Source organism: Anser anser (genome assembly GCF_964211835.1).
Source record: "Anser anser genome assembly, chromosome: 17".
Lineage (NCBI taxonomy): Eukaryota > Metazoa > Chordata > Aves > Anseriformes > Anatidae > Anser > Anser anser.
In genome coordinates, this window is record NC_139738.1 from 7,134,591 (window position 1) to 7,383,344 (window position 248,754).

At 45.5% G+C, this 248,754-nt stretch overlaps 8 protein-coding genes and 3 long non-coding RNA genes across 17 annotated transcripts; 7 read left to right on the forward strand and 4 right to left on the reverse strand.

Annotated features, from left to right (window-relative positions):
* The first annotated feature begins 3,305 nt into the window (after positions 1–3,305).
* CAPZB (capping actin protein of muscle Z-line subunit beta) lies at positions 3,306–67,385 on the forward strand. 4 transcript variants are annotated; one of them, XM_083802399.1, is made up of 10 exons: positions 3,308–3,453; positions 20,153–20,242; positions 34,292–34,413; positions 39,542–39,655; positions 52,615–52,756; positions 53,283–53,399; positions 61,482–61,547; positions 63,182–63,258; positions 64,564–64,676; positions 66,575–67,385. In XM_083802399.1, exons 1-9 carry the CDS (start codon positions 3,451–3,453, stop codon positions 64,664–64,666), a joined length of 834 nt encoding a protein of 277 aa, XP_083658525.1. In that variant the 5' UTR covers positions 3,308–3,450; the 3' UTR covers positions 64,667–64,676; positions 66,575–67,385. The 4 variants fall into 4 exon arrangements, 3 of the variants coding, with proteins under 3 accessions (XP_083658525.1, XP_083658526.1, XP_083658524.1); XM_083802400.1 differs by lacking the exon at positions 64,564–64,676 and having other exon boundaries at positions 3,310–3,453; XM_083802398.1 differs by lacking the exon at positions 3,308–3,453 and having other exon boundaries at positions 20,120–20,242.
* Positions 67,386–70,618: 3,233 nt separating this feature from the next.
* On the reverse strand, positions 70,619–75,187 carry SLC66A1 (solute carrier family 66 member 1). Its single transcript, XM_083802397.1, has 8 exons — positions 74,884–75,187; positions 74,200–74,374; positions 73,915–74,044; positions 73,733–73,820; positions 72,363–72,517; positions 72,185–72,277; positions 71,612–71,797; positions 70,619–71,321 (listed from the first exon to the last, which is right to left on the reverse strand). Exons 2-8 carry the CDS (start codon positions 74,349–74,351, stop codon positions 71,223–71,225), a joined length of 903 nt encoding a protein of 300 aa, XP_083658523.1. The 5' UTR covers positions 74,352–74,374; positions 74,884–75,187; the 3' UTR covers positions 70,619–71,222.
* Positions 75,188–75,241: 54 nt separating this feature from the next.
* On the forward strand, positions 75,242–79,566 carry AKR7A2 (aldo-keto reductase family 7 member A2). Its single transcript, XM_083802396.1, has 7 exons — positions 75,242–75,504; positions 75,701–75,888; positions 76,421–76,525; positions 77,452–77,548; positions 77,779–77,878; positions 78,312–78,441; positions 79,023–79,566. The coding sequence occupies exons 1-7, from the start codon at positions 75,306–75,308 to the stop codon at positions 79,182–79,184; spliced, it is 981 nt and encodes a 326-aa protein (XP_083658522.1). The 5' UTR covers positions 75,242–75,305; the 3' UTR covers positions 79,185–79,566.
* A 307-nt stretch (positions 79,567–79,873) lies between these two features.
* Positions 79,874–82,493, reverse strand: MRTO4 (MRT4 homolog, ribosome maturation factor). Its single transcript, XM_083802401.1, has 8 exons — positions 82,360–82,493; positions 82,227–82,285; positions 82,037–82,140; positions 81,875–81,956; positions 81,505–81,572; positions 81,068–81,219; positions 80,641–80,717; positions 79,874–80,180 (listed from the first exon to the last, which is right to left on the reverse strand). Exons 1-8 carry the CDS (start codon positions 82,385–82,387, stop codon positions 80,034–80,036), a joined length of 717 nt encoding a protein of 238 aa, XP_083658527.1. The 5' UTR covers positions 82,388–82,493; the 3' UTR covers positions 79,874–80,033.
* A 151-nt stretch (positions 82,494–82,644) lies between these two features.
* Positions 82,645–94,677, forward strand: EMC1 (ER membrane protein complex subunit 1). The gene is made up of 23 exons (XM_083802393.1): positions 82,645–82,783; positions 82,861–82,985; positions 83,230–83,295; positions 83,432–83,525; positions 83,961–84,089; positions 84,233–84,359; positions 84,697–84,846; positions 85,219–85,386; positions 85,867–85,938; positions 86,367–86,426; positions 86,633–86,755; positions 86,997–87,093; positions 87,968–88,084; positions 89,020–89,219; positions 89,461–89,610; positions 89,774–89,935; positions 91,548–91,667; positions 91,921–92,058; positions 92,473–92,646; positions 92,790–93,000; positions 93,210–93,294; positions 93,767–93,896; positions 94,129–94,677. The coding sequence occupies exons 1-23, from the start codon at positions 82,680–82,682 to the stop codon at positions 94,306–94,308; spliced, it is 2,982 nt and encodes a 993-aa protein (XP_083658519.1). The 5' UTR covers positions 82,645–82,679; the 3' UTR covers positions 94,309–94,677.
* Positions 94,678–95,160: 483 nt separating this feature from the next.
* UBR4 (ubiquitin protein ligase E3 component n-recognin 4) lies at positions 95,161–172,900 on the forward strand. Of its 3 annotated transcripts, none has more exons than XM_083802392.1 (106): positions 95,161–95,359; positions 98,950–99,047; positions 99,772–99,875; positions 100,575–100,704; positions 100,810–100,949; positions 101,287–101,389; positions 101,940–102,081; positions 102,246–102,370; positions 103,089–103,213; positions 103,483–103,542; positions 103,662–103,852; positions 104,083–104,182; positions 104,273–104,410; positions 104,915–105,032; positions 105,468–105,655; positions 106,218–106,377; positions 106,507–106,592; positions 107,907–108,076; positions 108,850–109,132; positions 109,726–109,858; positions 110,132–110,211; positions 110,642–110,770; positions 111,215–111,397; positions 111,636–111,758; positions 111,849–112,078; positions 112,734–112,858; positions 113,443–113,540; positions 113,668–113,825; positions 114,229–114,438; positions 115,398–115,499; positions 116,927–117,027; positions 117,549–117,747; positions 117,980–118,168; positions 118,523–118,586; positions 118,781–118,972; positions 119,602–119,672; positions 119,804–119,951; positions 120,497–120,724; positions 120,943–121,113; positions 121,224–121,406; positions 121,692–121,850; positions 122,448–122,600; positions 122,908–123,135; positions 124,009–124,166; positions 124,998–125,169; positions 125,317–125,518; positions 125,820–125,983; positions 126,074–126,290; positions 126,686–126,902; positions 129,409–129,472; positions 129,952–130,086; positions 130,735–130,909; positions 131,143–131,280; positions 131,749–131,870; positions 132,243–132,354; positions 132,877–133,007; positions 133,146–133,323; positions 133,517–133,621; positions 134,123–134,278; positions 135,000–135,168; positions 135,884–135,980; positions 136,421–136,528; positions 136,994–137,110; positions 138,273–138,482; positions 139,230–139,379; positions 140,095–140,322; positions 140,435–140,513; positions 140,984–141,226; positions 142,193–142,361; positions 143,004–143,148; positions 143,827–143,912; positions 144,350–144,437; positions 144,580–144,773; positions 145,865–146,104; positions 147,252–147,390; positions 148,143–148,268; positions 148,443–148,571; positions 149,023–149,366; positions 149,609–149,699; positions 150,074–150,158; positions 150,579–150,706; positions 150,879–151,008; positions 151,509–151,666; positions 152,205–152,314; positions 152,844–152,985; positions 153,812–153,893; positions 154,845–155,018; positions 155,447–155,568; positions 155,958–156,155; positions 156,281–156,361; positions 158,722–158,809; positions 159,196–159,323; positions 159,748–159,855; positions 160,052–160,171; positions 160,903–161,093; positions 161,430–161,603; positions 162,122–162,221; positions 162,673–162,891; positions 163,160–163,273; positions 163,581–163,723; positions 164,027–164,152; positions 164,974–165,168; positions 167,032–167,256; positions 170,980–171,070; positions 171,630–171,792; positions 172,492–172,900. In XM_083802392.1, exons 1-106 carry the CDS (start codon positions 95,226–95,228, stop codon positions 172,554–172,556), a joined length of 15,510 nt encoding a protein of 5,169 aa, XP_083658518.1. In that variant the 5' UTR covers positions 95,161–95,225; the 3' UTR covers positions 172,557–172,900. The 3 variants fall into 3 exon arrangements, with proteins under 3 accessions (XP_083658518.1, XP_083658516.1, XP_083658517.1); XM_083802390.1 differs by having other exon boundaries at positions 95,186–95,359; positions 134,141–134,278; XM_083802391.1 differs by having other exon boundaries at positions 95,186–95,359; positions 134,147–134,278.
* LOC310882926 lies at positions 172,742–182,493 on the reverse strand. The gene is made up of 2 exons (XR_014573230.1): positions 180,545–182,493; positions 172,742–180,415 (listed from the first exon to the last, which is right to left on the reverse strand). It is a non-coding gene; the product is annotated as an uncharacterized lncRNA (long non-coding RNA).
* Positions 182,494–182,641: 148 nt separating this feature from the next.
* Positions 182,642–220,993, forward strand: IFFO2 (intermediate filament family orphan 2). Of its 2 annotated transcripts, XM_083802394.1 has the most exons (9): positions 182,645–183,437; positions 208,445–208,505; positions 208,804–208,899; positions 211,103–211,243; positions 212,999–213,141; positions 215,789–215,909; positions 218,248–218,337; positions 219,013–219,143; positions 219,960–220,993. In XM_083802394.1, the coding sequence occupies exons 1-9, from the start codon at positions 182,800–182,802 to the stop codon at positions 220,063–220,065; spliced, it is 1,527 nt and encodes a 508-aa protein (XP_083658520.1). In that variant the 5' UTR covers positions 182,645–182,799; the 3' UTR covers positions 220,066–220,993. The 2 variants fall into 2 exon arrangements, with proteins under 2 accessions (XP_083658521.1, XP_083658520.1); XM_083802395.1 differs by lacking the exon at positions 211,103–211,243 and having other exon boundaries at positions 182,642–183,437.
* A 6,107-nt stretch (positions 220,994–227,100) lies between these two features.
* ALDH4A1 (aldehyde dehydrogenase 4 family member A1) lies at positions 227,101–235,919 on the forward strand. Its single transcript, XM_083802404.1, has 15 exons — positions 227,101–227,241; positions 228,069–228,162; positions 228,292–228,384; positions 228,484–228,531; positions 228,893–229,048; positions 229,266–229,415; positions 229,500–229,574; positions 230,649–230,836; positions 231,679–231,752; positions 231,922–232,118; positions 232,501–232,548; positions 232,917–233,069; positions 233,271–233,392; positions 234,147–234,265; positions 234,369–235,919. Exons 1-15 carry the CDS (start codon positions 227,216–227,218, stop codon positions 234,479–234,481), a joined length of 1,656 nt encoding a protein of 551 aa, XP_083658530.1. The 5' UTR covers positions 227,101–227,215; the 3' UTR covers positions 234,482–235,919.
* A 68-nt stretch (positions 235,920–235,987) lies between these two features.
* LOC310882928 lies at positions 235,988–240,196 on the reverse strand. The gene is made up of 2 exons (XR_014573231.1): positions 240,135–240,196; positions 235,988–236,165 (listed from the first exon to the last, which is right to left on the reverse strand). It is a non-coding gene; the product is annotated as an uncharacterized lncRNA (long non-coding RNA).
* LOC310882936 lies at positions 236,324–238,719 on the forward strand. The gene is made up of 2 exons (XR_014573232.1): positions 236,324–237,716; positions 237,812–238,719. It is a non-coding gene; the product is annotated as an uncharacterized lncRNA (long non-coding RNA).
* Positions 240,197–248,754: the final 8,558 nt, after the last annotated feature.

Sequence of the window (248,754 nt, forward strand, 5' to 3'; positions counted from 1 at the left end):
CGTTTAAAATATACTAGACTGCATAATTCTGCTTTTGCTCTGTTTCTTCAACAAGCAGCTAGAAATGCTTTTTGTTCATAGCTGTAATTGCTGTTAAACTAAAAGCAAAACAATCATCGAGTAGTTTGAGTGAGTTTTGTGACAAAAGATGTGAAGTTCAGAACATGCATTTTCAATTGTATCGATTCTGTCCTCCCAGACCCTGCCTCAAGGAAAACACGCCCATCAAATGTGTGGACCCCTGTAAAAGGAATGAATAATCTATCACGTAATGAAAAAGCTGCTTTTTCTTAATTACTGCTGGTAATTACTCTCAGGAAACATAAGGACAGAAGGATCTGGGGATTGCAAAATGCAAGGCACTTCAGATTGCTACATATTACAAACTGACTTCAAGGAAGTTGGGCTGCCTAGTATTGGCGAATAATTGAATTTGGAGACTGTAGAGCAGGAAATGCCTTTTGAGGTCATGTGGCTTCTCTACTAGACATTGGCAAGATTTCCCATCCTAGGGTTTATTTGGTAGTGGTTTGATGGTTTTTATGTGCTTTTGTTTGCCTGTGAAGTAACATAACTCCTGTTTTTCCTGATATTATTAGAATCGTAGAAACACAAGGTTGGAAAGGACCTACAGGATCATCTAGTCCAACCGTCTTCCTACCACCGATACTACCCACTAAGCTATTAAATCATATCTCATAGCACCTCGTCCAGGTGCTTCTTGAACACTATGAGGCACGGTGACTCTACCACCTCCCTTGGCAGGCCGTTCCAGTGCCTGACCACTCTTTGAGAGAAAAAGTTTTTCCTGATACGTAATCTAAATCTCCCCTGGCACAACTTGAGGCCGTTTCCTCGAGCCCTACCATTAGTCATCTGGGAGAAGAGGCCGACCCTCTCCTCACCACAACCTCCCTTCAGGAAGTTGTGGAGTGCAGTGAGGTCTCCTCTGAGCTTCCTCTTCTCCAGACTAAACAATCCCAGCTCCCTCAGCCGCTCCTCATAAGACTTGTGACGGTTTTGTTGCCCTTCTCTGGATATGTTCCCGGGCCTCGATGCCCTTCTTGTAGTGAGAGGCCCAAAGCTGAACACAGCACTCGAGGTGCAGCCTCTCCAGAGGTGAGTACAAGGCGATGATCACCTCCCTGGTCCTACTGGCTGCACTATTTCTAATACAGGGCAGGATGCCATTGGCCTACTTGGCCACCTGGGCACACTGCTGGCTCATGTTCATCTGATCACCAACCAACACTCCCAGGTCCCTTTCCTCTTCACAGTCTTCCAGCCACTCTGCCCCAAGCCTACAGTGTTGCATGGGCTTACTGTGGCCCAAGTGCAGGACCCGGCACTTGGCCTTGTTGAACCTCATCCCATTTGCCTCAGCCCAGCAGTCCAGCCTGTCCAGATCCCTCTGAAGGGTCACCCTACCCTCAGGCAGATCGACACTACCTGCCATCTTGGGATCATCTGCAAATTTACTGAGGGTACACTCAATCCCCTCATCTAGGTCATCAATAAAGATATTAAACAAGATAGGCCCTAGTACCAACCCCTGGAGGACAGCACTTGTAACAGGACGTCAGCTGGACTTAACTCCATTAACCACTACCCGCTGGGCAAATTATTCTACTGCTTTCTATCCATTGCTTCCCAGATTAATTTTGTTCCTGCACTGAAAAGACCAGAGGTTTAAAAATGACAAGAGGAATGAAAAAAAAGCAAAAGCAGGCAAAGGTTAACTAAAAAAAAAATCAGTGACAGCAGACTGCCAGTCATCAACATATCGACAGTGCAAAGTGACCTCTGTAACAGTTACGCCCTGACACAGGCTAGGAGCTCACGCTAGCTGCCATAACGGAATGCAAATGGCTGAGTAGTAATTTCCTGGGAAATTAGCTCGGTGGTTTAGAAATTGGAAGTTGCAGCTGGTTTGCCCTCATAAGTAAAATGAGCGTGGTCAGAGTTGTCAGGTCGTGGAAGGTGCTGTTTGGTATCTGATAGCTACTACAATTACGAGTCAATCCACAAACGTCTGTGATAATGTCTTAGAGGGAAGTCAGGGCTTGGCCGTGGTTGTCTCCTGGTGGATGGATGTACCACAAAATGTAACAGCGCAGGAAAAAATGAAGCGGTTCCCGTAAGAATACATCCTTTCTGTCACAATTGCACACGTGCTGTAGAGTTCCACACCATCTCCAGGAAGAATGCATCAGCGCAGGAAGCAGTGCGCGACTCCCCCCGACAGCATTTCCACTTTCTACAGCAAACTGAGGAAAGTAAATGGAACAGCAGCAGGGCTTTGGGCTCATGAGGGCCAAGTCCGCAATGCAGGAGCCAGGGAGCACCAGCAGAGGGTTCTTGGGATCCTGGCACCAAGCCTGTTGGTGCAATGCAGGCCAAAACATTTTTCTCCAAAGAGCAGCAGAGGAACGTGGTACCACATACTACCTGAGATGTTCTTCCAGGTTAATTAGGGAGGCTGCATCTGTTAAATGCACGTGTCCTGACTGGGGAGTGTAAGTATTGAGTCTGGCATCGGGATCGGTTTTATCTGAGATCATTGAAATGTCAGTGAGCACATTAGGGAAAAAAAATGTATTTCTTCCTGGAACAGCCTGAGAAAAGCAAACATGTTTTATTTGTGCATACACCCAGATTTGCTGATTTTTATCTCGCGTTTGAGATCTGTAACACAGCTGCCCAAGCCCTGAAGTCATCAAAATGTGTAAGCACCTGCTTACCTTCCAGCAGGCACCTACACGCTTTGCCGAATCAAAGGCTCAGCTCCCCGAGAAGGCCGAACACCCGCCGCTCAGATAAACCAGCGATGTCGCTCGGTACCCAGCGGCCGGCCGGTTCTCCCCAGCGCTTGGGGGCTAAGGAAACCGAGGTGTGACCGGCGGCACGAGTCGCGCTGGGGTGCGAGGGCGAGGCCTGCGAGTTCACAGAAGCGACGCCCCTCCAAGCGCTCTGCCTTTACCCCGAGGCCAAGGGCGGCTGGGGCTGGGGCTGGGGCTTTGCCGGCTGGGGCTTTGCCCGCCAGGGCCGGCGCGCCGGCGCGCCATCACGCGGACCGCGGCCCCGCCCACCCCCTCCTCCGCCGCCGCCGATTGGCCGCCTCCTCCCGGCCTCGTTCCCGCGCTGCCATTGGTCGCGCCCTCGCGCTGCTCCCTCCCGGCTTCCCCCCGCCCCCTCCCTCCCCGCCGCCCCTCCCCGCCCCGTTGGCGCGCGGCGCTCCATACTTGGCGATGCCTGGCGAGCCGCGCGCTGATTGGCTGGGCGGGAGCGGCGGAGGGGGCGGGGCCGGCGCGCGGCGCTGACCCGGATGTTCACTCCTAGGCAACGGCGGAAGTGGAAGGGGCCGCGGCCTGCCTCGGACGGAGAGCGGAGGGGAACCGGGAGGCGCCGCCGTCGCTACCGCCCAGCGCAGCCCCGCCGAGCCCAGCCGCCATGGTGAGCCCCGGGCGGCGGCTGTGGGGGTCGGGGGGTGGAGGCCGGCAGGCCGGCGGGGGCCGGGAGGCGGCGGCGGGCCCCTCCCGGGGCTTCCCCGGGGCCGGGCCCCGGCCCGTCCGGTTGGCGGCCGCAAGGGAGCGGCTCCCCCGCGGGCGGGCCTCAAGGCGCTCGAGGCCCCGCTTGCCGCGGGTCGGGAGCCTCCGGTGGGCAGCCGCGAGGTGGCCGGGCCGCGCTGCCGAGCTCCGGTGGGGGCTGCGGGCTGGGGGGGAGCCCCGGGGGGAGCCCCGGGGGGAGCGGGTGGTGGTGCGGCGCTGAGCGCTGCGTCTGGGCGCCGCTGGGAGCTTGGGGGTTCTCGGCCGGGAGCCCGGCGGTTTTGAGGCCGCTGAGCGCGGTCTCGGTCGCGCAGTGTTTGCTGAACGGATCGGGCCAAGGGGCAGCCTTGCAATTTCGCTTCGGTGCCGGGTGCGAAGGGGGCTGCGGTCCCGGCAGGCTTGGCTGGCTCTGAGGGCGTCCGGCAAGGAGGGCGGGGGCCGACCCGGGCGTGCTAGGCTCTGCCCAGAGGGGTGCGTGCTTCTCTGGGGCCCGCTGCACGCCGTGTAACCCCCGGGGTGGGATCCTTCGCTTGGTATTGCTGAAGGACTTTGTGCTGCTCAGAAATCTGTGGGTTAAGTGGTTCAACCTAAGTTTTTGAGAACGTTCAAACACAGTTTGACTTAAAAGTCACCGTGCCCGGTTATCCGGCAGTATAAAGGCTGGTGCAGTAAACGACTCTATTCTTATTTTTCACCATGAGAATTTCAGAGGCAATGCTTTATTTTTTTCTTTGAAACCGGAGATCACAGTGATCGTACCCCCTGCGCTGTGCAAGATGAAGCTCTTTAGTTTCAAGTGAAAGGTGAGGAATGCCTAAGGTTCTGTTCTTCCTGAGCAAATGCTGTACCTGACAGCTGAGTGTGCGACTCACAGGGTGGAGCACCTTGATTGTCCTGCACAACTTTAAATCAAGATGCCTGAAGGCCTTGTGCCTGAGACCTGACGGCAGAATTTGCTGTCAGGATTCTGACAAACTGTCCTGACTTCTGCCATGGCAGAAATCTTCCCAGGAAAAGAATTCAAGGAAAACAAGCAGGCTTCCTGTAAAATGGCAGTGGTGATACAAGCTTCTCTTCTAAGGGGATGCAAAAGCATGCTGTTAGAACAATTCAGCTGGGGTTTAGGTGCGGCCCTATCCCTCTTTGTGAGGAGGCAGAACACAAACCCCTCAGAAGTTTTGTGAATGCTTTAGGCTTATGCTGTCTGCTGATTTTTTCAGTAATGGAGAGTGGTGGGCGTGGGGAGCTCTGACCAGGACTGCCAACACTGCGCAAGTCTCAGCTGCTGGGTGGGCTTTGGGTACGGCCGTGTGGCAGACAACACATTACACAAGTGTTGTGGGGCCTGAAGACTCGCTCGCGGAGTGGGGCAGCTGCAGTGTGGTTTGTCTGGGTCTAGACCAAATCGCTGGTCTTGGTGACAAGAGGCAAATGAGCTGTGCCCGTGGCTCCAAACCTTACCGCCCCTCAGAGCCAATGTTATGCAGGCAGTACAGTTGCGGCTCCCGGTTCCAGCTTCAGTTCCCACCCAGTGTTCAGAGCGTTCCAAGGGTCTTTCCTGTTGGTGGGTACAAAAAGTCAGCGCTTTCAGATGCTCCGCGTCAGGACTGAAACAGCCCCGGCACCGCAGGCTGCAGCCAGTCTTGGAGCAGCTGGGAGAAGCTGCCATGGTTCAGGGCATCGTGTCAAACACTACCTTGGTGCTGTAGGTTTTCCAATAGCAGGGTAGAGCAGGCAGGGGAACTGTTGTCTCCTCCGTGCAGTCATTTAAGCCTCTCTCAAATCTGAATTGCTGCTGGTGAGTTTAAGATGTCAGGAGCGCTGGCATTTCAGTCAGGTGCTCGCTGAGATGGGGCAGGGCAATGTGTGAAGCTCACAAACCGTCCGGGTAGGTGCTGTCTCTTGAGCTAAAAATAAACTGAATGCACTGCTCAGGGCAAAGCAGGACTTGAGACAGTGCTGACTTCTGGAATTGAGGGTTAGCAATGGATGGAATCCAGTTACGCTTTGTGAAAATACAAATCTTCCTTTCCAGGTTATGTAAAATATTTGCGAGTATTTCTTGCGCTATGCGGCTCTTCAGGAGAAGGCAGACAGTCTTAGCAAAACTTACAGTTTAATCAACCACAGATACAAATTGTCTGGTGTAGCTTCCCATCACTTGCTCAGAATGTGTGAGGCAGCTGAAAATCACCGAAGCGCAGCCAACGATGCAAGAGGTGACAGTGACATTTAGCGCGCTCTCTTTGCACGTTGTTCAGAGTAATTTATGTTTTCAATGTAGGGGATCTTTGTCTCGGGCAAGCACACTGCAGCTTCATAAATACCTTGGTTTTGTGCAGGTGCTACCAAAACAATACTGAATGACTTGTGGAACTGAACACTGAGCACTTGAGGACAGCTCTTTGAGCACGGAGTCTGCCCCTTCGAAGCCAGTTGTGTCGCTTTTGAAGCTTTCATGCGTGGCATAAGAGCTCAGGGCAGGTTTTCAGTGTCCGCTCCAAGTCCTTTGCACCTCGTGCCTTCAGAGAAACGTCAACTGAAGCTATTTCATAGAGTCCACGTTTTATTAGGCAAGTGTATGAGCTTAGCTAAATGTTGTCTTACAAGGTAAATTCCCAAAGTAATCAAGTCAGAGGATGTTGTTGGGATAGGGAATGCTGCTGCTGCAGCGATGCTTCATCTTGCACCTTGGTTTGTTAGAAGAAAACCATCCTCAAGCTGAAGTTGTTCAAATGGGATTTCCTCGCATGGAAAACACGTATGCGTGTATCTCACTAGTTGACAGCTGGGAGTAAAACAAAAGCAAAGTACAGTTCACCTCTTTTGAATTACTGTTTTTAGTAGTTGTTGCTGTAGCTGAATAGAGAGAGGACGGTTTGGGAAGGCCACGTTGCTGCTGTCTTCCATTTCTAGTTCTACGGTTGTCAGCCGTCTCTCTCAGCTGAATTTCACGCGTGCAGGATATCCGATGGACCTGGGGAGGTGTGCAGCTGGGCAGCGCTCTCCTGTTTGCCTTTGCCTGGCTGCTTCTGAAGACTTCACTGGCGAGTGCCGGTGCCTTTTGCTGCTTTGGAGGTACGCTTGGTCAAGTCCAGATGGTTCCTTACTCTGCTAAATAAACTTATGGGGAGGCGATTATTTTCCTTTTCCCATTGCGCTGGTGCACGTTGCGGTCATGTTTCCTCAAGTTTTGTTTCATCTGAAAGATGGTTCAGTGCCTGCTGAGGAGCTGGCAGTTTTACTGGAGAGGCATGAAATTCCGAGCAGCACGAGCAGTTTAGGTCTGTGCTAAGCCCGGTTCTCCGCCCCACTTCTCTACAATGTGATGTTTAAGAGCTTTTTTTTTCCAGACGAAGGACGCAATTACAAAAGTTGAAGATGATCAAAATCGTGTTGGTCCTCTGTTTATGTACGTGTTCTTATTCACTTGATGTGCGCTATGATTTCCCCCTTTCCTAGTGATTTGTGCAAGGAGTTCTGAGGAGTTTGGAAAGCCCCAGCCAAACCTCTGTCTCTCTCCCCCCCCAGTGGGCAAGATCCCTAACTTGTATTTTTCTGAACTTTCCCACGTCTCCTAATCCTTTGCCATTTCCAGGAAGATGGGGGGGGAAAAAATCTCACTTTAAAACACGGGCTTTCAAATTTGCTTTTCCATTATAGGTAAAATCCACGCGGTGTGAAGGAGCAGTGAGTCCATCTGAGCACCCTGAGCCTTTCCCCGGCTTCCCGGTCTCTTTAGCTATGCTCTAGCACAGGTTTCGGTTGCTGATGGGTTATGTCAATTAAAAAAAAACTTCCCTAATTTGTACATAAATGTCAGGAATTCGGTCCAATGCAATGGAAGCGCGTGGCCATGTTAAGTATTTTTTCTTCGTCGTTTCTGTAACGCCTGGCTAAGTGCCTGATAGCCCACGTACGAGGTTTTTGTGTCGACACTGATGTGAAAATCGAGCAAATGCTCTGAGCGGATGCCTGATGAGGACTGGACTGAAATGTGCAGTGCACGTGGAGAACACACAGCTCCGGGGGCTTACCTGAGCTGGCTAATGGCGGGTTCCTGTCCCCGGGACCCGAGCCGGCAGCTGACACCCGCTTCTCGTCATGGGTCCTAAGGCAGGGTGGGACAGACCCTTCCAGAGGGGTTCTCCTGGGGAGTGGGAGCTCCCCCGCACGTAGCAGGAGAGCTGCTTGCTTTTGAATTTCCTTTACGGGGCACAGGGGTGAACGCTGGTTGAGCAAGTTTCGAAGAGATTTCCCCCTTTGTTGAGCTGGGAGGATTTGTTACGGGAAGAAAATGGAGAATGCTTGAGAAAGCTGCTCTGCTCGTTTCCTAATTATAAAGTTGTAGTTTTCCACGGTAGGTGCTGTCTGGGTAATGCCAAACGCAACAGCAATCTAATCTGCTATCTGGATTTTTAGGTGCAACAAAACTTTGAGTTACAGAATCAGAAATGACATCTCACTTTTTTTGTGATTGCCCCAAAAAAAGGTTTTATTTAGAATTAGTTTAATTGCGTTAGATAGTATTTGGTGCTAGGCTTCCTAGAACGGTGGCCTGAGCTGTGGTATCCACCAGTAAGACACATTTTCTGGTATTATCTGGTGCTGTTCTTTGGCCCTGCCTTCCTCTCTTAGGATTGAGAACGAAAACACACAGCGTGCTGCGAGCTTGTGCTCTTTGTGCCACCGCTTCCAAGTCGGGCTGAAGAATTGCAGGATGTATTTGCAGGCACTTCTCATAAACTACCTACTTTGTTCCTCCTCCATGCAAATTGAACCTTCCTGCTTTATATTCCACCAGTGTCACCTGTGTTATTTTTCATCGCGGGCTTGGTTTCGGAGTCCTGCCTCCCGCTTTAAACCCTCAGGACGTTTGTGTTTGAGCTGTGCTGCAGAGCGGGTCCTTGCTGCTGCTCTGAGCGTGAAGAGGATGGATGCCCTCCGGGTCGTTTTGTTACAGAAAGCGGAGCTGACTCCTTTCCCAGTGGACCGAGGTGGAATTTCCAGCATGTCCTTGTTGCAGGGTGAGCAGCCTGGGTGAAAGCAGAACCCATGTTCCAGCAACTTAGCGGTATCAGCTAGACAAGAATGAAAACAGCGCTTAAGAGGATTTTACCTGGAAGGGAAAAGGGTTGAGGATGCACTGAAGACATAAGCTTAGTGGTTGCCTTAAGCCACCAACCCACCACACCATAAATAACGCATTCTTTATTCTCTCAGGGAACTTTATTTGTATTCCTTCGTGTGACGCTTTGTCTTCTCTGTTTGACAAAGCGCTGAGCTTGGAAGTGCCTTCCCCTTTTTGCTTTGGTAAATGTTGGGATTTAAAAAAAGCTCAAACCACCAGCAGAGGTGGTTGGTGGCTGCCTGAGAGCCTGTGCTGGCAATTTGAACCGGGCTCAGGAAATGAGAGATGGCTTTTTGTAAATTAATTCGAAGGATGAGAAAGCTGTGAAATGGTGGAATGAGGTAAAATATCGGCTACATCATGGTGACTGCAGCAGTTTAAAACTGTGTTTATTCACTGAGTGCTATCACTGTGCTAACTTAGGGGTTGTTATGGAGACTTTTTTGGGTGCGATGCTGTGGATATATGTGATGTTGGCTCAGCAGTGACAGTGCTCCACTAGACAATCAAATACAGTTTGACGTAGCCATTGGTACAGGTGGAGCTGTTTGAGAGCATGGTAAGGTAAAAATTGGCCAGATGGAGTAACTGAGAACCTCATCCTAAACTGAGGGAGAAATCTGACATGGATTGGAATTGGCAAATGTGTGTTGGGTGAAACACTGCTCCGTTATAACCTGTCTCTGCTACTTAACTTAAAAAGCTTGGAAAAGCATCGCATTGTTGAATTGCACGCTGTCTGTCTGCAGCTCTGGCTCGAGGGTAGGTCAGGTGTGTTCATAAACAGCAAGGAGAACATAAAAGGACAGAAAGAGTGGGCAAGCATAGGAGTAAAGAGTAAGGGAAGGAATGCCAGGGAACGTGGATGTCTTGTTAGGTGGAGATGGGATAATGTTAAGGCAATGTGCATGCAAAACCATCAGCTTCCTAGTTTTAAACTTGAAATTCTTATCACCGAATCCCTTGGATGAAACTGAACTGTCCTGCAAGCTTTGTGGTGTAATCCTCAAGGTACGTCTTGCTAGACGCGAGCAAAAGGCATGTTGACCTACTTTTCTGACCTTTTAGGCAATCGGAGAACATGGAGGGATGAGGGCTAACTAGATAACCTCTCCCTGGCTCCTCTCTGCCTTGCCAGGCATCCAGTTACTTGCCAGAGTTATCTCATGAATTTACAACCCTGGCTACCAGGCCTGGGGGCGCTGGAAAGCGCTGAGCTTGTGTTGTGCCAACCCGTGCACGGGGTGGCGGAGCGGGGCGCCGCAAGCAGCCCGGCGTGCACCGATGGTCTCAAACATTCGCGTTAGGCTGTCAGTAAGCGTGGCTGCGTCTGCGGCCACCTTGCTGCCAGAGAATACGCCTCCCGGCTGCTGTGATAACGTGCGCTTTCCCAAATGGTTTTGATGTTAGTGAATTCTTGTATGGAAAAAATCTAGGTTGCAGTTGACTGGAAGGAGAACGCAGACAACTGGGAACAACTCACCGAACTGGGCTGTTCCTGCAGGAGCAGAATTCACCGTTTGGATTGAGCAGTTCCTCTTCTGGTACTGGCTACGTTGATTCAGAAACAAGCAAGCGCGTAGGCTAAAAGAGCATTTGGAAAAGATTATCCGGTGTTCCCAGGATAAAAGCAAGCATCACAAACACCGCATCGCAAACAGTGCAGTATGGTCAGGATGACAAACGGCAGCGTTGAATCTCAAGAGCTGTTGTGTTTGTAGTGAGCAGTGCTGAGCTTGACAAAAATGAAATTGAGGAACTTCCTGTGTAACCACACGCATCTGAAGTTGCCCGGTGTGAATGCCCCGTGCGCTCAGCCCCAGGTATTCCCTGACGGAATGGAAACAAGTGGCTCCTCTGAGAGCTCCCAAGGTCTCTGAGAGCTCCCAAGGTCTGGTACCTCGAGGCTGCCCTCTGGAAAACGGGCTGTAGCGCCCGGTGGGATTTCATATTTAGGAATCTCCTGATAACAGCACAGGCTGTAACGCAGAGCTCCTTCAATTCCAAGTGCTGGCAGCTTCTGTTTTCCTGCAGAGTTGTCTCAGTTGCTGCTGTTTGTACTTCCTTGCAGCACGCTGCTGTACCTCCCACTCCCAGAACCTGGGTGGCCTGGTGGAACTGAGCTCAAGTTCTGGGCAGCCTTTGCCAAGGGTACCCGGCAGACCCCAGTAAAAATAAAGCAGTCCGTCTCTAAAGACTGATTTGGGCACTTCCTCAGTCATATTTGGATGGAAGGCAGGACACTGTGGATGAGAAACAGGTCGTGGGGCTGGGGAGCCGTTGCAGACCTCCTGTTAGCGTATTTCAGAGGCCGAGCTGACGCTGGCGGTCAGGAGCAGTAGGTTTACAGCGAGGATGAAGTGGGAGGATGGCGACGAGGGAGCATTAATCAGTAACTTGGGATACATCTGCAGGGCTGGAGCTGAGAGCTGTGTGATGCGATCTTACGGAGGTAACAGAAGTTTCTGCAAAGAGCTGACAAGGTCAGGCAGAAGATCCTGTCAACGATTTCCTGTCGCAGGTGCTGCAGGAGCTCTGCTGGCTGCGCAGCAGTGATCCTGCCTCTGGTGTGAGTCCACGTGAGCACGCAGCCGGGGGCAGGAGGCCCGTTGGGAGGTGGCTTCAGAGGTCCTTAGAACGCAAGATTTACTCGCCTGCACAGCCCCTTAGTGCACGCCAAAGTGTTTGCAGAGCGACAAAGTGAGTAAAGTGTGGTGCTGACTTAAGTGGCAAGGAAGTATCTAGAGGCATCCTGAGCTACTCGATGCATCAAGTAATGCTGAGTGGTTCCGCCGAGCAGCAGTCTGGGTGTCTGCCTGTTGGGGTATGTGCGTACTTGTGCCCAGCCCAACGGCTATTCTGATAGTGAAGCTCTCAGACAGATGTACAAGCTTCCTCGCGAAGTAGCTGCAAGATCAGGACAGCTTCTTGTGTCTCAGGGCTCTGCTGTAACAGCTTTGCTTTTCCTTTTGTTTGGCTAAGAGTTCGTATCTATAGGAATATCTAACAAAGAAAATGTTGGTTCTGTGTTAAACCCAGACTTAAACTGGGGGGAAAAAAATAACCACAACTGTTTTGCACTAACAGTAGCCTAATTAAATTTCTTAAATGCTACCCGGAATAGTTGGTCAGCTCGACAGTCAACTTCAGGGACTTTAATCCCATTTATTAAAAGTTAGTTAACAATGCAGCTTTGCAGAGTAGCTTTTCTATGCGGCTATTTTACTGCCGTTCCCATCTTACTCTTTCATGTGGGGCTAACAGATCGCGTATTCACTCGATGCCATGATTTATTGGGAAGTGACTTTCTGCAAACTTTACGCTTCACAGGAATTCTTGGCAGAAGATGAAAGCTGGTAAATTACATTGTCATGTTTAATAAATAAAACATTGTTTCTGTTACCCAGAAGACAAACACCAGTGCAGAAATCATTAGTGCTGGTGGCAAAAGGTCAAGACGAATAGCCTGTTCCCAGAAAGCCTTGGTGCTGGTCCACCCTGCTCTTCTGTCAGTACTGGGTGCCTCTGTCCGTTGGACAGGTGACAAATTTGCCCTGGACTTTGTATGAACTAAAACAATAGATGGTAAGTTAGGTTTGAAAGCACGAGTGGGTTTTGAACCCCTTTCAGGATGTCCTCGCTGGGGAGAGGTGCTGAGCAAGCACGGTGCTTTCTTCACCGTGTGCTGTACACCCGTGGAAGCGCTAGCAGGAGCTGAAATGGACAAACGGCCCCCAGGAGTGTAAATCGGCTGCAGAAGTACCCCAGGCAATGCTGAGTTCCTGCCTCTACAGCAAATAGTGAATTACAGCGTAATGGCCTGCTCCACGCTGTCGAGGTTGCTAGTTTTTTCTCAGTTGACGTAACATCGTTTGACAAATAGTTGTTCCACGAGACTGAGCCTCTTAGTGAAGTAGTGCGATGGGCTCTGGTTTATTCTGAAGCTACTGGACAGAAATGCCGTCAGTGTATCATAATCCACTCGGTAACTGCTTCGGAGGTTGTGCAGGGGTGTTGGGTAGCGTTCCATGGATGCTGAACAGTGCTCGCTTGATTTGGAGGTCAGAGTGATGAAGTCCAACACAAAACAGGATTCAAAAGACACTTGGAAGCATCAGCTCAAAGGTAGAGAAACAAATGAGGGCTTAGGAGAATGCTGGCTGCGAGCTTTGAAGAGCTTGAGTGCAGGAGGAGATTCTTCAGTGGCTGCTCCTAGATGACCATGGCCACTCGCTTCATCTGTCTAGGACTTGCCTTAGGTGTGCTGTCAGCCTGAAATAGTGATAAGTATCCGATGTCATCAGCATGCTGGTGGCAATGAAACTTAAGCTGACTCATTTGCTCTCCTTCCCGTAGATTATTTTAGTTCCCCGTGCGACTCTTTGGAGCAGACGTCTAAGTTACTCTTCTCCTCTTTACAGAGGTCCTGCAGGGATCCCTTGTGAGCCTTGCTGAGATTAGCACGGCTTAAATTTCTGGACCGGGGCAGAACAAAAACTGGTCAAAGCAGACCTCTCATTTTTTGACAAGCTCTTTGACAAGGATCTGTTGGTGTGTACGGCAGAGACCTGAATTTAGAAAACCAGCCTTGAATGTGTTTTTGGTCATACATTAGCACTAGTACTGCTTCTTCATGGCATGCTCAAATCTTCTAAAAGGGAGAGCAGCGTAAATAAAGGCAGTGTATTCTGCAGGAGAACGTCTCTGAAAAGGAGTCGCTGATGTAAAGGCTGTGGTATGACTTGTGCAGTGCTCTGTAAGTAAATGCAGATGACATTGGTGACCAAGTACAGCAGATTTCGCTAAAATATTGCTAGCCATCACTTCTTGCTTTTATTCTAACCTTTAGTCCTTCTCATTTGGAGTCTGTGGAACGGGCATTCTCAGCAGCCAGTCTGTCTTGTTTCGTCTTGACCACAGCAGCAATGTAATAGCAAATCGAGCTAACTGTTGGTACAGATCTGACATGGCCGTAATTGTCAGAAGGTAAAAGCCCTGGAAAACATTCTGACCAGAGAGGGCCAGGCTAGGAGTAGTTTGAGAAGGAGACTTTGTCTGCATCAGCATCGTGTTCTTTCAATGATCTTTGATCTTATGCTACATCATGGATAGTAATAAATCTTCAGCTTTTACTGCACTTGATTACTTCTTAACTGTGCTGTGGGCGTTACTCCCACTAGTTCACCTTGCTGTCGGGAATCCCTGATTCACGGGAATATTGCAAGTGGCTTTAGATAGGATCTGCCAGAAGAGGGTTAACAGCCGAGGGAAAAAGCATGTAGGAAAACAGATCGCAAGGAGAAGGTGCGGTTGATGGAAACATGAATGCAGAACTTGTCTGGGCTTCATGCATCGTATGGAGTTACTCCCCTTCCATCTAATATCTGAGGAAGTGAACGCTGGCAGCCTGTTGTGCTGGGAGCCAGGAGGGGAATCCTGCACTTAACATACTCTTGGGCTTTTATTACCCACGGTTACAATAATTCAACCCTTTGCTGAAGCTTCTAGCAGTAACACTGTTCTGTTCTGTAATTTGAAAAAGGAGTCTTCTGCATTCTGAGCTCTGCAGGTTGGCAAGGAGCAGGGTGGGAAGCTGTTCATCTGTTTCAATTAAAAAAATTGTAATAAATTGAGCACTTATTGAGTTCCACAAAGCTGTACCATTAGTCAGACATTCCTGTTGGGAGAACTGACAGGAAATAATGATTTACAACCTGGGGTATGTCTGCAACATAAAAGGAAGAAGAAAAAGTCATTTGCTGGCTGCATACTTCTGGCCCTGGATTAATTTACGAAGGTATTTTGCTTGTAAGCTGACCGGCGATCAAAGCGGCCTGATGTGCAGTTGCTTGAAATTGCACAAGTTAAGCAAATGTTTTATTTTTGGTGTCCCTTTGGGCTTCTATCTTTTATTTCAGTTCTCTATAAATTGAGATGCTTGCTTATGCTTGCAGTTGGGGTAACTTCTCAGCTGCGGGCATTTCAGCCCCAAGTCAGAATATTCAGCTGATTAAAAAAAAAAAAAAACAAACACGGGCACCCCTGCCCAAATAGCAAATGTTTTCACTCTCTATGTAGTGTTTTTTTTTTTTAACCTTGATCATTGCTTCTGAAGTACTTTTTAGGTCATCCAGCTCTTCTAAAGTTGCATCAGAGACTGGAGAAGGCATGGAAAAGGCTTTGCATGGAGGTGGTGTTACACTTGCGCGTCTGGTTGGGATGATTTGGCAGCCTGAGTGCTTTATTCCTCAGGAAGGGCTAGGAGAGGAGAAGCTGCCACTGCAGTAGCACTTAACTACTTCTGCTGGTTTCTCTTGGTTCAGAAGTTAGCTCGGGGCGGTGTTAATGTAGAAATACAATACAGAAGTGAAACCAGTCTGGTTTTCTTTTTGAAGAAACTGCTTAATTCTGTTTGTGCTCAGCAGTAACGTAGGCAAATGAGCAGGAGCCATCAGAACAAAGCTGTGAAGACCAGGGAATTAAATCTGCTGACCTATTAAATCTGATAGAGAGAAGCAAATTCCTGCTGACTACAAGGCTGGGGGCTTGAAGTGAAATCTCTTACCTGCTTTCAAATGCAGTGGCTTAACCTTTAAAACGGGCAGAGGCCTTGCGTAAACCCTCTTTTAAAACCTGGAGTACAGGTTAAATCTCAGGTAATGCGCAATGGAGAGTTGGGAAAACTTGTGAATGCAATCTGTGAATTTCGGGAAGTTTATATAGTGAAAAGTTCATGCAGAGATATTTAGAAGGAGAAGCAAAAATTGCTCGTAGGTGGTAGCGCATCGGATTGCTGCTGTCTGCTGAGAAGAGAAACCGAGCACAGCGCCTGTGGGGTGCTACCGGCTCTGCCAGTGGCATGGTCTTTGAAGGGCTTTGGGTACAAGTCCTGGCTTCCAGCAGCTGCGTTTATCAGGTGACGGCTCGGTGTAAAATGCGATGCAAATGAGTTATTTCTTCCCTCAGTCTGCTTGAGCAGGCTTGGGTGCCGTGAACTTGGAAGAGCTGCGTGAGCAGCGGGGTTCGCATCCAGGGTTGCACGGCCACGGTCAGCTGTCGCTGCCCAGTGCTGTTGGCCTGTGCTGCCCCGGCCGGGGGAGCACCGAGTGGCAGCTCCTCTGTGCCGCGTGCCCTAAAGCTATAGGGGGTCAGAAGGAAGTGCAGTGCTTTGCCTGCCTTACGCAGTCTCGACAACCTGCATGTTCTCTGAGGGTGGCTGCCTACAAAAGTGAGGTCAGAAGAGCCCGTTGCTCTTACAACAAATAACAACAGCCGTAGTCCGCCCCCGTTTCAAGCATTGACAGTGGAAGCGCGTTGGTTTGTCGCACAAACACACGCTCCTTCTCAAAACAATTAAACAAAACTGTGGTGACTTCCTGAGCTTTTGTGGTTTCTGCGTTGAATGACATCTGTCCGTGCTCAGTGTTTGAGCAATATTGCTTTAGTATGAATGGAATGAAGAAAGCACCTAACCGTGCCTCTGTGCAACTGCGCATTCGTGTAATAAATGTTTTCCAGCACTATCTGTTTTTTATTTGAGCCTCAGTGCAGAGTGCTGAAATGACCGGAGACCTGGGGCCATTTGAGAGGGTTTCTAACTTTGCCGTACTTAGCGTGTTTGCAAAAGACTGAAGGGGAGAGCAGAATACAGGCAAAGGGAGCTAAACAAACATCACTACTTCTGGAGACGGATTTATAACATTTTGCCCTGCAGTAGTATCATGGGAAAGCTATAGCAGATGCTTAAGTGGAGATTGGAGATAGCCAAATATCTTAGAGGAAATGTATTAAGGAGCTTTCATCTAAGCTAATATTTTCAGTCTTTGAGATTCCTATGATCTCTTAAATCCTTCAGTGACTTGAGCTGTAATAAAACTTCATTTAGAATTTCTGTCTGAACTCCCTACTCCTCCACAGGAGCTCTGTGCTGGATGAAACGGAGGAATGGTGGAAAACGTCCTGGTATCACGTAAATGCTAAGCTCATTAAGCCCTGCAGCCTCAAAGAGCTTGGCTCCAAGAGCGCTCCAGACTGAGAGACGGCCTGTCTAATCGCCTTCCCAGCGAGCGGGGGGCTCTAAGCCTCTCCATGTCCGAAGGCAAGAGTTGTGTAGCGTGTTTTGTCTGGAGATCTGTGGGGAAACCATGTCTTTAGGATGCAATTTACTGTGAGAATTCAGCAAATGCACACCCAGAAAAGGTGAAGTTGCAGCGTAGAGACGAGTGGCCTAGGGCAATGGGAGTGAGGTGAGACATATCCTGAGTTTCCCAAGAACACCTTCCTCTTGCACAGCTTGTGTAAGGGCTTTGTGGGATTCCTGGGTACCTCTAATAACATGCCACTGTCAAATTTGCAGGAAAAATACGTTCCTGGGAGTGTTCTTTCCTCCGTAAATACAGGAAGTGTGTGCGGCTGGGTTTGACGCCTTAGATGCAATTCCTCTGTCTTTGTGATTCCCCTGAAATATCCACAGGTACCCTAGATACTCCAGCTGGGACAGAGGTTGAAACCAAAGGATATATGCAACCAGAGACCTAATTTTAAAAACCTTACTTCACCTGCACTGAACGAACAAGGAGCAAAAACTACGAAGGGGTATATTTACCCGTTTGGTTCTGAAGTTGAACATGACAGATACATCCAGTACCGAAAGGTAGCACTGTGCCCTGCCGTGCGTGTGCTTTGTGTTACCTTTCTGGTTGTGCCAGCGTGGATTTATGCTGGATTAAAGTGACTGTATAACCACAGACTGAAGCACAGAAATAGAGCAGAACCTGCCTTTATTTCAGTCCTTTAAGAGGTCTGCTGGCAAGCCATTTAAATGCTCTGCAAGAAAACCGGAGAGTCCTGGTGCTCAGCTGTGCTTTTACCTCCTTGATACCAGAAAAATTCAGGCTAACTGTTGGTGTGTGCTTGGCTATTTTGTGGGGTTTTTTTTGGTTGCACACAGGCATTTATGCCAGCTATGGCTGAACCTCTGTAAGAATCCGTGCCTTAAACAGTCTTGCTTGTGTCTTCCTACAGCTGTTACTGAAGGTACCGTTATAAAGATGGTCAGTCCAAATTCTTTTGGTTAATCCATAAAACGCTGCAAATGCAGAAGATAGTCCTTCATTCAGTGTAGTTTATTTAAAATTACCGTACTATTTATTCAACACCAACTCTGGGTTAATGGTAGTTTTTAACATTGTTTTTTCCCTAGTTTTTTTTGTCTATCAAACAATCCCAGCTGGCAGAGGAGGATGGAGCACTTCCGTAAGTGTTCCCACGATCCCCAAGTGCGGAGTGTGACCTTGCGACCGTGTGCCAGCTTTCCTTCCTTGATGGAAGAGATAGCAGGAGGTAAAGACAATACTTGGTATGAAAGGTCCCCTGCCAGGGCTTGGCTGCTGGAGCTGGGCAGTCGTAGCCCGTCTAAATGATGTCTTTCCCTGGGGACTAAAAGGTTAGTAGAAAATAGTGAGTTTTCCCTTCCCTCTTTTTGAAGAAAAGAATGAGATGTTGCTGTCGCTGGGGAGCTTTCTCCCATGAGTTTCTAATTACGCCTGTAGGTTGTGCCTCTACTCAAGCCTGGATTGATGTTTCATCTTCATCTGATCTTAAATGTTTGGCCCCTCCTGGGCAGGGGGCTGCTTACTGTGTGGAAGGAGAGAGGAAATAATTTGTGACTGCACTCGTGAACAGTATGTGGAGTGGCTTCCTATTTCTGCCCCTGCTAACTACGCGGATCATAGCGCAGAGGGGAGTGAACTGCCCAGAGCTTGAAGCTTGGCTAGTTGTTGGTGCCTGGGGAGACTGCAGCATGGAGGCAGCTCAACCCCCACTTCAGTCCCTTCCTGGTAACCTTCAGTCACTGACCACCTAACAGAGATAAGGAAAAGGTGTTGAAAAACTCAGCTGTTGCTTTTTCCCATGGATGTGGTGACAGTCAATTCATCAATTGATTTGTGGTCGTTTTCCAAGAGGAATTAACTTCGGGCTTATTTTGGCCAAGAATTTGCTTGTCGCATTACCCAAAAGTTTAAAGAGTAATGGGGTTGAGTTTGTGTTAGTTGAACGTGTGTTGCTTCAATCGCAGCAGGTGACTGCCGTAACTTCTGTTCCTGGCGTCGGTGCGTTCTGCTTTTCAGGTCAGAGCCTTCGATACTCAGGAGAGTCTTGCAGGCAGATGAGAGTCACTACCTAAATATCTGTAGAGCTGGAGCTTTTTCCAAACAGGATGTCCTAAAACTTAAACTGGATGAGAAATAAACACAATCTCTTCCAAGCCGGCTGTCTGACTTGCTGTCTGTAAAATATTTATCTTTTGATAGTGAATGGGCAGTGCCTTTTTAGAACTGTTTTCGTAATGGATGGCCGCTAAACTGCGAAATCCCTCCTTCCCTCATTGCCAGGGTACAGATTAATTGCAGGAAGCTCTACTTCCCACTGCTGCTCGCCGATGGGGGGATGCTACTTGAATAGTGTGATCACGTAACTGCTTTATTTCTGAAGTCTTTCTCAAATACAACTTTTAGAGCTTGGCTGAACGTAGGAAATTAAATTTGAGCTCATTGTGGACAGGTAGCTAGAAATAGAGAACAAAAATGAGAGGAAGAAGCGGTGAAAACAAGCTTGCTGTGCTTCAGCTGGGTGATGATGTTGATCAAAGCAATGTGTGGATTTTGGGGTACTGTTAAGTTTGCAGGAAAGTGTCTCTCTTATGCCTTAGTGAGAAGGAGAGCTAAAGGTTACGCAAAGAACATGGCTCTGCTCATCAAGTGTCTGTGATAATGTCTTGCGGATTTTTCCAACTCTGAAATGAATTTTAAGCTTTTTTGCGTGTGTGGAATTGGACGCAAGGTCAGCTGCAACAAATACCATTGGGATATGTTGCTGCAATTTCTCAAAATATTTAAAGCTGATGATTTCTCAGATACAGACAGGTTTTGGTTTGTGTTGTGTAGTGAGAAGGAAATTATGGATCATACCTTTGTCTACATGTTTCACTTTTTTTTTGGTAAAGCTGAAGGAGGGGGAGAGAGCTCTGTCAGAACAGAATTTGCCTTGCATACTGGTTACCTTCAGCTGAATGGCACAACGCAGATGAGGAAGTACTAAAACTGCTTCAGAAAAAGGAACTTGCAGTTCCCTAACTCTGCTTATTGTTGAGGTAGCATGGAAAAACATTTCACTAAACATTTGCACAAGCGTTGGAAACAGTTTTTGGTGGGAACTGGACTCCCCTCCATCAACAGGACTGTGTTAAATTGATGGCATGACACACTATTTGCAATACCAAATGAATAATCATCGACCAAATGGAACTGAACTTTATTGAAATCTGTTTGTGTTGATATAAAACACATTGCTGGTTAGAACTAGAAGCTGTATTTCTCATATCAGAGGAGCTGACGAGCACTGCAGTTGTTGCGTCTGTGACCGTGATGTGCTTGTCTGTACGTACTGTGACTGAGGGATGTTCTTGTTTCTGCAGAGTGACCAGCAGCTGGATTGTGCCTTGGATTTGATGAGGCGTCTGCCTCCGCAGCAGATAGAGAAGAATCTCAGTGACCTCATTGACTTGGTGAGTACCGGATGCTCTAACCAAATGGTGACCGGGTCCTAGGCATGACAAAGATCTGGTATGTAAGAACATTTTCTAAAGCATCTCCAAGGTATGGTGATCTGTGGTTCTCTCCTCGTGTTTCGGCAAGGTTGAGGAATGGAGTAATTGCCCAAACAACGTCATCAATCTACGTGTTCATTTTGGGCAAGCCAGCAGGTACTACTGTGTGTGCGTGGACATCCTTTTGGATGAAGGGTCATTAGCAGCTTTCTTGATGAAGTCATCGGCAGTTTGGAGGCTGTTGTTTAAAGCAGCTGGGATGGTTTGTACAAACGTGATGCGTGCCCTTGTACGTGTGTACCGTCTCCTGCTAACTGCCTGCCAGCCTGCAGCTTGACACAGGACTTGTGCTGCAGGCGCAGCGGGTGTGCGATGGCACATGCTTCAAAGACTTACTGAGACAGAACATTTCAGGACTAGAACACTGGGGTTCTGGAGAATGCCCAAACCTATCTATAAATTATGCCCTACCAGGTATTCTGCAGCTTAGTGAGTATCCTAAAAACTCCCAGCCAGCTGTGTTGTGCTGATACCTGTTTTCTGCTTGCCCCTGCAATGTTTACTTCCCTTCCATAAATTGGTAGTAAAGACGATTAACTTAAGATTTATAATGGGCACAAGCATCCTTCTTCAGATGCATTTGATTTAGTCATATATTCTGGGATGTGATGTGTTTGGGGGTTTATAATAGGCTAGTTAGTGCCAGCTGTCACAGAATCATAGAATATCCCAAGTTGGAAGGGACCCACAAGGATCATCGAGCCCAACTCCTGGCTCCTATCAGGTCTTATCACTGGTCACTGAAGAGAACAGATCGGTGCCTGCCCCTCCACTCCCCCTCGTGAGAAAGCTGTAGACCCCAGGACAAGGTCTCCCCTCAGCCTTCCCTTTCCAGGCTGAAAAAACCAAGTGACCTCAGCTGCTCCTCGTATGTCTTCCTCTCTAGGCCCTTCACTGAGGCCCTTTGTAGCCCTTCTCTGGACACTCTCCAACAGCTTCACGTCCTTTTTGTACCGTGCTGCCCAGAACTGCGCACAGTGCTCGAGGTGAGGCCGCACCAGCGCAGGGCAGTGCGGGACAATCACTTCCCTCAACCGACTGGCAATGCCGTGCTTGATGCATCCCAGGGTACGGTTGGCCCTCCTGGCTGCCAGGGCACACTGCTGGCTCACGTTCAGCTTGCTGTCAACTACAACCCCCAGATCCCTCTCTGCAAGGCTGCTCTCCAGCGTCTCGTTGCCCAGTGTGTACATACAGCCAGGGTTGCCCCGTCCCAGGTGCAGGACCTGGCACTTGCTCTTGTTAAACTTCATGTGGTTGGTGATCGCCCAGCTCTCCAGTCTGTCCAGATCTCTCTGCAAGGCCTTTCCCCCCTCGACAACAACTCCTCCCAATGTAGTATCATCAGCAAACTTACTCAACACACCTTCTAGTCCTACATCCAAATCACTTATGAAAACATTGAAAAGAACTGGCCCTAAAATGGAGCCCTGGGGAACTCCACTGGTGACCGGCAGCCAGCCTGATGTAACCCCGTTTACCACAACCCTTAGAGCCCTGCCCGTCAGCCAATTGCTCACCCATCGTGTTGGTTTTATCTATCTGTATGCTGGAGATTTTGTCCAGTAGGGTGCTGTGAGAAACCGTTTTGAAAGCTTTACTGAACTCCAAGAAAATGACATCAACGGGCTTCTCTTGGTCGACTGGATGGGTGATATCATAACAGGAAATTCAATTTAAGCAGGACCTACCCCTCGGGAACCCGTGATGGCTGTCACCTGTGACTGCATTGTCCCTCAGGTGTGTTTTGATAATCTCCATAATTTTACCAGGCACTGACGTGAGACTGACAGGCCTGTTAGTTACCAGGGTCTTCTTTTTTGCCCTGCTTGAAAATTGGCACATTTGCCAGCTTCCAGTCAACTGGGACCTCTCCAGATTCCCAAGACAATTGAAAAATAATTGAGAGGTCCCGCGATGACATCAGGCAGCTCTCTGAGCACCCTGGGATGAATCCCATCAGGCCCCATGGACAAATGGATCCAGGTGGAGCTGCAAAACCTGCACGCGTTCAGGGTTGGTTGGGAGTTTTCTTTCCCACTGTCATGGTCCTCCAGCTCAGGGCACTCCCGAAGCCTTATCATCGGTGTTGAAGACAGAGGCAAAGAAGGCATTAAACGTCTCTGCTTTGCCTTTGTCCTCGTTTGTGAGGTGACCGTCCCCATCAAGTAGCAGACCTATGTTTCTCCGGTCCTCCTTTTTCTATTCACAAACTTAAAAAAGCCCTTTTTATTGTCTCCCACAGACCTGGCCAGCTTCAACTGTAATTGGGCTTTGGTCACGTGAATTTTCTCCCTACAAAAGCAAACAGCATCCCTGAAAACAGCGTGGCACAGTTTCCTCTGACCTAAGCTTCCAGATGTTTGCAGACGTGGTGCATTGGTTTGGAACGGAGCTGTTAGACCTTTGAACTAAGCCTTTCCTCCTGCCTTCTTGTGAGAACTACATCCCCTTTCTGTGCAGGTCTGAATTTTATGCACGATGCTGACAAACCTTATCCCAGAGACCTTAAAAACCTGATGGTTCTGCAACTACTTGAACTAGTACCTCTTAATTAAACCTTTTAACTAACAGTATCCAAACTGTTTATCATCTTTACACACAGAAGAGTGGCTGCTTACCAGGGAAAAGTTGAGCCGAGGAGGTCTGTTACTAAGCGGGATTGAAGCTGGTAGTGAGCTTGGGAGGAGTCCTATGGTGAAAAAGCCGGCTGATAGAGATTTATCAAACTCTATTTAAATATTGCGTTTGGTTACACAAGCCAAGGTATAGATAAGAAAGCTCTGTGGGTCAGGAAGGGAATTATTCCCTGCAGGAAGGGATTATTTTTTTTCTTGAAACCATTTACTAATTGGCTACATCTGTGCCACCAAAACTCTTGGCAACCTAAGGCATCATTTTTGTGGCTGTTGCTTGAGGTGGGACCCAGTAACTAAATCCTTGGTATGATCTGGTATGACATGGCTATTTTTCTGATGGAATTTGGAGGAATGAATGGATATCAGGGCTTAAGCAACTCTAAGGACCGACAGGAGCAATGACTGGTGGGGGGAGCTATGGTAAGCTTGGCTGTGTAATTGCTATGAGGTTTTTCTAATGACTCAGAAAATTGCTAGTTCCCTCTAAATGTTGGAATTACTTTTGGATGGTGCTCATTAGTGCTCTACATGCTTTCCATCAGCATCTCACTGACTGGGCTTCTTTTCATATTGGGAGCGTAACGTGAAACAGACCAGTTTGAACCATGCGTATTAAGAGGAGGGTCCATGGGATTCCCACACTAGTTCCTGCAGTCTCTTCTCTGGGGAGGAGATGAAATAACTTGTTAAATCCAGTATGGCTTCTTTATTGTCGAGACATCTGTGGACCTGCCTCTTCTGCAGCCCTCTCTCAGCCTGACCTCCACGAGACACAAGTCTGAACTCGGTACAAGAGCAGTACACGCACTGCCACCTTGTAATAGTTCCAAAACCATCATGGGCCAGACTCTAGCAAATAGTTTGTTGACCTTTTTTTGGCAAGTTTCATCTAAACCTTCACAGCTGATGGTTTTTATTCTGTTTGCTGTACTGTTACCAGACAATAACCTCCTTGAAGTAGAAGGTCAGGCTACAAACGCACGATGAGCATGAGCAGGTTCGTTAAATTTGTGATAGAACTATAAAAGACGGCACGCTGACTTCTGCTTCCTTTGTGCTTGGTTTCCTTGCTTCATTACATTTCCATGCTGGAGTAAACTTGAAGCAAGCAGGGGCATGAGTGGTTTTTTTTTTTTTCCCTGTGTAAAGAGTAGGTTATTTCTTGAAGTCTGCTTGCAGCTCAGCTTTCTGCAGCCTTTCTATAGGAACTGATCTGCAGGCTGATGTGTAACTTAACTGCTCTCGTGCTGATTAAGATCCGTTGGAAGGCAATGGTGATGACTTAAATGCATATTTGTATGCAAAAAGCTTTCCAAAACTAATATAGGAAGAACCTAACATCTTCCTAGGTTTGTAATGCTGCTGAGGATAGCTGTACTACGTTCCCTGTCTGAGGTCCCTGTTACTCTGTCAAAACTCTGCTTTTTAATAAGAGAGCATCCTGGGGCCAGTAAGAATGTGTGGAATATGTTCAAGGCTGTGCATCACTGCCCCCAAGTGTTGAGCTAACCAAGGCAAAGGGTCTGGACTTGAACACAAAGTAAAAAAGGGTGGGTAGAAGAGTAGAAATTTTGGGGTCATTGGCCCTCATCAGACCAGACGCTTTTCTTTCGTTAGCAAACCAGTTTGTGGGTTGCCCTTTTACCACATCTGTTGTTGCTTTTTCAAACTGCGGAGTCCTCAATTAGAGTTCATTAGAGACCTTGTCAATCACAGGACTCCAGAAGTGCAGGCTGAAAGGAGTTGTGTGCGGTGCTGGTAATGTGCCTTGGCATGGAAAGCTCTGCTTGGAATTCAATTAGTCGTTAGTTGTAAATAGACTACTTGGAGGCTGTCGGCGTGCAAGAGGACTTTGAAATCGCTATGAGAAGTGTTTAGTGTAGGCGCATGCCTTTTTAAGGACAACTAATTTAAATTAGAATAATTTTCCATGGAACTCTGGGAACTGGGGTGGCAGAAGGCTGGGAGCGTGTACCTGTCAGCCGGGCCTGGAGTGTAATTCATTTTCCATGAGAGGAACGTTACAAGGCATCGCACTGCTCTGAGATGGAGTTACCGTGAGGATACCCCAAGCAATAACACTTGTAGTATTGCTACACAATTAAAATCGTATCATAAATACTGTCGCTCTTCCTTATTGCCTCGCTTTCCCCAGCAGAAGTTGCTGCTGTTGACGTTCTGTGCTTACGGAAGTCAGTTGTGAACCACGTGTTCCATCGCGTGCTGAAAGGGGAATATTAAGGGGATTTTCTGGACGGAAATGCTTCTTTTATCAGTTAAGAGTAAGGTTTTGGTTTTGCTCATGCAAATCACAGACTGGCATGAAATAAGGAGGCTGGTAGAGTGGGTGAATGGTTTATACTGAACGATCAGAACGATCTTGGAGATTTGTCCTCCTGCTTCCTTTCTTTGAAGGTGACAGCTGTGCGGTAAGTCGGTCCTCATATGCTTTTAGCTGTTTTTTTCTCCCCAAGAGAAGCCCCATCAGCTTTCAGGCAGTGCTGTTGTGGAGGCTCTCTGCCAAGGACACTGTGGAAGCACAAAGCAGGGTAGGTGAATGTTAGCTGGGATCATGCCTTCCTGAAGCCTTTCTCTCTTCAAGACAGCTTCACTGACATGTCCTGGAGGGGTGCATCTCTGGGAAAGGATGGAGACTGGATTTGTTGTGCTCAGGGGCCACATGCAGCAAGGGGTCTGTGTCAGGGTTGCCTTGATGGCTTTGGCTTGGATATGGAAGTTGATGTGCCCTCAGTCTCGGTAAAAGTGAAGCAGGTTCCTCTGTAAGTAAGAATTTCCTGCCGAGTGTTTAATTTGGGTGATTGCCTGTCTGTGCACATATAAACGGAATGAAAAATCTCGCTGACTCAGAAAAATCAGATGGCTGGCATGAAGTGGGAATGGGGAATCATCCTTTCAAAACTGGATCATAAAATGGACAAGCAGGCTCACCAGGAGAGCGGGGCTTGTTCGCAGCCACGACTTTCATCTCTTCCCAGTAGGATTGGTATTCAGATAACGTTCAATTTATTCCCATTCTTCTTCAGTGTTAAATGTGAAAGCTTCCTTGAAGTAGAGAATCAAGTTACTGTTGACAAGGAAGAAATAAGGCTAAAGTTATTTATTGATAAAGCAATCAGTAGCTTCACTGGTTGTTTTTTCAAGGGTAATTTGTACTTAAAGATTTGGGAGGTAACAATCTTTGCTTGAGTTTCTAATTACAGCAGAATACTTAGATATTTTAGTACGTGTTACTTTTTAAAAAGTCCCAGAGTAATGAATTTACACGTGTATAAACTTCTGATTTTGAAATATTTGAACAGTATTCATAAACCTGCTTCATATAGCTAGCGTGCTTCCAGGCAAGCCTCAAATCTGCTTGTGTGCCTTCTGGTAACTGAAGATATATGAAGCTAGAGAATTTATCCTCAGTAAAGCGGTGTTGCTTCGGCTGCACAGACCATAAAGAACATGAGAATGTGGCTGGGGTTCTTTGTATCTTGAGTCCAAAAGCCTAAGAAGTGTACAGTTTTGAGGAGAAAGATAAAATAATTGAATGCAGATGGCTAGCTGAACAGCTAGTGAGGGTAGAAGACGTTTTCAAAAAATAAATAAAATTCAGACCCAGTGAAAACTTGAAAAGAGTGGAAGCAGAACTATGCTGACAGCCTCACGGTGTAAGTGCTGTGTTTTTGACCTGCGGCTCTTCCTGAGTTTGCTGATGGGTGTGATAGGCTCCAGGCTATATGCAGCCAGTTGCTTTTCTAATGCAAGGATTACTGGCTAAAGAAAAGGGAGGCTGGCTCCGAAGAAACTTAACGGTGGTTACGAGCCAGTTTTCCATTCGGTGAGTGGCTTTAAGCAGGCACTTTTCCAACTAGAAAAGATTACCTCTGGATACCTTGATGGTAACTGGAGATCACCGTGTGTGCAAATGGTCAGCGTGATGCTGGCATAGAGCTAGCAACCCCGCTTGCATGAGATTGTAAAAATCAATTTCTGCTTCACTTCTGGCTCTGTATTCATGTAGTCATTTTCTTCTTAAGCCTGATCTGTGTCTCTTTTCTTCCAGGTTCCTGCTGGTGTTACTAACCCTTGAAATGTCTGTTCAAATCTTTCTAATGGAGTGTGTGTTTGGGGGGGGGGGGGTCAGGGGATCACTTGATGAGCTTGAATCCTGATTAGAAACCTATCTAAGAGCTTTCAAAGACTGGGGGGGTGGCAGGGGAAGCTAGGCTATAGAAACTTCAAGGTAAAGAGCTGGAGAGTACGCCTGTGCCTTTCCTGTAGCTGTTGCTGGATATCTCCAACACCAGCTGGACTCCTGACACATGCAGTCGAGACTTCCCAAGATATTGATATGCTGTGACGACTCATGGGACTTGTGACTGGTAATGAGATACAGAAGCCTTCACCTGCAGGTCACTAGTCAAAATCTGGGGCGTCTCATTGTGCCTGTCAGATGGCTAGCTTTTGTTTCTCGGTAAGCTCCATAATGCAGAATCCAGCAAAAGCTCTATTTTATCCAGCGAGTCACCGGAAGAATGCCAAGGATGCTGTTTTATGAACAGTAGTCACCTTTCAAAGATTTTAGATGCACTTCCTTGAGCTAAATTGAAAAAGTCTGTAATTAACATAATGTTTCTGCTGTGACATCGTTGACTGGATAAGTCCAGATCTGCAATCTTATGCTTGCCTTTTCCCAGAAAAGCTAATTGATTTTTCGTTTCATTTTTGATAATTCTTGCAGTGCTGGAATTCAATGCAAATAAGTAAAGCTGAGCTGTTTCCAATATCAATTACATTGGCCTTGGACACGAGTACATTTAAATGTCATTTAGTAAACAAAGCATGAAGAATGTATGGCCCTTGGACATCTGATGGATCAAATTAAGGTTTAGCAACGCGTGGATATGTGGGAGTGACGTTACTAGTGGTTTTAGGTCCAAAATGAATGGAGCCAGGTTTCCTTCTAGAGTTTCCACAACATCCGTTAGACCATGTCTGTGTTCTGCAGGAACAGGAAAATCTGAGGCTGTGGAATGACTCGGAAAAATTATAATATTTCATTAGATGCTGGCCAAGAGGGGAGGAATCCAGGCTGAAAGGGGGGGGGAGGTGTCTTGTGCTAAAACAATTCTTCTGTGGAACTGCTGGTGACTTACATGGGCTGTTCTTTGCAGCCAAGTGACTTCCCCAGGTAACACGGGCAACGTTTTTGTCTACTTCTTTAATGATATAAGTTGCCGTAAAGAAAAAGCAAAGTCTTAAGAGTTCACATGCAATTAAGGTACTTGTTTTTCAGTTTGTATGCAGCTTTTAATTAAAAACTCATCAAGTTACGTGTTTTCAGATACCTGCATGTTATAGACACACATTCCAAAGGACAAATGGATCTGAATGCCTGCATTGCTAATATTTTGAAGCTTCTTCTAAAACCTTAAGGAAAAATGTTTCACCTTTTTAATTTTTATGCATTTAGCATAGTTCTGCAGTGTGTGAGGTTCCTTGTGGATGTCCTGACCTCTACATAAAGGTGGAAAAACATGCATTTTTTAAGCACAGAACCTTACACAAACAATATTGCTGCTTCAATTGCAAACATGATTTGTTTCAGTTAAGGCTGTAGGGGAAAAACAAAAGAATAATAATAGTACCCTTCGTGTACTTGGGTTGCATGGCTAGTGAGCCAAACTGAACTTTTCTGAATGTATGGTGCAGAAATAGATGCAATCCAGCAGCCAGCCTAATCAAAGCTAAGCTGGAGAATGCATGTGAGACTGAAGAGGCTCACATTTACCTGTTTAAACATTTACCTGTTTAGCCTTTACTGCTCATTTATTCTAACCTTTTTTTAGAGGCCAGTTCAATTGTGTTTAAACAGATTAATTCAGAAACAATTGTTTTGGTAACATTACCAAAAAGTGAGTCAAGAAGGAAAGATTATTAGGTTAGCTATGCCAGCAAATGCACAGTTTGACCACGGCACAAGTGATTATTTGTCTTGATAGCAGAGCAGTCGACTTAATTAAAACACTGTCCACATACCTGGCTTGCTCTGATGGAGAATACTGTTACACAAGACAACCGAATCCTTGTTCAACATGCAGCAGAGTAAGCCTAACTCATTCACTTTTTCTTTCCTCTCTACTAAGCGTTCATTGTGTATCTCCTTGGAAAAAATAAATCCCACAAACACAGTGCCCTGGTGCACGGTATGTGCTTCTGAATGATGCTGCTATTCCCATCCAGCCTGAACAGCTGAGTCCGGACCTCCTCAGAGTCCTCTCTTTCTCTTCACTGATTTACAGCGAGGGTGGTCTTGCTCCGTGACTATATACACAGGCACTATAATAGATGGAGTGCTTATTTGTGGAAACGTGTGCACTAGGGTCCAGAGTACACTGTGGACCCAATTGTATTAATGATGGCCTTTAGCTAAAGATATAAGGTTAAAATTATATTCTGCATTTGACCTTCCGCTGCTTTAAGGGTGGAGAAACTTGTGTCAAAATAAAGCTGGGAGCACACACTTTGCTTACAAAGCAATCCTCATGTAGTCAATGTTTTCATCACAGCGACGCTTATTTATAGCGTGGTGATGAATGGAGTAAAATCACTGCTTTGGCATTTCGGGATTGGCCTGGGAAGTGGGTTAATTCTTGCAGTTCTAAATTTTAAGTCTCTTTTCTCTTTATAAAGACTGTTAGAGACAAACGTGCTTACTCAGACACCTAAGAGCCTTTTGGCTTTCCAGTTAACATACACCAAGTGAATGCCAGAAGTTAATGCTAATCTGGCGTTTCAGTCTGAAAACTCAGAATGGCAGTGGGCTGGCTGGTCTTTGAAGCAGAACTGTCTTCACTAGGATCGGAAGATAGGGATATCTTTTTGCTAAATATAAACTGAATTCCACAAGAGTCTGAACATGCGAACAGTAATTTAAATGAAGGTTCAGTGCTTGACTTGGGGAAGAATTTAAGGAAGGACATGTGCATAATGGAAAACAATTGTTCGATGCTTGCATTGGAGTAGCTTGTTTAGCCTGGCAGTGCAAAATATCTTATCAATGCATGTTTAAAATGCAAAAAACATTAATTCCGAAGGAATCAAATAGCCTTATGTAGCTGAAGTCTTCAAAGCTGCAAATGACCATGTGCAGATTACTGCATTTGCCTTGTAAGTGGCTTTATAACATAGAAGAGGAAGACCAGTTTGCATAAGTCCTGTCAATCCTTTCTTAAAATCTTGTCAATCCTTTCTTAGGAAAGAAGTAGAGCAGCTGTTGAAAGTTGATGTAATAAATAATAAAGAAGTTATTCTCTTGGGGTAACTGTGCCACATTTGGACTTTTTTTCCAAGAAATGGAATTATGTGAGTAGCTCCATCAGCTGAAATACCTCTCTTCTCTTATCAACACTGTTGAAATTGTCTAATACTTCCAGGGTGTGAGTAGATTTTCTTCCCAATTTTATTCTGAAAGAAACTGAAGGAGAAAAGAGTATATTGCCTGAAGTCATGTAGGGTGTCTGGAGTGAAGAGAAAATGAGTGTTTAGCAATGTGATGGAAAATTCTTGGTAGGAAGGAACCCGCAAAGATCGTCAAGTCCAACTCCTGGCTCCACACACGACTGACCACCTGTTGAAGAATATTACTGCAATACCGTATTGAAATACAGTGTTATACTCTAAAAGTGTATGATGCAGCACATTCACTGTCACAGCTGTAAGCCTAGCCACAGCTCTTAGAAACTGAAAAAGAGGCTGTGCTTATGAACACTTCTGTTACCAACTCATCCCAAGAGAAATTTAGTTCATCGTTGCTACGTGGAAGTGAAGTGCCTTGTTTTTTAAGGCATAACATGTCATGGGGACCTTCTGGTCAGTAAGAGACTGTGTTTTCCCGTTAAGCAGTACAGAAACACCCTCAGCATCCGTGGAAACCTTTAGGCATGGCATAGCCTGGTGTTCTGGAGGAACTTTTTGAGGATTCGAATAAGGAACCCTTAATATTACTTAGTTAATGAGACAGGGTTTGTAAATGTGGAAAAAAGCCTGCAGCTATAACAGCACAGTCAGAACTACCCTGGTGATCTCTGAGCACTAGTCAATAACAACTCAAGTTTGTTTGGCAGTGTTAATTATTACTTTTTTTTTAAATCTGGAATGTGGAAAATTCTTAGAGTTCTGTAGAGATTAATCAGAGCTTTAGATGGGAATTTGCAGTTGACTTTTGTTTTTCCTTAGTAGTGTTGTTGGTCATCTTAATTCCAAGTTTTGTCTTTGGCAAGTGAAGATGATGCAGATGATACCTGCATTCCTGGGATGCGTTGATTTGGAATCACCCGAGGTTTAGGGCTTCATGTCCATGTATAGCATGTTTTGCAGTGGTCCTTTAGCCAAAATCTTTCTGCTATGTGTTCTGTTATCCTTTCCACCCAAGGGATCTTTTCTTGGGAAGGATTTTAGTGGGCACGTGCTATTTTTAGAGAAAATTAATTTTAATCTTTTTTTTTTTTTAAAAATCAACCTTAAAAGTGGACAAGGGGATGAGGGAATTCGCGATGGTCCTTGATTCTTTGAAAGTTTATCCCTCAGATTTAGAAAGCTTTGCAATTCAAAGGAAATCGTGTCCTGCATAGCAAGCATGAGCCCTATTACAAAGCATTTCTTTGAGCCAGGAGAGTGGTGGTGTTATTCACAGGCTTCATCCTGGCTCTTAAGGTGATATCTTAATTTTGTACCCATAGAAAATCGTACCAGCAGAAAATTACTTCCATAAGTGTATTTTTGCCTTGTGGCAGTAGCACACTGCATTGTCTAGGCTCTTGAATAGCCACAATGTGTTTACTTCGTTGTTTGACTTTTTTAAAGGTCTTTGGTTCAGATAGATATAAGGAGCTTTTCTGCAGGGGGATTGACTCGGGCTCGTGATTGGGATTTCTTTTGGAAACGTTGTGTGTATATATACTTGAGTTTGAAGAACTGTACAGCGAAACCTCTCGTGCTCTCTTACCACATGTGTAGCGTAGGGCTTCTCTGGAAGAAATGCAATAGTAACAGAGTCTGGGAAAAAAGCCACTTTTCTCCAAATCATTTTTCCTCATGTAGATGGCTGTCGGAGTGAGGAGCCTGTTTCGAGGCTCTTACCTCTGGGTGCGTGTACAGCTGGCCGTGGAGCAGCCAAGAAGGATGGGCTCGGTTGCACCTAGGAGCAGCCCCGAGCATGGCTCTGAATGGTGAGGCCTTTGGGTCTTGTTGCATGCGCGTCTAAAACAGAAGTAGTCGTCTAAAGTTGCTCTGCCCCTGAGGAGTCAGCCTGAAATTAATGGGCAGCGGAGAACTGAAGGGAGAGACAAAGTGCAAGCAGATGGGCTCGTGAGCGGGGATACATCTTTCCTCTTAGCTTGTGCCACACCACCTCTGATTTGTATTAGCTCCCTGGAGCATTAGGATCATCTGTTTTCAGAAAAAGTAAAGGTTTTACTAAAAGCTGCTTGTTTCCATTCTGCTTTTATTTACTCAGCAGCTGTATGATGGTTTTGAGGTTGCTTCAGCCAAGTCTCAAAGGATGAACTCCTAGGAGAAGCATTTGGCTTTGTGTAAATACATAACTGCCCTGTTCTAAAGAACTGAAGGCCGAGCTCTACTGTTGTCATTGGTTGCCACACTATATTGTGTGTAACATATATTGTGACCAAATAATAATAAAAAAAAACTGGTTCAGCTTTTTTAGCACAGACAGTAGCTTTACCAACCATTTCTTGGCTTCCCTCTGTGTGTTTGTGGGGTGATATGTGGGTTAGCTGCTGTGTCTCTTGCTAGCCACATCTTGTTTTGGCCTTTTTTTTGTCTTTTGTGGTTACTTTGTTTTATGTCTTCGCTTACTTTGACTTAATACCTTCTTCTGTATGTACTCCTTGTACTTGGGATTATTACTGTTTTTGTTTCAGCTAGTTTGATCTGTTATGATACTTGTCGCGCATTAAAATAGGTTGTGTTATACCTTTGGGAGCTGTTGTAACCCCCTAATTTTTTTCCATTTAGGCTCTTTTCTTTTGAAATAGCACCAACCAGTTCAGTGAATCAACGGCTTGAATAGAAGAAAGCAGATGCCCATATTTTCTTTATTCGTCCTTCCCTTTTCATTTCTTACGAGTTGTGAATTCGTCACTAAATGATTAATTTTACCCTGGATTGTTTTTTGTCTTGATGTTTTCAATCAAGTTTTCATCTCTACAACGTAGCATGAAAAGTAGAAGAGATTTCACATTAGTTATTTCTTCCATCTTCTGTATTAACTCGTTGCTGTCACCAGCATATTCAAGAACTTACCAGTTGTTCCATTGTGTTCCTAACTTTCCGCTGGGAAAGGATGTTTTATTTTAGTCCTTTTCCCTTTAGGGGGAAATCTGGAACTCTTTTCTTGAGGGAAACGCACCATACACCAATTATTTAATAACAGCTTCAGGATGGTTCAGTCGTCCCCCAGGTGACACAGTGCTGCACGTGCCCTGAGATGGAATTCCTCCGCTGGCCCAGGCACAGCCTGCGTACTGGGAATATTGATATTGATACCAGGGCCACCGTCAGCTCCAGAACGAGAGACCACGGAATGGAATTTGCTCTGCTTGCTTGGCTTGCCTTCACACTAGCCTCAGGCTGCAAAATGTAATTTTGGCTTTGCAGTACATCTAAGCTTCTCTGCCACGTTAAAACTAGATTTTTACCGTCTTTCTCCACTTGAAGCGCATGGAGACAGCTGGGATTATGAATGCATTATAAGCTACCTGTGTAGGAGATGTTTGATTTTACATGAGCGCACGCGTGTGCACACATGTACTTTTATTAGCCAACGTGGTAATGTTTGGCCAGCTGCCTGGAAACTATTCTAAACTCGACCCAGAGTGGGAGCTTGTGAAAAATACACTCTAGCATACGGATGGCATATTCTTTTAGCAGCTCCCTAGTTTCCACTCCATTATAAATATTTACCTTTATTCATCAGTCCTCAACAATCACTTCACTAGATGTCATTGGCAAGAAGCTAACATTGAGACTGTATATATTTAAGTGTGCTGGACCACACTAGTGGTTAGGTAATTAAATCTGGAATTATTGGAGGTGGGAGCCTAGGACTGTGTTGTAATTTAAGTGCAGGCTTTTTTCTTATTTCTTTTTTTTTAAAGGTTTCTGGCTTTGGGACAGATGTGAGCTATTAATAACAAAATCTGTTCTTAGGGATACCAGACTCTCCTAATTTTAATATATTACCCTCTCTTCCCTCCCTGTTTTTTCTCCAATCCATCAGGTCCCAAGCCTCTGTGAAGATCTCCTCTCCTCTGTTGATCAGCCATTGAAGATTGCACGAGATAAGGTGGTAGGAAAAGATTATCTATTGTGTGACTACAACAGAGATGGAGACTCGTATAGGTGAGTTCATATCTCAAGAAAGGAGCTAACTGGTTTACTTTTTACATCATTTGTATATTGTATTCTTAGTGTAGTCTTATTGTAGTCTTAAAAAAAAAATTAACTCAGTTATGAATCTTGAACTGTTTCAAATCCTGTTCTCTTGAGTAAGACACTGGGTATGTAAGTAGTCCGTAGTATTTCCCTGATACAAAAAGACACAAATATCATCTCCAGATGACTGTAGCTTCAGACATGCTGATTGTACGGTTGCTAATCTGATGACCTTTGCAAGGCAGGTCCCTGTCTGTCTGTTGCAGGAACAAGATATGTTTTATCCTAGAAACTTAGTGCCTCTGTTTGTTTTCTGTACTGTGATTTGCAGTCACTCACTCAAGCCTAAAATGTGATGCCATCATCTTGTTAAAAGGCTGACACTAACAGATTTCTCTTAGGCTTTCTGGAGCATAGATATGTTTTAGAGGATTAAAAACAGTTTGATCTTCAGAAGAAATGGTTGTGGTGGCCTTGATGTGAAATTAAACCACCTATTTTTGCAAGGAAGTAAAATCTTTGGAATAGGTAACAACAACAAAGTGATGATGCAAGCAGTGAGTTTAAACAAAATCATCTTTTTGAACGAAGCAGCATGGACTTGCCAGCTGGGAAAGGTTCTTTCACTCATCTTTTGCACGGGATTGAGTCTGACTTTGGATGTGCATTGTCATTAGTTCTCTGTGAAAATCTTGGCCCCGGTTTTTTAGCAAAGAAAAGGAATCTCTTTCTACCAAAATAGCTCGTTTATATTGAGGACTATAGACAAAGACAGTGACAATATTTGAAAAACATGAGCTTTATGTAATTAAAAGGGCTGTAACAGTAGAATAATGGTATGATGAGTGTTTAGTATTTTGGCAGCTGCTTTGAATGTGGTTTCTCTTTTTTTGGTTTTATTCCATCCCTTCCCATTAGGATGATTACGTTTCAGCAGCCAACACTTAAAGCTCTTTGCATTACCTGCCTTTTCTTAACATCTGTAGTGACAGTGCCATAGTTCCAAATATTTAATCAAGAATCACAAAACTTATATTCCAGAAACCTTTGTGATTATTGCATCACCTGGCTTTTACTCTTTTTTTTCTTAACGAAGGGTGCTGTGCTGTGAAGTAATGAACTCCATTCATTCATCTTCTGTCCTGGGTTAACAGCTCAGCCACTCCAACTCTCCTGGTTGCGATTGAGAGTTGCATCTCAGGCTCTTTGCTTGGTGCAACAGCTTATATTTTTGGTGCTAGCAATTGTAACTGATCTGCAGTAAAAATTTAGCTTTGCTTTGTGCAGGTCTGGAGTAGAGATTTGTCATCATCTGGCCAGAATGTTACAAATATTCTATTTCAACACTAAATTCCAGAAAATATTTAACTTTTTTTCTTTTAACTTTTTTTTTTGGCTCAGGCCATCATTACAGAAGCAGGTAAGTTATGAAGGTTTATAAGTACATTGTTTTTAATTACTTTGAATTGCAGGAAAGGTACTTATCTAAACTGAAAGCCTGTCTGTCTGCAGATGATCGGTGCAGACAACCTACTGAGATTGGTTTTGCCCTAAAAGGAGGAGGAGGAGACTGCTAATGGATGCGAAGTTTGACACTGCATCAGGATTGTGCCCGACTGTAAATTTCAATGAGGATTTTTTTTAAATACATCCTTTGTTGCAGTGGGCCAAGAAGGAAGAAAATTTCTACGGTGAAGTGTTCGCTCGTGTCCTGAAGGGTACTATTCTGACACTGAAAGCTTGTTCAGCTGAAGGAGTTTTAGTAGCATCTCCTGGCCTCCACAAGATGTGTGCACGCAGCTGCATCCTTTCTGGCAGATGCCAAAGAAGGGAGCACATCACAGATACTGTATTTCTCGTGGGTCCTTCAAGAGATGCGTTCTCACTGAGGCTGCGGTGTGTTTCTTACAGTCTCCTTGAATCCCGTTTAGACTGTTGACATAAGCATTTATCACCAGAGGCTCGGAAAAATTGGAGAGGCACTTGTTAAACAGAACTGTGACACGCTGCAATAACTAATAACGCTTGCTCCCTGCCCTCCCCAGCACCCCACGTTTAATTAGCACATTTGGCAGCCCTTTCTTTAGGGTTACTTTTGTGCCTGCCTCTGAAATTTGCTCAATCTTTTCTTTGCTGAGAAGATCCTTAAATAGTTAAAAGGAAGTAGGAAGACTTGTGTTTTTTAAATCTCAGAAAAATGTGGGACTTGCCGGGTTTTCAGGACAGGTATTTTATTTTTTCATATGGGGTAGCCATAAAGTGTTCAGCTGTTGGCGTTAAAGAATTCTTTTTTCTCTAAGGCTTTTGGTTCAAGTGTTCTGGATTGAAGTGATTCTCCCTTCTGGAATTGATTGGCCTCAGCCCTGTTTCACAAAGTAAATTCTTTCCTTCAACACAATGCAAAAGCCTTTGAAAACCAAGTGACGCGAACATGTACATGTGTTAATCCTATTCTGTGCCTGTGTTCAGACACTGTTATTCATACCTCATAAAATCTGAAGTTGTTACTGAGAAGCGGCTCTTACACTAATTTAATCAATTAGGCCAGAATCTAGGAGGAGTTTACTGTGCTTTTAAAAGCTTTTGGTATTTCCACAAAGATTTTCAGAACCACACACTAGATGAGGACTCATAAATACTATTCCCTGCCTGTAAAATGCTACATCTCCAATTACTGTACATTTAAAACTAAACTTCAATTTTCTTATCGGAGTGTTTGCTAATTGTGTTTCTTGTAATACTAATCCAAGGATTTCAAAGCATTCTGTGGACAACTGTGCCTCATATAATTTCTGCAGGAAAGGTGAAGCTAGGTAGTCACACCTTTTCACTGGGAATTGAGCTTTGTACGTGGTTTCTTTTTTTGAGTGGCTTTATAGTTTGTATAGTTTGTATAGTTTATAGTTTATAGTTTGACTGGGAGTCGAATTTAAAAAATGGCTGGGATGATTGGCCATTCTGGTGATAATCCCACCTGCTTCATGGGGCATCATTCAGGGAAATTAATATCCTCATTGCTGAGCCCCTCACAATTTTCTCCTTCCTCGTATTTAGATAGGCTTGGTTTTCTTCACGTCAAACAAGGATCAGACTAAAAGGAACATCTGGAGTCTCTCTTGGATCTTCATAAATGGATAGTTTCACATCTCATCATAGTATCACTGCTGCTTGTGGGAGCAGCCTTTGGTGTGTAGTCTTGCAGGCGCTTCTGCAAGTGCTCCTGTAGTAAAAGGTTTGTGGGGGATATCAAAATGCAGTGGGATCTGCATTGTGAAAGCAGACCTCGTTTTCTTTTTTTGATATTAGACTTCAAGGTCTCTGCCTTTGTCCATACGTTTCCATTCTAAGTATGTTTGATCGCTCCATTAAATGGAATCCTTATGGGGAATTTGGTGCCAACAACGCTGAATCCTGTTAGCTGAAACAAAAAACATTCTCTTCTAGGGGAATTAGAGGTCTGACTTTTGAAATTTAAGTGCTCGTGTCCATCTGTCTTTCTTCAAATAGTCTCCATGTAAGTTTTTAAATGTGTTGTGCGTACTCTTCCACAAAAAGAAAAAATTACAGGGTTGTGTTATGATTTTTTTTTCCTTAGGTGAAGTTGCTGCTGGCTCCATCCGTAATGGGTTGAAAATGCCACAATCTGCTAGCTAGAATAACTTACACTGCTAGGCTTTCCCTAAGCCCCATTCCGTCAGCCTCTAAAGAGATCTATTATTTGCAGTTCAGGTATCTCCATCATGTCTCTGCATGGATTCTTTGCTCGCCCGTTTCCTTGAACTTGATGGAGAAGCAGTCTTTTGAGTTGACAGAAAACAGATTTATTTCTTTTTAATCTACCCTTTAAAATTTAGTAGAGAAAGTGCATCATATAAATGGTACTGGGGGAATAGTTGTATGCCTCTGCACTTGGTGGCATACAAACCCTGACTTGCTTTTGCAGACTTGATGGCAAGGTCAGTGCTCTGTCTGCCTGAACGTCTCCAGTGTGGCTTGGTTTTGGGTGCGCTGCCTGGTGGGTGTGGGAGTGCCCTTTGGGAACCCTGCAGATAGGATTTGGGGGGATTTTTTTGTTTGGATCTCTTCCAGATTTCAGAGAGCTGTTAGGTAAATGAACATTACTGCAGCTGTCTTCTCCGAAGTGACTGAGTTTTAAGCAACCGTTTTAAAATGGGAACTACCACCTGAAAATCATTGCCCTGGGTTGCTGTGACATAATTTAGCTTTTCCTGATGTCTCACCTTTTTGTTCAGAGAGGGTTGAAGTTCTTTGAAGGCACAAGGGCACAGGGAAGCGGAGCCTGTTCTTTGTGCTTTGCATTAAACATGTCAAAACTAGATGCTTTTCTGAGAAATGAATAACAAATGGCTACTGAGGCAAGAGCCCTTACGTATGGACTGCATTAAGACCTAGTGTTAGTTGGCTGGACTATTTTGAAAAGTGAGTAGGCAAAGGATAGAGGTACGTTTTCTTAAACTACCACTGATATATGTAGGTTGGTTATCCGCAGGGAAAATGAAAAGGAGAATGCAGGTTTACTAAAAGGGAATTAGAAAAGTCTCAAGCAGATGGGCTACGGGTTCCATTAATCTTTTAGTAACAAATCTTTCATTAAGAGCACAAAATCTCTTCCATGCGTGCAGAAATCATATAGTAAAAACTACAGCTTTACAAACCCTGTTAAATCCTTCACAGTGCTCAGACATTTTCCTAATGTTGTGTTAAAAGAAGAGTTTATTTTAAATCAAACTAGTGGAGGAGAAGCCAGACCTTAATTCTAGACAGCAAAGTTTGGCTCAAATATCGTCAGACCCCAAATAAAGTATGCAAAGTGTATGTATTTGCATGAAAATAACTTTAAATATCTAATGTGTAACAACCGAGGCCTTACCTTTGAGTATTTAAGAAGGAACAAATTCAAACCCAAGCATGTTTTTTTATACAGTAGGAACATGAAGAGAGGGAGTGGTCCCTAGTTACACTATGGAGTTTGAGGAGTCAGTGTCCCCTTCCTGTGGATCAGGTCTGACCCACGAATTTCTGGCCTTTCATTGTTTCTGTTGTCTAACTATCTCTGTTCTCGTCTCCTTGGCAGATCACCATGGAGTAACAAGTACGATCCTCCCCTGGAAGACGGTGCCATGCCATCTGCTCGCCTGCGCAAGCTGGAGGTGGAAGCCAACAATGCCTTTGACCAGTACAGAGACTTGTATGTCAGTTCTACCATACAGAGCCCTCTGCTTTCTTTGTTTCCTTCAGCAGGCACGCAAATACCTGCAAATATATTGGTCTGAAATGTGGTCACTAGCTGCCTCTGAGAGTGGCATACCAATATATAGTTGAGGAAGAAGGGAAGGCAGCAGCTGATCTTCTGTTGGGGAATATATCCACTGATTTCACGATATGAAAACATGATAAAATTTGTCAGCTGATGCTAAAGGCAGAAACCGAAGTGCTTTCCTGCTTCCCTCCCTCTCTCTCTCCTTGAATAAATTAATGGCATCTTTGTCCTGAAATGACCTGTGTTCTCTTTGATCTTGACTAAGTTCAGTCTTTAACCATCTGCTTTTTCCATTCCCTCTGGACTGTACTCTCAAAATATCTATAAATATATATAGCAGCAACTTGCACATTGTCCCATCTTTCTGTAAGATTACAAATACTAGTTCTGGTATTTGGCAATTCACTTCTGCTGCAAAGGCAATTCTCTGGTGGCTGTGTTTTAGGCTGTGTCTTATGAAAGAAGTGTAAAGTGAAGGAATTAACAGAACTTGTGTTAGAAAAATGTAATTAGGCAGTGTCTGTTTAAGGCTGCAGTAGCAAAATGTCCAGGTGACTTGTCAGTCCAACAATTTTTCTGCGAGGTGGGACTGCACTGGTCTTGCGTTGCATTCACAGCTGCCTTGTGTATAGCTTGTGGTCTCTTCAGCAGCAGTGGGATGAAATAGTGATGCTAAATCTAAAAAGCAAGAATGTGTTGCAAAGCCAAAGAAACTTTCTGTTTTGTCCAATGATAGCTTGTTTTCCTTTGCTGCTTCTTCATGTTGTACACAACTGGAGATAACGTAGATGTAGTTCATCGTGTCACTTGAAATTTATACTATTTTAATGCTAACAAATGCAGGTTAAAGAAAAAAATCTTGCTAATTTTCTTCTTGTTTTAAGATGTGACTTCACGTAGCTTCTCCAGGCGTCTAATCTTCACACTTCTCTTTCAGATAACAACTTTTTACTTATTTTCTTGCATTATTTTTGTAGTTATCCAACTTGTCATATAGCAGCAGTTGTTACAGGTATCTGAATTCACTGAAAGAATGGGATTTGCACATGTAGCAAAGAGGTTTGCAGTTACTCTTCAGGTGCAGACCAGACCAGTAGGGTGTTTTGTTCACTAAGATGAAAATGAGTAGGCTTGTGGAACCAAGGCTGTCTTTTTGAATCCGTTTGTGATCATTGACCATGAAGTCACAGCTGAATATGGTAACTCCTCTAAAGAAATTTCAGTTGCAGAAAGGCAAGTGCAATACAGGTTGTTCTCAGACTTAGGTGAGTCTGCTGACCCTGCTCAGCATGCGGTACAATAGTAGCCTTAATGTATGGAAGTAAAAGGAGAGATCTTATCAAATTTCATCTTTCAGTTTGGCAGTCCAAGGTTTGTAGGCAGTATGTTAGAGGGGATACAGGAGGGATTTCTCACAAAGACTTCATTCTTGTAGCATCAGCCAGAAGTGACTGAGGTGTTCTGACTTGCAGAATAGTCAGACTAGATAAGAGCATCTGTCAGCACAGCGCGCTTTGATGCATGTTATGGTCTCAAAAGTGCCTCAGAAAAAGAGGAGAAGGGTGGCTTACGTTTTGCTGAGTGGTGTAAAAATTGCGGTATTTTTGGAAAGAATTTGCAAAGTTAGGGAAACTTAACCTGACCACTTGAAGGGTTCCTCATGGTTGAAATTGGAAAGGACTTGTACTGTACCTACAATAGAGATTTGGATAAAAACATGCTTTGTTTTTGTAGTTGGACTCTGCAGTTTCCTTGACAATTGGATTTGGTATTTTGACAGCAAAAGCTTAATTTTCACTTGGAGATTGGAGGGGGAAAAAATGAGGTGGGGTAACAATTGCCAGCTTTTCACACTGCAACTCACTGGTCTTGCCAACACATCAGGTTGGGAATGACTGTAACAATTACCGGCGTACCAGCTGCTGAAATCCTGTGGGAGTCTTAAGTGTGGGGAAGGTTGTAGGTGAGAACACGATGGCAGTTGCAGTGATGTAATTTCCATGGTCTGCTAGACCTGGGAACTAATTCTGTGTACCCACTGTGAAGGTCTGAGTACTGGCTGCTAAAGGTGTCACTGGCCGCCTAGTTTGGCAGCTGGCAGCACTGGGGAAGGAGTGTGTGATGGATCAGTACAACATTATCAGTGTCACTTCAGATTCCAGACCCAGTGACAGCAGAGATTTTCCAGCATTGTGAAAAATTTCAGGCTCATTTGAAAATACTATTTAAAAAAAACACTATTTAAAAATGCTATTTAAAAAAACCAAAAAACTAGTATGCTGGCGGTCTTTGTTACTGTATATACTGTATCTTCTGTGGAAATGATGATTTTTGTTATTTGGGAGGGTTTATAACAGGGGCACACCTTCTAGTAGTGATGTTATTTTCGTAGGCAGGTTTTGTAGGTTTTTGTAGGCAAAAAAAGGTTTATTGTATTGTCCTGTAGTGACTTCCATTGTCCCTGTGCACTCGGATGGGGTTTCCAGACAGGCTGTTTGTAGGTGACATTAATCTATACTTCATGTTATAAGTACTTTCTTAAAAAAAGAAAAAAAAAGTGAGTTTAAGTGCAGCGGTTGTTGCACTGTTAGACTTTGAGATCTTATTGCAGGTTAAGAGGATGAAAAGGCAGCTCTGGTTTGATGGACCAAGGTCTAATACAGCAGTCCCTTAAGAGGCTCTTCTGCCCCCTTCTGTACGGGGTAGAGAATGTTTTTGATCGACACCTCAGTTATGCTATGTTTTATGGTAGAGGGCTAACAGTTAATACAAAAATAATCTAATGTTTGCAGTCATTCCCAGAGAACACCAGGCTCCAGTGTGCTTGAATTTCCTAGGTCATTCTTGTAATAAGGATTTCTGCTAGGTTTTTGAAAGCAGTCTGTGGCTTTGTTTCTCAGCCTTGCTGGACTAAACTGGATCTTTTGTTGGCGGTTCTCTAGCCAGTCACAGGAGGACACCGCACCGTGTGGCCTTGTCATTGTCATTCCTAGGGCTAGAAGAGGAAGATCATGCGTGGATGTGAGTTCAGGCTGCAAAAGCAATTTGTTGCCGATTGCACCAGAAGAGCCTGTGTACAAGACAGCAAAGTTGTTGGTTTTTTTTTTTAAACAACCAAAACCTACCTGCAGTGTGCTCGGATTTCTTACGTTGAGTGGTAGCTTATAGTTGGGTGCTGAGGGGTTTTGAAACTTAAGCTTTAGATTGTAATTCTCGATCCATTGAAAACAGCTAATAAGCGATTGCGAAAGGATGTACAAGGCTTTTCCTTGAGACAAAATACTAACCACAAAAAAAAAGGGACAGAGCATTTCCTGCCCTGGCCTAAATTAATACCTTGTAAGCACTTATTTCTGAGATGCTCTGCGTGGTGCTCGCTTCGCTCCCCAGCTTTAGAATGCATCTTTTCCTGGTCATTCCAGCAGGGAGCAGAAGAGGAGGATGCTTGTTTTCCAAAGACAAATAAGTACTTTTGAGAATATGTGCTCTTTCCCCTCAGCACCCAGCGTGAGGTCCAAGATTCCTTTGGATTATCTCCCTTTTTACCTTTATGCGCAGTAAGTGATGATATCTCACAGAGTTCATTTTGGGCTTCTTGTAAAACTTTAATAGTTTCAGTTTTTCCTTCTGTCAGTCCCATTTGGCCCACATACCATGCCTTTTTAGATTTCTTTGTAATCAGGTGTGGTAAGTATCCACCTACATTTAGTGAGTCATCAGCGTGCATTTGCCATTTCCCAAGGGGATGACACCTGCTAGCGTGGGTGGTTTGAGGGAAACAGCCTGTTATGCATTTGTTAACAATTTGTGTGAAATAATCCATTCAGATCTGTTCACTGGTGGTTGGTCTTACTTTTGAGTTTTGTCTCGAAAAGCTTACTGGCCAGCACGCAGAATGAGTACAGTGCGAGAACAAGCTTGGAAAAGTCTTGTAGTATCCCATAAAATAGTTTCAAATCATGAAAGCTTGAGAATAATTTTTTTTTCTGGGGCATGGAATCTTCAGTGCCTCCTAACCAGTGCTGAGTTATTTCCTGTAAGGGTCTGTTTTAATGCAAACTGCTTTTTAAGCATCGCTGGGTTGCTCACCTTTTATTTCTGGAGGAACATTCATGTCTCCTTGGGTCGAAGAACAACTACACTAGGTTTTAATTGGCTCTCTATTATATGTGCAAAACAACAAGCATATTTTTTAGTTATTGTTTTACCAAAGTGCATGTCACTTTCCCAAAAAAACAACTGTTTAAGTTTGATCTCCTGCTGCCAGGTTTAACTCAGACACTGCCTGAAGCTAATGCCCTGGTATGTTTTTGTTCAGTGAGTTATTATTCCCAGATGGAAGTCTAATATCTTACACCATTCGGTTAGAGCTTTGGCTTTCCACTTCAATATTGTGAAGATAGTTTCTTCAAACACATGGTTGTAATTTATTGCCCTTTTCTTGACGTGTGTGTGCGATTGATTGAAATCAAAGCGTAATGAGGACCAGGGCGTCTGGATAAATCTATTCATTTTAGATTCTGTGTTCTGTTGTTTTGGGTTGGAGATAATCAGTGCTTTAATTAAGTAACCTAATCGCTCTTTGTTGTCTGGAAGAAATCATTTCTGAAGTGATTAAATAGACCTCCCTGGGGAAGGATGCTGCTGATCTGAATATCTCTACAAACAAGATGAGTTTTGGCAACTCCGGACTAGTTTAGTAAGCTGACATACATTTAGAATCATTCTGCTTCTGAAAATATTTTTATTGATTAGGGCTTTGAGTTCCTTCAACAGAGTAAGTCGTGAAGCCTTGAACTTCTGCTTCTGTCTTTGTTTTGATGTTGATCTATTTTCAACTTACATTAGGGCTCTGGACGAGGAATTTGATAGGAGTGGAAGGAGGTCTGGGAGAGGACTGACCTCTAAAATATGTCTTCATTGTGTATGATCCTCTTGTTACTGAATTTTGGATTGCAGTTGTCTGAAATGGAGGTAGTCTCTTGAATTTATGATGTGTCTTTAATGTTCTTAGGTATTAGCAGTGCTGAGGATGGCACCCATGCCTTTTAACTTTGAGAATGCTCAGGGGTGCCTTTTACTCATGTTTTATCTCACTGAACGGCCTTGATTTGCTCAACGTCAGGGATGTCTCATTTTGGCTCGACTCCGGCTCTTCACCACTGAACTTTTCGCTGTTGTCTCTACCACTGAGTATCTTCAAATGTCCTGGAAGCTCTGGATAGCTTTACTCTTTTTAGCTGTTCTTATCTTTTGCCTTAGTTTGTTTTGGGTTCTGTGCTTGAACCACCTCTGGTGGTTGCCTTTTACTTCACTTCATAGGAAACAATGGCAAAACTGTATTAGGGCTGCCCTCCAACTTTAACTCTTTCAGATTGCTGCTGTAGTTTGTCATCTAATGCGTTCTTCCCTGACTTTCTGTATCCCTTTACCTGGTATCATACATCCTTTTACATGATCTGATAGCCCATGAGATCCTCCGAGTGGAGTTCATTCCTCTCTGATTTTGAAAATACTCTGCACTTCTGAGAGGGTTTGAAGCAATTGTTGTATTTATCAGTTTGACCAAACTTGATTTATTTTGTATACAGAACAGCACCTATTCCACCAAGTAAATAAAAAGAGAGGACCAGATGTAAGGGGTGTAATTAATGGTTTGGGGTTAGCAGAGACTACCAGTGCTCCTGCCTGTAGCTATACATGGGGGAGCAGCCGCTGAGCTTCGATCCCTGCAGCCCGCAGTGTAACTTTCAGCTCACAAAGTGATTAGGCAGCTGCAAGCTCTTTATATAAGCATTCTGTCTGTGTTTAGATGTAAACTTAGTTTGCCTAAACTAAAAACCCATGGAAAGCTTTGAAGTGACTTTATTGCCATTAGCTCACTGTTCCTCATTAATGGTTACTAGCCCTTTGTGATGGCTTTCTCTTGGGCATGATAGTTACTGTGGTTTTCGCAGCAAGGGCCCTGCAGATTGAATCCAGATGCATTTGTTATGCATCCTAGCACTAAGGAAACCTGACTTTCCATCTCACTGCTGGCTAGGCTTTTGCACAATAGGGTGTGACATCAGGATTATGTCATCTATGTGATTCTTGCCTCCGGGTTAGACTGATAAGTACAAGATGAAGTTTCATAAGACAGACCTAAACTGCCAAGATGCTCGCTGCTTTAATGTCCGTGTGCTTTTAAAATTAAAACCATGATGTTTTCCCAAGGAAATTGTTTAGACGTAAGTGTAAACAGACCAGTGTTGGGGTCCCTTCTTTAGCTCACCCGTAGGCAGCTTAAAACTCAAAACAGCTCCAAAATTGAAGTTGTTAGGCATCACACGGAGTGAATTTAGAAGAGAAGAGGAAAAATAAAGTATACTATCATGCTGTAAAAACTAAATTAGTTGCTCTTCATCTAATTTCTTTTTCTTTGGGTGCTTCGTTTTGGAGCATTTCTGGACAGACTGCATTCTTATCTCCTGAATCTGTGATTTTCAGCAGAGGAATTTTTCCCTTGGGTTCCCACGGTTCTGTGTGATTACATAAAATCTGAACTCTGGAGAGAGAAAGCTCAGGTTATGAGGCCAGCGCTGATGATGCAGCATTATTCTGAAACACCACTCTGAAGGCTTTAAGTCCCTAATAAGAGATGATTTACGTGCTTTCAAAAATGGAGCGAGACTAGATTTTAAAGTGTCAGTTTACTGGGATCTGGAGTTTTTGACCTGATCATCTCTAATAATACACATCTGTGTTTGTACTTAGAAATTAACTTCTGTCACAAATGCATGCTGTTCTAATGATGGAAATTTGAAGACTAGGGTAAGAACTAGTCCTAGCCATCTTGCAGCATATCTGATAAATGCATATTTGAAGGAAGAAGTCTCTCAGACGAAATCTGTAGCCTGTGCAGACTTTGGCACGCGTAGTACATGACACGAGAGGCTGCTGCTGCTGCTGTCTTTTCCCCTCCTACCCATATTTGAATCGTAGCTGGCAGCATCTAAAATGTGTCAGACCGTTGGGTGATGAAACTGTGGGCTGTCTCTGCAGAAACGCGCTGGTCGAATAGATGGGTGTGAGTGAGAGACTTGGTAGCTGTTGGTGGTTCCTTGTACGTAATGAACCGGTTACGCATTTGGCCACGTTACAAAGTGACCCATTGTCTTCGTTATTAGGTGCCTAATGGAACTGTTTCTAGGTGCCTTCTCAAGAAGGATTTGGTCATTAGGTTCCATCTGCCAAGAGCAATTGGGTGGTAAGGAAAATGTGAGCAATACAGTGTTGTGTTTTGTTCTAATAATGAGAGGTACCAGAAAACACAAAATCTGAGGTTCTGGAAGATATTTAGCCTTCAGGATCCCATTGTTTGGAGACTGTTTTCCTTCTATGCAGAGTTCCTACACTTCACAACTCTGCTTCACAGTTTGAGTCATCCCACCACAGTCCAGATGTGTGCTTTTAAGTACAACTGGCATTGAAGTTACACATACCTAACGAGATTGGTATGTGTGCTCCAGGGATTTTTGCACCTGTGTATGCTGGAAAGAATTTCTGTAAAATACCTGTGCAGAGTCCATGGGCATACTTCGGGCTGTGTTCATAAACGGTGGTGAAAAACAGCTGCTCTGACTACACAAACATTTTACCTTCTTCCTTGTAAGTATTTAGGTAACATTCTTAAAGCATTATACAGTTACACTCCTGGGACCAAAGAAGGGGAGAGAGAGGAACTTGAAATCATCTGTATTCAGTGGGAGAAGAGTTATGTCCTGGTGTGTTGCTGGTACCAACCTGCCCTTTTTAGTAAAGAACAGGCGCTCAAGCCTGATTACTAGAAAGCTGGGCACAGGCAGTGAAGTCATTTACTGACAACTCTGATCTCTTGATGTTGTCCTAAAGACTTTTTTCCCCTTTCTTTGAGCTACAAGGCTGCAGGTGATTTGAATAAACACCTTAGCAATGTTTTGGGCTTGGTAGGGAGTGGGTTGCTCAAATTTCCCACTTCCTTCATGTTTGTGTTGGTTTGAAATTACGGGGTACAAGCACTGGGGGAGAATTGTACCAAGTCTTTTGCCATTAGTGTCGTCTGTTTTTATAATAGTTGAAGTGTCTGCTTCCTCAGTTCATCTTTTAGGTAACGCGTCTGGTTGCTGTTAGACACTGGCTTCTCTGGTTGTGACTTTGATCATTGTCACTGTAGTAAAAACATTTGTAGGGTGAATGCTCAATATTTTCCTCTGGGGCAGATTTTTTTTCAGACAGGTTTCTTGGAAGAAATTGATCTAAATGGAGACGCTTGCCTTTCTGTGCTGAGCTTCTGTAGTTGGAAAAGGTATCTGTGCAACGTTGAGGGGGGAATTTATATATACACACACACACACATAAAATACATATTTTGCTGCTTTGCAAGAGCCAATTTGAAACACTGCAACTCTTTTGAAGATCTGCGTGGCCCTTCTGAGATTCCAGGTATGGGTACTTTGGCATCAGGGTTTTGTGTGCTGCGAGAGTCATAAGCCAGATAGAAAAACCCACCCACTGTCTTTGGCTCTCTGTTCCTTACTGGAAAACACACAAGTGTTTTTATGGATGAGTGATTTGGTTCTAGAGTGTAATTGAGAGTCGTAGCTTGTTTTTATTGCTGTGTGGTGGAAACTTATTTTCTCAGCGTACAGTCCAACATTCATTTGTAAGGCTTCTGAGAAATAGAATGCTATCGGGAAGGTTGTGGTGTATTTTCTGATCTGTTATTTAGCGGTAAAACAAAATGATTAATCTGGCCTCCTTTACTGAGGTATCTGCTGGAAGCTGGGGATTTCCTCCCCTGATAGGTTCCTCTTGAAGTTATGGCTTTGTTCTGGCCACGGTCTTTTCTGTTTCAGCCTGGTTACAGCTCAAGTTCCTTAAACAAGTTTCCATCCTGTCTCTCCACCCGCTTAAACTTCAAACACTTCATAAAGCTTTGGATCACTCTTAGCTTAAATATTTTCTTTTATTCTTGCGTTCATAAAGTAGGTCAGTCCTGAGTGTGACATTTTTTGTATAAAACAGCTTTTTCCAGGAGTTCTGTGGTTGATGAGTAACGGATATAAAACTTAAGTGTTTGATCATGACATTAAAACTAGAATTGATTTTGAGTGGAATGCTATTCTGAATTTTGCAGAGAGAATGAGTGATTTTGTTGGGCCATATGCCACTTAACCACCTTCCTGGGCAGCTTTATAGAAAGCGGTTTTACCGGAGGTGGAAGAACACTGTCCTCGGAGCAGACAGATGTAGTTTGGCAGCGTAACCTTTAGCTTGTTGATCAGGGGCCATGCCTGGCTCATGACAACCGTGAGACTTTTTTGTTGTTCCTCTAACAAACTTCTGCCTGTAGGTAAACGCAGGGTCTGTCCCCCTTGTGCTCTGCGCAAGAAAGAGATCTGTGTTCTTCTGCGGAAGAGGACCGATAGCTTTGCTTTGAATCGCCATCCTTTGAAAACGGCTTACCCTTTGGGGATGGTTCTGAGGTACCCCGTTATGAACTGTAGTTTTCCTTCCACATCGGATCTCTTGCCCATCTTAGAAGTGTCTGATGATTGCCTTACGTTGAGCCTTGGATACCTTGGGAGAGAACTCAAGCTCTTCAGAAGACAGAGATGTGCCACTGAAAAATGGGAGGGCAACATACCAAAAACATGTGTATCAAGAACAGGGGATCAAATCAAATTCTGTTCCATCCAGGAACTGGGGGGGAGCTTTCAAAGTTTTCTGCTGCAACTACTGCCTCTGTTTTTGGTGGGTATGTGCTCTGGTTTGCCCATCCGTTTCCATAACAGAGAAGGTATCTGTTTATGCCTTCCAGGAACTTTTTCCAAGCTGAATCTCTCTCATGCTCTGTTTTTTTGTGCTGATTTTTATTTTTTAAATCTATGGTGACGGGATTTCTTGGAGATAGTCTGGTCTTCTAGCAACAAATCCAAGTTCAAGTGTAGATTTAAATTCCTAACAATCTGTCATCCAGGTTTTCTATATGTAGCAGCCAATTAACCTGTATTACTTCTTAATTTCTCTTGAAGAAAACAGGTTTCAAGTAATGTTCCCCTCTTCAAACAAGGCTTTCATGGGATTAGGTAGTCTTCAGAAAATCCCACTTCAGTACCTTTTAGTTGCTGCATGGGGAAAGGTAAAATCTAACGTTGTGATCTATTCTATATATTTTCTCCCCGTGAAGAATGAGTGAGGTTTTGGAATTATTATGTATTGGTGGAACACAGAGGAGGCTCTGGCTGATATTTATCCCGGCATGTCTTGGATTCATAATGGTTCAATCACTGGCATTGTTGTTTGAGTCTCAAAATACTGGATCTGGCTATGTCAAAGCAACTTTATTGAAATAGCATGTTAGTATTTAAAACAATATTAATACTATATTTGATTCATTAAATATACAAAGGCAAGTTAAAGCATTTCCATGTGTGCACTGTTAGTTCTGGCAGGAGGTTCCTCAGATGGTTTTATGTGGTTTCAGACAACATTTTAGCACATTCTTAAAATACCCACAAAAGCCTTTATGTAAAATCTCATAAAGGTGAACCACATAAAAATGATTTTTTTCCTGTTTCATGTCATTAGGATCAAAGTACAGTAGGTAAGAATAAATTTCCCAAAACCTTGTTTCAGTCCCTGTCTTAATTAATGTTTCGTGCTCATAGCAAGCTCATAAAGTGTGTAATAGGGGAAACTGTCTGTACACACTGTAATATTCTTGGTGACTTCTCAGTGCTTTTTGAATGAAATCACTTATTCTTTATATGAATACTTCAAGCAAACTTCCTCTGGAAATGGACAGTGCTTTGTGCTCTGTGGTCTTTGAGTCAATCTGATCAAACTGTTCTTCTGTCAAAGGAAGCATCAGCCAGGTTGGAGCTCAGCTTTGCTGAGGGACTGAAATTCCTGTTAACTGCATTAAACAAAATCCATTTGCGAAGTCCCCAGGGGGATGTGGCGTTTGTTGGTTTGTTAGGTTTAAATTGCCTGCTGGAAGTCTGGCTTTAGCATGCCTGTGGAGCTGAGGGCTTTCCTTTGATGGCGTGCTATCGGTGGCCTAACAAATATCATAGGGCAGTGCTGTGTATGGGTGTTTCTTAAATGCCTGGTCTAAGCTTGTTGGTGACTAGCAGTAGTCAACCACTGAAAATAAAATGATGTGTGATGAGTTACTATGAAGTTGTATACACTCCTTGGGACAGCATTGATTTTGATACAGGCATGGATGCACATTATTGAGGAGAATCAGGGTTGGTCTAGTGACTCTCTGCCTTAGAAAAAATATACTGGACCCATCTGTAAATGCAGAGAAAATGTTCAAAGCTACATATGCTATTTGCAATACCTTCCTGATATCTTTTCTCCCAGCTTGTGGAAAAGGATACGGTTGCGTCCCTGAATCTACAGCACTTCAAGCTAAGACGAAGTCCAAAATGCACAGTAAATCAAATCTTACGTGCCATTAATAACTGTCAGGATCGTGTTTAGAAAGGAGGGGAGCATGAAGACGGGAGGCTTCAACAAGTTTTTCATGTTGGCGATGAGCGATGCTATCGTTTCTTGCTGAGGAGGAGAAACATGCAGTCACTTGCACATCTTTGTGATTGTGGCAGTCGTGCCAGTGAGGGGCAGGAACATGGAGCTGCTTAATCTGCAGGACTCTTGCCCGGTTTAGCTTCTGGGAACTGCCTGCCACAGAAGCTCCTCGTTTCGCTGGGTGATGGCCTTTTGCTCTCCTTCAGACAATAAATTCCCAGGTGTTTTGTCGTCTTTATACACGTACTTGCAGAACACTCCGAATAAAAATCATCTGACTACTAAAACTTCTTGTCATTCATCTGTGCTTGCCGAAGCTGGCTCTCCTTTCCTTAACCTTTCACCAGAGGCGGTGATTCTGTGCAGCATTAAGTTCATCAGTGAGATCTACGAGTTGTGTGCCATGACAAGTATTCCCTCTTGTGTGATGCTCATTATGGCTCTTTGATAACTTGAGAATGGAGACGGTTGTTAAATGCGGTAGGTTACAGTTTCGTTTTTCTAGAAGCCAGATTTGTTTTCTTGTGCATCACCCTTCCTACAGCCTTGGGTTGTTTACCATTATTTTAAAGTGTCTTTCATCTAGCACATAAGGAGCTTGGCAGTAGCGCTATAAAGGATTGGAGTTCTGCAGATGTCATTGTTTTGTTAGTTTTCTAAAAATCTACTTTGTACTACCAGAAACCTGAGATTTAGGTGGCTTCTGTTGTCTGCGGCATCTGAGGCTGGAATAATACGTGAACCTAGACAGCATCCCTTCTTTTCTAAGAACTTTGGTTTTTGATTCAATTCCACTTGGAATAAATCAATAAGTCAGCTTCACACAAACTCTTGAGACAGCAGCATAAAGCCACTTACTTGCTCCCTTCTGTCTTAATTAGCAGACTTTGTTGTAAAGAACTTCCAGCCTTGCCCAATAGCAGGAGAAAAGGGGGGGGGGAACCAATTGTAAAATAAAGTCTTACTCTCAGCCTACTTTGTAGCTTGTGTTTTCACCAGCTGTTACATTTAATTGGAATGTAATTAAAGAGTTGTTGTTTGCTCAAGTACTGTGGAAATGCATAACTAGCTTTGTTTCTCACTAGACTTTTATTCTCCTTTAGAGAAACGTACAGTTTTTTGTAATTAAAATGTGTATTATAAGATGATATGAACTGCTGTGTTTCTAGGTATCTAACTATTGGGAGAATGCTGTCTTACAATCAAAAATCTTTGGTAGGATGTAAAGATTCTGCGTATTTATTATTATTATTATTGTTATTATTATTTGACTCTGACTTAGATGTTGTTTACTTTTAACATACCTATTGGATTGCATCCTGCAGGTATTTTGAAGGTGGAGTCTCCTCTGTCTACCTCTGGGATCTGGATCATGGTTTTGCTGGTGTGATCCTCATTAAGAAAGCTGGAGATGGATCAAAGAAGATTAAGGGATGCTGGGATTCCATCCACGTGGTGGAGGTTCAGGTACAGCCTCTGGGGCAGCTGATATTCCTAAGTGAAAACAAAACGCAGTTAATTCCAGACAGTTAACGAGCACAGGTGTTCCACTGAACAATACAATATTGTGTTAGGGGCTGTAAACTTTCTTTCCCGTGTTAATTTTTGAAAATTCCCTGAAGCAATTTGGATAGAGATAAGTCAGGGCTGTAATCAAAAAGAATCCCAGAAGAATTGAAAGTATGTTACTTTCTGTGTGTATGATTCTGAGATTATTTTTTTTTTTTAAATGTAAAGGTCTACAGATAAATATCACTAATTAGGTAATAAAAACAAGGTAATGGGAGGTTAAATTGCTCTAGCTAGATTTGCTTTTGGAAAATTGTAGAAAGGTGCATGCTTGCAATTGTTTTTCAGAAATAGACCGTGCTCTGTAAGTGCACTTAAATGTGTATCTGCTGTTGCACATGCGATCTCTGGGGCCAGCCACTTTTTAGTTTTTGGAGGGGTTTTAATCTTTCGTCTTTCCTTTTTCTTCTCCTTCCACTTCTAGGAGAAATCCAGTGGCCGTACTGCTCATTACAAGCTGACCTCCACAGTGATGCTGTGGTTGCAGACTAATAAAACTGGTTCTGGTACCATGAACCTTGGCGGGAGCCTTACCAGACAGGTAGGTGTGTATATTGCACTGGAATACCCTACAGCCCCACAGCATGCCTTTCCTTATTTATATATCCAGTAGGCTCAGCTGGGAACAAAAAGTTTATTTTGTGAGGTGTTGTATAAACATCTGTTTTCCTGCTTCATATGCAGTCCAGTGAAGCAGTTAATCTGCAATCGTGTGATTACCAGGAAGCCCCTTGAACTCTGCTTGATGGCAGAATAGCTTTCAATTAGAAATACAAAATATTCAGTAGGAGCTTAGATTTTCTTTTAAGTCTTGGTTATGTGTTTGATACTCCTAAACTTTTATACTTCTGCATGTGTTGTCTGGACAGATCAGTTTATCTTTAAGATTTGCCCCACTTCATTACTAGAAAATTCCAATAAGGTTATAAAAACATTACACCTCTTTAAAAAAAAAAAAAAGCAAGGTAGGCCACTGTGACCAGACCTGTATTTTGCATAGACCCTAGAATTCTTCTGTTCTTAGACTTCAAGTATCTTTTATCCTTCTTTAGTATTTTTCCTCGTGCTGTACCAGGACAATGATTTAAATAAATAAATATCTTCTGGTCATTTGTTTTTTTGTGCCAGTTCTAATTGCTTAGACTTCTTCTTGAGAAAGGCATTTTTCAGAGGGAAGGTGCAACGCTGATGACTGTTCAGGCAGTGCTGCTATCCTAGGTCTGCCAGGTCTTTCCTGTCAGAGCCTGACTTCACTGGCTGAAGGTGCTTCTGCCCCAGCCACCTGCCCAAAGGGTGCTGTCTCTTCGTGGCACGCTGCTGATGAATTGGGGTTGCTCGAGATCTGGACTGTGGAAGTCGGTGACTCAGGAAGAGTAATAAACTCTGGGGGACAGGAGGCGTATTGTATGGGTGTGAGCGACTAGAGAGATTGGCAGCTGCTAAGACTCCTTTATGAGACTTCCCAGGGCAGACCGTTGGTTTCGATACAAAGGACAATGCAGACTCTGTTAAACAGTCCATGTTTTTGTACAGGTTTGAGGCAGGTGAAGGAACAAAGGATCGGTGATGGCAGAGAGAGGAACTGAATTGTATTAGCGTTGCAGTCACAGAAGCTTGCCCCAGACCTAGGTGATTTTTCTTTCAACGTTGTTGATTTACAAAAGAGGCTGCTGCAAAAGCAAGAGGGGAGAAAAAGGCGTCTGGAGACAGTTTTGAGCATTGCGTACTCTTTTAAAATGCTTGCAGTACTTACACCCGAGTTATGGTGACCCGGACAAATATTTGATCACAGGCCTTCCTAATACTTTAAATCATAGCTGTGAAGTGGACGCCAAGGGCTTGACTCTAGCCATGGCCTTATGGTGTGTGAGAGCTTTGCCAAAAAAAACAAGAGTCTGTTGAGAATAGGTGTCCTCAGTACACCTTGGCCTGGACTGCTAGGCCTTGTTTTGTTTGACTTTCACTCTCTTAGCTTTAGTGGGGAGATTCATGCTTCTGTCATCGTTTTAACAGTAGACCATATTCACATCACATATTCATATGTGATGCATTAAAGCAGGGGCCTGCTTCCAATGTAAGTAACCATAAAGAAGCCACTGGGGTAATGATGCACTGCTTCTGCACAAACAAAGGAAACTTAAAATCTGAAACTCAGCTTTGGGCTGGAGATATTCTGCTTTGCAGATGCCATAGTAGGCTTAACGGGACAGGCATCGTCAGGATCCAGCACAGAAAACGAGATCTTCATCATGCCTTGAGGTGTGCTATGTGAGAAGGAGCTGTTTGTCCTGAGCCACTTGTTTGGCTGTGGCTGGGCTAAACTCCTGAGTGCCAGGCTTTTGTTTTTTGTGCTGTAAAATCAGTTTGCCCCATTACCTAGGGACAGCAGGTTTTGTTTGTACTTTTTGGTGGGCTTTTTACACGGTCTGCAGTGAACTTAGGCAATGAAAGTAGCTTTTAGTTCTCTCTTGAATGGCATGTTACTGTTTAACTTTGACAGTATCGGTAATCTGTTGTTCTAAGCATAATTTTGAGATAGTTTTGTCTGTGGCAAATTGTTCGTGTTCGTGGTAAACTCAGCATTTAAGGTACTTGACCACTTTTGATCCTAAAATGTGAATAGCAGATGTCCTTACATTTCAGTGGAAGCTTTTGAAGTGTTCACAAGCTTTGTAATATCCTGGCTTATAAACTGATGGCAAAGAGATCCTGGCTTATAAACTGATGGCAGAGAACCTTTCAATGCTGGGAAAGGCAAGGCTGTTGAGAGCCATTACTTTGAAATCAGTTTTGCCTCATAGCTGCAAATCGTGTATTTTTCAAGTGTTGACTGGAATGATTAACTTGGTGGCCAGGAGCAGGCGCAAAGGAACAGCTAATGGCATGCCTCCTAACTTACCACCTCTGGCAACTACAAAGAGCTGGGCATGTCTCGCACTGAAATGCTATGGGGAGCCTTTGCAACTTATGAAAACACTTGCTCAGTAATTCCCCTTCCAAATGTCTGCAGATTGCACTTGGTGCGAGTGATCAAGCAGTCCTGTTTGTTCTGTAAATGGGCAGCACAGTAAAATGGGTGGCACAGGAGTGTGGCAGAACTGAATCTAGAAGAGTCTGAGACATTCTCTGCTGTCATTTTGTATTGTTGAAACGTCGTTGCCCCACATCAGACACAAATATACCTCTGTTTTGGTTTTAATTTTTGTTGCCTTTATCAAGACAGTTTGGAAAAACTTGTCATTGCATTTCCAGAATATCCCCCAACTCCAGTTAGTAGAAGGCTCCTGCTATAAGGGTATTCCAAATGTTGCGTTGAATTCCTAAGAATGTCTTTTTTTTTTTTTTTTTTTTCCTCTCTCTCTGTCCAAGGCACCATGTATTTCAGCGTTCTTACACCTGGCTTGGGGCCATGGGATGTTATGTTCTGGGTAGATATTACTTAGAAGTCATTTCCTTCTCCTGTGTCTACTTCAGTGTCACACAGTGAGAACTGATGCATCTCTTCCAGTTTGCTAAACTGCTACTTCTCAGTGGTTTTCCCAATGCAGTTCTTCAAGTGCTGCTGTAGGAGCTGGAATATCTACACGGTTGTCCCTTTGTCTTTGTTTATAATTGGAAAGTAACTGTACGAGCATTTTACATTTGTAAGTAGGCAGAATAGGGAAAGAGAAGAAGAGACATGAGAGACTGAGTGAGGAGCTGACCTGTTTTAGGAAGTTGAACATCTCCTTAGTGTAGCTTCAAATCTACTTGACTTAGTGGTTTTCAAATGAGAACTTAAGGCTTTTTCTGTATCCATTCAGTTATGAAAAGGTATTTATGACAGCTGGAGTGTAGACTAACTGAAATGAAATGTAATGTCATATTCTGAATGGAGTTTTGGATTTTGGTTTTGGTTAAAATGTGGGATTCAAATACTGTCCCGATCAAATACAGAAACGTGTGTATATGTACACACAACTCAGAAATGTATATTGTGACATAAATTTATTTACTTAATTTATGTACATACAGAATTGGTTTATATGTATGTACAAACTTCTGTGTTGAGAGGATGAGAGATTCTTAGCCAGCTCTCGGCATGTGGGATCTATAGCACATAATTTCTCTGAAAACTTAGGGAGAATTACAGCCTCGGTGACATCTTCACGTTGGACATCGCATTAGTTCCTTACTGAAGGAGTCCTTTTGTATGGGAGAACACTTTTTTTTGCCTGGTGAAGACTTTGCTGTTATCTTTAGCAATATGTGGTGGTGTTACATACTGCGTCTGTATTTAGGTATGTAGCCATCTCAGTTTGACTACAAATGACATTAGAGAAGAAATTTTTGGTGCAACTGGAAGGCTAAAGCCATATTTTGTTCCCTCCTCTTGCTATGGTCCTCCCCAAAAAGGCAAGAAAAAATCAGATAGAGATGTTCTATTTTTACAGTTGTCTAAACAAGGGTGCTCTTCCAGGCAGTCAGTGTTCTGGAGACAAGCCTGGATGCTTTTCAAGAGGGCTCGGAGCTGAAGCACCGCAGGCCAGGATGGAGGAAGTAACTCTCAGCGCACATCCGATACTGGCAGGCTTCAGTAAATACAAGGGCTGAGGCTGGAATTTGGGTAGGGAAAGAGTGATCAGCGTGTTATGTGCTGTCTGCGTCATCGAAGGGCTGCAGATTGAAGTGCTGTACATGTGAGAGGAAAGGATAGGACACGCTACCTTCAGTTTACAAAAAGGAGCGATGCTTACAGGGAAATGAAGAATGCCAGCAGCTTTTCAGGTACCTTGCACATTCTGCAATGGCTGCAGGTAACTCCCACCTGCCTCCTGATTCAAGACAGATGCCTGGCAGATGATTCTCTCTCTCTCTCTGTCTGACAGACATTAAGGTCCTGTCCTCCTTGTAGCGTATATTGGAATTACTCATTTGCCACGGCACTGTACTGCTTTGGCTGAGCTTTGTGGTTTCGTTAGGCTGCATTTTTATTTAAAGTAAGAGCAGTCATATGGTCCTGTTTCACTTTATGCAAAGTAGCTATAGCCTTCCAGCTTCCTGGCAAATAGTCAAAACTGCACTTTGCTGGTCAGATTCCTAGAGCCCCCTCCTTAAAAACCAAGGCTAACAGGTGCCTTTCTGAGATCTCATAGCGCACAAAGAACCCCTGTGTGTTTCCGAAGCCAGGATGAACATTGTGAGGAGATGCCAGTTTGCTGAGGAAGAGGTTGGCTCAAAACCTATAGTTTATTTACATCTGGAGGTGTGTGGGAAGGAGAGGATATAAAGTTGTAAGGGAAACGAAGCCTGGGATTTCAGATTAAAGCAGTACAGATGTGTGTTGATTTTCATGCTTGAAATACTCCGTAGCAAAGGTGGAACATTTTGCAGAGCTTGGATGAAGGCTGGTCTGCTGTAATCTGAGCTTTTCCTGTGTTCAGGAAGATGTGCCCTGTGATATATTACTGCTCAATAAAGCACCAGAAGAGACGTTTTGCCGTTTATCATAATAGGTAAATCCTCTGAGGCTAGTGCTCTGCAATTAGGCAAGTCATATATTTTCATCAAGCTGAGCTTTCATGTAAAGGCCTATCCCACTGACTTCCAGATGCTGTAGCAGTAAGCGGGGCGCTGGAGGAGCATGTTTCCACCAGAGGGATCTTCAAGTTGTAGCTGTCATGATCCTTAATCCCCACTCTCAGCCATTGTCCGGTCCCGTGGAGGCATTGTCTCTTTAATTGCCAAGGAGTATTTGGGGCGCAGAGGATAGCGGAGATGTACTGAGCAGTAATCGTCCAGGAAACTGTTCCTGCTTCATGTGGCATATGGATCTTACAGAGTTTCAGTTTATATAATAGCTGGTTTTAGAAAGGGAGTAGAAGAAATGAGCCAGTAGGGACTAGTGGCGTGGAGCGCTGATGTAGTATCACCGTTTTTGCTCATGGTTTTGAATGTGCAATTTGGTGAAAGGTAGGGGATCTCTTTGGTTACATTGATGAGAATAAATATGCTTGAAGGCCATGAAAGGATGAGGTTAGTTCTTGGCTGATGTGCATAAAACCGCAAGCTATGAAGAGCTCACAACCTTCATTTATCTGGCTAGAGTTTGAAATAAGTGTTGGAGAAAAAGGCCCATTTTTGCCTCGCTGATATCCAAATAATTCCACATATTTTCCACCTGGATACTTCAGTCTGCCCACTGCCTGTGGCTTGGGAGCCTTTGGCTCACGTTGGTCTGTTTGTGTTTCATTAAGGAGATTTTTTCACATCGCTCTACGGCCAGAGCAGCTGTGGTTGTTGTCGTCAGTTCTTCAGAGCGACATGGTGGATGGGTTTGCTTCTTATCTTTCTACTATTTTTAGACACTTCCACGATGAACCAAAGTGTTTATCCAACTTACATTTCTCTTACTAACTCTTCTTCCAAGTAACGTTTACAGAAAGCCCAAACAGCTGCTCTGTTCTGTGCAGGAAACATCCAAAGTGACCAGCCAGCCACCGAGAGCTTAACATACCCAGAAGAGTGAGTTTTCCTCTGAGTCAGACTTGTAGCAGATGGCTGGGGAAATGAGGCAAGGAAGCCAAGCAGCGTCTCTCTCGAATGGGAGAGGAGCGACTGAGCCATGTAGATTGGACTTGGCTCATTCTGGAGCATTAGGGTTTTTGGCTGAGCTCAACAGCAGATGGGGAGTGACAGTGGGAAGAGGAGCTGCTTGTTAATGTTAACTTAGAGAATGGAATTTCCCCTCCAAGCAAATTAACCCCTTTATTTAAGCAGATACAAGCTTTCTGCTTAGGACCATACAGTAATGGCCAGCGGAAGGAACCTTTAAAAATCCCAACAACTCTGCTGTTTGTATAACATGGCTGCTTACTGACTCTGAACTCCATTAAAACAGTGTCTCATAACATCTGGGCTTCTATAGCATATAAAAATGTTTCTATTCTGGCAGCAGATTTTATGGAGATGTAATAATACACTTTTTGCAAAAATAATTCTATTTTCAGATTCTGTTTCTTACCAATGAACTTAGCGTGTCCAGGTGTGGAGGAGATGCAGCAGGGAGCTTGTGGAAGTAAATGACCCCCTGCCAACTCCCCTGCTGCCCTACATTTGGTCAATTTGCTGATAGTTCCCAAACTCACCGTAACTTGTGTGTATGTGCGCGTAGTTCAGATTTCTGTCCTCCCTCTACTGCGACTGGATCCATTCTCCAGGCAGCGTGTCTCCATTACATGTAAACAATCTGACTATAACCTAAAGGGAAAAAAAATAAACGTTCTTATTCTTTTTCTCTCACTCTTCTAGGTTATCTTTTGCCTTTGGGGTTCCAACTAAATTACATGCTTCCCCAAGCCTGTTAGAGACTTGGCTTATTAGAAGAAACCTGTAGCCGGTCCAGATACTTAAACTGTACCCTGAGGGAGGGATATGAACAGATGGATAAGAGAATTCAGAGGGATTAGTGAAACCCTTTGAAGACTGTTCTTCCCACTACATTTTTCTCCCAGTTTTGTTTTCGTGCCATCTCAGCACATCTTGTGCTGGTTGATGTTCCTGGGACTGACATTCGTTGCTCAACAGCTTGTCTGTGTTTAGCCAGAATTTTCATCTCAAGAACTTGGAAAGATGGTCTCTGTCCTAGCATCAGAAATTTATAGATCGTGGACAGACAGCCATGGCCTCTAGATGAACATTATGTTGGGTAAGGGCAGATGAAATCTAGAAGGTATGGCACTCTGCAGTGCCAGCTTCCAATTTTTGATCTTAGTGATGAAAACTCTCACGTAGCTTGGTACCGGTCTCCTGTCGAGGCAGTACTAAGGCTGTGGTATCATGGTATACTTAACCTTGATCCAATTCTGAATTGCTTCTACATAATGCAGTCTGCTTTACGTTGCCACCCCCCCCACCCCATGCTTAACGCTCAGTACTTCCTTCCCCCAGCAGGCAAATGTGTGATAAGCTACTCCTCTTTTTGGTCTAAAAGGGGAAAAAAAGACTGTAAAATTTCTCATTCCATATACTTGCATTAAGTTAAACTATCAGCAGTCTTGCAGGTGGCTGTGATTTCCTTCTTATTGGAGGGCAAATAATGCCTAGGGCGTCTTTTGCCAGGAGATCCTGAAAATGGAGAATGTGCCCCACGTGTGGTTGGAGATAGTATTTGAGATGAAGATGAAAAGAAACAGCTGATTTTGCAGGGATAGTTCACAGCAGTTAAACCGACAGCACCATCCTTGGGTGCATCTCATCAACAACATTGTTTTCGTATCCACATGCTGTGCTACTGCGCTGCTAGCCCTGTTCCACGTGCACTACCACAGATCTCCCGCAGTCCCTTAGTAGGTAGGGAATGACAATTTTGTAGTGCCTGTCTGCTTTGGGGGACTACAACAGGATTTTACTTTGATTCATGGCTTTCGTTACACTGCGTTCCTGTCACCAACATGTGAGGCTTTGTCTAGTTCTAGGAATTTCTCAGCATGTTACTGGTCTGTTTGCACATTGAAAGAACAGTTACTCCAGGATTTTGAGACCCGTTTCTTGTATTCATTCTCTTGACGAGTAAAGCTGTTGTGCATCTGCCGTCAGTAGATGCACAAGAGTGTACCAGTGGGTCTGTCTCTTTTCTTTCTAGATGGAGAAAGATGAGACTGTGAGCGACTCCTCCCCGCACATAGCCAATATTGGACGCTTGGTAGAGGTAAGTGTTGTGAGGCTATCACAGCTTGAGCCTGCTGCAGGTTCTCACCCATATTTGGTTCTATGCCAAAGAATTCTGCTGTAGGCTCACTTTTGTCTTGACAAACTATTTATTTATATTGTACCAAGTCTAATGGTGTGAATGTTGCTCAGTGTTTGATGGCTCAGCATTCCTCTTAGCATTGTCTTCGAGCAGTTTGTAGATACAGAAAAGCTACTCTGCACTTTGTCTCCTGCTCAACACAGCAGTGATTGAGAAGTAATTTGAGAAGACTGAGGGGGGATCTTATCAATGTTTACAAGTATCTTAAGTGTGGGAGACAGAGGGACGTGGCCAACCTCTTTTCAGTGCTCTGTGGGGACAGGACAAGGGGCAATGGCCGCAAAATGGAGCCCAGGAAGTCCCCAACATACGAAAGAACTTCTTCACGGTGAGGGTGACGGAGCACTGGGACAGGCTGCCCAGGGAGGTTGTGGGGTCTCCTTCTCTGGAGATATTCAAGGCCCGTCTGGACGCCTCCCTGGGCAGCCTGCTCTAGGGAACCTGCTTTGGCAGGGGGCTGGACCCGGTGATCTCTGGAGGTCCCTTCCAACCCCTACAGTTCTGTGATTCTGTAATCTTCCTGTGAAACAAGTGGTCCTTTCTTGAGAACTGCCTACCAATTACCTACCCTCTTGTTTGTTTTTACAGTCATTCTGGGGCAGAATTATTTGAAGTCCGGATGTATTTTTCAGAACTGTCCCTTTAACTCAAAGGTTCAGTGTGTATCAAGCGCTCATTAAATCCACTGGAATTATTTGTGTTAGTACTCGATTTTATGGAACCTGTTGGTCCTGTATGCTCAGCACAGTGAGTCTGAAAGATGGGATTGTGTTAGAAAGGCTTTGGTGTAGCACTAGTTTGCTGTCATTGCACTGTCATCTATGAAGATATTTAGATTTCCTTGATTCTCATAGCCACTGTGACAAGAGAGGAGGAAATTCTCAACTGAATTAGACGATAATACATTTTTAAAGTTACTGGGAAATGAAAGAAAGGCAGATACTTTTTTTTTTGATCCCTTTTCTAAGTTTTTGGCCTAAGTAAAAGTGACCTAAGAAAAGGAAGATGCTGTTTATGTGCAAATCTTTCTCTAAACTGTTTTGAAAAACAGTTTTAATGAACTGGTTACCAGCTTAAAAATTCAGAGAAACCGTAAGTACAAAAGTACATAAGTACAAAACTGTTGCTCGGTCAGTTATGCTAAGTGACTGACCTGCCACTTGTAGCCTATTCAGGGCCAGGAAATTATTGAGCAAAGTTGAGGTGGAACACACTTGCCCTTTTTGCAGATCGATGCAGAAAAGTTGATAGGTGGACAGAAACTGCCCTCTTGTGGTCCAGAACATACATCCCGTGTGCGTAGCCTAGAGTAATACTAGGAGAGGACAGGAACAGAGCTACGCCTTTTTATCTTGAAGAAGACCAGAGAGACAGGGTCATACTGTCTGCTGTGAGGATGAATTCGTTTACAGCATGAATCGTGCTGTAGCAAGTCTTGTACGTCAGGATGAATACTTAAGCTATGAAAAAGAGTAAATGCAACGGTCCTGAGAACAGCTGCAATGACTAAAGACTCGTTTCTTTTTTTCTAGGACATGGAAAACAAAATCAGAAGTACACTGAATGAGATTTATTTTGGAAAAACAAAGGACATTGTTAATGGGCTGAGGTAAGGAGCTCTCTAGCTGACCGTTGGAACCCCTTTGCCTCCCTGCCATTCCCCTGTAGTGCCTGCAGCACTGTCCCCAGCTTAGCAGTGGTCCGCTTTCTTACTGGAACTCCCCCTTGCCTACCCAAAATCTTTTCATGTCCCTAGTTATTCACCTCACTGTGCTTTGGGAACATTATTTGTTGTGTGGTGTTTAGGGACCTTGTAACTACAGGAATTTGAAGTGATGTTTAAATCCTTTGTTCCCTCACCAGGAAGAAAATAGCCCAATTAGCAACACTTGTACTTCAGAATTATTTTTAATCGGGAGTTTTATTTTTCGCAGTTCTGAAAGTTGTACTTAAATTCTGACTTCTTTCTCATATATTTAAAAACAGTCAGTTGGTCCCAGAATTAAGTCATGACATTAATGGCTTGTGGTGCTTAGACTTTGTTTTAAATTCTGTCTTTCTCTCAAGCACTGCTGGTCAAGATACAGTATACTAGAACAGATTAAGTGAATGAGCCCCCTGTGCCTTTTTGTAGGGAAACTACTGTACTTCCCAGCCCTGCTCATGTCTGGTCAGGAATTTTGTATAGAAATCCCAAGCTGGTAGTTCTGCTTGCAGAGAAAAGCACAGAACTGTGATGCCAAATGATTTTATTTTAAACTGCAGAGAGAGCTCCCTTGCACAGTGGGACAATGTAGAATAAACAAGTGGAGCACTTATGTATACTGCTGTTCTGTCTTGTACTGAAATATGAAAAAAAAGAGTCAATAACCTCTCCTTCAGATGATAGATAATGGTGCGAATTAAATATCTGTGCTGCCTTCTTAACAGCATGGGCAGAGGGAGTCGACAGTGTCTTGACAAAGCAGCTGCTCTTTTTTTTTTCTTTCTTTTTTTTTTTTTTTCCCAAATCCGAGCTTTCATAACAGGTCTCTTTTCATTTGTGGTGTGCAGGGGTTTTGCCAGGAACCATTTATTAACATTAAAAGGAAATATGTAATGCAGTCTTTTTTCCTTGTGAACATTGCCTTAAGTTTTGGTAATTGAATCTATTTCCTATGTCTCCCCACTGCTCAGTTTGAGTTATGTTATTTTGTGCATCGGGGAGAGGATCTGCTCAGAACCGGTAACACACACAGCATCTGGCTTTGGCTTTTCCTCTAGCCTTTTTCCTGTTTCTTCTAACTGTGTATTTACACTTATTCTTCCGAAGTGTGCTTCCAGTGGTTTCCAAAATACCAGCTCTGTGTTACATAGTTCTTCTGACTGTTCTTTTCCCTGTTTACTTCCCTCGTTTCCAAACTGCTCTCTGTAGATCTATTGATGCTATTCCCGACAACCAAAAGTATAAGCAGTTGCAGAGGGAACTTTCTCAAGTGTTGACCCAGCGCCAGATCTACATCCAGCCTGATAACTAAACCAATCCAGGTACCCCCTGCCTGTGAGGTGTGACAACCAGCACTAAACCAGGACTCACCCAGCCGAGACCTCTGCATGATAACCGAGGCCAGAACTAACCCCTAACTCCTGCAGACTGATAAGTGACATCTGATCCATGTTTCACCCAAGGGTTACTTCTTAATAGAGCCAACTAAATGTTGTCATTTTACTTGACACGTTACCTTACTCCATTTGAAGTAGCACGCTCTGAAATGTGTCAGGATTTACCACTTCGCACTCTAGCTTGGGAGCAAGAAAGGAGCACATGGTCATTTACCCAAAGTGGTGTTAGCTTGGATTTGTTCTATCCATAAGCCCTGGGACTCTGTGCCTTGTGCACAGCGCTTTTTTACAGCTGTAGTACACCACCTCAGTGAAGAAATTCTCTGTAATCTTAAAAGTCCTCCTTGTGAAAAGACATGAAGTCTTGAAACTCTTGCAGTTTTGGGAGAAAAAGAAAAATCTATGGCTGCGGTACTTCTGAGAGTTCTGAGAAAACGTGAGCTTCCCCCACATCCCCTATTGCCTGGTGGACCTTGAATTTCCTTGGAGCTTGAAAATCCAGGCCCACTCGAGCTCTGCTGAAACATTTCTAGCTTCCACTTGCTTGTGCTCTGCACAGCCTCTGAAGGGATTTGTTCATATGCTCTCATTTGCTCTGGAGCTCTGAATGTCTAGGACGCACAGCAGTGACTAACCCTGAGCCAGTTTAACCTTCCACTCCAATTCATAATGAGTTACAGATGTTGTCTTAAACACATTAAGCTGACGAAGGGGAATATGCACTGTTTGTTGATAGTGGCTGAGAACCACTTCTTTAGCCTGTGACAAATGCAAATATAAAATGTATATATTTTTATTAAAGCGGTGGAAGTCTCCAGAGACAAGAGAATGGAAATACTGTTATAAAAATGTTAGGAAAATAACTGACACAAAGAGCAGCCTTGTTTACTGGAGACAGCATCCAGGCGAAATAAGGTAGCTTTGAATACAGAAGAGGGTGTGAAATATGGCTTATGCGGGGAGAAATCCTACCAAACTACATCCTAACCACTTCTGTGTTAGCAACTCCTGAAAAGTCTAGTATTACTATTCTATTAATGATCGTATTTAAAAGTTTTTTTCTTTATATTGGAAGCATCTTGCTGTATCATTGGAAAGCAAGGTTCCTCCCCAGCTATCTGACAGGGCAGTGAGCCAAGATGACTTAAAGACTTAATTTTTTTGTGTTTTTTTTCCTCTATAACCAAACTTTTAGCAAAAAGAAAGCCCTGCAGTAATCTTGCTGACAGTTTCTCTGTTCTCCTGTGGTTGCTTTGGTTTGCTAATTACTATAGGTAAGGTATAAATTGGAAAAGCAAATTCAAGAAGAAACTCTGGGTGCTTTTCCCACTGGTGAATATGCCGGAGAGAGGTTTTGATGTGGCAGCTCTACCCTGGGTGATCAGTCTGCAAAAAAGCTCAGGAGCTCTGACAGCTGGGCCCTTTTCACGTTCGTTGGTAGAGGCTGGACTTCTCTACCTTCCTGGTGTGGTCCTTCCGAGAGTGAGAGCGCTAACATCTTTTGCTGATGGTATACTGGGATTTTTCCAATCTGTAACATAAAAAAAAAGGGATTCTCCCTCCAGCAACTGGAGGCTGGGCGGAACTTCTGGGGAAACGTGTCTTTTGGTGCAGTCCTTGCTAGACTTAACTTTGCTTTGATATAATCACTGAAGTGTTCACTTTGCCTTCTGTTTTCTGTATTAAAACAGGCAAGTTGTTTTATTTCCTCTAAGCCTGGGTTGAGGTGCTTCTGCTATTGTCTCCCATGCCAGAAGAACTGTTAAAAACACCTCCTTTCGAATGCGTTGCCTCTGACTTGTGGTTTTGCTTCTTCCCCACAGGTCTGTGCAGACTTTTGCAGACAAATCAAAACAAGAAGCTCTTAAAAACGACCTGGTGGAGGCTTTAAAGAGAAAGCAGCAAAGTTAAAGTACTCTTCATGCTAACAAGACATGCCATGCACTCGTTAGATTCCTTTCTTAGAAAACTCATTCCCCTGACCTTTTCTGTTACGTCACGTCACAGTTTGCATTCAATACTATTCATGCAACGCCATCTTCTCCCCATGAATAAAGCTGTACAAACTTTTTCAGTCTCTGAGGCCTACTTTGCACCCCATTTTACTATTGAGACCTTAGGCTATGTTTCTGTAGAAGTCCATGTATTTTTTTTCTCTCTTCCACCCTCCCCCATTTATATGCATACACACGGATCATTGTTTGTCTTTTCCTCCCCCCCCCTCCTGCCTTTTGTTACATTGGTGTAAAAAATGTAAAACAAAAATTTATTAAATACTGTGGTGTGTGAAAGAGGAAGAACTGGAAAAAAAATCTATTCCACGTATGTTTGGGGGCTGGGCACAGGGCATGGCTGGTGGGAGGGAGGTAAGAGAGGGTGTTCCTTGGTGTTGTACTATACTGACTAAACCAGATTTGCAAGGAGACATTGATTAGGAGACCTGCTGAGAGTTCTGCTCTTCTATAGCCTGGTTCCAAGGCGCTTTTCTGTCAATTTTTATGGAATGCAAAAGGAGTTTTTGTTTCGATTTTTTTTTTGTAAAGCTTAAATTGAATCTACATCTGATACTTGAGCCTCCATACTAAAAAATAAAAAATAATTATAAAAATAAAATTAAAAAAAAAATCCCAGGAAGCGGTGTGTGCAGTTGGTGTCCTCCTTATTTCTCTTTCCCTCCTGCTGCATTACGTGGGGTTCTGTGACTGAAATGCTGTAAACTCTTTCCTTTGTAACAACTGGAAGCAATCATGCTGTCTGGAGGTAGGCGTGTACCGGAGAACAAAGGCGTGCGATGAACTCATCAGTAATCCAAACAGCTGCTGCAGTCTATAGCCATAGAAAGCAAATAAAGCTCCCCCCCGCATACATATCGGCTGAAACTTGCTTGTTCTGAGCAGGATTTGCTGTGCCACTGCTCTTTGCACAGGCAGCGGTGGGCAGCTGTTGCTTTTGCTATACTTTCTCGGTGCTGGGATTGGCGTGGAAGTTGGTATCCCATTGCGTGCTGGGACTGGCACTGCAGGCATCCAGCAAACGTGGAACAGATGTATTTAGGGAAGGATTAGGGAGGCTTTGTGTGTGGTGGAAAAATGTGGGAGGGTGCCTGTTCGCTAAAGCACTTCTGTGGGCAGAGGAGCGTGTTTCAGCAGTGCTTGGCAGTTTTAGGGGAAAGGTTCTATCTGCTGATGTTCCCAAAAAGCTACCTCTGTGCGTAGTCCCTGTGTAATTTGTGAACCTCGTGCCCACATTTCCCCCTCTGCTAAAACCCTCGGGCGGAGGCAGGCATCTTGCATGGTTTCAGGTTTGCTGCCTGCTCAGCTCTGTGCTTTGATCATGGTGCTGGTGAGTGGGGATCGCAAACACCTGTACACAACCTCAGGAACGAGCCTTTGGCTGAACCCCTGCGAATGCAAGTTGAGCCTGTTGGCATTAATATTGATTAACTCGCTCTAATTTTCCTTCCCTAACATGACCTCTTTTAGCATCCAGCCATCTGCAGGTGATTACGGACCTGTGCTTTATCATTTACCCAGGGGCCTCTGGTACGGCTCATCTGGGAGCCAGACTCGAGGGAAGGAGCACGCAGATGCTTGCCTCAAAGCCAGGAGCCCCGAGGAGCACGTGTTGAGGTTCTGCTGCTGTTGCCTCTTGGTTCTGCTGTAGGGAGCAGGGTTTTTTTTGAAGTTGGAGATAAGCCTGTGGGAACTCTTGAAGCTTGAAAAATAGCATGTTAACCCGGGGTGGGGGAAACGTGCAGTCGTGCAGTTCTCTGCTGTTTCTAATTGCAGCAGGCACATGCATGTGCTGCTTTGGGGGAGTTTGTTTTCCTTCTCCAAAGCCATCTCTGCACACAAGCCAAAAATGCAGCAGCGTCCGATCCCGGATGAATTCAGCATACAGGTTTGTGCGGGTACAAACACCCTGATGGCCCCTGTGCAGGGCTGTGCCCTTTTCACAAACCAGTTTGAGCTGCAGGGAGACACAAGCGCACCACCAGTAGTTTATTCCTCTTCCTGTTCTCAAAGCACTGTAACTGTATGGCTTGGGTACCTCCAGCTTCAGCTTGGCTTCTGCACTCCCAAGCCTGTTACCGCATTACGTATCCACTTTAGGACAAGTTGTTTTGTGTCCCTGCCTTTTCTGTTTTAACACTCACCGCTTTGCAAAATGTGGAAGTGGGGGCTCTCTTGAAAATAGGGCTGCGTTACAGTCTCCCAGGGATAACCTCAGCAAGAGCCTTTCAGGTCTCTGCACTGTGAATTTCCGTACACCACCAACTGGATGGTTGCTAGCACAGAAGCTCAGGCTGCCAAATGCAGAGCTGTGTTTGCCCGCTCCCATCGTCCCCAAAACAGTAAATCAATGCCACGCTTACCTGTGCGCTGGATACACTTTGGGAACAAATTAGATGTATATATATATATTATTTTAACCTCCTTACACAGCATTTTTTTCTGGCTTTAAGACAAACGTTGCTAACCGGCAGGTGGCTGTTACCTAGCAAGGGGACCAGCAGACACAGCATTTCTACAGTGAACGTGTGCCAAACCCAAGCCTATCCCACTGCCAGCCCGAGCCTATCCCTGGTCAACATGGCAAATTCACCTCCTAAGACAACAGCTGTGCCGTCTGCCGTCTCCCAGCTTCAGGGCATGAGCTAGCAAAAGTGAGCTGCATATAAAAAAGAAAAAAAAAATAATCTTCCTTTACCAAAACCAAGCCTCGGGGTCTTCAGCTGTAATAAACGGGTATTGAAATCTAACAGAGCTCTGCTTTCTATCTCGCTGGGAATCTTCATGGTTTGCCTTAAATTGCCTTGGCCAGACCCAAATTGTTCCCTTGCAGTTCCTAGAGAAAGCAAAATTCCTAGAGAAAGGCAGAGCAAATGCTGCTGGAGGGAGAACTGGGAAGAGGCAAATAGCCCCAGCTCCTGCGAGCCCAGAAGGGAAAACTGCGAAGGAAGGGAGTGAGAAAACTCACCTGCTCTGTCCAGAAAGGTCAAGGAGCCTGAAAAACATTTTGCTTTCGGAGAACAAAGGGGTAAGCCCCACACAAGCCATTTTGGTTTTAACCAACACGCTGTTGCAGTCTGTGAGGCATTTGGTAGTTTCGATTCCCATTTCATGCAGGATCCAGGCTAAACTGTGCAGACTGGGGGCTGCGGCTTGGCCGGCTCAGGGGCGTGCAGAGGGAGCAGGAAGAGCGTGCGGTGGGAGCAGGAGCGCGACTTCCTCCGGGAGGACAAGGAAGGATGAGCATCACGGGGCTTGCTGAGGCACCGTAAGTTAATGATAAAAATTAGCGAAAAAACAGGCGGAAAGTAGGGGTGCTGCATGGGTAGGCAGCTGGGAAGTGCTCGGTATTAGGAAAACCGGAGCGGTAAGAAAGGGAAATAAAAAGGAGCTAATTTCTAGGAGGACAAGCTGTGGTGGTTTTCCTCTGAAGGCCCTGCAGTCACCTCTGCAGTAACGCTGGAGCGCCTGGCTGAGCGCGGGCTGAGACAGCCACCTGGTGGCTACGGGACCGGGGCAAGTGGAAAGGCAGCACCTTGTCACCGGGCCTCCCGCAGCCATCGCCTCGCTCCTACGGCACGACCTCGCACATCCGAGCACGCGGCCAGGGAGCGCTCCCAGGTCCGCGATGCTTCACCTCCTCCCAGCCTCCCTGTGAAGGCTCCAGGAAAGTGCAGCCTCTTTTCTCATCCTGCCTCCGTCGGGAAGATGGACCACCTTCCCCCAAAAGCCCATACCAATAAAATGTAGGTAAGGTAAAAGACGAAAAATCCGAGCATTTCAGAGAACTGATGAGAACGGTGAAGAGGCAGGAACTAACAGATGAACCAACAAAACAAAAACAAAGGAGGCACGTGGGGCAAGGACTTGTTTATAGAAGTCAGAGCCATGCTAATTAAAATACCTGTGTGTGAACTGAAACACTTTGGTTGCCCTGCACCTTCCCTTTGTTCCAGATGGGTTCCGGTCGCTGCCCCGCCTTCCAGAAGTTCAGGGGCAGGGACGTGAGACCCACCCACCCCCCAGAGGCGTGCGGTGCTGGCAGCTGTGGCGGGTCAGGCATCTCTGTGCCCTCCCCGCAGCTCCTCTGGCTCTCGTCATCGCTTCTGCCTGCAACGTGCAAGCTCCACATCACCGCTGAGGTACAGAAAGCAGAAGTGACCGAGGTCAGCTGTGGAGCTCAGAGCAGGGAAGAGTGACCTTCCGAGGTATCGAAAGCTTTTCCGTTTATCCCGGTAGCATCATTGGTATCTAAGTGGCACAAGGACTCACGGCAGCATCCTGTGCCACCTGCCTAGGCGTACACGTTTTAGCAGCACAAATCACTCGCTGGCTCGCGCCCTCTTCTCTCAAGTGCCACCCAGAGAAGAGGATGGGATCGAGAGCCTGGCTTGCCCGGCTTCAAGGCCAGCTTCCTCACCAGCACCTTGCTGCTCTGGCGCTGGGCCACGCTCCTTTGTCAGCTGTCCAAGCCGTCGCCCTGCTCGCCGAGAAGAGCATCTCTCTCTTCACCAGTACCTGGCTGCCCCCCGCGGTAAGCAAGGAACTGGAAAGAGATCTGAGAAGACGTTAAGGCTCATCACGGGAAGGCAAGGAGCTGCATGACCAGCCCCAAGAGGCTGTTTGCACCACAAGAGGAAGCATGGGGAGGCCTTGATGTGGGCAAAGGGACAATGAGCTGAATTGCAAATTGGTCTGAAGCACTCTGCTGTTGCAACGCTGAATTAGTCACCAGAACACAAGGGAGGAAAGAGCAGCCTAAAAGCACCACCACCACCCACTTCTGCCCAATCCCAGAAAAGCCCTGTGTCGCCACTCCGAAGAAAACCACGGGAGGAGAAAGGATACGACCACGTCCAGGGAGAGGACGCCCAGGCTGCCGATGAGCCAGGGCAGGTGGTGCAGGACATAGTCCCCTTCACCTTGCCCCGGCTCGGGGTTCTTCAGCAGCACGCTGGCGCCGTACAGCAAGTTCCCCAGCATCACCAGGGCGAAGAGGGAGTAGGAGACGCCAGCGGTGGATTTCCTCTGGTACTGGAAGGAGAGGCCATGTTACATGGGGACGGGGAGAGGAGCTTGGGTGCAGCTCCGAAATCTCCCCACCGCAGTGACATTAATCACCCTCCCCTGGGAAGAGAGAAGAAGGGTGCTGAGGCACTGCTGAGTGCCTTTTAGTTCCCCTTTCGCTTGTAAATGAAGAAAAAAAAAAACACGAAAGACCATGTTGAAAGTATTGCTGCATGCAAGGGAGGGGAGAAAAGTTAATCAGGCTGCAGAGCGTAAATACAGAAAAATAATCCCTCGTGACATGGTGAGAGGCAGGGGAGCTGCAGACGCCAAGCAAAGAGGAACTAAAAACCCCACTGCCCCTTTCGGGCTGAGATCCTGGGGCTGGCTGCATCCTGCCCAGCCCTCGCTTACATTGGTGTAGATCTGGGGGAGACGGGAGCAGAGGTACAGCACGGAGGAGACGGAGCCGATGGCGAAGCCGATGATCTCGCTCCTGGTGAAGGGCTGCAAGGCAAGGCAGGCTCTGAGCGAGGCCCCCAGCCCTCAGGGGCTCCCCTTCCTGCCTCCCTGGCCTGAGGAACCGGCTCACCTTGGACTCAGGCTCCTCCGGGCCAGCAGAGAGCAGAGACCTCCCTCTGAAGGCTGCGGAGTCGGAGGCCAGGCCTGGTGCCCTGCCCAGCAAGGGGACGGTCGAGGCGGCTCCCAGGAGGCAGAAGAGGCAGGCCACGTTGATGGGAGCCACGACTGCGGGGAAGCAAGCAGAAAACATTTAGGGCCGGCTCCTCCACCCTGGCAGCCCTTCTGCAGGGTCTGCTACCTCCAGATGAACCCGGCAGGGATAAAAGCCCAAGCTCTCCTATCTTCATCTGCGGCTGCAGAGTCAGTACCAGACAATAGCTCGCATGGGATTCTTATCTCACAGTGATAAGGGCAATTTGTAAGTTATCAGGGAGGAAACTGCTCCTATCTCGGTAGACCCAGAATGAACAGTCAAGTTTTAAAAAAGCCCTGAACTCTTTAGAAATCACCTCCCTGTCTTGAAGCTTGTCACACTCTTAACTCGCAGCAGTGCTTGTTCAACTCCCTGCCAGACCCAGCCCTTTTTGAAGGGCTTAAAGGTTTTTAAGATCCTTAAATCTGCCGCTCATTCTGCACAACCTGGCTCCACCATGCCGCCTACCCTAGTAAGGGACAGGGGTAAGACAGGCTCTCTTTATATAATATTCTGTAAATAAGTTCTCTAGCATTAACATAACTATATAGTTGATGAGCTTTCCATCAATCGGTTTAATAAATTTAAAGTGCTTTAATAAGTTAAATAATGTCCAGGGATTCCTGTTTGTAGTTCACAGAAAGCTGCCACGCTAAAAATCAGGTTCTCTTGCCATTTAAGCCTCACAAGACCTGCAGTGCCCTGTTGAGGTTCCCTTCCCTCCCTTTATTCCCTTTGAGCAGGGAAGAAGTTCTTCTCCACCCTGCCAAGGCTGTCACTACCTGCAAGAAGGGCTGGGACCCCAAAACAGCCGGCAGCACCACCACAGCCAGAGGACGGTGCCCCTTCCCCTGTGGTTCGGCAGACCTGGCCGTGGTTTCCAGCCCCGGCACGGGGTCACCGCGTCACCGCGGGTGCGTTGGTGCTTTCCGCACTCCCCTGACTCACGAGGGGTTTATTTTCAACCCATGCTCCGTGCACCTCCCCGACGGCTGGCAGGGCCAGCACAGCCCCCGGCCGCGCCAGTACTGTTTGCTCTCAGCAAAATGCTGCTTTAGAAATAAATAGGTGGCTTCCATGGGTGGCAGGTCGTCTGTGACAAAAGGCGGCAATCAACAAGGGGCATCTAACAGACGCCACATCTACGCCTCTCCGGGGTCCCTCTACCCCACGCATCCTCCCTCAGCCAGGCAGCAGCGACCAAGCAGCTGTAAGCACCGTCCCGCCACGCTTCAGCCCAAACTCACATCCTCGGCCCTGGTTCTTAGCTTTGTAGTAGCAGTACAGAGACAGCATGACCAGGTCTGCCAGCACGTAGTACACGGCCGTGTAGACCTGTGGGGAGAGGCGTGAGCTGGTGGTCCCAGGGAAAGGCTTCCCCCAGATCCCATCCCTGGGGAAAGGGAGAGATGCACAGGCCTGAGGGTACCTGCAGGGGCAGCTGGTTCGCCAGGAAGGAACCGATGAGGTTCAGGAGGTCTCCGCCCAGCCATCCCAGTAGGAAGTATATGGAGAGGGCCCGGTCCATGATGCCCGTCTTGCAGGCTTGGTAGAACTGCCTGCAGAGGGGACACAAACCGTCAGCCCCAACCACTTCGATGCCACCTGGGACCCACCCCATGCTCTGGGGCTGCTCCCTCCGGGTGTGAAACCCAGCGTCTCCGAGTCGGGCAGAAAATCTGCTTCTCTCCAAGGAGGCCGGTGCGGTACTCACGGGAACGACGCGGCGGCAAAGCAGCAGATGGAGACCAGCCCCAGCACCACGCTGGCGACGTCGCGGCCGTCCTGGGCGCACTCGGCGAACACCTCGAGCACCCAGCGGGAGCCGTTGGGGCACTCGGAGCCGTTTCCAGGCCACGAGGCCATGGCGGGCGGCAGCGGGGATGCTCCTGAGGGGACACGGGGCGAGAGGTGAGCAGTGGAGCCAGGGGAGCCGTGCTGGCAGCGGCTCGAAGCCCGCTCGCTGTGTGGGGAGCAGGTGGCCAGCGGCACCCCGACCGGTCACAGGATCCCAGAATCACCTAGGTTGGAAGAGACCTCCCAGATCGCCCAGTCCAACCTCTGACCTAACACTACCAAGTCCTCCACTAAACCACATCACCAAGCTCTACATCTAAACGTCTCTTAAAGACCTCCAGGGATGGTGACTGCACCACTTCCCTGGGCAGCCCATCCCAACGCCTCACAACCCTTTCGGTAAAGAAGTTCTTCCTAATATCCAACCTAAACCTCCCCCGGCGCAACTTTAGCCCATTCCCCCTCGTCCTGTCACCAGGCACACGGCAGAGCAGACCAGTGCCGCCTCGCTACAGCCCCCTTTAAGGTACCTGTGGGGGCGCTCGGCCCCCCCGCAGGAGGCAAACCCCCGCCACCCGCCCCCGCACGGCACCGCCTTTACCTCGCTCGCTGGCGGCGTCCTGCTGCTTTTTTTTTTTTTTTCGGGCGCGAGGTACTTTTTTGGGGGGAAATCTGCTGCTTTTTAGAAGTTTGCTGCTTGTTTGTTTGTTTGTTTTCTTTCCTGGGGGCGAAGCTCTGCTTTTTTTTTTCTTTCTTTCTTTCCGGAGGCTTGCCGTTCCTTCCAAACCTCTCGCCTGGCGAAAACGTGCCGCTTCGCTTCCCCAAAACCTTCTTTTTTCTTTGATTTTTGTTATTTTTAGTTTCCCCCCGCCCGCCACCTCCGTCCCGCAGGCCGCGCTGCGGCGCACGGCTCCCCCCTCCCCTCCCCTCCCCGCCCCGGGCGGGGCGAGCAGCGAGCGCGGAGGCTCCCCCCCCACCCCCCCCCCCCCCCACCTCCGCGCATGCGCAGTGCCGGCGGCAGCGATGGCGGCGGGGGGCGCGCGGCCCGGCGTGGTGCTGGGCGCCATGGAGCTGGGGCGGCGGGCGGCGCCTGAGGCGAGCGGCGCGCTGCTGGGCGCCTTCGTGCGCCGGGGCCACCGCCTGCTGGACACCGCCCACATGTACGCGGGCGGCGAGTCCGAGCGCATCCTGGGCTCGCTGCTGGCCGCCGGCGAGCACTCGGGTAACGGGGAAGGGGGGGGGGGGCGGCCCGCAGGGGCCCGAGGGGAAGGGGGGAAGGGGTCCGTGCGCGACCCGCGGCCCTGAGGAGAAGGGGCCGTCCCCTGGGCGCCCCGAGCCCGCCCGGGGTTGTGGCCCCCGCTTCCCCGTTCCCTTCCCGAAGGGCCTCCGCTCATCGTTGCTCGTTCCCTCTCCGCCAGTGGAAGTCGCCACCAAGGCCAACCCCTGGGACGGGAAGACGCTGAAGCCCGAGAGCGTGCGGTCGCAGCTGGACGAGTCCCTGCGGAGGCTGAAGAGGACGAGCGTGGAGCTCTTCTACCTCCACGCCCCCGACCATGGCACCCCGGTGGAGGAGACGCTGCGCGCCTGCAACGAGCTGCACAAAGAAGTAAAGTGGGGAGTCCAGGCCTGGACCGTCTCTTGATTCCCTCCCGCCACCTGTTTAAAGCAGGCTGCTCGCTGCGCTCCTCTGCAGCGCGGGGTTTGCACGGTGCTAGGATTAGGGAACCCAGAAGGGCAGGGGGAAGCCAAACAACTGGCACTCTTGCACGTTCACGTGGTTCGCGTGGTGCACTTTGTTCTCAAGAGTACTTGGAAACGTTAGAACTTGTGAACTTTGCTTTCAGCTGCGCTAACAGACAAGGTTAAGATTAGTTTTGGTAGTGGGCGAAGAATCGCTGAACTGCAGTAATCTAATAGTGCCACTGAAATCAGGAAATGTGAATTCAAAACGAATGTAAAATGGGGGAAATGTTTTTGTTAGGTCTTATAATCCATAATCATCTGGAAGAGCTGGACAGGGATGAGCAGAGAACTCTGGACTAAATTTCAGTGACTGTCCCTTTCACCATACACATCTTGCACTGTTCACAAACACACTTTTAAAGCCTGGCTTTGAATACCCTTTTATTCCTCTACAGGGAAAGTTTAAAGAACTCGGACTATCAAACTATGCAGCATGGGAGGTCGCAGAAATCTGCACCATCTGCAAATACAACAACTGGCTGATGCCAACTGTGTACCAGGTGAGGAATGTGGACCTTCCACGGTCCAGCAGATCTTTTGTGGAGGCTGAGACAAACTGAACTAAAAGAATCTGAGGCTTCAGACCAAAACAACACACACATGGTTGTGTCATAACAGCAGACAGCAATGGTCAGTCGCCATCAAGCAGGGGCTGAGAGCCCCAAGTCTGAGACTGGCTCCCAGTGTGCCAGATAAAAACACAAAAAGGAAGCTGCTGCAGTTAGGCTGGAAAGTCTTTTCAGGACACACGTGATGAGCAAGTTGAGTGAGATCACTTCCCAGAAAAAGCTGAGTATGTGGTATTTTTTCTGGAGTTAATGAGTCGTGTGATGTGAAACTGAAGTAATTTCTGCATTATTGTTTGCAGTCCTTTAGTAGGTCTGTTCCTAGGCAGCTAATCAGCTGGTATGACCTGAAGCCACTCTTCTGGATGAGATAATAGTATTGTCAGGGAAGGGTGGGGAAAAGGCTGTTTGAGATCCTTTAATGCATGATTGATAAAGCTGTGATCCATAGGTAGGGGCACTCCCACACCACTTAATGGGAATAGCACTTTTGAGGAATCTTGCTGCTGCAGATGTATTTTTTTTTTTTCAGGAATGAGTAAAAAGCTAAATTATTTTCCCAGATTGCATATCTGCTGCGAGTACAGATCCCAGAATGCCCAGTTTTGTTTATGAGCAGAAATTAAAATGAGAGGAAAAGCCTAACGAAGGATAGAAGGGCATTACTCTGCAAATAAACGGTTGCTGCTGGCAGACAGGCCTGGTGTCACTGCTAAACGATACCTAGGTGCCACCTGATAAGCAGATCTAAGTCGTGACTTAACCAGCCAGGATTCGCGCTGGGAGGCCCAAAGCCATCCTGTGTACATCACTGCTATCGTGATCTAGTGTTTGAGGCTGTCGTCTTCACCTTTGTGCAGGGCATGTACAACGCAACCACTCGCCAGGTGGAAACTGAGCTGTTCCCTTGCCTGAGACACTACGGCCTGCGGTTCTACGCCTACAATCCCCTGGCTGGTACGGGGAGGGGTGGGCAAGGAGGGGTGCTGCGGGGTGGTGTGGGCTGGAGGGATGCGGCCACTGGAAAGGAGAAAGAGCCCAAAATAGGTATGCGGTCACAGGAATTTGTTAAGGCATCATCCGGGTTAGATGCCTAGCTGGTCAAGGAGACTTTGAGACAAAAACATGTGAAATGGGGGCTGTAGAAGAGCCAGCCCATCACTAAACATGCTGCTGACCCTTTGCAGGAGGGCTGCTGACTGGAAAGTACAAGTATGAGGATAAAGACACACGCCAACCCACTGGAAGATTTTTTGGGAATGACTGGGCTCAAGCCTACAGGGACAGGTGTGTCTTGAACCCCTGGGAGAGTAGGGAGATGGGACAGGAGTGGCTACATCTTCAAAAAACAAAACAAAAAAATCCCAACCTTACAGTCTGCTGTGAGGAAGCAAAACTGACCAAGTCTTGTGCAGTGATCCTATGCAGGCTTGTGTCCTTTCTGGGCTGCTGCAGGGCAGCCTTCGTGCTGCCCTTGTTCAGGATTGGGGTAACGGTGCTGAGCACCTCGCTTCCTTCTTCCGAACGTGGCTGTGGCACATGACTGAGCTTTTCAGAGTGGTTTTTAGGCTCAGCTTCCCCCTGACTTGCAGGGGCGGATTGTGGAAGTCCTTGGGGGGGCTACAGGTGGCTGTATGAGGCTTCCAAAAGCCTTTCATATTTGTTTAGAATATAGATTTGTGATTCATAAGGGCAGTAACATTGATTTCTCTTCTTGCAGGTACTGGAAGAAGCACAATTTTGAAGGAATTGCCCTAGTAGAAAAAGCTCTGAAAGATGCTTACGGTTCCAACCCCCCGAGCCTGACCTCTGCTGCTTTGCGTTGGCTGTACAATCACTCCAAACTGCAGGTGAGAGTTTGACCTGGCCGTAACCAAGCAGCCTGTGCAGCAGTACCTGAATTGGGCAGCTTTTGCAGCACACAATGGTTTGCTGTATGCCTGCGTACAGTTATCTTTTAATCTAAATATCCTGTGGGTTTGTGGTGGTCCAAAATGAAAAGTGCCGTGTGGTCTCTGCCCATCAGGATGTAGGGGCAAGTCAGCTGTTGCCCCACATAATCTTGTGTTCATAGGATTGCAAGAAAGGGAAGATTTTAAGTGCCAGTTACCTTGGTCTTGGTTTCCCAACCAGCCAGCTTCCTTGAGGAGATGACTTAGCTTTTCCTTGGACTAGCAAATCAGTGTTTATATTCCCCATCTCCCCAGAACAGCCCCTGCCACCCCCATAAAGGGGGATTTGGCAGCCTTGAGGGGTAGGCACGATTTGGAGATGGCAACTTGGAGTTTGTTCACGCAAATTGAACTCCATTGCATCAGTTGTGTAAACATCCTGGAGTTACTGCGTTATCAGAAAGAAACGTTTAAGGTTTAGCCTGGGAGGTGAGCTAGGTTTCTAAGGGGAATTGCTTACCCTCAAATTGCTTTACAAGGGTTCTCTGGGAGACGCAGTTATCATCGGGATGTCCAACCTGGAGCAGCTAGAGCAGAACCTTGACTACAGCGAAGAGGGGCCCCTGCTCCTGCCTGTCGTGGAGGCCTTCGACAAAGCCTGGAACCTGACCGCGCACGACTGCCCCAACTACTTCCGCTAGACTGGGGTAGGGAAGAGCAAGTTGGTGCCATGAGCGGCTCAGCAGGAGCGTGGAGCACAGGTCTCTGGAAGCACAAGAGGTACCTGCCCATGCTGCCCCTCTGATTGACATGGCAGGTTGTGATTGTTCCTGTAGTAACGAAGCTTTGTATGATTCACGTTCCTGTGCCTACACTACCCCCTTCAGCACTCGGTGCGTTGGGCCATGCTTTATATTTTCTCCCCTCACAGAACTTTGCCTCTACACAGCACATGCTGTAATTTAAAGATGCAGTTAGTAGGAGAAAATAGAGTACAGAACTGGGTGAAGGTCCTAGTGCTGCTTTCAGTTAATAAGGAATCTTAAATAATTATGTAAAAGAATAAAGCATTTTCCTAATCCACTCCCTGTCTCTTAGTTGTGGAGCTTTAATGTGGCTGGTATTTCCCTGGTGTCAGTTGCTCTTATCAGAAGAGCCCAAACCAGTAACAACACACCTGATACTAGGTAAGATATGTCAAAACAAGAATTACTAAGTAGTTGGTGTAGATAGGGAAATGCCTGCTTCAAGCATTTGCTAGAATCTTAACTCTGCACACAGAAATAAACCTGGCCTAAGTTGTCTACAGAGCTAAAATGGACCGTAATGAAACAGAAGTGTTGGGAGTTCCTTGGATCCCAGCAGCACTCAAACAGCACTGACAACAATCTGGAGTTTTATATACACTTATATTAAAAAAGCATGGATCTTCTTTTAACAAGATTTGAGTTAGTCATGCATCCTCTCCCCATGAACAGGGAAGGAAAACATCCTCCCCTTTCCATCTCTAAAACAGAGATCTGTCTAACATCCAAACACAAGGACTGCTGCTAGTCCTCACAGATGTCATTGTCTTCTTCCTCTTCGTCTTCTTCCTCCTCTGAGTCTCCCACAAGCTTCTGGAATTCTCCTGTCTCAGAGTTCCACAGAAATTTGATGGTCACTTTAAACTCCGCCATCTCGTAGCCAAAGAGTTTCTAGGATAGAGCACAACCGTGTCATTCTGCGCTGCTGTCTCTGTGGCCAGTTAAACAACACAGGTACCATATAAGCTGGTTTTGAGAAATATTACGTGGAACTGAATTTCCCTAGCAGGCAAGAGTTGGTGCTGCCCATTTCCTTGATGTCTTGTATTTAAGGGACACTTAAATAGCACCTACTGAACAACCACCTTGGCCTCCAACATCTTTGATTACTGGTTTTTCAACCTGGCTGTTAAACCCTGGTCTTCAGCTTTATCGCTGCAGAGGCAGAGCAGAGTTTTGGCACCCCCCTTAGGGTACTCACTGCACTGCCCTGACTGATGCCAAGGACTGCCCACCTTGGTCTGAGAACTGAGACCCATGAGCAGAATTTAACTGAACAATTAATGATTCTGTCTCTGCAGAAACAGAGAGGAAATACTGGCTTGTGCAGGCGCTATGTCATGGTACTCACCAGGATACGGGCTTGTTCAGGGGTCAGAACGTCCCCTTCTTTGCAGACTTCATAATCTGAAAGTAACGTCACCACCCCTGCGGGAACAAAAGCTCTTGAAATAGCCTAAAAACAAAACAAAATGTATCTGGCTTCTGAATTGGATGCCAGTGTGCTGGCTGTAGGCTAGGGCCAGCTGTTTGCACTGAAAAAAGGCTGGCAGAAAGTCAGTTGGTTTCCTGGTCCCGTGACTTCAGTTTGGGAAGGATGGTGCAAGAGGAATAAAAAAAAAAAAGCAAACTTTGAGCACCACCTGGACAAGGAGAAAGGTGTCCACCAGATTTTCTCCAACACTCAGTTCTCATTACACTTGACTCTGTAATATTCTCCTTAAAACGCCGTCTGCACAGACTTTGCAGACCAAAACCGAAGCAGCCGCCTCACGTACCTTTCTTTAAAGCTGTTGGCAATCCCAGCTGCCGTAACTGAGGCTCCATGGAGTGAGGAAATTGCTCCAAGGGCCCTGTGTCGAGCGTGACGGTGTAAGTTGCCTTGTTCCCTGCTCGTGCGAAGTCCACCTCCCTGAACTTGGAAAACCAGCTGAGACAGATGGGTAAGGAGAGCTTAAGCTACAGGAACGCTCCCTGGGCAGATTGCTCCAGGTTTTTTTTGTTTGTTTGTTTTCGTAGGGAGCACAGGAAGGCAGTGCTTAACTGCGGGCTTTGCGCTGCTCTCCACTGCTGGGAATACCGAAAGAACCAGCGCTGCTACTCAAGGTAGCAGAAATCAGAGTGGCAGTAAGTGAGGTAGTCAGGGAGATGAGAAAGGCCGTTCTGCATTTCAGAGTTATGGCCATGACATGGACTCGGTTACACGCATACTTACTCATCCACCTCCTCTTTGGTGCGGTCGGTGAAGAGGAGACCAACTTCCCCCCTCAGGTGCTTGCTGACCTGGAAGAAATAAGCCGTGGGGGGGCTGAGGCAACATCCAGGCCGTTGTTTTCTAGAGTTCAGTCCTGTATGTCGGGATAAGCCTTGAACCAGACCCTAGAACCATTTCTAATACTCACCCTTGATTCTTCTCCACCCCTTTTGCACATCTGTGTGCAGGAGCAGGTTAAACAGCACACGATACGCGTGGGAAGGGGAACCAAGCGAACCCAAGAGGGGGTTGTTCTGTTCCACGGCCAGCCCAAGCCAACCGCGGCTTTGGGAGGCCCTGGCAAGCATCCCCCGGTGCCCTCAGCACCCACCTGGTGCAAGTTCTCCTTGTACTCGCTGCTCGGCTCCCGCCCCAGCGCCACCATCATGACTTTGTTCTTCCCGAAGAAGATCCTGCGGCGAGAGGAGGTGAAGGGGAGGGAAGCGCCTTAAACCCCAATCCCCCCTTCCCCACCCCGGGGCCGGCGGCTCACCGGCTGTGCTTCCAGGCGTTCCGGACGTCCTTCAGCTTGCTGTTCCTCATGTTGGCGACGGAGAAGACGAAAATCCGCTTGTAGATGTCCGCGCATCTCCGCAGCTGTGACAGAGCCGTCAGCGGGGAGGGGAACGGGGGGGGGAGGGGGGGGGAGAGAAGCGCGGCCGCCGCGCCGGGCCCGGGCTCACCTCAGCTATCAGCGCCTGCTTGGCCTCCAGCCCCTTCTTGGGCGTCCGCGTCAGGGACACTGCGGGGAGCGGAGCGAGCGTTAAGAGGAAGAACGGGGGAGGAAACGGCCGGGGCCGGGAGGGGGGAGCTCACCCTTGCGGTCTCGCCTGGATTTCGGCATGGCGCCGCGCCTCGAGGCCCCCCCGGCCGCCGCGGGGGCTGCTGGGAGAGGCGGCGGCGGGCGGGCGGCTGTGGGGGCGGCCCCGCTGCGGGGGCTGCCGCCGGCTCCCCGGGTGGGGGCTGCGGCCGCTGCGTCTCCTCGCCCCGACCCGGATCGGGCTGCTGCGGGGAGGCCTCCACCGAGGCGCTGGGTCGGGGTTTGCGCGCAGGCAGCGGCGAGCGCAGCCCCGGGGAGGTTTTAAAGCCCCGGCTTCCTGCGGCGGGGCACGCCGGGAGCTCGGCGGGCTGCTGCCATGGCGGCGGGGCCGTGGGCGCCGCTCCTCCTCCTCGTCCTGCTGCTGGTGCTGGTGCCGCTGGCGGCCGCCGTCTACGAGGACCAAGTGGGGAAATTCGACTGGTGAGTGCCGGGGGGGCTGCCCCCCGGGCCGCCCCGTCCGCGGCTCACCTCACGGGCCGCGTCCCCTGTCCCCGCAGGAGGCAGCAGTACGTGGGGAAGCTGAAGTTCGCCTCCCTGGAGGCCGCGCAGGGCTCCAAGAAGCTCCTGGCAGCCACCCAGCAGAACGTCGTGGCCGCGCTCAGCTCCAGGAACGGCGAAATCCGTGAGCGAAGCCGGGCCCCCGGGGGCCGGAGGGCGACCGGCGTGACGGGGTGGGGGGGGCGGTGAGGGCAGCGCGGTGCTGAGCCGGGTGCTGCCCTGCCGGGCTGAGGAGCTTCAGCCGCTTCCTTAGGGCAGGCTGCGGCCTGCGGGAGCTTTTCGCTGCGAAAAGCCTGGCTTTAAAAATAGCAACAGCTGAAGGCCCTTGGGGAGCGAATCTCGTTCTCATTTAACCGTGTTTCTTTCAGTGTGGCGCCATGTAGACAAAGGAACCCCCGAAGGAGCGATAGACGCGATGCTGATCCACGGGCAGGGTAAGGAGAAGGGGCAGGCGTGAGCGAGTGTCCTTAAAACAGGACCTCGGCCGTGTGTTGAACTGCTGGGCTTGCCAGAGCTCCTCGCTTTGTGGAGTTGTGGTGGACGTAAGTTTTGTGTTTGTTTCCTGAGCAGATGCAATCACCGTGTCCAATGCTGGGCGCATTCTGCGTTCGTGGGAGACCAACATCGGAGGGTTGAACTGGGAGACGTCACTGGACACTGGCAGGTAGGACTTGTGTTTGAACTGTGTTCTTCGCTTTGTCATGGTGGTCTAGAAAGGAAGAAAGGGGTCTCTCACTTTGGATTTGTGTTATGGGGATACATTGGATGTGAGGTTTCCAAAATAACATCTGGATAAATTCCGTAGCAATGCACAATTAGTTAAATTTAATGCTGTTTTTGTGTCTTAGCTAACCAGTTGTAGGAAAAGATGCATTTTTTTTTCATAGGTGTTTTCTTCCCATATACAATGTTAAACGTGTTTGCATTGGGCTATTTAGATTCCAGCCAAATGATCTCGCTCAAAATCAGCAACGATAGTTAAAGTGCCTTGTAAGTTGTAGTTCTAGATAGGTTTTAAACATTTGAAGAGGGTGTTCAAATACAGTGATTTTTGTCCTGAAGATAACTTTCTAATTTATTGTCTCTGACTTGTGTTTAGTTTCCAGACAGCTAGTTTGGTGGGGCTACAGGACACGGTGAAGTACGTGGCAGTCCTGAAGAAGGCAGCTATCTCCCTTCACTACCTGTCCAATGGGCACCTGAAATGGGTAGAACACTTGCCAGAAAGGTGAGAATGTATTTTCAGTAGAAGCGTAAACTTCTGACAGAGACTCTGTTGCCTTGGGGATGAAAGGATGCTGTACTTGTCTTACGCTTCTGGAAACGATAACATGAGAAAGTGGTGCTTCATCGCCACTGCTTCTCTTGCAGCGAGAGTACTCGGTACCAGCTGTTATATTCCCGTGGGACAGGAGTGATCCATGTGCTTGGCATCGTTCCCCAGAGCCACTTGAATATTTTAACGTTCAGTGTAGAAGATGGAGAAATCACAGAACAGGTAATGCTTGATCATGGATCCAAAATGTTGAGCTTGATGTTAATACATGTTGTGCAGAGTAATTAATTGTTAGTGTGATGCAGTTAAACTTCCCTTTCACCATGGCATTGCCTACTGGCCAAGAAATGGATTTCACCATTGAACGCCCTGAAAGCAATCTTAATTGTCCTTGTAGTTGCTAGTCAAGACGATTTTGGAAATCACAGCCTGATAGACAGTTTATCCCAGGGTCATGTGCAAAAATAATTCTATCTTAAATATCTTTGGCTGTGGCCAAGTTTTCTTTGAAGGCTTTTATGCCGTTGACATCTTCATCTATTCATGTCTCAATTGGCAGGCCAGAGTAGCAGCCCCGTGGCTGAAGAGCTTAAACGGAGCATGCAGCGTGGTGGGGGAGGCAGTGCTGGTGTGCACAGACGTGGATACGCATTCTCTTTACGTTTGCTCCTTGGAGACAGAGCAGGAGATGAAGCAGATCCCGCTGCAGGTGAGCAGTGCTGAGAGAGGACTGTACACAATTCATTGTCCAACTAATATGGGGCCTGACTGAGCCTGGGGGTCCAGCAGTTCTCCTCTCAAACTGCAGAATGACTGAAGAGGTGTGCGTTGGGGGGAGCATGATCCAGAAATTGAGGGAAAGGACAGAAAACTACATATTGTGTCTAAATTAGTACTTCTGGGTTGAAGTCTCCAGAGCTTTGCTTCAAGAGTAATCCAGCTCTCCTTGCATTTTCTCTCTTTTTTTTCTTTCCTGATGTAACTTTTTCATAAAGTGTGTATTGCTGCTGATAAAAGGAAGCTATTAGTTTCACCGAAGGAAAAGTTTTCATGAGAACATACGCTTGTCTCCTTTCCACAGTCACTTGACCTGGAGTTTGCTGATGGCTTCCAGCCCAGGGTATTGGCCACTCAACCCAATCTAACCAATGCTTCACGGACTCAGTTCTTCTTGCAATTGTCTCCTACCCACTTCTCTCTGCTGCAGTACAAACACGGGCTGCTCAGCCACCTTCGAGACTTCCAACAGGTAACCAAAAAAGGAACATTTAACAGAGAGGGCCGATTACAGCTTAAAATTGTTTAAAATAAACACCCCTGTGCTAAGTGTTTTTAACGAGCTGCTGAGTTTCTCTTTTTTCAATTGCGTTCTCTGCTGCAACATCTGAAAACCATTTTATTTCATTTATAGTATCAACTGAAATGTTTCCAAACGTGGGTTTTGTTATACTTGGTTGCTGGTAACTGTCAGCATTGAGATAGCTTCCTGGGTTTGAGGTGGATGGAGGGATGTGTGTATCTATGCGACCTCTCTGAGGAGTATTTTCAGTTTTAGAGACTTTTTTTTGGTGAAACAATACAATTTAAAAATTTACTGCGGAAGCTCATCTGTTGTTAATTCTGCTCTGACTTAATTTGTTTCATTGGTAGTTTTTGTTGAGGTTTGGGGTTTTTCTTGTTTGTTCTGTGACTTTCTGCTGCCTTTTTTTTTTTTTTTTTTTCTCCTCAGGCAGCTCTGGTGAGCTTTGCAACAACTGGAGAGAAGACTGTGGCTGCTGTGCTGACCTGCAGGAGTGAACTGGTTGGTGCAATTTGCTGGTACTAAGTAGCTAGCAGAGCTCCGTAGCGTGGATATTCCTCGGGGGTGGAAGTGTTTTCCTTCACAGGCCAAGGGATGACAAGCAACTTGAGAGAGCAGGATTTAATTACCTTCTTGGACGTCAAGGATGTCAATGCTAATGCAAGCAGATCTTGATTACATTCAGCTAAGGCTATCTCTGGCTTGGTGAGGCATGCGGTCCTGTGTACAGCCTGTTTTTTTTTAGCTTTGGCTAGGGAGTTTGTGTGTAACCTAGAAGTCTACTTTACTGATGTGAACTTTATCAGAACTATCTCCTGCCTGATTTTAGGGTCAAGCTGAGACTTGTCAGGCACTCAAAAAACATTTTAATTCTTTTATACTTTCACTGGGGACTCAAGCCACGTTACCTCTTCTCATCCTCATTTCAGAAACCTGGAAATTCTGATGACCTTCATGCAGGAAATACTCTGGAGGATTCCCAGAAACAGGTATAAGGCGGGTTGTTCCCAAGAACAGAAGTACTTGACAGTCCCTTTTCTTCCTTGTTGGAGCAAAATGTAAAAGGTGTTGTACCAGTTCCACATAAATAACGCAAAACCATCTTGAAGCCATAGTTCTTGCTCAACATGAAATTCTTGTGCAGAATTTGGCGTGGCATTTAAGTTTAACTCAGCATTTTTTTTGCATATTACAGGAATCCTTAACCTGTTCCAATCAAACCTACAATATTAATCTCTACCTGGTTGAAACTGGACAAAGATTGTTGGATACCACAATTACCTTTAATCTGGAGCATAACGGTGCCAAACCAGAGCAGGTGAGCAGGGAGAGATTACTTCAATCCTGTGATTTATGAGACTTGTGATACCCTTCATACCCTGATTCGGCAGGATTTGTAGAGCTGTCCAGATGAGATGCGAGGTGTTCTGTGACAGCAAAGGATTACTGTGTGCAATTGTACTGTTTGCTCATTTCACCTCAAAGGCCTGAGATTTTGCTTTTGTCCAAGCAGGTGATGTGATCATTACTGTTTTGCTTGCCTTTTTTTTTTTTCCCAGCTATATATCCAAGTTTTCCTGAAGAAGGATGACTCTGTGGGCTATCGAGCATTGGTGCAAACAGAAGACCACATGCTAATGTTCCTTCAGCAGCCAGGTAATTGGCACGAACAGCTAACTTGGCCTGGTTTTTTACCAGCGTATACCTTCTTGTTGTAGGACAAGAAGATTCCAGTGCTGTAGAACCCAGTTCTCGTATCTTATGAATGTGTTCTTTGGAAGCTGCCAAAATGAATTGAAATCTCTTGAGCTCTATCCCCTGAAACTATATCTCCTGAAAGATACTGGAGGCTTGCATCGTCTTTCACCCCCTTTCACATCTTTCATAGAAAACTGTTCCGTGGTGTTGTTTGTACAGACAGAGCCTTTGGATTTTTATTTTTTTATTTTTTTTTATTTCAGATTTCAAAAATCTTAGTGTAGGGTGAGAGCCTAAGCTGCGTTGTAAAGTTTCCTCAAAGTTTCTTCAGGAAAAATCCTCATGGCAGAAATGCTAATTTGGATAAAGGGTTGAAAGTCCATTTCGGTGACATGAATATTATAGCTGTTAAAAGGCATCTCTAAGTTCATACTTAATATTAAATATTTTATATTTTGAATAAACTTTATAGATTGCAACCCTTTTAAAACATTAAATTGGTTTTAGTGTTCTTGTGCTTTGTTTTTTTTTTTTCCAATAGTGGCTCCAGTTGCATAATGTATTGGTCTTCCCATGAAAAAGCAAAGTGTGTTTTATTAGATATATTCTATTTTGTATTTAATGAAGAACAATGATTTGCATTTGAAGCACCAGGAAGATATTTCTATACCAAGTAAAATGATTTTTCCTCCAGAAGTGTTTTCTCGGAGATCAAGATGAAAAGGGCTTTATGAGCAACACCAGCTAATGCAATTAGGCATAGCACAGATATGTGGTATGCTCTTACTTTATTTTGATTTTTTTCCAATATCTTACTCATATTTCTTACCAGGAAAAGTTTTATGGAGTAGAGAGGAGTCACTGGCAGAAGTGGTGAGCTTGGAGATGGTGGATCTACCTCTCACAGGTGCGCAGGCTGAGTTGGAGGGAGAGTTTGGAAAGAAAGCAGGTAAGCCATAGACTTAATGAGATTATGCATGAGTTTATTTTTTCTTCCTGAACAAATGTTTTCTTTTTCATCTGAGCTGAGAGTTGAGATTGAGATTTCTACTCCTGGCAATTCAAGTGAGCAGAAGTAAACCCATATTTGTTTAAACTTTAAAGTTCAGTGCCAAAGGCAGAGCAGGTGAATGTATTACATTCTTAGAGTCTAAAATAGTCGGCAGCAATAGGAGGGATTTTGGCCATCTCCCTTAAACATTTCCCGTTGATCCTCTTATAGTGCCCTTTTCTGGAAGACTCCTTTGCAATAGCTTTTGTTTTTGCTTTGTTTTGTTTTTCTTGCTGTCCTGGATGCAGCCATTCAAGGTAACCTCAGACTGCATGCAGTGTTGTCTAATCCTTGTCTAATCCTTCTGACTAATGCCTTCTAGTGGAACTTGATCTCCTTTCTGCTTGCTTTCCCAGTGGTGAAATATACGTGAAGTCTGCTGGTTTTGCTCCTTTCAAGTAGCGAAGTATAAACCCTAATTGGGTAGAATTAAGTATTTTTTAACTACAAGTGTTTTTGTCGCTCTAAGTGATGAGTGCAGAGGGAGATACTGACCTTGTAGGTGGGTTAGCTGTAGGAGGGCACCTGCTGCAAGCCTGCCAGCAAGAAAGAAGGAATATTAAGGAAGAGATCATCTACTGTGCAGGAAGGTTTGCTTTCGGTTGGTGAGAATGTCTTTTGGAATGAACTACACTAGTGGCAAGAAGGCTGGTAAATGCTAGAAGGTCTGTCACAAATGATAACGATAACTCTGCTTTTCTGCATGGGAAGGCAGAGGCAAACGGTTGCCCTAGGTTTGTGCATGGCTGTGGTTTTTCTGCTGTTCAAGACTGGTAATTGTGGAGTGGGATGTAACCTTTTTCCCCTTGTTATCACCATTGGTCTATTCGCAGATGGTTTGCTGGGGATGTTTCTGAAGCGGTTGTCCTCCCAGCTTATCCTGCTGCAAGCCTGGACTGCCCATCTTTGGAAAATGTTTTATGATGCCAGGAAACCCCGGAGTCAGATTAAAAATGAGATTAACATTGACAATTTAGCCAGAGATGAGTTCAACCTCCAGAAAATGATGGTGATGGTCACCGCTTCGGGAAAGGTGAGGAAGTCAGGGTAAGAACCTGATTCTGGGTTGAAGTTTAGAGTCTCAGCACTGAATTTCTCCTGTTTCTACCTGTGCTTGAGTAGAATGTCTTGAGGAGATGTGCAGATTGTTTTGTGGTAGCTTTGGATAGGGACTGAAACTCTTTTTCCTTGTCATACCTGGAATAAGGATGCAGTACTTGAACGTGAGAGATGTGTTCTTATTAACTTTGGTTTTACTGTGTCTCTCTGCTCAGCTTTTTGGTATTGAAAGCAGTTCTGGCACCATCTTGTGGAAGCAGTACCTCAGGAACGTGAGACCGGGTGCCTCTTTTAAGCTGATGGTCCAAAGAACAACAGCCCATTTCCCCCACCCTCCGCAATGCACCTTGCTTGTTAAGGACAAGGTGAGTCCCTTTCCTCTATCCCTCACAATGTGGTCTCGATAGAGAAATCACTTCAGTGGTATACACAGTGTCCAGGCAGAATACTTTGGAATAGTCAATGCTGGCAGGTAACAGGTAGAAAACCACCTTTTTTGTCTGACTTAAAGTTCTGCATCTTTTTTAGGAAACCAAAATGAGCTTTCTGTATGTCTTTAACCCTATCTTTGGGAAGAGAAGTCAAGTAGCACCCCCTGTTTTGAAGCGTCAGATTCTTCAGACTTTGCTTCTGCCTATAATGGATCAAGACTATGCCAAAGTACTGCTTCTGATCGATGATGAGTACAAGGTAAATTGCTTTGCCTGCAGACAGTTTGCTTCATGTTGTGGCTAATGACTCCTCTCGCTTTTGGAGCAAAACAAAACAAAAAAAAGATGTTCAAAAAAAATCAAAAAAAGATGTTTAGGGAGGATCCAGGAAACTACAGGCCAGTCAGTCTTACCTGTTCTGTCCCTGGAAAGGTGTTGGAACAGCTTGTTCTGGATGCCATCTCCAAGGAACTGGAAAAGAAGAATGTTATGAGGAGTAGTCAGCATGGATTCCCCAAGGGGAAATCGTGTTCAACCAACCTCGTAGCCTTCTGTGATGGCATCACCAGCTGGGGGGAGAGCAGCGGGTGTCATCTACATTGACTTTAGCAACGCTTTTGTTACTGTCTCCCACGACATCCTGCTAGCAAAGCTGAGAAAGTGTGGGATAGACGAGTGGACAGTAAGGTGGGCTGAGAACTGGCTGAGCTCAGAGGGTGGTGATCGGCGGCGCAGAGTCCGGCTGGAGACCTGTGACTAGCGGTGCTCCCCGGGGGTCGGTGCTGGGTCCGGTCTTGTTCAACATCTTCATTGACGACCTTGACGAGGGAATAGTGTCCACTCTCAGCAAGTACGCCGATGGTACAAAGCTGGGAGGAGTGGCCAGCACGCCAGAAGGCTGTGCTGCCATTCAGCGAGACCTGGGCAGGAAGAAACCAAATGAAGTTTAACAAAAGCAAGTGTGGAGTCCTGCCCCTGGGAAGGAACAACCGCACGTATCAGTACAGGCCGGGGGATGACCTGGAGAGGAGCTCTGCGGAGAAGGACCTGGGGGTCCCGGTGGATGACAGGTTGGCCATGAGCCAGCAGCGTGCCCTGGTGGCCAAGAAGGCCACCTGATCCTGGCGGGCATTAAAAGGAGTGTGGCCAGCAGGTCAAGGGAGGTGATCCTCCCCCTCTACTCTGCCCTGGTCAGGCCTCACCTGGAGTCCTGTGTCCAGTTCTGGGCTCCCTGGCACAAAAAAGACAGGGATCTCCTGGAAAGAGGCCAGCAAAGGGCAACAAAGATGATACAGGGCCTGGAGCATCTCCCCTATGAGGAGAGGCTGAGAGACCTGGGTCTGTTCAGCCTGGAGAAAAGAAGACTGAGGGGGGATCTTATCACTGTTTATAAATACCTGAAGTGTGGCAGACAGAGGGGTTTGGCCAACCTCTTTTCAGTGTCTGTGGGGACAGGACGAGGGGCAATGGCCACAAAATGGAGCCCAGGAAGTTCCGCCCCAACATGTGAAAGAACTTCTTCCCGGTGAGGGTGACGGAGCACTGGGACAGGCTGCCCAGGGAGGTTGTGGGGTCTCCTTCTCTGGAGATATTCAAGGTCCGTCTGGACACCTCCCTGGGCAACTTGCTCTAGAGAACCTGCTTTGGCAGGGGGGTTGGACCTGGTGATCTCTTGAGGTCCCTTCCAACCCCTACAATTCTGTGATTCTGTGAGTTGCGTTTAACACAAAAATAGGAGGTTATCCTGATGAGACAGACCTCGTCCTGTTGAAAACGTTTCAAATAATCTGCCTGTGTTTTCTTCTTTTGTTTGTTTGTTTGTTTGTTTTTCAGTTCATTTTTAACCTGTTTAAATTTCTTTGCTTTTCCAGGTTACAGCTTTCCCAGCAACTAAGAATGTTCTTCGTCAGTTAGAAGAAATAGCCCATTCTATCTTCTTTTATCTCGTGGATGCTGAGCAGGGCAAGCTGTCTGGGTTCAGGCTGAAAAAGGTGTGGGAGATGTATTGCAATCTAAGTGATTTTACTTTCTTAAATGTCTACTGGATAATGCTAGATCTTTTCAATGGGTTTATGTAGCTTGGCATGGAATAGAAGTAATTCAGCTCACTTATGACTTCTAGGTTGTAAATGTGTCTCAGAAATTTTAAAATCTAGAAGCAGAGAAAGCTCCCTTTGTCTTACTGGTGAAGATGGTTTCTGAGGACAAGATAAAACCTCCTACGTCGTGCTTTTTTCCTTGCAGGACCTTACAACGGAGGAGATCTGGGAGGTGTTCATACCCACTGAAGTACAAAAGATAGTAACAGTGAAAGGGAAGAGATCCAATGAGCATGTGCACTCACAAGGCCGTGTGATGGGAGATCGCAGTGTTCTCTATAAGGTGCTGTAGGAACTTTTTGTTGATGCATTAGCTCACGGGAAGATTTCAACACCTTTTGTAGGCACTAGGCTGAGATTAAACCTTTGTCCTGTGATGCCTTTTTTCCTATATGTATCAATATCCATATTTTTTTCATATATATATATATATATATATATATCTCAATATCCATACCTTCCTGCAGATGATGCTAATTTTGATGCAGATTTTGTTTATAAAATCTTTTCTTGCAGGAATTAAATCAGTCAAACATGTGACGATGGGGAAATTGCTGCTTGGTTTCTCCACAGGATTTGTGCGAATAGGATACTTTGTTTATTAAATGACTAGTCCTGGATGAAATGCCGATAAGCATGTTGCCTGTGGCACTAAAAGCAAGGGTTTCACTTGTTTTTTCTTTTCCTGCTGCTATAGTCCTTGAATCCAAACCTGCTTGCTGTGGTGACAGAGAGCACGGATACACATCACGAGCGCACTTTCATTGGAATATATCTGATAGATGGAGTCACAGGCAGAATCATCCACTCTTCGGTACAGAAGAAAGCAAAGGGGCCTGTCCACATTGTCCATTCGGAGAACTGGGTGGTGGTAAGGAGTATTATTCTGTCCTTCCTATTTAGGAGATAGGGCCAGTTGACAAACCTCTGTGGAGAAGATGCTTGGACCATCCTCTGTGATTTCCTGCTGTTGACTCGACATACTCTGCAGTCCTAAAAACCCTCTCGTTTCAGTATCAGTACTGGAACACAAAAGCACGTCGGAATGAGTTCACTGTGCTGGAGTTGTATGAGGGGACGGAGCAATACAATGCCACAGCCTTCAGCTCCCTGGACCGCCCGCTTCTACCTCAGGTCCTCCAGCAATCTTATATCTTCCCCTCTGCTATCAGTGCCATGGAAGCCACCATCACTGAGCGAGGCATCACCAGCCGTCACTTGCTCAGTAAGTGTGTGCTGCTTTGTTCTGAATGTGTTTGTGTTACCTGCATAAGTGTGCTCAGATGAAGTTCTCTGGCTAAGATCCTGCTTGTTGTGGGCTGCTTTGGAGTCCTGGCAAGTGCTAGAATGCACACCAGGAGAGCGTTTGTATTAGTCGTTAGAAAATGCTGTCAGAAATGACCATTTTTAAGATGCACTTCTTTTAATGCGCAGTTGGGCTTCCCTCTGGGGCTATCCTCTCTCTTCCAAAGGCTCTGCTGGATCCTCGTCGCCCAGAGATCCCTACAGAGCAGACCAGGTAGGCAAGGCACAATAACGGTTGTTCCTGGACAGCTTTGAATAGTGATGGATTTTGTGCATAACATAATGTTAAGTAGAACTATTTGTCCTGGACAGACTAAGGGCAATTCTTGCATGAATTTAAGTGAGGCTACTTTGCTCCCAGTCTGTGGCAATAGAATATATGTCTGTATTACAGCAGGCCTTACTAGTAGCAAAAAGCCTGTTGTCTGCACTCTAAGAAGTAGCTGTCTAATGGGCTGAAGTTTTTAGGAGTGACACACAAAAAAACTTCAGAACTCTAGAAGGAGGCTGCTCCAGTGTAGTCTGATCCAGCTGGCATGCTTGGTTTGTCTTACAGTAAAAAAGAATCTGCACTGGGGAAAAGCTGCTGATTTTGCTGTTTTAGTTCACTAGCTTGTGATGATTAGGTGATGTCCTTTGAATGCTGTGTTTAGTTAGGTTTTGATTTCTCTTTAAATACCTTTCAGAGAAGAGAACTTGATTCCATACTCCCCTGATGTGCAGATCCATGCTGAGAGGTTTATCAACTACAATCAGACTGTATCCCAAATAAGAGGGATTTATACAGCCCCCTCTGGTCTAGAGTCTACCTGTTTGGTGAGTACAAGGGAAACGCTTCTATGTAGAGCTGTGGAATTTGTGGGGAGAGCAGTGTGATATGGTAGCCTGTGGCAAGCAGGTCTGTAACTTCAGACCATGTAGCTGCTCACTGCTTAATTATTTCTTCTTTTAATCAGAACTGTAGATGTGGGTTAGTTTTTTTTTTTTTTTAATGTAAATGCTTTTCTGCAGGATGCTGTGCTACCTGCTCACAGTGTTGTCTCTCTAGGTTGTTGCGTATGGCCTGGACATCTACCAGACCCGAGTGTACCCATCAAAGCAGTTTGATGTCCTGAAAGACGACTACGACTACGTGCTGATAAGCAGTGTCCTCTTTGGGCTGGTGTTTGCTACTATGATCACAAAGAGACTGGCTCAGGTGAAACTGTTGAACCGTGCCTGGCGCTAAGGCTGTGGATGATGAGAACGAGGCTGAAGAAGGTACCTGGGATCTGGGCTGGCTCGTGATCTGTGCCCCAGCATCGCCCCTGGGTTCAGTTAGATTCCATCCTGAGTGACCATGATGAACGTAACCATTAATCTTGCGTTTTTGCTGGAAGATATGTACAAGGAAAAGCTGCTTGTACAACAAAACGGTATGCTTCCTGAGGAGAAATGGAAGAGAGGTGGTGAAGAGACAGAAATCTGTTGTGACTGTATAAAAAAAAAACAAAAACACTCCCAAACCTCCCTGCAGTCTCTGTTAAAGCCCTAAAATCTGCACTCCCCTTATATCCCTGTTTTCAGTGAAGATAATACTAAAGGCGTGTGTTCTGTGGATGCTCACCTCTTCTTCTCACTGAGATCGCGGTGAGGGAAGGACGCAGACAGACACTGGCTGTGATTTAACGCGACCTGTGGGAACTGCACGGAGGAGGCCAGCGGTGGGGCTGGGGGCTCGTGAGGTGAAAGTCACTTGTCCGAATGCGGGGGGGAAGCTGCCTCGTCGGGCCTTGGAGGGGCGGGGGGGAGGAGGAAGCCGATTGTGAAGTCTCTCCGCGTTCCGTATTTATTGTAACACCGCTCTCTTCCACTTTTAAACGTCTGGTGCTTGGTGCGCAGCCGCTTTTACCTCAGCGAAACCCCGCCCTCCCCGCGCCGCGCTCACCGCGCACGCGCCGCCCCCAAAGGCGCTGACTCACGCAGTGCGCAGGCGCCTGGGCCACCTTCGGGCCGCCTTTCCTCCCCCAAGGGGCGGGGGCGCGCCGCGCGCCTGCGCAGTGCCCGCTTTCCCGTCCCGTGCTGCGCAGCGGGGGGGAGGCGGGGAGGCTCTTCCGGCCCCCCCCGCGCCCCCCCCCCCCCCCCCCGGCCAAGCACAGCGGCAAGATGGCGGCGGGCGGCGGCGCCGGGCCCGCGGCGGAGCCGGGCTGGGAGGTGGCGGTGCGGCCGCTGCTCTCCGCCTCCTACTCGGCCTTCGAGATGAAGGAGCTCCCGCAGCTGCTCGCCTCCGTTATCGAGAGGTGAGGGCGGGCCCCCGGCTGGGCGTAGGGGTCGGGGACGGACGGAGCGGGCCCGCTCCCGGCGCCGGTTCGCACCCCTCCCCCCCCCCCCTCCCGGGATGGCGGCCGTGAGGCGGCGCCGTGCGCCTCAGCCGGTGCTTGGGGGGAGTCGGAGGGGCCGAATAGGGGCTGGCGGATAACGGGGGCCCCGCGCTGCCCCGGTACCGCCCCCCCCCCTTCGGGCACCCCGTTATTTTTCGCCTCTGTTCCCGTCAGCTGCCCGGGGCCGAGCGTCCTCTCCCCCGGCTCGTCCCCTCCGCCCTGCTGCTCGGCTTGTGGGGTCACAGCATAACGCTTTTGGGGTCACAGCATAGCGCTTTTGGGGTCGCAGCGCAACGCTGCTTGCCTTTCAGGTTGCTGGAGCGATCCCGTTGTTTCCCACCCAGCAGGCTCAGAGCATTTCCACGCAGCACGAGAAGGCTGTCTGGAGCCGTTCGGTTTAATTTATGGGTTATTCTGGGATCTAAAACGCTGGGTAAGGAGGGCACGGTGTTATGCCCAGTTACAAAGATACAAACCTGACCACAATTGCTTGTTAGGAGACAAAAAAACTACAAACATTGCGCTGTGGAAGATAATAAAGTGGATCCTTGTGGTGTTTTGCTAAATATAGAATAGCTGAACATACACACAAGGGATGCTTTAAGTCAGTGTTCTGTGCCTATATATATTTGTATGGCTGTGGTTCACCTGGAAAGCTGCATATACTGAATATTGACATGATTCAAGTGCTTCTTAGGCTCATCTTTTGTCGGGGGACCATCCTAGCATAGCTTTTCCACGTGCAACTCTGTTATTGGGTTCTTTCAGCGGGATAACATCACCAAAACACCAAGTGGGCGTGCTTGACTTCTGGGAGAGGTCTGTTTCCTCCGTTAGTGGAACTGATGGCTCCATTTTCCTCTCAAAACCTCCTCAGCAATTCTTCTCCTAGGTTTGAGCTGCGTGCCTGGCATTGGCAGCAGCTGAAACCCAGCAGAATTCAGTGCAACTCGCGGGCCTGGGGCAGGGCAGTGTCTTTTATTTCACGCCTTGGTGCGCAGCACGTGGCAAATCACAGAGGGAAAGAATAGCCCGTTCACGCATGGAATCGTGCCCTTCTATTCTAACAAATAACTTATCTTGAGATTTCTAATTCGAGTACATTGTCTATTTTCAGAATGTGATTGTTCGATCTTTTAGTGAAGCTGTTGCTTGGTACTGTCCCCAAAGAGGCTAAATTTTCTGCCGTAACAGCAGTGAAATTACTGTAATTTTTTTCAAAATAAAGTAACATGCTTGTTTTCTTGACAACTCATCTGTTTCGTTTTTAAGTATCATCAGCTCCCTGGTATTCTCTTATTAGTACAAGTACTTAGGAATTAATAGGCTCTGGCCTCTTTTTGACATAGATCGTAGAAATTCTGACTTGGAAAGACCCAGCTGCAGGTTTACACAGTTTGGGACAGTCAGAAGAGGCTGATTTTCAGGAATGGTTCTCAGTAGCGAGGGAACCGCACCTGCTGTTGTGCCTTTCCAAGGAAGAGGCTGCTTTGTGCCTGCTGCCTTAGATAAAGGGTCTATTTCTAGCCTGGCTGAGATTTGGAAGCAGAACTGAGAAACGGATGGTATTTGCTGCTGTTATATTTGATACTGATGGGAGGGCTTCTTGGTTAACATGACTAATGATTTTTCCCTGGTAATCACAGGTTATTTAAGCAATAAATCACAGTACAGTAGCCTAAAGTTATTAAACTTCACCGTATGTACAAAAAAGCACTCTAGCACATCACAGATGAAGCTATTATCTTATGTTTTTTATTTGCAAGGACTTGATGGTGACGATAAGCTGAGAGGTGCCTTTCACTTTTCATTAACATAACAAGCCCAGGACTTGTTTAAATAAAACTTAAACCTCATACTGTCCAGTTTGTGTGAAATTCCCTGTTTTGTTCTGGGGTCTGCATCTTTCTGTTCTTGTACCTGTGGCTATCGTGTCTTGCACAGCCTGACCTATGCAGCAGCATGGTAATTAGGAGCTGCCAGTTCCTTCTGCGCTCTGTTATTCCCAAATTGTTCTAATTTGTTCTCTTAAAACACATTGCATCCACCTACTGCTGCTAATTTAGAGTTGGCCATGGAGCAGTAGGTGAGCAAAGCCAGCGCTGGAGCATGGAGCACAAATTTTTTGCGCGTTCAGTCCCAGGTTTGTCACCCATCAGCGTGCTTCTGGCAGGAGACGGCGAGGTGAAGCCTGGTGAGCGAGACATCAAACCTCAGCCACGTTGCACTGTTCAGTTACTTCAAGCGAAGCCTGACAGCTACTTCTCTACTTCAGCTTTTTGGGCAGACTAAGTAAAAAAATTCCTCAGTACTAGGAAATCAAAGCTTCAAAGCTGTTCAGTATTTCTCCCTGTTCCTTTCTCTGGAAGGAATAATGTATTCTACGTTTTTTCCCCTCCAAAAGTAAGGTCTTCTGCCAGCGATGGAGAAGTTGGTGTTTTGACAAGGAAGGTTCAAGTGGTCAGTGAAGTTGTCGTGTAGTGTTTTCTCCGACTTGCTCGCTCACATCTCTGAATGAAAGTTTCTATCGTCTGCAAACGGGAAAGCAATCAATGTAGGCATTTAATAAGCAGGTATCCACAGCGCTTAGTTCTGTCACAGGAAAAGGCACGGGCTGACCTGGCCGTGCAGGCAGAGCTCGGTTTCTCCTTTCGGTGTGGTTGCCTTCGGGTCTGTGGAGATGGGACGCGATGTGAAGCTTTACTGCAGCTGCCTTTAACGGGCTGCTTCTGTGTGCAAATAGGTGTTCTCTCTGGCCAGCAAGCCTCGCTGAGAAGCCTCAGACACTTGACTTTCAATGTGTTAATGCACGTTTTGCTTTACGATTTTTAATGTTGGTTTGAATTGGCATTAAATTTTCACTTGCTCTGAGCTTCGTGTTGATTTCTGTGCAGAGAGAAATGATAAAACGATGCAGATCTCTGACATTGCAAGTCTCTGCCCATGAGGCTGGTGACAGTGGGTGTATTTTTCTCGGCTGTGCGTTACCTGCCAAAACTCTTCACTCTCCTGCTTGTGCAGATGCTGCATTGTGTATTTGTTGTTGTCACGCAATTGGCCGCTTGGACCCTTCTGTTTTGCAGAACTGCATAAAAAATCCTGTTGATTCTGTGCCTCGACAGAACGGGGATGCCTGGGTTCCAGTCCTGACAAATCCTGCCTAGTGTTAGCAGAACCAAACAGCCCAAACTTTACGGGCAGCTGAGTTTAGAGTAACTTAAAGATTAATTGACGGGGAGAGAGGCTGTTAGAGAGGCTGACCTGTTGATGATGCAAAGGAAAAATACTGGTGATATTGGGAGATGCTTCCTTAGACTTCCAGCGTAGGTAGTGATCCTGATACATCTGCTGCGAGAAGATTCTGTTCCCATAACTTTGATTTGGAAGGACCGTGTGATTTTAATGGTCTTGTCTTACGTGTGGTAATAGATACAGCACGTTCTGAGCATTGCATGGCAGCTGCTGTTGGGCTGTATTGAATTGACGTACCTCCTCTTCTCCTGTTGCAGTGAATCGGAAATCTTGCACCACGACAAACAATATGAGCCTTTTTACTCCTCCTTCGTTGCACTTTCAACGCATTACATCACTACTGTGTGCGGTCTAAGTAAGTGTTCACCATCCTCTGCTTCTTTATAATGACTAGGATATAGCAAAAGTTGCCCAGAGTTGGTATTTGTCTCAGGCCCTGTTTCTGAGTCAGATATTGATGTAGTGCGTGAGACCAGTGCTGCTAAATCTCATATTGACAGAATGTCAATTGAGATGGAAAGGGAAAGTTGCCCATAAGAGCGTTTGGCCGCTGAGTACTGGGAGGCGTTGACTTTTCGGTTGCGTATTTGCTGTCCTGACTTCAATTAGGAAAATAATCTTCGTTTGAATTAAGTGTTTAAATCCATTGTCAGGATTTTTGGAATATGTTACTATGTTGGAATTAATGATCAAAGCACTGTGACACAAAATATTTTAGATTATTTTGGCTGAAAGAATCAGACAATTTCAGTGAAAATGTGCTTTTGTTCAACTTGTTTCTTGTCCTTCAGTGCTTTTTCTCTAAGCTCTGCCAGTATTAAATAATAAACATTGCTAGGGAAGCTGTTACGTCTATCTGTATTAATTTCTCTGGGTAGAAGGCGTTATCCTTGCTTTCCTGACGTTTCTTGTGTTACATTTTAATGAGACTGAATTTATATTGTCTGTGTATTAAACATGATAGATGGCATATGCATGCATGTTGCGTAGCATTCTGTTTTACTGAAAGCGTTAAGAGCATGTTACACTGCAGTATTTAAAAACTCGTGCCGAGTGATGTGAGCATCTGCTTTTTTCAGTACCAAGAAACCAGTTGCAGTCAGTGGCAGCAGCTTGTAAAGTCCTGATTGAATTCTCACTGCTGCGTCTAGAGAACCCAGACGAAGCGTGTGCTGTTTCGCAGGTGAGCACAGGTTTTGAGCACGTCGGCAAGCCTGAGAGCACAAGTGGACTTTGGCCTTTAATGCCAAAATATTTGCTCTAATGTTGTATAAAGCAAAATTACCAAAGTTCCTAAAAAGTTGAAGATCTAGCACTTTAGTAGAAACCGATACCTGCTGGATCTTCCCTCTGCGTTCTTTTCGCAGAACTTCAACTTAAGAGCAAGCTGCAATAAATGCGGCCCGAAGCCTTGCTTAAGCAGATCTCAGTTCTGTTGCAGTTTCCTATGTTCTGATTGGGGTTTGTGTAACGATCTGTTAGGTTGTCAGTTTGTTGAGGTTTTTAAGGACGGGTTCTTCCCCAGCTGTATTTCAGTCTTTAGAAAGAGCTTAAATCTATTTCAAAGAGGAAAGGCAAGTTAAAAGTGTTTGGGCAGTGTAGCCTCTGATCGGGCCATCTTTAAGCTTTAGCTTGTCATGGAAGAGAGAGCTTTTACAGGGCATTTCTGTAACAAGCATGTGGGAAATTGTTAGTGACCTGATTTATCTGCAGTTAGTAGGCCATCAGGATTTTTCGTTTGAAGTCAGATTGGATCTCAGATGTTGCAGAAGCCTCAGTAGCTGCAGTTGTGCTAGTAATGCAGTGGTTTAGGGTAAATGATACCGAGGAATAATTGAAATCAAGAGAGTTTAAATTGTACTTGATGTCTTTTTCTTTGTAGAAACACCTCATTCTGTTGATAAAGGGGTTGTGCACAGGCTGCAGCCGCCTGGATAGAACTGAAATTATTACTTTCACAGCTATGATGAAATCAGCCAAGCTGCCTCAGACTGTCAAAACCCTCTCTGATGGTAGGTATTTCAATGGGTGATTCCATTGCTGTGGCACTTGAGTTAGGCATAGAAAATGTTACATTTTTGATATATGAGATGATGTTTTTACTTTTCCCCCTGCAGTAGAGGACCAGAAGGAGCTGGCTTCCCCAGTGAGCCCAGAGCTAAGACAGAAAGAAGTGCAGATGAATTTCCTGAATCAGCTGACGTCAGTCTTTAACCCTAGAGTCTCATCATCACCATCTATCATGCCAGAGACACAGGTAAACAAACAGCTCCAGAATAAGAGTGGTCTGATTTTTAACATTAATAATACTGGTGCAGGTAAGGACAGAGGGCGATAAGTGGTAGTTTTTAAATATTCATATGTAAAGAGGAGTGTTTAAATCTCGCATGTTGATGAATGGCAGATGAGAAAATACTGTTTGCGTTGTATTGACAACAGCAGTTTTGGTGCCTCATGGAAGCTGATGTATTCAGTGATACCTGTACCTCTTCTGAGTTCAGCTGCTGCCGTGCCTTGCTGCGGTGTAGAGACTCATTGCAGTGCCCTGTATTTTTAATGTTTCCATGATATATTTAGTATGTGTATGCTTTTAGGTGGAAGGAGAAAACGAGGATCAGGCTTCCACAGATCAAACCTCAGCAGCAAAGACGAAAAGCATATTCATTGCTCAGAACGTAGCCAGCCTGCAAGAACTCGGTAAGAATCAGCTTTTTAGCATTGGGGAATTAAACTGCTGTAGCAGATGTTTCTTCTGTATTACACCTTACAGCTCTGAATAGGAAGAACCTCTCTGACCTGTAGCATTTGTTCTTTAGGACTCACTCGGTTGTATGTATGCTGATGTTACCCTGGGGGATTGTGGTGGTCATAATGTAGTTATCTTCATTGCAGAGGAGATGAGCTCCATATGTTTGTATGTGTTAGCTGTGTTTTGGAGGAGGAAAAGGTGGACAATGTAAAATAGCCAATGGGGACGGCTTACTGAGCAGGTGTGAATTAGACCCAGTGTGCCATGTAACACACACAGAGCTTTGTGACGCCCGTTAGGAGTACTGGCCGAAGACTTCACCATCTGGTTTATGTCTCGTAAATTAGTCTTTATCCTGTTCCCTCATCTATGATGATATTGTCTCACCACAAAGAATAATTAAGTCAGTAATTAATGACCATTAGATCATTAGACGTTCTGCCTAGAAGCTCTCCTGTGGAATAGTAAAAATAAAACACTGCTGTTTTTGTTTGGTAGGTGGCTCTGAAAAGTTGCTGAGAGTGTGCCTGAACCTCCCATACTTTTTGCGATACATAAATCGGTTTCAGGATGCAGTGTCAGCCAACTCATTTTTTATTATGCCAGCCACAGTGGCAGATGCCACTGCTGTTCGTAACGGGTAAGATTGTGTCGTCACTTTTCTTTGGTATGTGCCGAGTACACCGTATGAGAGAAAATAAATGTACTAGCTATGCTGTGTCAGTTATTGTGTTGCTCCTATGGACGTGTGATGTGTGCATTGCACATTGCATTGTTGAATCTTAACCTGTGTCGTTACTGTAGGTTTCACTCACTGGTAATAGATGTGACCATGGCACTGGATACTCTGTCTCTGCCTGTGTTGGAGCCCCTGACGCCCACGCGGCTCCAAGATGTGACTGTTCTTGCTCTCAGCTGTCTCTATGCAGGTGAATAGATATTTCCTTTTTTTTGTTTGTTTTTTTAGAGCTTAAAGTCTCTCTTGCTTCTGCTCTGCTTTGTTACCTACGCATCTGAGGCTCAGCCCACCTTTATTTCTCGCAGACCTGAAAGTTATGCACCGTGCTGCATAGTATGGGGACTGGGTAATGTGAACATTGTTCTAGTGGTACTGCGGTTCAAATTTGTTCTGCAAATGTTCTTTTCAGCATCTGAGAGACTCAGTGACTCAACACCTTCTTAATTGCCTGTAATTTCTGTTCTCTTATGTTGAGAGCGTAATACATTTTTGTGATTCTTATTCCTTCAGCTTAATTGGTTATATCCCCAAATCATCCTTGTTTCCCTGGAGTGGTTTTAAGTACTCCAGAATCCTGAGGGTTTATATTGGTATGGGTAAGATTTTAAAGAGTTGGTAATTGAGTAGGAAGGTTGCCATAAAAATGGTATTGAATTACATGGTAAAACATTTTCTCCTTTACTTGTTTTCACGCGCTTACTTCTGTAGGACAAAACCTTGCTTTTTCAGGTGTACTTCAGAAAGAAGTTTTTTTTATTTTTTTTAATCTGTCAGCTGCAATAATGTATATTCACAGCTCTCCTGAGTTCATGTGCATGTTTAATACTGCTTGTTTTTGTGTACGAAATGGGAGCGTTGAGTCCCAAGATTGGCTCTTAAGACTGTTGCCTTCACTTGTTTTCAATCAGGTGTGAGTGTGGCAACTTGCATGGCCATCCTACACGTGGGTAGCACTCAGCAGGTTCGGACTGGGTCAACAAGTTCTAAAGAAGAAGATTATGAAAATGATGCTGCTACTATTGTACAGAAATGTGTAAGTAGATGGGAAAGAGTGTGCGTGTGTGTGGTGTTTTCATTCTTGGCAAGTGAAGTGTGTAGAATTTGTATTTATTTCCCTTGCAGTACATACCTGTTATTTCTAGGCACTAGTCTGGCGGATCAGGTAATTGGGTGGCTAGTTGTGGAGGGGAAAAAACAGTTGTCTGGAGTTTTAAAAGTGTGGTTTAGTGTGGTTTAAAAGGTGGTTTAGTTATTGCCCAATCAAGTGCTTAAACATTACTATGGTTTGGGATTTATTTGCAGCTTGAAATCTATGAAATGATTGGACAAGCCATCAGCAATTCACGCCGTGCCGGGGGTGAGGTAAGATCTGTCTCTCTTCAGGAAGCTTTCTCACTGTTTTTGTGCTGATGTATTTTGGCATTTGGACTTACGCTATTCTGTCTTTTTTTTTTTTTTCCCCTCCACTTTTTGGGTGATAGCATTATCAGAACTTCCAGCTGCTTGGGGCTTGGTGTTTGCTAAACAGTCTCTTCCTCATCTTGAACCTCAGCCCCACGGCCTTGGCTGATAAGGGGAAGGAGAAAGATCCATTGGCTGCTCTTCGCGTCAGAGACATTATTGCTCGTACGAAAGAGGGCGTTGGGTCTCCCAAACTAGGACCTGGGAAAGGGTATGTAAATACCCCACTGAAGTAACCATTGTCCGTGTATCTAACCATGTTCAGCAGGCAACTACTATGGAGTCTTGTTGGTCTCCCCATTGGAAATTCAAGTCTTGATTCTTGAAAAGTAGTAGTCATCTGTTCTTTCTCGGTTTATCAAAGCAGTTCCTGTCACTTCACTCAATCTTTCCCCCCCCCCTCCTCCTTGAAATTACATTGTATCTTTTATTTTTCTGTAGACATCAAGGGTTTGGTGTTCTGTCAGTGGTGCTAGCAAATCATGCCATCAAATTGCTGTCATCTCTCTTTCAAGATTTGCAAGTGGAGGCATTACACAAGGTGCGTAGGTAGCGTGTGTGGTTCTTGTGAAACATTTTGCCTTCTCCACTGAAACACACTTTAATTTCTCTTTTCATTGTTGTCCTATAGGGTTGGGAGAGTGATGGTCCCCCAGCAGTGTTGGATATCATGGCTCAAAGCACATCAATACAGAGAATCCAGAGGCTGATAGATTCTGTACCTCTCACTAATTTGTTGCTGACGTTGCTATCTACATCCTACAGAAAGGTAGGAATGGGCACATAGCTGGGGAAGTTCTGTAGCTCAGCCACTCCTACTGAGTATCATCTGCGTGCAAAATTCTCTTTATAAACTGTGAATATGCAAAGAAGTAGTTAGAATTCTTCTGTTAGAAGCTGTCAATTGGGGCCTCTCTCTCTTTTCTGAGACTGTAAATTTGGCAAACGTGTTCTAACAAATTTGTTTTGCAAGCACAGTGGTATTTATGAATTTAGCAAGAAGATGAAAAAGCTGTATTCAAAACAGGTGCTTTCATGTTAAAGCTGTTACTTGAAGTGTTGCTTACAAGGTTGGCACAGATTTATTTTTATAAGTCAGAATTTTTATAAATTTTGATATCTAACTGAAGGGAGAGGAGTTGTGAAGAACTGTTAATAAATTAACTGAGTAGAATTTACTAGAAGAAAATTAGAATGATTTAGGAAGATGCTCTTTATTTTCAAATTCTTGTCTTTCATAATCCTAAAATTTAATTTATTCTGGTGTTCTAAGGCTTGTGTCTTGCAGCGTCAGAGGAAGGGCTCCATGAGCAGTGATGCAAGTGCCTCTACTGATTCAAATACTTACTATGAAGATGATTTTAGCAGCACTGAGGAGGACAGCAGCCAAGGTAACAGAGTTTGCGGCAAGTAACTTAAGTCAGGATTTTATGCTGTCTTAAAGGTGTAGTGGAAACCTGGATACCGGGCTTTTGTCTTCTTGGACTGGAATGACGTGTAGTGCTAAAAATATGAAACTGTTTGTAAGATCTGTTGGCAGAAGCTACAGTACAGCTGACTGTACTCTCTTCTGTAAACTTAAGCCAGAGTGGCTGGAATTTGGCAGTATTTGCTTCTTAGGAGAGTAGAAATTATTTCTCCTTGTAAATTCCTGCTGGACTGCTGTAAAACTGCTGAGCCTTGTGATTGTAAGGGAGAAATGAAAATTGCAAATCCCTTAACTCTGCTCACTGAAACTCTTCTTCAGTCCTTTTCTACTCTAGGTAGTTTGCATAAGGCAATTGCTTACTATACTGTGCTTTTGTTTTTCTTGCCTCCTGTGTTAGATGATGATAGTGAACCAATCCTGGGGCAATGGTTTGAAGAGACAATCTCTCCAAGCAAAGAGAAAGTGGCCCCACCACCACCCCCTCCACCACCACCTTTAGAGAGCTCTCCTAGAGTCAAAAGCCCTAATAAACAGACTGCAGGAGAGAATGGGAACATCCTGGCCAGCCGCAAAGATCCAGAATTGGTATGGGAGCATAATAAATAACACATGTGCTGCAGCATCATTTACTTGACAGTAGCTAGCTGTGTTGACAAGTAGCATGATAAACGTCAGGTATTTTAAGTACACTGCTGATGGCGAACCAGTGACTGATGGAGAACCAGTCTAGGCTTTGAAGACAAGAGTTTGCTTTACGCTTCTATTTGTTATTGCTAGGGAAGCAAAGGCTGAAGGTATCAGTTTGGGTTACAGAGGGAGAGGCAAAATGAGGGCAGAACCATAAGTGAATTAATTTGCTGGTAGAATGCTGTTAGCTCCAACTCCATTGGGTAAAGATAAAAATAAATCCTTCAGCCAAGAAGTTAGAGACTTGCAGGTTTTTCAGAGAATTATAAAATCAGTCCTGATAAGGAACACAAAGTGCAGTGAGTTGCATTGCATTGAGTAAACTAAATCTGCACACCACTACCAGGGGTGTTATTAGGGAACTCAATTTATTTTACTGATGGTTTTGGCTTTTTTAATGTTTTCTCATACTCCCTCAGACTTTTTTGTTTCTACAGTATGTTTCTCTCTTTCTTTTCAGTTTTTGAGCCTAGCTTCAAACATTTTGAACTTTATCACTTCTTCTATGCTGAACTCGAGGAATAACTTCATTCGCAACTACCTGAGTGTCTCTCTTTCGGAGCAGCACATGGCAACACTGGCTAGCATCATCAAAGAAGTGGATAAGGATGGGCTTAAGGGTAAGTGAGCAGAGCTTCTCTGTTAGAGAGTACAAACAGTAGGATTTACAGAATATTTTCTTAGTTCCATGTGGAAATCTTAAATATAGGAGAGCAACAGTGGTAAGTGGCTCAATCCCTGTATTATAGGCACATCAGATGAGGAGTTTGCTGCTGCACTGTATCACTTCAACCACTCCTTAGTGACCTCAGATCTTCAGTCCCCTGCCTTGCAGGTAAGTCCTTTATGAATGTATAAGTGAAATAAAGAAGTGTTGGTGTCAGTTAATGCTACTATGTGGATTCTCTGCACCTAGAGTAGTGTGTTGTGATTCCATTTGGCCCCAGAGTATATTCTTTTGCAAACAGAGCTTGGAATATTTTGGATCCAACAAGTGGAATGACCTTTACAGTCATCCAGCACAAAACATCCTGCAGCGTATAAGCTTAATATTCAGATTAATCCACTGAATTATGAAGGTTGAAGGGGAAGTGAGTTTGTGTATTTTGTTTTGGAGACTTATCTCTATTCATGTGTTTGCCAAGATTCCTGCAGATTTACTTTGCTGTCAGGACTGATGACAAAAGGCATTGGAATTATTTCAGGAGAATCAAAGTAATCTATTTGCTTTCATGTGATGACTTTGTAGCCTCTAGGTTTCTTTGCTAGGTCATGGGCTGGCTTAACACTGTAAGTAGAGATTCAGTGAATTCATTACCTATCCATTTTTTTGACTGTTTTCTACTGTATTAAAAATATTCCCCTGCCTCCCCCCCTCCCCCCCCCCCCCCCCAAAAAAAAAAAAAAAAACCACCAGTTAAAATAGTTGTATAAACTTTTGGCTAAATCTGAAAAGAAGCAAGTATTTCTGTGATCAGTAGAATGGGTCTACTTCTGAATTCTTAAATACAGAATGATGTCATAATTGTCTCATTTGTCTCATTTGAAGTTGAGATGTGTAAAACTTGAATGTTTTTAGTCAACTAAATGACATTGAGCAAAGAACTTCTACTGTTTTGTTTTGTTTTTCAAAAGTAGTCCCAATACTATCGGTCTTAATATATCTGAGGAAGTGTTTTCATTTTCTGAGCTCTTTATTTTTTGCTCTGTCATTTCTGGAGAGGTACAACAATATCTCCCAGATGGTTGCTTCTGATTTGTTGTGATTTTTCAAGCCTTGAGGGGTACTCAGTTCCTAGTTTTTACAATAACAGTACCAGTCAGAGTAAATGCAAACTCTGCAAGCTGACCCGTGTCATTCTGCCAAAGCATAATCTCTCCTGTTGTGATTTTTGCAGTAAATGAGTAGAGCTTATTAATGCAATTTTTTCTACATTGGAGCTGAAGTTCACAATTTGTTGTTTTAGGTGGCAAAATGACAACGTAATTATCCCTCAGTAGCTGTACTACATATTTGAGATAGGAAAAATATAGCTGTCCAGTACAGCTTTACAAGCTCTGAGAGCACTACTCTTTATTCAAATCTTGCTTTTAATTAAAGCAGCAAGCAAGACTTGCCTCTTTTCAAGAGGTCTCTGTTTTGTTCTAGAACACACTTCTGCAGCAGCTGGGAGTTGCCCCTTTCTCTGAAGGACCATGGCCTCTCTACATCCATCCTCAAAGTTTGTCGGTGCTCTCACGACTTCTCCTCATTTGGCAGCATAAAGCCACTGCCCAGGGAGATCCTGATGTCCCAGAGTGCCTTAAAGTTTGGGAAAGGTGAGATAATTTTGTGTTAAGTTGAAAGTCAGTCTGTCATCTCTTATCTCTCTGATTTTTTATTAAGTGAAAATTCCTTGGCACCAGCATAACAAGTACGCGTGCGTGTGTTGTCTGAGCACTGGTGGGTATGTGATGCTCGGAGGAGCAGAAAGGCAGTCTTCTGTGTGGCTGGAGCTTTTCACCTAAAATGCAGGAAATGAATGAAATCAGTCATCAGAATGAGGACCTAGGTGGATGGCGGCTGAATAACCTACAGTAATGCTGTCTTTTAAAAAAGGAAAAACAAATGTCATATTTCAGCAGACTTCTAGTAGTTCACTTCTCGTTTCGCTGACTCAAAGCCATAGTGGACTGCCTTTCCTGTGGACACGAGTTTGCATCTCTCTATCTCCTTTTAAATGATCATATTCTCCATCAAATGTATTTGCCTCTAATTGAATTTATGTAGGTATTAGAATTTGCATAGCCTCATTCCAGTACGTAATGTACTCTGCAGTGTTGTGCCAGGGGAGGTTTAGATTAGATGTCAGGAAGAATTTCGTCACAGAAAGGGTGGTGAGGCATTGGAACAGGCTGCCCAGGGAAGTGGTGGAGTCGCCATCCCTGGAGGTATTTAAGAGCTCTGTGCATGTGGAGCTTAGGGATGTGGCTCAGTGGTGGATGTGGTAGTGCTGGGTGATGGTTGGACTTGATCTTACGGGTCTGCAGCAACCTAACTGATTCTGTGAGTCTTAAGTAGAAAAGTCATTTATAAACTTTCTCATTGTCAGGTTTGTGGGCACGCTGAAGCAAAATGCCTTGCAGGGGACTCTTCCCAACGACACAGAAGATCTGAATGTTGAACATCTCCAGCTGCTGCTGCTTATTTTTCACAATTTTTCCGAGAGGGGCCGCAGGTCTATCATGATGCTCTGTATCCAGACAATTGTTGAGCTAACAGCGAACATGGATACCCAGCAAAGTTCTGTGCCACTTATTGTGGCTCGTCTATTCTTGGTGTTCGACTACTTGCTCCATCAATATTCCAAGGCCCCCGTTTACTTATTTGAACAGGTACGATTTTGAGATCATGTTCTGAATATGCAGCTGGTCACTAAGCAAAAATCTGTAGCAGGCAATCATGTGGTGTGTTCACAGCCTTTGTGAGTAACTCGGTTTTGGTTCTGTTACCAGCTTTTTATGTTATAACAAATGATTAACTACAGCTGCTTCTTCCTAGTGGCAGGTTCAGTTAGAGTGTAGATTTCTGATGTAACTGCTGTCCAAATAAATCCTGCTAAGGACAGGATGAAAGCCCTGCCTTATCTTTCAAAATCATGAGTATTTTGGGTATAGGAACCATTTCAAATACCTTGTACACATTGTTCTTGCCTTAGCTTGTCACTGTTTTTTGGCACTGTTCTCATTAATGGGATGCTAGTGTTTTGTGGGCTTTTTCAGCTGTTGGAAGCTTGACCATTGACTTAAGCTGCTCACTCCAGAATAAAAGTCATTGGATAGGGTTCAGGGCTTTCCTCAGAAGCTGAGAATGATTGTGTTTTAGCACTGGGGCTGTTTGTATTTTGTTTCTTCTTTTGTTACTGTTGGGGTCTCCTTGCTTAATGATGAGGTTGCGATGGTTTTTGTTTTTTTTCTTTTTTACTTAGGTGCAATATAATTTGCTGACTCCACCCATTGGCTGGGTGAGCGGGTCCCAGGACAATAGCAGACGAACTTCTGTCCCACTCTATCATGGTTTTAAGGAGGTGGAAGAAAACTGGTCTAAACACTGTTCATCAGGTAAGAAGGAAAATGTAAGGAATTTTTTATTCTAAGATTTGTTTTTACAAATAAATGAGAGCCTTTCCTATGCCCTGGCCAGGGTACCTTTTCCTGCTTTTGACGGGCATAGTTAAAACAGATAAAAAAGAGTATAGTTATGCTTCAACAGTTTTATTAACATATTCCTAGACAATATTAATATTACAAAGTGATTCAAAATAAAGACAGTAACACAGTACTGCCTAACTAAAACTCTCACTGTGAACTTTATTTTCTGTACTCTCCTTCCAGACACAGTTCCACAGCCCAGATTCTACTGCATCCTATCTTTAGAAGCTTCTGAAGATGACCTGAACCGTCTAGATAGCATGGTACATGGGATTTCTGTAGGCCTTCAGAGGGGAGGGCAGCGTTGACTTGACAAGTGCCAGGGAAAAGAGACAAGAAAGAAAAACCTGGTGAAGCAGCTAGAGCAGAATTTTTTCTCCAAATGGAGAAGCATCTAAGAGAAAGATTATTAGAGTTGCTTTCCAATCAGTTTGTTCCAAGTTAGTTTTTCCTGCGTTTTGTTTCCTCAATGAATTTGTTGTCACCAAAGTTACAGGCTTGCATAATGCAGGGCTGCATTAGAACCAATGCATTGGTACCCTGACTGGGAAGAGAAGTACCTGACAGAGTTACCTTCCTGAAGTTACATTTTGCCTAGTTCTGGTCTGTGGGTATTCTGAATTCTCAGGGAAAACCTTGACTCTATATAAATGCAGATGCAAAGCAATGATCCTGACTTGTCATCTCTTGCAGGTTTGTGAGGTCCTTTTCTCTAGGACTATGAAGTACGATGAGCTTTACACAGCCCTGACTGCACTACTTGCAGCTGGGTCGCAGTTTGATACACTCAGGAGGAAGGAGAACAAAAATGTCACTGCACTGGTAAGACTGTATGTGTTGCTGTGATGTTGCCTATATTGAGGAATAACAGGTTTTTAGATTTGCTGTTTAAAACAAGTATTCAGCCCAAGTATTCTGGATAGTGGTTGAAGTAATTGAGAGCTTGAAAATCCCATGTGTAATGGTAGTATTTTTAGTGGTGGTACATCTCTCATGGGTTTTTAGTTCACAACATGTTTAAGATTTACTGTTCCTCCCTGGTAACTCCAGGAGGTCTGGCTAGAATATGATGAGACAGAAAATTTTTGTTATCTCTTTCTTTTCTTATTCCTCTTTGTTGCATACCTCGTTGCAAAATATGGAACGGTGCGTGGATTTGATTTGGCACATCTACAGGAGTCTAGAGTCCCTGATGAGATAATTTCAGTAAAATGATTGAAACTGTGATCTTCCATTACTAATTAGTCCAACGGTACTTTCATTTAGGAAGCCTGTGCACTTCAGTACTACTTCTTGATACTATGGCGAATTCTAGGGATTTTGCCTCCATCCAAAAACTATATGAATCAGTTGGCTACAAACACACCAGAAATGAGTGAATGTGATATTTTACACACGCTGCGCTGGTCTTCTCGTCTTCGAATCCCATCTTACGTCACATGGATCAAGGTACGGCCTCATCATTATTGTGGTGTTTTATGTTTGTTGATAGTAAGAATGGCAGTCTCTTGTTCTTCCATGCTTACTTAAGCATGTGGGCTTTGTTGTGTGGGCATGGTGGTGAGAAATTGGGACTTCTGTCTGCATTTTCTGAAGTATTCTAGCCTAGTAGATGGCAGTGTCTTGATTACAGAGCACTTCTAAAGGGTGATAATTTTTTTTGTTGTTGTTGTTTTGACATCTGTAGGATCACCTTACCAAGCAGGGCATGAAAGCTGACCATGCTGCTTCTCTTATTGAATTGGCCTCCAGCAAGTGCAGCTCAGTGAAATACGATGTAGAAATAGCAGAAGAATACTTTGCTCGTCAGGTAAGCTTCTGCCAAATGCAAATGTGGACGTGGAACATCTATTTTCGTGGAACAATTTGCACTTACAATTCCATTCCTTTGTATTTTAAGATATCTTCTTTCTGTGGCATTGACTGCACAACTATTCTCCAACTGCATGAAGTTCCCAGTTTACAGTCCATTTACACCCTTGATGCTGCAATTTCCAAGATCCAGGTTTCTCTAGATGAGCACTTTTCCAAGCTAGCTGCAGAAACCGATCCACAAAAGTCTTCAGAGATAACCAAGAACCTCCTGCCTGCTACGCTACAGCTTATTGACACCTATGCTACATTTACGAGGTACAACCTTAGCATCTCCAACAGAAATACAAGTTTCTTATGTGCATGGGGCTTTTCATTTTATTTGTTGTTTTTGTAGAGAGGTGGTTTGTTTAATTGTCCGGCCTAATTAGTCTAACTTAAGTCCTTTAGAGTGTTCATTGTTTTTAAAAGAAGAAAAAGAGAGGCTTCACAAGCTATAACATGGAGTTCTTATTTCTAAGTAGCCTTCTTGTCTGATCTTTCAAAACTTTCTTGCAAGTTCGCAAAAACAGTTTTTCTCTGAAGATGAAACCTCTTCTTGCCACTTTCTAGGATAGTGCTGCTTAAGGTTATTTCACTGACATATTATTGAGACTGTCAGAGAGACCATCAAGGCTTTGTGTGTATGTGTGTGTGTCTGTGTGTTAATTCTTAGATCAGGAGTTTGAAGTCTTCTAAACTCTCATTAGCCCCTATGTAGAAGAAAGCAAAAGTAAATCAGCTTTTTTCTTTTAAGCAGATACTTTTCCTGGTAAGCAGCTTAGAGGAGATAAAAGCCCAAAACCCTTAGTGGTATCACATGAAGTATGGGGTAGAACTTCAGAAGTTTGCTTTGTGTGTCACCGTATTGACACATTTAGTTAAGAAATACAGAACTGCTTCCTGAAATGAATCCTTTTCCTCATGAATGCAGATCTTACTTGCTACGTAGCCTCTCTGAAGAGGGCTCCAGTGAGAACAAACCTTCTGAAGAGAAGCTACGAGGTTATGCTGCTGTCCTGGCCATTGCATCCAGCCGTTCCAAATCTAATACCCTAGGTGAGTGTCCTGGATAGTTCAAATTTCCTTCTGTGTGTGGGTGAAGCTTTCTACAATGCTGCCAACACTCAATTTCAGAGCTGTGTGCTGGCTAATGCATTCTTCTTCTTCACCACCTTGTTCAGATCAGTGTATTAACCTGTCAGCAGCAGACTGGGAAGTCTTTTCTTTTTGGTGTTGTAGAAGCTGAAAAAGAGGGGCAAGCCTTGAAAAGTAATCCGTGGGCTTATCTGGCTTGTTAAAATGGTTTTTATAAACGTGTTGGTGCTCCAGTGGAATGGCATGGCATAGTGTGGCATACTGTGAAACGCTGATATTTTGAAGACTGCTGTGAATTAGTATTTTTGCTATGTTTCCTGTTGTTTTAATAAGGTGAAAGTAACTGGAAAGCTGATGCAAACTTCAGGGATAATTTTGGCTTGGAGAAAAGCATGAAAATAGCCCTCAGCAGAGTAACAGCTCAAACTTAGCTACAATTGTGTCTTACTTAAATCATGATCTAGTTTTAAACAGTGTTGTAAAAGCATTTTGTTTCTTCAGTAGGACCCGTGACTCACTGACTTACGATTCTGTATCAATTGCAGGTCCAACGCTTGTTCAGAACTTGCCATCGGCTGTGCAGACTTTATGTGAAACATGGAACAACATTCATACCAATGAGTTTCCAAACATTGGCTCATGGGTGAGTCCAGCCTTGCGGATTGATCTGACATAATCTCAGCTATGTGAATTGCAGGGAATGATGGGTAGTTTGTCTTTCTGCTAAACAATTCTGATGTTTTTGTGTATGTATCTGTCTCAATCCTTAGCGCAATGCCTTTGCGAATGACACAATCCCTGCAGAAAGCTACATCAGTGCAGTTCAGGCTGCCCACCTTGGTACTCTCTGCAGCCAAAGTCTACCTCTCGCAGCTTCCCTAAAACACACCCTTCTCTCTCTGGTCAGACTTACTGGGGATCTCATTGTGTAAGTGATGTTTTTCATATTACATTCTTGCTGTATAGGTCTGTCTACTGTTCTGAGTGTCTGTCTTCATCAGACTGTTTGGTTGGAACGCTTACTGAATTGGATATGTATTTTGAAGTAAGCCTTAAGCTTACATTCAGTGTACAGTTCTAAATGAGTGAAAAATAGCCTTTCTCTCTTGATGGGGTATCTCTAAAATGTAGGCTCCCTGATAGAAACTTTTAGTCTTCTTGTTGAAGGAGGACTTGAAGAAACTGGGGTATAAGCTGAGGCAATATGGATCTAATTTGATTGTGTTTTGTTGTCATTCAGTTGTGCGATCTTTTCAAAGCATAAGAAGATGTTTCAGTAAAGATGTTTCTGTGTTTTATCATATAGATAATTAAATTGTTTTCTTTTCAAGCTGGTCAGATGATTTGAACCCACCACAAGTGATTCATTCCCTGTTGCCCCTCCTTTTGGAGACCAGCACAGAGTGTGTGGCAGAAATAAGCAGCAACTCCCTAGAAAGGATCTTGGGTCCTGCAGAATCAGATGAATTCCTGGCACGTGTTTATGAGAAGTTGATCACAGGATGCTATAACATACTGGCGCATCACTCTGATCCAAACAGGTAATGGACTGTGTGGCTTGTTGTTGTTTCCTGAGCAGCGCAACAGAAAGGCAAAAAATCAGCTTTTTTTTTTTTTTAATCTGTTGAAGACTATTATCCTTGTTGACTAAAAATGTAAGACACTTCATTCACTTCACCAGAATTTTCAGTGTTGCAGTTTAGGCAGCGTGAATTTTAATCATCTCTTCTAACTCTGGATAGATCATATATATGTAAGGATAGCTTTTTTATTTAAGCGAATAGAACGTTATGTAAATACAAGCACAAAATCAAAGTCAGAGATGCTGACCTATCTTGCTTTATATTCCTTTGCCTATATTGTTGTTGTTTATCAGGATGGCTAATCCCTGCTTTATCATAGCAAACTAGCCCGATTTATGTTTCCTACCCCTTACTTGCTGTGTATATAGAGAGAATAAGCTTGATGTGCAGATGTTGATTCTACCCGTCTGAAACATAAAACTATTAGACGTGATGATACTGCGTCTTTTTAACACTCATTCCTCCGGATGGAAGGTATTCAGAAGATCTACTGTGCCTTCTGGTAGAGGATGTAAAAGTAATTGGATTTTACTTGCAATATTTGTTGTGGAGTGGGGATGAGCACAGTAGAGGACGGGTGCAGTAACACTAAAAGAGACTTAAAGTGTAAAAAGAGCAGCAGGAATTAGAGGAATTTGTACTGTGAGGTGTTTGAAAGGGCTATATTATTCTAGGTTTCTAACTGTGTAACTTGCCTACAGTGTGTGCCACATTTTTTCTGATCATTTGTTAGATTTGTTGGACTTAATGCGATGTTTGTTAATCAATTGTTTTTCTCCTATCTCTTGGAAGGAGAGCTTCTTTTAGCTAGTGGAAGGTTTGTTAGAATTGTTTTAGCAAAATTGATCACTTATTGTCTCAGAATTATTGAAATTGTGCTTATATATTCTTATTTCAATGTGTCTTTTCATCTTCAGTGGCCTGGATGAGTCCATCTTGGAGGAATGCTTGCAGCATCTGGAGAAACAGCTGGAGAGTAGCCAAGCCCGAAAAGCCATGGAGGAATTCTTTTCAGAAAGGTAAAATTATCTTGAAAGTTATAGGCCAAGCACTTTCTCTTCCCTTTTCTCTTAGCTTGTCACCGTTGACTCGTTCGGGATGTTAATACTGCACAATGCAGACTGTATAGGGATAGTATATCCTTCAAGCAATGCAGGAATTTGAAAAGACTTTCTGTGTGGGAGAGGACCTAGATCTTTGTTATTCCAAGTAAAATTCAGCAAATCCTTGTAGTGATCGGCAATGGGGGATCTTGTGAGAGAAAAGGCATTGGAAGGAGATTTTTGAGAGATCATGAAATCATAGAATGGCCTGTGTTGGAAGGGACCTCAAGGGTCATCTAGTTCCAACTCTCCTGCCATAGGCAGGGATGCCACCCACTAGATCAGGTTGCTCAGGGCCTCATCTAAGCTGGTCTTGAACACCTCCAGGGATGGGGGTGTTCAGCCTCTCTGGACAACCTGTTCAAATGCCTCACCACCCTCTGAGAGAAAAATTTCCTCCTAACCTCTGATCTAAATCTCCTCTTTCTTAGTTTAAAACCATTTCCCCTCATCTTGTCAGTATCTGATTGAACGAAGAGTTGCTCTCCATCTTTTTTATAAGCCCCCTTCAAGTACTGAAAGGTTGCCATGAGGAGCCTCCTCTTCTGTAGGCTGAACAGCCCCAGCTTTCTCTGCCTGTCTTCATAGGAGAGGTGCTCCAGCCCCTTGATCATCTTTGTAGCCATCATCTGGACCTGCTCGAAGAGCTCCACATCCTTCTTGTGCTGGGAGCTCCAGACTTGGACGCGGTACTCCAAGTGGGACCTCACAAGAGCAGAGTAGAGGGGCCCTCCCTCGACCTGCTGGCCACTCCTTTTTTAATTGCAGTCCAGGATGCAGCTGGTCTGTAAGATGGTACCAGCAGATGCTGGTCTGTAAGATGGTACAGTTCAACTTGCAAAATCCCAGGTTCTCTCAGGCATTGGCCTGGCTTAGAACTACAAAGACTAATTAAGATGGAAACATAACAACAATGCTGTGAAAAGATACTAGGGGCAAACTGGAGGAAAGTTTTATCCTATTAGAAGAAAGCTGTTCGCTTGTTCAGCAGTTCAAAACTGAAGCTGTCTGGTGGCTGGTTGTTTTGCTTTGTTTAACACTGAAGGGAAAATGAGGCAAGAAAGTATTGCATCTTGATTTGGAAACATACGGGTCATTTTACGACTTCACGTGGGGAGCATGATGATGTGTTATTCAGGAGCTCTTGAGATTTGCAGGATTTAATTTGAGCTAAGAGTTGGCTTGTTTTCTGAAAACAATTTCTATGGCTTGGCTGCTGAGCAGTGTTAGTACAGACAGTTACCAATCTTAAATGTGAGGATAGATAATAATGAAATTCAAGTGGGAAAAAAAATGGAATAGGTGATCTTTTACAAAACTGACTTATTTTGTCCTTCGTACAGTGGAGAATTGGTCCAGATCATGATGGCAACAGCCAATGAAAACCTCTCAGCAAAGTTTTGCAACAGGGTGTTGAAATTCTTCACCAAACTCTTCCAGCTAAGTAAGTGATTGTGTTGAATTTCCCTTTTATGCCCTAGTCCACTTACTACTGTTCTTGTATTAGAGAGGCTGCAATAGGAAAATGCTTGAAAGAAAAGCTGTAAAAGGAAGTGGAATGACATCTTCATGCATAATAGTTTCCTATGATTTCTGTGTGTTGCTCGTTCTTTTCTCACTTCCTCTCTTAAGCTGTCCATGTTTATTTGGCCATTTTTTCTTTCAGTATTGGTAACAGCTAACTTTAGAGAGAGATCTAACATGATTTAAGTCTGAGGAGAAGGTGGTAGGTGAGCATTTTGTGCTCGTGTTCCTATAATGCCTGTCAGGAAATAAGTACTGCATCCTGAAGAAATGACATTTGCTTGTTATAGCTGATTACTTTTCATAAGTAGGAGAGACGACAGGTGCTTTGCAATTGGGTCCCAGTTCCAAGGAAATATTTTATGTGACTGGGATCAGTTAAAAAGGGAAAGCCATCTTCAAACGTGTTAATTGTCACTCACTAGTAATTTTCTCCATCAGCTGAGAAGAGTCCTAACCCCAGCCTGTTGCGACTTTGTGGCTCTTTGGCTCAGCTGGCTTGTGTGGAGCCTGTGCGTCTCCAGGCCTGGTTAACCAGGATGACCATGTCCCCGCCCAAAGATTCAGATCAACTGGACATTGTCCAAGAGAACAGGCAGCTGCTGCAGCTCTTGACAACTTACATTGTTCGGGAAAACAGGTGAAGTGCACCTTTGTCAATGCTTTTTTGCACTGTTCCTTTGTTTTACTCTCTAGACGTGCAAATTAGTTGAGTTGCTGATGGCTTCCTGTTGTCAGCTTTCAAATAAAATGGTCGAGGAATGGCTGTTTCCCATGAAGGCATTGCTGAGTCAATGCTCTTGCAATGTAGGCCTTAGCTGTACTTTCAGTGGGTGATGTGCAGCATCTGAAACTTTCTTCTTTTTGATTAGCCAAGTGGGAGAAGGCGTGTGCACTGTTCTGCTGAGTACTCTAATACCAATGGCAACGGAAATGTTGGCCAATGGTGATGGCACAGGCTTTCCTGAACTGATGGTTGTGATGGCAACTTTGGCCAGCGCAGGACAAGGCGCAGGACACCTCCAGCTTCATGGTGCTGCTGTTGATTGGCTAGGCAGATGGTAAGAACAAATGGTATACTGCTGTTCATTCATTTGCATCAATTAAACTGACTTCTCTGATTATTGGTGGACAGAAGCGCATGTTTACTTATACACGCTTATTTTGTAATTTAGTATTTGTTATTTGGAATACAGAGTGTCTGAGATGGTGGGTGGGACATGGACTAGCCTAAGAACAACCATGTGATTTCTTTGTCTTTTCCACTCTTTATGGTTTAAGTAATTACTGCACTGATACATTTCCTGTCACTGATCTAGAGCAAGCTAAATCCTTGGAGCTGTTAGTGGGAACTGAGTTTATACTTCCCAAAGACTGTTAGTAGCAATGATCTTCTCTTCTGTCTTGTGTTACAGCAAGAAATACCTGTCTCAAAAGAATGTGGTAGAAAAAATGAATGCCAACGTCATGCAGGGGAAGGTAAGACACATGGCTGTTGTTTAATTGGCAGGAATAAATCTTAGGCAGCAGCTGTATCAGCTGTCTTGTTTTGATTGCAGTGAGAATTTGAAAACAAAATGGTCAGGAATGTGTGCGTTATATTTTCCTGCCTTATACTAGCTATAGTGGGATTTAAGTGTTGCCTCTCATTTTCATTTGTCTCTACTTCATAGCATGTAACTATCCTGGAGTGTACATGCCATATCGTTTCTTACCTGGCTGATGTCACTAATGCACTGAGCCAGACGAGTGGCCAAGGACCAAGTCATCTTTCTGTTGATGGCGAAGAACGGGCAATTGAGGTGGATTCAGACTGGGTGGAAGAGTTGGCAGTGGAGGAGGAGGATTCTCAAGCCGAAGATTCGGTAGGTGATAGTCAACAGTTAATACTGCAAATGAGATGAAGATTTATGTTGCATCTTCCAGGTCAGAATTGTTTGTTATAGGTTGAGGTTTTTTTTTTTTTATCCCTAATGTGAGACTGAGTGAAGAACCCTAGTCTCAAATCTGGAAGAGAATATCTGTTGTTTGTGTTTAGATATGACTGTGTGATGTCAAAAACAAACAAACAAACAAAAACAGTTAAAAGGTGTTTATAGAAAATGGAGAGGAAGAAATGCAGTGAGATGGGTTTGTTCCAGCCTATTTGTTGTTCAGTTACTAGCTTTTGTAATAGTACACACCTTAGATTAGGTTTTTAAGTACTGTGGGTGAAAAGAAAGCTGTTAACTCATTTTTGAAATGTTGTCATCCCAAAATATTATTTTGTCACTGTTTTCTGTTTCTTGATTCGTTCTTTCTAGTTACTATAATACGTCACCATCTCCTCTTTCTGTGTGGTTTGATACCAGTTGCCTGACTTTAGCTAGGTGGTGCTAAAACTCACTGTTCTTAAAATGCACATGTAACGTATGAGGAATGTATTCTGTACCATGAGCCTTTACTGAAGCTGTGCAGTTCTAAGACCTTACTAAAACATCTTTCTTCTTAATAGGATGAAGATTCTCTTTGTAATAAACTCTGTACCTTCACCATTACGCAGAAAGAATTCATGAATCAACATTGGTAAGAATCTCTCCAAACTCATGGTCAGAATTTCACCCTGATATTTCTGACCATTGAGAAGAAAACAATGCAGTCTGTAGAGTCTTCCTGAAGCAGTGTATTTAACAACTCATCTGACTTATTTTGTGCAGGTATCACTGTCACACTTGCAAGATGGTTGATGGGGTTGGCGTTTGCACAGTTTGTGCTAAAGTTTGTCACAAGGATCATGAGATTTCTTATGCCAAATACGGATCGTTCTTCTGTGACTGTGGAGCAAAGGAAGATGGTAGTTGCCTGGTAAAGTGTCTTGATGTCAAAATTCAAGTTGTGATGTCAAATTTCAAGCTGTGATTTCCTGTGGTATTTCAAGTCTTTTGCAGAGGTTTATGTTCTGCAGTAAGTTTTGTCATGATAAGAGTACTAAGATCTGAAGGCTCTGGCTTTACAATGCTCTGGCTTTACAATGAAGCCTCCTAATTTACAGTTTGTCTGGTGATGTATTTTTTTGCACCGAATAACTAAATAAGTGCATTGGCAAATCTCTGTCCTAGTGGCTGCTGGGATTCCACCTACTGTTAGAGCATTTGCAAGTTAGCTTAAGCAACACAGCTGTCAGATACTACTTTTCCCATGTTTTCCCCTAACAACAAAGTCATTTTATATCAAACATGAAAGCTTTCCATATACTTGGGTGTTTTTATTTCTTGGAAAATGCATTTTAAGAGAATTGAATTCTCTTTCTTTGAAATTGCATGAATCTTGTTGCCATTGAAATCTACATTCTTTTTGTAAGTGGTCAATTTGAGTCTGGTTTGAGCTTTTAGCATTTGTGTCATCTGCAGGCTTTGGTGAAGAGAACCCCCAGCAGTGGTATGAGCTCTACCATGAAGGAATCTGCCTTCCAGAGTGAGCCTAGAGTGCCTGAGAGCGTCATTCGACATGCAAGCACCTCTCCTGCAGAGAAAGCCAAGGTCACCATCAGTGAGGGGAAGGGCCCTGATGAAGAAAAACCCAAGAAGAGCAGCCTGTGTAGAAATGTTGAGGGCTGTCGAGAGGAGTTACAGTCCCAGGTATAATTATCAGCTAGCCGTTAAAAGGTACATGGTGTATGTTGAGGATCTCAGGCGGACTGTGTTGGTTATCAGTCACAGTACTTGATTTTTGGGGTCTTTAGGACAGTAGGGATCATAGAGGCGGCTTCGGGTTTTGAAAACTGGTTGAAATACAGATCTTCTGAGGACCCAGCAGGAGCATCTTGAGCTTCACTTGTGATGTTTGTTTCTTGTAGGCCAACTTTTCCTTTGCTCCTTTGGTGCTGGAGATGTTGAATTTCTTAACGGATGCCATTCAGATAAACTTCCAGCAAGCCTCAGCTATGGGGAGCAGCAGTCGTGCCCAGCAGGCTCTCAATGAGCTGCATACATTGGACAAGTCAGTAGAAATGACAGATCAGTTGATGGTATGATACTAAAGGGGCTATTATTACCAGTAAGTAGATTGCGGGTAGATTTTAAGCAGAAAAAGTCAGTGATGCGCTTCTTTATGCTTTGTCTGTTACTAATGGCTCAGGTCCCAACTCTTGGTTCCCAAGAAGGTGCATTTGAGAATGTCCGTATGAACTACAGTGGTGATCAGGGCCAGACGATCCGGCAGCTGATCAGCGCACACGTGCTAAGACGGGTGGCGATGTGTGTGCTGTCATCCCCACATGGACGTCGGCAGCACCTGGCTGTGAGTCATGAAAAGGGCAAGGTGAGATCTTTAATTCTGTAAGGACTCTCTAACCGTGGGGTTGTAAAGGAAAATGAAATGGCCTTAAAACACTGAACAACAAACTGTGATTTGGGCCACCTGTCCTCAAATCTGTGTCTTCTGTCAAGTATTGTATGGCTTAGAATAACCTCTAATTTTTCAGAAAAAAGAATTTTTGCAGCAGAAGTGGTGAAAACAGCAAGGACACAGTGATAGAGCTGAAATAGAAATGACGTTTTCTCCCAAATTCTAAAGTTGGATAACTAAGCTCATTTTGTTTTGCAGATTACAGTCCTTCAGCTCTCAGCTCTGCTGAAACAAGCAGACTCCAGCAAAAGAAAATTGACTCTCACACGCCTTGCTTCTGCACCTGTTCCTTTTACTGTACTGAGTCTAACTGGAAATCCCTGCAAGGAGGACTACTTAGCTGTGTGTGGACTGAAAGTAAGTGTCTCACTAACCCTTTTCTAGGCCCTTGGAAACCTCATCTCAAAACCATATGTATTTTTTTTCTTTTAAGGAGCTAGCTCAGAGCCAGGTCCAAAGATCTGTCACTAATTCTAGCTCATGGATCACTTCTTTACTAGATACGTGAAGTAAAAGAAATGGTACATGTATGAATAATGCTGTAATGGGACAATGCCTCAAAATAATACTTCTTAGTGTTTTAGGTCAAATTTACTTAAAGACAGGTGTCGAGGTTTAGCCATGTGAAACTTGAAGTGCCTTAGTCTGTAACAATGAGTATTTTGTAGCAAAGACACCTTTTTTGGTATTCTCCCAAATTTGGATTCAGCTTTCACAGTTTAGAATCCACAGATTTGTTCTTTACCTAAGAAACATCTGGACTAGACTTTTTTTCTTCTTACTGACTTCAATGTCACTCATATGAAGTGCAGGAATTTTAAATTCTTACTATATGAATCATTACTGAAGCTGAGAGGAATGCCAGCTTTTAACTCTGTTCTTGGCTTGATAGGTGTACAAGTATTTTGTTCTAATATTTGACCTAATCTAATACTACTTTTTTCATTACTCCAGGACTGCCACGTGTTAACATTCAGCAGCTCTGGATCAGTCTCTGACCATTTGGTACTTCATCCCCAACTAGCCACGGGAAATTTCATCATTAAAGCTGTGTGGCTGCCAGGATCTCAAACAGAGCTTGCTATTGTGACTGCAGACTTTGTGAAGGTATGTTTGGCCATAAGCTACTGGTGACTTGTGGTTGTCTTCTTTCAGGCATTAGATTCTGGGTGTCTTGATGAGTTGTGTGTAGAAGAAGATGGTATTCTTAGAAATAAATTAGAGGTGTAAATTTGTGGTGTTTGGCTAATGTAAGAGAAGGCAGAACCAAAGAATTCAGAGGAAAAAAAAATGAACTGTAATCTGTAATATAGGCGTTCCCTTTTTCGATTTTTATCCATTTGAACTGTGGGGAAAAAAAACCCAACTGTTTAATATCCTATTGGTTAACTCTTTTCTTGATTTTTCCCCACAGATTTATGATCTCTCTGTGGATGCCTTGAGTCCAACGTTCTATTTCCTCCTACCCAGTTCCAAAATCAGGGACGTCACTTTCCTCTTCAATGAGGAGGGAAAGAACATAATAGTGATCATGTCCTCTGCTGGGTACATCTATACGCAGCTCATGGAAGAGGCAAGCAGTGCCCAGCATGGACCATTCTACGTCACCAATGTGCTTGAAGTTAATCATGAGGACCTAAAGGTACTGGTGACTTCTCTTTCTTGTAGTATAGGAAAAGCATCTTTCTCTCTTTTATTAGTCTTACAGTTGAAGGCAGAAGGTTTTTTTTCTTTCTTTTTTTGAAGTTCCCTCATCTAGATCAATAAGCTTGGCGTTCCTTTAAGAGAAATACCCTTGCAGTGAAAGGGAGTGGGGGTAAAAATGAACCGCCTTGATACTTTCATCTAGGAAATGGAGCATGTTTTTCCGTGGCTGGCTGTGAAGTTATGCCCAGCAGGATATCTCAGCAGGGAGATGCCTTTAGAGCAGTGCTGTTCTCTGCCTGAGGCTCTCCAGAGGTGCAGTAACCAGAATGGATAAAGTTATTGACCGTTGCTGAAGCTGCAGAGATGGAGTGAGCCTTTGTATCTGGTCCATAGCTGGTCTATACCAGCTCTGTAGTCTTGGGGCGTGCTATGCATACAGGTGACTTTTAAAATCCGTCCACATCTTACTCAGTGCTTTTCCCGTGGCCTGCTCCGAAACAGGGAAATAGATGAGAAGAAGGCCCACAGGAAAGCTCTTTTTATGAGCTGGGAACATGGGGAGCGCTCCATGTGAGATTGTCATACAACGTTCAAGCACGCAGATGTGGTAGCTGAGGGCTCTAACTGCAGCCTACGGGTACGCAATCTCAGTATCCCATTCAAAAGCCTTTGAAGTATCTGATGGATGAGTTCACCGTGGAACTTAGCTCAGAAAATTGTCATCTTGGGCTGTTCTCTCTTACTGGTGGGGAGAGGGCTTTTGGAATAATTTGATCAGTTGAGAAACTTAAAAGCCTGACTGCTTGAGAGTGTTTTGGAGGATGCATATTTATCTTAAATGTTGTTTTTTTTCTCTCTGATCCTACAGGACAGTAATGGCCAGGTAGCCGGAGGTGGTGTGTCAGTGTATTACTCCCATGTGCTACAGATGTTGTTCTTCAGCTACTGTCAAGGCAAATCCTTTGCAGCCACCATCAGCCGGGCCAATCTGGAAGTGCAGCGGCTATTCCCAATTAACATAAAGAGGTGAGACTCGGGTGCAAGGCTCCCCTGAGGTTTTCCTATCTGGTAATAAATAGTAATAAATATTACTTACTGACAACCCAGTTCCAAATGGCCAAAGCCTGTGGTGAAGTTCCTCTTTTTGAATGATGTTTTCTTGTTAATTTGCGTGTTGCTCCTGGCCTACTATCAGAGTGATTTGAAACCAGAACTGACTCTTTCAGCAGCGGGATGCGTATGCATCTCTTCCCACTAGCATTTCACAGCAGAAAGGTGGCTTCAGAGCAGCCATGCTGCACTGTGTGGAGCTGTGACTCGTGCGGCAGCTGGAACCGATGGGATTACCCTCCCTCGTGGAGGCTGCAAAGCAGGAAGCCTTTGTTTCTTTTCGGCACCAGTACTGCGGTGGACCTTGTGCATTGTGCATACTAAGGCTTATTTTCAGACTCCCTAGCAGGAAACCAATCTCTTATGTTATGAATGTGGCAAGAAAAAAAACGTTCTGTCATCTGATCTGATAACCTGAGCTGGGCTTTAAAAAGATAGCTGAAAGCCATTTTTAAATTACATTCTTGGCTTTGGGTATAAAATATTACTAGGTAAATGACTTACCTTGAGTTTTTAGGGCTTCCTTGAGAGATCAGGGCCATGTATGGGGATGCTTTTGCCTTTTGCCCACTTGACACTTTGTCTCAGGTTTCTCACCTATGAACTGGGTACCTGTGTTCCTAGTTGTTCAGTGATTTGAATTCCTACTGTGGAAGAAGCTTTAACTGATTTAATGGCAGTGGATTTTTGTGTGTTTTCACTTGTTGCTTCTTAAATCAGTGTCATTTTGCCCTTCATCTCTTGCAGTTCAAATGGTGGGAGTAAGACTTCACCGGCACTGTGTCAGTGGTCTGAAGTCATGAACCACCCTGGCTTGGTGTGCTGTGTTCAGCAAACCACAGGTGTCCCACTGGTGGTGATGGTGAAGCCCGATACCTTACTTATCCAGGAGATTAAAACCTTGCCAGCCAAAGCAAAGGTCTGTTGCAGTTCCCTTTATTTTTGGTCCTTCAAATGTAGTTTCTTCCTGTTCCAATAACAAGATCTCTAGCCTTTGCAGACTTTTTAATGCAAAGAACAGCAGTTGTCAGGTCCCTTCCTTGACTTGCATTGCTTGCTTTTGCAGATTCAGGACATGGTGGCCATCCGACACACAGCGTGCAATGAACAGCAGAGGACGACTATGATCCTCCTGTGCGAAGATGGCAGCTTGAGGATCTACATGGCCAATGTAGAGAATACCTCCTACTGGCTGCAGCCCTCTCTCCAGCCTAGCAGCGTCATCAGCATCATGAAGCCAGTTCGCAAGCGCAAGGCAGCTGCAATTAGTAAGGAACTTCTCATGTATCTCATGTAAGCTAGCAGTGGCAAATACAGATGTGAAGATTGATCAGCAGCGTGTAGATACTTAAGACGTTCACATCTGATAGTGATCATTTAACCTCAGGGCTGGCCTAAGCATTGGCTAAAGTATGGATAAAATCTTCCCACTGATGTCTGTAACAATACATAGCTATCTGGCTAGCACAGGCATTTCCAAAGAAGGCAAGTTCACTTTGCTGCTGTTTTATCATAGCTTTGCCTCTTAAGAATGTTTCTTGCCAAAAACATCCATCTTATCTCTTGTAGCAACTCGCACATCCAGCCAAGTGAACTTCCCTATTGACTTCTTCGAACACAACCAGCAGCTCACAGATGTGGAGTTTGGAGGCAATGACCTGCTGCAGGTTTACAATGCTCAGCAGATAAAGCACCGTCTCAATTCCACTGGCATGTATGTGGCCAACACAAAGGTAAATGGGGAAATTCGGGCATTCTCTTGGACTTCCGGGTGACATTATTGTCTAGACTGATAGTATGCCTTTGTGATTTGCCTTCTGCAGCCTGGGGGTTTCACCATTGAAGTTACAAACAATAACAGTACGATGGTGATGACAGGCATGCGGATCCAGATTGGCACACAAGCAATAGAGAGAGCGCCCTCGTACTTGGAGATATTTGGCCGCACCATGCAGCTGAATATGACCAGGGCTCGTTGGTTTGACTTCCCTTTCACTCGCGAGGAAGCCTTGCAAGCTGACAAAAAATTAACTATCTTCAGTAAGTCATTGTTAATTGTTTGCTTGGACTGCCTGTGGGTTTTGCTCAGGCATGTTGAAGCTACTTTGCTTCAGCTCAGAGTAGGGAGGGTTTCCACAAGCTGTTCGTTTGACCTGACCTCAGAAACAGTTTGGGGGGCAGACCCTGCACACCTAATAGCTTTTTCTTTAGGGCCCAGTTTCTTGCTGCAGCAGATGAACCCGCAGTAGCTCAGCTCAAGAATTTTGGGTGGAGGTAATAGAGAAGGGAAGTGGCCTTGAAAAGGAGATGAAACTGTCAGGATGGGCGTGTATTGACACAGCACAATTGCTGTCCTTGCCTTAAGAGGCTGTGCTTGTTTTTATTCAAAAGAAAAACATTTGTTAGTCTTTAAAAAATTTCTCTCACCACCACAGTTGGGGCTTCTGTGGATCCGGCTGGAGTCACGATGATGGATTCCATAAAAATTTATGGCAAAACCAAAGAGCAGTTCGGATGGCCTGATGAGCCCCCTGAGGATTTCCCATCTGCTTCAGTGAGCAATGTTTGTCCCCCAAACCTAAATCAAGGGAATGGTACTGGAGACACGGAGTCAACTACCCCTGCTGCTGCCAGTGGGACTGTCCTGGAGAGGTATCGCTGCAGTCTGTCTTTTATTTCTCCTTGAAAATGGATAGTTGCTCTAGAAGGCACCTAGATACCTTCATGTGCCTTTCAAAACAAGGAGAACTTAAGGAGTTTAGTGCGCTGTTCTCACTGCTGTGTAAAACAGCAACAGAAAAGTGAATGATTATCTCCTAAGGAGAACTTTGTGCTCCCTCTTGGTTTATCTGGTGGATGAGAGGGATAGATCTGTGCGCGTGCTTTGTATGCTCAGTTCACTTGTTATAGGAGTCTTGAAGAGATTTCTGCTTTCTTGGCGCTTTTTCTCATTTCAAGTTAGCCCTCTTTCATTCTCTGGAGCTCACAAAGTTTAGGCCTCTCTGACATTCAGTTCATTTTGAGGAGGACTTTGGGTGTGACCTTGCTTTAGATGTGTGGTTCCTAACAGGCTAAGAATAGAGCCCATATATTACAGGCTTAACTACTGTGGTGGAGAAAGTGTTGTTTCCCCCTTCCATATCCATACTGAGGGTGAGAGCACAAGGGTGAGTTGGGGATATATTTACAGAAGAAAGGGAACTTTGTGTATCCATCCCATTTTCTTTCTCTGAGCTCATACAGCCTGTGCCATCAGGGTTATAGAAAGACTGGCGAGGTAGCAAGGACAGGAGGGCAACAGGTCATAGAAGAACTAGCGCTGCTGAAAAATGAGCGTTCTGAGGTATATGCTGCTTGACTCTGAGTAAGTCGTGGCTGATTGTCTGGCTGAAATTCTCACATAAAGGTTCAGAGCTTGAAGCAGTGGATACATCCAATTGAAGGACTTATTTGGGCCCATTTTCTCCTGCCCATAATTTCTCTTTTCTTCCCTTCTTTGCTGCGACATCTCCACAAGATGTCTCTCTATGCACAGACATGCCTTCCGTTTTTTGAAAGCAGTGGAATTATATCCTAAAAGCTTGGAACCAAAAGAAATTATTATTTTTATTTTTACTTACATGTTAGAGAATGCAGTGTGGTTACCTTATAAAGGGCCTCTTGAGTAGGAGCAACTAATGGCAGGCAAGAGGCAGCTTTCCTTTCAGAAGTTTGGTGTCTGTACTTCAAATTTAACCTTCAGTTGTGCTTTAAGCAATGTGCTTGGCTTCTCTGTGCTAGGTGGCCTGGATCTCCTTTATTTGTTGTGCTATTAGGCAAGTGTCTGCTGCCCAAATAGAAAGAGCCGTGCTTAGATTTACTGGATATATTGCTCTCCCAGCTTCATGATTTCCCTATTTAATTTGCCTTTTGCTTAGGATGTGTTCTAGGGAGTTTTTCTGTGAGCTTTACACATATTTTTTTTTTCTTTTTCCTTTTTCTTTGCTCCCCCAAAGTTCTGAAACTGAGTCCCTAACCACCCTGGACCGGTTAGTATGCCATCCTTTTCTCTGCACGAATGAGTGTGTGTCAGAGAGACAGACACATGATGTGGCTTTTGTTGACTGTTTTTTTGTTTTCCAAGTGACATTTGCTTCTTTACATTCTGGTCATTGCATGGCAGATGATATAGCAAAATGTAAAGATGAGGCGGTTTGCAGATTTTTTCTGTATGCAGCATAACTGTTGCTTGTTTGACAGACTCCTTTTTGCTTTGTCCCTCCTTACGTCTTTTTCTCCCACTTATATTTCCCTACTAGCTTTATGAAGGGTGACTGAGGGTAGGGGATTTCAATGTTATTTATCACCACCAGACCAGAGAACTGTTGTTTCTTCTATCTCATATCCAATCTTACACTGTTATTTCTCCCCTTAATGCTGTCTCCTCCCTCCCTGTTCCTGTATTCTTGCACTGCTCGTTCTGGTGTGCCAGAGGGCATTTCAGGCAGTTCTACCTCGAGATGTGAAGTGGTGCAGCAAGGGAGAGTCAGCACTTTGCTGCAAGTTGTAAATAAGGTTCTCAGCTGGGGCAAGTATTTTACTAGCCTGCCTTATTGCTGTCAAAACTTTGCATCCAGCTCTTGCTTGGGTCATACCTGGTGCTCAGAGTTAATTTTCCTCTGGAGTACGTTGCGCTGAAACTCCAAATTGGAAAGAGCAACCTGTGTGAAAATAGCAAGCGAGTAGAATCTTGCTCCCTTAGAAAAGTCGGTTACGCTTTTTCCCGTGTGTCATACCAACCCTTGATCTGCAGTCATATGTACGTACGTCTGTGGGCCATGGTGAATTGGTACTGTCAAGACAATCCAAGTTATCCCTGCTGCAGGCTGTGTAAGGAAGTGTTTTATCCTCTTTGGTAGAGAAAAGCCCCTGTCTTTCAGCTGTGGATTATTAAAGCAGTCCTAAGTTTGTCTGTGAGCGTGAGCCAGGTTTAACTCTGGTCTGTAACACAATGAAATGATATGCATGGTGCCTGTGGCAGGTTTTATCATGCTTTGATTTTGTACTTGGCATTCGTTAGCTGTCTCTGAGCTACTCATGACTGTAGCCTGCATAAAGCGAAGTGCTAAGGCGAGAGGAGGGTTGCTGTACTCAAGCCTGCTTTCCTTTCTCCCTTCAGGCTAGTAGTGAGTTCTTTAGAAGCGCTGGAAAGCTGCTTTGCTGTAGGACCAGTCAACGAGAAGGCAAGTAACTTTCTGAATACATTCTTGAGCTTTCAGAGATGGGGGAGGAGGGGCAAGATCATCAGCACCTCCTGCAGCCCTGGGGGCCTGATACGGAAGAGAGCCGCATCCATTTTGCTCAGAGCACTGATCTGAAAGTTGACTTAGCGAAAAGCGTTTGAAACTAGTTTAGAATGACAATTGGCATTTGCATTTATTGCTGGTGGGATTTTTGTGCTGTAGAGTGACCTCGTTTGCAAAAACATCAGGGTAGAAGCCTATAAATCTCAAAAGGACTTTTCTTGTTTAGGCAAGTGAAATGTTCTTTAAATGTCAAATAATAAATTGAGGGGTTATCAAAACTGTATTGCAAGAAGGTAGAAACTTGCATGCTCAGTGCAAGGAGGGGAGGTAGCCTGCAGAGAAATTGGACTCACGCATCACCTTAACAGTTAGTGAACTGAAGAATGTTTTTTTTTTTTGTCTGTTCTTGGGAACAGGAGAAGAATAAGGTGGCTGCTCAGGAACTGGCTACCATGCTCCTGTCCATGCCAGCTCCTTCCAGCGTCCAGCAGCAAACCAAGAGTCTCTTGGCTAGCTTGCACACCAGTCGCTCAGCATACCATAACCACAAGGTAAAATGGTGCAAAGATTTCAGCAACTACAGTAACTTGCTAGTTTATGTTTGAGGTGCAGCCTGCCTGTAGAAAGCACTTTTACCATGCAGTGTAAACCTGGTGGCTAACTTGCCTTTAGCTCCTGCTGCCTGCCTTACTGGTATTGTGTTTCATCGAAGTTTCACTAGCTAAAATGCTTTTTGAAGATTTTGTTGGGAAATAATAGCAATCAATCTAGAGGAGTCAGGGTCTTGAAACGCAAGCTTGTTTGTAAACTGTGTCAGTAGCTCTGATTTCCGTTTTCACGGGCATCTGACTTAGGGTGATAGGAAAATACTAGGGTAAGATGTGGTTGGACTGTGCTAACATAATTGCAGTAAATGCATAGATGCCTGCAGGTAGACCTTGCTAACGACTTGAATGGTTATGTGTATACATTGGCCATCCTGTCTGCATTTAAGCCTGAGGGAAAGAAAAATGAAAATGAATTCTCCAGACTTTTTTTGTTGTTGTTACTGGGTGACTTTTTGTTGTTCTTTATAGATGACACTGGCAAAGAGAGTTAAAGCAAATGTCTCCATGAGCTATCCTGCGGTTGTATTTCAGCTGTTTTGCTGTTCTGCAGTCTGTTGTTTTTCTTTGCCTATGTTATCTTTCACTTTACAGGATCAAGCGTTGCTAAGTAAAGCCATTCAGTATTTGAGTTCCTCAACCAAGGAAGGAAAGGACCTTGATCCTGAAGTGTTTCAGAGGTTGGTCATCACTGCTCGATCCATTGCTATTATGAGACCCAACAATCTGGTCCATTATACGGAGTCAAAGCTGCCACAGTTGGAAACAGGTAGACAAGTCTGGATTTTTCTTCAGCTTTCTCTTGTGGTAACTGAAAATGTCTTGTGGTATCTGGTTCAGTGTGAGAGGGTCATATTTGAAATATGATAGGCCTGAGATGGTCCTTGTAATGGAGACATCAGACCCTCTTAACAAAAGCCTTTTTCAAATAAACTTGGTGTTTCCCTGCATATTAATGCTTTGCTCTGCACAAGTATGACAGCTGTTCTTTGATCTGTACAGAGAGTGAAGAAGGGCAAGAAGCCCAGAAACATGCTGAAGGAGAAGGCTGCACATTTATTACCCAGTTGGTCAACCACTTCTGGAAGCTACATGCATCGAAACCCAAAAATGCATTCCTCGCCCCTGCCTGCTTGCCAGGTATGCTAGCTCTTTATTTGCTATAGTCAAGGTTGTGTGTTTTAAGGAAGCCTATTTTGAGCTTGTAAACAGAAAATTATTTGTTTCAAACTCGACTTAAGTTGTTAATGATGCCATGCACGCTTTATAAGGTATATCTCTGAATTCTGCTCTAAAACTTTTGTTCAAAAATAGGTGTATATACTAGTAAAAAGAGACTGATGATTGATCTATTTATGTCTGACTTCATGGGTGATTATGTTGGCATTAGGGGATATCCAGTGGTGCTGGTGTATGGCACATGCACTATTCCATATTCTATACAAGATCGGTGTTTAAGCTCATTTTGGACTGAAGCTTCAATATTTTTGTGGCACTAGCATTGTGCTTTGAAGTCTACACAAGTAAAAGATGCTTCCTGCAGCATCTTGATCCATGTGCTGAAATGGAAAGGTAGTTGATTACAGTCCTACTTTTATTCCTCCTTAGGTCTGACTCATGTTGAGGCCACGGTCAATGCTTTGGTGGATATTATCCATGGATACTGCACATGTGAACTGGATTGTATCCATACAGCATCCAAGATCTACATGCAGATGCTACTTTGTCCAGTATGTAACCTTGTTATGCTCTGTATCATCAACCCATAACGCAAATAACATGACAAGAGTAAAATACAGGTAAAATGGTAAGACGAGGCAATACAAAAGTAGAGGCTTGCAGCCAAAAACATACAGCCAGAGATAGATGAAGGAGAAATGCATCTCTCCTTGTATTTTAATAATGTTTTTCATGCATTAACATGTAATAATAAGTGTTGTTTTATGGCTGTTGGGAGAAACAGGGAATTTAGAAGATGGGTAGTGACATATGCCTTACATGAATCGTGACCAATCACAAGTGTATTTTTGCCCATCTTTCCAAATACAGTGAATAAGAACTTAAAGCTTAAGAAGTTTAATGATTACCTATTAACCCTCTAGGATCCTGCAGTGAGCTTTTCTTGCAAACAAGCTTTGATCAGAGTACTGAGACCAAGGAACAAACGGAGACATGTCACCTTGCCATCTTCTCCTCGCAGTAATACTCCTATGGGTATGAAAAAATCCATTCATCTTTGTCTTTAAATGAGCATGACCTACTTCATTTGTCAGAAAAGACCCCAAAAAAGTAGTCTTTTAAATGGGACAAAACTAGTCTTTCTTCTTTGTTTTCCTTTCTTCCCTCTCTCTTGCTTCCCTACAAAACTTTTTTTTTTTTATTATTATTCACCTTGTCTTTGATATTCTAGAATTCAAAGGGGAGATCTCTGAGATACTCTGATTTCAGTGGCAGCAAAGCTTGAGTATTTTATTGAGGTTGTAGTAATATAGTAATACACGCATATTTTCAAGCCTTTACGTTATCAGTAACAAAAATATGTGTGGACAAAAATTAGGGTATCAAATCTGCATTCAAGAGATACTTTTAGTATTGATATGAATTGTAGCTGTCATGGAATCTATTGGTAACTGTGAGTAAACAGTGGACGAGTTGTTACTTTTTTTCAGCACTGATTACCTTGTTCATGATATGTAAGGAAAGAGTGCATTTGTGAATTAATCCTTTTTAACTCAGGAGATAAAGATGATGATGATGACGACGATGCGGAAGACAAGCTGCAGAGCTCTGGGATAGCAAATGGTGAACATATCCGACAAGAAAGCCAGGAGCAAAATGAAGTTGATCATGGGGACTTTGAGATGGTGGTAAGTTCAGAGTACTTCTCTTTGGAGCCTTTTAAGTCTGCTAGGTACTTGGGTTTAGTTTAGTTACGATGAATCAATCCTTAGTGTTCCATTAGCTGGTGGTGGTTTGGCAAAAGCTCTCGTATTTCTTCTCCACAGTCTGAATCAATGGTTCTGGAGACTTCTGAAAATGTGAATAATGGGAACCCTTCTCCCCTGGAGGCTCTTCTGGCTGGAGCAGAAGGATTCCCACCCATGCTGGATATTCCTCCAGATGCAGATGATGAAACAATGGTGGAATTGGCTATTGCCCTGAGCCTGCAACAAGATCAGCAAGGTAAATTGTAAGCATTTATTGGTAGTCAGAAAGGTGAACAGAATATGAGGAAACTGGGAAAGAAGCAGAGCAGAAACTGTTGATGTGACCACCAACAAAGCAAAGGTAGTAGAACTATGAAATGTACATGAAAGGCCAGAGTTAACATAGTTTGTTTGTGGGAAGATACTCATCGTTTGTTTTCTTCTTGCAGGGAGTAGCAGTAGTGCACTTGGACTCCAGAGTTTAGGACTGTCTGGCCAAGCACCAAGCTCTTCATCTCTTGATGCCGGAACACTCTCAGATACAACAGCATCAGGTAACTGTTCACTGTGAGGAATATAAATAAATAAATAAATTTATATATAATTTTAACCTAAATAATGATTTAAAATTCATTTGTAAATAATATTTTGAAGAACCAGTTATTGCCATTGGCTTCATGTATCTTTAATAGTGTATTTATGACTTTTTCTTGCTTTGAAAGACTTTCATTATGGAGTTCTGAGGAACTGATTTCCTCCTCCTAAAACAAAGCAGACAAAGTAAATTATACATGGTATTTCCTTTGCATTTATAAACAACCAGCCATTGCCATTCAAGTAAATTAGATATTTGTAAATATGATAATAAGGTTTCCTTCTCAGGTATCTCCCCTCCACTGTTCTTAGCAGTCTTAAGTGTACTGATGAACACTCCACATTCCTTTTTGACTTGTAGTTGAAAATTGACGCAAAACCAAAAGATAAATCTTTGTGGCTTTTCTTTCATATGCAATTCTTTTGGAGTTATATTAAAACAGTGTTTTTACTTGTAACAGCTCTCTTTATTCTCTTAGCTCCAGCATCTGATGATGAAGGCAGCACAGCTGCAACAGATGGCTCAACTCTTAGGACTTCACCCGCTGACCATGGTGGGAGTGTGGGCTCTGAGAGCGGTGGCAGTGCGGTGGACTCGGTGGCTGGTGAGCACAGTGGTGAGTATTTCTTGCTGGATTTGTGTCTGTATATCTGATTTCTACAGTAATAGGACTTTACCAGCATTAAGTGGGGTGGATAATCCCTGGAAAAGAAGAAATCTGTTCTAAATAGGTGATGCCATGCATTGTTTTGCAGTTAGCACCAATGTGCCCTACAGATGGAATATTTGCTCACTTTCATAGTTCTCTAGAAGTGTGGAATAGTAGTTTTTGCTGGCCTGTAATAAATAACACAGTGCAGTAGCCTAGAGCAAGAATAAAATAATTCACTGTACTGCAGCGTAAATTGGGATGGGATAGAAGTAATTTTCTGCTTTTTGCTTGGGACTGATACCCACGTAAAACTGAGCAAAAGAGAATTAAATAATGTATTCAAAGGCTGCCAGTAATCAGACTTCTATCAAAACCAACGTCCACGCTGCCTGTCCTGTATAGAACACCCTCCTTCTGACTCAGTTTAAATTTATTGCTGTAGAACCAACTCAATTTGTGCCACAAAGATTTGAGTCACAAACACTGCTGGGGGTGTTATATTGCACTGGTGGAAAGATGCCCTTTAAAATTTTGAAGGTAACCACAAACATAATCTCTTTAGAGATTATTCCATAATTCCAAAGGGTAGTGCAACTTCATTGGTCTATAGGAAGAAGGCAGGATGCATGTGCACTTATGCTGATACTGTATTTCCCTTTCTTCTTCTTCTTGGTTTCTTTTTCAGTGTCTGGCCGTAGTAGTGCTTATGGGGACACAACAGCTGAAGGCCACCCTGCTGGACCAGGTAGTGTCAGCTCGAGCACAGGTGCCATCAGCACTACCACAGGCCAGCAAGAAGGAGATGGTTCAGAAGGGGAAGGGGAGGCAGAGGGAGACGTCCACACCAGCAACAGGCAAGAGGCTTTGTTTTCCTTTTCAAAAATCACACATCTGTTGTGCAGGGTCATTGTTTGTAGAGGAGTGGACTGTAGGTGCTGAAGTTCATGGAATGTGATTTGCAACTTTGGACAGTAAAAATCAAAAGCCGATCTTGTGTCTGAAACAGAATAGAGCAAACTGTTGTTGCAAAGTGCCTCCCTGTGTGCATTCACCATGTAACATTACACTTATGTAATGTGTCCCACAAAACTGCTACCTTTACAAAGTGATGAAAAAATAGATACGAGCCTATTAAACAGAAGAATCACTAGAATCTAACTCTAGGAAGCTCGTGAAATTCAGTGTTCAGGGGAAAAAAGTATGTACGAAAGTGCTAAGTACTTTGGGAAAGATTTGCAGTCTTCCATTCTGTGGGAACAGATGCTCAGTCATTTTTACAGTGCAGTTTGGAATTGATTTTCAGTTTCTAGATAGTTAAACTCTGCAAGTAGTCATGGTAGTCAGTCTGGTTCTGCAGAAAAAGACTGTCCATTGTCTGAGTTGCTCTGCATTTTTCATACTGCTTAAGTGTAAAGTCTGAGGGAGTCTGCTTCTGTTTGTGTTAATGTGGTCACCTTAAGATTTCGTGATTCTCTAAGTGTCTGTGGTAAATTGCAGTGCTCTGGTGGTAATCCTCTTGGGGCTAAAATTTTTTGCAATGTGTCTGATTCCTGCCTTCTGACTTCCTAGGCTGCACATGGTCCGACTGATGTTGCTGGAGAGGCTGCTGCAAAACTTACCTCAGCTCAGGAGTGTTGGAGGAGTCCGGGCCATTCCTTATATGCAGGTAACTGAGGAGGGCTCAGGAGTTAAGCCTTAATCACATAGTTAATCACTGCTACTAGTCTCGGGTTTTTGTTTGCACATGCTTTTCCATTTATCTTTCCTTCCCGGTCACAGTGTGCGAGTCCCTCTCTAAAGTGTTCAATCTGTTGCACAGCATTCCTTACCCAAACAGTTTTGCTAGGCATATACCCTTTCTCAATGTGGTGTTACTTTTAACTGATGAGCCTAAGGGATAAGATCCTTGAACCTCTATATATTTGGGAGGGTCTTTCACATTTGTACTGAAAATTCACGCTAGGGAGTAGTGTTGCAGGCAGAATTTGGGAAAGAACATGAATTAATCAAGATAAAAGCTGTGCAGAGGTTTTGTGAAAGATAGTCTGTATCTATCTTGAAAACATGGAAGCTGTCTTCTGTTAATTCTCTTACTTCTATTTCCAGGTTATTCTGATGCTCACTACAGACCTAGATGGAGATGATGAGAAAGACAAGGGAGCATTAGATAACCTTCTCTCCCAGCTGATTGCAGAACTGTGCATGGACAAAAAGGCAAGTTGTAGTATGAGCACATGATCTTCAGATGCTCCTTCTAGACAAAGTTTCTTCCCATGGAGGAATTAGATGCATTGGAGTCATAAAAACATAGTTGCTGTATGGATGTGCTCGGGAATTTTATTTCTGTTAGTTCATTTCACGTAACATAGAAAAAACCTCACCTGTGCCTGGTTCCAGTATTAGCAAGTGAGCACGAAAACTTGCTTGCCTTGAGTTCAACTCTTAAAACAGTCTTGATTGATCAATGATGTATGGTTGACATGTATACATTTCCATTTCTGTAACTCTTCTCTGGCACCCAGGCCACTGTCTAGTCTTAGGAGCTGAGGAATTCGGGCTGCTTTTTTAGTATTACTGTTTGAGCTTAAATTAGAAATGCTTTGTGAAGATCAGAGCACTGAAATTCAGATGCTTAGGACATGATGCTCAGCTCTGTAAGTAAGCAAGCTCTCTTTGCAGGATGTGTCTAAGAAAAATGAACGTTCTCCTGTGAATGAAGTACACTTGGTGGTAATGAGGCTGCTTAGTGTGTTCATGTCCAGAACTAAGTCAGGATCCAAGTCTTCCATTTGTGAGGTATGTTCTTCAAAATGCTTTTTCAGGAGGGTGATGTGGTTGGGGAGTTTTTCTTCATCAAAGATGGTATAAATGCTGTTACTTAAAATAGCTGGTGTAAAACCGAAAAATAGTTAAAAGTGCTTGGAAAAAGTTGTGATGGGTCTGTAATGTTTCTTGACTTATGAATAAAGATCTCTGCTGTGACTCAGATGGAGGAAACCAACACGGGAAGATGACTGGATTTGTTTTATGCACAGTTTGTTCTGTGCTAAGGGCAGAACATTAGTGATGTTATTTAAAATGCTCTGGTAGATTTTGTGTTGCATCTTACTGGTGCTGAAGGGGTTAAAAGGATTTGTAATGTGATTATTGGGAAGCAATATGCTGCTGTGTCAACGTAAAAGTCGCTAAGAGGATTCCTTAGATATTTGTTGCTAAAAGGTACAGTAATAAGGCATAAAAAGCAGTATGTGTGGTGGGAAGGAGATTAATAAAAAAGCATAGAGGTTAAAAAATTTAGTCTGAACTGCATCAAATTTTAATGAGCTTATGAGCTGTGGGGTTTGTTTGCATTTACAGGGCTGCTTTAATAGTTTTATTTACAGTAGCTTTTTCTCCAGCCTTTGTTATTCACTTGAGCTTCCCACAGAAATCAAAGCTCATCGTCTTGCAGAATGCAGGTGGAGCAATACCTGGGTGGAGCAGAGCCTCTGAGCAGCATCTGCATCAGGGACTCTTTCTCTACCAAAATTCACCCTCAGCTGGCCAAATCCCAGATAAACAAATAGAAATCCCAACTTAAAAAAAAATAAAAATAAAAAAGGGAAAAAAAGCCCTAGTCGTCTAATCCATAGCTCAGTGGCCTCTGGCACATGTGTCGAGGGGAGATTAGACTTAAGAGGAGATTTTATTTGTTTTCCTTTACTAAGCGCTTGTTCAAAAGAGTCTCTGTAAATGTTTGAGTTTCTTTTCATAAACATGGAAAAAAAAACAAAAACCAAAAAAAACAACCTCAAACAAACCGCAAACTTAAAAGTTGCCTGTAAAGTTTCATTTAAAAAAAAAAAAAGCTCTCTTATCCATACGGTCAGCAAATGCCATCCGATTGTCACAGCTTCCCTTGCTCTTCTGACGTGGTGGTTCTCAGGTGCTCTAGTAATCCATTTTCTCTTTGTTTCAGTCTTCCTCCCTCATCTCTAGTGCCACTGCTGCTGCATTGTTGAGCTCTGGTGCTGTTGACTACTGCCTGCATGTGCTGAAGTCTTTGCTAGAGTACTGGAAAAGCCAGCAGAATGACGAGGAGCCTGTAGCCACTAGCCAGCTCCTGAAACCTCACACTACTTCTTCTCCACCTGATATGAGCCCTTTCTTCCTCCGTCAGTATGTGAAGGTGAGTTGTGCCCTATGCCGTTAGTGTTATGTGACCTGCATTAAAGGACTGCTGCAGAGGAGCAAGTAAAAGCATTCTTGCAGAAGTGGTTTTTGCTCAGTTGTGCAATTAAAATCTGTTCCCTTAGTGCGCAGAGAAAATTATAACTGCTCTGAGTTCTCTAGCAGGGCAGCCCAGCTCGCTAGATCTCTTGCTGCCTGGCTAAATGAGGCAGTTCTGTGGAGCTGCTGTCATTGCTTCTGGTTCAGGTGTTAATCTTCCTGAGGGGAAGCTACTCCCTCATGTGACTCTTTATGCTTGGCAGGCAGAAGTTCTGAACCACCGCTATTCATTGTGGCAAGGAAGCCTAGCAGTTGATAGGGATTTCCACATTAAACCCCAGACTTGTTCAACCACCATGGTGCCTTCATTCCCCTAGAGTTGGGGAGAGGAGGGTTGATATATGTACAGGTACAGTGAAAAAAGTCCACTTAAATCTAAGCATGTCTCCTAAGTTGAAAGTTCATATATTAAAATGCCTTAGGGCTACAGAGTAATCTACTGCATCCTCATAGTTGCCTCCTAGGTACAGTCCTCATGCAGGTTTGTCAGCTTATTTTTGTTTATCAGTTGGGAGTGTTTCTTCTGGTTGCAAAGGTACAGAAGAGTTTTGTTTTTAGAAAATAAACAAACGCACCCTGTAGCTTGTCATGACAGCACAGTGGGAGTTCTCAGTGCCAGGGCCTGACTGATTTCTCTCACTTTCAGGGTCATGCTGCAGATGTTTTTGAGGCCTACACTCAGCTTCTGACAGAGATGGTACTGCGGCTGCCCTATCAGATCAAGAAGATTGCAGACACAAACTCCCGCATCCCACCTCCCATCTTTGATCATTCTTGGTTCTACTTTTTGTCTGAGGTGAGAACATGATACACCTGCAGGTTTTAAGCAGAAAATTCCACTAATGTTGCCTTACTTGGGAGAGATGAGGAATTTCATAGGATCAATCTCTGATTCACATCTGATTTTCCTCCCCCTTGAAAGAAGGTGAACAATTGGCTTTGTTTGATTCCTGTTGAACAGGTATCTAAGCATAAAGCATGTGTGGAAAATAAGATTGCTCTTGCTCCCTGTAACTCAGTGTTTGCTGCCAGAGAACTCTTAATACAAAATCTCTGAGGTGGTACAATACAATGTCATGCGTTGCTGTTGGTATTTAACTTAGTCCTTAAAAAAGAAAATAATAAGATGTTTGAAGTACATATTTTCAATTCATTTGTTTGATTCCATACTTGAGATGACAAATTATCTTACATTTGCACAAGTTTGTAGAAGGATTTCTTAATTAAGCTAGACTAGTTTTTTATTTGAGGTCACATTTTATTTTTATAGATGACAAAGAATAGTTTTCAGAAACAGTTTCACAGTCACACAGCTCAGGATGCTGCACTATTGCTGTGCAGTGTTTCTTCTGCCTATGACTTGCTTTTATGGGTGACTTTACCTTAAATCTGACTGATTCGTTAATGCATCTCCAGTATCTTAGCTTTTTGCAAGAAAACATGGTTTTGTTGGTGCAGGTTGCCTGCTCCTGAGTTCATAGTGCTGATGTTGTAGGCTTTTCTTTGTCTAGTACCTGATGATCCAGCAGACTCCCTTCGTGCGCCGCCAAGTCCGCAAGCTTTTGCTCTTTATCTGTGGATCAAAGGATAAATACCGCCAGCTCCGAGACCTCCACACTTTGGACTCCCATGTTCGTGGAATCAAAAAGCTCCTAGAAGAGCAAGGCATTTTCCTTCGTGCCAGTGTGGTCACAGCAAGTTCAGGCTCTGCACTGCAGTATGATACATTGATCAGCTTGGTAAGGAAAAGTGTGCAACTGTACTTGGAAGAAGTGTATGTTGCACTTATGTAAGATGTCAGTAATAAAAACACTGGCGTGGTATTTAATCCTATCCCATTGTGCCTTTCAGATGGAACATCTAAAGGCTTGTGCAGAGATTGCTACACAGCGAACGGTGAACTGGCAGAAATTCTGCATTAAAGATGACTGTGAGTTCTTTCTCTGAGAGAGCAGAGGGTATACATTACATGCCTTGGTTTGAATCAGGACTTCTTGGGTGGGGAGGCTCAACAGACAAAAAGAGAGGGACACAACTGAGAGTTTTGGGTAGGACCGAACCATTTCCATTACTAATTGTCACTGTGGTCTAATTGCATCTCTTCCGTAGCTAAAAAACGCAGTATGGTTTAATGGATAAGTTACTAGAACATGAATTATGAGATCTGCATTCTCTTTTTTGTACTGCTGTTGTTCCAGCATGTAAATTGGGACAAAACACTTTGCCTTGTTGTACCCAAATGTTATGCTCCCTTAGTGTAGGGATGGGAATGTTCGATAAGTCTGTGGGATGGTCATTGTCATGATCAAAGGTGTTTTTTGTTGGTGGTGGTTTGGTTTGTTTGGTGTGGGTTTTTCTGCTTTTAATTCAGGCAACAAAATTTTTCTCTTTTCTCTGCAGCGGTTCTCTATTTCCTCCTTCAAGTCAGCTTCCTGGTAGATGAAGGAGTGTCACCAGTTCTCCTGCAGCTGCTGTCTTGTGCTCTGTGTGGCAGTAAAGTACTGTCCATGGCTTCATCCTCCGGATCATCAAGCACCTCTTCCACCTCTGCTCCTGCAGCATCAGGCTCTGGGCAGCCAGCCACACAGAGTAAATCCTCCACAAAAAAGAGCAAGAAGGAGGAAAAGGAAAAGGAGCGAGAGGGTGAGCTGCAGCTGTGCCCTGTTCCGTGGCTCTTTCAGGGATGAAGTTTGTTCCTCTTAGCTTTTTGTACTTCTGTTTAGAGAGAACTGCTTGTTTCTCATTGTGATAAATAGTACTGTTGTGAAGGGGGCATGGATCTTGGCAAGGGCACTTGCAAACTTTAGCTACATCTAGGAGAGTTTTTACTCTCTCCTATAGATTTTTACTATATTTAGTAAAGGGGTCAAAGATGAAGTAGTATGCCGTAAGAGTTGGGGCTGAAATTAAGTGTTGGGTATACCCCAAACCCACTATGAGTATTTATTAACTTGAGTGGGCCTTAAATTGTCTAATGGAAGTTGCCTGTACCAGTGACCAAGTAGCTTCCACCTAAATTGCTTGTCCTGGGATGTAGGAGTTTGAAAGGCTCATGGAAATTAAATACTGTTGATGCACACCTAAATAGCTCTGCTCTTCAATGGTTATGTTCAGACTTGTTTCCTTTGTCTGACATGTAAGCTATGTTGGAGCCAAGGCTGCTTCTTAATGGATGCCCAAAGTCTTGGGAAAGTAATTAAGCTTTCCTGTAAAAGTCATGGACATAAATTCTCTCCTGGCTTTTCTTCAGGAAACTATTTTGGCTTTCTCTGACAGACGATTCTTTGTGACTGTTTCCACTGCCCTATTATTTCTGCTTTTCTCTTTATCGGGATGTGTAGCACATTTCTCACATCCTTACTGGCAAGTATTCTGGGAGTTTTCTTTTGTGTTAATCAAAAGCTTTAGCTTATATTTAAAAAAGTGATAATATTAAAAAAGAGGAATATTGAACTTGCTTGTTGACTTAGCCACAGTCATTTGCCTCCATTATCTGCATGATCTGTATCCATTATTCTTTATGATCTATAGAATAGGAAAGTGGCTAGCCTGTGAGGTACTCTATTCATGTTTTCTTAAGTCTGTCTTTTACTACCCGGTGTTCCCTAGGTGAGAGTTCGGGCAGTCAGGAAGATCAGCTGTGTACAGCTCTGGTGAACCAGCTGAACAAGTTTGCTGATAAGGAGACCCTCATTCAGTTCCTGCGTTGCTTCTTGCTGGAGTCCAACTCATCCTCTGTGAGATGGCAGGCCCACTGTCTCGCACTCCACATCTACAGGTGAGCTCGGAGGGAGCCTTTCTGAGCCAATCTCAGCTCAGTTCTGGAAAGACGAAAAAGCTGTGTCCTTGTGGAAGAGTTAATGTTTGAGCCTCTGTCCTGAATGCTTCTGAGACTTGCAGATAATGACATCACCTTGCGTTGCTCACACTATTCTGCAGTTGGTGGGACTGGAGATGTAAGTTGTGACTTACACATTGAGTTACACATGTGACTAACGCTGATTGAGTTATCATCTGCAACAAGCACTTTATTTCTGCCTTCAGAATCTGGCTCCTGACATCTACAGGAGTAGGTGTTTGTGGGAGAGTGAATTTCTGAATCAAATGCAGTCTTATGCAATTAAAAAGGTGGGAGTTACATATGCAAAGGCAGACTTCAGGGTGCTGAACTACTTCACAAGTCTGAGTTGCTGCAAGACCTCTGTTCTTATTTCGGAGATTGCTGTAATACTGCTGTTGGCAAGAAGAGTTGAGATTTGACTCTGAACTCTCATGTATAGCAAGATAATAGTTACAACATTTAGTGATCTGTAGAATGTATTTTCCTTCCCCTATGTTGTCATTCCCCTATCTTGTCAATACAGCTGTTGTCAAAATAGCTATCTCAACAGGCCTAATTGATCTGTGATCTATCCAACAGGAACTCTAACAAGTCTCAGCAAGAATTACTGCTGGATCTCATGTGGTCAATCTGGCCAGAACTTCCAGCCTATGGAAGAAAGGCTGCCCAGTTTGTAGATCTCCTGGGATACTTCTCTCTGAAAACACAGCAGACTGAGAAAAAGGTAAAGTGCCTCTCTGAAAAAGTACATCATCCGAGGCCCAGCCAGTTATGAATTCTGTTAGTACTTGTTTACGGTACTGCTGGGACAGATTTTCTGTCAAAACAGCTTCTGGTGGAAAGTTTTCATTCCCAAAATTTAAATGTTAAAAAAGGTAGACTCCTTAAAAAATTGGGGATTGGGGATTTTTTTTATTTTGCTTTGTTGTGTTGTGGTTTTTATTTTTATTTTATTTAGAAGAAAACTTTTCCTTGGGAAATCTGCTGGTTCCAATTTATAGATTTTTATTTTATTTTTTTTATATTTCAGCTCTTAGAAATTTTGTAACTGTGACTTTTGAACAAAGGAAGTGGTGGGATTTCTTAGGGGACCAGTGGGCTGAGAACAAATAATTTAGATGCACTGATACTTGCATATCTATTTTTAAAGAGCTGGGAATACGGTAGGAATCTTGGCAGGCATTTGCAGTCATTGGCTCTGACAAATAGCGCTGTTATTGTGGTAAAAGTCTAATTTTAGGATCTGTTAACGTTTCTGGTTAATGACTTAACCACATAAATTCCTGTGGGTATAGTGCGTGCATCTTCTGGGGGACCTAGCATGCCACAAGATGAGTAATCTTTGTCTTTGTAGCAATTAAAAAAAAAGCTGAGAAGACAGTATTTCCTAATTGTGTTTCAGTTGAAGGAATACTCCCAAAAGGCTGTGGAGATCCTCCGGACTCAAAACCACATTCTTACTAACCACCCTAACTCCAACATTTACAAGTGAGTTTCTTCTTTCTTTGATCCATTTCACTAAAGGAGCTTTTCAGCAGAGAAGCTGCAATCCACAGGGGAATACACAATTCTTCTAATGAAATTGTGGTGGAGGAAGGACCCCCACTGAGATTACATACTTGCTGCAGCTGGTCTTGAGAGAATAGCAGGCTTTTTTCTGCCATGTAAAAAAATAAATTGTATGTGTGATTGGCAGTAGATTTTTTTGCATTTTTTTTTAAGGCAGTAGCTTTAGGGCTTTTTTTGCTTTCCTGTTTGGTAAATGTTATAAAATAGTAGGAACAGTTGGAGAATATAGTTTTGCAGAATTATGTTTTGTGGTCTTGGTCATATCTTGACTGTTAATAATTTTTACTGAAATGCTGCCTAGTGAAAAAACAGTGAATACCAAATTCCATAAGTTAGTTTTCTTCCCTCCATTCCAGCACGCTCTCTGGGCTGGTGGAATTTGATGGCTATTACCTAGAGAGCGATCCTTGCCTCGTCTGCAACAATCCAGAAGTGCCCTTCTGTGTAAGTACCTGTTGTTCTTACCCCCTTTCCAATTAATTATAGGGTTCCCAACCTTTTACAGCAGCGTGATTTGCTGTTTCTGTGTTTTTGGGATGTGATCATATTGGCGGTGTGTCCATGGATTTGGTTTTTGTCTCCTCAGTATATTAAGCTTTCCTCCATTAAAGTGGACACGCGGTATACTACCACTCAGCAAGTGGTGAAGCTGATCGGCAGCCACACCATCAGCAAAGTGACAGCGAAGATAGGAGACCTGAAACGCACCAAAATGGTCCGAACCATCAACCTCTATTACAACAACAGGACAGTGCAAGCTATAGTGGAGCTGAAAAACAAGTAAGTTCATCCATGTTTTTTGTGTGCAAGCCTCTGAATTTGTTGCTACAATTCCTGGTGAGGTGAATAGATTGGATTTGTATTAGCCATTCTGCACGCAGCTTGTTTCATCTTCCTGGCTTGTTTTAGGTAATGTTCCTTCTTAGGCTGTTACTTATCACTGTCCACACTGAGTGGGATTGTTCTGAATCTCCTGCAGGAATTTGTTGAAGAAAAGATCCAAATGTCACCTAGAGCTTGAAATATGCCTGTAAAATGTGTGTACACAAATTTTGTACAAGCTCAGTTTTAAGCATTTAGCTTAATTGTTTGGAAACCAATATTAATGCCAATAGCACCTTCTGGGGAGTTTCACTCAGAAATGAATTTGGACCTTGCAATGCATCCAGAAATGCTGAAAGTGTTAACATTACTTGCTTGAAACCATATAGTAGAACTAAAATTAGGAGTCGGATAGCCTAGCTCTCGACTGCTGCTTTACCCAGGAAAAATGCTCCTTTTTAATATATTGCTCAGTCTGGAGCCAGTTCTGCTTATATGCTTTCCCTTCTTACTTCTTGAGATGTTCTCACCAGAATCAGATCTCTTTGGCTTAGGGATTAATCTGTGCCTGCTGCTTATTGCTTATTTGAAGTCTTAATCCTCTGTGACATCACAAGTGGCTGCTGTGGAGAGGATTATGATGTCACAAAGAGAGGATTCTGACTTCAGGTTGAGAATAAGCAGTGGGAGCAGATGAGATCTTAAGAAATAAATATCCTGTTTTCATGCAAATGTCTTTACTAATAAAAAAAAAACGGAGGTGAAAATCCCTAGAAAATGTCTGTAGAATTAAAGTTTTTCCATGAGGCATCAACAGCTCTTTAATCCTAAACAGTCTCTCTCTATGAAGAGGATAAAGGCTTAAAATGTATTTCTGGCTACATATCATGTCAATACAGAAGCTAAGGAAGCGAATCCTAGAACTGCTCTCCATTCATCCCATTTAAAGTAGATTTGGAGCTGAGGCAGTTGTGTTTGGCTTCCCTTTGTGCGTGGGCAGGAGGGTACTTCCCCGTTGAAAAGCGATGTGGCTTGCTTTTCTTTCCCAGGCCGGCTCGATGGCACAAAGCCAAGAAAGTCCAGCTGACCCCAGGCCAGACGGAGGTGAAAATTGACCTGCCGCTGCCCATTGTGGCTTCGAATCTGATGATCGAATTTGCGGATTTCTATGAGAATTACCAGGCTTCCACAGAGACCCTTCAGTGCCCTCGGTGTAGCGCGTCTGTCCCAGCCAACCCGGGGGTGTGTGGGAACTGTGGCGAGAACGTGTATCAGTGCCACAAGTGCAGGTACGTCATCCCAGTTCCTCCCCACCGAGCCAGCGCCAGGGCTTTATGGAGCCCTCGTGCTGTTGCCCATGTTGGATGTTCAACAAAATACCCTGCTATTTAAATGTGTGATTCTGGTTAATACAACTGCACAATCAAATTACTTGAGAAGTATAAAACAGGCTTACAGGGATTTAACGTTAATACAGGCTAACAAAGGAAACCTGATACGACAATACTGAAAGAACACAGAAGTTTCAAATCAAGCCCTCAGAAGTTTAAAAAAGAAAATTCCCAGAAGGGAGGTTATTTTTAGCCTGTCTGTTCAAGGGCATGGGGCTGGAGTTCAATTAGACGGTTGCAGGGGGGTTCCCCCGCAGGATCCCTGACTTAATGTGCAGGATGGACAGTACTCATTTGGCTGTTCAAAGCTGTTGTACTCTCTTCATTCAGAGCAGGGCTCAGGGCGTAATTTACTGTGCACTATTCAAGCTTTCACTACAGTATTACAAATCCTCCTCTTTTGTCAGTTTTGTCTCCTCATCTGAGGTCTCTTCTCCCCTCATTGTTGTCCCATATTCCTCTCAAATCCTCATGGGATTCAAGGTGTTTAGCAGATTCTTTACACAGATCAGCTGATTATTGGTATATTGAAAAGTTTCCGTATTCCCTGTTGAATTATGGGAGCTATAAATCAGTTCGTGTCATGCTGCTCTAGTCTGCAACAGGATAATAAGTATGCTGTCACTAGTCCCGCTGCAACTGTGCAGAGAGTGAAAGCTATTCAAAGCCTGGACCTTACAAAATGGTTTCTTTTTATCTGTGTTCTTGTAAAGGGCACGATGCCCCAGTCTGACATTCTGCTGGGAATCGCTGTAGTTGAAGTAGAATTGTTAGGAACAAATTCACATCTGTTTCTGCTTACTGGCCAGAATGTGGTACCACTTCTATAAGGATTTTTGGTGCCTGATTTGTAGCTTTTGATTCTCATGTACAGCATGTATTTCAGTCATGCTGTTTCCCCAGGACAGTTCGGTAGGTTAGGCAGTTTTGAGGGCCATCCTTCTCCTTTACATAATGAGTGCATTCGCAGCTTGCTTCCTTCATTTTCTCAGTTACTTTGGTAAGCTTGGCTGTTGTTCTCATACCTTTCTGGCTTGCCTTTCAGATCCATTAATTATGACGAGAAGGATCCCTTCCTTTGCAATGCCTGTGGGTTCTGTAAATATGCTCGCTTTGATTTCATGTTGTACGCGAAGCCTTGCTGTGCAGTGGATCCCATAGAGAATGAAGAGGATCGAAAGAAGGTGAGGCTAATAGCTAATTCATTAATGAAATGCTCTATCTCTTGGCCAAGTCAGCAGTTTAGGGACATCAGAGGCCCGTCTGTCTTGTAAGTAACATGGAAAGCAGTGCTCCTTCAGCACTTCTCACCAGCTAATGTGTTTCCCTTAATTCTGGTGATCTTACAGAATCCTCATTCTTGTTTCTGGCATGTTGAGAGGTATAGAATACAATCCCTTATTTGCTGTCTTGATCCGCTAAGTAGATTATTCTTCAAAGACATTATTCAGTTCTTTACTTACAAACTAGCGATCTAGTACTGCATCTCTGTCTTTCTGTGTTGGACACTGGACGCCAGAACAATACTTGTGGCAGAAGCAAGGTACAGGATCACCATGACAAAACTGCGTCCTCTGATTATACTGGCACTGTAATTTGTCAGGTTTTCCAAAGGTGTTGTGGCAAAGAGGAAGGCTGGTAGCAGATTTGCTTCGCAAATGTATGTAGGGGTTTCTGTGGCTTCTGGGAACAAAGTGCCAATGCTTCCCTGTTGCACTTTCTCTCAGAAGAATCTTACTAGGCATTTTGGTACCTGGACTTCCAACGTGTGGCCACCATGACTTCAAGGAGCTTGTGTACCCAAAGCCTTGAAGTTAGCATTGCTTTTCATTAACACAGAGAAAGACAAAAGACATGAGAAAACTTGGAGGTTGAAAGTTGTATTTCAGGAGAACTAACAGTCTTGTCTGAATATCCTTTCCTCTTTTATTCATAGGCAGTAACAAACATCAACACTCTGCTGGACAAGGCTGACAGAGTGTATCACCAGCTAATGGGACACCGACCGCAGCTGGAAAACCTTCTGTGTAAAGTGAATGAGGCAGCTCCTGAAAAGCCACAGGTAACAAGGGACAAATGAATGTTGCATAGAACCAGCCCTTGCAGGAGACAGGCTTGCGGGACACTGGCCTTTATACTACCAAGGACAGCTGAAGATCCTTGCCTCAGATGCTGTTCTGTAGCAGTTAGTTTTGTGCTCCATATGTGATTCCTTTTGTTTTCCCCTCTCTTCCAGGATGAATCTGGTAGTAGTGGAGGGATCAGTTCTACCTCAGCTAGTGTGAATAGATACATACTTCAGTTAGCCCAGGAGTATTGTGGTGACTGTAAGAACTCTTTCGATGAACTTTCCAAAATCATACAGGTATGATGCGCTTTAATTTCTCTGTGGGCCATGTGTTTTTTTCTTTCACCAGATACAGTGCACATCAGAAGTAGAAAGTAAGATGTTGCTGTTCTGTGTTTAATGAAATAGATAACAATAAGTGATTGGCTGCATGTTTTCAGGGAAAAGATAACAAAACAATAATTTTTAAAAGCTATGCTTACCATTAATACTATAGAGTCACATTTCCAGTGTTAGATTTCACGTAATATAGACAACAAGCTTTTAAACAAAACAGATAACTGGGACTTAGGCTGCTATTTCCAATGGATTTCCCAAGTCTGCCATTGACATGAAGAATTTCAAGTTTTGAGAAAGTTTCAGATTTTTATCAGTAAAATATACAGTGAAAATAACTGTAAGCAAAATTAGCAATTACATTCTGCTTCACTGTTCTTTAATTCTCATTTCTCCTTTTCTGCGCTTCCAGAAAGTATTTGCCTCTCGAAAAGAGCTCCTGGAATATGACCTTCAGCAGAGAGAGGCAGCAACAAAGTCCTCACGAACCACTGTCCAACCCACATTTACTGCCAGCCAGTATCGTGCCTTGTCTGTTTTAGGCTGTGGCCACACATCATCAACAAAGTGTTACGGCTGTGCTTCAGCTGTCACAGAACACTGCATAACGTTGCTCCGGGCTCTGGCAACTAACTCTGCCATCAGGCACATCCTGGTGTCCCAGGGCCTTATCCGAGAGCTCTTTGACTACAACTTGAGGCGAGGTGCAGCCACGATGAGGGAGGAGGTCCGACAGCTCATGTGCCTTCTGACCAGGTGAGGTTTGGTTCAGCGTTCGTAGCCCTGTAACTTCCAGTGAACTCCGGAAGGTTGCGTTCTTGTAAAAGCACGATCATGAAGGAGTAGCTCTACAGGGGAGATACCTCCTTACATCAGCAAACTGTAGACCATGACTGCTTATTGTACATTTGTCATCAGCTAAGCTGAAATCCAAGGAGCTTTTGGTATTTAGTATGAGCCACAGCATAATGCTGTTTTCTTTTTCCGTCTGGAATTAGGGACAATCCAGAGGCCACACAACAAATGAATGACTTAATTATTGGGAAGGTTTCTGCAGCTCTGAAGGGACATTGGGCAAATCCAGACTTGGTGAGATGTTTTCCTATTTTTTTTTTCTGACCCTCTGCAACTGCTGGTGTATTCTAATCATTGCATCTTCTCTGTTATCATAGTCTGTTTGTAATACAGAAGATGTTTGTGTCTTGATAGGAATTAAGGTAAAGCACAAAATTATGTGATAGCAAATGCCTGAGTTTCCTCACACAGTTATTCCTGTCTTGGCTGTTGCTTGCAGCTCACCTTGCAGCTCTCTCAAACAGGTTGCCAGTCATCCCAAATGGAAGTGGGACTAACCTTACTTAGATGTATCTGTTTGAAACCTGTACTTTTTAAAATACCAGAAGGCAAAAAGGACTGCTGTATCACCAAGATTTCTTAAGCCTTTCAGCGTGTCTGTCTTACAGGCTAGCAGCCTCCAGTATGAAATGTTGCTGCTAACAGACTCCATCTCAAAGGAAGACAGCTGCTGGGAGCTCCGACTACGCTGTGGTGAGTTCAAACAACTAATGTGAAAGCTTTATTTCAAAATGCTATACCTAGGTCTGTGCACTATAGTAAGATTTTAAGGAAGGGAACTGATCCTGATTCAGATAGTTTGTGATTAGGGTTAGAAGGGGAGTGAGCACCAGATAGCTTTGTCTCTGGGTTATTGAAGCAGGAGTGCTGAGAAATAGAAAAGTGGAGGTGTAAAGGGATGGATAACTCTATGCTAGCCAAAACAGGACACATTGCTGTTTTTCTGGTATTAAAAAAAAAAAATTGTTTTCCATCCATGCCTCTGTGTGATAGCTTTGATTGAGAATATGAGGTCTTACCTAATTCTAAGCACTTTTGATGTGCTGTACAGAGCTGTGGAAGGTGTCCCATGAGCAGATCTTAGTGGCACGAACACTTACATCTGTCTTTCAGCTCTCAGCCTGTTTCTGATGGCAGTGAACATTAAGACTCCGGTGGTTGTTGAAAACATCACCCTCATGTGCCTGCGCATTCTTCAAAAGCTGATCAAACCACCTGCTCCAACCAGCAAGAAAAACAAGGTATCGCCTTAGATGCTGAGCAAAGCATCTGGAAATGATCTGATTAAAGTTTGGCACGCCCATCTCAGTGATGAACAGCTTTGTGAGGAATCTAGGGCTTGCTTTTCTGGTCACAGGAAAGAGGACAGGCTGTGGTTTTCTCGAGAATTATAGAGCTTTTTTTGTTTATAAGGATGTGCCTGCGGATGCTCTCACCACGGTGAAGCCTTACAGCAATGAAATCCATGCACAAGCTCAGCTGTGGCTCAAGAGGGACCCCAAAGCATCATATGAAGCTTGGAAAAAGTGCCTCCCTGCCAGAGGTAGTTCTGTGTTTTTAACTTTGTGCAATTTTGTGAAAGAACATGTATGTCCTTCCAAGTTTAATAAGGAATATAGTCCCATAGAGTTGTGTTGGTTTCTGTCCATCTGATACCATCTTCACACTTAACTGTATAGTCCATAGAGATTGCGGTACTGACCTTTCTGGGCTGTGTAGCTCAAACCCTGAGCAGAAAATGTGTTGTGCCTGCAGATAATCAGCGGAATATCAAAAATGAAACTTGCTGTTTATCTGAAATGATACCAGCCAACCGAAAAGTTAACTGAATATGCTGAGAGGCTGGGGGAATTTGCACCTGGCTTGGAAGTGAGCATAGCTCCACATAGAAGTGAAAATGGCAGCAGAAACAAATGAGAAGCTGCTCAGCATCTCAGCTGGAATTTGGAGTATTGCAGTATGAAGAATATTAAAAAAAAAAAAATGATGTCAGTTTGCTGTTAATAGTTGCAGGCAGTTCTTGAGCTGTGTTCAGTATTGCAGGTATAGATGCCAATGGGAAATCTCCTAGCAAAGCAGAGCTTCACCAGCTCTATTTGTCGGAAAAATATGTCTGGAAATGGAAACAGTTCATGAGTCGCCGTGGGAAGAGAACTTGCCCTCTGGATCTCAAGCTGGGACACAACAATTGGCTGCGCCAGGTAAATGTGTGTGAAGGTTCCAGTGTGATGCACTGGCCTGTCAGTTCCGTAGGGCAGAGTTGACCATCAGAGAACATTGGTAGTTTGCCATATTTTGTGCACTTTGCGCATGATATGATATGATATGTGGGGAGACTGTAAGTGAGATAGGTTTGCAGCTTTGTTCCACAAAAATGCTGTTGATGAACGTTAATCCAGTAATCTGCATGTTTTTAAATCTCTGAGCTTTAATTGCCACTGAGCGTTACCTGTCCAGTAGCTGCATTTTGACTACTGAATTTTCATGGGTCCTGTGCAAAGTCTTTTCTTCCTTTGTATGTGGATTAGTATGTTACCTACCTAGTGCATTGTTTAAACATTTTGATGGAGAACAAAGACGTTCCCACAGAATCAGGTCTTCAGAAGAACAAGAGAACGTTGCCTCTCGGTGTCTCTAGGACACCAAACTGTCCAAATGTCTGCTATGTCTCTTTAGAAAAGTATCACTGGTTTATGTCTGCACATCAAATGATACCATATTTTAATGCTCTTGCCATAGGTGCTTTTTACTCCAGCCACTCAAGCTGCGAGGCAGGCCGCGTGTACTATTGTGGAAGCTCTGGCTACCATCCCCAGCCGTAAACAACAGGTCCTTGATCTCCTTACAAGGTATTTCCATGATGCCACCCTTGGCAGCTCCAGGGTTATTTTTCTAATTCCCATGAGAGCCATTCCCTTCTCCCAGTTTTTATCACCCCTCTCCTTGTTATACTTCTGGTTCACGTGTCCTTCTTGGGCTGGATTCTTAAACTTAATTAACTGGGATGATACTGTTTAAATAAGCCTTTTTTTTTTTCTGCCTGGCAGTGTGTATTTTCCAGAGGCAAGCAGAGGGTGTTCAGTTGTGTGGACAACATTTTCTCTGCCTCTTAGACAACAAAATAATAGGGAGAGCTCTCTTCTAAGTACTGTGACATAACCTAGTGCAACTGATGCTATTAGCACAGTTGGTCACCTCCTTGCTGGGACAAAGTGTCACTTATGCAGTAACTAATGGATAATGGTAATGTTGTTAGCTAGGAAGGACAAAGAATGAGGGTAGATTTCTGGAGCCTTTTTCCATCTTTTCTTCTGCAGTGTCCTTAAGCTGTGAATGCAGCTTGTGAAGTGGTTGTCAGTTTGTGTTTCTCTTTACTAGCTACCTGGATGAGCTGAGCATTGCTGGTGAATGTGCTGCCGAGTACCTGGCATTGTATCAGAAACTCATCAAACCCGCCCACTGGAAGGTCTACCTGGCAGCCAGAGGAGTTCTGCCGTATATTGGCAGCCTCATCACTAAGGTACGGACTTGTATGAAGGAGCTAAGTAACAGCAGAAAACTTGTCCCTGACCTGCCGGTTGATTTGTCTTCTGTGCTTTGAAATCTTCATCTCTTTGTTCAGTTGCTGACCCTTGCCAGGTTTGTGAAGTTCATACTTCTTGTTCTGTCATCTCTAAACAGAAACAGCTACAGTGGTTTTAGTCCAGGAGTAGCGGGCCTCTGTGTAAACTGACTTCCACGCTGACTTGCACACGTTAATTAACTGCTCAGTGGGCAGCTGTGCTAAGGGGTATAAATATTGCTGCACTGACTTGGCACCAGGTTCAAACGGGAAGCTGTCTTAGGTGCCAGACTGGACTCAGAACGCCCTTAATGACAAGGGAGGATTAGGTGTGCTACCATTCCTTGAGTTTGTATTATGGCCTGTTGGAGAAGAAATGCATTTAAGCTGCAGTCTTCAAAGGTAGGTCTCAACGGTTTACTGGTGAGAAGAAGCTGTTGGGTGCTGATCCCAGCTGCCCTCCAAAGAGGGAGACACCTTCCAATGTTAATGGTGGCCTTAAGTCCATCATGGAGGGCCACTAGAGCAAAGCAGTGATAACAGCCACGAGGTAGTTGTAGAGATAAGATAAAAGGAGGATGTTTGGGTCAGTTTTTCTCTCTTCTCCCTTTTCTCCTCACTGCTGCACTGCAGTCCTGGTTTCTCTGTGGCTGGCTCTTTCTTTGCTATGCTCCTTTGCACCCTGCGGGTCAGTGTGTTAGGTTGCAGCGTGTTAAATGCTCACCAGCTAGTTATTATTGGCTTTTCAGTTTGTTGTCCTAATAGGCTTGTTAATTATTTTCAGGAAATAGCTCGCTTGCTTGCCTTGGAGGAAGCAACACTCAGCACTGATTTGCAGCAAGGATATGCATTGAAGAGTCTCACAGGTATTTGGTGGCATCAGTGCAAGTCACGTAGTAGGATTAGAGATGGGGGTGATTGTTCTTCTATAACAGCATGTAGCAGAATTTCAGAGAAGTGATTCAATGTTTTGCAATTGTTAGCATTGGATTTTTGCTATCCGTTTAACATTCAGTCCCTAAATAGATTTTTCCATAGCTTTTGTGGTCAGTTTTAGTATTCACTTACCTATTTCAAATGTGGTAATGTATCATAAGCAAACTTTGCATATCACTTTTCTTCTCCATTTATTGATGATATTACTGAACAGTATAATTCCTGGTGATACTGCTGGTTGTTTCTCACTGTATGGTAGCTTTTTTTTAATCTTCTGGGGCATGCTTTTTTCCCAAAAACCTATATGATGTACTCCCATTTCAAATTAACTGGGTTGCTCTTTTTCATATTCTTTTCCACATTCTTCAAAAATCGGTGGACTAATTCATAAGGCCTGGATTCTTGCCAGAAAAAGCATGTTGATAAATGTTATGGCAAAGAATCCAATTGTCTGTTGATTCTTTACTTTGTTATAGGATCAACGAATATGGTGATGAAACTGATGAGTCACATCATCAGAGCTAGCTTAAATATTTGAAGGGGAGCAGTCAGTTGCTTTTGAAGTATCTTAGGACAGAAAAATGTCAAAAAGTACAGACTTTTATATCAAGCACTTACATAGTTCATTTTAGCTTTTCCTCATTCCCTCACTATGTTCCTATATGGTATTTATAAGCAGTGCTTGCAGGCCAGGGTTTTTCCTCCAACCGTTCAGTTCGTAGATATGAGCTTTAAACCACAGACTGACAATTGGAGTCAAAACAAGCCATTTCATTGTGCTGCTTTTGTGCTGTTGTGCCCTATTTGCTGGCCATGTGAAATTTAGAGCTAACAAATCAAACACTCTCCCCTACTTCCTTGAATATCTCATTGCTTTATAGGTCTTCTCTCTTCCTTTGTGGAGGTGGAATCCATCAAACGACACTTCAAAAGCCGCCTGGTGGGTACAGTCCTAAATGGTTACCTGTGTTTGAGAAAGCTAGTGGTACAGAGAACAAAACTGATCGATGAAACTCAGGACATGCTGCTGGAGATGCTGGAAGATATGACAACAGGTAAAGCCACGTTGGTTCCATAAATCCAAACTCTGGGTCAACCAAGATGAAAAAGCAAATAGCTACAGCCACATAAAGAACTTCTCACTGAAAGGCTACTGTAGTGAGGTGGATTTTTTATGGCTTGGACCTTATAATATTTCCTTTTGGCACAGAAATGGTAAATAACATTCCTGGAGTTGTCTCCTACCTTCCAAGAATTTAAGCCTCCTCTTATTTATGGGATTGTTTTCCTGCAGCCCAAGCATGTAAAGAGGGTTGTTTCCTACTAAACATACCAATAAATAGCTTTTAATCTTTTGGGAATGTAAAAGAAGACAGTAGAGTATTGTGATTATTGCATATGCATTTATTGTGTATGTTGATTTAAAAATGGAATTCATCAAACTGACTCTTGTGTCTCTTTTAATACTCCTGTTCCTTGGCAGGCACAGAATCTGAAACCAAAGCATTTATGGCTGTGTGTATAGAGACTGCAAAACGTTACAGCCTTGATGACTACAGGACGCCAGTTTTCATCTTTGAGAGACTGTGCAGTATTATCTATCCTGTAAGTATACAGATAGCTGCAGCATAACCTATAAAATCAGACTTGCTTGTATATTGTCAAAAAATAATAGTCTGCAATATTGATTTCATAAGAGCCAATAGAGAACTGTAGTAATACACTGTCCCATTTTGGGGTTAATATTGAGGTTTCCTGCTGTGGCATGCTCTGCGCAAAGAAATTAGATCCGGTAGTATTTCTTCATGTTAAGGAATTTGCTTATTAAGTGATATTAGATGTTCTGTAAAGTTCTATGTGTGGCAACGTAAAACAGGATGCACTAGTGATGAAAGTACTTAAGGTTCAGGGACATCTTGTCACTGCTAACACGACAGCGCAGGAATTTGGCTAGGGGAAAATTTATTTACTCTGCCTCTTCTGCTGTTCTTCAGGAAGAGAATGAAGTGACTGAGTTCTTTGTAACGCTGGAGAAAGATCCCCAGCAGGAAGACTTCTTGCAGGGCAGAATGCCAGGAAATCCCTATAGCAGTAATGAGCCTGGCATTGGGCCACTCATGAGGGACATCAAGAACAAAATCTGTCAGGACTGTGACCTGGTAGCTCTGCTGGAGGATGACAGTGGAATGGAGGTGAGACTGCACGAGTGTGATTTCTTGCACAGATGTGTGGGAACTCCATTTCTGGGCAGTCGATGATTGCTAACACAGCGATGCAACGTGAGCTTGTTCTGCACTTCTTATTTCTTCACTTTCAGCTTCTAGTGAACAATAAGATCATCAGTTTGGATCTGCCTGTGGCTGAGGTCTACAAGAAGGTGTGGTGTCCTACTAATGAGGTATCTATTATCTTTATATATGTTAAACAGCACAAAGCACCTGTCATTTATATTAAAATATATGTATTCACAGGAGTCAGGATTTATTTCTTGATGTATAATTTCTTCATATAATTGCTCAGCACCTTTTTGTGCTCTCTTAGGATAGACTGTTACTCAATTCTGCAGTGTTAAGTGATTTAAAAGCACATAATGCTGACCCAGGTGAGTGTATTGAACTTGCCTGTGTAGTATACCAGATATCTGACCTTCCTTCTTGAGTAAGTTTTTTACTTTTTGTTAGGTAAAGGACTGAACTTTGTGTCACTGCCTTTCAAAGCACATTTCATGCTCCATATACGCCTGGCAGTTTACTGCATGTGTGCAGACTGAAACACCGGATCGCTCCATCTGTCTGCACTTCCGAGATGAACCCAAATTACTTATGCAAAGAGAGCATCTAACGTATCTCCATGTTGCTTTGCACTTCTGCTCTTGTGCTTTTCATGCAGGGATCTTCAAAAAACTGACAGATTCCCTCCTCCCAGTTTGCTCTTAGTAGTGGATATTGCCTGTTTTTCAGATAAAAGAAAGGGTTGCACAAATCTTAAGGGACTAGTCCACCATGTCACAGTAGGCTTGTTCCTGAGATGCGCGTGGTCCAGAACAAGCTCTTCCCTTCCTTGTCTTGTGGTCACCAAAATAAATTCCTGCTGAAGAGGAGTCCACCAGAGTAATTCTTGCCTGTTAAGGATATGTTCTTTAGAGGCACTGCTAGTAGTACGTGAGATCATAAAAAAGGCAGGTTTGTCCAACGTTCTTATTCATTCCTCATTTACTCTTGGATTGCCGTCACCTTTGACTGAAACCTCAGTAGTTCTCAATGGCTGAAAGTGAACTGTTTGAGTTTGCTATGCTTGTGGGGAAGAATTCCGATAAACTGCCTGTTTTCAGTAAATTGTTATGATGTGGAGAATGGTTCTGATCAAACATCATTTAAGTTAAAAAAAAAAAATCACTTCTGTGCTGCAAAATCAAGCCCAAAGCTAGGAGTGGTAACTTTTTGGTAAGGTATCAGCTTGAATAAGGAAGTGAGATGCAGGTTTCAAACTGTAAAGTCTTATTTGAACCCTGATTGAGTCCCCAGGGGAAATGGAAGCGTGGCACATGCTGCCCCAGCCCACGTTCCTGCTCCGAGCAGGGAGCTGTAATGCCTACGAGACACCGAGCGGTACCCAACATGCTGCTCTCCCGAGATGCAGTGCTGGCGGGGAAAGGCAGTTTGCTCAGCGTTACTGTCACTGTGCAGCTTTCATCTGTCTTCCTTTGTGAGCACCTCTGCAAAGCACTTCTGGAGTGGCAGCACACGTTCCCTAGGAAATAGACAGGCTAACAAGAAAGCAACCTCAGGCCCCTTTTTGTTTCCCTTGTCTCTCACTGGCTTTTTTTTGTTCATCTGCCACTTTACCAGGGCCCCTGTGGTGTTAATTGCGGGTCTCTAGCATGGCCTTTGAGCAGATCTTCCCCCCGGGGCTTTCCCTGTGCTTATGTATTTGCTGTGACATTAAGCACTGCTTATTCCATATTAGGCTTAGCGTGCTCTCTGACAGGTTTTCTCTCGCAAGGTCTCCTGCTCCCAAATCTGGGATTTTTCTTTTCTGCTTTTTATTCAGACCTATGGATTAAAATGGAAAGTTCAGTGATACGCAGTCCATATTTCCAGCTTGAAATGCATCTGGAAAATTAGCACTTTCCCAGGGTGAAAGCACAGCTGGCCCTTTGGCGGGTTTGGCTGTATCATTGTGGTTAATATACTGTCTTACTGAAAGCTCATTAAATTGGCTTTTACTCCTCCTCTTCTATTTTCCATCACTGCAGATTTAATCTGTTTGAAAGCAGTCATCCAATTAGCCTCTCTTGCTTCATGTACTGGGCTGTGCCCGCCCCTTGTATTTTCCAGGTGTGTTGTGGAATACCTTTGGAGGAAAAAGTTGCTGTGAAAAGCAGTTTCTCTAGAGCTGAATACACGATTTGCTTGGCTACATCTTTCACTGGTGCTAATGGAGGAGATAACTGTTGGAGGAGATATATGGAGGAAGGGTCTGATTGTTACCAGACTGTCCATCTACCTGGCAATGCCAGGAAAAGCTGGACAGACCCATAGATGATTTATTGAGGTTTTTGCAGATGATGGCTTGACTGTTTTTTTGTTTGTTTGTTTTTAATTCATCTCAGTGAGGCAAGAATGATGAGGGAGTGAAAGTTTTCTCCATGTTATCATCTGCAGTCCAAACATTGTGGTCAAGTGTCTGCTGCTGTAAAGGACTTGTAAATGTGCATCCACAGAAGCTTAGTTAATATAATGCTCTCCTTTCTTGCAGGGGGAACCAATGAGGATCATTTACCGCATGCGAGGTTTACTAGGAGATGCAACTGAGGAATTCATTGAGTCTCTCGACTCCACTACTGGTAATGCACTTGTCTCCTGAAAGCTGGGATTAGATTTGAAATCTGAAGTTTGCTGCAGAGCAATGACACTATTATCCTTACAGCAGCAGGCTTAAAGTTGATTGATGTTTCTTTTGCTACATTTACCTGCTTCACCTAGAGTGGAGAAGGATTTTAACAATTCTTTAAGTCTGTACTTTAAATTTGAACACTTGCATGGCACATGACTGTTCTGCCTGGCTCTCCTTCATGTTCCTGCTCATAATTCTTTTCAAATTCGACAGTTGATGTAACTTGAACTGCTGGTAAACGTGCCCTACTATACTCTCCATTTTTGCCTTGCTGCTTTATTCCCTATGGGCCAAACTGTGACAGCTTCCTCTCTTCACGATCTGTCTGTCCCGTAGATGAAGAGGAGGATGAGGAAGAAGTTTACAAGATGGCAGGTGTCATGGCCCAGTGTGGAGGCCTAGAGTGTATGCTCAACAGGCTGACTGGAATTAAGGACTTCAAACAAGGCCGGCACCTCTTAACTGTGAGTCTCAGTTTCTGTTCTCTGGGGTCAGGAGATATGTGATAGAAAATCCCACAAGCATCAGTGAGGTTTCTACTTTTAGTTGTCTGCCTTGTGTTGCAGATTAGGTGTTTGAGCAGATTCACTAATTTACTAGAAACTGAGAAACTCCTCCTTTCCCCCTCGCATTCCTTTTGGTTAATAATTCTTTGCAAAGACTTTGAAGTGTGCAGAATTTGGTAAGGCTAAATCCTACCTTCTAGAGTTGTTGTTTTCTTCCTTGGCCTTACTTGAAAGCCAGAGCTGTCTAATAGCGGTGTAATAGTTTGGCTTGTATTTTACTCTAGAAGTCTAGAAACTATGTTGTCAGGTGCTTTTAGTTTCAGCGAAATCCTGGTACTCATTTTGAAGGTACCATAAAGAATGCATTCTCTGTGTTTTGTAGGTGCTATTAAAACTGTTTAGTTACTGTGTGAAGGTGAAAATAAATCGTCAACAGTTGGTCAAGCCGGAGATGAACACTTTGAACGTCATGCTGGGAACTCTTAACTTGGTAAGGACAACATGGACTTCCATGAATTGTTTTGCATGGAATCCAGTGAATTTACTCTGACTGTCATGTTTATTTAGGACAACTACAAGACATCTTAAATATTGCTGGACCGGCGCTGCAAATAATGTGTTAGCCGTTCCTTACCTGGAAGTAAGTGGAAGTGTGTGTTACAATAAACTGCTGCTGTCTTCTCCAGGCTCTGGTGGCTGAGCAGGAAAGTAAGGACAGCGGAGGAGCAGCTGTGGCAGAACAAGTGCTTAGTATAATGGAGATTATACTGGATGAATCCAATGCAGAGCCTCTGAGTGAGGACAAGGTGAGTGCCTGGGGCTCGATGCGCAAATGGAAATGCTGACTGGGATTCAAGGCTTGCAAGCACCTTATTACAGTGATGCTGAGCTTCAGGAGCTGTAGCGGTGTGCTAAATGGGAGTCTAACCCTTATTATGCTTGCTGGCGTGTCTTAGCAGGCCTTGAAGGTAGGGCAAGAGGAGTGCCCTGAATCAAAAGCACTGCAAGCCTTATTTTGGATGATGCTTGCATAGTCCAGGTGGAGGTTAGTAAGCGTTGCTTGAATCTCTCCCCTGATACTTTGGGCCACAGGGCAGTGAGAGGCAGGAAAAGACGCTGTTCTGCTTTGTTTTGGAGTGTTTTTATACTTACTGAAAACAGGGTTGTTTTTCCAGCTAATTGACTAAGAACTATATCTTGAGTACACCGAGAATGAAAAGAGTTCCTTGCTCGTCTTTTGAAACTATGGGCTTATAGGAATCTGACCTCCTTTGGGCTGGGATTATTAGACCTTTTTGACTGGAAAATGCTTTAATAGTAGGCCAAAGAAGTCAGGTATCAGCTAGAGGAGTTTTATAGCCATTCCAGAAGGAATTTGGCAATGACGATAGCTTTTTTCTTTATCGGGCTATCTTATCAGGCTCTACAGCTGTAATCCTTCCAAGACTGGAGTCGTCTACCAGCTGCTAGAGTGAGGGTTTCCTTGAAGGGTGTAGATTTATTCCTGAATATAAGTCATGCTCTTCTTCCATTGCAGGGTAACCTCCTCCTTACTGGTGACAAAGACCAGCTGGTAATGTTGCTCGATCAAATCAACAGCACTTTTGTCCGTTCCAATCTGAGTGTCTTGCAAGGCCTATTACGCATCATCCCTTATCTGTCCTTTGGGGAAATGGAGAAAATGCAGATCCTGGTTGATCGATTTAAGCCCTACTGCAACTTTGATAAGTATGTAGTCATATTTTGACCAAAAGTTTGAAATCAGATGTATTGATAAGTCTGTGTTTTTTCTCATTGAGGCTTACTTCAGTGTAATGCAAAGCTTCAGAGATTCCTGGTACATAAGCTTAATTTCCTATTTCATTTCTAATCCATTTTGGAAAAAAAAGCGTGAGCATGTTGCTTGGATAGTAGGCCTTTAAAGTACATTCTGTGGTGACAGGGGTCTGAATAGGTTTTCTGAGTCTGAACTGGAGTATGTACGTGCATTCAATGATAATGTAATGAGAATTACAGACAGGTTTGTGGAGAGCCTCCAAGTCACTATTTGTCCTCCCCTTTCAGGTATGATGAGGAGCACAGTGGAGATGATAAAGTTTTCTTAGACTGCTTCTGTAAAATAGCTGCAGGAATAAAAAACAACAGCAACGGCCATCAGCTGAAAGATCTCATCCTTCAGAAGGGGATTACACAGAATGCCCTCGACTACATGAAAAAGCACATTCCCAGTGCAAAGAAGTAAGAGTCACTACTTAATGTGTGTGGTGATCCTGAACACCCTTCGCTCATCTCATCGCCAAATGAAACAGTCTTCCGAGAAAGCTGTTAGCAAGTCCACATTCAGAAGCATTTAGACTTGGCACAGCTGTGATGCAAAGGGTCCAGTGGAACAGTGCTACTGTGGGGATAAGCTAAAAAGCCTGTAATCATCCCACATGTTACCCATCTAAGCTGGGTTCTTGGATATTACGATGCATGTATTTTCTGCCTGTTCCTTACCTATGACACTGGAACAGAGCTTTTGCTATTGATGGCCAGCTCACAAACAAAACAAATCCCAAGGCTATGAGTTGACGCTCTGGCTAACAGCATGCACACTATAGAAGTGGGAGTGTGAATTTCATTAATTAATGGAGGAGGGACACGGGGAAGGGTGCTTGTCTTGCCTGCAGCCTATGCTCTGCAAACTATGTGGCCAAGGGCCTTCTCAGAATGGCTGACTGCCCTTCAGCTGCTGCCTCCTGTTTTCTGTGCAGTTTGGATGCAGACATATGGAAGAAATTCTTATCTCGACCTGCACTTCCGTTTATCCTGCGCCTGCTCCGAGGACTTGCCACGCAGCACCCTGCTACGCAGGTAAGGGGACCATCTTGAAAGCTGAGCAGGACTTGGCTGGCTTGGTACGCTGCTTTTTGTGGTCGTAGCTAAGCAGATGTTTCTCCGATAGTTGATTCTACGCTGTTTTTGTTGCGCTTGGAGAGGCTCAGCAGCTTCAGGTAATTTAAGACTGTGAGCTGTGCAGTATTGATAGGCTTCTCAGGGCCTGAGGGCTATTTTAAGAATGCTGTCTCTCCAGTATCTTAGTAATGGCTGGTGTAGAGACAAGTTGTCCCAGTCTTGTATGCAGTTTTAAGGCCCAAGGTCTGCAATGTAGAAACATTAAAGAAGAAATTAAGATGCTGTCATTGGCACAAATTGTTCTAAATCAGTGCTTCTGTTCAGTTGTGGTGGGGGGGAATCAGAGGGAAGAGTTAATGTGTTGTGTGCCCTTTTTCTGAAGAAGGTGCTGTGTTTCAATCTCTGCTAGGTGCTAATAGGTACAGACTCCATCACCAACCTGCACAAACTGGAGCAGGTGTCTAGTGATGAAGGGATTGGGACGTTAGCAGAGAATCTTCTGGAGGCACTGAGGGAACATCCGGAGGTAAATAAGAAAATCGATGCTGCCCGGAAGGAGACGCGTGCAGAGAAGAAGCGTATGGCCATGGCAATGAGGCAGAAGGCCCTGGGCACTCTGGGAATGACGGTAATGTCTGTTTGTGCTGACAGCAGGCTATTAATCTATTGATCTTTTATTTCTGTCCAGCTAAAACTGACACACAGGGAATTGTGTAAAATGATTTACTGACAAATATTGTGGAGTTCAAGCGTACAGTTTGCCTGGTGCTGCTGGGAGAGTAAATATAGTTGCTAGTAGAAGGCTGGGAAATGGGTTGGGCATTCCTATTACAGTGGTGAGGATGATGCTATTCATTATTGTCTTTTTAACTTGCTTGAGTTGTTTTCTTTTTCAGACAAATGAGAAGGGTCAGGTAGTGACCAAGACTGCACTGCTTAAACAGATGGAAGAACTTATAGAGGAACCAGGTCTGACTTGCTGCATCTGCCGGGAAGGATACAAGTTTCAGGTAGTGTGTGATACATTTGCAAAGCCCTCTCACCAACCTGTGGGAACTTGCTAGTGTCCAGTTACTCAAGTCTTGGTGCATTAGCTCTGGGAGGTCAAGAAATCCTAGGTTTGGTTCTTGGAATCAATAACTGCAGAAGTGGGTGGGACATGGAAGTGTGGTTCCACTGAAAACTGGAAAAAATTACTCAATGTAATTTTGAGGTAGGGACTGAGATAGATGAAATACTTTGCAGTGTCAGAATGGCACAAAGTGTGAACTGTTACAGATGTGAATGATCTCTAACATAACCATTGTGTCATTGCAGGCTACAAAGGTCCTAGGTATTTATACTTTCACCAAACGCGTTGCACTAGAAGAGTTTGAGAACAAGCCCCGAAAACAACAGGGGTACAGCACAGTCTCTCATTTCAACATTGTCCATTACGACTGTCACCTCGCGGCTGTACGGTACGTTCTGATCACCAGCAGGATAGTGGCAGTTACTTTCCAAGGTGTCTTGTGAGCATGGCACCTGGCCTTCTAGCTCAGAAGGGGTTTGCCTATGAGTTGGTCGCTATGTAGCCTGCAGACAGCCATGGGCTTCTCTGTTGTGGCCTACTTTAATGTGACAAATGGAAGTCGAGACTGGACACTTAAAACTGAAGTTCATAGTTTCAAGGAGCTATGAAATTGCCAAGCTTTAGATAGTTTCCTATAAAAAAGCTTGTGTCCTTCTAACTTGCCTGGGTATGGCTTGCTTTCTCAATGCAGACTCGCTCGTGGTCGTGAAGAGTGGGAGAGTGCAGCCCTACAAAATGCCAACACCAAGTGTAATGGGCTCCTGCCGGTCTGGGGACCTCATGTGCCAGAGTCTGCTTTTGCTACTTGCTTAGCGCGGTGAGTAGAAGTCGGTACTTCTCAAGCTGTTTTGTATTTGGGTTAGGTGAGACATTAGGTTACCACAGAGACACATAAATTTCAAACTATCAAAGCAAAGATGGCAGCTAAATCTTAGCGACCCTGAGTCATTTCAAGTTATACCATTAAGGGATCCAAGCTAGAGAGCATCTCCTAAAAAAGAAAGGTGTCTTTCTGTTTCTTGGCTTTGTATTGATGTGTAACCTGATAAATTCATTACCTCTTGAGCCCCATGTCACTCCTGCATACATGCCGCGTGCATCTTCAGGAGCGTTAATTCATTTGCAGCCCAGTGACCCCTGTTTTACAGAAGAAACGTATCTGACAGCAACAGATTCCTTTCTGTAGCTTTCTAAACCTCTTGATGTTAATGAGTTACAATAACCTGACCGCTTACCTAGAGCACAACGAGATTGTTCATCCTGTTGTCCATATTCTTGATCACCTTGTGTGGAACTTGTACAGTCATGTTAGAAATTAGGAGTAGTAATATCTCAAATTCGTTTTGGCCAAGGAGCTGTATTCCAAGCCCTGGATGTGTGAAAATAATATTGATGTGTGTATATATGCAGATGGAATTAGCTTTGCCAGAGTAAGGTTTCTTTTTTTGTCAGACTCCCTTTGGGGAGGTTAATCAAAGGCAGCAGTGTGTGCATTTTTGTATCCTGTTTGTCCTTTAAAGCTTTGCTATAAGATACTGATCAGATTCTGTGTTCTGACTTATTTGCAGTGTGCAAGAAGAAACTTGTTAGAGTTTGTAAAAGGTTTTTAACGAAGTAACACTTGCTGCTGTTTTTCAGACACAACACGTACCTCCAAGAATGCACAGGGCAGCGGGAACCCACCTACCAGCTCAATGTCCATGATATTAAACTGTTATTTCTCCGGTTTGCAATGGAGCAATCATTCAGCGTAGATACTGGAGGAGGAGGAAGGGAGAGCAACATACACCTCATTCCGTACATAATCCACACGGTCCTCTATGTCCTCAACACGTCAGTATCTTTTAGTAGCAACCTCTTCCTTCCAATCTTAATTGTGGAAAAGGCTATAAAGGGAAGCAGTCTGGGCTTTGTACATGTATGTGGTAAGAAAGGTGGGAAATCACACACAAGTTTCAGAGGGAAGCAAATTGCACATATTAAGCAGACTGTAACAGGCTTACATTATTCAGAGTAAAGCATTGCAGCTTGTGAGCATGCTGGATAACAGGGAATCAACTGAGTAAAAGCAACTGGGACTTAGCTTCTCTTTCCATTCTAGATACAATTATTACCTATGCAGTGAGCAGCAGTGTTATTAGATTAAAGAAACACTGCCAGCTTAACTTTTTCTGGAGCAAACAGTGAAGAAACAATATGAAGAAGAAATTGTTGTCAGCTGAAAATAACCTTGGTATCATTTTTGTCTGACATGAACATAACCTGATTGGTTTGGGTTCCAGTTTTAACGTACTGGAATTCTCTTGTAGCATTCGGGTTTGTCAAAATGTCAAGACAATCTTAAGATTAAATTTCTTTTTACCAGTAGACAGCAGCACACAAACACTTCTGCTGAAGTGTTTCAGTAATATTTATACAAAGTGTAAGTATCTAAGTGTACAAATTATAGACACCTAAATGCTGTTGAATACATGAGCTGGTTCTGATAATACAGCATCTCATGCACAAATGTAATGCCTTTTATTTTTGTAGTTAGATACTGGGAAGTAATATTAATTACATTGAGGGTATAAATGTTAAAATACATGCCTCTTAAACCAAGGTCATTCCAAATGGAGTGCAACAAAATCTCATCTCTCTTTGCCGCCTGGAACTAATCAACATTTTGGCTCTAATACAGTTTGGCTATTGTTTTTAATATCTATAGCCAGATTCCTCTCCTATTGTTTTCTGAGTCCCCTGAGAGACAAATAAATGAAACTATTCTTTTCATCTTGTAAGTCTGCTTAGTGGCACCAGAGAACCCGCTGTGTGGCTGTTGTATAAAAATGCATTATGTAGTTTCCAAACATCACTTTTTTTATTTTTTCTAAAGATGTGTTTGATACTAAATGTAGAAAATAAGAACTACTGGTTGGCTACCAGCTGCATAATGTAGCAAATGAAAATTTCACAAAATGCTAGCACCCAGACACAGCTTTATCTGTTAGTGATACTGATTTATACCTCCTGATACGGAGGGCACGTGTAACTTAAAAATCGAGGGACCTACCTGGCTGGCAGACTCTTCCTGATGAAGTAGAGCAATAGGCTGTGATAAACGGCTATACATCTGTGCAAGAGTTGACAGTCAGCTCTGGGTCGTCCTGACTCCTGAGGAAGGTGAAGCAGGAGAGAGGAAATAAATACAGATACAGATATTTAAAAGCTTACAGTAAATACGTTATTTTCTTTGTTTTTGAAATTGGCCTGTATCTCCTTGATTGCTTTTGCAGTAGATGGAATTCCATAAATTGATCCTCAAGCCTGGCTGCAGGAGCTGCGCTCACATGCTTAGGATCAGCCAGGCAGTGGTACAACCTGAACACATGGAATGGCTGGCCTGACTCTTTTTTTCCCTAACAAAAGGAAAAATAACTTTACAACAGTATTGCCCTCTAGTGGGGCAATGCCAGCTGGCCTACAAGCCTCGCTCATACAATAGGCAGCTCCATGGAAAAGTGAGTGTGCTAGACTTGCATGCCTCGTTGTGAGCAAACTCTCAATCAGTGGATGAATTTGGGAAAAATCTGGCAGTGCAAAGCTAGCAGTGTTTTTTCCTGTGTAGAGCTGCATAAATGCAGTACCCCAAAGCTCCTGGGAAGTTGCAAGTAACATACAAGAGCCAAGAAAACTGATAAAGTTCTTGTGTTTCAGAACTCGAGCGACCTCGAGGGAGGAGAAAAACCTCCAGAGCTTCATGGAGCATCCCAAGGAGAAGTGGGTGGAGAGTGCCTACGAGGTGGATGGGCCGCATTACTACACCGTGCTGGCGCTGCACATCTTGCCCCCGGAGAAGTGGAAAGCCATGCGAGTGGAGATCCTCAAGCGACTCCTCGTTACCTCCCACACGAGAGTGGTGTCACCAGGGGGAGCCAGCAGGTCAGCCACCACCCGCTGCTGCTCCGCAGCTGCCAGCTTGCTCGTGTTACTGCCACAGTAGTCAGAGCCTCACACAGGAAGCTATGGGGAGCTGAGGAAAGGAGTGAGCGTATTTTAGAACGGCAGATATTAACACTTTCTGAGCAGTTTTGTGCTCAGTGTTGCAGGGTTATGGGAGGAGCATTCAGTTTAGATGATTTTTGGAGTAGATCTGTCAGTTGATCAGTGAAAGCAGTGCTTTTCCTAGGTGTGTAGCTAAAAGTTAAGATGAAGAGTAAGATGCTGATTCTTCCCCACCTCCAGTAAATTGCTGTAAGCAGAGCTGCTCTTGTGTGCTCTTTCAGAGCTGTTAGCATGCTCTGTGCTTGCCTGACTGAAAAGGCTGTTTCTGTTCTCTTTATGATCAGTCCAACAGCTTCCTAAAATAGAAATAGAAATCAAATGCCATTGCTCTCAAGAAATAAAAAAAAAAAAGAACGAAATCAATAGCAGCTGTCATGCACTTGAGAAGTGCGAGAATAAATGGCTGTGCCTGCCTGACAAAGAAGGTATTTCCAGAGAAGGAAAGGGAATTCTAGTTTCTGAAAAGATGATTTTAAATAGCTGTCATAATGAGGAATAAAATCATTATTATTCTAAGTCATCTTAAAGGGCATTCTTATTCTGATGACATTAATTATGTGTTTGATAAAGTAATTACATTGTAGTTACATAAAACACAGCATGCATCAATGCTATTAGAGGCATCAGAAGAGCTTCCTTGCCCTTAAAGGGGCTATAGTACCGTTTTCTGTGTTAGTTTCTGCTGTTCAGGCTCAGCCTGTTCTGTGTTTGTCTCTCCCATTTCCGCCACTGCTGCCTGAGCTCTGGGAGAGGGGGTGTGACAGGCACAGGAGATACTATCTTGGAGGGCTGCTTGCTCAGAAACAAGGGAGTGCAGCCTTTCATGTGGCCTGCAGAAGAGCCTGGCGAAGCAAAGCTCCCGTGTGGGATTGCTGTGGATGTTTGGTGTTTTTGAAAATCCTCGGTTAATGATTTTTCTTTCCAAACTTATCTCTAGGCAAATATGTAACAAAAACGTTGAAATGGCTACAACAAGAAACTTCCAGCTAGCCCTCTGATCTCTGGAATTTCAGGGGAGAATACTCAGAAATAGTTCTCAGGAATTATGTCAAGGTTTATTCAAGGGCTTTCTTTAATCCCTGCAGACTAAGAGAGCACAAAGCCTTCCACTGATAATACCTCTCAGAAGTAGAAATACGGCAATTCTTATTTCCAAGGTCTCGTTTTATTTATTCTTGTGGAAAATCAGGAGGAGGGCGATGGATGGTGAAGTTCTCTGCAGATAAGTGCCAATCCCTTGGCTCTGTGGGCTGAGGCAGAGAGGAAGCTAGTGCCTGTAACGTCAGAGTAATATGTCTGCATACAAAAGATTAAAATTAGCATTCCGTGTTAGAAGTAATACAAGGATGTTCTCTGGGAATGCCACTATTCAGAGGACATTGGAGTGGTGCAGACTGAAGGTTGAAGAGATGCAAGGACTCACTGCCACCTTTGCTGGCAGAGATGGAGGGAAGTTGCTATAGCAACTATCAGTGCATCTAAAAGCAGCTGAGGATCACCTCCTGCTCCTAAAATGGGCGTGTAAGTCTTATTAATGAAGATGCAGGCAATGCTATGCATTCCCCTGTGTTAAATGAAGGCAACAAATACTGCCTATGCCCTCTTAGGTGTTCTGTTCAGCTGCTCAGTATCCTTTCTGTGTTATTAAATATAAGGCAGAAGTGGGGAGAATCTCGCCAAAAATGTGAGACTCTTAATTTCTGACAGTTTGTACCCCAAGGTGTATATCTCCCCGAATAAGGATGAAAGTAAATAATTACTGCAACCCATCTCAAAAGGCTCCCGTAGCTGTTGGCTCATTATCCAGCACTGCCTCCCCTGTCCCTCAGAGAACTTAACCCATCTTCTGTCTCTGCCAGGAGCTACAGCTATTGCAGTTTGTCTGCAGGACCAAAGGGAGAGACACACAGCAGCTTCTGTGTTTTAGAATCTCTTCGAATTTAATCCCAAAGACGAGGTTACCAGGGTGGATGGGAGTTCTGGGTTTGTCCTTTTCTTTTTTTTTGGTAAATACAGTTTACAAATGCCAAAGAAATGAGTCGAATGGCTAATTACCTGCTTGTTATTGCTGAACCAAGAATTCTGGCTAGAAAAATCCAGTAGACACTTTGCAGCATAGCTTTTATGTGGGGTTTGAGGGGAGAATATTCTTTGATATTTTTTTTTTCCTGTGCTCCTGACTGAGACCTTTGTAAAATATTCATGAAAGAAATGAGGCTCCCAAAGTGTTAATATCTAACTTTCTGCTGGAAATCCATGCATAGCTGATGAGCCTGAACCAGCTTACATTAATGAAAACGCAGCAGCTATTTATGAAGTAGCTGTTCCAGAAGGTAGCTACCCAGACTTAACCCACAAGGGCCTTTTAGTTTTCAATTAAAGGAGCAGACTCCAATTATATCAAAACCAGTCACATAAAAAGAAATTCTCTGTTGCAGTACGTGGGAGTCTAGAATTAGCCTCCCTCTAAGTTGCTGTTCTTCCCGTGCAAATTTAGTCACCTTTACTAATTGGTTTTCCTTTAAATAATTAAGCCTAGCTGCCCGAGCAGACTGCCACCTACCAAGCTGTCTGCTTTAAGGGAAAGAAAGAGCATGCAGTCACACAGACATAACCTCTTAAAATAAGAGCAGCAAGATGTTCATATCACACGCAAAAAAACACAAACCAACTTGTGTCAGATTGCAGCTGGTGGTCAGATGATACCCTTTTGTCCTGCTGACTTTTGTCGGTGGCAGCTGGACTGGTTCTAGATACATTTAAAAAAGCTTTTTTTCAAAGCTTTCAAGTGGCGAGCAGGAAGTATCTTGTGACAGAGGCAGCTGTACCTGAGAAACGCATGCAAGAAAATTCCAAACCCATTAGAGTTGCTGGCAGGGAGGTTCAGCCTTGCCTCAACCTGTTGGTGATTAATCCTGTAAACTTTGGGAGCTGTTATCCCAGGACAACTCTACACCTTTTATAGCATTTTTGCAGACGGATGCTGAAAGTCCAAAAGCAGAAGTCCTTTCATGGCCATAGAAATCTTGTTGATTACAAGCAGGTATTAAATAAAAATTCCTCCATTTCGTCAAGGCTCCTTTTTTTGGGCCAGGGTGAGATAGTTCCCTCAGAGTCTTTCAGAAACAATTCCATGAGATAGAAACAAAAATATGTTCTCTGTCATTACTACAGACTATGTTCAAGACCTGGATTTAGTTATTTTTTTGGGGAATCTGCTATGCTGCAACCAGGGAGCATACAAATGTACATTATTTTTCCATCTTTGTTGGAAAAAGAGCTTTGCTGTTGAATTCCTATGTAGTCTTAGCAGTCCTTTTGCTTCTTTGCTTGTTTTCTTCCTGTGAAATACGTTTTTATTGGCTCACCTGGTTTGGTTACAGTAGGTACAGCTTGTAAAGCAATTTCCCAGCCGCAGGAATCAGGGATGCCCAATGTTTGTTTCATGTCCAAGACCACATAACAGCTTACCGAGAGCCATTCCCCATGCGTATTATCGATAGGCGTTTTGGCCGTTTCAGCTTTCGTGCTATTCATCAAATCGGTCACCAAAGCATAGTAAAGTGATTAACTCAAAGATTGATTTCATTATCTTCCTAGAATGGCAGATAAGGCAGTGAAGGAATATGCAACGTACCGCTCTGGCCTTCTCTTCTGGGCCCTTGTAGATCTCATCTACAACATGTTCAAGGTAAGAAAAACATGAAGGTTCAGCTGTAACTGCTTTCTAACCTGAGGAACTTCATGCATTTGAATTAGAAGGCAGGGAGTGACACCCCTTTATCCAGGATCCTTGTAAACTTAAAACTTGGCCTGCCTGTGTGAACAGAAAGGCTGCAGGAGGCTGGCTGTGCTTATTGCGCTCTAGCAATTTGGTGTCTGAAGAACTGAGAAACTTTTCCAGTTTGCAGCACTCCTCCTGTATGTGTACGTGCTTATTTTCCAACCAAGGATGTTCAGGACTGCACTGGGGAAACACTTGGGTAAGGAAAGAGATGGGGGCATCGCCACTACCAAACAGAAGCTTGTAGCTTCCAAAGAGGATAAATAATTAGGGTGAGAAAATGCCTGCAACCTTTTCTGCAATCTGTACGAAAAGATTAAAAAGTCATTTGTGGGGTAACTCTTTTATGTGGCTTATTTACAAGAGGCAGGGGACTTGAGTCCAAGCGCGACAGGAGAAGGCAGCAGAGTTTGGAGTTCTTCTTTGGGCTGATCTGCACTAACTGGTCCCATTTCCCCCCTTACAGAAGGTGCCTACCAGTAACACAGAGGGAGGCTGGTCCTACTCTCTTGCTGAATTCATACGACACAATGACATGCCAATACACGAAGCTGCAGACAAGGCCCTAAAGACCTTCCAGGAGGAGTTCATGCCAGTTGAAACATTTTCCGAGTTTTTGGATGTGGCTGGTAAGCGTGTGCTTTGCTTTCCCTTTTATAGGCTGCCTTAATGCAACTCGTGACTTGAGACAGCAGCATTCCTGACACGGCGGCGGCAGTTTGTTTGCATGAGGCAGAGAGAGGAGGAGACCTTGGCACTCCAGCCACTGCCTCAGCTATTTCACAAACAGTTGAGAGGCACACTTGAGCATCCCCAGACAGGAAAATTTCTCTCACCTGATCCCGCAGGTCCTCCCCCTGCTCTGTTAAACATAACTACTTACATCACAGCTTAAAGGTGTTGTGGGGTATATGTGATTTAGAGGCTGGTAAACAGATGAGGCAGCCGTTCAGTGCAGCGAGAGTTTCTGCTGTAGGGATTTTATCATCCCCAGGAGCTGCTGAAAATTCACTTGCAGAGAGTCTGCTCTTCTCTTAAGAGTTCCAGTGCCTTGGGTCAGTCTCTCATTGTCCAGTGTATGGAGCTAGCAGGGTCTCTATAGTAGTTCTGTTCCACAAGAGCAAGTACCGTATGGATTTAACGTATACACCTCGGTCCCCGCTGTACATGCATTCGGCAAGGGTTTATCTTCATCTGCTCCATACTTAAAATAACACTGCAGCTGTCATTATTAACTTGCTATACATACACCCTAGCACAAATCCATAATGTCGGCAGGAGAAACTGCTTTGTGGAGCTAATTATTCTGTATTGTCTTTTGTTTAAAGGGCTCTTATCAGAAATCAGTGACCCTGACAACTTCCTCAAGGATCTTTTGAACTCCATCCCCTGAGCCGCCAGCACAGAGAAGCGTTGGGCAGAGACTACACTAGCTTGCCTTCCATCCCTTTGTGTTCCTCCTTGTGCAGCCTGTCCCTTCCCTGAGGAGTGCTGCAGTTTATTGGTTTTTTGTTTTGTTTGCTTTTTTTAATTATTATTAATATTTTCTACAGTTTTTCTTCCTGGAGTGATTTGGAATTTAGATTCGTTTTATCTTTTATTTCACTGCTTCTGTCTGTAAAGCCTTGTCTATTTGAGCTGGTTGAAAGAACTTGTACAGAGAGGAATACGTACCAGTAAATCTTAATGCTTTAGTGTGCACCTCTTTGAAGTTAAATAAATCAAACAAATGGGTAAGATGGGTTTGACTAGTATTTTAACCATGCAGTAGCTTAAATGCCAAATTCTTTCCCATCTTTTCTTTCAGAGCTCCTTCTTTCAGGGCTCAGAGCTGCTGCTCTTTCTGGCCCGTAGTCTGGACAAGGAGACACAGGAAACAAAGGACTTGTAGTGAACAAAGCAGCAGACTGGCGCTGTGTTTACTGATTGTACATGCAGAGCAGGTTTCCCATTGTGGGACGTGAGCCTTAGAGACTCGTGGATTGCAAGGACAGTGAATCCTTCCACCCCTTCCTCACCTGGGTGAGGGGAGCTGTGCCAGCTGCAGTCACCTCCCCTGGCACTTGGTGTTACCCCTCTCCAAGGCATGCTGCATATCACGGGCTCTTTCCTGACTTTATTCTCGCCAAGGCTGTATTCAAAGCAAGCATGCCAGTTGGAGCATACTGATGGTGATGTTACCTCGCAGAGGGATGCTACTCACATCAGATTTGTTTTCTATCTGGTAAAATTTTCAGCTTTGAAGAATGCATGGAAAATAGACCCTGCGCACTTCTTGAGCTGGCCACTTGCTCTTTCGCTAGTAAAAGCTTGCGTTTTGGTGTGCATGCCCTGACTTGAAGCCAAGTACCTGTTTTGAGTACAGCCTTGCCTTTTCTCACTGAGTTGTGCGTGCTGGTAACCTACCTTCACCATTACCTCTGCTGTCCTGTAACCCAGCTGACACGTGGTTAAGCTGGAATCTAATAAAGCTTTCCCTGTCTTCCTCGTCTCTGTTTGAACTTGAATTTCTGCAATCCTAACGCAGTCCCGTCATGCAGTGCCCCATAAATAATAATTATTTTAGAGGCTGGATAATTCGGCAACCTATTTGATGCCTTTGGTTAGTGTTGAGCACGTATTGTGATTTGACGATTAGCAGATGGTTGAAGGCTCTTCTCGCCTCTATGGGTGCTTATTTCCCTCCTGGCAGTTGGATGTGATTCTGGGGAGGAACACTGAATAGCAAGTTACCTCAAGGAGTTTGGGTTCATCTCTTGTCAGCTGGGTAAATCTGTCTTGCTTTATGAAGGTACAGGAGGGGGATTAATGTGTGTAGTTGGTTTCTCTTTAATATGGCAATATTAAGCTTCCAACCAGCGTGCGGTATATCCCTTGCACCACATAAAAGAGAAAAACTCCCTTTGTTTTAAAAGCGCTGTAAAGTCAAACCTAACAGTCTTCTCTCCAAACAAGCAGCTGTAGCATAGCTGATGGGTGGATGTGCAGATTGTGCTTACCAACACCAGAGTATGGTAGCTTGAACAATACTAAAATCCCCTTTCAAGTGAAGGACCTTTCAAGTCAGTGTAGTGTCTGAAAGCAACAGTAAATAGGTAACATGAAAGCAACTTTTTATGATAGGGAGAGTTGAGGTGCAAGACTGAAACCCTAACACGTTTTGACTTTGTTATTTGGGTAAGATTGTGTAAGACTGGTTAAACTCAGGACAGGAACTACTAATGGGATGGTTCAGAAGAATGCCAAGCTGCTTTGCTGCCTTCGGAAAGGTAGAAATGGAGGAATACCTTTTCCTCTTCAGCACAGCCTCAGCGTTCCAGGCAGCCCCTCGGCTTTTGCTTCGCAGCTGTTGCTTCACTGAACCAAAGGAGGATGTGACAAACGCCTCGTGCGCTGTCTTCCCACACTAACAAGGTAACTTCAACAGAGCTCAGGCTTTTGCTGATGCAAATCCTGGTTTATACTCCATTTATGGTGGCACGGGTCTTTGAAAACATCCTCTGCCATTGCAGGAACTGGTATGGTATATACAAGCAAAATATTTCTCCAGCAGTGGAATTGTATCAGCAGCTCCTTAAGCTTACCTGGAGCAGAACGCGGTGACCATTTCTTGCCTGACGTTTGTACAACTGCAAAAAAGCAGGATTTTGAAAGGAGATCATAAACTGTCTCCTTATCGATACAAGTCAAATTGCAATAAACAACTCCAACCGTTCTGGAGGATTTTGCAAAGGTCCAGAGATGAATTTTGGAAAATGAAGTCATCGCATCAAGGGCCTCAAGCACAAGAGGACTGGCTGATGGGGAAGCCTGGTCTGAAAAGAAGGTGGAAGCAGCGTGATAGCACTTCTGGCCAGCAGAATAGCCTGGGAGGGACTGAGGACAAACAGCAGCAACCCCAGAAGAGCTAGAGAGGGGCAAGAACTGAAAAAGGTTTGGGAAAGCTTCAGCTGAGGCAGGTGCTGAATTGTTTGCAGTGCTGCACAAAGGCAACGCACTCCAGGCTGTAAAACCCCCAGCAGGGTGGGTGGGAATTGGTCAGCCTGGGATGTCAGCAAAGATTTTTGGGAAGTGTTTTCCTTAAACTAAGAGGAGCCAGGGAGTTGGGAGGGGGAGAATTGCCTCAAAACAGGTCCAAGTGGCTCAGGTTCATGAACCAAACCGCTAGGACATTAACATCGACCTCCCTCTCCCAGACAGTTTATTTGAAAGACATTTTGGGAACTATCCTTAGATGCCCGAAAGGCTGTGACCTCTGTGATTGCTCCACATCTGGCTTTGTGGCTAAGAGGTTCCCCAAGACGACCAGAACTCATTGTGGTGCCTGTTCATGCTGGGTCAAACCTGGGTGGTTGTTTATTAATTAATTTTGAGCCAGCAGTGGGTGCAAAGGCCCCTGCCAGCCTCAATTAATTTGCCGCCACTGCTGAGGTAGTTTTATTGCTCCCTGCAGGTTGCCACAGTGGATGCTCTGTCCCTGGGCTGCCCTATGAGGTTGGGAAGCCTTCATCCCACCCTCCTCTGCATTGGTACCAGCGTTCCCAACCAGGTCTAAAGCTGAGTTCCTCTCCTCTGCTGTCTCTTGCCACAATTGCCTGGATGTGTTTTTGAACCAGCCACGGGGTTACGACTGCAGAGCACAAACACCCTGCGAGTGGCAGCGTCTGGCCGCTGCGGAAGATTCCCCAGAGTTTTTCCGACGGAGAAGTGATTTATCTCCCCAGGCGCGTGTCCTCACGGCTTGTTTTTCAGGCAGGACGCTCCGATCGTGCCTTTGGGAAGATCACGGTGGAGCCTCGCCACAGAAGTTCTGGGCTCTTGGGCACCACTGCAGAAATTTAGAGCAAGAAGCTTGCTGCCTACATTCCGGGGAGTCTCACCGTGTGTATTATGGCACCGAAGGCTCCCTTTCCTACCGAATCCCCGCCGCTTTCCCCTGTTGTGGCCCAGTTTCTGCTGGGGCGCTGCCGGGACGCTGCTCAAGGTGTTCCTGCACCAGGCTCCTCCCCGCCTCCCATCCCAGTTTTCCCCCAGCAGGAGCTCCCCGGGACTCCGCGACCCTTCCCGACTCCTCACGCGATGCAAGAAGCGCTCCTGCAACGTGGCGAGCAAAACCCCCTGCAGCAAACAGCGCAGTTTGCGGGTGACAAAATTCACGTCTTTTACAGAATTTCCACCTTTCTGTAAACTTTCTGGAAAGACGCTCGAGGGGTTTTGAGGTGAAAGCACTTCAGGGCTGCGCCCCCTCCTAGGTGGAGATGCAACAACCAGGGGTGGTTGCCCCCTTCCTGCTTTCTAAGAGGGAAAAGAAAAAGGCTAAATCCCCACCCCCAGATTTTTATTTTATTTATTTTTCTGGCAGTGGTGATAGGGAGAGCTACAGCTCCCAGTTTATTGCCCCTAAGGCCCGTTGCAAGCTCCTTCGCCTTTATAGAAATAAGAAAACGTTTCGCTTTTGAGGCAGCGTAAAACCAGGCAGCGCTCCAGCAAGGCTTGGAGGAGAAAGCAAAAGAAAGGTGCAAGCTGTAAAATATTAAAAATAAAGGTGCTTTACTGTAGGTTCGCTCCGAGCCCCTGCCTCTGGCCCTGCCCCACGACTCCCCCTGCGCTGCCGCATCGCACTTGTGCTGCTGGCTGTAGCCACGATGCCTCTAACGGGGCTCCAGCACGCAGCAAGGACAGGATTAAAGGCAGTGGGAAAGCACCCAGGCACCCAGTGCGTGGGATGTGGGCAAGCAGGGCCCCGGGGCGGGTATTTTCAAGCTTTTTCATCGAAGAGAATTGTTTTTTTTGTTGTTGTTTTGGGGACCCTGAGCACTGTGCGAGGTCCAGGGGGTGGGAATGCCACCTGCTCCACTGGCCACCGCTGCCCTGATGAGATTTTAGAGCAGTTCTCTTAATCATGGGCTGGGAAACTGAACTGCAGGCCTGGCAGGGCGGTGAGCAGCACGGGAAGCCCCTTGCAGCAGCATTTGGGCAAACAGCTTGTGCTGAAGGAGGGGGGGAGGAATAACAGAAAGGCTTTGACTGGGAAAACGCTTCAGCCAGGGGGATGGATGTTGGGGGCTGTCGAAGGGTTTGCCTCTCCCTAAGTGGGATTTGGGTTCAGCTCGGGAGCTGGGTTCCTGGCCTTGAGGGTGGAGAAATCACAGCCTCGGGGAGCAGGGAGAACTGAAATCAGTGCCTGTGTGTGCCGGTCCGATAGAATCAGGGCTCCCACCCCTAACGGGTGGCTCTGATCAGCCACTGTGTTGGTGGTGGTACCAAAAAGGAGCTTCTGCCGGGCCGTTTTTTAAATCCTTTTAATGAACAAACACATCCAGCCCGGCTCCATCCTTTAATTATTCCTCCTATTTGATGACGAAAAAAGAACTATTTGCTAATGATGAAATCGGACATTAAAGGCACGGCTCCCCCATCTCCAGGTCAGTCGCATTTCTCATCCCTCGCTCCGCGCTTTGCCCGCCGTCAGCAGTTCTGCCTTAATGAGCTCAGTGACTTGAGGCGGCCAGCACAGAGGAAAGACATCCACGGGCTGGCAGTCACTGACGAGCAGGCGTCTGTCAGGGCGCTCCACCCCGGGACGTTGGGAAACCCACAGGGAGAGTGGCTCCAGCGAGCTGAGTCAGCCCCGGTGGTGCACGGGGCCGGGCAGCGGGTTCAAGGCTGGGCAGCAAAGAGCTGGACCCTGGGGACCAGCCGGGGAGCGGAGCGGGGAGCCAAGAAGCGCCCAGTGCCAGGGGAGCAGCAAACCAGCGCTGGCTGGGCATCTCCCGGCGCTTGCTCCCAGTCGCTCGTCAACGCCTCCAGCCGGCCTTTGGCCACGGCAGGAGTTAGTGCCGTGTTTCGGGTGGGAAATTTTGACTCGGCGGCGTACAGAGCTCCTGCTGCTGCCTGCAGGTCCTCCGGCTGCGTGCGAGCGGGGAAGCACCACAAGCTCTTCTGCTGTGCCCTTCGGGGGGGCTGCCAGCAAGTGCCTGAGCTCGGTGCAGATTCGTAGGGAGAGGAGAGCTGGCGGCACGTGGCGCCCACGTCAGTGAGCACGGGGCAGCTCCAGCACCTTTGTGCTGCCATCGGCTCTTCTCCGTCCTGGCCACGTACCGGGCTGAAATCCCACAGCACGAGGAATGAAGGTGCTGAGTGGGTGGACGAGAGTCTTCGAGAGGCAGCCGAAGCTGCACCTGAATGCTGTGGGATGGCCACGCGTGCTCTGCTCCGCTCGGTGCGAAGTGAGGGGGAGCAAAGGAGAAACGAGCGGACGGGGACGGAATCACCCAGCGTGGTTCTGCGCCTGGGTTGGCCAGCACGGCACCCCCAGGAGCTTAGCACTGATGGGACTGAAAGCAGGGATTTGGGCGCACGCGGAATTAATGCTGCGGCATCTTGCAATTATCCTTGACGAATTGCCAAAGCAATTAGTGTGAGCTAAAGCACACCTGCAGTGGCCTGTACAGGCTTATCGGGGCATATTTGCTGCCGTACTCAATACAGATGCAAATATTTGGTTACTGAGGAAGCAGTGAACATTGCCACAGTCTCCAAGGCCATCCCACGACGTGTCTCAACCACTCCGGCTGGCGGATGCTCTCCCCAAAGCATCTCTATCTGTGTCTGAATCCCTGTCCCCTTAATTCACCCGCCATTCAGGTCAAACCCGGCGCAGAAGATTTGTTTCCAAAATATTTATCTCATCTCCATGCGGAAGGGAAACATTGGTATCGCCGGGGTGGAAAACATCCCGGCAGGAACACCGGCTCACGTGCGCAGGGCACGGTTGGGGTGGGAGGTGATGCTGATGGAAGCGCGTCCTTCCACCCGTGGCAACAATTTTGGGCAAATCCTGGGTGCGCAGAGATTCAGCAGGGGCCAGATCTGGCAGAGGGGCTGGGGATGAGTCCGGTGCTGAAGCCGCTCAGCCCAGCTCTGTCTTCTGCACCAGTGGTGCTTGGAGGGCAGATTTTGCAAACTTGGAAGAGTGGGAGTGAGCTCCTGGCAGACTTTCTGTGCAGCTGCACTCTGCTTTGCAGTACTGGCATGTAAAGGAAAACCAAATGTGGCAAATTGAGATTTTTTTTACCTCTGAAAAAGTTAATGGAGCTGGCTGGCCAAGGAACAGAGCTGTAATGGGAGAAGGTGCTGGGTTTCAGCTCAGCTGTTTGCATTTCACATGGTGCTAATGGAATAGGTAGAAAATACAGTGGGATGAAATGCTTAGAAAAGGCAAGTTTGGGGAGGAGAGAGCTCCTCAGAAGGCAATGAGGAGCACGCTGCTGCTTGCGGCAGCTTCCAGCGGCTCTTCTGCATGAGCAATGGTAGCTCCCACCCCAAATATTTTTGGTGTTCAGAGTGCAAGGTGCTCCCCAGAGGGGCTTTCCACATGGTCCCGTCCCTCATAACCCCCTTTAGCATTGTTTTTTATTATTATTTTCCAAAGTCTGTGTTATATATGATTATTACGCCCTCAGAGAAGCTGTTTTCCTGCAGTCTGCCCCCAGTGGCTGGCAGGGCCGTAAGGTACAGCATCCTCTACGTTAAATACCCATCCTGGAGAGGTGCCTGTAAAAATTCTGTCAGTTCTTGTAAAAAAAAAAAAAGCCTGGGTCATGCAAATCACCACTTTCCATCCCTGGGTTCCGACCAGCAAATGTGGCCATTAAGGAAAACCCAAAGAAAGCAGAGCCCTGGGGATGACGCCATGAGGACAGCAGCCACTGAGTTTTTTGGGGGTGATGTTGCAGCCATTGGGTTTTTGCACGATGCAGAAAGCCCTGGGCAAGGATGTTCCCGGGCACCAGGGCTCAGCTGACAAATCCCTTGGGTCGGTGTCTTCCAGGCTAACGAAGCACCGAGAAAATGAGTACAGGACCACTACACAGATGCACAGAGCAGCCCTGAAATAGTTGCTGAGGTTTGCACACCAAGGACGCTACCACGCGTTAAAACATTGGCACTGGCTGTGAACCTGCTCCCGAGCCCCTTAGCACTGAGCCGGCAATCCCAGGCGCTGATGTGAGCGGGTCCCGTAGGTGTTGTCCCATCAGATGTGACTGCAGAGGTGCAGGCAGGTGCCAGCTCCGGCCCAGCCTTGGGTACCACGCCGCTCCCCCAGCACCACGAAACTTTCGCCTGCACCAAGGGAGTGTAAGAACCAGGCTTCTGCAGGTGCACGATGACGACAAAGCCAGCCCACTCCTCCCAGCGCAGCTTCTCCCCCCCAGCCCACTTTGGGCTGAAGCAAATGTTGCCTCTGTGCTGAGAATGAAAACAAATGGGAAGCACCATTCTTAGCAGGGCTAGCTGCGGTCACCACGATTTAATCGGTGCTGGCACGGGATGGCTTCTGCGTTCAGAAGTAGCACCATTTCCCATCCCTTTTCCTACCTCTCCAAATAGGAAGACACTAATCACCGCCCCAGTATCCCATGCTCTCAGCTTTTGACATGGTGCTGGACCGCAGGTGGGCAAAGCCTCACGGAACAAAGCCTCTGCTTTCCCCGAAGAGCCCTAATCCTTGTTAATTGTTGCCGGTGTCATTAATTTGGGATGGTGGGGAAATCCGTCTGTCCTTGGGAGGGGCTGCTGAGGGATGCCAGAGGCTCACTCACTGCACTGGCTGCTGGCAGTGACCTTACCCTGGGTGTGGTGCCAAGCCAATTAGGCTTGGTGGAGGGGCTTGTTAATTAGCGAGCTTTGGTAGTGAGTTCCCGTCTGAACTCACTCTCTGAGGTTTTCCTGCTTCCTTAAGGAAATAAAAATAAAAATAAAAACTGTGCATTGTTCAGCACGGCAGAGGGTGCGGTGCAGCACCAAAGGATGCTCAAAGCAATGCAAGGGGTCACCACTGGATTCTGGAGGATTACCCAGACCTGGGGTAAATGGCCAAACCTGCTCTTGCTGGACTGCTGCTCCTAACAGTAACCTCGGTATCTGCACCTGAGGACATTCTTGCCATTAATAAGGTGTCGTGGCAAACCCCACAGAGTGATGCAAGCTACAGGTGCATCGCTCTGGGCTCGCCAGCCGCACAGCCCTGGGACCCGCTTCAGTCCTGGGAAAGCCCCGGGGCCTGGGTCGCCCAGCCCAGCCCAGGCCAGGGCCTGTCCTCGGAGCCCTGCCCAGCGTCGGTGCCATTGCAGCTCCGTGCGGACGGTGTGAGGGCTGCTCCTCGACGGCCAGCGCCGCCAGCACGGGCAGCAGCTGGGCACTGCGCGCTCAGCAAGATCACTTTGGGTGTTTCTTTGAGTCACCTCGGTAACAGCGAGCCTCCGCCTCGGCACGTTCATTTTTTCCAGGTGGTGCTGGGCAAACACAGGAGGTGCGCACACGGGATCCTGGGGGTGGTGGGAAAGGCGCCGTGCTGTGACCCGAGAGCCCCCCAACACCTACAAGGGTTGGTTTTGCAAGGCTTGCTGCGAGAGCTCCTGAAAGCATCGTCTTTTGTTCCAAAAGCCATCCGCCCATTTATACCATACAGGAGGAGATCCCTGCCGATCTTTGAGCCCGGTGCTGCTGCTCGGCTGGGCGCCTCTTGGACACGCCGCGGCGATCGCGCAATTCAATTAAACCATCGCGTTGATTGCTGAGCGGCCCAGAGGTCCAGCAGCAGTAAGCGGGAAACGCTTATTTAATAACTTAATTACCAGATTGTAACAACGCTTCAAGGGTTCTGATGGCGGCTGACAACCTCATCCCCTGTGCCTTCAGCCCGCCGCCGGCCGGCTCCCCTCAGCCCGGGGCAGGGCTGGGAAGGCGCAGCCGGAGGGCACCGTGAGGGCCGGCCCCGGGGTGCCAGAGAATCCCAGAATCACCTAGGTTGGAAGAGACCTCCAAGATCGCCCAGTCCAGCCTCTGACCTAACACTACCAAGTCCTCCACTAAACCACATCACCAAGCTCTACATCTAAACGTCTCTTAAAGACCTCCAGGGACGGTGACTCCACCACTTCCCTGGGCAGCCCATCCCAGTGCCTGACAACCCTTTTGGTACAGAAGTTCTTCCTAACACCCAACCTAAACCTCCCCTGGCGCAACTTTAGCCCATTCCCCCTCGTCCTGTCACCAGGCACGTGGGAGAGCAGACCAGTGCCGCCTCGCTACAGCCTCCTTTAAGGTACCTGTAGAGTGCGATCAGGTCTCCCCTGAGCCTCCTCTTCTCCAGACCGAACACCCCCAGCTCCCCCAGCCTCTCCTCCTAAGCCTTGTTCTCCAGACCCCTCACCAGCCCCGCTGCCCTTCTCTGGACCCCCTGCACGCCAACCGACCGAGCTGGGCCGGCCCAGCGAGGCGCTGCCGGGCGGTGCTGGAAGCCCGCAGCCAGGCCGGGCCGAGGCCCCGCTCCCCAGGCTCCCCGGCCCAGGCCTCGCTGCCGGCAGGTGCCGGCGAGGCTCCACGCGGCCGGGGAGGGGGGGGAGTGGCCGCGGCGCTGCCCGCAGCCCCCGGGGGCGCGGCCGGGCGGAGCCGCCCCCGGTCCCGCCCCGCGCCGCCGGCCGCTGGGTGCCGGTACCGCGGCGGCGGCTGCGGCAGTGGCGGCGGCAGCCGCAAGGAGCGCGAGGCGGCGGCGCCCCGTCCTTCTTCTTCTTCTTCTTCCCCTCCTCCTCCTCCTCCCGCTGCCGCTCCCGGCCCCGCTCCCCCCCGCCATGAACTCGCTGCTCTTCGGGGAGATGGCCCGAGCCTTCGCTCCCGGCGCGGCGGCGGCCGGCGGGGCTGCGCCCTGCCCGCTGGGCCCCGGCCCCGGCGGCGGCGGCGGCGGCTCCGGCGGCTCGGGAGGCCCTCCGGGAGTACCCGGCGGCCCGCCGGTGACGGCGGCGCTGCGGAACGACCTGGGCTCCAACATCCACCTGCTGAAAGGGCTGAACGTGCGGTTCCGCTGCTTCCTGGCCAAGGTGCACGAGCTGGAGCGGCGCAACCGGCTGCTGGAGAAGCAGCTGGCGGCCCAGCAGTGCGAGCGCGACCGCCGCCTGCGCTACAAGACCTTCTCCCGCGACCAGGCCGTGCAGACCGACGGCGGCCTCCCCCTGGCAGCCGCGGGGCTGGCGGGCGGCCCCTCGGCCGGCCCGGCCCCGCCGCATTACGGCCGCCTGCCCGGGACCATCTGGAGCTACACCCAGGTGCGGCGCACCGGCGGCGGGGGGCTGGAGACGGTGCAGGGCCCCGGCGTCTCCTGGATCCACCCGGACGGCGTCGGCGTGCAGATCGACACCATCACCCCCGAGATCCGGGCGCTCTACAACGTGCTGGCCAAAGTCAAGCGGGAGAGGGACGAGTACAAGAGAAAGTGAGCCGGGGGAGGGGGGGGGGGGACGGGGTTTGGGGTCTGGGGGGACGGGGTTCGGGTCTGGGGAGACGGGGTTGGGGTCTGGGGGGGCCCTCCCGGCGCTTGGCTCGACCCCCCTTCCATCCCTCTCTCCCCCCCCTTTTTGGAGAAGGGCAGTGAGGCGTTGTTAGCAGCGCATCGCCGAGGTTCCTCCTAAATTTAGCCGCTCTCCGTTTTCCGGGCTAACCGGTAGCCGGTTTTCGTCCGCCAGCTCGCCGAAATTACCTCAGTGCTGCAATATTTGGGCTGCGAATGCTGCAGGGGAGGGTTCGTGCGGAAAAGATGTTTCTCTGAGTGGGTCAAAACGGCAACAAAAGCCCCGACGACAGCCATTGCTGAGCCCTGGTAATCCCGAGCTTTCCTCCAGCCTGTTGGGAAGCCCTGGGATTTCAGATGGTGGCTGGTAGCGTTCCCTTTGCTTTGCTGTATTTGCCTGCTCCGTGTATCTGTGGCGGAGATGGAGGCCAGGAGGAAAAAAAAAAGGTAGTTGGGATTCTGCAGGGAAATTCCTGCATTGTCTGTGAGCTATCTGTCCCTTGGGACTAACGTGGATGCTCCCGCTTTGGGGTTTTGTCATCTTCGGGCTTAAAATGTGTTGTCTCGCTTGTGTTTTTCCTGCAGAATAAATTTAATCCTTCTCTATTTTTCTCTCCCTGGAGGCAGCCAGCGTTTCTTGGCTGTGGGGCCTGTGAAGCACGCCTGAATTTCTTCCGTCCAGGGTAACGGAGCTGCAGTGTGCTCTTTGCATACTTCAGCTTTTATAACCGAGCTATCCCTGTGAATTAGCTTAGTTTAGAGAGGCTTTGTGGGCAGGAATATTCTGTTCAAGTAATAATTCCGTGTTCACTAGCAAAGCCCAATTTCTTCAGGCTGCTGTGCCTTCGTTTCTAAGCTTTTGTGCTTCATGGCTGCGGCACCCCCTGCGTCTGGGTGGAAAGCAGTTGGCCCCTTTTTGCCGTAGGAGGGGAGATGCCGTCGTGCCGTGGGGTTGTTTGTTTTTATGGCCGGCACCACGGAGATGGGAGCAGCGGTGCTGAGGGGAAGTGGCGTTTGGTGGCGGCTTGTGCGAGGAAGGTACGTGTCGGGTGTGGGCTGCGTCACCAGAAGCTGGGGATACTTCTCCTTTTTAATGGGTGTGTGATTTTTTTTGCGGGTTTTTCCTTACCAAAGAGGAGACTAATGGGTCATTTAAGTTGAGTTTTGCTGCTGGTACGTAGTTGGTGCTGTCTGGTGTGCGTTCACTTGCTTGTGTTCAGCAAATTTTCACCCCACTCTCTTCATTCAGGTCTAACTCCTTGTGCCGTCTAAGTTATTGCATACTCCAAATAAATGTAATGGAGTGAAGGGGGCCTCTGTAGGCAATCGCAAACCTTATTCTTGCCACCCTTCCTGCTTTCACAACAGGTTTTTCTCCTAATGCTAGAGAATGAAATTTGGTTAATACACACCAGCATGCATCACACTAGAATTATATTTGCAGTCTGTCTTTTACGTTTGTTCCTGTTATAACTGGAGTGGTTATTACTCTCTCCTGTGACCTTCACTGGACAGATGGACACCACACCTTTCGCTCTTTTGGGGTGGATTGCTTTTCTCATTGGTGGCCTTGAGCATGCTTTGGCATGCTTACGAGGTAGTATCGTGTTGTTTTTGTTTTAATTCTTGCAGACGGAGTAGATTAGTCCATTTGATTACATTACCCTGAGCTAATGTGGCATTGCAGTGTTTGTCAGCAGTCCTGGAAAGACTGGTACAAGTATTTTCATGTTTGTAGGTTTTTTTTTTAGGGAACAGGTTCTTTGTCATGACACGTGTATGCATACGAACATGTATATAAATACGTGCTTTGTGTTTCCATTATCTTGCCAGGGATCCTTTTATGTTCAAGTTTTGTTTAGGGAAATGTTCTCCAAATGGAATATTAGTCTCTTGCCTGTCTCTTGACAATGTTGTGAGGGCCTGTGTAGAGCTAAGTTCACGCACAAGTTTCTAACGTGGGTTTGTGATCTTGCAAAGCTGTGCAAGCATTTGAAAAGCCGGACAGGGAGATGCGCAGCCCCTGGGCCTTGTGGACAGGGGGTCTTCTGAAGTGGCGCTGCTCCAGGTCGCAGGTATCTTCTCGCTGGAAATAAAGCGTTTGCTGGGCCTGTTGGAATGCTTTTACTCACTGCTGGTGTTGTCTCTCCCCACTTAACCATTTTGCTTAACTCCAGAACCAGCAGAAGGAGGCAGCCCTCTTTGAAGCACCAAGGCCTTATGACCTGACCAGTAAGACACCATCGTGATGTGCAGTAACACTTCAGCAGATGTTACCTTTATTTCCTAGAACAATGGAAGCTTTTTCTCTCTCTCCGAGATGACCCCTTGATTTAGGAGGGCACAGCTAGGAAAACTTCCTCATTTAAGCTATTTTCTTACCAGGAAAACACGGGGTAGGTGACTGTGTTCCGAAGTCAGTGAATACTGCTCAAGTGAAGAGCTTCTTTTCAAGAACAAATGCTTGTATGTGATGTCTGTTGTTGAAGACACAAACTCATTATAGCATACTAGTGAATTGAAAAATGCAACGTTTGAATTCAGAGTTGAAATAATTGCTTTTTGTTTCATGTGTTTTAGAGGTAACACTACTGATACGCTTAAAAACAATTGCTGAAATCATCTAAGATGTTCTTTCCGATGAAATTCTCTGTGCAATTTTTTGTTGTTACAGATGGCTTTTTCTCGGATAACATGTTCAACTCCTTTATTATGTCCCCCCCAGTTTTATTTTTTTTTTGGACACTAATGCAAGAAACTATTTGGGAGTTCTGAGCTATATATATTAAAAAAAAAATAAATACTAGAGCGCGTAGTCAACAGAGCACCTAGGTCATCTTTTACCCATGTTTTGTTTATATCTGACCTACAAATGAGAAAATGTTCCCCCTGGGAGCCTAGCAGATATTTCAGATCAAAACTGTGCTTTTTTCTTTCCCCAGACCATGTTATTTTACCAAAATAGTGTATAATTTTGGGGTCTTTTTCTAATTATCATGTTGCCTTAATCTTACAATATTTTTTTTAGTAGCGATCATGATTTTACAGGGTGCATTGTGACTTCAGCTGTTGGAGTTTACAGTTGGAGGAGACTTATAGAAGAAATGAACCTAAAATTCCCCACCCTAACTTATGCTAGCATTTAACAGAGCTTCTGGCAATAGATCTGATTCCAAATCCTTTGTAACTTTTTTTTTTTAATGTTATTACCCTTTTAGTGGTAATGGTAACCGTGTCCACTTTCTTTGCAGTCAAATTAATGTGATGGAAAATTCTTCTTCCAGTCTTTCAGGGTCTTGAAATGTAGGTTAAAGTCAGATCTTTGTCATAAGCTGAAATACACACAAATGTATTTCTAGACAGGAAAAAAACCTCAAACCAGCTGTCTTGCCCCCTTTGAGCTGAAATCAAGCAATCATGGGGTTTCTAAATGATCAGTGTTTGAATTTGGGATCTGTCCTGCCCCCCCTGCATGGGTAAGTAGAGCGGGATAAGCAGGTTTAATTGTGTGCATGTGACTGTGCCGCTGCCCGAAAGGGATCTGGGGTTACCGTGATCTTTTTGGGTTATTTGTATAAAAAAAAAAGTGCTGGGATGTGGAAGTGGAGCAGGCTGTCACTGTGTGGCTGCCTTCCTCGGACAGCTGGGGCCCTTGGCAGTTGTACTGAGGGGTGATGGTTGTGGTGCTGTTGTAAACTGCATCCGGATGTTTAAATCTACTCGCTTATTGGGGAGGGGGGGAGCAAATGAGTTTCCCCCCTCCCTAACTAGCCACGTTACATCGCTGTTTGAGGCTGAAGCATCGCCAGCCAGCGTGGTGAAGGCGGGACGTCCAAATGCACACGTCTGGCAGATGTGGCGCGGCGATGCTGGGGACGGTGCGTGCCCCTGGCGAGGGGCGGCCGGTCCCCTTGCGCTCCTGGGAGGCAGCCAGCCGTCAGCTTCCAGAGATCTGCTTTAAGACCTAAGTGCGTCGCTGTGTGTTATGACAGGCAAAATGCTGCTGTGTGGCCAGCCAGTCTGCTGACTTGGTGAAAACCTGCTGCAGTCATTCCCTGCTCTCCATCTTCTTTCTCCTTTTTTTTTTTTCCTCCTTCCTTTTAACTGCAAGAAGGCTGCCGATCTGTCTGTAGCGATCTATGCTCTGAATGCTTGAATAGATTTGTATATTATGGTTTCAAAATTGTTCTTAATTGGTACAGATATTGAGTTGGCCAGATGTTAGTCGCCTTTTCCAGCAGAGACTTAACTGTTACTAAGAGTTGAACTGGAAATAATTGTTTTACCTCGGGATGGTATTTCGTTTGGAAGATTAATAAAGTCCACTTGAAAAAGAGATTATCTTAAATTTGCTGCAGCTGGAAAGGACAAAGATTATCATTGTCAAAGGCAACGCGCGTCAAAACTAACTGGATCTCATTTTTTAAAGAAGGGAACTTAATAAAAACGTGCTTAAGATAAACCCTGGAGGAATGTCTGAAAACTTTTAAAGCTAGAATAGCAGTGGTAACAAGATGCAAATGTTACGCGTAGACCCAATCAAAAACAAATAATTTTTTTATCCCTATAGAAGAATGTAATCAGCATTCTAGACTTCTGTCCACGTTTCAATTGGTTACAGAGCTGGCAATACCACATTCTCTGTGTAAAGCCATATATATGTATTAAATTCTGCTATTTATACTTTCCCCTTTATATTTTAAAGGGGCTAGTTAGGTTTTGCTGTGGCTTTTCACTAAAATTGTTTCGTATTCCTTACTAGTTCCAGCACAGACGTGCAGCCTGGTATTAGAGATTTTTGGAACCCCCTTACGAGATGTGAAGTTTGATGTTAAGTGCTTGCTCCTGGGAAACCTGATATTTGGCCTTAAAAATATATTTTTACTTGCGCTGGAAGGGCATGAGTTTCCTGCGTGAAGGATGGATAAAACTTGCTGATGTGCTGAAAAACTTGGCCTTTTAGCAAAAATATACATCCCTTATCAATGTTAGTTGGAAAGTTGTACTGTCTGGAGCTGTGCAAATCAATCATTTTACGAATAATGTTTGCTGTCAGACGTGTTTGTCCTTAAACCATGCTATTGCTGTTTCTAATATGCTGCTGCAGAGACATGCTTTATATGATATGTGAATATCTGGAGCGCTCTAATAAATCTTAGTTGCTTTTTTTTTTTGCATTGGTGTAACTAGAAACTGGGATTCCTTGGCTGTAGTAACGTAGGAGAAGTTTCAGGAGGAGAGGAGCAGGTTTTCCTTTCGTTCTACTTTCCAACAGTGCCCCATGGACCCGGATGGGCTTGAGGCAGTGTGCTGTTAAATACTTCAGTAGCTGAGTGCCTGTGTGTGCGCATGTGCGCCTTACTTAAACTGGCTCGTAAGGAGAGCAGCCAGAGAGGGCTGAGATGCTAGGATTGATTTGAAATTGTGTTAGCTACTTACTCTGAACTTTATCTTTGTCTAACTTATTAACTCTGATTTCTGATTAAAATAATGAATTTGCAAATGAGCTAGATTGGATGTGGTGGAGGGAAAAAGCTCCGTGTTATGCTGTGGTTAGAGCTTCAGAGAAACTTGGGCCAGGATCTGTGCCGTGCTCTTCAAAGAACAGCTTCCTCTGTTGAAAGAGAACCACAAGACTTTCTGTGTGCATTTTGAATTTACCTTTTGATTCCTCTGGTGACTCACGCTGGGAAGCCTCGGACTTTGTGAAGAGAAAAAAGACTTTGAAAGCAGAGCTTGAGAATTGCGTAGGTCTGTGGGAGGGGAGCAAAACCCCCCAAATACCTCTGATCTCAAACCCAAATAATCTCTAAAGACCCTTGCAATTTAGGGGTGAGGTAAAAACAAATGTAAAAACAAGTTATTTCTGGCTTCATCGTGGGTAATCATAGCCTTTCATTGCAGTGATGCAGCCTGGGTGCTGGGCTCGTAGCTAAAGAAAGCGCGGAAGCCATGTACAGCTCAACAGCTGCTTTTTTGTGGTTAGGGTTGTGTGGTGATGCTCTGCCAGGTCTTAGGCCGGCTTCCTGCGTTTTCTTTTGTGACTAAATACTTCTTAGTTTGCTGAAAGTATGCACGGGATGTTGTTCTTTGTGAGCTCTTTATGGTTTAAGTCTCCATCTTAAAGTTTAAGTGTGGCTGTTTTGCTTGTGTTTGTACAAGAAGGAGGAGATTTTACGGTTTGGCCTTCAAAAATAAAGGTCCAAACGCAACAGTATGCATCTGTACACTGCTTAGTTTAACGGAGGCTCTTCTGCAGCCTTGTGACCAGCCCATAGTAAAAGATTATCTTGTTCCCAGAGCCCTGAACTGATTTGTGGTAAGAAACAGAATGAGACGCTTCATAAACAGGGTGCAAGGAAACTGTATGGCAAGGCTGTGCTTTGAAACCCATTGTCCAACTGTGTTCTGCTCTGCCCCACAATATCCCTGGCTTCTCTAGGGTATTCTCCTCTTTTCTGCATTTCACTCTCTCGAGGTATGTTTTGTGTGAGTGTCCTTGGGCTGGCGTTATCCTCAGGTTTCCATGCCTCCCACCCTTGCAACAAAAGTGAAGGAACATGACTTCATTTTATGTTCAGAATAGGTGGGCGGAAAGTAAGTATTGTGCTGGCTTGGATCCACCGATAAATTATAACATTTCAAATATATTGTTAAAACGTCTTGGTTTGGGGTTTGAGGTTAACAAAAGTAACTAATGACCTCAAGATGCTCCCGCTTGCTGATTAAGGATAAGTCACTTAGGAGGGTGGCATTTGGTGCCGAAGCAAAAGAAATCAGGCGAGTGTACGGCATTCCATCATCTCTGGCTGTCACCTAGTCTAGAGATGGATCCTTGCTGTATCTTTCTGCTTCAACGTAGGTGTGGAAGAAGATTGGGCTAGGACCGATGCCTGTTAGTGTGTTGCCTGGCTTGTGCACATCGTGTGGATGTTTGTGGAAATGTTGTTGGTGATTGAGTGATGTCTTCTAGAACTGTCACAGTGTCAACTTTTACCGTGGCTGGGTTAACAAGGTGCTTGGTTTCAAGTGACTTTTAAAAAATAAATAATTAGCATTTGTTTAAAATACTTAAAAATGCGTAAGAGTCTCTCTCTCCTGCTTTGCGTGCTGTGAGCGGTGTTGATCATTGTATGCAAAATGACATCAGTTTGGCCTCTGGATCTACACGAATAACGAGGCCATTCAGCGAGCCCCGAGAGAAGGGCGCCCTGTGCCCACTAACGAAGCAGCCCCTCGTTAACGGCACGCAGCATGATCTGCCCAAAGCTGGATCGCGGATGATGCGTTCCTTCAGCCTTACATCTGCACGTGACGTGGTATTTACTGGGCTCCATTTGGAAGCGTTCTGCTGGACTCGATGTATCCCCCCAGACAGTATTAATTTGAATCCCCTTCCAAGTAGGTCTTGGGACTGAAACCAGTCACGTCTGTCAGGGCTGACAATTCTATTTCAAAGCTTTTGGCTTCAAAAACAAGCCCGCTGCTACTTCTCAGAGCTTGATCTCACTCAAGTAATGTTCAGTTCATCCTTTTTTGGCTTTTTCTGTCTGGAAACTACCAATGTGCGTTGCTTTGGAGAAGGATTTTAGGTGTGTGTGTGTGATCTAAAGGAGGGCTTGCCTTGCTGTTGCTTGTAATGGGGTTCTGAGCCTAATCTTCAATCTGCTAATTTCAGTTGGTATATTCTGAATTTGCCTTGAAATACAGATGAAAGCAAATCTTGGCATTACAGATCAAATTCCACAGAACTTCATGAATCTCTTGACAAGCCAGATGTTTTGATTTTTCCAGTCTTAAATGGTTTTACAGATCTGAATCAAAGTTACAAAGCCCTTGTTAAAAAAAAGTACATTTCAGATTAAATTCTACATTGTAAAATGCCAGCTACCAGTACCCAGGTGTCCTGCGGCTTTACAGACTCATTTTTGTTTACTTTTAAATGTAAATCTATGGCTTTTTGTACATGTAAGTAGAGATCAGTGTTGGTTGAAAGATGTGACAGCTTGCATACCCTGTACTAAGGAGAGGAAAGCCAGGGAGGAATTAACTTGGTCTTCTTCATGTGAGCTAGCAAACGTAGTAATTTGCAGTGGCTCATTAAACACAGAGAAGAGAGATGTAGAAGGAAGTGATAATAATAGGACTGGATCCCTCTTTACCCCTAAATACAGCAGATGTGTTGAGTCCATCCAGTGACCGATGCTGGAATTAGAAAGATCAAAAGGATCCTGGCGTAGCATTTACTCCAAATCAGTGGTTTCAGCAGAAAAAAATATTTCTGTTGCTAGATTCTTATAGGTAAAACTTGTCTGTATATCGGGGGGGGGGACACGACACACACACAATTGTGTTTCTTCTTAATGAAGCCTAATCTGATACAGGGAACAGAATTTAAATTTAGCAGGCATGTGTCTGTTCATAGAAATCAAGCCTTCCTAAGTCAAACCTAGTTAACAAAAAAACCCAAGGTATTGGTGTAATTCTGTAGGATGGCATGGGTGCATTAATATTGAATTGTAATGGGAACATTGGAAGAGTTCTAAAAGTTATTGTCACTAAAACTGCCCCCAAGAGAATTTCTCCTGTGCAGGTATAAGAATATCTGTGTTGTTACATCTTTAACTTTTGCAGTAAAGCATTGGTCATATGATGAAACAGCGGGCATCCTGGATTCTGTTCCTAACTCTTCTACCAATTTTTTCCCAGGTGACTATAGCAGAATCACCTGACCTTTGACTATTTCTCTCATCCACATAATTTTTAAACCCCGCTGTTTTTCTTTCCTTAAAAAGAAAGGGAGGAAAAGGAGTGCAAAACACTTGAACTCTTTAATTCACAAGAAAATGTTTCTCCACTAATCTGTATTCTTAACCAGAGTGTGGAAGTGCTGGTTGTCAGTGGGAGATCAGCTTTTCTTGTTAAAAGGGACAAAGTGACCCTGGGAACGAAGCCCCACGTGCAGAGCTGCTGTACAGAATTCAAGAACGGCTGTGGGACTTCAGTAAGTTCATTTTGTGATAACTGTCCCTGAAGGACATCAAGCTCTCGGATGCAGCCTGTGATGAATCTGCAAATAAACCCGTTTTCTTTTAGAGCTTCTCTTCCCCTCCTAGGTATTAGATCCTCCTATCCGCTTGTATGCAACGCGGCCAGGCTCTTCCCTGCTAAGTTTCATTAGCTGTAAGGAATTTGCCATCTCCTTTACTGACTGTTCGTGTGGGAGACATTAGGAGCTGTACGGCCACGTGAAGGCCAGGCCATGCTGCTACTGGTGCCGTGAGCTAGGCCATACACTGGACCGGCCTCAGTTTGTGAGCAGCATCCTGTTTGCAAATACACGGGCTTCCTCTTTCACCTCCCGTGTTCAGTGAGGCATTAATTACTGTTTGAGCCCTCCGCTAAAATCCATGGCAAGACACGGTGTGAGGCCCTTGTATGGAGATCGATGTGCCGTGCCGTGTTGCCGTGGCTCTCCTGTCGAGTCGCCTTTGGGCTGGATGGGGTCTGCTCCGTGACTCAGCTGCTCTACTGGGCAGTGAGGTCAGCCTGTGTCACACCACTGCCTTGGCTGGCCTTCTGCGCTGGGGTTTGTGCTGGAGCTCTCCCGAGGCCCTTCTTCCCTTCCTATCCCTGCACACTGCATGTGGTCTGCATCCCACTCATTTTCGGTGACTGGCGATTTTGTGCAGGTAACATAAGCTCTGCTCTGCTCGGCATCATCTATACAAAGCTGCTGGCAGGGCTGCTTGCTTGTTCCTATCGGCAGAACGTACTGCAGGCTTGGCTGGTGGTGCCTTTGCCTATTTTGTTATTTATTTCCAGCTGTTAAGAGCTTCCCTTTCATCAGTAGGGTTAGCCTTGAGATTTGTTTGACCACAAAAAGATTGTCTGGAGTCTCCAACTTGTAGTGTTTCAGACTGCCTTCCTTAGAATTGGATCTCATTTGCGAAAACGTAGCAGCGTTCATCCATTTTTTTCACTGTTCTTCTCTGAATTAAGTACCAAACAGTTATGTCACTGGGAGTTTATGCAACAGCAAAAACAACTGTTCCGTTTGTGTGAATTTAAGACTGATCTGCCTTTCTACAAACATTTAGAAATGCCTAAGCTTGAATTTTGTATCCTCCTAGCTGTCATTTTTATTAGTTTGATTCCATTTAAATGGCAGAGTACTGTGGTTTAATGGTACTTCTGCAAAGACCAGCCGCTGTAATTAGCTAGGAATACTAAACTGTATTAATCTGCCCATTGTACTAAAGTGATTAAAGCAACTTAAACAGAGTAAGCACTCTCACATTTCTTGGAGGACTGCGTAAGGAGTACAAAATATTTCTTCCAGTGTCACAGGAGTCTTTGAAGAGCTGTTTATTTCCTACCTTTTGTTGTTACTTGCCTTGTTAGAATCCTGACATTACATGTAAAGGCTATGCTTAAATGTATTTATCTTTTCAAAGATAATCCAACTCTTAAAATATAGGTAAGTTAAAACTGGACACGTAGGAACACAGTTTGTGGAGACTTTGCTGCGTCCTAGCTATGTATCTCAGCTGCCTTCCTGTTTCCTGAAAGCTGGTAAGCATGATCTCATTTTATAAAACAGCTTCCTTGATCTTTTTTTAGGTTCAATAAAGGCCTTCAGTGTTGGGGCAGAGATTAAGATATCTAGCTCTTGGTTTTGAGGCTGGTTCTCAAAGGAGTTGGAGAGAGAGGAAGGGCAGAGAGGTAAACCTAAAGGAAAGGTAAAGAAAAGGAGCTTTAGCTGCAACTTGCAATTATTCTTGGCATTTCAGGCTGAAAAATCACAGAAGTGAATGACAATGTTGTGGTAATACATTCCAGCATGATCTCTGCTTCCTTTCTGCAGAAGAGCAGTGTTTTGTTACTTGGGCTTACTGGGGCGTATGCCCTCCCGAAGCACTCAGGGGTGGCAACAGCGGTGCGGTTCCAACACATATTTGTATACATTAATGGCCTCAGTAATGTATATAAATATCTGAGGGGAGGGTGTCAAGAGGATGGAGCCGGTCTCCTTTCAGTTGCGCCCAGTGACAGGACGAGAGGCAACAGGCACAAACTGAAGCACAGGAGGTTCCGGCTCAATATGAGGGGGCACTTCTTTACTGGGAGGGTGACAGAGCCCCGCAACAGGTTGTCCAGAGAGGTTGTGGCATCTGCTTCTTTGGAGATACGCAAATCCCACCTGGGTGCCATCCTGCGCAAGGTGCTCTAGGTGATCGTGCTCTGTGGGGGGGTCAGACTAAATGATCTTCAGAGGGCCCTTCCAACCCTGCCCATTCTGCGTAACAGGGTGAGCACAGCGCCTGGCTGTTTGCAGAGAGCACTTGCTCATGAAATCAGCAAGAGTCGACCAAGACCTTTTATGAGAGAAGTTGTTAAAATACTAGTGTTTTGTACTGAGCACAGGCTACATCATAGCAGCTCACCTTAGCTTGCTGTACATTTAGGTGCGTACTTGGGCACTCTTAACGGAAATGGATCGGTGCATCCCCAAAATGGATCATTGGCTGGAATGTTGATCTAGCGAAGATGCGAATATCTGTGGAAAAGGAGGTAGATTTGTTGTGTCAGTAGCTTGCAGTAGGTGTTGAAAAAGGTGCTTTTTGTGATCGTTTTGTGCAGTGACAGTGATGCATTTGGGCTAGCTGGTGACCTTAGAAGTTAAGAGAGAAACAACACGTGCAATTTAGTCTGTTGTATTCCTGAAAGCATTCCTTTAGAAGGGCCATTGACTTCAGGGGGATTTCTTTCAGCTGTTAACTGTGGAAATTGTGCAGACGTTTTTGGTTTGCTCTGCAGACTAAGACTGGCCTTCATGGTGGCTTACTGTGAAAACACCTCTTCAGGAGACACCTAGCTGGATGCGTGCAGTGGAACTCAACTTGGAGCCTGCAGACCCAACGTGAGCATAAAAGTTCCAGTGTCAGAAAATCCCTGCTCCATGTAGAGAGCAGGAGACCCGCAGTGCAGCCGCATTACTCGAGGCATCCAGGGTTTCCACTTAGTAGCAGATTGCCATGAAGTCCTGAGGCAGTATTGAAAAAGAGATATTATTCACCCTACATGGGAAAAATTTCCTGTAGTTAAAAGCTTGCTAGATTACTCCTTAGAGCTGTGATGTAAGGATCTTCCATGTAGTCATGTGCATCAGCTGAGATAATGTACTATTTTAACTTGGCAGCCTCTAAGAGGACATTCATGAAAGCTTTCATTAGGTGTTTATACAAAATAGAAGGGAAATTCATGCCACAGAAGTTTGCCTGTACTTTCCGACAGCTTAGCATTAGATCTTATTATGGCTCTAAATCTCTTCTGTAACTACTTGTCTCCTCAGCTGCCAGACTTCTGGCAAGGTGGCTGTGTTTTGCTGAGAGCTCTCAGCAGCAGGAGGAGGTGGGACGTTACAAGTAGAATGTCCTGAACACCATAAAAATACAAATGTATTTTTAAAATGGTGATGGCATATCGGAGTGCGCTTCTGACATCTTTTCAGAGTTGCTACAAGACTAGAACTGTATAGAGCTGTACTTTTTTGATACAGTAAGCACTCTTCACCACAAGTAGACTTCAAATGTTTTTACTGCATGCCTTACTTACTTTTTCTTCTTTTCCTACCACCCAAAACCATTCTTTTCATACTAATATTTTTACCGCCTCTTGAAGTGTCTCCTGTTTTCCTGGGGATTTAAAAAAACAAACAAAAATACAGGAAAGAGAACTGAGAATTAGAGGTAAAAGGATAGGATAAAATGGTTAGGGAAAGATGAATACAGCTGTCTTGTGGGGAAAAAACTGTATTGATCTTGTGCAACTGAGGACTAGAGGGAGAAAGCTGAAAATCAGCTCAAGCCTCGTGCTAGATTTTAGAAGTTGGAAGCTCTTGGCTCCAGAAACAAGTCACAGCAAGGTCTGGCGTTGTCCTCTCTACTGGTAATACTTTCACTAACCTGTTAGGTTTATTAATGGGTACTTTATATTACTCTAGTGGTAACGTGCTGAACTGGTAAAGGGCTGAGAGTTAGACATGAGTATGCTAGGGAAAAGAGAAACAGGACGGGACCCTCTTGCGTTAAAAACCACAGGACGTCAAGATCAGATCACTGGTTAAAAATTTTAGCATGGAGGATAGGAGTTGAAAAACCACACTTTCGGTGGCTGGCTGCAGAACGCCTTTATTTATTGTAAATGTTTGCTTAACACGACTTAACTGTAAACTGCACGCTATTTTTTTCTAAAATACTAATATTAGTCATCTTAAATCTTAGGGAAGGACCTATTAAAACTGTTAAGAAGGCCTGGAATAAGGCTGTTGATTTTTTATTTATTTATTTTTTTATTAAGCCAGCATGGCGTCAGACTCTGGGACAGGCATGCTGGTGCCTATCTTCTGCTGTTTGAATACATTTGATTAAATTAAGAGCATTAAGCAATTTTTAAGTTTCCTTAAACAATGGATGGATTCTTCTGTGATTATAACATGAGTCAGTTATAATAATCCCTTTTCACTGCGCAGTTTTGTTCCTGAAGCTGAGCGCTGAAGTATTCTTGGTAACTCCCTTATAAACATCCTACCTTACAATTTGATGAAGAAACTTTTCTTGCTCAGTTCTGTTATGCTATAGCCTGTATTCATTTCAGTAATGATGTGGATGGTGGAGATGAGCTGTCCAAAGGAATCACATGGCTTTTTTGGGACTGTGATAATAGCATACTGTATTCCACAGTTGAGAGTCCCCTTTGTCTGTGCAGGGTCTCTAAAAGCTTGTTTTGCCCGACCTTTTCAGAGCAGTAGACCGCAGTTCTACAAGTTTTTCACATTAACACTTGTACCAGGCTTTCTCTGCGTGTTGACTCAAAGAATCTGAGATGCTGAATAGTCTATGCAGTAATTGCGAGGCGATTTAAAAGCATTGGTTGGGCTACTGTTTCCTGCCCTGCTATTGTAGGGTTAGGAAAAAACAACTATTTCAAGATGTCGAACTTCTGCTTCTCATTTGCTCCAAGATGCCTGGCTGTACCTGTCTACATGAGACCCGAATAATGAAATTTAACACCCCCCTTGCCACCCTGTAGCAGGGTAGGTAAACATAAAGCAGTTACTCAGGAGGAGCACAGGATAATGGGTAGCTTTTTTATTTTTGTAGGAAGTGTAAAAAAAAAAAATACATATATATATAAAAGAAACAATCAGTACTTCTTCAGGCTTGTAGTCTCCATTCTGTTTTTTGTCTTTCACTTGAGTTTTATGGCATCTGTCACTGTATTTTGGAAATATTGTCTTTGAAGAGAATGGTCATTAGTCAGGAATAATGAGTTTACTCAGCTGAATTTCACAGTGAGTTTATTAGTATGCATGTGCCAAAATGTTAGGACCAAGCACCTGAATGTCTGCCATACTAACTACCATAAAATCGTATCTTGTTCGTGGGTGGAGTTGTAAAATAAATTTCTGTACATGATCGGTTGTCTTTAATGCTTGACGTTTGTAATACTTGTGTTTGTTAGAGATTTCCTTACATGGGAATTCAGGGCTTGATAATTAACTTGTAGCTAGCAGCGGTATACAGTCATGTAATCCTGTGCTTTTCAGATTACCTGTTTCGAAATGAGTCAAAGTAATTACTTTATCTGCAGTTATGACAACAGTTTCACAGGAATGCAGTGCTCTTGCTGCGGCTGTTTCATAAGCCGTGCTTACGGTTGTCTTCTGCAGGCCCGGGAGTACGCAGAGCTGTTCTGCGGGCTGGGGGTTTGCCACGTGGCGTGGAGAAAGGAGCGTGTGGCTGCGTCTTCCAGAACAGCTTGATCGGATGAAACTGACTGTCACAAGCACGGCTAGGGGCTGAGAGTGAGCCTGGAGCCCTAAAAAGGGGCCTAGAGATGGCTTTGGTCTGTGTAGAATTGCGTTTCTTTCGGAGCTTGGTCTTTCCTCTTTGTTTTATAACTGTGCTCGTCAGTGGTTGCTGGCCCAGCGAGCGCTCTTTGGCACCGCGAGACCTCTTGGAGGGAAATAAAATAAATAAATAACTAAATAAATAGCAGTGTTGGAAGGAGCTGAAACAGCCTTGAAAAGATGATGCAGTCCTCCGATATGGTGAAATCAGGATGTGTCTGTCTTCCTAAATTTCCTCTTTATTGCTAATAGAAATATATATATATATACATAGAGGAAAAATAAGCGGATATACCTACAAAATGGGGGAAATGCCTTGTGCTTGACTGATACAAGAGGAAGAGAACTGAGAACTTGAGCGTTGTCCCAGAAAGACTGATGTAGTAGCTACCTAGGCTGCAGTAAAATATTCACAAATATGTCTTTTTTTCTTTTCTGCCCAGTTGAGCTAAAAAAGAAACCCAACGTGTAGTGCTCTGATTCTCATCCTTCCGAAAGTGTCTGCTGTGTTGATCCACGTCATATGGGCATTTTGGTATAAATCTGGTCAGATGTTTCGCAGATTGACCTGATCATGTTTATTATGCCATGTGCGGGCTGCATCAAATTCCTGGGATCAGAGCTGACTTGTCAAGCAAACTAACAGTCTGTCCGACTTGCACTCTCGCACTGAAGTGCTGCTGCAGGTATCCTGGAGGCGCGGAGATGTGGCCCTGGAAGTCCTGCTCACCAGGGGGTCTGCGGACTCGGTGTAGACACGGAGTGCTCTGTTGGGGTAGGGAATAGTAGCTACCTACCCTAACGACAGAGAAGCCTGCTGGAAGTCGATATCCTAGCTAATTTAATGGTTCTGCAGCTCACGTTTCTGATATGTTTCTGATAGCTGTCAGGCTGTCTAAGGACTGATCTTAGTAGCTGAAAATTTTAAGTTAACCGTAAATTTTGTCTTTTTCAGTGGGGAGCAGCTTAGAATTAGGCTTTCAAGTGGTTCGTCTTCTGCATAGTGTATTTTCCCCCTTGCATCTTCTTATGTCTTTGCCTAATCTGGGGCTATTGGTATTGTTTTTTCCAATTGTTTCATCCTTACCTTGTGCTCTTGGCTTCTTTTCCTGTTTTATACAGAGGAAATGCTTATGCCCTTGCCCACCCCCCTAGGAAAGCTAGCTCACAAGCTGAGCTTGTAGGCCTTGCATTTTCCTGAATTGTTTTTCTCACAAGGCTCTTTTGTTAGAAACTGAACTGGGCTAGCTTCAGTTACCGCAAAGCTTACTGGAAAATGGAAGGCAGGAAGAGTCCCCACGTTCTCATGTTACTGCACAAATTCCTCTCCCCTTCCTGGGGGTCTGTTATACCAGTGAAAAAAACGCATTTCAGCTGTCAAAAACTGCAATAGAGCCACGCTGCAGAATTATTTGCTCATGCTTTAGACTGGTATATTTGATCAGGGGTTATAAACACTGTCAAGAAGATTTTGACAGGGGTGAAAAATGAATTTAAGCTGCTGATGCCAAGTAGAAAACAGCAAGTGCTGATCCTGCCTGGAACCCCTTGCTGCAGACTGTCTGTGCCCACTCCTCTGCGCAAAGTAAATACAGCTCGATCTGTTCTTCGTTGTGTTTGTGCAGGTTGGTGAGGCACGGATTTGTAGAGCTGTTTGCTGCCCTGGCAAACATAAGAGGAGGATACGGAAAGCAGTGTTTAGTTTACCTGATATAACAGTTAACATATCATGAATTACATCGTGAGCCTTGTTCCAAGAGCTTGCAATCTGCTGGTATCTTATCAGCCAGAGCAGTTTATGACTGACCAGAAATCTCTTTCTGCAGGCTGCAGGAAATGGTTGTGTGCCTATGGTCAGCACACCAGTTAAAGGTGTGGAGAACCCTAGTGATAAATGTGGTTCTAATTATACTTGGATTCTAGCATGTGGATACTTCATAAATAAATACTGAATACACAGAGGCCTTTTGTGGTTTTGCTTCATGAAGTGTGAAAACTCGGTTCCTCCAGAGCAGTTGCAATTGCCACATGCCTGGTATGAACTGGAGTAGCAGAACAGCTATGCAGAAATGTAAAGATGCTATAAGATCGCATGGAAAAAAAAATTACCTAATCAGGTTCATTCTGGGAGGGTGTAATCCTGGCCATTGTTGATAGGTGTGGTTGGGAACACTTCTCAGAGGCTTAATGCGTTAGTCAATATTTAAAATCACTTGCAGCTGCAGAATAGGCAGGTCTATGATACAGAGGTTTGGGTTATGTTGTCATGGGTATGATCTTCCTCTTGAGGAGGATTTGAAATGGGTTTTGAGAAGCGAAGAATGGGCAGTACCTGGGGAAGGAGGAAGTTCTACAGAATTTTCCTCTCCAATGAAAGTGACTTGTCTGCTTCTAGAAGTTCTGGACTCTCTCCTATGGAAGGGGTTAGCAGCTAGGATGCTGATTAGATTACAAACGCAAGGGAAAACAAGACTTCTCTGTGTGACACTTGTCCAATTCAGAATTCAAACACCTTTGAGAGTGAGTCAAAGAGTCTGGCTTGGCTTAAAGAGAAAGCTGGGCAGCAGTGAGCTAGATACCCTTACCTGTTTTATGCTATTTCTTCATCCATGTACAGTGGGAAAAAAAGTTCATAATTTCTTTTGAGGAAGAAGCATTTCAAGTGCATTTGCTATTAAGTGATGTAGAAATAAACTACCAACATTAGTGGCCTTGGACGCATTGGTAAATGGCAGACCTTCAAGGATTTTTTTTTCCTTTAAGGATTTTTTTTGCACAGCATAGTGCAAATACCTTTGTAAGGACAGGAGATCTCTATAGGTGCTTTCTCTGTCAGGCAGTTGTGAAATATTGTGAAAACAACTGACAGCAGCCTCACATGCTGTATTAGACCTATTTCGAATAAGTATCTTGTGTCTGTGTTGATGGGCTTCTGTGTTTGAGGCTGGGTGCAGGTATCAAAAGATACCTTAGATTGAAAACTGCTCTTTCAGTTCAGTGTTTGCAAGAATATGCCACGCAGAAGCGTGTGTCTTGTAGCTATGTAGCTTAAAATGTATTTAATGTTGCTATGAAGATGGCACGATTACACGTAGATGCTCCTAATGTATTAAAAGCGCCATTATTTGCTCTCTGAAGGAATGCAGGCACGGCTGTTGCTTCTGCTTGAAGTTGTTAAACCCTTTTGACGTTATGCATGGCTTAATGAACTTACAGATGATATTTATTGTGGTTCCATTAAAAGTCTTGATCATCATTCCAGGTGAGTGTAATCAGAAGGTATAATTATGCAGTGTTTTCCTGTAGAGTAAGTTCTTTCAGTAATTCCCTTCACAAGAAATTGCTGTTGTTCAAAGACCTGCATGCTGTTTTAAGTAGAGCATGAGTCTCGAACAGAGCTTTGATATTAACCTTTTCTTTGTAGTGAACCCCCTGAGTTTTAGCAGCATGAAGGGCAGGAGTTCTGCTACAGTGAATTTACCTGTACAATCTAGACCATTGCTACAGGTTTGAGGATACCAGCTTCCCCCCTTACTCTGATGTTTGGGAAATGTGATGCTGCAGTGACAGACTCCTAGCAAGGAGACTGAGACTTGTGTGAAGCGGATGCTTTCCTGCTGATTGCAAGCAACAGATGACTTCATTCCAGTGCTGCTGTTGTTTTAGAGCCAGGCTTTAATGGAATCAAGACATTCACATTAAATTAATACGTTTTACATGGAGCCCATCAACTAACATTTAATTTGCTTCAATAAGAAGTAAGGGCATGTGGGATCAAAATGGCCCGTGCTTGGGATAATTTAGGAGAATGCCTGTCTTACAGTACCTTACAAATGCACATGTAATCGAGGTAACGTTTGTTAGTAAGCTAATTGTTCAATGCAACCTTGCACCTAGTTTAATGCAAAACTGAGAGTGGATGGAAAAATGAACTCTTAAGCCAGGATTCTAAAAGCAGAGAGAGTGGCGCATTGTTGGCTAGCTTTTTTTTCCCTTAAAAAAGAAGATAGAAGAAAGCGTTGTAGAAGTTTGGTTTGTTTTTTTTTTTTTAATGAAATCCATCTTGGATGGTTCAGGTTTTCTGAGCTAATGAGAGCATGTAGATGACTATCTGTATTTACAATCCAAGTCTGCTTTCTAGAACGAGGAATGGTTCCATGAGATTATAAATGCGGGTTCTGCTCTTGATTGAGAAACACCATTTGATATCTGGCGAATGGGTAAACAGAGACTGACGCTGCAGCAGGGTTTTAGTATCGTAAAGTTTGTTTGCATCTGTTCAGAAAGTCTTGAATACGATGCTTTCCTCTCCCAAGGTACCACAGTGTGTTCCTCTTAAGCGGCGTGCCCTGCCCAGATTTCTGCCTCTGGCCATTTACAGGATTAGGCTGTGGATCCTTTTGTGTAAGCGTCATAAGTTTGTACTTCTGAGGGGCCGTTAAGTCGATTCAGATGAAATCAGAGTATAATAAGCAGAGTTACAAACTGTAATGTTGATAGTTATTATCTAGGTGCTGGAGAGGGGATTAATGGGCATGTTCCTACAGCCACGCAACGAGAGGCAGCACGTAACTTCTGTGAGTAATCTGGGATGATTACATTGGTTAGGCTTGTGTGTGTGAAGTGTTAAATCTCGTGCCAGCACTGGTGAGCCGTGCAGCACGCCTTGCCATTTGGAGTTCCCATAAACAGCATATGGGCGTCAGAAAGATCTGAAAGCACAAAGGAACAAGCGGTGCTGCCGCAAAGGAAAGCGAGCACAGAGACGTGTCTCTAAGCGGTGACGGCAGCACCAGGGGTGTAATTACTCGGTCCTGCAATGGGATGGGTGTTTTCTCCATTTCCTTGCAGGTGTGGTGCATCAGAGAATGCATCTTAGGTGCTTCATATCTTAGGGATGAGTAAGGCAGGGTGCATCTCATGCCAAAAATGGAATTGTGGTGTTTTAGCATGCAAGAGAACACAATGATGTTTTTCCCTGAGATGGCACGGTGAGTTCATAGAATCACAGAACCACAGAGTGGTTTGGGTTGGAAGGGACCTTAAAGATCACTTAGTTCCAACCCCCTGCCATGGGCAGGGAGACCTCACGCTACATCAGGTTGCTGAAAGCCCCGTCCAGCATGGCCTTGGGCATTTCCAGGGATGGGGCAGCATTCATAGTCACCAATAAGTTTTATCTTCATCAACATATTCATCAGTATGTTTGTCTTCAGGAATCATGTATTTTCATGAGCATTTTATGGCTGTTGTTCAAATACACCCTTTTGTTCCTGGTGTGGACTTAAGCATTCGAGCAATTTGGTCTTCCTTTCCGTGGCTGCTTTCCTCCCTGCGAACTGATGGGAAGGTGTTCCCTCACAAACAAAGCAGAGTTAAAAGCTTCAAAGTCTATACCTGAGAGAACGGCAGGGGACCATTCATGTTCTTAGACCACTGTAAATGTTTTTTCCTGGTCTTTTTTTTTTTTGTTAGGCTTCCTTAAGGAAGGATATTTTCAATGAAGGAAATAGCGCAGTTGATACCATCAGGCATGATTAACTATCAGCTAGTCTATTCGTGCCTTTCTGCCTTGAGCAAAAATGTATCTGAAGTTGTAGGTTTATATCTGTCATACTTTGTGAGTGTGTTGTCTAAATTATATTGTACTTGCATCTAAAAATCCTGTATTTTTGAAAGAAAATTACTGAACTGCTTTCGGAAAGGCAAATTTCTCAAAAACTTTGTGTCCTAAAGAGGTTTTGTGAATCTACTCCAACGGGGAATTCTCTTCACCAGTGTGTATTATGAAATTTGATTTGGTGATACTGGGAGAGAAGAAGGGACAAAGTTTGTGTTCACTGGTGCAGGTATTCAGGAGTGGGATAGCGTCTTGAAGTCGGTTTTGTCAAGAGAGCCTGCTCAGTTTAAATCTGTGAACACTAGGATTGGAAAGTGTTAGAGAAGCTTTTAGGGGATATTCGCGTTCTTGAGATGTCTCCATCTGCCGTCTTCTGTTTAGCAGAAAGCGTTAGTATTGGTGAAACTCATAGCTGCCCTTCCAATTCCCGGGGAAACACACAACTTTTTGGTGTGACTCAGATTTACAAGAATAAGGCTTTAAGCAACCTTAATGCTTAGCTGACTATTCACGTGTACTGTTTGTCTAATATCCCCGTAACATAGCTTTTCCCTTTAAAGAGAGCAAACATCCTTTGTTCTCCTCTAAGCTATGAAAGACGCTTACTCTTAATCACAGGACTGCAGAAGTAGTTTGGGGCCCGAAGCTGCGGTGACTGAATGCCGCTGGAATGTAATATGTCACATCTGGTAAGAGGGGAAAAGGTCCGTGACTGCTCAAATGCAGACTAGCCCTTTTTTGGGGGTGGGTGGGTGATGGTTATGACTAAAACATCCTTGTAGGTGGGGAAGACGGAGAAAAGCTTGATTAGACTTGAAATTCGTATTTCGGTTTTCTCTTTCCTTTTAGAAGGAACCGAGAATAAAACAGAACAGAGAAGCTCTGAAGTCCGGTAGATCTGGATGGTGATGTTTACATTTCAGGGTCAGAAAAAAGATTTTGGACGCAGCTGGAAATCATAGCAATTGGTGCGTCTGAGCCAAGAAATAAGTGTATGTGAGACAAGCAAGAGCAGCTGTCTGTTTGATATCCTGCTGCAAATATATAAGACTGATGGTCTTTAGCCTGTAGCATGCACAGCCATTTTCTTTTGGGCATTGTAGTCCTCCTTATTCCTGTTACTGCTTCTCCTGTGGCTTTCCAGTGGAGCAGTTGCCTGTCCGTCTGTCCTTGACCTGCTCTCCCTTCAGGTGAAGGGAGCACCAGGCTTCGAGCCCTTCGTGGACATCCTAGGCTGCACACCTAATGCCAGCACTGCTGCTTTTTGCTGAGAATCAGAGGGCACCCGCAGCCTGCTGGGATTAAGCCTTGTGGAAGACCACATCTGCTTTAAAACAGTGACGGAGGAAGGTGATGTTGATTAGCATAGAATACTGGGAGAATAACTCAGAGCATGTTGAGTATTAAAAGACGTCAGCGCCATAGTTAGCATCTTCTCGGCAGCCTGCTGACTGACTACTTACTGGAGCATTTGTTGGAGCGTGTAGTAGCAGCAGCTGCCAAGGTCCCTTTTAAAGTCCTGTGTGTTACAGCAAGTAGAGAATGATCATATGAATGAGCAATCTTTTTATTGTCTCACTTGCTTGGAAGTTTAAATAGAGAATTAATCTCCTGTCCCATTGTCACCCTCTGCTTTCCCAGCCTTCTTCCTGTCTTCACTGCAGAGTCTGCTGAGGTTTAAGTGTGAGGAGAAAGTAAGGCTGACGTTTTCAGCTGTTAAATGATGTAAGTCAGCTCTGGTGGGTGGGAAAAATGTGTTCTGAGGTTTACAATGTGATATTAATGATTAGCAGGACCCTTATTATCAGTCCAGCATGAATTCTTTTCTTCTGCCAGGCGTGAACTTTTTGGTTAAAAATGACCCGATTGTTCCTATAATTGAGAGAAACAGAACCCAGAGCAAAGTTGGGGGCTGGGGTGTTGTGGTGTGTGTAAAGAAGGCAGCCTTTTCCTCTCTGAGTCTGGCAGAAGGGAATTAGGGCTGTAAATCACTGTTCTGTGAAACGCACTTTAACTGGCACAAAGAGAAGAAATGGAACTACTGGAATTCTTGCAGGATGAGGAAGGTTAGTCTGAGCAGACTTTGAGATGCGTAATTTTGGCAGCTGCCCAGAACGGCTGAACTGCTAGGGAGGAATGCTAATCCTTTTTGCTAGCTTTTTGGCGTAGTCAGTAAAAATACGCAAATAGGTCTTCCAAAAATACATCCCTCTCTGCAGAACGCACAGTGTACTGTAGGAATGCAAATAATACAGCAGGATAACCTGAATGCAGCTGGTATTCCTGATTTCAGCAGCTAAAGCCTTGAGAAGCAGCAGCATATCAGTTCTTGCAATGTCTGCTTTGCCTTGCATCCACAAATGACAGCCTGCTGGCAGGAAGACCAGAAGGAATGATTAAAGCCATGCAACACTCCTTCTGTAACAGAAGGAGGTTATCTTACAGATTGCGAACCTAATTGACTACTTTAATTAATTTCACCTTCTTGACTTTAATATTAAATCTGAAAAGCAAAGTTACTATTTTTACGGGAACGTACATGTAATTAGTAGTCAAAAAAACAAATAGGTTATGGAAATACAAGCTAAAACATTTGATGACAAATGCAAATTTCAGCCTAAATATTTTACTCTGCTTGGCAGCAAATCCTTGCTGGTAGAAATATGCACAAGTCTTGCTGCATAAATCAAACTTTGGTTGTACACTGGAGGGCTCACGCTGTTTTGCTGGCTATTCCTGCAGCACAATAGCAGGAAGGAACGGATGTAGCCAGCATGTCATCTTGGCGCTGCGCTCCACGGTGCTACTGCATTGAGATGTAACCCGTTCAGGTGCCTCTGCTGGTGCCTGAAGACAGCAAAGTGCAACGCCACCACGGCTGCCTGCAGCCCGTACTGCTGAAACGGTCCTCCCCGGCTTCCATTTCAGATGGGATTAGACTTCCGAGGCAGAGATGTATTGAGTAGTGTGACGTTTATGTATGCAGCTACCTCCGTGGGAATATCCTGCAATCTAGCTGTCACCAGGTTTCTCTGTGAATTTGTAAATATGCTGAAATGATGTGTTTTGGCAGATTTAACCTTGCAGCCTAGCATTTTCGAGAATGATTTAATAGTTTTTTGGTCCCATGGTTTGCCATTTTTGAGTTAAGGTACATAAAAAAAAAAGACCCTGGAAGTAGCAACAGAAATAATTATGATGGTACTTAGGCATTATGCTCACAGGAGTGTTTTTAATTGTGTGGTATCCAATATTTACTGGATTATTGAAAGCAAATGTCTTGATGGCAGCTGTCAGCCCAAGTTTCCAGGTAGGCTTTCAGATCCCCGGGCTTTGCCAAGGGATTTGAGGAGTAGACACGTCTGAGCAGACGGTGTGACCTGCTCGTCAGGATAGCTTGCTGAACGGACACTTCAAAAGGCTTCGCAGACTAAGTCATCAGGCCCTGGTTCCCCTCCACTGCCAGTGCCAAAATCATGCTTCTGCTCAACTATAAAAAGGAACGGTGGCCTTCCTGAGAGAATGCCGAATTGCTTGGTGAAGTTACTGTTTGGGTTTTTGTTTCTTGGTTGTCTGGTGTGTTAAATGTTTCAGACAAACTTTTTCCAGGGGTATAATTCATATTGTTATAATAGACTGGGCAGGTCTCCTGTGGCACTACTATTTATTTCAAGAAGTGGCATGCATTTTACTTTTTTTTTCCCCTGAGCTCAAACCATGTTCATATGTATGAATGTGTGTAGTCACATTTTCAAGAACTTTGTGTTTGAGTTAGCAAAACGCAGTATTTGACAATAAATACCTTTTGAAAGATTTTTGTGCTTGAAGAGAGGAACTGCCAGGTATTTCTGTACTTAATCCAATAATATGCTCAAACATAATGATGCTTGTAGTATAAGGTTTAGTCGTACAGTTTGTAACTGTGTAATTCCTTTCCTCGTACCCTCTCAGTACTGTGAGTGAGTGTATATAGATCCTGCATTCAAAGATACTTGTAGTGCTGGGAAATGGCTGAGGTGAGTAGGTTCCTGAGGATTTTGATGCAGAAGGCACGCAAATGTTGAAATGGATTGGACTGAACGGGTAAATAGTGAGACTGTTGATTTGGGTAACTTAACTTCAAGTGCCTCCCATTGCACTGAAAATTTCCCACCTGATTTGCAACCAGATATTGCACAGAAGAGCAGGAAGGGCACTGATCCCAGTGAGAGCTGATTTCACTTTAACTTTTTTATAGACTTATGTTCCTGGTTTGAGGGTGTACAAGTGAGGGGAACCATCTGCTTGATGTTTGAAATAACTGTCGTCATCCTACCGCTATCAGAAGACTTGTGATTTGGAAAAAATATATTTTTCTTGATAGTTAACGCTCCATCTGCTGCAAATCTTCTCTTTCAGATGGGAAGAGGAACTGACAAGAAGAATGAGTCTGGAATCTATGGTGGAAACCTTGCGGGAGGTAAGTTTTGCGTAGTAGGTATTGAATGGTGTAGGCTTTCTCCGCACCTATTATGCCATTAATCGCTGGAAAAGAAGTTGTCTTTCGGTTAAAAGCCCCTCTTCTAGTCACAGCAGCTGAATGCCTTGCTGTATGCTAGAGAACAGTGCTAATGTTTGGAAGCTGAAGCAGGAAGGTGCTGACTTTTCTGACGGAGCGAGATGAGGGGGCGACATGCCTTATCGGTCCTCCTGAGGTTAAGTGAGGAGGCATATGTTGCCCTGTGGCCTCTTAGTTCTGTGTGTGCTTTCTCTTGCAGGAGGCACAGGAAGCGGAAGCTCTCCAGGAGGAGTTAAATGAAAAGATTGAGAGACTGAAAGCAGAACTTGTGGTCTTTAAGGGTCTGATGAGTGATGTAAGTATACTGGAGAGCAGAGTGGCCACCTCCCCACTGCCTTTGTGAAATGTGTGTCATGCAAATGGCTTCATTCATAAAAAAAGTTACGGTCTTAGTGAGTGCTGCTTTGTAGTTAGTATTATGGCTGCCTTTACGATCTAATGCATCAGACAGATCACCCTTCCCCCTGCTTCCTGTCTGGTCTGTGTAGAGATGCATTAACTTGCTGCTTAGCCCATAACCTGGACTCTTCCCTCCCTCCCCCATTCTCCACTGCTGGCAATGCTGGCATTCAAATCTGCAGCCATGGGGAAAAAAGATAGAGAACTCAGAGGTTAGGGGAAAGGGTTCAGTCACCATGCAGCACGACGTACTTCCAACGAGAGGGATTTTGCTCTGAAACGTGCAGAGGAGTAATGTCGAAAAGGAATGCTATGTGTGTGTTCCTACTCCCTTCATGAAAGCCCTGAAGAGGTTAACCCAGTATGGTTCAGGTATTTGGATTTTTTCCAGTGCTGTGTCAGCCTAAGTTTTGAGAGAAAAATTAAAAAAAAAAAAAAAAATCTCAGGAATTTCCTCATGCCTTGTTTGATACTGACTTTCCTTCACAGCTGGGGGATGTTTTAGGCCATTACTGCGTAATTTTGTCTTGCATTTACATACTGATCCTGTACTCGTGCGGATATCTGGAAAGATAAACTAGGTGAACATTAAGTAAGGTGGCTTTCTGTGTAAGTAGTGTGCTGATGCCAGTTGTCTAATGAAGATGTCCTATTATGCATACTTATTCAGTAATTTTGTTTAGAACTGCTTCCTCCGGTCTTCACATAAGCTTGCAGAACCTGCTCCCTCATGTCAAACATATTCTCTCAGGGCCACTAGATCTGTTCATGTGAAATTCGGCAATTAGCTGTCTCTTCTTCTGATGTTTAATCAAGAATAGGTATGCTTGGTTAGAGGCAGTGTGAAAAGGAGAATCTTGTTAGGGCTGCATAGCTTATAACTTTCTCACTGAGGGAGAAATGTTCGGTGTGTACAGAAGGGTGGCGGTGAATGCAGACATCTACTTGAGAGAAAGCATGCTGTGGGCTTTGCACATGCTGCAAGGTGGAAGAGAGCCTAAGGAAAGCAGCGAGAATACTTTTTTTGAATCCCACCGTGTAAATATTTAGAGCAGGGAAACACAAAACATTGGCATGTGCCTCCTACCTTCCTGTTGATAAGAATCGCTGCTACTTATTCAGTTGATAATACTGTGTTTAGAGAGCGGCGTTGTTTATAGCCTCCTTTTCTTCAAGCTGTTTGGAAAATAAAAACCTCCCAAAGTTGTCCAAAGGAGGTTGACAGAAGCCGGAGAAGAACCCTGTCTAATATTTTAAAACAAAGAAAAGCAAAACCAAACTTTCTCGGTGGAAAGGGGATTTGGTATTTAGGAATGCTTTGCAAAGAGGTTTTCTGGTCTAGCTGTTGAAGTGGTGCTTTCCAACAGAGTGAGTTCTGTTTAGGCTGGACATCTATGCTTTTCACAGAATTATGTGCCTTCATGTGGCTGCAGGAGTACTTACTGTCTGAGTAGGAGTATCTCTTACAAATTATGTTTGTAATGACTGCCCAGAGTGAAGCAGAACAAAATGCTTTTCATGGAGAATTTTTGCCAGGCTGCAAGTCAGGTTAATGCCAAACTGGATATTGTTTTCTGTGTCACAAGCTTTTGCGGATCTCTCTAGATCCGGTCTCGATGTTATGTTTCATGGTAGGTGTGAAGTTGTTGTGTTTTGGAAGCAACTGGATTGTGTTTTGAAAGCAACTTCTCCTTGCAGGCATAGTTTTTTTCTGTCTGAGGCTGTGGGAGTATGGAGTACTCATCAGGTTTTAGACTTTTCTTTTCAACACATGCTGAGCAGGGTTTTATCTCCTCCATTTTTGAAGCTATATTGACCCATGGAAAAGTTCACTTTTGCCATACATAGAAGTTGTTTTGGGGCGGGTATAGGTTTTTCTGTGGCAAATCACTGAGCTGAAATTTTACTGGAAATGGATATGAACATTAATTCTTAGCCGTCTAGTCTATTTAGACTGTCCATGTACTGCCTTTCCTGGAGAACGAGACGTGATATTGTTTAAGAATGGTATGCCCTGGGGTTAGAGAGATACTATGGGGTATCTCTGCTTTCCTGAACTGTATAATAATAGAAGATAATCACTGCTGTCCTTCCTGCAGCCCATGACAGACCTGGACACAAAGATTCAAGAAAAGGCCATGAAGGTGGACATGGACATCTGTCGGCGAATCGATATCACAGCCAAGCTGTGTGATGTAGCGCAGCAGCGCAACTCTGAAGACGTTTCCAAGATATTCCAGGTGATTAGGCTGTGAATTTTCCATAGGATAGGACAAGTAGTAACGGGTCAAGAGGGAGCAGTGTTGAGAAGTATGGTCCAGGTCACTTGCTTTTTTTTTCTTTTTTTTTTAATTTCTTTGTATAGATATGTTTTCTTCTTTCTCGGTGTTGGAGTGTAGCTCTCTTCTGCAGAAGCTGCTGTAGTATTACAAGCACAAAATTTAGAGAGTTTAAAAAAAAATAAATATCAGGATCTCTAAGATACATTGTTAGTCTGATCCTACCCTGCAATGAATGCAGGGGGGGAAAAAGCATTCCAGGGCCTAGGTTTGTATAAATGGCTTCCTCTTCGTAAGTGAGAGGTGTTAAGCTTGCAGAACTGTCATCTGAATGTTCTTATTTCTGGCTCAAGCTCCACAGCCAGAAATAACGCTTCTGTGGTGGTGAGTTACGACTGCTTTGTGAGACCAGAAACTCTAGTTGCTTTCCTTGAGCTCCTTGGTGCTAGTAGGAAAAGTCATTTAATTTTCTCCTGAAGTAAGCAGTTACAGCTCTGTGTAGAGCAAACCTGTAACTCCCAATGCAGTTTGTCTTGTGTCATAGCTGCACTATCAATGTGATTAACCCAGCTTCCTTCCACTTTGGTCGAAGTGTTGTGTTCAGTCTCTGAATAAGTCCAATGCTTTTCTCTGTATAGTGATGCCATACAGTGTGCTAAATGCCATACCAAAACACTGTAAATACGCTTGTGGTCTCCACTGGTTGTGCGTTTTGGCTGTGGCGAAGCTGCCTAAATGTTTGGAGGCTTTTTTCAAAAAGCCGGAAAGATCCAAATCTCCTGTCTGGAGACAATTTTTCTAGCACATTGAGCCACTGCTTTGTGCCAGTGGTTCCTTCTTGTCTCTGAGTAGAATTGCTCTGTCTTTCTGCTCAAAGGTAACTGCAAAGTGCGCTTTTGGTCAAGCATGCAGTGGTTAAAATGATCAGCAGGCAAGGAGAACAATACCAATACCAATAAGGGATGGCTCACATACCAGTTAGAGGAAAAGCTACAGTAGGCTGGGAGCAGGCTGTGCGTTTGTGACTCTGGTACCATCTGGAAACTGCTGTGAATATCTTACGTTAACAATCCTCAGCTGAAGAAACGATCCTCTGTGCCCTGTGCAGGGCTGTCCCTTGAATTCTCTGCACATCTGCAGATTTCATTTCCTTTGAGGTCGTCCAGGAATTTTCATGGTTCAGTTAATCCTTCTTCTCACTCTGAAGACTAGCGGTCTGGCTCTGCTTATGGGGTGGGAGTGACCCTGAAATAAAGACTATCCAAAAAGGTTTCTTGTCTGTTCTTCATGGTTGTTCAGCATGGGAGCAACAGCCTGTGGTGGTGGCAGGAGAGGGAGAGTTCTGTCATTGCTCTCAAGCCTGCTGCCTCGGCGCTCCTGCCAGCTTATGCTTTTACCCTGTATCATTCTAACCTCTGCATGTTCTCTGGTAGGTTGTAGACTGTTGTTAGTGAACAGACAGATGTCTGTAGAGCGCTGGCAGCCTGCAGCTTGCTTTGCTCTTTGCCATTTTTGAACTGCTTTCTTGTGCTCTATGTTCACCACTCACTAACGGATGCAATTCCTGTCTCGAATACGTGCTATCCCTGAATTGCCTGGGAGCTGATGAGCAGTTATATTCACCCAAATGTAATGCCTCTCCTTTTTTTTATTTCCGCCACTCATGGCGCAGCATCTCCAATGAGCCTTCAGTTACTACTCTTCTCTTCAATTAAGGTGGCTTCCAAGAAGAAAGAACGAAAACTTGCGTCTGACGACGACCTCTCTGAACAGGATGCAGACAATGGCAGGTTCTCTGACGATGAGGTCAGCTGCTCTTTGAACATCACGGATGAAATGAAGCGTATGTTTAATCAGCTGTGAGTATTGTGGAGAACGTGGGGAAAACTGTCTGAAATGCAGACAATCCCAGAACTCGAGTTGTTTCTGTAGGCTTTCAGAAACTTTTTTCTACCCCCCAGTATTCTCTGTGAGTTGAGCCTGAACTGTCAGCATTGTTCGTACTCAAAAGTTTACTAGAAGTTCAAATAAAATTACCAGACTGATTTTTTTTTTTTTATTCCTCCCTTAGGTAGGGAGAGCTATAGAGAATATAAAAATTAATAAGACTTGATGTTTATACATTGTTAGCTGCTAACTAGCAAAAGATGAAGCATTTAAAGAAAAAGGTACAAAACTTGAGTCTGTATTTGCTGTATGTTTGGCTAAATATTCATTTTTAGAGCTTTAGAAAGAATCTTGCTGCTTTTTGGGCTGGATGCAATTTGGCAATGTTGTAACTGTAAGCTCAATTCAAAACTAGTTCGAACTTCTCTGAGAAGTTCATGATTTTTTTCAATTCAGCTGCAGGCAAATGGCAGTGCTGGATGTGTCTAGAAGATCAGTTGTAGCAGTGGATGACAGTTTATAGATTCCAAGAAATGTCAGTGTTGTAAACCTTGCTGTAAGGTCTCTTGTCCTGGATTGGAAGAATCTCAATTTATTTTGCCTAAAGTTTTACCCAGAATGGGAGTGTTAGGAAGCTTGTGGCAGCCAAGAAGAGACTCTCTGTGCCTTGCTGTTACGGAAAGCAATTAAGGAAGCTAGCTGGTGATATGCCCTACTGTTCTCCTGTTTGAGAAATGATGAAGATGGCCACAGGCTAGTCAGAGTTCTGAGGGTCTCTGCCACTTTCTTTTGGCAAAGGGAGCCCCAGCCAGTGCCTTAGGTCTGATTTCTGTGGCATTTGAATGTGTGTCTCTTCTGCCAACTTCTGCAGTGACTGTGCTGGGAGAGGAAAGAATTCCCAGTGCTTTCCCGCGCAACATAGGACAGTATTTAATGTGTAGGAGTATACGAGACGTTCTCTAAGGAGCACTAGATCCTGTTGTCAGCTGTTGCCAAACTCTGGTTTCAGGCCATTCGTCCCTTTTCCCTCTTTTTCACATGTTTTGCCCAAATGATGTAGGTAATTCTTCATGTCAAGACTTTTGTTTTAGATGTCCTAGCACTTATTCAGGGTAATAAATGCAGATTTTTAACTTCTTCACTGTTAAAATTCAGTGTGACAGCACATAGAGTATAGATCTTTTAGAAAAGCAAGAGACTGAAGTTTAGTCACTAGGTTGGTAATGTATTTAATTTTTAGTTTTGCTTTTAAACCTGTCCTGTCATACCTAGTTTTTATTGGTCCTTTTAGTGACATGCTTCTCTCTTGGTCTATTTCGCATGTAGTGCTGCAGGAATTTTTTTGGTATGTTCAAATAGGGTTGATCTGGAACAATGTTTGTGGCTTATCGAAAAAAGCATGCTTCTAAATAATTCTGGGTTTTGGGTCTTTGTCATGTAGAAGGTAGTTATAAATAGCTGGCCTGGTGAACAGAAACCAGATGCAACTTGGATCTGTAATGATGACCTTAACCTGTAAGCGTCAAGCAGTAAAAAGTTAAAATGCAGTCAGTGTTGAACAAAGTGTCTGAAAAAAGCAGCAGTCAGAACCGTGAGTCTGCACTCTGACAAGGCTAGTTCTTGCAAAAAGGAACTGATTTGAAAAAATTGAATTGCAAAAGGCAGAATCATATGTGTCCAAAATCTTTATCTTATTATTTTGTGAAGTTGTGTTTAGACAACTAGACTTACCTCTTTTGCCACGCTCTTCAGCCTCCTAAAGATGATGTTGGACTCAGCTTCCTGACTGAGATGTTATCTGCTTAAAAGGAAATGAACTAAAGAACAAAAATGCATCAGTCAGAAATTAGCAGACTACTGCTGCAAGCAACTTCAGATTTTTGTCAGACCTCCTTAACAAGGACAAGAAGCAGCTACTAGTGTTTCTCCAATCTGCTGTTCAAACCAAGAGGGACTTGAGTGCCTTCTGGAACTTTTTCCTTTATTGCACAACTAACTGTACTAAAGGAGCTTGACCAAATAACAGTGTTAAAGGTCACTTCTGCTACTGGTTCTTCTCAGTCTTAAGTGGCTTTAGTGGTATCTTTTGTTGTTCAATTCAATAATATGTACTTAACGTTCACTTGTGCATCGTTTTGGGGTTCAGCTTTTTCTTAGTTATTTTTCAAACTGGTGTTTGTAAGTGCTGCAGTGAAAATCATTGGCTAAACTTCAGCATGAAAATCAGCAGGGAGTCTTCTAGTGGCTGTTTCCTGTGTAATTCCCCAAACTGTGGTCGGGTTCCTTTTTCCCATGTATAAAAAGAATAGATTAAAATGCTTTTGTGGTTTTTGCAAACAAGGGAAACTAACGAGCAGCACCATCTGGAGGACAGAACTAGCAACGGGGAATGCTAACAAGGATCTCTCTTATTCTGCTTTGGAGTGGCAAAGAGCCCAGGAGTAAGGGACTTTCAGACAGTGGCAAAGCCTGTTTTTAAAATATTTCATGACTTTCAGCTGCTTTGTCTTCTCTATTCAGTTCTTGTAACTCCTTTTTTTCTTCTAGAACGTTAAACGAAGCACTGAAGGGGTAGGGCTGGAGCTGTTTACCCTAATGCTTTTTCTGTTGCCTTAACAGTCGTGAGACATTTGATTTTGATGATGACTGTGATAGTTTAACGTGGGAGGAGAATGAGGAAACATTGCTTCTTTGGGAAGACTTCACAAACTGCAATCCTTCAATTGACCTCCAAGGAGAGGTGAGTTTGTTTCAGTTTCTTCTCAAATTGTTCTGTTAAAAAATTGTATCCCTCAGCTGCTCTTTTAGCCCTTTGAGCCTTCAGATCTTTGACTGGTGATCTAGTCTGCTGTGAAAACTTGCTTTAATTTTAAAATCCTTTTAGTGCTTTCTCTCTGGTTGCTTTTCAGTCTGTGCAATGAGTTTATTTACCAAACTTAATTTCTTCTGCTTCTTCAAACTGAGTATTTAGAAATGGCAAGTGTCAAAAGATCTAAGGCATCTAGCTGTTGTAGGATCATCATGCGATCTGTCACCCTGAGCAGTGGGTTATCTAAAGCCCTATATCTTCCATGCAGCATCTTGCTTTCTCCGTAGATGATCATTCACACTTTAACTGTCAAAATGTCACACATGGTGTGCATGGTATTGCACCTCCTTTTGTGTGGGGAGAAAAATAAACTTAGCGTGGTCTGTGTGTGATCATAAAGTACATACAGCCTGTCGCAAACAAAGAAGCTGTGGCTGCAGGACTGCGTAAGGCCCTAGGGAACTTCTGAATCTTGTGCTTCCATCTTTCCAGTCAAAAGGAATCTCCTGATGCTGGTGGATAATAAACAGCTTGCTTTTAATCCTTAAGATCCCACACAAAGTAAGCTAATGGCTGCATGCTGCCTCATTCAGTGACTCCTGAGCCTTTTTAAGCAGGCCTAAAGAGAGATTGAAATGGCAAGGTCTGGCTTTGTGCAGGCAGTCTTAAATGCGATGCTATTATTGCATTACTGAGCAGCATGACAGCAGTAGGTAGGCAATAATCCTACCTTCTCCCATCATTGATACAGTATAAAGATGCTGAAGCAGCAGTCTCCTGAATATTGTCTTGTGTTGACTGCCAGGGGTGTGTTAATTTACATCTTCCCATTTGTGTATCATCTGGCATACCCTGAAACTGCGAAGATTATTTAAAAGTGCTAGGACTGCAGAAAGCAGCATACTTAGCTGTATGTCATCTTTTGAGCAGGGAGAGTGGCAGAATGATAATGTGCAGCCATGTGCTGGAATTAGTGACAGATTTATTTGCATATACCCGTGTGTGCACGTTTAAGCACAGCTATCAGAGGAATATTGCCGAACACAGACCTTCCATGCAAAAACTCTAAAGGTTTTAAGAAGCTTAAATCCTTCTAAATGAAAATTATACAAGGAAAGGGTAGATTTGTCTTGTAGATGGAGATTCAGAATAAAGACGGCTCCGTCTGTGCCTGGTCTTTAACATAGTCCTTTACATGCCTGAATCTTCCTTCCGCTGGCTTTATTCCTTTCAAGTTCTTACGTGGTGCTGTAGCCACCTTCTTTTATGACCTTTCTCCTTGAAGCGGTTCTGCATATAAAAGGATAAGTGGAATGATTCTTGTAACTATAGGCTGGTTAGCCTGACGTTGATCCCAGGTATGATCCTGATAGAGCTGCTACAGTTGTGGTCAAAGATTGGTAACAAAATAAATGCTCATCGGTGCAGTTGTGATAAATTGATGTTTTTTGTTGTGTTTTTTTTTTTTTTTTGAAAAAGGGAGGTAGGTAATAACCTGAAAGAGAATAGTGACATTGTTAAACTGGAAAACAGTCTTCTAGTCTCTTTGTGGCAGCATGAAATAATGCTGTATGTTTTGTAGCCTGGACTGTACTGTGAATCCAAAGTAATGATGACAAGGGAGTTGTTGTCTGACAGGATGCTTCCCTTAGGATGCAGCGTGTTCTTAAGTGCAGTATTTTCCTTGTAAGTGTGTTGGAGTGAGCTTAATTTATCTAGGATTTAAGTAAAGAATTTTAATAGGCATGTAGAGTATGTGTGTGAGATGATGGAGTAAATGCATGTAGAGTATATGTGTGAGATGATGGAAATGGGAAGGTCTGGAGAGTAATAGTATGTAATCAGAAAATAAGAATTCCAGTATGATGCTTTAAGTGGTCAATGCAAAGAAAAAAAATCAAGTTGCATGCCTGGAGAGCAGCAATTACAATCTAATTTAAGCATGATCAGACTGAAAGGTTCAGTAATTGCAGCTTTTTGGTTCTTTGGCATGTATCAGGTATTCGTTTAACTGCTGGAGTCTTGATCTATAGGTTCCTTGATCAGAGAAAATGTCTTCCCTCATATGCCAGTTTTAAGAAGCAGTGTATCCCTTGTCTGCATAACCATGCACTTAAAAACAAAAAAACAAACAAAAAAACCCACCTTTGCATGAAAGAGCATAAGAACTTGGATTTCTGAGTGAGGCTAAATGAGAAAAATCTGTATGCTGCCACTGAATTCCATGTTAGTTTCTTGACAATTCTTTGTGTCTCGATTTGCTCTGCAGGAAGAAAACCTGGGAAACTTGATCCATGAAACAGAGTCTTTCTTTAAAACAAGAGACAAGGAATACCAAGAAACAATAGGGCAGATAGAGGTAAGGAAGTGATTCATGACAAAATAAATAATTACTAATGAATAAAAACATGTGAGGTATTCTGGTCCAGGAGGCTTTTATGCGTGTGTACACGTGCACAAATGGGAAAGGTGGAATGTGTATCTATATCAAAAAGGCAAACGTATTTTCCTTAGACACATCCTGGGAGTTTTTTTCTAAATACTGTTCTCTGTACAGCACTAGTGTTAACCAAGCATAAATCTAACTGATGCAGAGGAACCTTTGGAACAAAGAGAATAAATGTGCGCTGTTTTTTCCCCTTTTTGTCTTGCATCCCCACCATCACACTGGGAAATGTTTCACAGGAAATGGCCTCAGAGGTTGCCAGACACAACAGCTGTAGCTTCTCACAGTCTTTGCCTTGTCTAGAATATGTTTTCACTAATTACTGCATGTTGACAAACATAGATGCCAAGCAGCAAAAAAAGAATGTAAGAGCTGTTTAAAAACAGTGTTGCCCTCTGATTAAAATACACTTCGTAAGCTGATGAATGCACTTGTAGCACACGACACTCTGATGTTAAGGGTATGCTGTGCAGGCATTCTGGATTAGATCTGGACAGCTTTATTATCCCCACCAGTGAGTAAAGTTGAGTGAGGCTGGGAGAAGCTGCTAGCAACCCACCTTAGGCTGATTGCTTTCTTTTCTTACAGCTGGAATTGGCCACTGCCAAGAGTGACATGAACCGCCACCTTCATGAATATATGGAAATGTGTAGTATGAAAAGGGGCCTGGATGTACAAATGGAAACCTGTCGTAGGCTTATCAAAGGTTCAGCTGACAGGTAGTAAGATATTACCACGCTGCCTGGGGTGTCCTTCAAGAATTTATTTTGCTCTTGTTTCCTGTCAAGGTGTTTAAAAGCAATAGCATAATTATGTCCTAAAGCTTTGTCCTTTAGATAATCTCGTCTTGTTCAGGTACAAATGCCAGTCTTCAGTAGATCCCTGCAGCAGTGTATGATTTTCTATGCTCAGTAACAGTTTAAGGATTCAACAGCTATTGTCACCGGTAGTACTGGCAGTATAAATGGAGTCATCTCTTCTCTATTTGTGATGGATGGTTGTTCTTAATCTCATAGATCTAGAACTCTTTAAAAAGACCAAAAAAAAAAGTCTTGACTAGACTTGTATGAAGAACATGTTTTTTCATCTTGTGTGTGGAACCCATGCTTTTTATACTATGAGGGATTTCTTGTGCATCTTGCTCACCCACAGTACCCATCCTGGCTTTAAAAAAAAAAAAATAAATAAAAAAAATAAAAAAAAAAAACATTTTTGAGTTTTCAAGAGTGTATGTACCGTAGATGATCAAGGTTTCTGTAGGAGGATATTTGTTGGACTTAATTTCCGTTTCCCCGTCTGTAAAGATAGGACAGCCTTTGTATAGGAGATGGTGTGTGTGGGGGGGTGGCAGCATGCAGGGTGTTCAAGCTTACTATTGATATTTGCTGCAAAACAGATAAGTTAAGAATACCCTTTATTACTATTAAAATGTTTTAGGGAGTGTCAGTGACTATTTCCTTTAAAGGTCTTATTTTTTCTTGTCTGTCAATGGTATTTTTTTTTTTTGTCTAAACCTTTCTCTGTATTTTCTACAGAAATTCTCCATCTCCCAGCTCTGTAGCCAGCAGCGACTCAGGAAACACAGATGAAATTCAGGACGAGTTGGACAGAGAGGCGGATGTGGAGCCCATGGTCAGCTGATACGTAGTTGGAGCATTCCAGTGAAAGGGAAGATGCAAGCAAAGATTAAAAAACAACAGACACTGATGGGGGGAGAAAAAAAAAATAGACTTGTAAGCCCCTGCACAGGGCTTCTAATGACTCATTCCTACACGCATCCCTATCCCACCCAAGGATTGGTGCTGTCAATTTCTATCGTTACACAATTCACAAATGCAGAGTCCTGTAAGAAAACGTGTTTTAATTGTGCCTTTGCCCCAAGCTGAGCCACTTTGAGCTCCAGTGGAATATAAATAGCAGGTGTTTTTATATTATATATATATATATTAAAAGAGATATCTGGTAGCAGCAGAGAATGGTGCTGCAAAGGCTCTGATATTTCAATAAGCTTATGGTTTTATTGACCTGCTGCACTGATTGGCAAAAGGAACACTGGCAAACTGAGTAGTAAACCTGAGATGATTACGGTATAATTACCAATGGCTGGCATAAAAAAAAAAGAATGCCTCCAAATTGATCTGTAAACATTTAAAAATAATACTGGGTTTAGAGGCAGCTTTTAGGATTAAGCAGTCATACAATATTGAAAGGAATTTCTTCATTCCACCTTTCTGGGTGAAGAAGACTTTGAGACTCGTACAAGGTTTCTTCCAGACTCCAGAATCTGAAGAAGCTGGTCTCAGCTCGGTGGCAAAGCAGGTGGATGAGGGAGAGCTCGGTGGGATGGGACTATCACTGATAAACTACTATGCAAAAAACAAAAGCGCGCCTTATTTGTATGGAATGTTTGGTCCCTGCTGGGCTATAGTTATCTATTGGGGAAAGGAAAGCTCAAAACACGTTTGCACAAGTTACCTGTAGAGCTTCTTTTGAGGAGTACATTGTCTTGTTACAATGCCTTTGTTTCCAGTGATTGGATGAAGAGGGGAATCAGCCCTTCAGTTCCCAAGTTGTTTTGTGTTTTCTTTTTTTCAGGATGTTTTTTTAAACCATAGTGTTTGCAGATTTTACTTTGCTGACAGGGAGATAACTCCATTTTATGCTGCTTTCATGATGTTTAGAGTGGGCTAGCATCAGGATAAACTGACATGCTGTGCTATAGATTTGGGCTTGAGACATGACATTGAGAGAGTTCCAGACCACCCTTCTTCAGCAAAGCCGAACGTTAGAAAATAATCCTTTCTAGGGCGTAGTAAAATGAATCCCAACCTACTGCAGCCCTAGAACTAGGGAAGAACAGCCATGTGCTTTCTCTGTGAGAAAGTGAGAGGACCTAGGCTTTATCAATCTGTCTATATTTTTAAACAGGAGAAGGCAGTGTCAAAAGTCTGATTGGTACTTGAGGAAACTCTCTGGTGTCATCAAGCTGTTCGTGGTTATTAGTAGGATTTGTAGCATCTCAGCCAGGTAAAAACAGGGTATAAACCTAAGCCAATACTTTTTTTGTTTGTATTTTAGAGCAAGATTGCAAGTGCAGTTAATACTGCCTATAGGGTAACTGTGTAGTTAACTAGCAGTTGCAAGACTTGAGGAGTAAATACCAATTGTATTTTTTAACCTGCCAGAAAGCTTAGAAACTGTTACGTAGGAGCAGTGCTAGGACTGGACAGGGGAATATCAGATTTAAGCATCCTCTCAGTGTTAGGTAAAGCTAGAGAGGCAAATCTTTTATCTTCCTGAGCATTGTTTCCAAGCCTCTCTTATTTATCGATCTGAATCAGCAGGGCTGCATTGTAAACAAATAGCCAGTATAGATCAGTACTGCTTTCTTCCAAAAAGATCACGAGTGTTTCAGCAAATGGCGCATTCCTGGGCAGAAAATCTCTCTCCATCTTGCACAGCTATGCAGAGGGGCAGGACCTCGGAGGGTTTCTGCTCACGCCGTAACTGCGGGTACAGTAGTATCTTTTCAGTTTGGGTTTTGTTTCTGCATGGAGTTTCATCGCTGTTTAGATCAGTCTCCCGCTAGGATGTGATGGTGCTTTTAGGCCATGTGAATTAAATGGGCCCTCAGTCTTTCAGTGAGGAGAATTACTGGGATGATCCATTTGGATTCATAATTTGAGCATCAGTGGCGTCTGTCCAAGGTTTTTCTTGTCATTCCCTTACTGATTGAAATACTCAGTGCAGTTATTCATAGAGTAGTTAGCAACTTCTTGGTTCTTGTGGTGTTAGTTAGGGGCTTTTTCAAAGCCTGTAGATAACTTTTCTCTGAAAAAGAAACCTTATTCCAAAGTGCTCATTCCTATTATCTCTTAGGTGGCCAAAGTGGTAAGTGTCATGTTCGCTAGGGCTGCAAGTTGTGGGGTGGGAGGGTGGGGGCAAGAAATGCCAGATGTGATATTTTTGTGAGGGGGCTGGGACTGCATGTTTTCAATAAAGTACTCTTAAGGTTTCCAAGCCTGTATGAAGCTGCTAAATATGTAGTTTCTCACGAGGCTGAGAAACCATGAAACCATCTGCCAAAGCTGAATGTCTGCAATGCTTTAGTGACTTTGGTGGAGGCATTGTTAAGCAATCTACTTGCACAGTGAGTCAGCCTTGTTGGAGGCTGTCGTTTGGCTGTCCTCAAATTATGAAATGCTCTTTGGTACTGGAGAAACTGAGCAATTTAAATGACTGTCCGGCTTAGCTGCTGTTATAACTTTTTTTTTTTTTTAAACTCAGTGACCTAGTAGGAAAAAGGCTGAGTGTTCTTGAAATGAAGCTAGTAGCTGGCATGTTGAGTTGGGAAAGGATATCCTCAGTTTGACAGTGGGGAGCCAGAGGAAGCTGAAGTTTAGCTGTTGAAACAAGCTATCTGTAACCTACAGTTTATCTCATAGCCATAATTATGAGGAGCGCCTGTAATAGGGTTGCATTTGTTGGTAAGTGTAAGGGATGTGGGTCTATAGTAGACAGGGTAGAAATAATGTGTATGATGGTGATGTATGTGTATGATGGTAAATTACCATGGTTCTTGGTGTCTTTCTTATAACCATATGTAATCCATTTTTAAAAAAAGAAAAGGTGTTTTCATACTTGGGGTTGGGGTTTTATTTTCATCTAGGCTGTATGGGACTTGGTGGATCAACCTTTTGGGAGTTATTAGGGTTGGTCTTTGATAGTTTCCCTAGGAGGTCTTGGTTGGTTTAATTTCAAGCGATGCTGCTGATTTAGCTGACAGTGGTCCTGTTCTGTTTGCGTTTAACCACTCTGTAGCAACCAGATCAAAAGCTTGCCAGAAAAAAATTGTGAAAATGCTGGAAATGAATTTGATGACCTCTTTTTTTTCCTTTGTAAAGCTGTAAATACTTTATTTTTGTTTTCTATTCTTAATGTGGTGTCATATTGACACTTTTTTAGACTTATAATCAGAAAATCCTCCTCATTGTTTCTCATTTTTTAAAAGGGGATTTCAAGGAAGCAAATTTTTTTGCTTGTTAGCAGTGTAATAATAGATCAAATTCCTAAAATGGGTTTGTACAAAAAATGTTTTCAGTAAACAATAGCAGTTGCTTTTGTGGATGCATGTTGTTCAAAAATGTCCAAAGAATAATGTGGTACAAACACTTTTTTCAAAAATGTAGTGATTATCATATTAGTTCAGACAACACAAAAACAAAAGTATTTAAAAAAAAAAAAGTAGGTGGGGTGTAATGAAATCCAACTAAACTAAATGTGTAATCTATTTATAAGAAACACAGTATATATTCTATTTTTATTAGAGGTTTTTAAAGTGCAAACAGAATTCTGTTAGCAAATGCAATTATTCCCTGGTAAGGTATCTTTGGCTTTGATGGGACTCCCAAAATCTCAAACTGTTCCAGGTAACTGTGCAGAAACGATGTAATGGGTACGGCTGTGGTGCACTCGCCCGTTGTGTCCTTGGAGCAAGAGGTGGTGGCAGTGGGGAACAGGCCAACAGCTTTTCTCTAACTGCAGAATTATTGCTGTGCTCCTGTTTGTGTTTTTTCCCCCTTTTAGAGATTGAGGCCTTCCCCAGCGGGTAAGGATCTCCATTCGTTCCCCTCACTACCAGGGATGCTTTCAGTACATTTGTTCTTAAAATCTTCCCCGAAGTAGGCTTTGTTCTACCTGGTAAGGAGACAAATTGTATTGGTCTATGCCGGTATAAATTGGAATTAACTTGATGAAACAGAGCAATAGATCTGACTCGTGCCTGGCTTTAGATCTAAAGCTGTTTCTGTCCAATATGAGATGCTTTTGCATAACCATTCCTGCCAGCAAAAATACAAGTTCAGTTACTGGTCCAAGACTGGCTGAGGAAAGGCCGTGGCAACCGGTGGGTGCCCACAGCCTTACCACAACGCTGCGGGCTCTGTGAAGCAGCTATTTGCTTGTGTTTCCCTTGGCTCTGGAAAAACTTGGAAAGATGCTTGTTCTGGAGCATGCGAGGAAGAGAGTTGCCATACTGGGAAGTCCCTGTTTCATGTTTGCGAGTGCTTCTTTTTAGAGCTGAATGTTTAAAGTGAGATTTATTACAGCAAAATTAAGCAATTATAATGCTGCGGTGAATGTTAAATCACGGTTTAACTGGTTGACCAGACTTTTCCATGCTGTGCTTCCATGGTGTAATAATACCCTCGTGAGGATTTTCCTCATTCTGCTTCAGGACTTCTGGGTTTTGATTCTTTTGCACTGGTCCAGGACTTGGGTTGCAGGGGAACACGCAGGTTTTAGCAATGTTTGCCTTCAGTGTTAAGTCACACAAATGCTTGATTTTAAGCTTTTATTAGAATGTAATTTCTATCAGTTTGAGTTTTAAATAAGAAAAGAAGTCGCCGATCAAGGCAACACGCAGTATGCTGGTCTTAGTGATGCTGGTTTTAGAGGTGAGCTAGAAATACTACCTGCCATATTCTTAATTCAGTCCTTCACCAACCCATTTCTGGAGAGGGGAATGCTGGAGGCTTGAACACAAGTCTTTGGCAGAGTAGTGAAGAAACACTTGACTGTTTTCTGTCTGTTTTTTTGTGTAGTTCAGTGTCTTAAGGCCCTTCCGCATCTGTGGGAGCTGTTCAAAGCTTCTCTTTTGAAGAAGCAATGAATTGTGTTGTAAGAAATGGGTACTTGATGCTTCTACAAGTCACAATTTCACGATTCCCTCCTATCTAATTTGAGGCACTCCAACACTGAAGCACTTCTGTAAGCAAGGTGGTGCTTGTACGTATGGTTGGGTCTGTCTTTTGAGGAAAAAAAATTATAATAATGTTAATGTTTTAAAAAAAAAAACACCCAACCCTGGGATGTTTTGAGAGCTTTGAACCTGGTAGTCTGTGTCACTTCGATGGCAGAACACTGCAGTCCTGTTGTGCCACAAACCCAAGGTGCGGGGTTTGTCTGCTGCTCGAACTGATGCTCCCTACATAGGTTTCATTGGAAATCCTGAAGATTTATTTTAATCAAGAAGGGGTTGAAGATGATGAAAAAAAGCTCGGTAACTAGACACTTCCTGTGTAACATGGTTTCACCGAAAGGTACACGCAATCTGGTTCTTAAAACACCTTACCTGTGGCTAAAGTGTATGTAGCTAAGTTCTGCCAAAAATGATTATTTATTATTTAATGTGTTTAAGTGGAGGGTATTGATGAATCTTTTCCCATGCTGTGTCACTTTGTGTCAGTTCCTCTTAGGTCATGTAAGAATTTCTTTTATACACATTAAAACAGACTACTGATCAGTGTGGAAATGAAACTGTTTACCATACAGTTGTAAATATTGTGCTTTATATTCTGTATATTAGCTTCTTTTAAAGAAAAAGACTGAACTGTGATGTTAGTCGATCTGTGGCGAGGTAAGGACGAAGGATACACCAGCTCCTGAGCCTGCTGCGGGTGGGCTGTGGCCCCGTGCCCTGAGCTGCGGTGTCAGGCCATTTGCTCCCCATTTACAAGTCCGTCCTTGGTGTCTAAAAGCAGACTGACTGCTGCAGGTGCTGGATTTTGGACCATCAAAGTGCCAGCACCCTACTCCCTGTGAGAAGGGGCACCAAGAAACGCCCACGGCGAGAGCTCAGCCCCTCCGAATCGCAGTGGATTACCTCCACCTTCCTTTCTCGTGCCAAAAGCCGCTCCCACCGTTCGAGGCCTGCTCTCCAGCTCCCTGTACGCTGCTCTGCCCTCCTGTCCCGCGTCCGTCCATCTGTCCTTGGCTCTGCGGCCGCTCCGGAGCAACCCCGGCATGGTTCATCCTTTCGGGCCTCGCTGCCTCGGCTCCCTGCTCTTCCAGGCACGGCTCCAGGGTGCTGCTCCGCGGCCAGGGGCTGGGGGAAGCTGGTCGGTGGAAATGGGTGACGGTCTGCTCTGGTTACGGGGGGGGTGAAAAAACAAAACCACGTAAAAATAAATACCAACCTTCTGGTCACAGCTGTGTTTGGCTGCTTCTTGGGCTGCGAAGCGCTGTCTAGCGCGCAAGGGGCTCGTGCAGTTTTTTAGGGGGTTGGTGGGGGGTGGGAGCGACCTTTGGGGTTTTTTTGGAAACCCCCCAAAATCATGAAATCGGGTAAGTCGGGGCCTCCTCGCACCGGTCCCCAGCTCCCCCCGTGCTAAATTCAGACCCTCACAGCGATGCCTCTCGGGAACAGAAGCACCTTGTGTGGACGCAGCCTCCCGCTGCCTCAGCCGCCCTCGCCCCCCCGGCCTCTCTCCCTGTTGTGTTAAAATCCTTTTTTTTTTTACAAGTTTTTGCTAATAAGAGGGTATTTTGCCATAAGAGGGGATGCTTCAGCCGCCCTCTCTCTGCCCCCAGCCGTTCAGCAGCAGCCGGGCCCCACCGCGGCCCCAGCCTGAGGCACCCCCCCCCCCCTCCCCGCCTCCTTTGTTTTAATAATTAATTATTTTTTAATTATTTATAGCCGATTTTACGCCCCGCCCAGCACCGCCCCCCTCCCACGTGCCGGGCGCTACCACCGCGGTGCCAAGGCCGGGGGGGGGGGGCGGGGTGCGTGGGGCCCCCCCCCCGCCAGCCCCACGGGGGGGGTGAGGGCGCCGTGGAGGGGACCCCAGAGCCCCACGCGTGGGAGTGGGCCCGCTGCGGGCAGCGCCCCGCCTCCCCGTGCTTTATCTCGTTTACCTATTTTTTTTATGCCCCCCCCCACCCCCCCCCTTCCATCTCCCTCCCGTGTCGGTGGCTCGGGCGCGGCCGTGGGCAGCGGCGCGGCGGGGCCGGGATGTGGCGGGCGCTGCGGGGCCGCGGGTGAGTCCCCGCGCGGCCGCGGGCCCCACGCGTGGCCCCTCTGCTCCCCCGCCCCCCCCCCTCCCTTCCCCAGGGAGGACCCGAACCCTGCTTCCCCCCCCCCCCCCCCCCTTTTTTGCCCCGCTCCCCGGTAATGCTCCGTGGGGGCGGTCACGGGTGGGAGCTCCGCGTTCGCGTGGGGTGAGAGCCCCGTGGGTGCCGGCCCGTCCTGTCCCGTCCCCCCCCCCCGGGCCGGGCGCTGCCCCCGGCTCCTTGCGGCCCCCCCCCGCCCCCAACCTTTGCCCCGCGGCCGCGCTCCGCTGCCTGAGGGAAGCGCGGAGCCGCCGTGCTCCGGGGCTGGGCCCCCCCCCCCCGTTCCCACCCCCACGGGAACCCCTTTCCCATCCCATCGGAACCCCTCGTTCCTGCCCCGTAGGAGCGGCTTCTCCCACCCCATGCAAGCCCCTTTTCTTCCCACCCCATAGGAACCCCGTTTCCCACCCCACACAAACCCCTTTCCCCACCCCATAGGAACCCCGTTTCCCACCCCATACAAACCCCTTTCCCCACCCCATACAAACCCCTTTCCCCATCCCATAGGAACCCCGTTTCCCACCCCACACAAACCCCTTTCCCCACGCCACGGGAACAACCCCAGTTTGTTTCCCATTTCCCACACCACAGAAGCCCCTTTCCCTGTCACACCAAACCCCCTTTCCCCACCCCACACCCCCCCCATTTCCCTGGCTTTACTCAGCTGGGGCGCACCCAGCCGAGGCACCGAAGCACCCCGGGCTGGCAGCACAGGGTCGGGGGCGTTATTTCAGCCCGTTCCCACCCCCCCCCAGGCTCAGGAGCCTGCACCGTGCGGCCACCACGGTGGCCAACGAGCCCATCCTCGAGTTCAAACCCGGCAGCCCCGAGCGAGCGGCGCTGCAGCAGGTAGGGGAGCCTCAGGGCGGTGCCCTTCACCTTTTCCCCATCCTTCTCTGCTCCCGGCCCCAGCGCGGAGCCCTTTGGGGTCCCCGGCGGCCCTGTGCGGCCCCAACACCTCGCTCTGCTCTCGCCCAGGCGCTGGCCGACCTGAAGGGCAGGACCGAAGCCATCCCCTGTGTGGTCGGTGGGGAGGAGGTGTGGACCGGAGTGGTGCGGTACCAGCTCTCGGTGAGTTTTGGGGTGCTGGGGGGACTTTGGTAAAGAAGAACGAAGCGAGGGATGCGCTAGGCGGATGGGGAAGTGCCAAGGTTTCCCGTCTCTTTTCAGCCGTTCAATCATGCGCACAAGGTGGCCAAGTTCTGCTACGCCGACAAGGTGAGCGCGCCCGCTGCCTGTTCCTCTTCCCTTCGGTCTTCTTCGTGGGAGGCGTTTTGGGGACAGTGCAGCGACCACACGGCCCCAGCCAGCTGCCAGCGTCGCTGATGCAGCTCGACTGCAGGTTTCACAAGCAGAAGTGGCTTTTTGGAGTCACAAAGCACATGGTTTTTCCAAAGGAAGCAGCAGTGGGTTTTGGCTTTCCAAGCCCCTGGGGCCCTGGAACAAGGCGGTCTGAGGGGCTCCGGTGGTGGTGGGAAGGTGGCTGCCACAGCATGTGTCCGGGCTGGACGTCCCCTCACTGTCCCCTTTGGGTTTCTTGGGGGTGGCTTCCTCACGGCTGCCTTTCCCCTTCCCACAGGATCTCATTAACAAAGCCATTAATGCTGCCTTGGCCGCCAGAAAGGAGTGGGACCTGAAACCTGTCCAGGACCGGGCCCAGATCTTCCTCAAGGCGGCTGACATGCTGAGTGGCCCACGGCGAGCCGAGGTGCTGGCCAAGACCATGGTGGGGCAGGTGAGCAGGGTGCAGGGGGCGAACAGGAGGGAATTTGGGCTTTGCAGAGGATCCGGTCGCACCAGGGCAGGATGGGGGCTCGCGGTGAGGCCCAGCTCTTTCCGAAGAGCACGAACCCCCAAACCGCATCCGGATGTGCCAGGCCATGTTGCATTTTCTCCCCCTCCTCTCCCCTGCCTCTGCCGTGTTTTTATTCATTGCGGTCCTCTCCTGGCAGGGCAAAACCGTCATCCAGGCGGAAATCGATGCGGCGGCAGAGCTGATCGACTTCTTCCGCTTCAACGCCAAGTACGCCTTGGAGCTGGAGAGCAGCCAGCCCATCAGCGTGGACATCAGCACCAACAGCATGGTGTACCGCGGGCTGGAGGTGAGGAGCCGGGGCTGCTTGTGCTGGCTCGCCCATGGCAAGCGCGGGCGCCTGCAGCCGGTCCCTTTCTTCTCTCCGCCGCAGGGTTTTGTGGCGGCCATCTCTCCCTTCAACTTCACAGCGATCGGCGGAAACCTGGCGGGGGCTCCGGCGTTGATGGTGAGCATCACCACAGGGTTGCGTCTCTCTCCAAATCCAGCCTCTCCGGTGCTGTTCCACACCCGGTGGCGTGCACCAGAGGAGCTGCTGGCGTTGCGCAGCCTCCTGCTGCTTTGTCCCGACTCCAGGTCGCAGGAGTGATTTGTGCTTCTGTTGTCCATGGGGACGGAGGAGCCCTTTGGGGCCGTTCTCCTGAGGCGTCCCCAGAACTGGACACCTACAAACGCAGCCCAACCCCAACAGGCACACCCGGGGTTCTGCTACTGGAACCCTCCCTGGAATTCAATCAGCCGGTGTGCAGTTAGGCTCAGGTGACTTTAATTACAAACAGGCATTCCCCTCGCTGCTGTTTAGACCTGTCCACCAAATAGCTGTGACGGGGGAAGTGTTGGAAAAGGAAAAACCCTCCCAAACCCGCTCTTGGAGGTGTCTGTGCTTGAGGCTTTCATTTCGGGCTTCACTCCTCGCCTGGATTTTAGACAGAGAGAAGGTCGAGGTGCTGCAGGAGGGAGTTCTTAATAAGTGGCTGCTAATTAGAGCCCCTGGCTGCACTCTCATCCCGGCCACGCGTGGTGACGGTGACGCAGGGGAGGTCACCAAGCCCAAACGAAGGCAGTGGCACGGAGCCAAAGGGGTGGGGAGCCACAGCGGGGCGTTTGCACCGTGTTTTCCTGCCGATTGTGCCATTGGTTTGGGCACGATTAATCCAGGCACGGGCTGGTGTTTCACTCACGTGGGCACTCACTGTGTTGCGCATGAGCCCAGGGGTGGCAGCTGCAGGGCCGTAAGTGGCAACATTACCAGCACGGGAGGGCACAGGAGGGCGGCATGGTGACCTAGTGGCAGCTTTTGGTGCGAAAGGGGGTGATTTTGGTGCTTTTAGCTGGGCTGGCAATCACAATCCGTCTCAATTGCTCAGGGTGCAAGGGAGCTACGAGCCACCCCCAGAGCAGAACCTGTGCACCATCACACAAACCCTCCCGGAGGTGCTGCAGGCTCCGATATGGCCTCTCCCTGACGCATTTAAGCCCTGCAGCTGCGTGTTTCCCACACTGACTGTCCCCTGTCCCCCAGGGAAACGTGGTGCTGTGGAAGCCCAGCGACACTGCCCTGCTCTCCAGCTACGCCGTCTACAGGATCCTGCTGGAAGCTGGGCTCCCTCCCAACGTCATTCAGTTCGTGCCGGCAGATGGGCCCGTGTTCGGCGATGCCGTCACCAGCAACCAGCACTTTTGCGGGCTCAACTTCACCGGCAGCGTGCCGTAAGCCGGGGAGGGGAAGCACAAGGAGCTGCCCAGCTCATGGCCGATGCTTGCCCGCTGGTCCATCGCGCAGGGCAGCTGCCGTCCTTACACCTTGTAGGGTGAAAAAAACTGCATCTAACCAGCCCAGGGAGTGTGTTTAATGTCAAGGAGTTCCTGTTGCTAAAACCAAGCCACAGAGAATAAACGTGCAAGTTAAACAAGGGAGACACCGACCTGTCTCCTAGGGATGCTGTGACTCGGCAGAGCGATGCCGGAGGGCGGTGGGGTTTATCCTTCCCTCCTCCTGCCAGCATGCCCGCACCCAGACCCAGCTGTGCGGCACTACGAGCACATGCTGCCTTCGCCCCTGGCCGATTTGCAAAGCCTCTGCTGCGTTAGCGACTTGCCCCCCAGAGGCTATTAAGCCCCAGGGCCCTGCTCCGCCGGCAAGTGCCATGGTGTGATGAGCATTGTGCTGTAAAGGTGGGGAAGCTCATAAATTAGTATTAGTGGCCGTGCCTCCTGCTGGAAGTTTATTAGCATTTCTATTGTTTTGCAGCCAAGGGGTTTGTCACAGTGAGAACCAAAAAAGAAGGGCCGAAAGGAGGAGAACAGAAACTTCTGCTGGATGCTCTCTGGTCTTTCCTGTGGCGCTTATTTGTAATGTGCTAGGGTTTTTGTGTAGTGCCCAGAGCTTTGGTATCTAGGGACTCATTCTCACCTAGCATCTCCTCTTCTGTTCGCATAGCATCCCTTCTGCTGAGGATGGACCTGGCGGTTTGCTGGGGTTGTCTTCAGCAGGGTCAGGAACTTTTCCAAGCTCCCCTCTCGTGCTAACCACCTCCTCCTTTCTCTCCCAGGACTTTCAAGCGCCTCTGGAAGCAAGTGGCCAAAAACCTGGATTGCTACCGCAACTTCCCCCGCTTGGCTGGAGGTAATGGCTGTGTCTCACCGTCGTGGGGAGAGGCCGAGCAGGGGCTGGGGTGCTGGGGGCTGGAGCACCTGGGCTGGCCTCCCTGGGACATCACCCACAGGGGACTGGACATAGCTCGAGCTTTCCAGCAGGGGCAACTTCTCACTTGCTCCTTTTCCTCCCAAACCAGAGTGTGGTGGGAAGAACTTCCACCTGGTGCACAGCTCAGCCGATGTGTCCAGTGTGGTGAACGGGACCCTGCGCTCTGCCTTTGAGTACGGCGGCCAGAAATGCTCGGCGTGCTCCCGCCTCTACGCCCCGGACTCGCTGTGGCCCCAGATCAAAGAGAAGCTGCTGGAGGAGACCAAGAAGATCAAAGTGGGAGACGTGAGTGGAGCTGCCGGGCTGCTGAAGGGCTTTGCAGCTCAGCGGGTGGCTGATGGGATTAGAGACTGCGGTAACTGGCTACTAATTCCTATTGAACTGAGCTTTTTATCCACTGGTTCTCCCCACCACCACCACCCCTCCGTCCTCCCCCTTCATCTTTTTTTTTTTTTTAGTGATTAGAAATTAACTTGTAGCCAGCGTCTGCAGGAAGGACTGTGTAAGTCACTGAATACCACAGACTAATTGAAAAGGGGGAGCTTGCTCCCTCGCGCGGAGGTGTGTTTTGGAGCAGGGGGACGTGTTATTCTGGGAATTTCAATTTTAGAGTTAGCTTTTTGGCACAGCGTGGACTTACATTGTCTACTTCCTTTTGCCCCTGCAGCCTGCCCAGGACTTTGGGACGTTTTTCTCAGCAGTGATCGATGACAAGGTGAGCTCATGCGTCCTGCCCCTGCTCGTGCTCAAAGGTAACACCGCCAGGCTTCCGCTCAGCGTTTGGCTGGATGCTTTTTATTGCTTTCAGCAAAGTGTGACGAGGAAGTTCCAGGACTATGGCATGGGGTGCTTTTTGCTCCCTTCAGGAATATTGCATGTTGCTACCCCTCTTGAGGAGTGGGTTGTTTGTTGAGAAGCCCTCGCGGAGGTAGGGTTCAGAGTGTCCAGGGCTGTATTTCCAGCTTGCAGCCTTCCTCCTGAGCTGGAAGCGAGCAAAGAGCAACATAGCCCCAAAAGGCATTGCCCAAAACTCCTTTTCACCCCCCAGCTCCACACTCTGTTCATTTTCTTCTCCTTCCTCAGTCTTTTGCACGTATAAAGAAGTGGATCGAGCACGCCAAGAAGTCTCCCAACCTCACCATCTTGGCTGGAGGCGGCTGCGATGACAGCGTCGGGTACTTCATTGAGCCGTGCATTGTGGAGAGCAAAGACCCAAAGGATCCCATCATGAAAGAGGTGAGAGTGGGAAAATCCCGGCATGGGATGTGGCTCTGCGTCTTGGGGCGCGAGTTGACTGGTCTTGTAGGATAGGTAGGAGCGGGGATGGTGCTCTTCCATCTTTCGCGTGGCTTTGGCTAATCTGTCACTCGTTTTTGGAGGCTGTGGGTTGTACAAGGAGGGCTGTGCGCTTGGCTAATTTAGTTTTTTGCTCTACAGGAAATCTTTGGCCCCATCCTCACCGTGTACGTCTACCCAGAGAAGCAGTACAAGGACGTCTTGGAGCTGATTGACACCACGACACCCTATGGCCTCACGGGGGCGGTCTTCGCCCAGGAGAAGTGAGTGCCCGCAGCCCCGGAGCCGGGAGGGAAGGGGGCGTCCCGGGGGGCTCAGGGTCCTTCTCCCAGCCACGAAGACCTGGAGCCGCAGGGCTTCGAGTCTGAGATGCTTTTTTTGGGTTAGAAGCTGGTTTTGAGGTCCTTTTCGTGATTTTTTTTTTCTATGAGAGGAAGAGAATAAGAGAAGAAAAAGTTATTTGATTGCCTAAGGAGAGAAGCCTGAAATAAAATACTTTCTCTAAGCTATGAGGAAAGGCAGAAGCTTTTTGGGTAGTACGAAAACCAAGGTGGTTTTCTTTTGTTGTTGTTGTTGTTTGTTTGTTTGTATTTAACACTTTTTGTTGTGAGAAAGTTCCAGGCTACCACGAAGCAGATGGGGATCATAATTTTTCAATAAATACTTAAGAATCAATCAGATATTAGTGAAACTAAGAGCAGGCATTGAATAACTAACTTAGAAGGTCGTTAAGCCAGGCTATCCTTGGACATAATTAACTTCATTTTATAACAGCAAATCTTGAGGAAAAACGTGAAGAGAAATGAAAAGTTAAAATGAGAAATTGCGGTCATTTAATTGAGCTTTAAGCACACAGGTCCCCTTGCAGCGTGTGTCAAACTTCTCTTGTCTACAACAAGCACATGTACAAAGAAATGCAAATACTGGGCACCAGTGCGGCTACTGGAGCAGGGCAGAGGCCTCCAGGTGTGCCTTTGCCATCCCCTCCTGCTTATGGTCCTCTCCCTCCCTCCTCAGGAGCATCATCGAGGAAGCCAGGAGCTGCTTGCGCAACACAGCTGGCAATTTCTACATCAACGACAAGTCAACGGGCGCTGTTGTGGCTCAGCAGCCCTTCGGGGGCTCCCGCATCTCAGGTGAGACCAAAAAAACTCCAAAAAACACATTGAATGGCGCAATGGGACACATCCCCTCCGTCCACCTCCTTCACCTCGTGGTCCCTCCTTCCTCTTGGCACAGGAACCAATGACAAACCTGGTGGTCCGCACTACATCCTGCGCTGGACATCTCCCCAGGCCATCAAGGAAACCCACGTGCCGCTGCGGGACTGGCGCTACGCCTACATGCACTGATGCCTTCTCCTCATACCCGTGCCTCTACTACTGAAGCTGGACGCACACAGTGGCTCCTTGGCCGCAGCCTTGAAAGCACTTAAATCAGGCAATCTTCAGCACAGCAAGCTAGGGTTTTATTTTTAGAGACTAATTCTATTATTAAATTGTTAACTCACAAAAAAAAGTCCCTATGATTTCTTAGTCTTGGAAGAAGCAGGCTGTGGGTGACTGTGACAGCAGAGATGCGCTGCTGGTACCCGAGATCCCCAGCCTGGGAACAAGAAGAGCAAGTCGTCTGCAGTAACTCCACAAAGCACCATCATTTGAGAAGTGATTTTCTCTCTGTTATATGCTTTAAGAGGGTAGGAATAACGCTTTTTCCAACACGTAAGGATTTTTCCATCACATAGCTCAGAGCGTAATAGCACCACACCTCTGCAGAGGGCTTTGGGCTTGCCCAGCGGTGCTGAATCCTAGTTCTCCTTTATCCTCCTGTCCCTCCCCTTGTCCTCCCCTTGTCCTCCCATCCAGCCGTGCCTGCCTGATGGGCTGGGAGCGCTGGAGCTGGAGCAGGGAGCAGCATTCAGAGGCTGGCCACAACCTGGTCACTTGGAGAAGAATTGTCCTGTCCCCAAGACATCGTTCACCCAGGCTGCTCCATCAGGGAGCCTTGCACAGTGGAACAACGAATTTAAGGACTTTCCAAAAGGGCTATGAAGCCTGGTTTGGTTTAAACCATAGTGCCAATCAATGGGAGCCTTGAGCCATGTATTTTTCTTGGTCCCAAGCAAGAGCTAAGCCTCCAGAAGTCACATTTTGCCAAGAGATGGCAGCTGTGAGCTTGGAGCTGCTCAGGAATTGCCCACGTGCCTTTTTTCACTGAGAAGGCACTGGCCAGATCTGCTCTGATCCTTGGATGTTGGCTGGAAGGAAGCAGAAGGATTTTAGAGAAGTTCCACTAATGTTCCTGCACAAGCTGCTTAGGTGGCTGCAGCATCCTTAACCCCCAGAAGGAATTTAGGGAGAGAGGCCAGGCCAGCAAGAGGAGGTTTGCAATAATTAGAAGCAAAATCTGTTTCCCAGGTTGTCGTGCTTGGCCCAGGACCCCGTCCCTGAGGCTCTGCAAGCTGCTGAGTTGTGAAGTTCAGCATTAAGTTGTTAAATTTGCTCTTCTTTCCCATCAGCAAGCTCTTGCCAAACGGGTCCTGCAGGGCAAACCGTAACAGGGAGCTTGGACACCAAGTCCTGCATCTTCCAGGGGCATTTCTGATTTAGAAATGTGTGCATTTGTAACACTGCCATTACTGGCCAGTCAATTAGCACGATTTGCAGGTAATGTGGCTAACCCTTTTATGGCTGCTGCAAGTTACTTGGCATGTAGGTCAAGAATGAGTTGCATTAATGCCTGCAAATCCAGGTTTAACTGATGAAAATTGCAATAAAATACATTATGATCTTCTTGTGTCTTTTTTTTGAATTATTTCTTCAAATTGTTGCCAAAGGAAGAGAGCATGCGTTTGGTACCTTAAGCGCGTGCAGTGTAGTAGGCAAGGATAGGCGCAATGAGGCATTGCCCAAAACCGCTGCCGCAGCATCTGAGCAGGGCGTTGCAGCTCTGCTCAGTTCTGGTGCCCAGCTGCAAGGTCTCTCCTTCACCCTGCTGCATCCAATGCCAACCAGCTCTCGTGTGCAACAATTATTCCTCAAAAAAAAAAAAAAAAAAAGGAAAGAAGAACACCCTCTTGAGCAATTAAGCCTTTTCCAGAGCAGGACTGGGCTGGCATTGGGGTGGCCATAACAGATGTCTCCATCCCTGGCCTCAAGAAGTTCACGGGCCAGGAGGCCGCCAGCCAGGTGGGACCCACCACAGAAGACCAACCAGAAGGGCCGAGAAATGTGCAACCAGGAGCTCGCCCAGTGCCTCGCGGCATCCCAGCACATCAGCTGTGGGGAGACCACTGAGTTCAACACCTAAGCAAATCATCACCATCATCATCATCATCATCATCATCACCGTCATCCAAATTGCCTCCTGCCTAACCCCAGGCTGGGGGGCATGAGGAACGCTGCTCAGCACGGGTGCTACTCGGGCACTGAGGGGTTTGGGGGGACAGAAGGGTGCTGTGATTCTTTGCCATGGGCAGCACAACCCCTTACCCAGGCTTCAGGGAGGTGAACTGTGCTCTGGGTGTTGAAAAGAGGGGAAGGGGATGGAAGGCAGCATAGGCAGGGTCACCCTTGGTCGCCCAGGGTCACCCGCGATGCCACGAAGCATTGTCACTTGTGGAGGCCCAGGACTTGAAGGCAAGTGATTTGAGTTTGCAAAACTTGCTTACTGCAGCGTGGCCAGCGGGCAGACGCCCTCGGGATGTCGTGTTCGGTGCCGAACTGCCCGCAGTCGATGCGCAAGACCCAGCTCCCTGCTGGTTCTGCTGAGCGGGCGAGCTCTCCTGCCCCGTTCCCCAGGCATTTGGGGTGGGCACCCCAAATACACCCCACCCCACACCCCCGACGGCATCCCCAAACCCCCCCCCAGCTTGTTTAAATCTCGTTAAGGGCTCTGCCTCCCTCTCAGGGGAGCCGGCGATTTGGGGAGTCATGGCGAAGGCGCCGAGTGCTCGTCCAAGCCACTGCTTTCGGCTCACGCCTTTTAGGACTTAAGGCCAGGGTGTCAAGTGGATTTTTAGCCTTAACTCTGAATTTCATGGCTTTTGTCACTTCAAATCAGACCCCTAACGCTATTTAAACAGTTGGCTTTTTGAAGCTGGTAACGTGTTGGGGAGGCTGGAACGGGGATGGGGCGGGGGTTGGCGGTTCCTGAGCTTTCTTAGCAGCCCCCAGGGATGCTCCCCTGCCTGCAGGGACGGGGAAAGCACATTGCCTTCTTCGGGGAGCGAGGGATGGGGATTTTCCCCAAGGACAGCCCAAGGCTCCATCTGCTTCCCCTTAGCAGCTCGGGCTGGAGCTCGTTGGCAGCTCAATGCACCTCGTTAGGGCCCTCGTTAGGCGAGGCCAGAGCGAGCGGGGTATTTCTTGGCCGGAGCCCAGCTGCATTCCTCCTCTTCTGGCGGGAGATCTCACGCCCAGCAGGCTGAGGCAAGGCAGAAGGGGAAGAGGGGGCAGCAGCGACCTGTTCATCCGCTGGGGGGGAACGAGGGAGTGGGAGAGGCTGCAAGCGAGAGCCCCACAGCAAGGCCCACGCTCCCCTCCGTGCCCCGAGCAGGGATGTGCCTGCCATTGAAAACAGTGAGAGGTGAACCACGGCCACAATAAGGCAATTGCTGTGCTCATTGCAACTTTTTTATTATTATTAATTTATTTTTTTTTAAAACATTTAACTCACTAAAGGTTGTAACAGCCCAGCATCAGCTGCCTTTGGCCCTCCACTTTGGGCCATGGGATGAAGAGGAGAAAAGATCAGAGGAGGAGGAAAAAATGCGCGGAGAGCCCAACTTCAGCTCCTTTCCCACAGTGCAGATGGAAACCCCAAACAGCAAGAAGGGGATGGGATTTGAATGTTGGCCCTGTTCAACAAACAAACCACACTTTTTAAAGGCTGCAGCTAGTGGCTGTACTCCCCAGCCCCTCCAAAAATGCTACCGGCTCCTGCAAAGTTATGGAGAGTCTTCTAATATTTAACATTTTTGTGCTAAAGCCCCAGGTCCTGGAGTCATGAGAATATAGCAGGATGTCAGCCTCCAGCTAGAGTAAATAAAGTGTGGATTCCCGTTGCTTGGGCCGGCCCAGGGAAGCTGAATAACGTGACCCCCCCCCTCAAGGCCAGAGGAAAATCATGGAAAGCACATAGAGGGACATGGAAGCAGAATGCTGGAGGCTGGGGATCAGCCCGGTCCCACCTGTTGTACCGGGGTCCTGGTTGTGCCATCCACCAAAGAGCTCCAGCTGGGGAAAAGGAGGCAAAAAAAAAAAAAAAAAAACCCTACAACAGCACTACTTTTGATTTTGGTTAGCAAACGAGCCTAGCGGTTCACTTCCCATCTCTTTCGCGTGACCACGCTGCCCACCAAGCCACTTAAACCCATGGGGCAGAGCCCCGGGGCGCGCAGCAGCCTCCGTCCTGGGTCATCTGAGGCCAACCGCTCCCCGGTCTCCCAAGTGCCTCTCCCGCAGGGCGCATGGGCCAGAGCTCTGCGGCCTCGGAGAGGCTCATCCCCATCCCGGCATTCCCTACTTTACCCCAGGGAAGGCTCGTCTGGGAGCCTGCATTATTTTGGAGCCAGCCTGCTTGAGAAGAGGAACAGGTGAAGGAGGCCGGCAGAGCCCGGGGAAGGCCCCCCCCCCCCAGGAGATAAATTACTTGCTGCCTTCTGACGGCCTCGAGGTTGGCTGGAATAAACCAGGCGTACGACAGCAGCGGGAAACCGCAGCAAAGTTGGCCTGGGGCAGCTTGGGATTAAGAGGAAACTTCGGCATCCGCCAAGCCTCCCGGCCTCTCCCCGCCAGCTGCCTCCCAGAGCTTTCCCCCGGATCCTGCCCTGACCTCCCGTCCCCTCCGCTCCCGGGGGCTCAGCACCGGCCTCGCATCCCCTGCCAGCACCGCGCTTCGTGCTGCGTGCCAAACATCCCCCCGCCCTCCGCGCCCCCCCCAGCATCCCAGCATTTGGGTGTTTAAAATGTATCAGCGGTGCCATCGCGGCTGCTGTTTTTCATCCTTCAGCGATAAGGCATCTGCGTGTACACAGCACCCAGAAAATTACTTACAAACAGCAGCTTCCTCCTGCACATTCCCCCCCCCCCCCCCCAATTATTAATATTATCACAGAGTCAGACCTGCTCGGGTGCTGTTTTCATTTATCCTCCCCCCCCCCCGCGGCTCCTTTTTTTTTTGTGTGTGTGTGTTTTTTTGTGGTTTTTTTTTTTCCTCGATTCCACACCCCACGTTGTGATCGCCGATTGGAGATCACAAACCTGACATTTCGGTGCCTGCTTTGCAGTGCCAGGCGGGCAAAACTGCCGGCGACAATCGATTCTCCCTGCATCGTCTACCGGTGCCATCCAAAACATTTAATCAACGCAAGATCAACCCTTCCGGCAGCTCTCGTTTGCTTTATTATTATTATTATCATCATCATCATTATTTTTCCCCAGCCTCTGAAAATATGCAATGCCCTGAAATGGGGCCCGTGGCACGAGCATGGTTGGGGGAAGAAAGAAAATACGCCCGGAAGGCACGGGGGTGAGCCGGGGAGGGTGGGTGGCTGGCTGCGTCTGCACAAGAAGTAAAGGTGACGGCCCTGTGCCCATCCAAAAGTGCATGGCAGGGACTGGGGGGGATGTAGGCGCCAGAGTGGTCGGGGCTCTGGGCTCCCAGAGAGAGCTGCTGGGACAAAGTGTCCCTGAGCATCCCCGCAGGCTGGGCCTCAGGCAGGACGCTTGGGTGAGGGCTCTGCTGCCAGTGACTGGAACCCTGCTAGGGAATTGCCCGAAGTGAATCCTGCAGGGCCAGTGGCAAACTGAACCCCCCATGCTGCATTTATGGCAAGCTCCTCATTCACAGCCACATCCCAACCCCCCCTTCCTGCAGGTAATCCCCTCTTGCCCTGCGGGTGTGGGGATGTGCTGACCCCTTTGGCAGGTTGGGGATGTTGAGGCAGCAGGAGCGAGCTGGGGAAACAACAGCCCCCCCCCCAGACCCCCTCCGATAACTCACTGCAATCAGCAAACGGGCCGTGGGGCTCCCCAGCCCGCAGCTCCAGCCGCCAAAGTGACGCCTGGCCCCGAAGAATGCGTCCCCCCCGTCCCCACGCGCCGTGCCCTAATCCGGGGGATGTCTGCAGACAGCTGCGCCTGCCCCAGCGGCCTGACATCACCGGCCAGCTATGAAAGCGCTGCCTTGGCAAAGGGCTCCTTCTCCAAGGGTTTCCAGGGGAGGGGGGCCAGGGACGCCCACGCTGCTCTTAACCCTCTGCTAGCAGAGCGGGAGCGTTCGCCCTCCGCTTGCACAACGGCCCCGCATTGCAGCGCTGCTCTGTTTTCTCACCTCCCTTGCTCTGCTGCTGGTGCTCCAGAGCTGGGGACAAAAATACGTGGAAGGAGGGTTGTAAGTGAGCTAGCTGAACCTCACTGCCTGAGCTGGCGGCACGGTATCACGCAGGGCATGCGGATTCCCCGTGTCTTTGCTGCTCCTACACCTGAGGTCACCTCCGCTGGGGGACTGCTGCGTGGTCAGGCGTCACCAATGCCCAACAAACGTGTCCCAGGGTGTTGTGGTGACCCTGGGATGGGAGGCTGGCACCCAGACAGCGGCGCTAGCAGCCTCACGTCCAGCCAGCAGCTGAAGCCCCCGCTGCGCTCTGTCCTGCAGACGCGGCTGGGTGACAGTGGCACGGCTGCGGACGGTTCCCACTTGCAGCAAGGGGACGGGATGGCGGTCACAAAGTCCTTGCACATGTGCCCCACCCCGCCAGCTCTGTCTGCTCAGGGCTTTCTCCGGAGCCATCAATCAGTGCGGGGACATGATCGTGTTTTACAGTCAGGGCCGCTTGTGAAACCCAAGCTCAGCACAGCAGCCCCGGCTTCGCTTGCCTGGAGGAAAATCATAGCTGTGGCTATAAGCCCTTGCAATGGGTGCTTGGAGCAGCTCTGCGGTAGCCCCAGCTTTTTGGATTTCTCCTCTTCATCCTCAGCATCTGGTGTGGGTCAGGTACAGCACAGGCATTGTTCAGTGAGTGCTGCACAAGCAGGTGACATGCGAAGAAACACGGATGTGCCTTCCCGTGCTATTTACAGCCCAGACTTGCTAAAAACAGAAGGCTGCACAAAACACAGCCAGGTCTGCATGTGCTCCCCTCCTCATGCTGCTGCTCAGATGCACACAGGCGCTATTCTGTGGCATGCACACAGGGAGAGAGGCGGGTGAAGTTTAGTTACTTGTGGTTCCTTTCTGCCCTCCAGCCCTCTACAACACAAGCATCCTTCGGGCAAGTCTTTGGAAACGCAGTTCTTTGTCAGATTTCTATCAGCAATGTCATTACTAATAAGCTAAAACCAAAGCGGTGCTCAGGCAGGGTAGCATTGGCTCTGGAAAGCTTACCCTGGGGTGCCAGCCCCTGTGCACCCCACTACCACCACCCCCAGAAGCCTGTTCCCAGTGCGATGTTGTTCTCTGGGAACCGCTCCGGTGGCTTCAGTTGTGCTTGTTCGGGAACAAAGCGGGGGTGACAAGGAACTGGGACGAGGAGAACTTGGGAGGCACTCGCAGCCCAGCTGTGCCAGGCTGAGTGGAAATGAAAGGTTGGACTAGATGATCGTAGAGGTCTTCTCCAACCCAAATAATTCTATGAAATCTGCTCTCTGAAGCTTGCAAGTGAAAAAGAGAAAGGACAGAGGGATGCATGCAAGGGGAGGATGTGTTTGGATCCCTCTGAATGTTTTGGGACCATTACATGCTGGGTGCCTCCTGCAATTCTACCATCTTTTCTGCACCAGGTGTTCGCTGTTGTGCAGCACCAAGCAGCTACAGGGAGCAGAAGTGGAGCCTGAAGACCAGAGCTTGCTTTCAAGCAGCACCAGCCAGCAAACAGCACGGTTGCTTGATTCATGGGACCCAAGTGACCCTTTGCAGTGCCTATGGAAATGCACAGGAGCTGCACACGTTCAGCTCTTCCACTATTCACCCACTTTGGGAAGGAGCCAGGGCAGCTGCTGGGGTGTCAAAGTGCCCACATGGCTCCACATCCGTGGTCCACCACATCCACGACTGACCACATCCATCACCCACCACCTTGTCCATCACGCACCACGTGCAGCTGGGCTTTGCCGGTCTCCTTGGGACAAGCAGGGAGCGCAGCAATTAGCTACATGGAATTAGTTGCTCCCAGGGCAGAGCTGCGATGCTCTGGGGTGTGAGGTCTCTGCATTTGCAACCAGATCTTGCTGGCAAATGGTGGATTATAAATGAAGACATTTGCTGATGAAGAAATTGAGTATGGACCGAGGAGATGAGATGAAAGCTCTTTCCACGCTATCAAAAATAGGAACCAGCTGATTAAACCAGGGTTTGTCAAGAAGCTGGCTCCAGGACTGTGCAGCCTTGCTGGGGACTTGCATAGCCATGGCTCTGCAGCCTGCAGAGATGAGGGGGGGGTGGGAGTGGGAATCAGTGAAATTGCCCCCAGATGTCCCAGAATGGCAGCAAGAAGGGGTCTGCCCCCTGCTCCTGGCTCAGCCACTGTGTGCTGTTGGATGTTTAGCCCTTGGAGAAGGATTTCATGTTCCCTGGTAGGGACTGAATATGGAAGGAGAAAAGAAGGAAGGAGGAGGCAAAATAGTTGTCTTTTCTTCTACTTTGGCTACGAAATTGGGAACTGCTGGCCTGTTTGCATAGCTCCAGTCCCATCGGTGTGCGTTGAGCTCCTCAGAGGACGTCAGTGCCCACCGAGTCCCTGGATCCCAATTAAGACTGATCCATGTCAGCAGCTCAGAGACCTGCTCCCGAAGCCCAGAGCTCCCTGAGCATCCTTGCACGTGGGGCAGTATCTTTGTGGCGCTGATTTACTGCAGCCCAGGCTGCGGGGAAGGTGATAATTCCTCACCAACACCTGCATTTGCTGCCTCCCCCACTTGTCATCTCCTTTTAACCGCAGCCGATAACTTGTCACGGGCTCCTGACGGCGTTTCTCCCCTGCACTGGGCAATGTGGCCAGCAGCTGTGTATGGGAAAGGTCTCATCTTTCTGCTCCAGCCAGGGAGGACCCGGCCATAACCTCCCCACTAAGGCTCTGGCACCACTTCAGACCCTGCCTCCTGCCCTGGGTGGGTGAAGCCAGCTGCGACGCTTTCTCACAGCCTGGGAAAATAGCTCAGGGCTTGGCTTTTCCCTGAGAGCCCTGAAATTCGAGTGGCCAGCGCTGCTGCTGCCCTTCCCCATCCCTCTCCCCTCCTCTTTCCCTCCCTTTTTCTCACCCGAAACTACACAGCTCTTGTTTTAAAATTAAGCATTCTTCCTCCCTCATTAGGGGCTGGATCAGGCCACCCACCCCATGCCCTGTGAGGGGTCTCAGTGCTGCACGCATCCCTCACCTGCCTTCCCCCAGAATATTAACCTATTCCTTCACCACCCCGTTGTTTTTTGAGACCGCAATGCCAACCATTCCAAGAGACTCCTTAAAATCCCACTCTCCTTTTCCATGTGGCTGTGACTGCCACAGGGCAGATGTTCCTCAGGATCCTCCTCAGCAGCCCCCAGGCAAAGAGCCCACATCTACAAACCTCTGAGACCTCCCAGCTGATTAAGCCCATCGACGCCTTGCATTTTGCTGTTCTCCCGCGATGGATGAAAGTGCTGCTTATCCCCGGTTTCTAGACATGGAAATGAGGTGCAAAGAGATTTCATAGCTTCCCAGTACCACAGAGCATGGCCTGGGGTTTGCTGGACAGGAACCTTCCGCAACCCAGGACCACTGTTTCAGTGAGCGTATGCCTGTTTTACCAAATAGAAACCCCCTGACACATCACAGATGATGATTTCTGTGGTTGCAGCATGAGATTGTGGTGCTCAGACGAGTGCAAAGCCACCTTGTGCTTTTCAGCAGGGAGCTGAGAGACAAGCAGGGCTGCTGTTTTCAAGCTGGATCCTACAGCTCTGTGCATTCGTACTTCTGCAAAATGCTGATGACTCACGGTGGTAGTGTTTTCCAGCCGTTCTGCACCACAGAAAGCTGCAGCGCAAGGTGTCTTAGTGTGGAGACAGCATAAATCCCTGCCCAGGGCAAAGTAGCATCAAGAAAGGGGCATCCCACCAGTGTGGGTGGTTGGACAGAGGATACACCTCCAGTGGCTTGTGTGGGAAGGAAATATTAGTCTTAACAACAAGTTTTACTATTAATGCACATTGGCTTCCTCCGCTTTTCTCCTCGTTTGTTCTACAGGAGGACAGGGCTGGTCGAATCCCTCCAGGTCCCCCCTGGTCCCTAGCAGGGGCTGCTGGCAGCAGCTTTGGGTGCGCATCTTGGCCGCCTCCTACGGATGATTTGGATCAGCAATTTGTCACAACTCCCCCACCTCATCGTGTTTCAGTGATGGGAAAGATGCACAGATGTGAAAGCTCAGTCCTATGGCGCTGATTCGAGGTCAGATTGACAACCATACGGAGCGTGATTTTTGATGCAGGTTCAGCCACAGCTGAGAGCCATTAGCCCAGTGCTGCGACCCATCACGATCAATAGATTTGGTGGTGGGGACAGAAATGGGCAGGAAAATTCCCAGACCGGGAAATCCAACCTTTGAGACAAAGCCTGAGCTCAGAGAGCCCGGTGCTAGCCTCCGTCTCCATTTGCCAACCATCACTCAAACCAAAACCACTTGAAGTTTGGCCAAAACCTCATGCGCAAGAGGCCCACAGATGCTGCGGCAAAGCTGGTTTCAGTTCTGCCTCCTCCTCGGCGCAGTTAGATGGGTTGCGAGGGTTTGGGGAAGATGAGCTCTGGTGCCCTTTCCCCCAAAGGCAGGATGCCAGCACTTCCAAACTGCCCCGGCTTCTCCTGCCTCTCACCGCTGGCAGCGCTCCCGAGGTCAGGGCTGGTTCCCCCTTCCCCAGGCTGCTGTTGCAATCGGAGGCAGCTTTTAGCAGCTGTGTTGCGCTGCAGGGACTGGTGCTGCGATGCTCTCACCAGCTCCCTCATCTGCCCCGACACAAATTTATTTATTAACTTCTTGCACGCTTTCCCTGTTCTCTTCCCTTGCCCTGTCCATTCGCCCGTCTGATGCTGGGGATGGCCCCGGGGGCAGGATGCGCAGCTGCCTGGATGGCACAGAAAGGCAAAGCCCACGAGCAGCGCGTGCCGTGCCTGCTCTGCTTCTCCCATTACCCTGCCGCCGGGTGGGAGGGATGTTCTGCCCAGCGGGGCCCTCAGTGAGGGTCACGTCCTTTCCCCTTGCAGCCAGCCAGAGCCCAGGTTAGAAAAGGGCAATTGCTGATCTGTGGGCAGAGGAGCTCAGGCTGCGCTCGTGGCTTGCAGCGTCGGAGCAAATGGTTCTGTTCCCAGAGCAGCTTTGGGCTGGGAGAGCCTCGGGGCAGGGTGGGGGGGGGTTGGTTCTTGCCGACACCACACAGGATGGTGGGCAGCGAGAGCCTGGTCAGCTGTGGCTTTCCCCCACTGAGTCTTGGTTGCCCACATTTGGGAATGCCTGGTTGCCCAGTTTGGACCCAGTTTGGGAGCGAGCTCCCCAACACAGAGAAGAGAAGGTGCAGCTCCCATGGAGGCAGCACGGCCTTTGGGCCAGTTTTCTCCTAACTGAGAGACCTTGGGGACCCGTATCCTCCTTTCTTTCCACAAACTTCATTTCAGGAAGGCTCCCAGAGCTGAAGGAAGTCACAAACCAGGCCATCTAAGATGGAGTGTGATGCAGCAGGAGCGTGACAAGCAAAACAGAACAGCACGGCTGACGTCCTGCAAATTAGTCAGAGAGGGGGGCCAGCAAAACGGGCAAGCAAGAACTGCGTCTCCAACCTTGATTAAATTAGAAAGCTCTCCAACTAACGCAAGCACCCCTCAGTAAGCAAGGATGGGGGGGCCAACAAAGTGGATGGGAAGCAAGCTGACAAGTGATGGGGATGCTGGCGAGGAGGCAGGGTGGTTGCAAAAAACTTAGAAAGGAGAAAAATGGGGGCACAGAGACACATGAGCGTCAGCAACAACCTGAGCTTGACCGAGATGTTGATTTGAACTCAGCAGCTGGGGTTGTACAAGAGGGGGCTGCATTTTGCTGCCCCACCAGTGCCCAGGCTCCCTCCCTGCTCTCTCCACCAGTGGCCCCCTTCTCCCCACCACCCTGCTGTTGTACGGAGCTTGGTCTGAGCTGCTCCCCAGGTCTCCTCCCTTAAGCCCTCCTGGCAAATGTTCCCAGCCAAGTTCACAGACAGCATCTCACTTCACTGTCCCATGCACAGGTGCTCAGCACCTCACTAAAGCTATGAAACCCCCCCCACTCTTTTTCCTCACCCCTCCCTCCTTGCTCCCTCATTAAGCTGTATGTCTCATTTACTTCATTTGGATGAAAATTATGGGGCCAGCTCTGGGGGTAGTGATCTAGCCGAAGGAGTTGGGGATGAATCAGTGTAAAGGGATGCAAGAACAGAACCCGAAGTCTCTTCTCCTTCCATCTGGGGAGCATTTGCCCCCCACGATACCCAGATGCGAGAGAGAACATGAAGTTGCTGGGACCTTTGTCTCTCCCTTGCAGAGGCAAGGCCACCGAGGCACTCCATCCGCTCATGCCCATCCCTCTGCCTCCCATCCCTTCTTGCTTGTGCATCCTCTGCATTTTTCTGCTGGCTACTTAAAAACAGTTGTGTTGCCTTTCTTTCTTTCTTTCTTTCTTTTCTTTCTTTCTTTTTCTTTCTTTCTTTCTTTCTTTTTCTTTCCTTCCTTCCTTCCTTCCTTCCTTCCTTCCTTCCTTCCTTCCTTCCTTCCTTCCTTCCTTCCTTCCTTCCTTCCTTCCTTCCTTCCTTCCTTCCTTCTCTCTCTCTCTTCTTTCTTTCTTTCTTTCTTTCTCTTTCTTTCTTTCTTTCTTTCTTTCTTTCTTTCTTTCTTTCTTTCTTTCTTTCTTTCTTTCTTTCTTTTTCTTTCTTTCTTTCTTTCTTTCTTTCTTTCTCTTTCTTTCTTTCTTTCTTTCTTTCTTTCTTTCTTTCTTTCTTTCTTTCTTTTTTCTTTCTTTCTTTCTTTCTTTTTCTTTCTTTCTTCAGTGCATGGCAAACCGGGAGGCAGAGCAAGTTTTTTCACACCCCTCCCCACCTCCGCTATGCCAGCGAATTTCCAATTTTCAGCTAATATCAAGGTCATGACAGAAAGCGCAGAGGCCCTGGTAGGACATAATGGCAGAAGAATTGTAAATGTTGCTTTTAGTGAATGCAGAATGAGGAAGGGCCAAGGAGGGGAAATTTTCCATTCAGTGCCGGCCTCTGAAAAGCGAATACATTTTCTCCTCCAGTGTGTCGCATTAGATTTCCAGAGGTGCTCGGCACCAGGTACATGTCATTAGTAACAGTTTGCGTGGTAATGAATCCTTTTATTTCTCTTCCACACAGCTCATGAATACATAAAGAGGCTGGTTTTAGTCGCATCTGGTTCAGCTGCAGGAGCCTCACATAACTTAATTTCTCAGCCTCTTCTGTACGGTGGAAAACGCAGCTGGGGCCAGCCTTAAAGGCACAGGGTTTTCAATAAATGAAGTAAATTCTGGTCTCAGAGGTGAGGATTTTCTTGGGGATGGCTTTGGGCTTGCTGGTGGTTGTCCTAGGGATGGGGCTCCCTTTGTTTAACACAGACAAGGAGGTGTGCTCAAGCTGGACCATGAGTTTGAGTGTTTGGGGCAACATCAGGTAGATCTTTCAGGAACAGCCAATGGACCAGAGCAGCCTGTTGTGTGCCTCATAGGGAACGGCATCCTCCTGGGACTTATTTTTCTTCATGTCATCTCTCCAGAACCAGCGATGCAGATGCAGATGCTCTTTCCTGCCAGCACAGTGTCAGCATGATAGCTGTGCTTTCTCCTTCTGAAGTTTTATCTTTCTTAATTACAATTAATTGCTCTGTAATTTTAATAATAATAAAAACTCTCATGCATTTGGCTCTCTGTGCCCACCTGCTGGCTGCCAAGCCCTCCTGCAGGAGGTGCTGAGCAGTAACAGCAAGGAGTGGCTGCGAGGGATGAAGGCTTCCCTCATCCAACAGAGATGCCCATGAAGCACAACAGGAGAACAAATTAAGCCCAAACCTCATCAAGCACCATCTGAAGCCAGACCTGCCCAATGCCTAGAACTCCCTCCCACCGCTGCTAGATGGCAACTGAAGCTCTAGAGCAAGGCTCTCTCTCTAATAACGTACAACCTGCAGTTTGGAGAGACTCTTGGCGATCAGATGCTGAGAAGATGTTAGACATTTGGATGTGTCTGGATGTTAGACATTTGGATTTGCATGGGAGTGAGCTTAAGCCACCATGAGTTCAAGCTGTTCGCTGAAGGTGAAGGTTTCAGAAGATCATGGCTGTAGACAGCAGCATTACATAGTTCCCAAGGCAGACATGGTCCTGTAGAGCAAACCCCAGTAGCTGGGGGGCTCTGTATGAATAATGAAATGAAACACACCATCTCCTGGGGTTGTTATAGCTCACGGGCTCTGCAGGGTGAGGCTGGGCCTCCGGCTGAGCCTGTTATGCCTGAAATGGGAAGAGAAGAGCACAGCTGAGGCCCAGGACCATCCCCCTGGGACAGCTTTCTGGATACCTGCAACACTTGGCCGGTACCAGCTCCAACGCTGGGCTCTGAAGCA

Excerpts from the sequence above, each read along its gene's own strand:
- ALDH4A1 (XM_083802404.1), top strand. The coding sequence starts at position 227,216 with ATGTGGCGGGCGCTGCGGGGCCGCGG. Across the intron at positions 227,242-228,068 it reads CGGGCGCTGCGGGGCCGCGG|GCTCAGGAGCCTGCACCGTG; the intron begins GTGAGTCCCCGC and ends ACCCCCCCCCAG. Across the intron at positions 234,266-234,368 it reads CGGGGGCTCCCGCATCTCAG|GAACCAATGACAAACCTGGT; the intron begins GTGAGACCAAAA and ends CTCTTGGCACAG.
- CAPZB (XM_083802398.1), top strand. The coding sequence starts at position 20,135 with ATGTTCTTGTTTCTGCAGAGTGACCAGCAGCTGGATTGTGCCTTGGAT. Across the intron at positions 52,757-53,282 it reads TCCACGTGGTGGAGGTTCAG|GAGAAATCCAGTGGCCGTAC; the intron begins GTACAGCCTCTG and ends TTCCACTTCTAG. Across the intron at positions 63,259-64,563 it reads GACATTGTTAATGGGCTGAG|ATCTATTGATGCTATTCCCG; the intron begins GTAAGGAGCTCT and ends TGCTCTCTGTAG.
- IFFO2 (XM_083802394.1), top strand. The coding sequence starts at position 182,800 with ATGAACTCGCTGCTCTTCGGGGAGATGGCCCGAGCCTTCGCTCCCGGC. Across the intron at positions 208,900-211,102 it reads TTAAGGGTCTGATGAGTGAT|CCCATGACAGACCTGGACAC; the intron begins GTAAGTATACTG and ends TCCTTCCTGCAG. Across the intron at positions 215,910-218,247 it reads CAATTGACCTCCAAGGAGAG|GAAGAAAACCTGGGAAACTT; the intron begins GTGAGTTTGTTT and ends TTTGCTCTGCAG.
- MRTO4 (XM_083802401.1), bottom strand. The coding sequence starts at position 82,387 with ATGCCGAAATCCAGGCGAGACCGCAAGG. Across the intron at positions 82,141-82,226 it reads AGCAGGCGCTGATAGCTGAG|CTGCGGAGATGCGCGGACAT; the intron begins GTGAGCCCGGGC and ends GCTCTGTCACAG. Across the intron at positions 81,573-81,874 it reads ACAAGGAGAACTTGCACCAG|GTCAGCAAGCACCTGAGGGG; the intron begins GTGGGTGCTGAG and ends TATTTCTTCCAG.
- UBR4 (XM_083802392.1), top strand. The coding sequence starts at position 95,226 with ATGGCGGCGGGCGGCGGCGCCGGGCCCGCGGCGGAGCCGGGCTGGGAG. Across the intron at positions 125,519-125,819 it reads GCGCAAGGCAGCTGCAATTA|CAACTCGCACATCCAGCCAA; the intron begins GTAAGGAACTTC and ends TATCTCTTGTAG. Across the intron at positions 138,483-139,229 it reads TCCTCCGTCAGTATGTGAAG|GGTCATGCTGCAGATGTTTT; the intron begins GTGAGTTGTGCC and ends TCTCACTTTCAG.
- EMC1 (XM_083802393.1), top strand. The coding sequence starts at position 82,680 with ATGGCGGCGGGGCCGTGGGCGCCGCTCCTCCTCCTCGTCCTGCTGCTG. Across the intron at positions 82,784-82,860 it reads CAAGTGGGGAAATTCGACTG|GAGGCAGCAGTACGTGGGGA; the intron begins GTGAGTGCCGGG and ends CTGTCCCCGCAG. Across the intron at positions 84,847-85,218 it reads TGAAGCAGATCCCGCTGCAG|TCACTTGACCTGGAGTTTGC; the intron begins GTGAGCAGTGCT and ends TCCTTTCCACAG.
- AKR7A2 (XM_083802396.1), top strand. The coding sequence starts at position 75,306 with ATGGCGGCGGGGGGCGCGCGGCCCGGCGTGGTGCTGGGCGCCATGGAG. Across the intron at positions 75,889-76,420 it reads GCAACGAGCTGCACAAAGAA|GGAAAGTTTAAAGAACTCGG; the intron begins GTAAAGTGGGGA and ends ATTCCTCTACAG. Across the intron at positions 76,526-77,451 it reads TGATGCCAACTGTGTACCAG|GGCATGTACAACGCAACCAC; the intron begins GTGAGGAATGTG and ends ACCTTTGTGCAG.
- SLC66A1 (XM_083802397.1), bottom strand. The coding sequence starts at position 74,351 with ATGGCCTCGTGGCCTGGAAACGGCTCCGAGTGCCCCAACGGCTCCCGC. Across the intron at positions 72,518-73,732 it reads TAAGAACCAGGGCCGAGGAT|TCGTGGCTCCCATCAACGTG; the intron begins GTGAGTTTGGGC and ends GCTTCCCCGCAG. Across the intron at positions 71,322-71,611 it reads TCCTCTCCCTGGACGTGGTC|ATCTCTTTCCAGTTCCTTGC; the intron begins GTATCCTTTCTC and ends ACGTCTTCTCAG.